This window comes from Chenopodium album, chromosome 12, assembly GCF_948465745.1.
Source record: "Chenopodium album chromosome 12, dcCheAlbu1.1, whole genome shotgun sequence".
In the NCBI taxonomy this organism is placed as follows: Eukaryota; Viridiplantae; Streptophyta; class Magnoliopsida; order Caryophyllales; family Amaranthaceae; genus Chenopodium; species Chenopodium album.
Window position 1 is genome coordinate 3902695 of NC_137845.1, and position 282430 is coordinate 4185124.

The window sequence follows — 282430 nt, forward strand, 5'->3', positions numbered from 1 at the left end:
TTCAATAGCTCCTCAATCGTAATAAAACCTTGTGAGCATAATCACCTCAGACCCAAATTACTTGCAAAAGATTTACAAAATTATGTAATTGTCCTCACAAAGACATCCAATATAAAGCCTTCCCAATATCACTTAACAATACTAAAACAAGCTATCCAGCAAACTAAGCTACCATCATAGCTCCCTTGTACAATAAGGAGATCACTAGTAGTAGCAAACAATTCCACAAACACATTTAACCTACGAATATTTCACAATATAAAGATCACTTGTTGTATCAAACAATTCCACAACACAACTAGTCTACGAATACTTCACTGTCCTAAAGGATCAATGTAGTATATTAAATCAATCATCATTTTCCCTTGCGAAAACGGACATTCAGCCAAATCACCCAAACAAAAACAGAATTGCAACCAAATTGAATAAACATCCCCTTACAAAAACTATCTCTATTAAAAAAAATTCACAGGTATCATGCATTGACAGTAAAATTGTGTTAAAAACACTTTACAAAAACACAACAGACTTCCCGAACAACAAAACCCTAATCCAATTCACGTGAAGATAAACAATCATTGATTTCAACTAATTTTAATTAGCATTATTCAAGCTATGATGAGATTTATATTGTATATGCCCATTATATAATCAAAATTCTAAATAAATTATTGAAATTATGAAAAAGCAATCATAGATCCAAGAACAATATGAAATTAAGCATATAAAAGAGGATAAAACTCGAAATTTATGTAAAATACTCCAGTAAAAATACCGAAAATATCATCATGTTTAACAAAACGTACCATACATAACCATAAACTGAGTACCTAAAACCAGTAAATAAGCTACAAAAATAGCTGAAAAATTGACGAAATAAGACGAAACAAACGACGGAAATCTAAAATCGAACTCAGCAGTTGATAGCAACGTTCTACTTAGATCTCTGTCTCATCTTTCGGCGCTTCCTCTTCAACCTCCTCATACGCTTCTTCTTCCACTGCAAAATCGACGAAAAAACAATCAAAATCAATGGAAAAAAGCGTCGAAATTAATGGATAATAATAATAATTTGGAGTTAATGAATTGAATGAGAAGATTGAAGAATTACCTTGGCTCTCATGGTGATCAGACGAAAAAAAGCGGCGACTTCAAAACCCTAATCGATGGAAAATACTGAGGAAAGAGAAAAGGGGAGGTTTTCAAGAGGAAAGATACTAAGGAGGTTTTGTGATTATTTATAGTGAAACCCTAGTTTGGAGTGTTTGGGTTAGGCCTTGTTGGGTCAAGTTGGGCTGTCTAGTTGAACAAAATAAATAAAGGCCCAAAATACCTTTATACACATACAACTTCTAGTCAAGTGTGCTTGAGTGCCTTGGGATTTAGAAAGTTGGGATAGGGAAGGACCGAGGGCTAGATGTGATTACGAGTTCGGTCGTGTTCTCGTGTTTGTCTTGAACAAATAAGCGTATAAGCGTAGGTGTTGGGTGAGAAAATATTGAACCCTAGTCTAACTCAAGATGGGTCAAGTCGAGTCAAGTATTTAGTCGGAAACTTAGAACGATAAAACCTGTATATATAGGGTTACTGTTTGTATCTCAAAATAATTGAACACTGACTCATGTGTGCATGTATAGACCCTTCAAGTCTGTAAGATACTTGCTTGAGTTTCAAACCATTTGGGATTTGGAGAGTCGAGTAAGCCTTGTGCTAATTTCCCTTGAAGGATAGAAGGCAATCTTATAATTTAGTATATATTCCCTTTTTCCTTTTATTAGAGTCTCATTTTTCATTTTTCACGAGAATTGAGGTTTTTGTGGATTTCTTAAACCATGTGATTGGAAGTATCAAAGTACATTTAGTGCATTAAATAACAAGTGAGAAAAAAAGAAAAAAGAGGTTAATAAATGTCAAAAAGAAGAAAAAATACCCAGAAAGAAGAAAAAGAATGAGGGGAGAGAACATATGTTTAACTGGAATTATTTTTATAAAAAAATGAAATCATTTTTGCTAAAATGAAATTATTTTTGATGAATTGAAATTAAACACAGATGCCCAGCCATTACAGGGTTACTTTGTCAGGTTATAGGGGTTACTTCGTCAGTTGTATAAGGGTTACTCGGTTAGGATGCGTTTTATTCACATGATTTTTACCTACCTTAACTTATAAGATCTTATTTGTACTTATTTGAACTTATTAGCCCTTACTATAACTTATTTAGTTATAAATTGAACTTGGGTAGCCCTGATTAACCCTTATTATAACTTATTTTTCCTGAACTTATCTTATCTGAACTTATTATCCTTTATTTGAACTTATAAGTGGAAATAAGGTGAACAAAACACGGTCTTAGTCTTGAAAGGGTTACTCAGGGCCTGTTCTCTTCACATTATTTCCAGTTCAGTTCAATTCAATTCACCTCAATTCAGTTCTTAATTTCCCTATCTCATAAAATATTAAGTTCAGTTCAGCCCATTTCAGTCAATCAGAATAGGCCCTCGGTCAATGTTATAGGGGTTACCTAGTTAATGTCACAGGGGTTACTTTGTTCTTTTACTAATTTTCTATTATTATTTGATTTTAAAGTTTCATTTTTTTTTAATAAGATTTAAAGTTTCTGGTTTTTACTAAACTTATTTTTACCGAATATCATAGTATTTTTTTAAGGTGAAGAAAACATGTTTAAATATGAATTTTTTATTTTATTTTATTTTATTTACTTTTACTTTTTATTTTATTTTTTAGGAAAACCACTAGCCAGTCTAGTCAACATTGATGTATATATCAAAGTACAAGCTAGAAATGACTTGTCTCTAAAAGTTTGGCCTACTTATTTTACTATTGCAGTTTGGTGGATTTGGAGATGAAAAAACAATATTATATTTGAAAGATCGCATGAAGAACCCGTGGATGTAAGCCAGTTTTTACTTGCTCAATTTGAAGAAGGTTGGCGGATTTTAGGAGAAGTGAACCATGTTAATCAGCCCATGCAGACCCCTAGAGGTAGAGGTGAAACATATATAAGATGGCTAGCTCCACCTATAGGACGGCTTGCACTCAACACTATTGGTGCTGTCAAGGGATCGCTTGGGCCAGAGGGGGGTCTTATTTGTAATTGAAATGGCCAGTAATAATATGCTTTTGCTCTCAAGTTTGGAGCGTGTAACACCTTTATGGCAGAGCTAAGAGCAATTGAATATGGCCTTGAATTGACAATGGGAATGAAGGCAGCAAAACTACAACTCTACAAGTACAACTAGACAGCCAAGCAGTGGTACTAGCCATTAAATATGCAAAACATCACAAGGGTCAGGGATATCATATTATTAACAGGTGTAAGCAACTATTAGAAGACAATACTTGGCAAATGGAAGTTTATCATGTGTATTGGGAGGCAAATTGGGGTGCGGATTTGCTAGGAAATCAAGATGTTGTCATGATATATCTTGCATGAGGATTTAGTTGGAGTGGTTTTGCCACGTTTAATTCGAGAATTGATGTTGACACACGTTCATGTGAGAAGAGCGTAAAAGATTGTGATCTCATATAAGGTGTGCAAAATCAACTTATGGTGTGCCAAAATCATTTGTCGTTTAATTTCTACGGCTTAGATTTGTTTTTCGAGGCCTAGCGCCCTAGCCCCTCGTTTACCAAAAATAAAAATAAATTGATGTATATATTTTTTAAAAAATAAAATAAAAATCTATTTTGCGTTCTTCGAGTTTCTTCCCCTGCTAATTTTTTCCCTCTTTGGAGCTTCTCCTTTACGCTGCACCCCTCTCTCTCATTTCTCCATTGATTCGTACGCTGAATTATTCATTGAGGCGGTTTTTGAATCTTCTATTTAATCAGCATTCAAGGTAAGATTTTTGATTTCCAATTTTACTCATCGAATATCCTTTCACATACTAGGGTTTAGTTTTACATTATCATCAATTTATTTGTTGTTTATAGTCAATTTAGGGTTCTTATAGGGTGGATTAAGGAACTATCGTTTATAATTACTGAAATTTTAACGGATTATAATGAGCGATTTTGTTGCTAGAATAATTTTATGTGCTATTCACATTAATATACGAATAATTTGATGCGAGTTTTCGACCCTAATTCGACAATTGGTTTTAATATGGATGGTAATTTGTTGTAAGATTTTGATTTTAGTATGGAACAATGAAATTTGCATGCTTGATTGGAAATTATTTGGGTCTAATTTCCTTATAATTGTACCCAATAAGATGAATTACAACTTACAAGTCATCTGTATAATGTAAACTAATCAACCAATATTCGAAACTTTTTCGTGTTTCTAATTGCCCTCCTGTTTGTTCTGTTAGGAGTTTCTCAGTTGTTGCATGAAAAAAGTGAAGAATTTGTATAATATTCTCCTTTTGTTGTAGGAAACAAGATTTTGTTATCAGATTTATGTGTTTGTTAGCTAATAGTTAGCATATGTGAATCAATGTATAACCATATGTATGTGAGTATTATCCGTTGTTGAAACATTGGAGGATCAAATTGTGGCCCTTCCTGTTCGAATGAATTTCTCAGTGTTCTTGTTTTTTGATCTTTTCATTGATGACTGTGTTGTTTGGTTTCCCTTTATGTCATTGTTGTGATAGATGTCACTCCAAGAAAATTTAGCAAGGTTTCGGAAACAGCAAGAGAAGTGTCAGTCAACTCTTTCGAGTATTGCTTCTGAAAAACAAGCTTCAACCAAGTCTTCCAATCCATCAAAACACAACTCTAATGTACAGAAATCAACTTTGCCAACTGCATCACCATCTATAAACGCAAGGCCTCCTGTCAAATTCTCAAATGATACTGAGAGGCTTCAGATCATTAATATCATAAGAAAGGCTCCTGCTGGAGCTCAAATAAAGCGCGTCATTGATCTGCTTCTAGAGGTACGCAAGTTGTGCAAGTTGTTGTGTTACATTTGTCTTTGTCAAGCTATGAACTTAGTTATGGCAAATTGCCAAGAGAAATTTGTTAACTAATAGATGATACTATTTTGTTAACCATGAATTTGCTTAAGCAAAGACAAGAACATAAGTGGTGGAATAATCTTGTATTACATGTTGGCTGGATATTCTGTGTAATGTCTTTGGGTTGGTTGCAGCGGAGGGAAGCCTTAACTCCTGAGCAAATCAATCAAGTATGCCATGTCGATGTTTATGCAAATAAGACTGTTTTTGAAAGTTTGAAGAACAACCCAAAAGTGAGCTATGATGGGCAGTGTTTCTCTTACAAGGTAGGCCTTAATGGTTTATTTTTATTTATCAGCTTATTGGTTTTGATAGTGAAACCATTTATTCTCCTACCAATTAAATTGCTTGATTTCCTTTATCTTTACAGTCAAAGCATGAAGTTAAGAACAAGGACCAATTGCTTGTCTTGATACGGAGATATCCAGAAGGCATGCCAATCATTGACCTAAAGGATTCTTATATAAATGTGATGGAGGACTTGCAGGTAACTAAGTTTTCTTCTCAATCTTTCCTTCCTAGCCTTTCTTGAGTATCATTGGAATAGTAGTTTCAATGTGCCAGTGGATTCTTATATATATATTCTCTATGTGATATAATATAGTTTATCTTTTTTAATGATTTAATGGTGAAGAGTGGATCTGATTATTTGGGCATGATGTTTACTAGAAAATTGGCAAATTTTTCTGATAGTTGTTTCATAGGAATTAAACCCCCTTATTCACATTTAGTTGAGGTCAATTACCCTATATAATATATGATGCATGTCATGGTTTCCACATGATTTATGGCAATGAATCCACCCAAAATTGGCACTTCTAATTTTTTAGTAGTTAGTCAGTTACTAGTCTTATTATGTATATATTTTTATTATTTCTCATTTATTGGTATTGGGCTTTATACATGTACTTTTACCACTGTAGTTTCTTTTCTTTTATAAGGAAAGAAGTTAGTAAAATTAAATAATGAAGAGTGCTGCCAAGGAACATGTAAAGGAATGAAATTGTAACTCCGTGCTGGTATTGATTGAGGTAATGAATTAAGACACATTCCCTGCTCAACCTTTCCATCTCCATAATCTCTCACCAATCCAAAAAGTTCCTCAATATTGTGAGAAGAGTTAGGAATATGAGATATCTAAGAATGATGTTCTTGATGCTGAGGAAGTGGACAGTGATTAGGAGAATGATGATGACTAATTGAGTATGATGATGATGGTGTGGAAAATGCCGGGGAGACTTGTTTTTGTGAGTAATTGGCCAGTTGATTGCTGATCATTGGATTTGTATGATGTTAACTCCACACAGCTAAGGACATGATTCAGGTGGTGGTGGTTATGGTTTTCTACCTTTTTAGTGCTTTTACCTGCATGTTTTTCCTCTCTTAATCTCTCCTTAGCCATTTTTTTATAAAACTTTCAGAAATTTCATATTTTATGTCCTCTTGTTGGGTTTTCTTTTAATATCTCCTTAGCCCTTTTTGTAAAACTTTGTTATGTTACCTTTTGAAGATTCATATAAGTTGACCCCAAATCATTCCGGGAACTTATAATTTTTTATTGAAACGGCGAGTGATACCAGTGTTTGAAAAAGCACGCGTTGAGTCGCAGGGCAATAGGGGGTAAGTGCTTTTTTTGGCCTGGCGAGGCGTTTTCAATGAGGCGCCCCAGAGGCGCACCTGAAGCAAATTTCTGCCAATTTTTTTAAGTGTTTATGTAGTGTGCCTTTCTTCAAAGAGGCGCACTTAGGCGCTGCATAACCCTTATCGCTTCAGCGCGCCTTGAGCTTTTTTATATATTGGTTTGGACCCTTTTGCCTCAGCCTCTAATCTGATAAGGTACTCGTCCAAAGTTCATCCCTTGACCCAACAAACAAAAATGAGCCTTTGCATAATTCGACTCCTCATTACCCTGCTCTTGGAAATAACTTCTCTAGAGGCAGTGGGTAATTTAGTGTAGCTCATCCCTCTATCTGTAAGCCCAAGCTGTAGGAAGTTAGGAGCCCTATCACCTTTGGTTATCACATGCCTTTTGAAATACTGATTGGTAGAAAGTCGTGTAAGGACTAATTTGCCTTAGTGAATTAGTTAAGGGGGCAATTGGGTACCTGCATACGTTAATGAGGTTATCTTGCACTTGAATTAACTTAAGGAGGCAATGTATCACTTTCCTGTTATCTTTACTGGTCATCTCTCATGTGTCATGTCAACCAAAGTTAGCATACTGGTAGTTTTGCTTTGAATCATTTTCCTTTATATTTGAAAGCATCATCCTGAGTTCCTGTTGTTAATCTGCTTTTCCCAACTCCATCCTCCATTAATGCAAAATATGATTCCGTTTGTTGAAGCTGAGTTCATGGTGGATTTTGGTCAATAGTGATTCTTAGCTTAAAGGATTGCCAAGGATGGATCATATATATTAGTTTAAAAAGCAGAATTTCAACGTTGTTTTACTGTTAGTCTGTCATTGATTTCAAAATTTTGAACCTTATTTTACTGCTGTAAAAACTTGCTGATAGTGTATTTTCTCCATAGGCCTTGAAGGCCGATCGAAAAGTTTGGTTGCTCTCAAACTTTGATTCCCAGGAAGATATAGTATATCCAAATGATCCCCAAGTTCCTATTAAGGTAGATGATGATCTGAAACAACTCTTCCGGAGCATTGAATTGCCACGCGATTTTCTTGATGTTGAGAAAGAACTTCAGAAAACTGGAATCAAGCCTCTTACGAACACTGCCCAGAGAAGGGCTGCGGCACAGATTCAAGGCGTTTCCTCCAAAGGTAAACCTAAGAAGAAAAAGCACGAAATTAGCTCTTGTGGAAGACGTGCATTATTACATTTTTTTTCCTCTTGTGGAAGACGTGCATTATTACATTTACATAGGCTGCTGCACTTTTTATGTGGATAAAATGTAATTATCGAATATTGTACTCCATATCTCGAGAATATTGAGTATTTATCCTATCTCTTTGTTGTGCAACTCACAGGATTATATATTCCAATGTCATTTGTTCATGCTTTGCTTGAGCATTTAATTCTATTGCTTGCTTTCTTTTTTACCAAAAGTAAAATTTCTCTCTAGAGCACGCTTACCTTGTGAATTACTCCGCAATTAAATAGAACTTGACAAGCTGTTGTTTGACCAATGGTTTATGGCAGATTTTTATGCCAGTAAAAAGGAAAAATTACTGCACTTTGTAAGATAAACATATGTGAAAACAGAGGTGTTTAATGCCAACAAATAACCACATGAAATTTAAGGCCAGAACTACCCAGTAAACAAGTCCATGCTTCAGCATTTAAAGCTCATGGAAGCAACATCTTTTAACAAACAAGTGACAAGACAATTGGGACTAAAATTCTTGTGCAGCAGTTGGGAATATCCTAGTGAGCTGACCTTTAATGAAATTCAGCTGATCATCTTTGAAAATGGCTGTAGCAATTACTCTGCCTCTTGTGCCGTCTACTTGCCGTCGTCGAAATCTGTCGTCGTCTTTTCAGTCTTGCAGCTCAATGCTGTCAATCCGCCTGTTTAACCATCCGCCTATTCATTCTACACAGTTTGTAGTGTTTTCAGTTCTTTCCTCTCCATCACAAGGTAACCCTATATCTATCACCTTCTAAATAGCCAAACTAGTTTAAATTTCATACTGAATTCTTAATTTGTTGTTTACAAGCATATAACTTGAGGTTTGCTGAAATATTAATGTCATGAGTACAGTGGACCAGTCTGCTAAGTTTGTTGAAAAGTCTAGAAGAGGAAACTTGGTTCCATTATCGCAGTGCATTTTCTCTGATCAGTTGACACCCGTGCTTGCATATCGATGTTTAGTAAACGAAAATGATCATGAAGCACCCAGCTTCTTGTTTGAGTCTGTGGAGCCAGGGTTACACGCTGTTGTAAGTATCAATGATCATCATTATTTGTTAGCATTATGCTTTCTTGAATTTATGCAAGAAAACTTACAATCTTGATGTCAATTACTTGTAGGGAAGGTATAGTATCGTTGGGGCTAATCCAGCAATGGAAGTCATAGCCAAGGAGAATTTTGTTACTGTGATTAATCATCGTGATGGGTGGAGGAGAGAGGAGTTTTTGGAAGATCCGTTATCAATTCCTCGTAGAATCACAGAGAAATGGACTCCTCAGTGCATTGATGAGCTTCCTCAAGTGTTTTGTGGTATGATAATATTGGCTCAGAGGGGGTGATCCTTTGCTTTACTGGTCAAGGGCCCCATTGAATACCAGTTTCATGCCTTATCTATTTTAGCATTCACGCGACTAATGTTCACGTGTTTTAGTACTTGTCTGGTTGACATTGAGTTGTAGCTTCAACCAAATATCTTTTCAATGTTTTTTAGAATTTGATTAGTGAATGGATGAGAAATGTAAGAAAAAGGCTGATGATGGTTTTTTGGTGCATCAGGTGGATGGGTTGGATATTTTTCTCATGATACGGTGCGTTATGCAGAGAAAAGCCTCGCATTTTCAAGTGCCCCAGCAGATGACAGTGATCTCCCTGATGTACATCTAGGTCTGTATGATGATGTGCTTGTGTTTGATCATATTGAAAAGGTATCCTTTTTTTTTTTTACCTTCTGTTGCTACCATAATTCCTGAATATTACATTAATCTTTCAGAGTAGTAATTTCTTTTTAGTGTTATCATGATGCATACTGCAATTCATTTCTCTATTTATCAAATAACTCCCACTTGTCATAATTTTTTGCCAATATTGTGAATTCAGAAAATTCATGCCATTCACTGGGTTCAATTGGATCGATTTTCATCAGTAGATGAGGCATTGGACAATGGAATGGAATGCTTGGATTCCTTGTTGTCTAAGGTTCATGATATAAACAAGTGAGCAGCCTCTCTTTCATTTTGTGTGTTACTCTTCTTGAAATAACCTTATCAGGTCTTTGTTGTGTTCTTTGATCAGTCCTAGGCTATCTTCTGGCTCAATAGAACTAAATGCTCAGAGGCAACATCACAAGTTAGAGGTTTCGCGTCTAACAACTGAAGCATATAAGACAGCAATAAAGAAGGCCAAGGAGCATATTTTAGATGGTGACATACACCAAGTTGTTCTAAGTCAGCGGTTTGTAAGGAAAACTTTCTTGGATCCATTTGAAGTTTATAGGGCATTAAGTATCGTGGATCCAAGTCCTTTTATGGCTTATATACAAGTAAGCTTACTCAGACACTATTCTGTTCAACTCCAATTATTATCAGTGGCAATCGATTTTGAATCTTTTGATCAGTAAAATACAATTCAGACCAGTAATAGCATAATAGATCTGTAGACACATTTTTTTTAAGTTTTTTTTTTTTTTTTTTCACTGCAATAACACTTCATGTAGTTCCCATCTTCATGATTCAACAGATTAGAGGGTGTATACTTGTTGCTTCAAGCCCTCACACTTTCACCTATGTTGATAAAAAGGTAAATCTGTCAGAGACTCACAGTAGTGTAATATTTAGCTTCTGGAATTACCCTTATTTTCTCATATCCCTGATGCCTGATATATTTTATTTCTGCAGGGAAATTTTACAAATTTAACTCTGTCTACGATTGAGAGAAAATATGAGAAATTTAAGGAGGATACTCTGTTAGGAAAGCAGCATATCAATGGCAGTAAACATCATGTAGAGGACATCAGGCAAGCTGACTTGGGAAATGACAATGTCAAAAAGGTTTATAATTTATCTTCTATGGCTTACTCTACTTCATAATAAGGAAATTCAACAAAATAAAGCCTATTTAATGCTGGTTCTACAGCCACAGGCAGCTACTACTTCTGCCGGCCTAAAACTTAGAAATTTCACTACTGATGACAGCTTGATTTTTGAGCATGTAGTCTTCAAATAATTGAACCATTAGGTCTTAGGGCATTAAAGGGAAGATGTCTCTTCAACTAAGATTTTTGAAGTTCTGTTGCATGACCTTTATATTGGGTTTTCTCTTCTGTAGGCTACTGATGTGTATTCGACTTGCTGGGATGCTCTCCGGGGTGCCTTGCCTTCAGATGCTTTCATTGGAGAACCAAAGGTTGATTTCTTTTTTGCAAATACTCAGCAAATCTTTGAATGGCCTTTAGGAATGTTCAATGCTTACCGTACCATTTCTGCATTCTTTTGACATGAACCAATTTGGTAAATACAGATTGAAGCAGTTAAACTGATAGATAAGCTCGAACAGAAAAGGCGAGGCCCATATGGTGGAAGTTTTGGCTGCATTTCATTCTCTAAGGACATGGACATCACCCTAGCTTCAAAAACCATAGTGTTTCCGACTGGTAAAGTATCTGAAAATTTGTATCATTCCAAAAATTTGCAGAAACGACGAGAATGGGTTGCTCATCTCCAAGCCGGAGCTGACATCATGGGAGACAGCGATCCTGCAGACAAGCAGAGACAATGTGAGCAAGAAGCTGCAGCAATCTCTCGAGCCATTGATCTTGCTGAGTCATCGTTTCTTCAGTAAGACTAGAAGTTGTCTACCTGTGTTATTATTGTATCACATAGATAGCTTCTTACCTTCTTTTACTAACTAGGTTATGATTCATATATTTGTGCTGCTGTAACATCAAGAAGAATTCATTGTATTATACTTGTATGATAAAGATAAACATTTGAAAGCAACATTTGATTATTTTGATAGTGATCTTTAACTAAAGTTTTCTTGTGAATGTTGTGAACCTGTTACTGTTTCTTTAATTGGTTTGGTGCAACAACACTTGATTTTTGTCTCCTTTTTAAAAAGAGCTAATACAATGTCCATCACTAGCATTAATCATTTGTTATAAGCTACTCAGTAATCACTAAACAAAGCCATATACTACGTAAAGTGAAAATCCCATAATGTTTTATACAAGGTTTTTTTGTTTTTGCCTTCGCTTATTTTTTTTTTCCCTAACCTTTGCAACTATTTACATAGACCACGCTTACATGTCCTTAAATATTATTAATATCTAATACTACGTATTTCATTTCCACACACTTAAAACATGACTCGAGAAACTCTAAATTTATGATTAGCGAATAACAACCTCAATAACTCGAGAAATAATTAGTCGGTTTTCAAGTTCCCAAACAACCCCAAAACTAAATACTCCCAATTCACACTCACGTTACGTATATAATTAGGCAATCCAAAATATTTGCAATACAGTGTGTTGTTCTTCTTCTACTTCTCCATTATTACAGAATTGCAGCAATGTCTACTACCAAAGTCTACGTTGTGTAAGTTTCTCTCTCCTCAAAAATCTTTCTACTGCATAATTCCTTCTTAATTTTCATGAAAATTTTGTCATCGATTTCAATTCCAATTTCTCAAATTCCTCAGGTTTTACTCTGTATTTGGGCATGTCGAAACTATGGCTAGAGAAGTACACAGAGGAGCTAGCTCAGTTGAAGATGTTGAAGCTTCATTATGGCTGGTATTTTTCTTTTCTAATTTCCCTTTTAATTTCTTCCCATTTCAATAATTATATCTTATCTGTAAATTTGACTTTTGATTTTGTGGGAATTTTAAATTTTTAGCATTTAATTTGGGAACCCTAGACCTAACCATATTTTCCCCCTTTTAGTGGGTTATTTTATCAACTATCAAGTATGAATTAATTCTGCAATTTTTATTTCCCTTGGTTGTATATTGTACATTTAGCTCAATTTCATTCATTGCACTTCATACTTGTGTAGTTAGCTCAATTCTGTCCGGATGATAGTTATGATCTTTGTAATACTTCCGCGTTTCGTAATTAATCAATTAGCCCCACTTGGGTTTTCGGTTGAAATGAATAGAACTCTCATCTATTGCATTATTAGTGTTTTCCCTGTGTTAGTTGATTAAGACATGTATGTCTGGTTGAGAAGAACTGAATTACAAACCCTACATATTCATTGTTTTCCCAGAATTGCCTACCTGTAATTTGTATCTACGAAGTTTCCGATTTTTGGGTGATTGGGATTGTACAACATCAATTACTCTCAACCAACATCAGCTAATTGTAATGTTGTTGATTAGTACAAGTATTTCCTTTCATTCCAAATTAAGTAATATTAATGGTTGAAAGACTTGAAACTTTAAACTGATAAGTAATAATGCATCAATATTTTAATTTGCTGATCATATGGATATGGAAGATAAATTGAACTTGTATTGTGGGTTGAAGGCTTAGGTAGAACTAATAACCCAGCAATTTTTGCAATTTAATGAACTAAAAATTGGCATATTGATGGCCTTCAGCAACATCTTGTATATTTGAATTGTGTTTTGTAGTTGATGCATAGGTTTGTCTTCATAGTGTTTTATTAATTTTAATTTTACTTTTACTGAACAATCAATTGATCATTATGTAACGTATGTATCAAATTATAGGTTAACTTGAACAATGACTATATAATTGGATAGATATAGCTATGAATGTTTGATTTTCTTGTCCTAGCTGGGGTGGGAGATTCTTGGGCAATGTTGATGTCATATCCATTACTAATTAGTTAGTAGCTGTTTGAATAGGTGCCTGAGACACTTCCCCAAAGGGTATTGGAAAAGATGAAGGCTCCTCCAAGACCAAGTGATGTTACAGAAATCAAACCAGAAAACCTAGTGGATGCAGATGGGTTTCTTTTTGGATTTCCCTCTCGATTCGGAATGATGCCTTCTCAATTTCTGGCCTTTTTTGATACCACACATGAGTTATGGAAATCTCAATCACTTGCCGGTAAACCTGCTGGCGTCTTTTGGAGTACTGGATTCTATGGCGGAGGCCAGGAAAACTCTGCGTAAGTTCCCTAAAAACACTATTGTAGCCTTGGAGCATGAGAAAACAATGCATACTTTTGTATGTTAATTTTAACTTTAACATGCTGTTGCCAAAAAAAAAAAAAAAAATTGAAAAAAAAAAAAACTTTAACATGAATGATAAAGTTGCTATTTTATGATAATGTAGTGGATTGACATTTTTGGCTTAAGATGCATAATCAATTTGTCGGTCTCTTTACTGTGTGAAATTAAAGAGCTATAAAGGCTGCTGACTTGCATTGTTTGAGTTGAGACTTTGGTGGATTATGGAACTTTTTGTATAATGTGCATTTTCCTCCAGAGTAATGCACATCATTACCTTATTGGTCTGGTTTGATTATCCTTCTTTGTTAATAACTGCAGCAGACTGGGTTGATTATCCTTCTTTGAGCTACGTTCTGTTTGGACTATTCCTCTTACAATCTGCTTATACTTTGTTTTGCACTATGATAAATAAGGCATGTATTTCCCATTATTTGGTTTGCAAAATTTTCTCCAAAAATGATGCAAATGTGCTCTACAGAGCTCAAAATAAAAGCTCCACTAACAAGATTGAGAATTTCTGTCCAATTCACTTTTATTTGATATAAGCTCACATCTTGTCCAGTATTAACATTAAAATCATCTATGAAATTACCATAATAAGAGCCACATTTCACGTCTTCTATGAGCTACTTGGTAATTTTTTTTTATCCTCATCTGCTGATGTGCTCATATGGTCTGTATGATCGCTAAATGTGCACTTAAATTCGGACCAAATAGGAGAAACACCCTGATATAACCAATCTAGGTCTCATATTTGCACCCAAACTTGTCCTGATTCTCTTCTACAAGTCTAAGCAATATCCTTGGTCTTTTGTCCAAGTATAACAATTGTGTACTCTACTCTTTTATAATGTGTCTAGAATGAAGTTGTCATTTTTTTTTTTTTTTTTTTTTTTTTTTTTCTAAAATAGAATTCAGTAATGGTTTCTAATTGACTTTGCAAAAACATCCTCATCAATGTTCTATGATGAGGGGGTTGTAAGAATGACCTTGCTATTCTTTGTTTGTCTTGTGCCTGCGCTATCAAGTCGCGTGCCTAGCTTCCAAAGAATGAATCTTTGAATACGGTAGAGGAGCGAAAGTAGTTGGCGACAGTGTAAAGCTATAAGGTGTGAGCTTTGCTCACACACACTGGCTTACAGAGAAATTATTAAAAAGGTCTTTTAATTAAATTCTGCCTTTGATAATCTGTTCTTGATGGGAGGAGTATTAGTGAATGCCATAATTATAGTCTAAGGCATGATAGCAAGTTCTTGTTTTGCTAATTATTGGTTACCTTCTTTGCTATAATCCTAGGAAAGAAATCAGGATAGTATGTATACTTCCATAACTTTCCTATTTCTGTGTATTTTGATTTGTGTCTAATGTAACAAATTGTGTAATGTGTTCTTGCTTGTAAAAGTTCGCTATTCTGTAAAAATCTAGCATTATACAAGAGCGTAAGTATTAATTTGCTTGATAGGAGGCATTGGCTTGTGGAATTTTGATGTAATTGTAGCTTAATGTGAAATTCCTGTTAGATTAACTAGAATTTTGTGAATTTGTTGCTTGTTCTAACAGATTCACAGCCGTGACTCAACTGTCTCATCATGGCATGTTATATGTTCCTCTGGGATACACCTTTGGGAAGGGCATGTTTGAAATGGAAGAGGTGAAGGGAGGCTCTTCATATGGTGCAGGAACATTTGCAGGAGACGGATCTCGTCAACCATCGGAGCTGGAACTTCAGCAAGCATTTTATCAAGGTAAGTATCTCGCCGAGGTTGCAAAGAAGCTCAAAAGTTAAACCCATGTTGGTGCAACATGCTCATCAATCATCCTAAACGTATATAACATCATAAACATACCAAGTGTAAAATTGGAAATTCTTTCCAAATCTGTACTCTGTTGAACTATATTTCTTGAAAATAAAGAATCAAATCTTCATTCTGATGCAGTATTAAAAAACACACATTCTTTATTATTCTATTCTAAGGGTAATGTTGTGTACATCATCTTTTGTCCAATGTGACGGGGAGAAACTCTTGTCCACTCTCTCCTATGATAAAATGAGACAATCTCAAGTATTTTTATTCCAAAACTACCTTTGAATTGTCTAGGGATAACATCTTTTGATATAATCCAAGTATTTATTTAAATTGGATATTGGAAGGCAATTGATCACTCTCCATAAGTATGTATAAGTGTATTTTTACGCTAATGATAGTATGAAATTACAAGTAGTGATCAGAAATTAGAAGCTTTTTTATTACGAGTAATTGCTTTGTTTGATTGCTTCCTAACTTGACCTATGAGATGTCCAAGAGAAGCAATGATTGATGAAAGGTCACCATGAATGTTTCTCTGGACTGATAGATGGATTATATGATTTGCTTGGATATAATCATTTAGTAAATTAGAAAAAGAATAATTGGTGATGAAAATATTTGTTAAGATTTCATAAAACTAGCTGTCAACAGCACATCAAGACTGAATAATGTGGATCACCTAGACAAGATAAGATGATTTTAATAGGTTATGTACTTGTGTTGCAGAATTAGGTTGTTGTCAACTAAAACTTGAATTTGTCACAAGTTCACAACTCTATCTTGGCTTCTGTAGAAATTGTAGACGAGGATAGTCTTCATTGACATCGCTGTTGTACTGGCTACTAGTGGCTAGGGTGTCATTTAATGTCAACTAGGTTAGTTTCCGTGTCATGTACGATAATTTTCAATAACTATCATTAAATTACCATAATATTTGGTTTTTTATATAAACATTCTACAAATATATTTGACAAATTTTGAGTAAAATAAAGGATTACAAAAGATATGTTAGATATAAAATGATGTAAAAAATGATCAAAATTATGGTAAGAATTTTTTATTTTTTTTATAGCTATATAAATATTTGTGTTAAACATATGCTAAATCTTTTATATTTTAAGTAATTATATAGTATAAGGTCAGGGAATTATTTTTGTATAAGATTTGTTTCTTTAATTGAATTTTATTCAGCGAAAAAAAAGCTAACTAAAGACACACCAGGAGATTACTGGTGTGTCTTTTAGTACGTAGTATATATTGTTATTGATGGGGACTTATTGGACAGGTGCACTGCACGTGTCGTCATCCAGTCCTAGCGGCTCATGCGCCTAGTGGACCAGGCTCGTGCTAGTTAATGTGCATTAGGCCATAAACCATAGAAATCCAAATAAAAAAAAATGTACTTCCAATACAAATACGATTAATTGTTCACAAATTCTTGATTAAGACGGATTTTCACTGAGTTATTGTAAGATGGGTTAAAATTACCCTAAAAGTATTTAAAGTTACCCTTATATACTATAACAGTTAACATTTTCCAAACACTTATAATGTACTATACTAATTTTATTGGCCTTCAACTTATAATCCCCCAAATTAAAATTAAACAATTAGCAATTCAGTGTTGTCTTCCTATAAAACAGGTACAAAGATAATTATGAACTTAGCATCTAAAGTCTGATATGTCAAACACACGAGCAGTGGCATCCTCTGAAACTGAAACAAGAAAGTTGTTATCAGCGGACACAGCAAGTTGTTGGATTTTATCTGAGTGGCCCTTAAAGCTCCTAACATGCTCTCCTGAGCGAGTATCGCATATTATTATCTTCCCATCACCACATCCTGAAGCCACCAACATGGACTCACCAAGCCAATTCAAGCAAGTTATCTCATCCTGGTACTTGAAAATTCTGCGACAAGCAAACTGCATAAAGTGGCCCGGAATGCCGTGCAAATAATTCAACAGCATCATCAGGTTCAGCATATGACATATCTTCAGAGAGAATTTCATCATCATCATCATCGACATCAGGGAGATCTTCACCATCGAGTACAATCTCGTCAATAATATCAGAATCATCTAGGAAAATTTCTCCTTCATTATCACTCATAATACCCGAAGATGCTTTTGCCATATGAATTCTGGAAAATTATTAATTAACTTCTAAGTGGGATCGATGTAGCCGACTTCACTTACTTATAGGATATAACCGGAATGGATGAAAGCAATGAGATTAGATTTGTTTTAGAAAAGACAGAAAAGAGCCACATTGATTCTCACCTTCAGTCCAACCCTAGTGGCCCACGCACCTAGTGGACCAGGCCCGTACGTGCTGGATCAATCATGTGCATTAAGCCATAAACCATAGAAATCCAAATAAAAAAAATATACATCCGATACATACGGTTATACATAGGTCACTCATAAAATCTACCCTAAAGTTACCTACTACTATTAGGAATAATTGTTTGTAGAAAGTCAAACTCTTTGTAAGAAAATAAAAACCCTATTTTTAATGTTCGTATCTAAATCAAACTCATAAATTGTTTTATCTTAAAAACTAATTATATACGAGTCTTATTTCAATCAAAATTCTACGGGATAAAATTATGATATGATATGATTATGTGATGCATTATATATATGGATCGCATTGATTCTCCCCTTCAACCCAAAGCATTACTTGGTTTCTATTATTCTCCCCTTTATTTCTTGACTCGGAAAAAACGAATCCCTAAACAAAAGCCAAAAAACGACGTCGTATGTAATCACGTGACTGACACAACACACCAAAACCTTCTCCTCCTTTCAATAAAACCTTCATCAATCTTCCCAACCAAAAAGCAAAAACCCCTGAAACAACTCTCTCTCTTGTTTCTCTCTCCTCGATCATCTGGAAGTAACCTCGATTAAATCAATCAATGGATAGCATATTGAGAGCTTTAGGGTCAGGCCCAAACCCGGAAGACTACATGGGACTTGAATTCTGGGCCGAGCCAGAAAGGGTCGGGTGGCTCAACAAACAAGGCGAGTACATCAAAACCTGGAGACGCCGTTGGTTCGTCCTCAAACAAGGGAAGCTCTTATGGTTCAAAGAATCAACCGTCACCCGCACCTCTGTTCCACGTGGCGTTATCCAAGTGGGCCGTTGCCTCACCGTCAAAGGTGCCGAGGATACGCTAATTAAACCCTTTTCCTTTGAGATCGCAACCTCCGACGGTTGTAAGATGTACTTCATTGCAGATTCTGATAAAGAGAAGGAAGAATGGATTAATTCTATTGGTCGATGTATTGTTCAGCACTCTAGATCTGTCACTGATTCCGAGGTCGTTGACTATGATTCTCGTCGTTAATTTTCTTTCATTAATTGTAAAGTTTTTTTTTTTTTTTTTTTTTTTTTCTCACTTTAATAATAATGATATTGTTATTATTCAGTATGTTTTTGAATTGATTGATTGATTGTGGTTTAATTTTGCTTTTTGTTTCTTCTTTATTGATTGGATTTTGGTGTTGAATTAGGGAATTGACAAGTTTGTTAGGGTTTTGTTTTTTGTGTTGGTAATTTGTGCTAGTTTTCAGTTGATCACAGTTTTTGTGAAGGTATATTGTGCTAGTTTTAGTTGATTACAGTTCAGTTCAACTTCAATCAGTTCATTAAAGTAAATGTGAATAGGCCTAAGACATGAGGTCAAATCGGCACAAGGACTATTATCTAGCTTGTGACACCGGACTATTATTCAACATGTTAATAATTGTCATGTTAATAGTATAATTTATAATCTAAATTAGTAAAATCACATGGTACTTTCTAAAAAAAAAAAACACACATAAGGAAAGGGAAAGTAAGGATTTTCTATATTATCTACTTAAAGGAGTATATGTATTCATGTGTTTAGTATTCTAAAAAATTGATTGATTACTAAATACTTTTATATATTTACATTTGTCATTAGCAATAATATTAGATAGAAAATCAACCATACTACATCAAAACTATGGTAGATTTTTGGAGAGTGTAAGCTAACTCATTTTGATCTTGTATTCACAATTTGCCCTTACAATTTCCATAAAATTTTGGGATGCAGTGACATTTCGACACCTTCACATATGACCCTTGTTTGTTTAAGTCTTGGGGAGAGACCGTATTGCTCAAAGTAGTTGACATCATTGTGATATAGTCTCATTCGAAGCTATGTCTTTGTTTGTAGTATTTGTATGATTTAGCAAAATAGACGAAAAGAGCCAAATCTACGGCACTTATACCAGCAAGCAACCAATAGTAGTAATCAAGGTGTGAGCGATTCAAGTTATCAGTGATCCAACCCTTTCTCCCACCTATTTTGGTTGCTTTGGTGACGAACGATACAATGAGGCTACACAAAAAGTACCCTAAGCCCTGTATACTTGAAGTGATAGCCAGTCCAACGCTATGCAATTCATTAGGGACTTGGTCATAGAAAAATTCTTGAAGGCCAACCAAGGCAAATAAAACTGTGAATCCGAACAACACATATTGCGGAAGCAACCACCAAACACTCATTGGTATGGTTGCTGTTGGCGAATCAAGCAGCCCATGTCGCGAAGCAAGCTCTAGCCTTTTTCTCTCTACTATCGCGCTAACTCCCATTGTAAGAATAGTTATGGACAACCCAGTTCCAATTCTTTGAAGCATTGTTATTCCATTAGGTTTTCCGGTTAGTCTTCTGACTACTGGCACGAACACATAGTCATAAATAGGTACTGAGATAAGCATAGTGATGTTCATGAGACCCTGTAAGGATGCTGATGGTACCTGTAACTTAGATCCAATCATTCGATCCATTGTATCGCCTTGTTTGATGAAAAAAGTCCCACTTTGAGCATACACAATGGCTAGCACGAAACTCATTGCCCATATGGGAAATAGCCTAAGGACTGCCTTCGCCTCTTCTACTTCCTCTTCGCTGCAACCTCCATCCACATCATCTTCACGTACAATTAAGGCTTTATCGAGGCATTTCAGCTGTCTACGAGTGGGTCGTTGCTCAGGAAAAGGATGATCAAGATTCCTGTTTCGTGCTGCTTTTGCATACACTCTTCCAATCCTTCTGAATGGATTTTTGGTTTCAACTTTTAGAGGAAACCGATAAGTCATAGTTCCCAGCAAGAACAAGCCCGTGCCAAATACCATGATAATGCAAGGGATTCCGAATCCTAGGCCCCAACTGAGATTGTCCTCGACATAGCTCAATATTACAAGACCTAGCAAAGCACCAATAGAAACACCAAAGTTCCACCAGTTAAAGAAAGAGCTTTTGGCTTCGCTCTCTTGAGGATCGTTTCCATCAAACTGATCAGCTCCGAAAGCCTGTATACAAGGATTCTGCCCTCCTCTGCCAAGAGCAAACAGATACAGGGCAGCAAAGAACATTATTTTCTGCAACAATTCATGATTGTCACCCTTCATAAGGGTAGGTAACGCCGTTGACAAAGTTATCAATCCAAGCCCCTGGTAAGCCATCCCAATTGAAATGAACATAAAAACATACAAGTACATAATTAGCAACTTTATGTGCATTTGTATCATAGTACAAACTTGACAATAATACATCAAACCACCCGCCCCTCGATTACATCTAGGACTATGTATAATGTATGAATTGAAGTGATACTTACTATGATATAAATGATGGAAGAAACAACAATGGTTAAGTATCTTCCCATACAAGTATCAGCAACAATAGCACCCGCGATAGGAAGGATAAAACCAACCCCTTTCCAAGCATTGATATTCGTAGCTGCCATTGCCGTAGACTCTCCTAACTTATCCGTCAAAAAAACCATCAAGTTTCCTGAGATTCCAGAAAAAGCAACACTCTCCGCTACCTCTGACCCTTTAAACAATAAAAATCGCGCTTATTAACTTACACATAACACATTCAAAAACAAGAAAAAGGCTGGTTAAAAATTAAACGTATAATAATCTACTTACAGATGAGAAACCAGGCCGATATCCAACTTCCATGCCTTGATCTTACAGCAGGACGATGCCTATAGTTGACGTAGCCCGGCACGGTGTTTACCGTGCTGTATCGTTGTTGTTCTTCCATTAGAACTGATAAGTGTACGTTTACGAGAATTGGAGATTTGGAATAACACTTTGTTATTGTGAATTAAACACAACTATAACAATAATGTTGTTAAGATGTGATCAGAATTGTAAATGTAGGTGATTATTTCTTGTACACAATTTTCATAAGAACAAACCGTTAGTAACGGAGGATGGAAAAACATACACGGGGAGATTTATGAAGTTGTCAACTTCACTGTATATAATAATTCACTTCCACTCATAAAACATTTTTCTCTTGCTATATTTAGTAAGTGCTTGCTACTTGTGATCAATACTAGGTTTATGAGCCTTACAATTTACAAGAATTCAGGGTTTAAAATCGGTGTTTTTTGTTCTTGTTTTTACATAAATAAATAAAACCTCCCATACTAGTAAGGTTTTATTATTCTCATAATTGTGCTAATAATGGCAAAGAATCTCTTTATTGACATTCGTCTCTTAAAATCACCTAAAGATCCTGTTAAAAAAAAAACAGCTAAAGAAATACATTCAATAATAATTTGTTAGGACAATAATCTCAAATCTTTGTACTTTGATCGATAGCAATTGATAAAAATGTACAATAGGAGAAAAAAGTACTTTAAAATTTACAAAATGAATGAGCCTGTTTTTAAGGCAATATTAATGTGAACGGAAATATTTTTGTTTGATTAACATTTTGGGTAACATTCTCAAATTTTTAACCAATTAAATTACTCTGTAGTTTGCAATACGGGTTTCAATAGTTTACTTTGTAATATTACCTAAAGTTATAAGTTAGTCATAGTTAGGTCTATTGAAATTTTGATAAGGATTACATAATTCACCCTAATTGTCATTTGTAGAGCATGGAGATAAGAAAGAACACATTAGTGTTAAACAAATAAAAATCAAGTTAAGCAAGAACAGCATCAAGTAAAGTAATGGCAGTTGCAATTTCCAACTTCCCTATGTTATCAGTACATTCCCGCCATTTTTCTAGGAATTCATCTTTAACTGTCAACAATGACCGTTATTTTGCAGAACACCCTCTTCTTTTAATGGTTGACAGATCACAGATGCACAAAATCATCCCAACTCAAACAAATTCATGCTCAATTACTTCGTATTGGTCTTTTCTTTGATCCATATTCATCAAGCAAACTCTTTTCTGCACTAGCAATTTCATCTTTGAGTGATCTTGATTATGCCCAGAAGGTGTTTGATGAAATTCCCCAACCAAATACACTCTTATCCGAGCTTATGCTTCAAGTGATGATGACCCAGTTCGGAGTTTGTTTATTTTTCTTCGTATGCTTCATGAATGCCCTGAATTACCCAACAAGTTTACCTTCCCTTTTGTTATTAAAGCCGCGTCTGAGGTTGTTGATGATGCTAAATTGGGAAGGGCGATTCATGGTATATGGCTGTGAAGCTTGAGCTTGCTGATGACTTGTTTATTCTTAACTCGCTTATACGTTTTTATTCTGCTTGTGGGTATATGGGTGCGGCGTACAGGGTGTTTATGAGCATTCATGTTAAGGATTTTGTATCGTGGAATTCGATGATCAATGCTTATGTACAAGGGGGTTGCCCTGAGATGGCTTTGGAGTTATACCAGGCTATGGAGGGGGTGGATGTTAGGCCAAATGAGGTGAAAATGGTTGGTGTTTTTTCTGCTTGTTCAAAGACCGGGAATTTGGAGTTAGGGAGGGTGATGCATTCGCATATAAGGAAGAATAGAATTAAATCGAACTTGACATTGAACAATGCAATACTAGATATGTATATGAAATGTGGGAGTGTGGAGGATGCAAAAAAGTTGTTTGATGAGATGGAGGAGAAAGATGTAGTTTCATGGACAACTAAGCTTGTTGGATATGCTAAGCTGGGGAGGGTTAGGGAAGTTTCCCATGTTTTTCGTGCCATGCCTTTTAGGGATATTGCTGCCTGGAATGCCCTTTTTTGGGCGTATGAGCAAAATGGAAAGTCAAAAGAAGCCCTGAATATCTTCCAGCAGTTATTGGCAGATAAGAGTCCAAAACCTAATGAAGTGACTCTAGTTTGTGTTTTATCAGCCTGTGCTCAGCTGGGTGCAGCTGACATGGGAAGTTGGATCCATGTTTACATTGAGAAGCAAGGTATTAAGTTGAATTCTTATCTCTGTACATCACTTATTGACATGTATTCAAAATGTGGAGATCTAGAAAGAGCATTAGACGTGTTCAACTCTGTGAAGAAGAAAGATGTTTTTAATTGGAGTGCCATGGTCGCTGGTCATGCGATGCATGGTCATGGTAGAGCTGCAATAGATATTTTCTCAAGAATGCAAGATGCTGGAGTTAAACCAAATGCTGTGACTCTTATTAATGTATTATCTGCTTGCAGCCACGCAGGATTAGTAGAGGAAGGCAGGTTTTTCTTCAACGAAATGCAGCCACTTTATGGAATTAAGCCTCAAGCTGAGCATTACTCTTGCATGGTTGACATCCTTGGTCGTGCAGGGTATTTTAGCGAGGCCATGGATCTAATAAAGAAGATGGAGGCCCCTCACACTGCTTCTGTTTGGCTTTCTTTGCTGGGGGCATGCTGTCTTCGTGGAAATGTTGGTCTTGCAGAATTAGCTGCTAGTCGTCTGCTCAGATTAGAGCCCAAAAATGATGGGGCTTATGTTTTGCTATCCAATGTTTATGCTAAATTGGGAATTGGGACAAGGTTGCTAAGTTGAGGAAGTTTATAAAAGATTCTGGTTTGAAGAATGAACCAGGTTGTAGTTCTATAGAGGTCAATGGTACTGTCCACGAGTTTCTAGTTGCTGATAATTCTCATCCTATGGCCATGGAAATATACGATAAGCTCAATGAAATCGTTTCAAAGCTGAAAACTGATGGGGTTGTACTTGATGAATCACATATTTTGCAAGTTGATGGCGAGGAAAGTATGAAAGAGCAGGCACTATGTGTTCACAGTGAGAAACTGGCTATTTCATTTGGGCTCCTCTGCCTTGCACCACCTCAGTCTATCAGAATTGTGAAAAATGCTCGTGTTTGTGGAGACTGCCACTCATTTGCAAATATCGTCTCCAGGGTTTATAACAGGAAGATATTGTTGAGAGATTGATTTCGTTTTCTTCATTTCACAGACGGATTATGTTCTTGTATGGAGTATCGGTGAAGCTAAAAGCATGACTACATGACTAGTGGTGATTGAGGTGAAGTTTAAAATAAAAACTCTGCTAAAATGTAAATGGCATCTGCTAAAATAATGATATCTGTAGTTAGATGATGATGTTAGTCAACCTTATTATGGAGTTCTCTGTACTTCCAAGTGTGCAAATATTGTAAGGTGCTCTGCTTGTTGCAAAGAATTTCGTCTTATTCCCTTGTTATGCTCATAGTCAACATTTCTCTTTTAATGATTTGTGACTTTTGTGTTATTCTAAACGATGGTGTGCTCCACTGCCTCGTAGACTGATTTTTTTTTTTTTTAAATAATAATAAGGAGTAAGATTTTTTAATTGCAATTCCCTTGATCCCAATTGTCGTATTACAATAGTTTGTATAAATATATTTGCTTACATTTAAAAAATAATTGGTTATCCCAAGTTTGGTAAAAGTTTATTTATTTGAAATAGCTCGAAAAAAAAAAAAAAAACTTGCATTAAATTATTTTGAGATTACATAAGAGAAAATTAATATGAGATGAAGGGAGTATAGATTTTTTTTTGGTGTTCAGAGTGCCACAAGGGCCGGGGTGAGAATCGATCTCAGGATTTCCCGGAACCGGGAGGGAGCTCTAACCACTTGAGCTATCCCTCACTCTCGGGAGTATAGATGGCAATATGGCATGGTTGTCATTTATGTTTGAAAGAGCATTCTAATTCTAAATAATTTTATTTTAGGTACATTATCCTAATCACTCATAATTTTGTAAGTCCGTTATCTCATAAAGTTTTCCAACAAAAGTACAAAACTATATATATTTCATATGACTAGATCCCCTAACACTTTGTATTTGTTTTAATAATTTATAGTTAAAAATAGACCATTCCAAAATATGTGCAAAATTTATTATTGAATAATGAATCTATCAAATATATAACCCTTTCTAAATACCCCTCCAAGTGTGAAGTAACAATGATATATTCCTCAATAAAAACCAATGAAATAAATCTTAACCATTTCATATGATTAAGTTCCCCATTTTGCTTGCTTTATTTAGTTAGGTAAATGTTTTTTTTTTTTTCTTTCTTTAACTTTGAAAATAGTTTCACACATGTTACACACTTACACACAATAATCTTTCTCTATACATTTCTACTCTTCTAAAATTGTAGAGCAAGTAAAAAGGAAGTCTCTTGGATATAAATTCTTATCAACTAAGTGATTCATATTTAAAGTTGAATAATTCATCAGAAAATACAGTAAAAAAATAACTAAAATTAGTGTTTGTTAAAAAAAAAAAAAAGGAAAAACAAAAACAAAACTAAAAGTTTGTGGAATTCAACAAAACAACAAAATTGTGGTATTCAAGTGGGGAGCAAAATAAACCAGTGCCTTACTTTAAGATTTGTGGTAGATAGTAGATTTAGCAAAATTCGTGAAACATGTTTCCCAAGACATTTATTTTGCAAGTAGTATTTAAGAAAGTACTAGATTCAACTTCATAATTGAAGATGTACCTTTGTTAGTTTTCATGTAACGATAAATTACTAACTCCCAGGAATCTTTGGCCAGGAAAAAAAACTGTTTTTATTGAGCTGAAAGCAACTACAGCACCAAGCAACCTCTCCTTCAACCCTCTATACTTTCTCTACAACAGTTTGAATTGCATAATGAAAGTGATGGGATCGCAAACTGCTTATTCTGCCAAGATGTTTGGAGCCGATTCTTGTCGCATCGTAAATGAGCAAAAAACATCCTTATTGTTGCCAAAGACTGTAAAACTTGCAAGGAAATTTGCAGCATATGACAGTATTAGCATGATGCAACATTGTGTCAATCTTCCTCAACAAAGCTTATCTCCAACTAGGAAAGTGTTTCACTGCCACTCATTGTTACAGTCAGAGGTTACTTCTTCTCTCTAATTCAATATTTACTGTTTTCCTTCTTATAGTACCTAATTCTAGTACACTACTGATTGAAAATGTTTGTAATTTTTCGTTTTTGTTTTCGTTCTTCACTTAGTTTTTACAGAGTATGTATTATTATTTATTAAGGTTATTTGGTTATGTAGCACATTACTAGTAGTGTGTTTTTCGGACACTTCCAGACTTGTTACGCTATAAGCTGATGGACTGATAACAACAGTAGGACATAGAAGAAAGCCTCAAGTTAGCTATACCATTAAACAACCATGTCTGTTGTAAACAAACAGAGCAATATTACACTGTTGCAAATTCTAACGGTATACAATCTGTTGTGTAAACAGAATTTCTAACATGATCAAATGTTGCTATTTGATGATAAATGGTGTTTTATGAGACAAGGGATTTTTGCATTTGGATAGATGTAGCAATTTTCTGTCCGATGCACTTTAGACTGATGTGTAAATTTTTTCGTTTTATGAAAGAAAAGCACAGTACTTTTGAGAGATGAACTTAATCTAAGTATCTTATAACCTCGGCTTTGTAGGTTGGAGCAGGAGCTGAAACAACAGAGCTCTACAAGTCGGTTTGTGTGAAATTTCAGGTGGAGAAAGAGTGCCAATTTGGTGATCAAATTCTTATAGTAGGCGATGACCCAATTCTGGGGTCATGGAACCCATCAGAGGCCATCCCATTCAACTGGTCAGAAGGCCACATCTGGAGTCTGTTTTTGGTAAGAGTCTATAGGAAATGGACATACATATGCAAATTAGCAACCAAAAAATTGTGATTGATTTTCCTTTTCTCCTCCCGTGTTTGTTAGGAATTGCCGGTTGGGAAGTCTATCCAGTACAAAGTCTTGCATAAGAACAGCATGGGTGAAATCATGTGGCAACCTGGTCCAGACAGGAGTTTCCAGGCATGGGAGACCAAGAATGTTATAACTGTGACTGAAGAATGGGATAATGCAGAAGCACACAATATAAGTGAAGAGCAACAAGCTACTGAAGAAAATGAAGAACTTATGCGTAACACATTGGAGGAACCATCTATTCCAGATTCAGACAAAATGGCCCCGACAAAAGAAGTGGCAGAGGGAAAAGGTTTTGAAAGACAGGCAAAGGCAGATAAAAATTCAGCTGAACTAGGAGACGAAGGGAATTTGGTTCCCCTCGATGAAGGTCCGGTCCTTGTGCCAGGCTTGACTCAGCTAGTATCATCTTCTAAAGAAAAAAATGCTTAGGAAAACTAAAAGTTAGTTCTCACTGAGAATACACTTGGTGCTGATGCACCTGGAAACAAGAATAAAGCAGATTGCAGATGTACCATTTTGATTAAGTAGTATGAATACTAGTAGCAATAAAATTTCCCTTTGTTATGAGGAAACAAGCCATTAATTGATAACCTTTACAATGTTCCAGTGTACAGATTGATCCTAGAATCCTAACTGCAAATATTCTCCAAATTTCAACAACTAACATTTCTCCAAATTAATTTTTAGCATTCCTCTCGTCAAATCATAAAGCACTAAAAACACTCCTCAAAAGCATAAAGCGCTTTAGACAACAGCGAGAAAATGTCAGAAAATCAATAATGTCAGTATTTGATCATAGCAGACACCATTAGCTTCAACAGATGCATTAACTATCCCAAAATTGAGGGAGAAACTATTAAAGCAAGTAACAGTACAATGTATACATCAATGTAACAGAGAAGCAATGCTTTATCCTCGTCACAAGAAAGAGGGAAAATCATGCTGGTCCTAGAAAGCTTACACAAGTTAAAATTCCTATTTTCTCTGAGATCTATGGTAATCTTCATCACGTCTGGCTTGGCGCTGATCACCATCATCCCTGTCTCTATGACGTTGAGGGGAAGAATCCCTAGTATAGGATGACCGTTTCCCCCTATCCCTATCTCTATCCCCGTCTTTCTCATTTCGCAAATCCCTCACAGAAGGTTGTGCATCACTCCTCCTTGACCATTTTTCTCCCCTTCTGTCATAATCATCTCTAGATTTTGATTCAGATTCATACCTCGATCTTTCAAGTGGTCGCTTGTCTCGATCATCTTTGTATTCTGATCGCTTGCCCCTGTCTCTTGTGTCAAAACCATCTTCAACTTTCTTGTCAGCAATTTCCTTTCCTCCAGAAATTCTTCCACCATAAACATCAGGTTTTTTCCGCTCTGGACCATGACTAGGTGGAGCATCCCGTGATCTTTTATTATCCTTTGAACGATTGTCATTCACCCACTTAGACTTCTTATCCTCCTCAGGACCCCATCCAGTGTCTGCAGCTCTCTATGGAAATTTGTGCAATTAAAATAAATAAATTCCAGTTGCCAGTAACGCTAAGAAGATAAGGTATGCAGCAAATTAATTGGCAGTTGAAACTGGATAAGGACACATGGGGAATGAAGGGAGACGACCACCTACAGCATAATCTAAAGTTGATGAAATCATTCTAGTTGATTAAATCCTCTACAGTATATGGTATGCATATTTTTCCTACATTCAATATGATGAACTATGCCCTGAACTTCCAGGTGATGAAAGTCCTCTACTTACTCTTCAATCTCCTATTCCACTCTTTTAGGCATACCCACTAATTAATAGTACACCACCACTAGAACCACTAGAAGGCGTCTAGAATTCTCTTTGATGAATCCACCCCCTACTTCAATTTCACCAAGAGATCCATTGGAATTTGCAACCTTTCCAATTTCCCTTCGATGGTGGAAAATAGGTTTGTCAAGCTCAAGGGATATGTTTAAATGGTAAGAAAGGGGTCCACTTTACCAAAATTTAACTAAATTCACAAGTAAAAATATTTAAAAAGGCAAAGACCCACGGATTAACAGAAAGCCCCAAATAAACAATAAGCTACGGAGTAAAAACAGAAGGATTCATCAGTGCAACTTCTGAGATGTTCCAGGAAGTTTTCTTTGAGTATCATCACTCGTGGTATAATTTTATACCACGGTGTAATAACTCATCAAAAATATGCAATTTTTTTACTACATTGGTGGTATAAAACTATACCATTTGATGATATATACCATCCCATGGTAAACAATTACTTTGGTCCCCGTGAAACATGAACCAACCAGGTCACGCCATGTGGCCTGGTTATCATGTATCCTTTTTTTTTTTTTTTTTTTTTTTTTTTTCCAATTGCATTTTAAGAAAAAATTATAAAGTAAAAAATTATGAAAAAATTACCATTTTTCATAATTTTTCAAGACCTACACATAGACACCAATATTGATATAGTTTTATATATTTTTTCGAATTCACTTTTTACTACATAAATTGCTTATTTTATTTAATTAACTTTACAAACATTAATTAGTTATTTCCAATAATAAAATGAAATATAATTATAATTAAATTAAGTATATCATTAATACAAATAGAAGAGAGAAAGTGTGGTGGTAAACTTTTTTTATACCATAGGTGGGATGATTTTTGGAGAAAGTATATTGTATTATGTTATAGATGATGTGGAGGAGTGAGAAAGTGGTAGAGAGAGAGGGATGGTATAAATTTTTATACCATGAGTGAAGATGGTCTTAAGAAACACAGGAAATCAAGAAACACATGAAGTCTAAAATTGTATGATATATTAAAAAGACTAAATAATGAGTTCATTAACGGAATTACAGAAGGATGTCTCCAACGGTGGATAAGGGTTCCTGTTTTATCTACAAAGCCAGCCAGTAAAATCATGCAATATTTCAAAGACAAATACAAACAGCCAGATTGAAGATAAAACTACAAACATACTTGCTCATCGTGAGAAAATTTGCATGAATCTCCATATGTACAATCACCCTTTTGGAAGGCACGACAAACACCCCGTTCTCTCCTAGGGTAGGATGATTTGTCATTTTCCCACTTTGACTTTTTATCTTCTTCGTGACCCCATCCAGTGTCTGCAGCTCTCTATAGAACAAGGTGCAATTAGAAAAAAAAATAATAACAATTGCCCATAAAGCAAGAGAGATTATGCAACAGATGAATCAATTGCTAATAATTAAAAAGGGACACATAGGATGTTAGGAACCAAAAGACCACCAACAACATAGTCTAAAATGATTGAGCTTACTCCTCCTCAATCAATTAAAGCATTAATGTTTCTGAAACCATCTATTTGATAGACAACCTATTCTCTAACTTCTAAACAATAACTTGGTGAATTGATATAAACTCTGCCTATACCCTAATCTTCAATTAACACAGCTTTCAATTGGTAAATTTCTTCTCTTTACACTTTAATCTCCTATCCTACCTCTTTAGGCTTTATTCATTAGTCACTCACTGTTAGTAGTAAGTTCACGACCACCAGAAGGCCTCTAGAATAATCTTTGACGGGTCCCCACCCTGAATTGATTCAATTTTACCAATAGATCCATATGCATTGGTGAACCTTCCAATTTCCTTTTAGTGGTTCTGGTGGCAATAAGATTGTTGAATTTCAAGGATACAGATAAAATATTGGAAAATGGTTTAATTAACCAAAATTTAAGCTAATCCTACTAGTGTAAAGCTAACAAGAAGCACAGGTTCCACCTGTTAAAAGAAAGCCCCAAATAAACAGAAAGCTATGCAGTAGGACTATCTCCCAAACACACACGTGCTAGTTATCCTGCGAATGCACAATATGACAATGAAATTAAAGCTTATTGCAGCAGCTCAGCAAGTCATCAATGAATTTCACAGGCACAAATAACCAGACAGATAAATGATCAATCTGTTTACAGCATAACCAACAGAAATGAACTTATAAAACTTGGTAAACAATCATACTTGCTCGTCATGAGAGAACTTGCACGCATCACCATATTTACACTCGCCTTTCTGGAAAGCACGACAAACACCTCGTTCTTCCCTCTTCTGCCTCTCCGTCTCCTCATCCTCCTCTTCTTTTTTCTTATACTTAGCAACATGATCAACCCTAATAGTTCTGCCACCAATTTGAGCACCATTCAAATTATCTGCAGACCAAAATAACAAAATTAAATACTTCATTTCATTCAAACCTTACATTCAGCTCACTCGTACTCGAAACACGATAATAACAATAGAGAAAATCTCACCTACAGCTAGAGTTGTACTTCTTTGATCCTCATATGCAACAAATGCAAAACCTTTCGATTTTCCAGTGGCTTTATCTCGTACAAGATTAACATCTACAATTTCTCCATATCTTCACAAAATCCAATTGAAAAACTTAATAAAAAAATCAGCAAAATCAACAAATTTACTTAGGAACAAAAAACGATTAAACAAACAGAAATGTAAAATTAATTAAAATTGAAAAAATTAAATAAAAAATCGTACTGAGCAAAGACGGCGAGAAGATCGCCTTCGGTGAGATCGTAAGGAATGCCGCCGACGAAAACGTAAGCAGAATCTTTGTACTTGGCGTGCCATGAAGCTTCATCTGAAATCCCTAAATCAGCTTCTTTAGCATTTATACTTTGAATTCTCTTCACTAATGTTAATGGATTCATCTTGCAATTGATTCTAGGGTTGAGTAATCGAGAGTTGAGATTCTAGGGTTTTCAATTTGGGGGAATTTTAAAACCCCAAATCCCGCGATGAATTGTTAATATTTCGTTTTTTATAAGACCATCTTCACTCATGATATAAAAATTTATATCATCCCTCTCTCACTATCACTTTCTCACTCCTCCACATTATATATATCATAATATAATATATTTTTTCCAAAAATCATCTCACCTATGGTATAAAAAAAGTTTACCACCACACTTTCTCTCTCCTATTTGTATTAATGATACACTTAATTTAATTATAATTATATTTCATTTTATTATTAGAAATAACTAATTAATGTTTGTAAAGTTAATTAAATAAAATAAGCAATTTATGTAGTAAAAAGTGAATTCGAAAAAATATATAAAACTATATCAATATGGGTGTCTATGTGTAGGTCTTGAAAAATTATGAACAATGGTAATTTTTTACTTTATAATTTTTTCTTAAAATGCAATTGAAAAAAAAAAATACATGATAACCAGGCCACATGGCGTGACCTGGTTGGTTCATGTTTCACGGGGACCAAAGCGATTGTTTATCATGGAATGGTATATATCATCAAATGGTATAGTTTTATACCACCAATGTAGTAAAAAATTGCATATTTTTGATGAGTTTTTACACCGTGGTATAAAACTATACCATGAGTGATGATGCTCTAAGTTTATATTCTGTACTCCATAACACAATATGACAATATGTGTATCTGTAATGCTAGGAGTATCAACCAAATTTAATGTCAAGTTGAGTCGAGTTGAATCTCACCCCAACAATGTATCATCATATACGCGATAATCCTTAATCAATTTTTTAGTCGAAATTTGGTTAAAATTTGTTTATGTCAATTCAATTTTAAAAATTTTAATAGAGATTAAGTTAAAAGTTTGGTTTGTCCAATTAAACTCATCTCTTAAGCCTTAGCTAGTACGGAGTAGCAAAGTATTACAAAATAGTATTGTGCTAAACCTCTAATAAGAGGTTGGCCTTTGAGGAATGAGGAGATTGAGAGATGGTTAGTCCCTCCATCTCCCCCCTAAGTGATGGGTGTTTGATTCTTTATAGCCCTCATTCCTGTGATAGGGTAAAGAACCCTCGTTGTAATTCTTTGTAGAGATATTTGGTTAAACTCATTTGGCTAGCTCGAGTAACTTAAGTGGACCAAGTCAATGATAGGTGTAAGTTCACTTCACAATTGAGCTCAATTCAAGCTTACAATTGTTCAATCAGTATCACCAATCCAAAGGACAACAATCTAATGGCATGTTACAAAGTGATATTATAAAATTTGACTAGAATTAATATTGTTTACTAAAATTTATTTAGAAATATAAGAAGGTATCATTTACAAAATGTACACACTTTTTTTTTTTTTTTTTTAAAAGGTACAAAATGTACACACTAATAACAAGCTATAGACACTAAACACAATTTCAACTTGCAAATATGCAAAATACATCTGCAGCAGGAAAAATAAGAATTAAGTGGCAATCATTGATGAAAGATAGAACTGATAAGCTTCTGATAAACAAGTTCAAGACTAGTTGCGCATCTGCATATAGTCATTATAACGCTGTGGACGTTCATCTTCATCTTGGTTATGGTAGGCATAGCCTCCATGGCTAGATATGTCAAGACCAGCTACTTCTTCATGGACAGATATCCTTAACAGTCTCAGTTTATGCAAGATGTAAAACAGCGGGCCCATAGTCACACTAACCCAGCCAGCAATCACTATAAGCTCGGTTACTTGAGCACCGAACAAGCCCCAACCCCCACCCAGCAGGAGGCCATAAGAACGAGAGATGCCACCAACGCCGGAGTCATAAACCTGGATTATGAACTCTTCCTTGGCAAACAATCCTGTAAATATCAAACCCCAGGCTCCACACCCGCCATGCAATTGAGCTGCTTCTAATGGGTCATCAAAATGCAGTTTCAGTGCCAACATGTTGAGTCCAATTAAGACCCAAGCTGCCACAAACCCACATACAACAGCAGCCCATGGTTCAACCACTGAGCAACCGGATGTTATGGCAACAAACCCACCAAGGACACCATTGCAAACATCTAGTGCATCCCAATGACCTATCAACAGACGTCTTCCAAACAGGGTAACTATTCCGGACATTGAACCTGCCAATGTGGTGGTAACAGCAGTCCGTCCTATGGCAGTCCAATTACCTTGGTCGGTGGTGGTTGGGTATGCTACTAGGATCTCACCAAAAGAGCCTGGGTTGAACCCAAACCAACCAAACCACAGCAAAAACGTACCTAGAACCACTAGAGTTGCATTGTGACCTCTTATGGAAACAGGCTTCCCAAATGCATCAAACCGACCAACCCGTGGTCCTTCAATAATGGAGCCCCAAAGTCCAGCAATACCACCAACCAAGTGAACCACACCACTTCCAGCGAAGTCTATAGCCCCTGAACGAAGAAACAGATTAGCAGAACTAGGGCTAAGCCAACCACTGGAAGACCAAACCCAATGAGCTGCAATAGGGTACACAAATCCAGAAAGAAAGAAAGAGAAAATGAGATAAGCACCAAACTGTGTTCTCTCAGCTATTGAGCCACTGGTGATCCCAGCAACTGCAATAGCAAATGACCATTGGTAGAGGAAGAAACTATAGTCATATTCACCATCAGGCACACCTTCGAGGGCAAAGAAATGTGTACCGATGAAAGGGTTGGATCCAGGGCCAGTTCCAAAGGCGAAAGCAAAACCAAAGAGGTAGTACGAGAGGCTGCCTACAACAGCATCAACAACATTGGTGAGCATTATGTTCAAGGCGTTCTTAGCACGGACTGAACCTGCACATAGCATAGCAAATCCGAGCTGCATTACAAAAACAAGGTAGGCTGAGAAGAGGAGATATATGGCATTTATTGAGCTTGTAACACTCTGTTCCCATGAAACTGCCATCACAGATTTGAGAGATTGAACAAAGATAGAAGTGATTGGTGATGGGAGAATTTCAAGTATGGAACTATAAAGGAATTTGGCACTAAAAGAGACAGAAATGATGAGGTTACAGATGGATTATATTCTTGGGGTTATGGTGATCAACAAGTTGAATGGTGGCTGTAGGACTTGTGTAAGATTGATAGGAGAGTGTGAGAATGACAGTTAAATATCAGCAACTTGACCACTAGCTTTGGGTGAGTTGTTAAAAGTTATTAAATCCAAAGCTAAAAATTGGGGCCACTTCCAAAATCATTGGAGCCCCAAACATGAATTTCTTATCCTTTGTAACCCTGGTACAATTACTACTATACGTCTATACCAATTTGGGTATGAAACTACACCCTCCAGGAAAATCAGATAAGATTAGCCCTAATAAAATACTTGAAAGTACCAAACTCTTTGCAGCCTAATTTATTTTATACAACTAATGTTTTGCATATTTCACATCTATGAGGGATGATAGACAAATATACACTAAATCGCAAATAAAAGTAATAACCTGCATATCTTTGGGTGAATTTAGTGTTTTACACCAAAAAAAAAGGCCTAATGGGGGCATATAACCAAGAAACAAAGGAAGAGAAACTCTTTAATCAACCCCCTTAGGTTAACTTCATCAGCTATAAGTGACCAAAAATTTTAATATCATTTTCATATTTACACAACTACAGTAAAACTGAACCACATGACACTAGGGGACCAAGTGGGCTCAATAAATTTGATAAGATCCCAGCAAAACAAATTTTCATGATCTTCAGTGCCTTAAAAATGCATATGGAGCCAACAGGAAATCAAACAAAAGAAGATGCTTTTGGAATATGATAATTACAGAACATCAAACATATTTTCATGATCTTCAGCAGGACATTACAGTTGCAGAACGTAATATGAAAATTACAGATGATGTGCACCAAAAAGAAAAAAAAAAAACTTACAGATGATGGAATAAGGTCTATAAGGGCATACCTTAGTAGCTTGAAATCTCAATCTTATATATATATAGACAAATCACAACAGATGCTCCATTGCCTCTGAACTCAGCAGCATGCCTCTCCCAGAGACAAGAAGACTCTTTCAATATGATATATTTACAAAATATTAATATTCTTCCATGCTCTTTTCCTACTAAGTTCTTAGCAAAGGTTGCATAAAAGTACATTTGATCTGTAGTATATAAATATATTCACAAAGTGTAACCTAGAAGAAACAACGGTTCTATTGATAGCTGCTGAGGCTACCACCAGAAGTCCGACTGGTAAGAGATGGTCTCATTGTGACGATAGTTGATTCATCAGCTCCAGCTTTAATAGCTGCTTTCCCAGCTTCTAAAAATCGATGCACTGCATCCTCTGCATATTGATTGGCTTCATTCACAGTCATGTTTTTGCCAATATCCGGATAAATGTTCAGAACATGGTCACCATTAAGTTGCGAAGCAAGTTGTATTAATTCCATCTGAAATTCTGAAAGTTTTGCATCTTCTCTGGCTCCAAATGGCCTTAGTGATCTCTTAACCTCCGGCAGTTTCTCTATTTTAGGGATGCACACATACTTGCAAGTTAGAAAGTAACCAATAGATACTCAAAAGTCAAAACAAAACATGAGACAGCACCAGCTATAAAATCTTAGGTTTCTGAAAGGCATGAGGTCATCAAATTTTGTTATGAATGAATGGCACAGCTTATCAAGCACCGTGTAACTAGAGTACAGAGGCTTGAACTTTATCGTTATATGAAAACTGCGGAAGCCCACAATATTGTTGTATAGATGATTGGGACACCTTGAACTCTATAGTTATATATTTTAGGTTAATTTTTAAACTACCACCCAAAAATGTATCCATTTTCAAAATAACCACCCGTTAAAATTATTATTTTATTTTACCACCCCTTAAATTCCAAAAACTACTCAGATTACCACCCATTTCAAAATTCTGATGGATTTCTCTTATGTGGGCCCCACCCAACGACTCTTAGTGGTGACAGGAAGAAGATGATCAGTAGTAGTGGCAATTCAGACAGCAAGCTCTTGTTTTTTTTAGTTGTTTTCTTTTGGTTTTAGGTTGTCTTGTACTCAATAAACTGGTTTAAGAGGGAGGTGGAGTGAAGACAGGGCTGATTGTAATGCTTAGACATAGCCGTTACTAGCCGTTGGGTGGGTCCACATAACAGAAATCCACCAAAATTTTGAAATGGATGGTAATCTGAGTAGTTTTTTAATTTAAGGGGTGGTAAAATAAAATAAAAAATTAAACGGGTGGTTATTTTAAAAATGGATACATTTTTGGGTGGTAATTTAAAAATTTTCCTATATTTTATAAACATTAATGCTTTGATCAGAGAGGAGAGAAAAGGATACTAAAACTAACCTGGACAATCTTCACGTGGAGTGTCACGCAGATAGAAGTACTTTTCAAAGCTTCCAGCCCAGGCATCTCGTTTAGTAAGGAAATTCGATTTTAAGTTGAAAAGTCTCTTCACAGTAGCAGGAATGGAGGAATGTTCGAATTCAGATGTTGGAGTAGGTCCATCAGGCTTTCGGATTACTACAGCAACCCAAAATGAACAAATTATTCCTCCATTTTTGGACATTATAGAGAATAATTTAAAATAAAATTCACTAGTTCAAGACAATTGCACACTTCACTATATAAAGCTGCAATAGTTCATGCCCATAATGTTCCATAACATATGCCAAACAACCAACCCTGTTTAAATTGCCAAATCTACACAGAACCTAATTAGGATTCAAACATAACTACAACAACCCAAGCTAAGATAGTAATGTTTTTTTTTTTGGAAACAAAGCTAAGATAGTAATGTAATCCTAGCAACCAAAAGTAACTATTATGTCATTATGTGAATAAGAAAGACATAATCTGTTGATGCTTCTCACAAAGAAAAATGCAATATCCAAAAATAAGCAAAGACAAGTAACTATTATTTCAAGAATCACTCTGCACAATTTAATTTTAATTTTCTGTTCCCGTCTAATCCAAATGCCATGAATTTATTAGAGTACACCTCTTGCAAAAAATACAATACACAATCATAATAATAATAATATATTAAAAAAAAAATTAAAAATAAATAAATCACCATTGTTTACCTGATACCAATTACCAAACAAGCTGCAAGTATTATCAACACCAAGATATTGTCATGAGTTTAACAAGAAGCCAAAACTCTTTGTCACAACTCTCACAAGATAACTTTCTAACTACATTGTGGGGGTCCAAGTCAAATGCTAAGTTGGCAACATAAAAGACAAGACATTCGACTATTTGAGTGAATAAAGAGTCCATTTTGAAATTAAACCCTTTTGGATAAAAAGGCAAGCAAGTATGCAAACAGACTAAGACTAAGAACTAGGTAGCATTTTGTACAGCACAGAAAAAACATGGCATACTGTCATGTACAATCAAGACTCTACTGCACTATAAAAGCCTTACATAGGAATTGCCTAAAACAACTACACTCACTACTATATAGCCTGAGCCATAGGTAAAGAATTGCTATCTAAACATACAACAGTCAGTACCTGACACCCAATCTACTCAAATGCTGCAAGATTTGGATTGGATCTTAATGAAATACATTAACTACAAATGCTGCCATCGTTAATCAACAATTCACAGATTATGTTGAACTTATTTCGGAAAGATATATTTACTCTAATAAAAACAAACAACCTCACCCCACAAAGTTTGTCCATGTTCGTTAGTTAGCAAGTGCAACTTCAACCCTATTATCTTCACCAACTCTAAAATAAACAATTATCTTCACTCCAGCAAGCTAATACACAATTGGTTAAACTGTCACAATTTTGCTCATAAATTCACTTGTTAAAATAAATTTTATAGAACATAATATTGAGTGATAAAATCAAAAGGTGAAGAGTGTCGGCAAAATCATGAACACCTACTCCGCAGTACAATTGCTAAAGAATTGAGATCATACATCTGTCATACGCTTACACTTAAGTTGTACTATAACATGATAAAAAAGCAAAAAATCTTTTCTCAACATGTACCTCTCAATTTATCAAACTTCACATTGAAATATAGCAAGAGAATCTAGTGGCCAGCACTTTTACTAAGATAATCACAGTAAAATTAAAAATAAACCTCAACAAGTCACATAACAACATAAAAATACAAAAACTAGTCAGATAACAAAACCCACCAAAAAAGCAAAACAGAACAAGAAAACTCACCAGTACCCTTATCAATCCAAGGGGAAATCAACAAGGTCGGAACCCGAACTCCCAACCGATCGAACCGAAAATAAAACGGTTCGGGTCCAACGATACCATCAGGGCTAGGAACCCCAGAAACAGGGGTAGGAACATGATCATAAAACCCACCATGTTCATCATATGTTATCAACAAAGCCATTTCTTTCCACTGAGGGCTAGCCCTCAGTGTCTCATACACCTCCTTCACAAACTTCTGTCCTTCTGCCACGTCATGCGACGGATGATCATCATTTGCAGGAAATATATTCTTATCAAAATACCTTTGCTCAATTACCACATAATTAGGCAACCTACCAAATTTAGCATGCAATTTAAACTTTAAACTATAACTATGAAACTTAGTTATATGCTTAATCTTCCTCAAACTCTTGAAAAACATAGTAGCAGGGATATTTTGGTAATAAATCCCAAAACTAAGCCCATTTTCATCAAGTGAATCAAAGATTGTTTTTTGAGGAAACCCATGAATTAAATCTTTCCTTACATTACTTGACGCACCATGTGAAGTAGCTGAGTGAACATAAAACCGATTCGGCTGAGTTGACGCAGGAACCGATGCGAACCACCGGTCCAACACGGCGAACTCGTTGGCTAACTCAGTGTAAACCGGAACCAACTCAGGTTTAAACCCACTCATAACATTTTTTGGCATGTGGGTTGACATGGAATTAGCTTGTTGAGCGAACCCATTCATGGGTGCCGGGTCAGTTACTCGGGTCGACCCGAATATCTGTTCGGTTATAGCTTGGATTGAGTGACCCGGGTCCGAGTCAACAAAAACCGCATCATTTGAGACGTGAATTTTGGGTGAATCGGGTTCCGAGGAATTCAACCGGTTGAACTCGTTTCCGGTTAACCCATCAATTTCGGGTCGGGTTGATTTGAGCCACCCGAGAATATGGTCAAATGAACGGTTTTCCATGACTAAAATGACGATGGTTTTGATGGGTGATTGAATATCTGGTTTTGGTTTAGGAAAAGGGAAGGAAGAAGATTGAGGAGTGAGAAGAAGAAGGAGGAGAGAGAAAATGGGGAGGAGAGAGAAAGTTGGAGGAGACATATTTCCCGGTGACCGGAGTTCGGTGAACGGCGGAATATGGTGATTTTTAGTGGAATAAGGTTGAGAATAGTGGAATGAACATTTTTTGGAAGCTTTTTTTGGGAGAAAGATAAAGTAACTGGATACCTTTGACTAGTGCTTGTATTATTTTGCAGATAATTTAACCAAAAAGTTTAATACAAACACGCCATTGTTTTTTGTTGGTATGACTTTTATTTATGTTAATGTTGAGTGATTTTGACATTTTAAAGGCTGAATTTGAATGAGTGATGGATGTGTAACAAACGTTTTGTTTTTCTCTATCATTCAAAAGGACGAGTGTTCTTGTCGTTATTTATAAGTTAATCGAGTTTCGAATATCTTATAAAAAACGAGTCGATTTTTTAGTTTTTAATGGTTTTAATAGTACTACTTATATAGTCACCAATATTTGGACGGCTAATAAGTTTTATAAACAATGTCATGAAATTGAGGACAATTTACCAAAATATGATTAATTTAAAACTTATTTATCATTTTGCTTTGGAACTAAACTTATTTACAAAATTGATGTCCACATAGGATCCGGAAACTTTGTTAATTTTATTTAATTTTTTTTCAGCTTAAAAAGTACATAAACCGCTTCTTGAGATAGCGGTTTTAGTACATAAATCGCTATCTTAAGTGGCAGTTTTAGTCTGAAGCTCATAATGGAAAAGTTGTTCAACCTGTAGGCATTGTCCCCTCATTTCTTCAACCTGTAACAAGCTCTACCATCCACACAACTTCTACGATTAAGGATGCCATGTTAATTGATTATATCTTTCAAGTATGGTAATCTTGCTTAGAACTGCTAAATTGACATGTAGTTAAAGCAAAATCCAAGAGAAACAAAAGCAACCAAAGCAAAACCCAACATTCTCAAATACGAAACCAAACAACTCCGAATTTCCAAAACAAATTGAGTTTATTATATTGATTTTGACTTTAAGTGGGAGCAACTTAATTAATTTATCGACTAATTGAATTAAGAAGGAAAAAAAATTTGGGCTATATACCTTATCAATTTGGGGGTAAATATCAGAAAACCAATTTGTTCATCAATTGGTGGGGGCGACGTGAATTGGGTTGGCCGCTGGTGTGCAGAAGGACGTCGATGACGATCGGCGATGTGATGTGCGTTGTGGTCTGGTGGAGATGGAGAGGATTGTCGTTTTTTTTTTTTTTTTTTTTTTTTTTAGTATAATGTATTCTACAGAGTACGGAGTAGTTTGTTGCTGTGTGGAGTACTTAGGAAAGCCGCTACTTTGAATAGCGGTTTTGATACTAAAACCGCTATCTCAAATAGCAGTTTATCATTTTAAAAATTAAATAGATCCCAACATATTCCTACGTGGACAAGAATTTTGTAAATAAGTTTAGTACCGATGCAAAATGGTAAATAAATTTCAAATTAACCATATTTTTGTAAATCGTCCTGAAATTGACACAGGTTAAACATTATGGAATATTCCATAGTAGTTTAGGTTTTATACTTGTATACTTTGGACAGTTCTAAAGTCCATTAAATTCTTTTGGTCTATATCTTGATTCTTGATAGTTGATACAATCAATAGGAGCCATTACTGAATTTGGTTTTTTAAACTTTTCTTGAAAAACAAAAAGTTAGAACATAAGAAATGATAATATTATAGGGATGACACGGAGGAACAGGCTATAACTTCTTTAATTGAAGTAATAGCCAATTAGGCACTTAATACAGAATAATTTACCCCTGAAATCAAGTGAAAACAATCCTAAATTAGAATTAATCACACCAGTCTTATAATAAATCATTCAGAGACCGTCTAATACATGACATTCTTGAAGACTAAAGAACTATCAGAATAACATCTCCTGACAACATTTGGAATGGAGAAAACAACTGAGTTAATTCCTTACATGAATGGATGACTTAAATTGCATTTCCAAGGCTTCAATAATCAGAATAGCAGCATACTTGCATCAGAAAAGATTGAGAGAGATCTTTAAATTATTCTGCTTCCATTTGGGTAGTGCGTAGAAGGCTTGCTTTGTCATGCCAAACTTTTCCTGGAACTCCATCTTGGACAAGTATGCCTAATAATCATGAAGACAGAATAGTGAAAACATAAACAGCAAATGAATATGAATTGTTGGTCTGTACATATATTAGCAAATTGTACTTTTTTCAAAATAGAGCCATTGCAAAACTAAAAAAAAATGTAAGGTTTGAATTCATGTCTTTATCTGATGTTTGTTCTAAAATGGACTTCTAGATTTGCTGTTTTCAGTCTAAAAAGCAATTTTTATGGACCTCCGAATGAAACTTGATCATATGTGCAATTTTCACTGACAATGCGAAGGTTACCTCACGCTTGGTCACATCTATATCAGAAACTGGTTCATCAGAAGGCAGCATTAAGCGCTCATAAGGATATATTAGCAGGTTAGAATCATCATCATCCTCATTTTCAGCAACCAGTGAAGAATCGACAGTCTCAGCAGAATTGCCCAAGTCCAGTTTATGGAAACCTGCAACATCCATACCCACAATGGCACAATGTGAGAAATTCATAATGAAGATAAACTAATCAAATTTGATAACACCAGATAGCCAATCAGACCACCCTTATATGAATTAAAACATAATTGATATTCTGTCACAGCTACAGAATACTGCATTTATAAGTTATGGGAAAAAAAATATATTAGGATCTCCTACTCACCAACAGTACTGCTGTGGTTGGCAGGTTGTTCTGAAAAAAGTTTCTTCGCAATAACGTCTGGGCTGGAAAATGCCCCACCATTTGAAGAAGTTAAGCATGATTTTGAAAAACTCGATGGAGATGCACTTCTTGGTACCCCATTAGAACTTACAGACTTGCTTCTTGAACCACTTCGGGAATATTCAGAGGAATATGCCCTACATGAGCTCCTCGGAGGTGTCTAGACAAAGAAGACATTTTAGAAGCACATAGACCAATTGTTTGGGATTGAGAGTAAAAATTAAGACGACATAACTGTTTTTGGGCTGCATAATTGACAATGCCGGAAGGTTTTAGGACACTTACCTCCAACTTCTTTTCTCCCCTTAGTAGCGCGAGTTCTCTCAAATGAATTTCCACCCATCTGAAAGGGGGGACATAGTAAAAGTGTCATATGCCACACAAATAAAAGTTCATTTTGTATATTCATTTTAGAAGACTACAAAAATTGCAGTAAAACGCTTAATAGTACATCAGTCTGGCACATTCCATATTAGCAAAATACAAATATTTCATTTTTGTATCACTTGTGCTTCACGTGCAAGTTCAGTGAGATGACAACAAACTAGTACATAAGGACAGATACAAAAGCATAGATTAATTCCTTACATGTGATTTTGAAACATCCCAATCAAAAAAGCAAGTAAAGAATTCTGGTTCATGTCTTTCTGTAACAATGTACAATGGTGTCTCCAACGATAATCCTTGAGCTAAAATGTCCCTCTCCAGGTAATTCTGCATTATTTAGTGAAATACTTGAGAATAATTTGTAAGACAAGCAGTATCAATGAATTATACTGGTACCATAGTACAGAAGTGCAAACAACAAAAAGTAAAATTTAAATAAAAATAACGTCCCCGTGAGCATCCAATGAACACGAGTGTAGATCCTACAAGGTAACAAACAACTAATACAGCTCAATGTTCACCTTTACAGGTTGAATCAGCAGAAAATAAGACCACATGAAATTATGATCCATAAATTTGCACAAGAGGTCACAAAGAAGGCCAGTTCCATGAAAAGATATAATGCAATAAACCAAGAATGCTCAATATGTATGTGTTTAAGCATAATATAAAGGTTGAGAAACTCTAGAAGTATTTGATTATACTTTAGTTACATTCAGGACGAATCTAGTTGCAAGATGCCTTCCCTGATGTTATACTTGCTTTAGTCGATAACTCAATATGCATCAACCTCAATATCTCGGTCCTTTACAGAAGCTACAGTGATAAACTTACATGAGTTTCTACAACTGACTATGAGATTAGCCTAGTCTAAATTAGACCCAAAGTGAGTGACTGCAGATCATCAGGACAAATATATGAGCTCGAATCATGAAGTTATCCTGAACTCGATAGAAAAATGTATTGAAAGACGATACAACATTGGCTAACATCACAAAGTGCAATTTTCTGATGCATCACGGAAAGAGTTCCACATAAGAACACAGAAAAGCTGGAATTTAAGAATATATATCAATGGTATTACCATGCCACATTGTATTGCTTGTAGCTTTGATTTGACATTTGACTGGGAGCCTATCCAAACATATATTTCAAGGTAACAGTCTAAAATGAAGACATCCTCGGTAGTTAAATCATCCTGCGTAAAGCTGAATATCTCTTTTACCTGGATTTATAGTGCAATAATCAGTGACTTGAAAAATAAGCAATTGACAGAAAAATTACTACATTTCATATTGTGGTCTGTAATCCTTTCAAGTAGACAGCTATATTTCAGGTATGGTTCATTCAAGGCAAGATTTATCAAGTCTAAGCACAAAATTGTCAGGCAAACTTTGAGTAGGCATAAAATTAATTTCCACCTTTTGTTTGATAAATGGAAGTCCCAGACTGGCAAACATGTTTTGTTTGGGGGAAACACTTTCTTCTAATCAGAATTAAACATATCATTTCATAAACAGAATGCTAAAACTTCTCCAATTAGATAGTAGTGTAACGATGCTAAGTACGAAATTGGTCCAAGGCACAGCACCTAAGTGTGGCATTGGATGATGCTAAACGAGGGTAACAATGCTAAGTAAGAAATTGGTCCAAGGCACAGCACCTAAGTGTGGCATTGGATGACGCTGCCTAGCCAAGACACGACCATGTTGTAGGCATGGGGCATGGCACAAGACATGTGCACAAGGACAAAGCATAAAAACACCTCATCCTTACAAAAACAGCTATTATGGCAATTGAGGTTAGCAACTTGGCTTGCCTAAGGCAAGGCAATGCAAGACCAATCCAAGGCATCACAACTCACAAGACCAAGCCAAAGCATCACAAGACATTGAAGGCATCACAAGGCTTGATAACGTACGGTGGGCCAAGGCATGAGTGAGATGTTTCCGAGCACCAACTAGGCATTTCAGAAGGGTCGAGACTCTCTTGAAACCTCAGGTTTAACTTCGATGCATAATCTTGCAATTGTTCTATGGAAGCCAAATTTGAAGGCTATAATACACAATCATGTTGAAAGTTCATTAGTTAGTCACATAAGGGCCCGTGGCAACCTCGAGGTAATGAAAGGAGACGTACGCATAAACTGTTAGTTTGAAGGCAAAGTGGACGGTTACAACCACCCAAATGGCCTCCTAGGGTGTCGTGGGGTCCATGGGAAGCACCCAGCTTGTTTCCTTTTCAGGTCCGGAACAGTCAATAATTGTCCAAAATTGAAGGCTTCTACGCTTTAGCATCAATTGTAAAGGTTTCGTGACCTAATATTGAAAAGTCTCAAGATGGTAGAGCATGCATCTGGGGTCATATAATTGTTGTTTGGAACCATATACAGCCACTAGTTGGTCACATAAAAGCCCGCGATGACCTTGAGTTAATTAAGGAAGGCGTGTACATAAACGACTTTGACATTTCAAAAGTAAAGTGCCACCCAAACAGCCTTTCGGAGTGTCATAAGATCCATGAGAAGAGCCCCGACTTGATTCCTTTCCATATCCAACAAAGTAAGAAATTATCTAAAACCGAAGGCTATAATTCACGCTTTTGGACCAATTTTTGAAGGTTTCGGGACCCAGTGTCGAAATATCTTGGGATAGTAAGGGATGCAATTTGGGGTCATATAATATTGTTTGAAACCATAAATGACCACTAGTTGGTCACATTAAGGCTCGTGGCTACCTTGAGTTGATAAAGGGAGGCGTAAATGGATAAATTGGCAATTTAAAGGCAAAGTGGATGTTCTAACCACCCAAATGGTCTTCGGGGGTGTCATGGGGTCCATGAAAAGAGCCCTAACCTCTTAGCTTTTTGGGTCTGGAAAAATACCGAAGTTGTCTATACCTAAACTTATTGCCAGCTCATCTGTATAGCAAAGGCCTAAAAATCTACATATAGCAATTGTATTTTTCAGTAACTTAAGCAGGAGAAATTTATACTTTGGGGAAAGGTTGGAGGAAGAGAGGGGGAGGGTCATTTGTCATAGTGGTCAAGAGCCCACGTAGTCATGCACAACCAAAATCCATGTGGGCATAAAACTCCCTGTGCATCCCAGTTTTCACAGCTAAGGAGAGTGGTTCACAAGTTTATTCTGCCACAAAACTGCTTAAACCATTTTGGCATATAAGGAGAAATGATTTTCTTTTGAGATTACTGGTTAACTCAATGGAGAGCCAGCAGCAGGAAATTATTCTAAAATGAATTGTTGCTTTACCCATAAATGGAAAGAAAGAAGATCTATGGTACTAAGGCCCTGTTCTTTTGAGCTTCTGGGCAGAGCAGAGCAGATTGAAGCAAAGCAGAGCCGAGCAAAGCAGATTTCCTTATTATTATTATTATTATTATTACTATTATTATAACTATTATTAATATTATCGCATTATTATTATTAAATATTAATTATAATTATAATAATTATCATTATTTAATTATTATTTTTATTAAAAATTAATAATTAGTATTATATTTAAATATTAGTTATTATATTTAAATATTAATTTATGTTTTAAAAAATCAATTATTATTATTAATATTATTAATAATAAGTATTATTATTACTATTATTGTCATTATTTTTTTTTTGAGAAAATATTATTATCATTATTATTTTTACTATTATTATTATTATTATTATTATTATTATCAATAAATATTAATTATTATTATTATTATTATAATTATTAATTATTAATTACTATTATTATTATAATTATTAATTATTATTTTAATTATTAAATATTAATTATTTATTATTGATTATTAAATATTAATTTTTAATAATATTATTATTATTAAATATTATTTATTTATTAATTATTATTTTTATTATTAAATATTAATTATTTATTGTTGTTATTATTAAATATTAATTTTTAATAATATTATTATTATTAAATACTAATTATTTATTATTATTATGAAATATTATTATAATAATGATTCAATATTAATTATTATTATTATTAAATATTAATTATTTATTATTATTATTAAATATTTATTATTATAATAATAATTCAATATTAATTATTATTATAATTAAATATTAATTATTTATTATTATTATTAAATATTTATTATTATAATAATAATTCAATATTAATTATTATTATAATTAAATATTAATTATTTATTATTATTATTAAATATTAATTATTCTTATAATAATTCAATATTAAGTATTATTTTTAAGTAGAGCAGAGCAGGGCAAGGCAGAGCAAAGCAGAGCAGCTCTAAAGAACGGAGCTAAGACTACTAACTAGATAATAAGAATATTTTAAACAAGCAATGATTAGAGTAAAAGTAAATATATTCAGTCCATTCTTACGGGAAAAATAATGCTAACAGTTAATTAAGGCAAGAGAAGACATCCTATGAAAATAGATGCAGCCATACATTGACAACCATCTTGATAATAGCAGACATACCTTGAAATCATCTGCATGAAAAACAAATCAAGTCAAGTGAGAATCATGAGACACCATGAAGCAAACTAAAATCAACTATAACTGATAAGCCTGCATCATAACCAAGCAACATGATCTTAAAAACATAAAAAGGAAATGGGCCAATGATTACCTTCAGAAAAATTGCAAACAAACAAATGTGGATCTTCTATATGCTTTCTCATTTCCTTCTCCCTAGGATACTCTGATTTTCCACCAAGAGCCATCCAGAATTCATCAGGTTCACCCCCTTCTCTCAAGGATTTAGGTTGCCAATCTGGCTGTGGATGCAGAAATAAAATCATGTTAGTGAATTTTTACATGTAAAGTAAACTACTAATCTGAATCTTAAGAATCTGTCATCAAATGATTGCAAAAGCCAAGGTTGTATTTCTACCATATATAACTCAACTCCTTTGCACCGAAGCATATTATATAGGTTGAATTTTTTAATATGATTAAGATGAATCACAAAGGAGAAGAATAAAGAGGCTCTGGCATAAAGTAAATGCCAGAACATGTTTTATATTCAACACATCTTCTATTCACAATTCCCATATTGAACTTGCATGCATATTTGAAGAAAAGAATAATAGTGTTCTAGTCAAAGAACTTACAGGGGGATGCTTAATTTTGGTACTTAATGAGAATTTACTTGGAACTTCTTATAATGGGAGAGACAAAGTACCTCACTGGTCAGGTCCCATCAGCGTATTCAATTTCTAGTACAATTTTAATAGTAAGTTGACCATACCAACTCAAGATACCTTCCCCTTACCCAGGCCAGCCTACCTGAGAGCTCTATATATACAGCAATCCCTCTTTTACATACACACCAATGCCATGTCATGTGTATAAATTAAAAGGGAGGAGAGAGGGGGGGTGGGGTGGGGGGGAAGGTGATCTACATCAAGGTCATGTCATAGTAAGCCTACATTTCTATACATTCCTAAAATAATTTAGAAAATTTCACTCTCCCTGAAAAGTAATGGTAGTCAATTAGTCATAATAAGAAGTCATAGCTGCAATGACCACAATATTGTAAAAGGAGAGAGTAAAAGTTGAAAAAATATATAATACTGAAAACACACACAGCAGAGAGAGAGAGAGAGAGAGAGAAGACAGGAGATGCAGAGAATAGAGCAGAAGTTGACAGCGTGCATACGTTAAGCAGTTCCAACATCCTGTCAAGTAGGTCATGGTCTCTGCTTGAAGTTAAACTTCCAATCCAGGAGAAAACAGCTTCTTCAGTTTGCATGATATAGCAATATGACGAATTTAAGGAACCTGCAACCTGGATATAGATGAACACCGATTAGAGATGGGCTAATCAGCTAAAGTACACAAGGTGCTCTTTACTTTAACTAGCAACCAAATTAAAAGATGTACACACAAAGCTTAAAAAACCCAAGACAAGTAAAAATATATATACCTTGATTTTCCAAGATACCCTTACTGTGTGTGATGGGAAAGTGCATTATAACATACTATTATAGAATGTCCAGAAAATTTCTCATCTTTCCTAAAATAAAGAAGGTATTTGATTTACCAAAATACACTTACTCTGTATGATATATTTTTTAAAAAAGGTATTTTAGTAATAATAATGAGGCGTTGAGACAATGTGATATGGACTGATATCTAATTCTGAGCATAGGGATCATTATAGTTGTTAGATGGAACTACCTGCAGTAGAAGTTAACTAATTAAGAAACTTGTACTCAAACTGCCGCTCTATTCTTCAAAATAACATTTCAAGAATTAAAAACGCATGCAAAATGCTGCTAGATTGCAAATAAGGTTGATGGAAATGCTGAATACAATAACAATGATCTCAAACTCTCAATAGAAGGCAAAAGGTTCTGTTACCAAATATGAAGTCTTCGCACATAATTTGATTGTGAATGCTTAGTAACCAAAAAAATGAAAAAAGCATTGTTTTGAAATAGTTCGTCACAAGTTGTAGTTAATGGGTACCCTCAAAGTAATGGGAGCAACTACAAATTACTACCACAGAAAGCGTAAAAATTTCATGCACTCAAATTATCTTTCTTACCATGTTAAGTTGAATGGCTTGCATATTCTCTGGACTAGATCCCTGAAGACGGAAAAGTGCCGTGCTTCCGGCATTATAAGTGTAGTCTTCAATGGCTTTCTCAGCAAATATATTTATGTACCTGGTGGACGTACCTCCCTGTTTAGAAACCGAAATAACAAAAGAATAAGGTCTTGTGATTTGGGTGGAAGGAAAATTCAGCCATTAGAGTGCAAACCTTAAATATTATCAGTCTTTGGGTAACCCAGAAATACTGATCTGGCTCCTTTCCCTCAAAAATTTGCACCTGGAACCAAAATGTACAAGTCAAAAATAGACAATGAAACCAAAACAATCTAAATATAAGGGTGCGTAAAGAGTTAACTTCTTATGTTGTAGTAACAAGTTTCCATCAGTTCACTAACCAGGTTTCAAGTAACTCTAGCATCAGGTATATTATATAGTAGCCAGAACTATCAGGAAGCAGGAGTAAATTTAATTATGTGACAACCTTAGGGCTTCGCAAGTGAAATGTTAAACAAAACAACACAAACAATAAAATAAAGAAATGAAGCATGGAAGAGTACACAAGAAATCTCACCAAAACAGGAGTTCCTTTAGTGGAATCAGCAATGTCAATCATATGGGAGATAGCATCGACTCTATCTTCCTGCAACAGAAAACAAAGATGAATAATTGTCTCAGGAAATGGATTACATATTAAGCAACTAGCACAGTAAATGTTTCTATCTTTGTGACCCAAGTATATTAAAGACAGATCCAACAGAGAATTAAAAGCTTCTGTAGAAAGACTAGATGCTTCATGTATATTGCCAGAAAGGGACTATGGGAGTTATAAAGGAGGACACTAGCAGTTGCATATTTAACAGCAATTCAGAAATTCCAGCCAACAAAATAATAGTATGGTGCAGTACAGAGGCATAGAGGGAGAATGAAATAATATAGGCTGCCCTCAAGACTTAAGTACTCAGCACTCTCTTATAGAGAAAGCATCATTAGATAAATTATAATAAGCAAACTGAAAGTTAAGAAACTTGGTCTTTACCTTGACGCTTGCAAAGCCAAGCCAAGCATACAATATGCTTTCATCCCTTTGACTACTTGGATATGTGTACTTTATAATATAACAGTCCCCAGTGAAAAGCTTTATATGTCCTTCAGAAGGCACTATAGAAAGATGTTCACCATTTACCACCCAAACCTGATTCATCAAGATGACTCAAAATAAGAATACTTAATCTAAGAACAGATCCATAATTATCAAAAACATAGAAAGACAATACTTCAAGCTTTCCCCTGCAATTTATTAATGGTTGGCAAAACTCTTCTGGAAGCTCCATCACATTATAACCTTGTTGCTTAAATATTGCTGAGAAAACAAAAAAATAGAAAGCACATTGATCATCAACACATATTGAAATGAGTTTATTTTATGAGTCAGTTCAATCACAATTACCTGCTACCTTCTCTTTGCCTTCTTCATAAAGTTTGAGGTTATCTGTTTGAGGCCAGCCAACAAAGTATGATTTAAATTTGGGTGTTTCTGCACCTTCTGTCAAGACAATTACAAGGCTCCTAGTTGACCTGCCTTGGGATCTGAGGAAATCCTGGAAATGATCAGAAAGACAATGACAGATATTCGGAAACAACAGGAATATTTGCAAACGCATTTAATGAACCGCTTTTATATCCTAATTCTCAAAAGACTCTAAACACTACAAAAATCTTCATAAGTCTTATATCAATTAAAAATTACCGAAAAAAGATTTAGAATTAGCGGAAATTTGGGTATGATCAAGAACAAAACTAATAGTTTGCCTGATTAATTGATTTAAGTAGTAATCACTATCAGAGCTCTGGATGTACATGCTAATGAAGGAGTGTAAAAGATACATGTAAAAGGCACTTTTTTGTTGGTCGTAAATTGAGGCAGAAAGGAAGATAATCTTACTTCCGCTGCAGTGATCGATGTCTTACGTTCTGTGATTGAAGTACAACTTCCCATCCAAACAAATACCTCTGCATCACAGTCCAACATGAAGCACTTTTCTCTATCTAGCACTTCCCTTGTAAGTAAACCACTAGAAGTTTCACATAGTTTACCCTGGATATTTATCCTGTTGGCAGAAAAACATTGAAACACTTAATTTTTCAAAATACGGAACCAACTAGAGGATAAGGGATAGGAAGGGATTTCAGATACGATATATAAGAGGAGACACACTGATCTTCAGGCAAACAACAAATACTTGGCAATTTCTTGTAGTATCAGATGATACTGTTCTCCAAGATCTATTAATAAATAAGAGTGCACCACACTGAGATATAACATGAAAATCACATGGAATATATTTTGCTTATATAAGTAGAACAGCTCACCAATATAACTTTACAAAAGGAGCATCATGTTGCTTCTTGAAAAATGAGGACGAATCACGGGAAATAGGAGCATAACCCCCAAAAAAACTCCAAAATTCTCCTGCATCTGAATCACCGACAAACTTTCCATCCTCTGAAATATGGGGAAATATATATAAATTGAGAAATAAACCAAATTAAAAAGAGTACAGCTATCAAGCAACAATGAAGGAAATCAAAGCTAACCATCTAGGTTCAGCAACATAAGTGATTTTTCATCAAAGTAGAAAAAACAAGTCCAAGCACGGAAAGCTTCAATAAATCTTTGGCTATGATGAAATGAATATTAACTAAAACTTAAATCATGAAGGGGAAACAATAGATAAAAAAAATCAAGACAGGGAAAGAGAGCCAAATTAATTACCTATTGTAGCCACCTGACATTTCCCACCATGTTTTTCTTCCTTGATATACTTGATGACCTCCAAAGCCTTGGCTCTTTCTTGTATGCTAGAATTGAAACCACTAAAGAGATATATTTTCGATTCTGTGTCTAGGATAAAAACATCCTCATGGTTCAAAGATGACCGTGAAAATGGCACCTGCGTGCCACAAATCACAATGTTCACAATCAGCATCAATACTAAAGACACCAAAGTACCAAACACTGAAAAATCAGCAAATTTTAAACCCTTCTTCCCTATTCCACCCAAACCAACATTAAAAAAAAAATTAAAAAAAAAAAAAAAAAAAAAAAAAAAGATTAATACCTTAACTTTAATACAATTCAATGCTATTGATGGAAAGGCTAAAGAATGCTAGCATTTCCTTCTTTAAAGAGGCAAGCCAGCATAAGTTCAGATGATATTAAACCAAATGATGTTTTGCCAAACATAGAAGTGTGGTTCTTACTTCGTAATATAAAGCATGTCTTTAGCAAATTGGATACCTTTGTGATTGGATACTTATAGGATGAACAATTGAATACAAGAGTCTGGCTCTTATTCTTAGTCATGATGGTAGGTTGATTAGGTCATTACTTAGTGACAGATGCACAGGCCGAATCACAAAGAATCTTACAAAAAGCAATATAAACGAATTTAGTGTTTTCAGTAATGAAGTTTCAGTTAGATCTTTGTGTAAGAGGTTTTTAGTTAGTATGCCCTGTATTAATGTAGGTTGGTTTAAAGACTATTGTTCACTCAGCATTTCCCGGCTGATAATGCCTGGCTGTGTCGTTCACATTAGTCATAAACTGGCTTTTGTAGAAAGGAGTTTTCTTTTTATTTTCTGAAATAATTTTGATATTCTGGATGTTAGCTCAAAAATTGAACACTTAAATTTTAAAGGTGATTATTTGAAGGAACTTTTTTCAGATTACGGTTCATTTTTTTCTATAGAACATATTGTAGAAGGCTTTTAAAAGTCATACAAAATATATATTGAAGCTTCAACAAGTCTTACCTCCTTGACAGAAATGGCATGTTCACCCTTGCATGCTAACAAGGTCATATGGTATGTGCCTCTACCTGACCTCTCTGGTCCTGACGTATATACTCCATCGCAAGGAATAATACAAGGTTTAAAGTATGACAAAAATTTTGCTGACTCTTGACCTTGTTTTTCCTGGTATTGCACAGTGCAAGATCCTAAGGCCAGATCTAATTCAAGCGCTTTATCTGAGACCATCAGTGAATCCACCTTCATGAGAATAACAGCTAGCTCAACATTGGTTGTGCAAACAAATTAAGGCAATCTAGAAAATGGAAGAAAGGGCCCAAACCTCATTTGCATCCTTTCCAAACCAGTAATGTACATCATGTTCAAGCATTCCATCTTTCAGCAATATTGTCTGCCTCAAAAGAAATCAAAAGTTATACAAATCAGTAATAACTAACCTCAATCAGAACTCAAATTGCAACTAATAGAACCCCAGGCAAAAAAAATTAATGCTTATAATGAACAAGCATGAGTGTAACCATAACTCTTCCTTATGGAATTAAATGAAAAAGTAAGCAAAATAACACCCAACCCAGAGCAACTATATTTAAGATGAAGTCCCCACAACCAATGAATACCAAGAACTTACATTTAAAATCAAATATGCACTCCCTGAAAAAAAATTGCCATGAGATGACTTCGGTACCGGAACCAGGTTGAGATTCTCAACACACCAAATCTCTAGACCGCTAAACACAGGTCAAGGAAATCAGAAACAAAATAGGAGTATTCAGAACAGCATAGGCTATACATGGCATTGAACTACCATAGAAAAAATTATTAGTATGATCTCCATACTCCATAGTTTCTGTGGAACCATCTAGCCAATGTAGCCATATCTAAGCAGCAATGTGGCTTAAATGTCCAACGCATTAAGCACAAGGAGCTTAGCCTTAACATAGTTAATGAAGACATATACTACCTCCATTTTTTTTTAGTTGACACGTTTTGACTTTAGCACTATTCACACACTCCTCTTTGACTGTGTTTTGTGCTTTATACATAATGAAAAATATAGTCATGTGGGATCTTGTTAGATTCGTCACGATATATGTTTTCAAAATATCAACTTTTCACAATTTTTGCTTATCGGTAATTAAAGATATGAGTGGTTGAAGTTGTGCATTGGCAAACGTGACTAAAGAAACGTGTCAACTAAAAAGAAACGGAGTAAGCAGATTGAAAGCACATGGAATTCGTTAACTCAAACAATTGAATACACTTTAAATGACACCAAGGAATTTAGCATCTTGGTCAGATTAACTGATTTCATATTAGAAATTTAGAACCAGTGTTTCACAATTTCACATAATTCTCCCAAATCCTAAATCAACTTCCAACACACTAGCCTATAAACAAAGAGGAGGGAATTTCTGTAAATTATAGAAGCACAATGTGAAATTAAAGAGCAGAACCACCAAATACCGAAATCTTCACCACTGTTTAAAAAAATGTACAGGTCATACTTGAAGTGCATTTTTATTTCCAAGCACATGAAAGGATACATTTTTGTTCCAGCACCCTGAAAAGCAACATCTACATCTTTAGCAAAACGAGACATTGTATTTAGAGACCAAACTCTCTAACCACCATTAGCCTAATACTTGAATGCTGCATCACAGAAATAATCATCATTAACAGTGTGTTAACAAGCTCAATCATATTCCCTCAAAAAATTTAACAGTAAGCCCAAATTTGGTGCTCACTACACAAGGTAACAAGTTTACATGATGAAGTTATGCTGAAACAAAAGGCACAGAAAATGCTATCCTTCAGTATCATAAGATTTAAAGCTCTCACGTATTATCATGCACTACAGCACGTGGCTTCCTTTCCATAAACCAACTATCATAGATATCATCAACAAAAAATAATTTGGTGAGGTGAAGGAAGAAGAGGGAACAGTGCCATCTCCTTCCCTATCGTTCCAGGTCTAAAATAAATTAGATTATTCAAAGGAATTATAGACAAACTCTTTTTATTCTCTTAATTCCCTTATCCTAGTTTAACCCAATTATTAGTTATTGCTATAAAAATAAACAAAAATGTACCCTCCCTCTCCCTCCCAACTCCTTCCCTCTTGATCTTGTCATCCAAACACATAGTAAATAATGGTTGATTATTACAAAATTCGTCAATAGCCCAAGTCTTTTCCTCTATACTAAACGCCATAATGAAAATCAACAAATGATGCATAAATGGTGTGGTTTGAAGCAATAAATCAACTAAAATGGTAAAGTGCATGTAATTCCACAATGCAACTCTCAGTCAAGCATTTGGAGGAACAAATAGCCATTAACAACCGTGTTTCTTCCCTCAATTTGACTACATCTCACACCCACATTTCCTCGTGACGATAAAACCCATTATAATTCACATAATAATCATCAACATGCATACCATATGATCCAGTAAGCAAATTACCACATTATAAAGCCCTAATCTACCTACAATTGCTAATTAATACCATAGCAAGCAACAATGAACCACATTACATTACATAACACTTTTGCTGAAATCAAGTAAACCAAAAGGTACTCACCAAACTAATTGAATTCAACACAAATAAGCATCAGAATTCTCAAATAAATAATCTGTTTCACTAATTAATCAAACAATTAAACCTAATTCCTGTAAAACTAAGATCATTCAACTCATACATTATAACTGCAGGAGCAAATATGCTCAAAATTAAATTAAACGTCAATGATTAACTAGCATAGTATGAAATGCAAAACACCCAGATAAAATATAAACATTACACATAAAATTTACTATGCATGCCCAATTAAAAACCCAGAACTTCAAAATAACCAACCAAAAAAAAAATTAATTAAGCTAGTTTGTACCAAGTACTAACACTAGAAATACCTAGAATTGTTTACAAATTCTTCAAAAATGAACTGATTTTTTGAGAAACTTGGCTTCTCAAAATGGAGGAGCAGAGAAAGTAGTAGATTTTATGAGAAAATTTTCCAGTTTTTTTTTTTTTTTTTTTGGGAGAATATAGTGGAGTGTAGTCAAAGAAAAAAAAAAAAAAATAGTGGTAACAGCAATGATTAAAAAAACCAACCGAAAGAAAGAGAGGGAAAAGGCAATGTAATGTCATGCTTGAATTTTTTTACCCAGTTTTGGTCTTTTGGATGGTGAATCGGTGGTGTCTTCCCACCTAATTTTGGGTCCCCTTTGCAAACAATTGTTAAATGATGTCTTGACTTAAAGGAGAAAGAGGGGTCAATGGCTTATTCTTATTTGACCGTGTGTCGTCCGAGGATTGAAAATAAAGGGTTGATTTCTGATGAAATATCAAACTTAGATTAAGTTAACTTATTGAACTTAATTTGGATATTTTTTTATTGAATAAGATGACTTATTTTTGCTACAGAGTAAATTAAATTTATTTAAGCTTAATTTATACTTGTTCCTTTTTTGATGTTTCTCATGACGATTTATGTTAATTATTTGTTTGTAAAAAAAAGAAAAGTATTGTGCAAAATGGATACACCGTGAGTTCATCCAAACATTCTCCTTCAATAATTAACCTTCAACCATAGTTGTCCTCAAAGAGACGACGATGCCAACATGCTAGCCTCCTCTTCCTTCACCGACAGTCACCACCACAATCAATCCCTCCCATGAACTAGCCTACCACAATCGCCATTAACATGCACTGCCACCAACTTTCACTAATTGGTTCTAGAATGAAAGACAAAGTTGCTTGGCTAAATTGGTGGCTCACATTTCATTGAAGGTAGATTAGGAGTTCGAAACCAACAGCGAACCGCAAATCTGTCACAATCTACATAAAATTCCTACATCCATTATTGGTGAGACTTGTGAGTTTTGTCTGATAAAAGCATATGTTACAGTGTCAAGATCAAATATAAAAAATGTTAAAATCTGCTGTAAAATATCATATGATCTATCTCTTTCGAACATGCACTTACAACTATAATCGGTGTACATCACTACAAAGTATCATACTATCACTAGTCTAAAAAGTGTTAAACAAATACAATTAAAATGCCTTTAACTAGAGAGTGAGGGATAGCTCAAGTGGTTAGAGCTTTCCTCCCGATTTCAGGAGATCCTGGGATCGATTTTCACCCCGTCTTTGTGGCTCTCTAAACACCAAAAATAAAAAATAAAAAAAATGCCTTTAATTAAATGTGTTTTTTTGTTTTTTTTATTATTCCGTAATTTTTTTTAAAAAAAAAATAAAAAAATAAAATAAAATAAATGCCTTTAACTAAATGTTTTTTTTGTTTTTTTATTAATCCGTAATTTTTTTTTATAAACTTTTTTTTTATAGGATAGGATCCTCATTTTGTCATGTTGAGTTATACTTTCTTTGCTCTTTTAATACTACACCATAGGGAGACAAGAAATTAGGAAGTGGATAGATCATATAGATGGTGAAATACCTATAAACTTGAAGTGAGTAAGAAATTGTAAGGCCAAAATGCCTTAGTAAAGGTTTTAAATATTTTGTTTGAAAGAAATTTAAAGAAATCGAGTTTTCTTACAAAGAAATTGTGCAATATTTGTAAAAACTTCCTTAGAATTTAATTGGTGTAACATTTAGAAAACTAAGGTTATACAGCCATATTATTTGGATAATATATATATATATAACGGAAACTTTTATTCCCGTAAAAAAAAGGGAAACTTTTATTACTTGTCTCGTGATTTCAATATTACTTAGACTTCTAGACAAATAAATAATGATATATAGATTACAAAATTATAATTAAGTTTATGTAATTAAATAGTATTTGTAAATTCTTTCTTAAAACACATAATTGATGCAATATTTAGGAAACGAAAGTTGTTCATGTATTTTGAGTCGAGCTAGATGTCATCAGCAAATTAATTATAGGATAGATTTATCAAATCAACACATCGGATTAAGTTTTTTCAACTCTAATCTATCCAAAATTCCTTAATTTGAGTTGGAATTTTCCTTAAGATTGCCAAAACACAAACTACCAAAACACAATGCGCCACGTCCTAATAACGTCTGCCGAAAGAAAAGGATAAAGAAAAAATACACGACTTTCCATATTTTCCCCCCCTTTTTTTTCCAGCAAATACCATAAAACGCTGCGTTTTCACCATTTTATTACTTTTTTTTTTTTTTTTTTTGAGGTAGAAAAGGAACTTAGTTAATAATTAAGGAGGTAGTTAAGTTTACAAAAGGCGATCTCTCACTGTGAGAGAACAAAAGTACAGTCTGATCAGAAGCACGATCATCTAGAGAGATACAGTCAGAATCTAGGTAGTTTATACAATAAGGAGGGGGACTTTGTAAAACAAAAAGCTGGTTCCGTTCAGTTGCCTCCTTCCGTGCCTCCTTTGCCATGATGTCAGCAACTCTGTTCTTCCCTCTTTCTCCATAGTATAGTTGGACCTCAGGCAGTTGAAGAAGCTGCGCCCTGCATTCAAGCAATGGTGGGGTTAGGACACTATTGCTTGTGTCATTTAGATCAAGCACTATGTTCCTGCAGTCTGTTTCAATTTGGCATCTATCCCATCCATTGTTCCTGATCCATTTTAATGCAAGGGAGATTGCCTGTAGTTCTGCATCTTGTGCTGAAGGTGAGAAACCTTTCCATTTGAAACCTTCTATCCATATACCCTTGTCATCTCTAGCAACACCTGCACAGCCCACTTGTTTGGAGTGGTTGATGTATGATGCATCCACATTTATTTTAATGAAGTTTTGGGGGGGGGGATCCCAGGCAATAGGCTTAGGCTCTGTTCTGGCTGAACTAACACTGGAAAAGTACCATTCAGCAGCAGCCCAAGTGCATTGGGATGTAGATTTTTGAACAGGGGAATTTGAGTGTGAGAATATCCAGGAGTTTCTCCTCTTCCAGATGAACCACAAAGCAAAGGTGAAGGTGATGTGCCAAGGGATATTGTGGTGGCTTAGAAGTTTGTCTTTCAGGTTCCTAGATAGCCAATTTGGGAAGGTATCTAGCTGTGAGTCAAATGTAGAGGGAGGTGGCTTAAGCTCAGTCCAGAATTCCATAGCTCTTGGGCAGTCAATGAACAAATGGGTAAGGGTTTCAATGTTTGCAGGGCAAAAAGCACAATATGGTGTGGGTTTGCAGTGTCTATTATACAAGTTCCTTGCAGTGGGAAGTCTATCCCATAACAGTTGCCATAGGAACAGTTTGATTTTAGGCAGGGTATGCACCTCCCATACACATCTCCAATGGTACTCAATGCAAGGGGTGGTAAGATCTGAGTTTATTATCCAAGCCTTTGCAGCAGCACTATCAAACTTCCCTCTTTTTGTCCAACTTGTGAAATTAAAATCTTCACAGTCAGATAATTGAACACTGTTAATTCGAGCCCTGATATCCTCTGGAAATACAAAGCCTAGCTCACCTTCTAACTGTTCTCTATCACTAAGTATTGCACTGAGGGATTTATATTGTGAAGAGAGTGTTAAAGGTCCCACAATCAAAGTTCTTGGAGTCTCATGATGTAGCCACTTATCTTCCCAAAAAGTGATTTTCTCTCCATTCCCAGGTTCCCACATCAAACTATGTTTGAAGAGCTCCCATCCTTTTCCTATGGCAGACCAAATGTGGGAGCCTTTGTTAAAAGGGGTTGGGTTGGGTTTGTTTTTTACATACTTCTCAAAAAGGAGTTTTCCAGCCCAATTTGATCTGGTATCCACCATCCAGCACAGTCTAGCAAGGCTAATGAGATTAAGGTCTGAAAATTTCAGGAATCCCAGCCCACCCCTCTCCTTAGGTTGACAGACAAAATTCCAAGCTATCCAAGTTATCCTCTTTCTAGTGATATCCCCCCCCCAGAGAAAGTTTGAGCATATGGAGTCAAGCTTATTTAGGATGCACTTTGGTAATTTTACACAGTTCATTTGGTACCTGGGGATAGAGAACAAAGTGGACTGGAGAAGAGTGAGTCTTCCCCCCCTTGACAGTGTCTTTGCTTTCCAGGAGGCTAACTTCTTCCCAATTTTTTCAATAAGGCCATTTAGTTGCCTCCTAGTTGGCTTTTTCTCAGACAGGGGGTAACCTAGGTAAATGCCTAAGTCTGCAGATCTAGTAACATTTAGGGTTTGTTCAAAATCATCAATCATGTGGATGGGGGTGTTAGTAGAAAAATAAATTTGGCTCTTCTGTTCATTTATCTTCTGACCAGAGATGGAACAAAAATGTTTGAGGGTGTCACTCAGGGATTTTAGTGTTTTGCTATCAGCAACCCCAAAGAGTAGGACATCATCAGCAAAAAGGAGGTGAGAGATTGAGGTCTGGCCCCCTCTAAATCTAAATGGTTTCCATTTATTCAGGTTGCATTGATCATGGATCTGTCTGGATAAGAACTCAAGACAAAGGATGAAAATGTAAGGGGATAGGGGGTCACCTTGTCTAATCCCTCTAGATGGGTGGAAGGGGGAAGAGAGCTTACCATTTATGAGAATTTGGGAAGAGACAGAAGAGATGCAGGACATGATAAGGTGTACAGTCTCAGGTGAGAAGTTGAAAAAGAGAAGGCAGTGCCTTATGAAACTCCACTCAAGCCTATCATAGGCTTTCTCCAAGTCTAGTTTCAAAGCAAAAAGACCTCTAGAACCTCTTTTTTTCCTCATAGAGTGTAAGACTTCAGAGGCAATTATGTAATTTACCTCTGTCCCCCTCCCTTTTAGGAAACTGTTCTGGTTTGGAGAAATTATTGAATACAGGTGAGGTCTAATTCTGTTAACCAGAATTTTTGACAAAAGTTTGTAAGAGGTATTGACAAGGCTAATGGGTCTAAAGCTAGTGATTTTACATGGAGAAAGCACCTTGGGAATGAGGCAAACAACTGTTTTGTTTATTTCTGGTGGGATTTGTTTGGAGGAGAAGATAGAGTTTATTAATGACAAGCAGTCCTGATGAATAAAGGGCCAAGAGGAGTGGAAAAATGAGGCATGGAAACCATCAATTCCAGGAGCCTTGAGAGCTCCAATAGAGAACATGGCCTCCTGGATTTCAGGCAGGGAGGAAGGCCCTGCACAGTGTATACTACCAGAAGAGTGTGGGGTGGAGGGGACAGAACAGGGCTCAGAAGAGAAGAGTTTTATGAAGTGAGCAAGAATATGCGAGTGAATATGACCAGGGTCAGTGATCCAATCCCCTACATCATTTTTCAAGGCATGAATTTTGTTCCTTCTGTCCCTAATAGTTGCTGAGCAATGGAAGAACCTAGTGTTTCTATCTCCTTGTGACAGCCAGTCAGTTCTAGCTCTAGTAGCCCAGTAAAGTTGTTCCTGGTCAAGTGTTTCACTCAGAAGTTTCTGTAGGCTACTCTCAAGGTCAAACAGGAAGGGGTTAGAGGGATTTGATTGGTAAGCTAGTTGGACTCCATTTAGTCTAGCATTTATTCTTTTAATTTGGCTTCTGAAATTCATAGGGTGATTTTTACTCCAGGTCTGTAAATCTGCAGTGAGCATGTGCAGCTTGCTGTGGAGATCTCCCAAGTAAGAGGGCCAATTATGTTGGACAAAGGAAATGAAATCTAAGTCAGTTAACCAGAGAGGTTCAAATCTGAATGGTTTCTCACCAGGGAAAATTTGTGTTGCTGTGAGAGTCAGTAACAAGGGGTTATGATCAGAGGAAAGTCTAGGGAGATTTCTAACAACATTCTGAGGGTGCATTTGAACCCAGTCAGCAGTAGCCAAAAATCTATCTAATCTCTTTAAGATTGGATTTCTTTTTTGTTTGTTGAACCAAGTAAATTTGTGCCCCACATACCCCAAGTCTACAAGATTGCAGTGTTCAATGGTATCATTAAAGGCACTCATTTGATGCAAGGGATGAAGATTGCCCCCCCATTTTTCATGTTGATAACATAATTCATTAAAGTCACCACATACAAGCCAAGGTAAGGACATAGATTCACTCATCTTTTTCAAAGACTCCCACATTTCCAATCTAGCATTAAAAGAAGTAGAAGCATAGATTGCAGAAAGAAAGAATTTGTGTTTTGAATTTACCTGTACCACAGCATGAATTGCACGTGGTTCTTTACTCACAACATGGAGAGAGTTGAAACCAGAGTTCCACAGAATGAGGATGCCTCCGGAGTAGCCAATTGGATCCACCACCTCGAAGGAGTTATAGGGTAGGATTGAGAGTATGTGTTCACAGCTGATTTTTGGCACTTTAGTTTCGGTTAGGATGATGATATCAGGGTTGTGATCCCTAATCAAGCAACGGATGTTGAGTTTAAAGCCATCACGGGCTATCCCCCTAGCATTCCATAGTAGGATCGACATTCCGGGTTTCATGTGGGGGAGCTTTGATAGTTCCTTCCTCGTGGGGTAGGCAATCTGAGTGTTGAGGTCGACATATTTGCTCAGAAACGGACTGAACATGGAGGTGGTGTTCTTTTTTATCTTGATTCCCGACATTTGGGTCTCTTTCCCTTTTTGTTTCCCCCACCCCACTGAGAGATGAAGTTGTTGGGCTTCCTGTGCAAGGTGCATGAGTTTGACGTTGTTTGTGCCTGACACTGATTGAAGCACCAGCAAGTCGTCGGTAATCGACAACGCTTTTCTTACGCTCGGAAGAACGGGGACCGGGTCTAGTATGAATTGTAATTCCCATGGTACCGCCATTAGTGAGCCTTCCTTGTTCAGTTTTTCCATCCACCATTTGAAATGTATCCCGAGTGGTTCGCTGATGATGGAGACATCCGACAGGGAGGGGACATGTGCTGGAACAAGGTAAAAAGGATTGTCCGGGGACGCCATTCGCAGGTTGGAGTAGAGGGGGGACTGATCTTCCGGGCTTAGGAGAAGCCCCCTGATGCTCGTCGGCGAGATCGCATGCCATTCCCCGAACAGGCCTTGAGCGTAGAAGGACATTAGGTTGAGCATTGTCTCCGGGAAGGTTATCACCGGCTTCGTCTTGGTGATAATGTTCCTGTCCTGCGATGGTTGAAGATGGACAATCGAAGGGGGCATGATCGGAGGTCTCAGGAAGCCTCCCTGATCCGCTAGCTCGTCCGGGTCTAAATTGATGAGCTTGTTCAAGTAGTCTGGGAGAGACATGCTTGCCATGGTCGCTGTTTTGGTTTTCTTGTGATGGATGGCAGTGGTGGTAAGGTGGGAGGAGTGGTAGATAGTGAAAGGGGATGGATAAAAGAAGGGTAAAGGGTTTCTCGGAAATAGTCATTTTAAAATTTTTTATGGGAAAGGAGGAAAAATTGGTGATGAGACAGGAGGGGGAAGGGCGGCGAGAGGTAGGGGTTAGCTGTTGTTGAGTGTTGCAGGGAAGTTGAAGTGACAAGTTGGGAGAAGGTAAGGAATTAGAAGGCAAACTGTCATTTTTGGTGGGATTTATAGTTTCCTCGGGCCCCACAAGTTGAGATAAAATCTCAAATTGATTTTCCGTATTTTTGGATGAGTGTGGGCCCCACGTGTTTACTTTTTGATTTTTGGAAGCCAAATTACCGGTGGATATTACCCCCCTATTCTGTATTTGGCGCCAAACTTTTTGATGTTCCTGCATCGGCGATTTCGTTGTTGCCGGAATGGTATTTCCGGCCATTGTATCCGTTAGTTTGATGTCCGTGGAGTGCTGACCCTGGTTTCTCCTTGAGATTTGATCCAAGTAAATCAATCTCTGTTTGAATCCTCCTATCCACAGTCCGTCCTTCCTCTGTTTTTCGTAATCCATCATTACCAGGATTCGGGCATATCTGAGGTTGCCCTGCTCTAATTTTCTGGTAGTGGCTCGAATGAAAACTCCCAGTGAGTTCCCTATTTTCCTAAGTATGCAGTCATTCATGAATTCAATAGGTAGCTCCGGGAGCTCGACCCAAATTGGAATGCGGTTGATCTTCTCCTCTGAGGGTTTAAACCCTGCTCTCCATTTCTGAACATGTAAGAAGGTACCATTAATGAACCAAGGTCCGCCTGACAGGACTTTTCCCATGTCTGCCGCGTCTTCAAATTTAGATATGAAGAATCCCTTCCCAATTGGAAAGGATAGTACCTTTGCCTTTGGTTTCCATATGCGAGGCAGAGTTTGCACAAGGTATTCAGTGGAGAAGGATTTTCCATGAGGTTTGGATATAATTGCATTAATCCATGGTTGGCAAAGGGAACTATATTCTTCCTGGGTAATTGGAAGAAAAACCTCTTTTGTTTCATCGAAATTTGAGGGGGGTGAGGAGGCTGGGAGGGTGGACAAGGCCTGCAAGGGGTTCGTACTACCACCCAATTGAAGTGCTTTTTTGAAGGAGAAGGGGTGCGTGGTGGTGGGTTGTTTTGGGGGAGTTGGTGTGGGGAAGGAAGGGTGGGAGTTCTTGACGGCAGATTTGGGGAGGGGGAGAGGGAGGAGAGGTGGGTGGTGGGGTGAAGTGGTGTTTGGTGGAGTTGGAGGAGGTGGTGGATCCGGTGGCTTTTTTCGAAGTGCTTGGTTTCACTCTCTCACTAGGACTCTCTCTCTCTCTCATCCTATCTCTTGGTGACAGAATACCTTTGTTTACATATTGTAGATTTAGTCTCCTATTGTTGTTGGTGTTTTTGAAACAAAAGTATTTATTTTACTCCGTTCACCATTTTATTACTGCCCAAGAAACTTTACTTTATTTTATTTTTTCCCATTTTATGAAAAATAAAATAAAAATATAAATAGGCTTAGAAGTTCCAACTACCTTGGCTCATCTCCTGTATGGAAGGCGACGAAATATCCCACACTCTCATACACACTCTTTCTCTCTCTTCAACGTCTCGTGAATTGTGATAAAGTAAGTTTCTTCGATTTTTTCAATTTCTAGGGTTTTGATTTTGTCTAGGGTTTATGATTTCGAGTCCTCTAATTTATACTCTTTCTGATTTCGATTATCAAGTAACACTGATTTTTTTTGAATTTTTTGTTTGAAGTTTTTTGTCAAGGTTTTTCGTAGTGATTTTGTTAGGTGAATTGGTAGTGATTGGTATGATTGGTGATGAAGATGAAGAAATCGTTTCGAGAATCTGTTAAAGCTCTTGAAGCTGATATTCAGCACGCTAATACTCTGTAATTTCTATACTCTCTGTTTTTTTTTTTTTTTTTTTTTTTTTTTTTAAATAAAAAAATAAAAAAAATTGGATATGATTATGTTAGTTTGAATTTGATTGTGTTAGTTTGAATTTGATTGTATTTTTTTTGTAAGCTTGAATCTAGTCATAGAAATAATTTGAACTTTTTGTGCTTTGAATTTTTTATTGCTTTATTTTTTGAGGGTATTTTTTTTATTGCTTTATTAATTCCTTTAATCTGTCAATTGCAGTTGCATGGATTGATTTTATAAATATATAAATTAGAAATTGCAGAATTTTGATGGCGAATCTTTGCTGATTGTATTATACAAGTATATACTGTATCAATTTGGTTTGTATAAAGCTGAGTTTTGATCTCTGATTGGTGAATGCATGTGTAATTCTGTAATTTCTTATGGCAAAAACGATGTTAAATTTTTTATTATGTTGAATTTTGGAAACTGATCGACAATTTGGGTTGTTTGTAAATATGGGGTTGAAGGGTAGTATACTAGTATGATGGACTGGCTTAAAATTGATTTTGTGCAAAAACAAAAAAAAGGGAAAAAAAAATGACATGTTGAACTAGCTTAGCAGCCACCGAGGTACATTTACCTCTACAGCTATTTATTGAAAATTATTATTGTCGTAGTTTGCGCAATTCACCGATCCTGTTTGGTGGTGTGGAATTGTCAATTTAGTGCATCAGGACTTCAGGAGCAGAGAGGGGTGTGTAGACAAGTGTAGTTTAAATGTGAGAAAATTTATCAAGTGACTATTTTCTGGAAAAATAAGCTTTAAATTGAATTTACACGTGGAAGCAAATGCCTAATATCTCTTACCTCATGTTGCAAAGAAGCATTTTGTGTATATGACACGAGATCTGAATCCATCTGATAGTGAAGTAAATTGAAGTAAATATAATTTATGTTCCGATTTTGTGTGTGTTTTTATATTTTATTATTATATTTTATTTACTTGTTGATTTCATGAACCAACTAACTGGTATTCTGAGGCTTTTGATTTTGCATGTTGTCAAGTACAAAGTATCTTCTAGGTCTTTGGTATGAGACCTCCTTCAATAGTGCAAAGAGGAAAGTGTGTGAAATTATGTTCATTTCTAATTTAAGCTAGACAAGCAAATGAAGCCAGAAATTTCTTCCAGAACCCAGTATGTCATAGATACGAGAAGCTGTGACCTGATGCCCATTTCTCCTTAGAATATGATACTGTAGAAATCTACTACATATACTCCATATGAAGTACCTTCTCTAGGTTTTCCATGTTTACTTGGATGGATGTGTTGAACTCTGGTTCTTGGATTTTATTCATATAAATTATGTCATTTAATTGGTCCCATGCAGTGCAACCAACTATGCTCTGTAAGATGTATGCTGAATTTTCAATTGAACTTGTCTCACGCCCTATTTCTTTCTTTCTCTTAGTGCTTCAGGGTACAGAAGACAGCCTGATGGCGCTTGCTTCCAGATGAGACTATCCTACGGCCCAGCAGCTCACTTATTTCTTTTCCTTGTTCAGTGGACTGACTGTTACCTTGCTGGTGCCCTAGGGCTACTCAGAATTCTAATTTTTATGGTATATATACATAGTATCTTCTTACGATCACCTCTTTTCTTACAGTTTGTATATTAGGCAGTTTAAGGTCAAAATTTCCGAGTATTAAAATAGCCTTTATGGCTTGGAGTTCGTCACTAATTCACAATTTGGCTGTTGTGCAGACTTATGAAGATGGGAAAACTACGATGTCTGTCCATGAAAAGAAAGCAAGCATTCGACAGTTTTATGGTGAGTCATAAATAAAGATGTTTACCATACATGCCCAAGTTGATACTCAACGTGCACATGTCTTCTTCTCTCAATTTCTCTGGTTTCCCTTTTACTGCCCCTTTTTTTTCCTTGGTTGTGGAGGGGTGTGAGTGGGAGGGGAAAAAATGGGATAGGCAGTCAGTAAGGTTTTGAAGTTAATGAGCTTCTAATTATTTTTCTTGGTGTGTAAGGTGTGATTTTCCCTTCCCTGCTGCAACTGGAAACAGGGATTACAGAATTGGACGATAGAAAACAAAAGGAAGTATGTGCCCAGAAGTATAGAAGAATAGATACGTGTGAGAAGCCTGAATCAATGGAGCTAGAAAACAAGCTAGAAGCGGAGTGTGGCATATGCATGGAAAATAATGACAAGGGTGTGCTCCCTAATTGCAACCACTCTCTGTGTTTCAAGTGTTACAAAGACTGGTAAGCTCTCTGTTTTCTTTCTCGGTTGTTGGATCTGTCTTATATTGCTAGCTCTATGCTGAAAGGGGAGAAACCAGTGCAGATATCAGAGTATTAGACCACTCAACCACTCTTTATAGCTCATGCCCTTGTTTGATCTGCAGTTGGTACCTTGGATTTCTTTTTTACTGTCTGTCTACCCATCTTTCCAGTCTTTTTTTTTTTACAGAATTATCCAAAAAAAAAAAAAAATTATAGTGAGAGAAGAGGAAAATATTAAGGGGGAAGACTGAAGTGAGGGATATTGAGAATTAGGAAACTATACTAATCGCATTTTTTAAGAACATTCTTTTCTTGTCCAGCCAAATACATCTTTTGAGTCATGAAAGCTATTGTGTTACATTATTAGACCTATTGGCTGTCATGTTGGATATTTTGATCAATTGGGAGTGCTCATTCTGTTATTTAAGATTTCAGATCACCATGACAAGATGTGGGAATCTGATGCTGGATTCTTCCTTTATTCACTGCAGGTCTATTCGGTCTCAGTCTTGCCCTTTCTGTCGAGATTGTCTAACAGGAGTCAAGTCAGGTGACCTTTGGATTTACATAGGCGACCGTGATGTTGTTGATTTATCAGTTATCATGAGGGAGAATTTAAACCGGCTGTTCATTTATTTAGATAAGTTACCTCTCGTGGATCCATATCCTGGGTCTACATCCTATGATTGGCACATTTAATTATCACGCTTATTGGAAGTTTCTAATGTACAGTTAATTCAATATATATTCTAATAGATAGCAATTTTGTGTTTCTTACATTTTCATTTTGTCTGTCTTTTGCTTGGTTTTACATGAAGTTCTTATTTTCTATGATTGCAGTGTAAAACTAATTGGTGGATGGAATTTTGATTAAGTTCTTGCAAGTGATTCAATGTAGAGGGGAAAATTTGACTTAATAAAAACATTAACCAAAGTACTCTCTTTTGTTTCGAGTTAAGACCATTATACCAGTTTTTATCATTATTTTTAGGCAATTTCTAGCATAAGAATCAGATTTCCCCTAAATATTTAGAGGACTTCAGTTATTTACATCTGTATTATGCCAACACCCCTAAATGTGAGATATTAAGCACTGGGATCTGGTCTATCTTTAAATTCTCTGCTTTCAGTATCAACTTCTTGTCATTGTAGTGTTATATGTTGTTATTGTATACAGTAAATGTTGCCTTCACCCTTGAAGAAAATCGGCAGCATCATCAGGACAAGCTCCTGTATAGATTAAACTGAGCAAGTTGTTCTCCAGATCATACCCAATGTGAACGTTCCTTTGCTGGTGAAATCCTAGTAGCGATACCTTACCCTCGCTTTCTTTGAGCCTGATCATAGCCAGGCAATATAGTCCTGAGTGTCTTATCCATAAATTTGCATCACATAACATGTAGTCAAGGCCATTAAAGTGGAAAACCACCTCTGGAGCATCGCTGATATCCCTGTAGCATAACTCGAAGTGCTCGGTGCTCTCAGGGGTTTGCCCAGACATGAAATCCATGATAACACTTACCAAGATATCAAAAGCTTCAGCTCGAAGCATTGTATATGAGGCCCCTGAGTCAATGATGAATCCGACTTCTGTTCCGTTCTTATCTATAGATTTCTCGAAGATCCCATCTGGAAGGTTCACTTCTGTTCCATCCACACTGATCCCTGTTAGGTTTAGGTAGTAGAGGCCATAATCATTGGGTAAAAGGGGTGTTGTCATCCCAACATCTGTGAATGCTCCAGGCCCAAAGTGTGCTACCCCCCGTATGTGCGTCCCATTGGCGAACACATAGTGAGAGAAATGAGAGACAGTTAATTGTCGAATGAGGGAGACACTATTGTTGCTTACACCTACAACTCCTGGACTATGGCTTTTATCGTGGTTGTCATGACCGCAACCAAAAACCATGTTGCTCAAGGTCCTTGAGGTATTCTCGGCTGACAGAATTAGTGTTTCCGTCGAGACTACTCCTCTTGATGATCTGTCCATGTAGGAAGCATGATAGACACAGAAGGGAAAGTCAGGGTCTTCAGTAGTAGAGCTTCCACATGAATGTCCAGGTGCCATGGAACAATGTTGTTGGTCTTTACATTGGATTTGTCGGTAGGAAGATGAGTTTTGTGGGTTAAAAATAGGATAATTTCCTTGCTTATAGCAATGAACGCAAGGGCGACATTGGACCCAGGTAAAACTACTTCCAGTATCAAAGATACCATAACTATTGAATGCTGGTGTTCCCATGGTGTATTTCATAAGCAAGTTCCAGCCAGAAACTGGGGCTGCGACATAGTCTTTTGTCAATGTATTGAGTTGGCTGAAGTAACGGCTTCGTGCTACAGAGGTGCGGACCCCATCCTGTATGTGCTTCTCTCGCCTGTAGTTGGGGTCATAGAAGGGGGATTCTGGTGAGCTACGATGGATGAGGGACGCTGAGAACATGATATCGCCATTCCCTGGCTGATTGAAAGGGGGTTCTGCAGGAAGATATAATGATGAGGTGAAACACTGATCAAGGGAGTTGATTAAGGTTATAATCAGAAAGATAATGGAGAAGAACATGATGAATTTTGATGGACAATATAAAGCACTGTGAAAAAATGCATTGAAGCATTTAAATTTATGATGCTATTTTAGTGTAAAAATCAGCTCTGTTTTTTTTAAGGGGCACACTCTTGTACATATACAACAGATGTACTTGCTATTCAGTAACTTTGTTCATCATTGAAAGTTTGCTGGTGTATTTAATATAACAATCTTTTTAAAATCCAATCTTTTAACCAGAATTTTTTTAATAAAAAAAATAAATTATAAAGGGGTTGAACTAATTAGTTCTGTAAAACATGAATTCACAAAAAGAACCATTTTTCTGATTCTTGGGTAACAGAGTTAAGTTGGATTCAGTAAGCTTTGACAGTCTTGAAAAGAGAAGTTTATATATGAACATCTTCATATAGATTGCATGCCTTGTCTACATTTATAATCTCTACTCTCTAACAAAATCTGAAGATAGAAAAGTTAGAAAGACGTATAATCATAAGTTATTACTACAATTTTAGAAAAGACGATAACCTTTTCGAAGATACTAAACTAGCACTTGTTTGTTTGGGTATTGCCTTACATAGCCAGTTATACCATATTTCTGTAATTCTTGCAACACTTGATAAGTTAAGTGATTTTTTCCTACAGTTTCTGATTTTTAATTAGCTTTCTCATTTATACAGCATGTTTTTGGCATGTATGATCCTGCTTTAAGAGCCCTCGTGCTACGCATGGACCAAGCCTTCTGCTAAAAAGACAAAAGTAACAACAAACTATAGAAATGAAGTTGCTTTAGAAGTATTTGCATCCACTAAAATCTTACCCCTAAAATTTTAAAATGAAGTCACTCCCTTATCATGGAAATTTGGAGCTTTTTTTTTTTTTTTTTTTTAAGATATGCCTTGTTTTCAATCATCTACCGTTTTGATCATTTTGTGTAAATTATCAAAAAGAACTTGTGTGATTGATACAGTTTGCATCCAGCCAGTGAAAATGAGATGTTTATTCAGGAATGTGCAAAAAGGATCCAATGGCCCAACTGATCATTTGCACATCTGAAGACTTCATTGTGAAAAGTCTGAATCGCTTCAGCTGCAGACTCTGTAAAACTTTCCATTAATTTCATGCTCCATGTTTCTGTTTCTCCTGCATAGGTAGTAATGTATTAGAAACGAGACAGATTATGAGTTCCAATTAGTGTGCAACAAAGCCACTTTGAACTGGGAAGTGTTGCGAGAAACTTGTTGATATGAAGCTTATTGTTTTGGTTTTAAGGTTTGTAATTTTGTATAACAGGACTCTCCCTTGATATAGCAATGGATGCAAGGAAGACACTAGAACCAAAAGCTGCATCCTGTGTTCCCATGTAGAGTGTGATGGATGAAACGTGCTGTGAACGAAGGTGGTGGAGGTATGCTTAGTTTTTGTTGATCAATATATCATTCATTGATGTTATAGTAGACTCAAAGATATTTAGAATATTTAAGGGAAACATGATATAGTAGGATGCAATGTAAATTGTTTGACTGAATGATCAATTAACAGATGGAATGAGGTTCCTTAAAATTAGTTAACTTTTTGATGTGTTTGAAACCTATACTATGCTTAATGAGTTTTTCCACCAGTTAAAGGAGCGAACTCTGTATTAGTTATGTCAGGACTGCACTTCTTGCTGTAAATGCTTAAGCTGATAAATTGAGCAGCAAGTATTCAGAGAAATAACTCAGAAAAAAGTTAAAGCTGAACGCGTATGATCAGGCCGGATATCCTCAGTTGGATTTCCTAGCCATGGCCTGGACCAGACCACCAGCTATGCAAAAAACTAAAAAGATATCTAATCTTAATTTGTTATAGCCATAATCAGGTATAGCAGAGATAAATTATAAAATCACACTTCTGTCATACTGCCATAGGTAGGAGCCTCAGGCTCTCAATACCAAATTCATGTTATTATTATGACTTATATAGTTATATACATAAGAATTTAATTCTAGGACAAGATGCAGTTATGTCTCGTTTATGTTTACATTAAGAGTAATTATGATTCCAAATATTTGGCTAGGGTATTTTTTTTTTCTTTTCCCATAGGAACGGTATACACCCAACTATCTGCATGTTTAACATCTTCTCTGCAGGGTGGGTTTTTCTTCAAATCTGAAGCCTGATTTTATAGAATAACCTCTTTTATCTGCAAGTTTTTCATTATTATCATCGGCTATTAGCACTTGATTCTTGTAAATCTCTCCCACCATAACGTCTACTTCTTTGCTGGTACGACATCAAGGCCTCTATAAACTCCTCTTCTCCAAAATCAGGCCAAAGAGCCCTCACAAAAAACAGCTCAGTGTAAGCCAGTTGCCAAAGCAAGAAGTTACTGACCCTCAGCTCACCACTAGTTCTTATCAGCAGGTCAGGGTAAGGATACTCAGTACAATTAGTCTCGAGTTCTTGTTCAATCAACCCTTCATCAATTTCTTCCACTTCCACAGCATCGTCTTTCACTTTCTGAGCAATGTTCTTACATGCCTGTATGATGTCGTATTTCCCACTATAGCTAACCGCAACAATTAGTTGGAAGTTTGTATAATCTTTTGTGGTCTCTTCTGCATCAGCAATCAATTTTTGTAACGATTTGGGCAGCTTGGAAGTGTCTCCAATTACTGATATCCTGATACCTTGCCTGTTCAACAAATATTATTAGCCAAACAAAGTCTTATCTGATGCGTATTATTTTCCTTTTTCGTGGTCTTAAAATTTCGATAAAATTCAGCACTAGTCTCTATCTATAATCGCGAAGGTGATGGCTTTGACAATGATGACAATGATTGGAAGTGGCTAGACCGTCGAGATTCAAGAGAAAAAAGAAAGTTCTAGTAGTGTATCATTTAGATGCTAAGACAAAAGGGTCTTCATCCAAAAGTCTTTGTACTAGGTGAGAGCAATATAGGGCAGGTAAGAAACAAAAAAAAAAAAAACGTCTACTAAAAACTCTACTAATATACTTATTTGGTGAACCACAATCTTTTTTGAGGATAATATGAGTTCTCTGCCCAAATAATCTTGCAAAAATTATCTTGTTCGATCACGTAGAAAGTATCCTAAACCGTCTATAAAATGAGACATGAATCGTATTGAATTGATTTTGCATATAATCAATTGTCGTTTTAGTTATGCAGGGTAGAATCCTATTAATAATCAACATATTCAAATTAAACCCAACCAAAATCATCCATAGTACATAATTTAATTTCTTAATCAAAATGTGGGGAAATGAACAACGTAGGACTTTTAGATCCTACAAATGTACAAATTTTAAACATTATTAAGGACCTACCTGATAAAGTTGTCTAATTCAGATTTAATTCCTCTCTCGAACAAGCTCATTAAAAAATCAACTTCCACCTGCATTTGGAAATACCCGGTTAGTTGCCACTATTAGGGCTTGTTCTTATTGACTGGACTGAGATGAACTAAACTGAACTGAATATTTTATCAGAGAAGGAAATTAAGAATTGAACGGAACTGAACAAAAAATAAGCTGAAGAGAACTGACCCTTAATCCAACAAAATCACACTTTGAATAATTTTAACATCTAAAATACAAAACAAATTAATACTCGTAGCAAACTAGTGTAAGAGACTCAGATGTGCACAACTTTAATGTAAATCACATTAAAGTTGTTTTCCGATTTCTCCAAACTATCAATCACATTATCATGTACAAGTATACAATTTCACAAGTTATGATACAAAAACACAACAAACATCTAAAGAAATTTACTTAAGGGCTTCATTCTATTCTAATTAATTGGCACGTTTTTTAATTTTTTTTCAATGAATCAACATTTGTCATCAATAAGTACTAAGTTATAATATATAATAATTAAACAAATCTGAATAAAAATGATCATATTCACTTTGGATTGATAGGGTATAATCAAAACGTGTCATCTAAAAAAATCAAGGCGAGTAGGTGAGCGAAGGGATAAGAGTACTGACTTGTGGGCGAACCCAATTATCATAGGAAAAAGCAAAGACAGTAAGAACTTTGACACCCCAGTTACCACACAACTCGACCATCCGCCTCAATGACCTCACCCCTGCTTCATGCCCTGCACCACTAGGCAACCCTCTTTGCCTAGCCCACCTCACATTCCCATCCATTATCACCGCCACGTGCCGCGGCATCGCTTCATGCCGCAGCCCAGGAGGCAGCTCCTCTTCCACAGCCACGGCGGGTCCCATAGTGGGAGCCGCTGAGGCAGTGGCGAAAGGAAGCTTATCTAATTTGGAGAAGGAAGAAGAAGAAGAACTTGAAGGGTGAAATTGTAAGAAGAATTGATCTGTGGGTTTTTGAGGGTTGGATTTTAGGAGAGAGAAAGTGGTTGTGGGTGACAGATGGAGAGATAACATTTTTTTTGGCTCTGTTTTCAGAAGACTGAGGACTGATTCTGTTGGTTTATTTGTTGAAACATTTGTGCAAAATTAGTTGATTTTGCCGCCACATTTAAACTAACAGTTTACTAAGGTCAATGTCAAAGGAAGGTGTTTTTGAAGTAGCGTAATTCGTTCAAATTCTTAAATTAAGTGGCTAATTTTTTTCTTTATTTTAAAAAATTTGATGAGGCAATAATGTTCTGAATTTTTAGTAACTTCAAAAATTATGCCCACATGTTTAAGAGAGGTGATAATATCCTAATATGTGGTGCACATTAATTTTATTACGTGTTATATTTACTGATCTATACTTATATGAAATACTTCATACGGAGCAAATTTTCCAAGTGTTATGTAATTTGAAATTATGTGAGTGGCAATACATAACTCATGTAGGTTCCCTTTTTTTTCATCGTGTGTTTTGCTAATGTGATTCAACCACTTCTCATATCCTACATCCAATTTCATCTTGGTCACATGAGATGTACCTTCTACCTTCTTTATACTCAATTTTGACGGTTTGGTCAATGACAACAAGAGGTGTCATCCTTTGTGACAGCAACGACAAAGTCATTATAACACATTGATAATTTATACAAGTATTAGATTATTTGGATATTGTTCATGTAGTAGCCCTAGTTTTTTCCATTATTGTTTTCGAATGCAATATATGTCATGTCTTGTCTTGTGAAGATGTTCTCGTGCAACTATTTCTTTTTGCTATTCTTAACAAAATCAGAATCAGTTCTCATTGTTTCTTTGATCATTTTGTACCCAGCACACGTATGATAAATTTTCTATTAAATTTTACTATTATATATGTAGAAGTTTTAGAAGTTTAAGAGGTGAAATTAGGGAAAAGAATAGGTAGAATTGCATGCTCTGTTGAATTGAATTCACAAGAAGACATATAAGAATCACAAGAATTGAATTGAATTGTACATTTGTACTACTAATATTAATTAAGAATATTAAAACACATGTTCTTTATTAATCTTAGATATAAATCCTTATTTTTTTGAAAGAATCTTAGATGTAAAGACTTGGATGGGGTGTTTGATTAATTGATTGTATATACGTAGTATCACACTATCACGTTGCAAAATTTCTTTATTTGACAAGTGAGGTTGTGGGGCCGAGCCCTCATTAATTTTGTGAGGTGCATTTATGACTCCCGTTATTTTTGGGCCAAGGATAGTTGGGCCATATGATGTTCCCTATTTTATGTCTTGTACTGCCCACGTCAATGATTAGACATTTTTTATATATATTTTATTTCAAATCATTATAAATAATATAAAGCGGAGATATAAATCATAAAACATTAATGATTAGAAGCATTATAAAGACAATATGAAATAATACAAAGTAGTTGAATTCCTAAAAAACAAACTTTTATTGTTGAATTGCAGTCATTATAATCATCTTGCCAAATACAAAATCAGACAAAAATATAATCACCTACCCTCCGTATATATATATTAAAGAATGAAATTGATGTATTAGTCCTTCTTAAATAGTAGGAACGAAACTAGCTTAGATCTTTCATATATCCTCACAATGGGATAATACTTCGTATTAAAAGTAGATGGTCCATAATTAAATCAATCACGTTCTTTGAAATTTGTGATTGGTGTTTGTTCGGTCGTACTTAAACTGAATATGCGGTACTGATAATGTACAAATTAAAGCTTAATTAGCTTATATAATTAGCTCTCATTGTACATTTGTACGTGACGATGGGAGGTCAGGTCATCATTGGAAATTGTTATGGAGAAGTTAATCATGTGGCTGATTGGTCATCTAATTATGGAGTTCGGTTGGAGTAAAAACTAGCTTAGTCATTTTTTAAGTTAATCTAATCCTAATTTATGTGATAAACAATATGACATTTTTGTAAATAAACCAATAATTTTTTCTTAAAAGCGAGCCCCATAATATGATGACGATATAAGGTTATTGATTTATTTACCAAAATGTCATCTGATAAAAAAAAAAAAAACAAAAATTAATCTAGATTTTCTCGTTTCGAGGGATCTTCAAGTCGTTTTTATTAGAGGAACTTAGTGGTGTTGCACAGTTTCGTATGGTGTCCAAAGTGTACTAATTGGTGCTAGCTAGGCTATTGGTTTACTTTAGTGGGTTAAATATGGGATCAAAATGTGCTAGGGCAGTGCTAGGCTAAAGATATGATAACAGATTAGATAATGATGAGAATGGAAAAGTTACCAACTTTGGAACGACCAATTATCAACGGAAAAGCCAAAGATTGTAAGAACTTTGATGCCCCATTTTGCACATAAAGTCACCATTTGTGTTAATGACCTTTGTCCTGCAGCATGGCCTGCACTTCCATGCAACCCCCTCTGCTTACCCCACCTTACATTCCCATCCATAATCACGGCCACGTGTCGTGGCATTGCTTCTCGTCGTAGCCCTGGTGGCAGGCTCCACCTCCTCATTCGCCAAGGCGGGTGGCCGTCCCATGTCCGAGGTGGTGGAAAAAAGCTTGTGGAATGATTCTTTCATAGGAGGTGATGGCGGGAGAGAAATGTGCAAGTGTGAGGGGAATGGGGTGATGGTAGTAAGAGGGTTGTGAATAGAAAACATTATTGCTACGTTCCTTTAGTAGTGTTTGTTGCCTTTAATTTTCAATTGATGAACTAGCTAGGTTTTTGTTTATACGTAGTAGTAGAATTAGACCAATTAGTGTAGTACAAGTTATTTTTTTTAGAATTATACACTAATTTAAGTTCTGTATTTATATATTATTTTTTAAACAACACAGTTGTGTATAAATGTTGCGATTATTATGATACGAGGCCGTATATAATTAAGTAACCATCTTGACTTTTGTTTGCATGATGATAAATGTTTGCAATGCAGTACAAGTTTTATATTGCTATTTGCTAGCCAATTAAATCCTCATAATGAATCACATCAATGTAGTAGAATTATATTATATGGAGTATTGCTTTTTTGGTACAATTTTGGATTGGTGAGTTCAATAAGAGTTAGATCGAAGGGCACGCATCAGATGCATGTAAGCATGTTAATCGTTAATTATCTTTCATAAAATGTATGTTACTCATGGATGTCATTATCATTTTAAAACTTTTGAGTACGTGATGATACTCGATTTGATAATCTTTTTGATCTTTCTAACTATGGAGTACTTTAATTGTTTCTTTCCAACTGTAAACTCGTAAGTAATGGTTATGAAGTATCAAGTATTATTAATTAGTTAATTATAATACGTTAATAATTACATTGAGCACATGCATGTTATAACAATCTTTTTGATCTATGTGATCGTGAAAATGTTGGTAAAATGGTAATAGACGTTCGATGCTTTTATAACAAAAAGTTTACAGGGAATGCTCCGATCCTAACTTGGATATAGATTCGACCATTCAGGTGTCTAACATAATAGAATATATACTTTGTACTTCGTATTCATTTAATTAATTTCATTCACTCTCGGATATTATTTTATCAACCTTTAAACTTTACGCTCACTCAACTCTTTTAGAAGTAAAAGTTTACAATAAATGAATACAATAAATGAATATAGCATAATATAAAAAGAGTCGAACTATTTGGAGCTTAAGTTAGCAATTCATGATATAAGATTTAACGTAAAAATATGTAAAATTGAGTCAAACTTCCAAATATTCTCCTTCCATTTTTAAATATTTTATTCATTATCTTATTTGGAAATCTTTTTACAATATTTAATTCATTTTTCTCACCTAGTGGACCTAACATAAATCATATTTTATTAATTTCATATTCTTTCTCCTCAAATTCTCTCAAATACTTTTGCTTTTTACAATTTTTTATTCTTCCCCCTACCCCATTACCTCCATATTTTATTACTTTATTTAATTTCTCCTAAAACTCCATGCATAGAGAAATGAAGCAAATATTTAAAAACGGAGGGAGTAGCTCAAATTGTAAATTGAGTGAAACTTTTGAAAATGAAATAATGGAATATCTCATTTCAAAAGACAGTTTTATATTTTTTTTCCTATCAATCTCTAACAACATTACTTTATAGACTTTAATTATCAGAAAAATAAAGAAGGATAAGGTCCTGTTATTTTGAGTTTCTGAGCAAAGCAGGTGTCAACAGAGCATAACTAACCACAATAGCTCAAAAGAAGAGGGCCAAACACGTGACACATACAGTTTTAAAAAAATGGCTACTAAAAGTAACTTCAAGGACCTGTTTTGATTTACTGAATTAAATTGATTGGAGTTGAGCTGAACTGAACTAAACTGTTTATGTGAAAAGGAAATTAGAAACTAAACTGAACTGAAATTAATATGTAGAGAACAGAACCTAAACAATTGCAATTTTGCAATTTTTTTTTTATAAAAAAAGGATGAACCGGCGTTACATGAAATGACTCAATGAGGCCGAGGGTCGTTGGTCTCAATCTGCACGGTTGCAACCAAGCCACGTCATCTCCCGCCAATTTCAACATACATTCTTCCCTTTTTACCCCTCTCCCTACCAACATTACGGTAACTACCAAGGGTAAAACAGTAAATTCCAACCTCAATTGATTTTCCCAAGTTAAGGCGGTTGCTTTTCCTCTTTCTCTCTCCCTACTTCCTCTTCCTCCCTCTTTCTCTCTTCTCTGAAACTCCATTTGAAAGCGAAATTAGCAGTAATAGGAATTGACGAAAATGCCCCCGAGAACAAGGAGAGCAGCGTCGCCGAAGATTGTGATTGAGAGAGATGAAAATTCTGAAGAAAGCTCCTCTGATGAAGAAGTAGAAGATGAACAAAACGGCGTCGTTGATGATAGTGAAGAAGATGAAGTTGATGAACCAATTGAAGAAATTAAGAGTAGAGAGAAAAAACCCATTACTATTTCTCTTAAAAAAGTCTGCAAAGTAAGGTTTTTTTTTTTTTTTAAATTATAAAATTTTCCCAATTTTTAATTCGGGAAAATACATTAGGGTTTATGATTTTGTTGAAAATTTAAACTTTTTTCTGGGTTTAATATTTTCTTATTTGTGTTTTTGGGTTGATTAGGTATGTAAGAAGGCAGGACATCAAGCTGGGTTTCAAGGGGCAACTTATATTGATTGTCCAATGAAGCCTTGTTTTCTTTGCAAATTGCCTGGTAAGTGTTTGTTTTTATTCCCTTGAACTTTTTTTCTTCAGATTTTGGTGGTTTTTAACTTTTTAGGTTGGAGTTTATTAAAGTTTGACTGTATGATGCTACCATATTAATGTGATGATTTTGTTGGCCGATTGAATGTTATTCAATAATTTACTTATTTCTTTTCCCGCCTCGAAGCAAAATTGAACTTTGTAATGTGCAACTCACACAAATGCTGAATGGTTTGTATATATATGTATCAATTTGTAATTTGTTAATACTTTTGTTTAGTAATTAGTAATTTGTTAACACTTTTTTTAGGTATTATAGAGTAAGCCATTTGTTAATCTTGTTCGAAACTCCGAAATGGTAATTCCTAGAAGTGCAACTTCCCATGATTGTGCCAAATAAACAACTCTGAATTCCTGCTCTTCCTAGGATTTTTCAAATGGTATTTTGTTCAATGACTTTGGCCCAAATGAATTTTCAAGGTTATCCTTGTGATGAAAAGGGTTACAGTTACATGACCTTTTCTTTTTTCCTTCAATGTTCCTTTGAATTTTGATTGCTTTGGCATTTTAGCCTTTGAGGGTCAAGATGTAAGGTAGAGTTGAGTAGTAGTTTGCTGATGGTTTTGACGCGTCTTTCTGTGTTTTTTGGATGAAGGGCATACGACAATGAATTGCCCTCACCGTGTTGCTTCTGAGCATGGTGTCATACCAGCTCCTCGTAAAAGTACTCGCCATTCAGTGAATTATATTTTCGAACGCCAGCTTAGGCCACATGTACCTGCTGTAAGTTGTTTGTACTTTGTAGTACATGCGCTCTTTTAGTAGCTTAAATTCTATGGTTTATTGGTTTTACTTGGTTGTGTCTTTGTGGAAATGGAAATTCTATGCATCGTATGCTATGATTGTTGGTTAAGCATTCAAATATTGGCAGCCCAAAACTGATTGATTATAAATTTTTCTTCCTTTTCCCTTTCTTTTTGGGTTTAATCTAGATCAAGCCAGGATTTCTTATACCAGATCAAGTGACACGAGCAGTTATAAGATACCATAGTAGACGAGTGACATGTTTGGAATTTCATCCGACTAATAATAATATACTTTTATCGGGTGATAAGGTTAGTTTCAAACTTTAAAATCTCTAATTGGTACTCCATAGAGTCGTAGATTATTGCTATTGCTGAATTTGTATTACTGATGTCTCTAATGTATTATCTTTCTATCCCTTCATTTTTCTTCAGAAAGGTCAACTTGGAGTCTGGGATTATGATAAAGTATACGAGAAAAGAGTTTATACAAATATTCACTCTTGCTTACTCAACACTATGAGGTTAATTTCATTGTCTTAGCTGATCTTTTGCATCATTGTTGACACTTCCTCTGTTTTAGTGGCCTTCTTTATTATGAGTAAGCTATACTTATCTAGAATCTTGTGGTTGTGACAATTATTTTCTGCTATGCAGATTTAGTTCAGTCAATGATGGAACTATATTTGGTGCATCCTCTGATGGAACCATTAGCTGCACTGACTTAGAAACTGGAATCTCAGAATCATTGATGGACCTAAATCCTAATGGCTGGCATGTATGTCATTTTTTAATTGATGGCTGTTTTATTTTGATTAGATGTGCTTGCATTTGGTTATGATGGCATTCAGAAGTCAATGAGAATTGACAACACGCCCAAGCAGTTTTTCTTTATCTTTTTTTCAAACTTGTTACTGTGCTTTTACTTAGCTAATATAGTAGGCATACATGATTAATGGGATGCATGAACACATGCAGGGTCCAAGCAGTTGGCGGATGTTGTATGGCTTAGATATCAACTCAGAGAAGGGGCTTGTTCTAGTTGCTGATAACTTCGGCTATATGTACATGTAAGTATATCTCTTACTCTTTCGTTTGAATGAGTTGTGGGAAGTACTGAATTGTTAGTAATTGTGACATGTAGACTCATGTTACCTGGGGACTCTATGTAGTACTAGTACTCTGTAGTTCGTACATATATAATATTTAAAAAAATAAAAAAATGTTAAGACAGCTTCTATTGTGATTTGTGACTAATCTTTGTGTTGCTACTTGCTACAAAGTTTTTTTTTTTTTTGATATATGAGTATGGTGAATGAGTGAATTTTTTATCTGTTCGTAAACGTTTTTGCCAATAATATTCATGCCATACTTATAGGTTGGATACACGTACAAAGGATAAAATAAGGGAGGCTGTCTTGATACATAAAAAGGGTAGCAAGGTTGTAGGGTTGCATTGTAACCCTATCCAGCCAGATCTTCTCTTGAGTTGTGGAAACGATCACTTTGTAAGTCTTTTCATAGACTTCAAATTGTCGACTTCTTTCTTCATCTGCTTCGTGGACACCAGCATTATTGTTTTTTTCTTTTTCCCTTAGTTTTTGTTTCAAGTGGATGGAACCTTCGTTATGTTTTTAACTGTAAGAAGTGATCTTTTATCTATGTTAATTCAGATATTCATCCCAATGTGTTTTCTACTTTGTTTGGCACCATTTCAGGCCCGCTTATGGGATCTCCGCCACTTAGAAGCTGGATCTTCTCTTGGCAACCTTGCACACCGGCGAGTAGTCAATTCTGCTTATTTTTCTCCGCATACAGGGAGTAAGATTCTCACTACGGCACAAGACAATCGTATTCGTGTTTGGGATTCAATATATGGCAATATGGAGTCACCAAGCCGTGAAATTGTACATAGCCACGATTTCAACCGCCACTTGACTGCTTTTCGTGCTGAATGGGATCCCAAGGTTGATTTTTTTTGCATTAACTTGTACACTTTTCTTTAGGCATTGCTGACTTAGTTATACCTCCTCCTTTTTTCCTTTGGGCAGGATTCATCAGAGTCTCTCGCTGTTATTGGACGTTACATCAGTGAGAACTACAATGGCGTTGCTCTGCATCCTATTGACTTTATAGATGTGAGCACAGGGCAATTAGTTGCTGAGGTGATTGACCCGAATATCACAACCATCAGTCCTGTGAATAAATTGCATCCCAGAGATGATGTTCTGGCGTCTGGTAGTTCAAGGTTTGTATTAGGTGGCCATCCCCACAGATTTTCCCGTCATCTTTCTGCTTTTTATTAATCATTCTTATAGTGTTGCATGTAGATCAAAGAAATAAAAATTATGCTTTAGAATGTTGGTTTCATCTTCATGAACATAAAGCATCATTGTGATAATTTCTAGTTCTAGTATGTATGGAAAGCATAATAGTTGGTGATCATATTGTCTTTCAGATCTTTATTTATCTGGAGGCCTAAGGATAAAGCTGAGGATGTGCAACAGAAGGATGAAAAGAAAACAATTGTTTTCTGTGGGAAGGCCGACAGTAAACTAAAAAGGAAATTTGGTGGTGAAAGTGATGAATCGGATGATGAATCGTTCAAATCTAAGGGTAAGCTGTCCAAAGCAAAGTCATCTGCCTCCAAAAAAGTCCAGAGGTGAAGTTTCTGAATTCTTGTTGAACTTTTCATTCCTAATTCCTGAGGGTAAGAGTTGCTGCTGCTAAGCTTAATATAAGACCGAAAGTATGGTCCTTGAACTTTTTTTATGGTTTTGCAACTGGGTGAACAAGTTCTTTTGTTATGAAGCTGCATTGGCTCTTCTGAGAAGAATCATTTTCAATTTGCTGTTACGTTGAACAAGCTCATCAAATATTATAGGAATGCAGAAAGCTGCAACTAGCTTAAACATTATGTGCCAAAAATGGTTAGGTTAGTGTAACTTCTCTATGTTGCCTGCTATATCAGCCTCGTCATTTTGCTTATAAGATGAGCTGCAAATGCAGAGGGTTATAATTGTTGTATATATGATTATAATTAGATAAGGTATATATTTTTCATCTTTCTTTAATTTAACTGTTGCATCAGGTTTGATTACTTCTGGCCATTTTAGCTGGTATCACTTTTAGAGCTGGTGTCATCTTCCTCTTAGTTTACTGATATGACTTTGCCTCTGTCCGAGGGTTGTGGTTCATTCATCATATGTACAGGGCGTAGGCACCGACCAATTGTTGTATGTTGCCAAGATTTGTTTTAAATAACAGAATCATACGTATCATCTACCTTATCGCTTGATAAAATTATGAAATCGAGGTGTATAGAACAAGACCCTAAGACTTTCTTTCTAGAGTTAGATTAATACATACGTTATCTCTAGATGGTATTTGAGGAATTAATCTCCGAGTAAACTCTATTTTTGAACGGACAACCACTTATGAAGTATGCTGTATCCAAAATGATATTCAATGGTCTTAGAATGCTATAAATCATAAGAGTTATCAATTTATCGCTTACATGAATGTTATAAAATCATAAGAGTTGTCAATTTGTCGATTACATGTTGCCGAAACTAGGCAGTATCACTATAAGTAAGGCAGATGATCATGAAATATGCTCATATAGCTAACATACAGGATACACCACAAAAACGATGGCATTTCAAGAAATGTATTTGCTTGAAGGTTTCAACCTTTTAGATAATGGAAAACTTTGTTGTTAGTGAGATGTTACCTTACGTCACTATAATTGAGTTCTAAATGACTCTTTTAGTCTATTTATGTATACAACATACATTCAACTTGGAAGAATTATAACTTCCAACTTTTAAGCACATGTTTTAAGTTTGAAGAGGTAACAGCTCTAGTGGAGCACTGGCGTATCATAGTAAATGTATATTTGGTATATATAAATGATTTGATATTGGTTCTCAATAAAAATTAGGATATTTCCTTATTCACTCCTTTGTTCCTTTTATCTTATTAGTACTCCTTTATATTATTCGCTAGATGAAGCCCGTGCGATGCACGGTTTGTTTGATTTTTTTTTTTTTTTTTTTTTTTTTTTTTTTTTTTTTTTTTTTTTTGTATTTATGAGTTAAAATTTGTTATATATTTAGATAAAATTCCTAATATTAAAAGATAATATTTAATTAATTAAAACTTAAAAATCTCATTTGCCAATTTTGCTTACGTGGCGTTTGAATTATTTAATTTTAAATCAAATTAATAATCTCTTATTTAATTGGCTACTACTAAGATTTATAATCCTGCATGACGCGCTGAGAAAATTAGATCCTACGTGGCTTTCTAAAAACTCGGGAAAAAACTCCCCTTTATATCCGTGCGATGCACGCCTTGTTTGAATTTTCTAAAATATATTTTTTTGTATTTATGTGCTAAAATTTATTACATGTTTAGATAAAATTCTTAATATCAAAAGATAATAGTTTATATTTAATTAATTTAAACTTAAAAATATCATTTGTCAATTTTGCTTACGTGGCATTTGAATTATTTAATTGTAAAATAAACTAATAATCTCTTATTTAATTGGCTACAACTAAACTTTATAATCCTACGTGGCGCGCTAAGAAAATTAAATCCTACGTGGCTCTCTAAATACTCGGGAAAAAACTCCCCTTTATATATATATATTAGATTTCGTCTCACATTCTTATCTGTTTCTCTATTTTAGCTTAACATCATTCATATCTTGTTTTGGCTTAGAGAGAGTTGTAAGATAAATAAACCAATAATACATGAGTCTTGAGTATCATTTCCAAGATTTTAAATAATTAAGCCATTTGACATCCACTTAAACACCATAATATATCACTGCTAATACACAAGATATAACCTTATTGAATACAACATTTAAGGATAACTCGTGAAAGTTTGGAATAAAAGATTTTGTGTCACTATTTTTTCACGAGATTTTTCATGAAAAGTTACATACTATTTATAATTATATAACTTATATACTATGTAAAAAGTTTGCTGATTTACTCTTTACATTCCACTGATGTTAAAAGGTACTCAAGACGTGTATTAGAGATCTCATAAAGTTTATCGTAATTAGACTAATCACGACGTATGCGAGTTGACTAAAATTAAATAAAATGGTGCACCAAAAGGTAAAAACGAAAGGAGTAAAACAAAATCAAATGAAATACTCCAATCTCTATATGCTGATTCTATATCATAATGGCTTTCACACTCGTTCCCCAATCTCTTTACGCTGGTATGCAACAAATTTTATCTCCGTCAAAGTGGTCAAACCGTAACAACCCGTAGCAAGGCTATTTTAGTAATTTCATAAACCCTCCTTCAAAAATTCGCGGGTTTCCCAAATTTTTTACCAAAAAAGGAAAAATAAATATTATTGACAACAAAGAGCCAGATTACTGAGATTGCATACACTATTACGTCACTGCATACTTCCTCACTCTCTAGTATCTTCCCTATATATAGGCAACCTTCATCAGCCTAATTTTACACAATTTCATTTCCAAAATAACAGGGGAAAAAAAAATCTAGAGAGAGAAAATAATACAGAGAGGAGAGAGAAAAAAAAGCTTAACAATGGCGGCCTCTAATGGCAGCGAGTTCTTCGAGATAGAACTGAGTAATAGCGAGTTAGAATCGTCGTTTGGTCGACCTTCTAACGCTGAAGCTGTTGCTAAAGATGAAGAAGACCTAATTTGGGCAGCGTTTGAGAGGCTTCCTTCTGTTAAACGGACGAACCTCGCTGTTATTTACGACGATGATAATGGCGTTGGAGGTGATAAATTGATTTCCACCATTGATGTTACTAAGCTTGATCGAAATCGTCGTGAAATGGTTGTTTTGAAGGCGCTTGATACTGCTGAACAGGATAATTATAAGCTTGTTTCTGGTGTTAAAAAACGTTTTAAAAGGTATTTTGATGATAGTTTAGCCCTAATTTGTTTGTATAATCAAATATCAGAACATGTTTTTTTATCGAGAATTTTTGTGGAATTTATTTTGTCATTTTTGCATTTCTTACAAAAATTGTTTCCGTAATCCTGCAGTTTATAAGATAATTTTTGCAATTCTGTATTTCTTTTTTTTTTTAAAAAAATCAGCAAATGTATTTTGGCGGTGAAATATGCTTCATAATCATATTTATTCATCCTTTTAGGTTTTCCTTTTTTCTTTTTTTTTTTTTTTTTTTTTTTTGTCCGAAAATCAAAATCAGAATAAATGTTTCGAACGTTAGATACTCCGTAATTTCTATAGAATTCTGGAACTTATTTTAAATGAATTCGAGGATTAATTAAATTCTGGAGTAATTTCTAGTAATCTGGAATTGAATTTCATAATTTTGCACTTTCCGAAGACATGCATTTATTTCATTGAATTTATGTTGAAATGCAGAGTTGGATTGGAATTGCCGAAGGTAGAAGTGAGGTTTAAGGACTTGAATATCACAGCGGCAGTAATGAGTGGCAAACGAGCTTTGCCTACTTTGATTAATTTTTATCGTGATAAAATTGAGGTTTTCTCTAATCTCCACTAATTAATTATGTAATTAACGAGAATATAGAAACTTCAGACACTAAAATTCCTGATTACTATTGTTTTTTTACTCCGTTTCTGTTTTAATTACAGGCCATATTGAAAATTTTGAGGCTATATCGTCCAGAAAGGCATTCATTAACTATCTTGAATAATGTTAGTGGATATCTCAAGCCTGGGAGGTAATCTACTTCTATTTAGCAATTTCTTGCTAAAGTTGTACGGTTGTAAAATTAAAATGTTTAGGCTATTTTAGCAATGTATAATTAGTTTACATATTCTAATTGTTTGATTTCATACGCGTTAGATGATGGTTGCGAAAGTTATGTGGTTTTATTGTTGTTTGGAGTAAGAGTAATTTAATTTTATTATTACTCTGTATCAACATTTGCTTTTATGATTTGCATCTTCGTCAATGAGCACAAGTGCAACATGAATAACTTACATACGTCAACTCAAACATCTTAATTAAAAACGTGTTTTAGTTACATCCTTAGGAGGTTGTCCAAGAGCGTCCCATGTAACATGAGAACTTGTAAGCTTTATTTTTAACTTTTACGATTATGTAGGTTCGTTCTGGAATAAATATAATAGATAAGAAATCACATGATGAAAATTAGTTGAAAAAGAGGAATTGAAGGTGATGGGGGATGGAGTCACTAAACTTGTTAATCTGAATTAATTGCTCGATCTCAATTGTGTTTATTCCAAAATCAATCTAATTATAAAGTCAAAACCTCATAACGTTTATGACATACCCATCTTATCAATTCAAGTCAAAACCTTATAACGTTCAAGATGTATTCAAGATGTCACAAAATTGGTGTCCAGGAGATTGGTTTATTGTTGCTTGTAAAATTTTCTGACTTATTTTTATTATTAAAGTGGTCTTGGTAGTAGTAGCTGTGTTCATTAATAGTTCGGTTATTTTTCAGGATGACATTGCTTCTTGGGCCTCCTGGAGCAGGCAAATCTACCCTGCTACTGGCTCTTGCAGGAAAGCTTGACAGTAGCTTAAAGGTGAACACCACCTGTTCGACTATTAGTCAATTTTCATGTTATATAAATACTTTGTTGGAAATGGGAAGAGTAGTACGTAGTGGGTTTGTAGTAGTATGGTAATTGATGAATGGAAATGAAGTATTGGAGTCAATGATGATGATGTAAATAATGTTTTTATTGCATGGCTTGGGGTGAAGCGAGTACATGCAAGTATGCTCCTATTTATACTAAGTAATGTCGGTTATAATTCCACCGACTTACCTCAACAATTTTACTTCTACATGTTTCTATTTTTATCTAGATAAATCTAGGTGCTAGTCTTTTATCTAGGTCCTTCTAACAACTAGATATTTATGCTAGATTTTTTCTTACAAGACAATTCAAGAATTTTCTAGATTATTATACTTGTTTTCAACACTCCCCCTTAATCAGAAAAATCTTGAACACCGAGTTGCCTTCGGAAATGGAGGAATTTATCTGTCGGTAATGCCATGGTGAATATATCTGCGAGCTGCTCTCCCGTCTTGCAGAATTGTAGCTCGATCTCCTGTTTCTCAACTAGTTCTCGAATGAAGTGATGTCGTATCTCGATGTGCTTTGTGCGACTGTGAAAGACTGGATTCCTTGTCATGGCAATAGCTGACATATTGTCACAGTGGATGGTTGTTGGATCTTCAGTGTCTTTCCGTAGATCTTGAAGAATTCTCCTTAGCCAGACTGCTTCACATGCTGCGCTTGTGGCCGATAGGTATTCTGCTTCTGATGATGATAGTGCCACCGTTGCCTGTTTCTTTGATGACCAGGAGATGGACTTTGATCCTATCTGGAACACGTATCCACTCGTACTTTTTCGATCATCGATGCTTCCAGCCCAGTCGCTGTCTGTGTAGCCTGTGAGCTTGTAGTCGTTCTCGGTCTCGTACATTATTCCATGGCTCTTCGTCCCTTTGATGTACCTGAGAATCCTCTTTACTGCTGCAAGATGTGTCTTTCTAGGTTCACTCATGAACCTAGAGACAATGCTGACTGCGTGTACTATGTCGGGCCTTGTGTTTGTGAGATAGATGAGAGATCCGACCATGCTACGATAGAGCGATGCATCTACTTTCTCCTTTCCGTCATACTTGGAGAGTTTCTCATTCGTAGCCATTGGTGTCGCCATTGGCTTGCAATCGCTCATGTTGAAATTTTTGAGCATGTCTTCAACATATTTCTCTTATGAGAAAAATTCTTCCTGGACTTTGCTTGACTTGCATGCCAAGGAAGTATTTCATAGCTCCAAGGTCGGTCATCTCATATTCCGACATCATAGCCTTCTTGAAATCTTCGATCATTTTTGAGTTAGTGCCCATGTAGATAAGATCATCTACATAAAGGCACAAGATGAGAAAATCATGTGACCCTTGGGTCTTGATGTAGAGTGATGGCTCACTTGGGCTTTTTGTAAACCCATTTTGAATAAGATAGCCATCAATATTGCTATTCCATGCACGAGGAGCTTGCTTGAGCCCATATAGGGCCTTTCGAAGGCGATACACCTTTTCTTCCTTGCCTTCGATTACATATCCTTGCGGTTGCTCAATATATACTTCTTCTTTTAGCTCGCCATTAAGAAAAGCAGACTTGACATCTAATTGAAAAACTTGTAATTTAAGTTGAGCTGCGAGTGCAAGGACTGACCTGATTGTCTCCATTTGAACAACTGGGGCATATGTCTCGTTGAAATCAACTCCGGGTTGTTGTGAATAGCCTTTTGCAACTAGGCGAGCCTTGTATTTTTGAATGGAGCCATCTTCATTGTACTTGATTTTGTAGACCCATTTCAGGCCTATGATTTCTTTGTCTTGTGGCTTGTCAACAAGCTCCCATGTGCGATTCTTCTCGATCATCTTGATTTCTTCATTCATGGCGTCAATCCATTTTTCTTCTTGCGCCGCCTCTTGGAAGCCTTGTGGTTCTCTGGCAATGAGGGCCATGATAGCATGATTACACTGACATTTATCCAAGTAGGCTGGACAACGCCTTGGTCATTGTGATCGTCGAACTTCTTGTGTTGGACTTGATTCTGGTGTTGAACATGAGCTTGATGGTGACCTTGGGCTACTCTGTGGTGATCTTGGGCTGCTTGGTGTTGATCTTGGGCTGCTTGGGCCTTCGCCTTGATCTGGACTTGAAAGTGGAATGACTGCTGCTAGAACTTCTAGATCGTGAACTTCTAAATTGCTCTCATTCCACTGCCATTGTCCTCCTTCGTTGAATATAACATCTCTGGAGATGATCAACTCCTTGGATTCGAGCTGATAGAGACGATATCCTTTTGACTCGTCACTGTATCCAATGAAGATACATTTTTCTCCTTTTCCATCTAACTTATCCCGATTCTCCTTCGGGACGTGGGCATATGCAATGCACCCGAAAACTTTGAGGTGCTCAACTCTTGGCTTTCGTTTGTGCCAAGCTTCGTACGGTGTCATGCTTCTTATTGCTTTCGTGGGAGACCTGTTCAGGATGTAAATAGCTGTGCGGACAGCTTCTGCCCAAAAATGTTTAGGCAGATTTTTTCCTTGCATCATACTCCGAGCCATTTCAGCAATTGTCCTGTTTCTCCTTTCTGCAACACCATTTTGTTGTGGTGTGCGTCTAACTGTAAGCTCCTTTTTGATGTCGTGCTCTTTACAGAATTTGTTGAATTCTTTGCTTGTGAATTCTCCTCCACGATCGGTTCTTAGAACCTTTATTAAATGCCCACTTTGTTTTTCTGTGAGGGCTTTAAATTGCATGAAGTGGGATAATGCTTCCGATTTTTTCTCCAAGAAATATACCCACATCATGCGTGAAAAATCATCAACAATCAACAGAAAGTACCTTTTTCCGCCAAGAGACGGATTCTTAGTAGGACCCCATATATCAGCATGGACAAGCTCTAATGGAGCTCTAGCCCTCCAAGATGAAGTTGGAAATGGTGATCTATGCATTTTGCCATAGATACAACCCTCACAAATTTTCTTTTCATTAGTGATTGGTGGTAGCCCAATCACCATTTCTCTTTTTTTAACAGTTTTAAACTGTCAAAATTTAAATACCCGAATCTCAAATGCCACAAGGTGGACTCATCCAATGTTGTGCTTAGGGCAATGTTTGACTCCAATTGCATCTTAAGTGGAAATATTTTATTTGGAGCCATTTTAGTGGTGGTGATTAATTGCCCCTTTTTCTTGTCATATATGTGGCATTGATTATTATCAAATTTCACCATATAGCCCTTTTGGACTAATTGGCCCACACTTAGTAAATTTTGTGCCAGCCAGGAACATAAAAGACGTCGGGGATGAATTTAGAGGAGCCATTTTTTGTTTTAACAACAATTGTTCCTTTTCCGAAAACTTCTTGATTACTCCCATCACCAAGAGTAATTTGTGATTTTATATTTTCATCAAGAGTTACAAAGAAATTTTTATTTCCGGTCATGTGGTTGGAACAACCACTATCTATATACCATATGTCGTTTTGCTCTTCTTGAGCATTTAGACAGGTATAAAATAGTTGATCATTATTTTCAGTGAAGTTGGCCTTTTCTTTTTGCCGGAAATAACAATCTTTTTCAAAATGAGAGTGTCGTGTACATCTTTTGCATTTGTACCGACAATCTCTTGTGTTATGGCCATTTTTCTTGCATAATATGCAAAAAGAGTTATTATCTCGACTCCCTTGATTTTTATAATTTCCTCTTCCCCGACCTCGATTATTAAAAATTTTCTTTTTTGGTTGAAAATTATTTTCATGGCCATTTTTATTTTCTCCATTAGAAAATTTTAATTTGGCCTGAAAGGCTTGTTCTACTGATTGCTCATCAAATCTACGCATTCTTTCTTCATGAGCCAGTAGAGAGCCCATTAGCTCAGTCATGCTGAGCAATTTAAATCTTTATTAGACTCTTCTATAGCAGCCACTATGTGATCAAATTTTTTGGTGAGAGTGCGTAGTATTTTCCGGATTATTTTAACATCTTCAATTGTGTCTCCGTTAGATCGAATTTGGTTAACAATATTTGAGACTCGATCAACATAAGATTGAATTGATTCATTATCGGCCATTTGTAGACTATCAAATTGACCCCACAAAGATTGAAGTTTAAAGAGTATTACCTTTTCCGAGCCTCTATATTTTGTCTCCAGGATACTCCACGCCTCCTTTGCCGTTGTAGCGGCCATGATCGTAGGTAGTATTGTTTCATCTATCCCACGATAAATTATGGAAAGGGCATAATGATCCCTTCTTATGTTTTGTTTGTATTGGCCTCTCTTGGAGGCATCCCAAGAAGCCTCTTCATTGGCATCTTTGGGTTTCTCATAGCCATCTTCAATAATTTCCCAAATATCTTGGGTGATGAAGATTGATTTCATTTGCATACTCCATTGATCAAATTTCTCTCCCTTAAATGTAGGTACCCAATTAACTTGGGGATTAAAATTGTTTGTGTTTGTGTTTAAGTTTGTGTTTGGATTTGGAATAGGGGAGGCCATTTGAATTTATGTGGAGTTGTTATATTTGAATTTGGATGATGAATGTAAAATGGAGGCTTTGGATTAAGTGGCTCTAGATACCAAATGTTGGAAATGGGAAGAGTAGTACGTAGTGGGTTTGTAGTAGTATGGTAATTGATGAATGGAAATGAAGTATTGGAGTCAATGATGATGATGTAAATAATGTTTTTATTGCATGGCTTGGGGTGAAGTGAGTACATGCAAGTATGCTCCTATTTATACTAAGTAATGTCGGTTATAATTCCACCGACTTACCTCAACAATTTTACTTCTACATGTTTCTATTTTTATCTAGATAAATCTAGGTGCTAGTCTTTTATCTAGGTCCTTCTAACAACTAGATATTTATGCTAGATTTTTTCTTACAAGACAATTCAAGAATTTTCTAGATTATTATACTTGTTTTCAACATACTTATTGCTAGTTTACTTCAATAACTATCCTAGTAATATGTGGAAACATTTAGGCTAGCTTTCATTATTTGTCAATAGGTAGCTCAAATTCTGTTGGTTTGATTTGTTGACTTGTTATGGTAGCATTTCATGCATACCGTACCCCTTCTTTGTCATGCATCTAAACAGTCTATGAGATAGCATAATATGATTCTAAACGTTTGCTTTACTTCTATGTGGAATTATTATGGTGAGATTAGCAAGTTTGAATGGGTATACTATTATCGAGTGGTCAACCATACCACAACATTTTCAACACTTTACATTTCTTGGTTATCTTGCCTTCGTGTAACTGTAGTGTCAAAACGACGATAGTGTCTTAGTTATAAAAATAAATGTTTCTTAGTTTATTGTGATTAATAGTATCCATACAAAGTGAATTAGACTATAAATACATATTCTTGATTGACTTTTACATCTACAGAAAAGTGGAACAATTACATACAATGGCCATGAAATGAGTGAATTTTGCGTGCAAAGAACTTCAGCCTACATAGGTCAAACAGATAATCACATTGCCGAGCTAACAGTGAGAGAAACTTTTGACTTTGCTGCTAGATGCCAAGGAGCAAGTGAATCCTTTTCAGGTATAATTTGGTGCGGGTATCGATAAAATGAACAATATACTTAGTTGTTATGTCAGAATGATTATTTAAATTCTAATCTGTAATGAAGGTCTATCTAATGTTTGAAATTACCTTATGTGCTTCATGTTGTGCAAGACATGGAAATTCTAAATTTATATTTCCTCACCTTGTAAATAAAAGTTGTCATATTTCATGTTTCTGTTATCTATCATTTTATGTCGGGAAGTGATTTGATCTTTGAGATTTAGATTATCTATGTTGCATGAAGTTTTGAATTTTTACTTCATTCTCGTTTTTCATTTGCTTTGCAGGATATATGGAGGAGCTTGTTCGACTGGAGAAACAAACAAATATACGTCCAAGCCCAGAAATTGACGCGTTTATGAAGGTTAGTTGTGCTTTCGAATTGACAATATCTGTGCCACCTGCATAGAGCTAGTTTACATAATATTTACTATATAGTAAATAAGAAGCGTTTATGAAGGTTTGTTGTGCTTTCGAATTGACAATGTCTGTGCCACCTGCATAGAACTAGTTTACAATATATGTACTATATAGTAAATAAGAATATATGATGAAATCTACAGGCACTGTCAGTTGGTGGAAATAAGCACAGCATTTCAACAGATTACCTCCTCAAAGTTCTTGGCCTTGATGTATGTGCTGATACAGTTGTTGGTAACGACATGAATCGAGGTGTCTCAGGTGGTCAAAGAAAGAGAGTTACTTCAGGTTGTCAAATCTTTCACTCACCTTTTCTTTTCCATGTATCTCTGCCCTTGGTATGGCTTTACTAATTTGCCTTTAGCTAGGTTGCAACTCAAACTTATATTTGTAGTTATGAACTTATGATGACGTTCACATTTTGCACCATGCAACTGTTATATTAGTAACTTTAAACTCATATAGTTAAATTTTCATATTTTGCAACTTGTTTTTATTTTTGCTAGTTAGGATGTCTTAGCAACATGTGTAGTTGTGTACTCTATGGGCAAACTATTGAAAAAGAATATTAGAGTGACTTTAATTTGGAATTTAAAATTTTCCAAACATTATGTGAAGAAAGTGGAATTGAGCCAAAGAAGAAACAAGGGAAGAACATGGAATAGTTTGGACTTTTAATATTTTGTGTTCTTTATGTGAAGATATCTTAGTTATAAATCAATAAGGTAGTTAAAGATAGGAACATAAAGAAATAATGATTGATGCTATTTGTATGCAGGAGAAATGATTGTTGGGCCTAAGAAAACTCTCTTCATGGATGAAATATCCACTGGACTAGATAGCTCAACTACATTCCAGATAGTGAAATGCATAGGGAACTTTGTTCATCAAATGGAAGGAACTGTACTCATGGCTCTTCTTCAGCCAGCGCCTGAAACATTTGAACTCTTTGATGATTTGATTTTGTTATCAGAAGGGAATATGGTCTATCATGGTCCTCGAACAGATGTGTTGGAATTTTTTGAATCAATAGGCTTTCGATTGCCCCCTCGTAAGGGCGTTGCAGATTTTTTACAAGAGGTATTTATCCAATCAATATCATTCATTTTTTTTTTTGGTTTTTCTTGCTCAATATAGTAGCCTTCTTGAATATGTCTGCTACTCTAGGTTACTTCTAAGAAGGACCAAGAGCAGTATTGGGCGGATCCTTCAAAGCCTTACCAGTTCATTCGTCCTGAACAAATTGCTGAAGCATTCAAAACTTCTAGATTTGGGAAGACTGTTGAAGATACTCTATCTGCTCTATATGAGAAATCGCAGAGTCATCCTTTAGCTCTGTCCAGAACAATGTTTGCTGTACCAAAATGGGAGCTTTTTAAGGCTTGTTTCTCAAGAGAAGTTCTATTGATCCGAAGGCATAGTTTCCTCTACATTTTCCGAACTTGTCAAGTATGTTTTATCTTGTCGTTTACTATGACAGAATATTTTACTTCAGTTATAACCTCAAGTATAATGTTTCCATGATATCCATTGTAGCTAAATGTGTAGGAAGTCATACAAAGTATAAAACATCGTCTGAAGTTGCATGCTTTACTTGTAGTCTGTTTCTCAACCAGTATGTTCTCTCTTTACCTGCTTGTTCCAAATGTATTAAAATGATAGTTTATTTAGTATGTTTCCTTGGTGCATAAATCTCCAACTTGCATAATCAATCACTTTTTTGGATGAAGAGACCTGATGTTCACTCAATAAAAACCTGATAAGTCTATTGAAGTCCCTTCTGGTGGAATATTTATATGGATCACTTTTCTGTCCCTTCATTATCTCTATGCTTGTTGGTAGGTCGCATTTGTGGGGTTAATCACAGGAACAACTTTTTTCAAAACAAGGCTACATGCTACAGATGTGACTTACGGAAATCTGTATATGTCCTGCCTTTTCTTTGGGGCCGTACATATATTGTTTAATGGCCTTTCTGAGCTGTCTCTCATGATATTTAGACTCCCAGTCTTTTACAAGCAAAGAGACAACTGTTTCTATCCTGCTTGGGCATGGTCACTTTCAAGCTGGGTTTTACGTGTTCCATATTCAATCATCGAATCTGTAGTATGGTCATGCGTTGTATATTTCTTGGTTGGATTTACTCCTGAAGCTGGAAGGTATATTGCTAATGAAACTTTCTCAGGACTTAATTGCTATAAAATACTTAATATAAGATATGTAATTCCTTTTCTTCCGACTTTTCCAGGTTTTTCCGTTTCATGCTGCTTCTATTTGTGATCCATCAAATGGCATTGGGTCTTTTTCGGATGTTAGCTACACTAGCAAGAGATATGGTCATTGCTAGTACTTGTTCTTCAGCTTCAATGCTTGCTGTACTCTGTTTGGGTGGTTTTATTCTTCCAAAAAGTAAGCCCCTTGACTCCCTATGAGATGGTATATATATATATAATATATATATATGGATAGCTTTCCGTACTGACATCATTACATTTAGATATGATAAAACCTGGGTGGATATGGGCATACTGGATATCGCCCCTTTCCTATGCTCAAAATGCAGTTTCTGTAAACGAATTTACAGCACCAAGATGGATGCAGGTACCCACTTATATCGTCTCTACATTTCCATCCGTCTGCACAGTATTTATGTGTGTGAGGGACTACTAACCTATATACGTTTCCAGCCCTCAGGAAACACTACAGTTGGAAAGAATGTCCTTGAGTTGCATGGAATGCCAACAGATGGTCGTTGGTACTGGATTGGAATTTTTGTGTTAATATGTTATGCACTTCTTTTCAACAGCATAGTTACTCTAGCCTTGGCCTACCTGAATCGTAAGTGCCAAATGTTCCATTTGCTTTACCTTGGGAAGGGTAGTAAAATTCTATGGCTCTGAACGCATAATTATGCTTTCTTTTAGCAAGCCAAGTAAATTGATTGCAATTGAGTTGCTTATTATATGTATTTCTTTGCAGCTTTAAAGAAAGCTCAGACTGTGATCCCAGTTGACATCTCAGTCGATGGTGCACCCAATAAAGGTCTAGTATATTCTCTTCCAAACATCCAACTGACCCTTCCATTTGATAGCAAGCATATAATACCTTTAAAAAAACAATACTGCAGTCCCCTAATTTGTTTACTTCCCATGCAGGCAAAGATGAGGTTCTCAATTCAAATGGAGCTTCTCCCAAACCCGACAAAAATAAGGGAATGATTCTTCCATTTGAACCACTGAGTATGACATTTCATAATGTCAATTACTTTGTTGACATGCCAAAAGTAATAAAAACCAAATTCCAATCTTTTTTTTTTTATTTAAAAAATTTCTTTATCATTTATTGCTGCATATATACTTATTGCTGCATATATTTTAGGCTATGAAGGAAAAAGGTGTACCAGAAACGAAGTTGCAGCTATTGGCAAATGTGAGTGGAGTTTTTTCACCAGGAGTCCTAACTGCATTAGTTGGATCAAGCGGAGCAGGAAAAACCACTTTGATGGATGTGCTAGCGGGAAGAAAAACAGGTGGATACATTAAAGGAGACATTAGGATCTCAGGCTATCCAAAAGTGCAGCATACTTTTGCCAGAATTTCAGGATATGTTGAACAGAATGATATTCATTCTCCTCAAGTGACAGTGGAGGAGTCTCTCTGGTTCTCTTCTTCACTTCGTCTTCCAAAAGAAATTAGTAAAGAAACCAAAAAGGTTAGTTCTATAATCGAATTTCTGCCTCGCAGAGTTATCCTAATTTAGTTAGCACCTAGCCTGTTATTAATAGCAAGCTACAATTTGATTGCAGGAGTTTGTTGACGAAGTGATGAGGCTTGTAGAGCTTGATAGTCTCAAACATGCTTTGGTGGGATTGCCTGGTACTACTGGCTTATCAACAGAACAAAGGAAACGACTAACAATTGGAGTAGAGCTCGTTGCAAATCCTTCTATAATTTTTATGGATGAACCAACATCAGGGCTTGATGCACGAGCAGCAGCTATAGTGATGCGAACAGTCCGTAATACTGTTGACACAGGACGAACTGTGGTCTGCACTATACATCAACCAAGCATAGACATATTTGAAGCATTTGATGAGGTTCAGCTATGCTCATTCACTATCTACACTCAAGGATTTTGCAATCTGAATCTATTTTCACCTAGCTTTACCATTTGTACAGTTGCTTCTTATGAAACGTGGTGGAAAAGTTATATATGGAGGAAAACTTGGACTTCACTCCTGCATTATGATAGACTATTTTCAGGTATGGATTTCAGCTCTGTTCACTTTTGATTATTGGTTCATTGTTCAAGTGATCAGAAAGGTGACTTATAAGTACAATTTCATGATTTTTTTTGTTTTTTTTTTGGGGTGAAAATAAGGATTCATTATTCATAGAACTAAACTGTATTAAGTCAGAAAAAAAGGCATAATGCTTTTTACAGACTGGGTTGAGTTTGCAATAACTAGAGGAATGGGGTAGAAATATAGTCACTAAATGCAATCAACAAAATTTCTAGCCTGAACTAATATATTGTTCATTAAGATTTAATTGAAATTTGGGTATTTTTCATTTCTTAGGGAATAGATGGAATCCCTCCCATTCCTGATGGCTATAATCCTGCAACTTGGATGCTTGAGGTTACTACCCCTGCCGTTGAAGAAAGGCTTGGTCAAGATTTTGCTAACATTTATCAAAACTCCAATCAGTTCAGGTATTTTTTGGGGATTTTTTGGGTGCTTGCTTCTTTTGCTTGCTCATTTGTGTTCTCATAATCACCTTTTGTTTTATCCCATGTCTTTTTCCATCATTTCTAGAGACGTAGAAGCTTTCATAGAGCAAGGGAGTATACCACCACCTGGATCAAAATCATTACATTTTAATACAATATTCTCTCAAGATATCATATCCCAGTTTCGGCTTTGTCTTCAGAAGCAATTTCTTGTATATTGGAGATCTCCAAAGTATAATGCAGTGAGATTCCTTCTTGCTACAATCTGTGGACTGGTTCTTGGCTCCATATTCTGGGATATTGGTTCAAAAAGGTAGGTTCTTCTCATCCAGTTCCATCTCCGCATACAAATGTTTGGCTGCCAACTATACTTGAAGGAGTTATATACTAGCATTATTGTCTCTCAAAAAATAATTTTATAAAAATTTACAGTACAGAAGTCGCTTAACTATTTTAATTAACTAATCTCTGATTTACAATTTACAGACATGCCTGTATTGAATATAAGGACACGTATACTTTATTATTAAAAAAAAAAAAAAAAAAAAAAAATCTGTAGAAGTCCATTCTCATAAGATAAGCTTAAAACACTAAGGTGTATCAGTGTTGTAATCTGATTGTGATTGTTTACCTAAATTCTAATGATTATCTAATTCCAAAGAGTTTCTTTCTCATAGAACCATGGAATATTCTTCCAGTATTCATGATTCCTTTTTTGTATGAAATGAGTTTTAACAGTACAATGGCTTTTTACAATATGCATTTTGACTTGTATACTTATAACATAAAGGGATTCGATCATCAACTTGTTTACACTCATGGGAGCCCTTCATTCTTCATGTTTGTTCTTGGGCGTCAGCAATGCTTCTTCAGTACAACCAGTTATATCCATTGAGAGAACAGTTTTCTACAGAGAAAAGGCTGCAGGAATGTACTCTCCTCTGGCTTATGCAGCTGCTCAGGTACATTTAATGACTAATTCCATTTTTGCATGGTTGATGCTTGGGACACTCTCTGAGAACTATAAGAGAAACAACATGATCGCCTATGTGATGTAGCTTTACAAACACTTGCATAGATATAAGCACCATACTTTGATTCAAGCAGCATATTTCAACTGCATCATGAGCAACAAAGGTTGTATGCCAGAATGAATCAACAACTTTTTGGGATGATACATCACAAATGTTTAAGTTATGAAACCTGAATTGAAAACCTATATGAAGTATTTCTTGTCACTGAATGAATTTCCTTAATGCTGATGAGATGAATGAGTATCAAATAGATACTGTTTATACTCCCGGAATGTATCAGATTGAATGCTTTGCTTCCATTTTTTTTGAATCAGGCTCTTGTGGAAATTCCATATATTGCTGCACAGACATTATCATATGGAATCATCACTTACTTCATGATCGGTTTTGAAAGGACAATAAGTAAGTTAATTTTATTTTATCACATATCCTCTTTTATTCTCATTCTCAAGAGGCCTTGCTTTGCAGAAAATTTTACTTGGGTTTGGGTGCACTAAACCTATGAAACTGTTTAATTGCTTGTTAGAGCCAACTTTTTGCTCTTGCAATCTTATTAAAAACACTTATTTGGAACTAAAAACAAAATGCAGACATCAGTTAGTGAACATTTATTTGAAATATTCTCAAGAGGTCCTATAGATTTATTGACATTCAATTGTGTGTTTTGCAGGGAAATTTCTGCTGTACCTTGTCTTTACATTCCTTACTTTCACTTACTTCACCTTTTATGGAATGATGGCTGTCAGCCTTACACCTACGCAGCATATGGCAGCCGTCATATCTTCTGCATCTTACTCACTTTGGAATCTATTTTCTGGCTTCCTTATTCCCAAGAGTGTAAGTGCTGTTTCCGTCTTTCTTACTGCTGCCAATTTTTTTCTGTCAAGCTAGGTGGCATCATGGCTTCTGATTTAATGTACTTCATACATCTTGTACTAAGTCTTTTTTTTTTTTAAACTCATGTGTTAGTATATCCCTGGCTGGTGGATTTGGTTCTATTACATCTGCCCTGTAGCATGGACACTACGTGGACTTATTTCATCACAGCTTGCTGATGTTGAGACCATCGTTGTTACAGAAGGGTTTAAGGGCTCGGTCAAAGATTATCTGGATCTCCATTATGGCTTTAACTCTGAAATGATTGGTATATCAGCTGTTGTTCTTATTGGCTTTTCTCTCCTTTTTTCTGGGGCCTTCATGGCTTCTATCAGATTCCTCAATTTCCAGAAAAGATGAGAACAAACACATTTGTTGGCCACTGTTGGTGAGGAAAAGATTAAAATTACAAGTCGCCAAAGAAGAGGAGGCCCAAGAGAAAAGTATAGGGGACAGACAAAAACATGAATCTTGTAAGGATTTATCGGATGGACTTTATACTTGGATCACCGAGGATCCAATTCCAACTTCGTGTTTCATCTCTCAGGCAGAGTTTTAGCATAGGCACGCCAGATGCTTCTGCTTGAAACTTACAGAAGCAATATGGCACATCTGACAATTTTAGGATCTCATGCCAATCACAGAAGTCAACTAGCTTAGCTAATAGATTTGTTTTAGGAAGAGAAAGGAGGCGGTATTTGAGACTTAGGACCCATCTCGTCTCCATTATTGCCCTTTGTAGTCCCAGTTAACCCAATACAAAACCCTTTCTAGTCAGTTTTATAAAATGAGGTTTATGCCTTAAAAAATCAGGATTTATATATGCACGTATATAGCCATCTGAACATCAATTAAAGGAGAATTCAGCTATGCTGAAATCAGGATTTATTCAGAATATATATGCAGGATATGGAATTTGCAGAAAACTTATTACACATTACTGCTGTAATTACATACAATTCTGTTTCTTTTCTATATGAAAAGTTTGGCTACATTTCCGTCTCTGCCTTAAGGTATCAGTTTTTCATCTCTCATGTTATCTATCCAATACGAAATTGATTCTGACGCTGTATACCTCGTTTTGAAACCCAGGCGATCAGCTTTTGCTCGCGTTCCTAATAACTTCCTGGGGGATCGAAACAGGATGTCCAAAAATGGCCAGTTAGCCAATTCTTCCATCTCTGTCTCCACCAAACCTTTCTTCTCCACAATCTCTCGCCAAACTCCAGCCTTGTCTGCCATAGCCTTGGAATACAGAAAATCGTTGGAAAACATGTTTTCAGGAACTTCTAGGCCGAACTTTTTCCCTATCACCGGCCATATCTCTTTCCATGTGAAACAAGCCCCGTTAATGGCATTGAAGGCTTGGCCATTGTTTGAGGATACTTGATCATCAGTGGAAGCCCAAATGTGTTGCTCAGCTACTAGCCGAGCATCCGAGACATCAATACATGCCTCTTCCCAACACTCCCTTGATCCTCCAAACACAAAAGGAAGATTCAATTGCTTACAAATACTTCCATAAACAGCAAGACAACCCATAAAATTATAAAATGTCCTGCTTGAATACCCTGTAATCAAACCAGGCCTTTGGACCGACCACGCTACCTTATTAACAGCAAGCCTCTCCTCAAGCAAATCTTCTAATACATAATAGAAGTTATTTCCTATAGAAGCTCTAGGACAATCCTCATCATATACCGCGATATCAACATCTCTTAAACTATTTGGACCTCTCAATGAAACATAATGCTTCATACCTGTCTGAAGAGAAACGTGTTTTAAGGACTTGGCTTTCGGTAACATTGCATCCAACGCATTCGACAACATCTCTTTGTTTTGCTCACAGCACTCTGGGCTATCAAGGGGGAACTGATTAGCCCAAGTAACCCAGAAAATGTGAGTCACATCTTCTAAACAAGACAGCTTCTTTTGTGTATCCAAAGGACACAGAAGATCACAGGAAATGAAGTTGTAATCATTACTGCCCTTTTTTAAAGAGCTTATTTGCTCTTCTCTTCGCGCTATGCCATATACTTTCCACGAGTACTTCGAGCTTAGCCTTCGAGCTAGCTCTCTCCCTACTAGCCCCGTGACACCAAAAATCGCGGCTACTCGCTTCTTAGAAGCTCCTCTGTGATCTTGCTTGGATTTTTTCAGGGCCATTTTGATTTGTTTCAGAAGATTAGAAAAGGTGGGTGAGTTGAAGAGGTTTATGTATGGGTTTTTGAAGTTGTGTAAGAATGAGTTGTTTTTCTGATTTGTAGGACTTGTTGTTTGAGTAGGATCTCTATTTGTAGGCAATAAACATTACACTTGATCATTATTTAATCATTATACTATTATAAAGTTGTTTATAAATATATAAAATATTTAAGTATCTAATCATCATCATATTATTAATGGTTCTCCTATTTTTGAGGAATGAGTTTTTCTGGAGATTTATGCAACCTTGTTATTTACGTTGAAGTGTTCATGTGAACCTGGACGGTGTTAATATAATACTCCTTTTAAGTAATTAAAAATGTTGATCATTTTTACAGCATAACTCAATTTTTAACCATATTTTTAGCTTACTGAAGTATTAAGCAAGCTGGAACACTTAATCAGACTTTGACTCTTTCAGTGAAGTTGATACATTTTGTGTTTGATTAGCAAACCAGTAAAGAACAAGAATTGGTTAATTTTCCACAAAATTGACTTAGTTGGACTCGAGATTGGCAACCTTAGTTATGTCCTTATTCTAAAAAATTCACCGCTATTATAATATAATAATTTAAACTAGTAGTGTAACATAATAAGTCTTGGTGTAAACTCTATAAGTCCAACTAAATGGTTGAAAATTAGAAGTAACATGTGCCATTCTATACTAATCAGTGACCCTAATTTTGTTTTCCGATAATCTAGATTCAACTTGGCAAAACAATAAATTCAGCAATTTTTTATTCTCCTTCTCTTTGTGGCTAATCACAAGCCATTCAAAATTATTAGCAAGTCTGAGTTGTGAAGTGCAAAAGCCCATATTACAGGATGTGAAGATGGGCAATTTGCCCCACAATTAGGGTGTATACAGACCATTTCTAGCAAGTTGAGCACCTCAAATCTTGCTATTATTTCAATTCCAATAATGAAGGTATTATGAACAATAACTTATTTTTACCAATTAAAATTTACTTGTACTCGTGTTACAGTATTATATATATCAATATATCATTAATAGTATCTCCTAATTAGAATGAGGAAGCCTCGTTTCATCATCATTATTAACAAAAATCGTTTACCTAGTGACATTAATGTAAATAAAATTCTTAATCAGCATAACATTTTCATAAATAAATATACATTTATGAGCTCACATTTAATTAAAAAGTTATTGATTAATTTGTAAAAATACCAATAAATACACTATTTTTGTTTATCATGATGATAACCTTGTATATTCTCAATTAAACCCGACTTTAAAAAAGTGTTAGCACAAAATCGGCCTCGGCCACAAGTAAAACAGTACAAGAGTAAGTTTGTCCGTAGTACACTACTCTTAATGAAACTTTAGGTGAGGTTTACAAAACTTTACACTTTACAGGACAGCTTAATCTGTACTTTAGGGAACTTGATGGTTTCACACTGTTGTACAGCTTCTACTAGCTCATTTGTCGTTGTTTCTAACATGAGCAGCATGCATGTTTAATTATATAAATCTAGTGGCACAATTTGGCAATTTGGACTAAGTTGACTTCTAAATACTAGTACGTTGTAATTAACTGGTGATTTTTAACATGAAACTCATATGAAGCTTCCAAACTAGACACAAAGTGGATCATGCGGTTTTATTAATATGTATATTATTATTGTTCATATATTAAATGATTAATCAATCAAAATAGTCATCATCAACACATGAACACAGTGAAGTAAGTCAATATATAGTAAAAATCAATACTTTGGTATTAATGTGATCATCAAATAACAATAATTATTGCAATTATATATACAGAATCAATAATAATGCATGTTCGAGAAGACTCTTCTATTTATACACCAAGAAATTGAATGATCAAAATCTTCGTGAAATCTTTGTGAATTATATCTATACAAATTATAGAGAATATAACAAGACTTGAACTCAAGACCAACAAGTCTTAAGTTACAAGTCCTACCATCTTAGTCATTTATTAATTGTGTTTTTTATCCAACAAAATTATAGTTTATTTAGATAAGTTAATCTATGGCTTATTATACTATTTGTTTCCATTATGTAATGATTGAGTTTGCCAACTAAAAAATGTTTATAGCAAGACTTTAACTCGAAACTAACAAGTCTTACTATCTAAACAACCGAACTAGATTAGCAAACTAAACAAGTACAAACTAGCAACGCAGGGCATCGTCCGGGCCACACACTAGTTAATTAATTAATAAAAGTAGTCTTAACAAATGAATGGTGAAGTAAGCCAATAGTGAAAATCAATCGTTCATACAGTACTTTACTATTAGCGTGATCAAATGACGATAATTATCGCATTATTATATTTACAAAATCAATAATAATACATGTTCAAGAAGACTCTTCTATTATACACCAAGAAATTGAATGATCAAAATCTTCATGAAATCTTTGTGAATTATATCTATACAAATTATACAGAATATAACAAGACTTGAACTCAAAACCAACAAGTATTAAGTTATAAGTCTTACAATCTTAGCCATTTATTAATTGTGTTTTTTATCCAACAAAATTATAATTTATTTAGATAAGTTAATCTATGACTTATTATACTATTTGTTTCCATTATGTAATGATTGAGTTTGACAACTAGAAAATGTTTATAGCAAAACTTAAACTCGAAACTAACAAGTCTTACTATCTAAACAACCGAACTAGATTAGCAAACTAAACAAGTACAAACTAGCAATGCGGGGCATCGCCTAGGCCACACACTAGTTAATAATTAATAAAAGTAGTCTCAACAAATGAACAGTGAAGTAAGCCAATAGTGAAAATCAATCGTTCATACAGTACTTTACTATTAGCGTGATCAAATGACGATAATTATTGCATTATTATATTTACAAAATCAATAATAATACATGTTCAAGAAGACTCTTCTATTATACACCAAGAAATTGAATGATCAACATCTTCATGAGATCTTTGTGAATTATGTCTATACAAATTATACACGCTAATATGCATATTGGATTCATATAGACACATGCATTAACAAATATAACCGGCGCAATTACTTTGTTATGGGATGAGATTTTATTAAGGCCATTTCAGGATAATAGATTTCTAATTACGAGTATAAAATATTGATCATATTAATTAATTAATTAATTAATTACTTAAAGTAGTCCCAACAAATGAACATAGTGAAGTAAGCCAATAGTGAAAATCAATAATTCACACAGTACTATACTATTAGGGTCTGTCCACATTTACTGAACTGAACTGAACTGAACTGATTGGAGCTGAACTGAACTGAAATGAATATTTTATGAGAGAAGGAAATTAGGAGGTAAACTGAACTAAGTGGAACTGAAATAAACTGATAAAGTGAACTGAACTGAAATTAAGCTGAAGTGAACAGACCCTGTGATCAAATGAGAATAATGCATGTTCAAGACGACTCCTTTATTATACAATTATACACCTAGAACTGAGGGATCAAAATCTTCTCTAAATCTTTGTGAATTGTGACTATTTAAATTGTACATGCATATATAATTCATACATTAATAAATACAGCTCACGCAATAATGTCTTATAAACCAAGTGCATTTATTACAAATAAGGCGACTTTTATTAATCTACAAAGGTAAATTTTGTTAGAGATGCTTAGTGAGCAATAACGTTCGGTAAAATATGGTCCTATGGAATGACTTTGATTTTATCCATTAACTTATGTGGTGCAACATGGAGAAACACAAACACTCGTTGTTGACCTAGCTAGGTCGACCTAAATCTAATATATAATTAACGAGTAGTTCAGTACCTTCTTACTCTTAAATGAACTTTTAATTTTGAACTGTCAATTGAAAGGCAGACAATAAGGAGGCAAGAATGTAACTTCCTTTAATTAATCTAACCCAAATTTGAAGTTTATACTTAATTTAATTGCTGTTATAGCTGGAAATATGCATGGTAGACACTAATTTTTGAGACACAAAAGTTGCAACAATGTATTGCATGAGCAATAACTGCTCCTACTTCACGAATAATAATACTATAAGATGGGATTTGGCTTATTCAATGTCCATCCACAAAATTATATGACCAAAAAATAATAATGTTTGCATTAAAAAAAAAAAAAATAGTTGATGTAGCTCAAGTTAAATCCTCCTGGCAATCAAGTCAAAAACGAGTAGATTTATTAGTTTATAATATATGATTAGTTGGTGTTATGGAGCTGCACTTACATGCACTCTTTCCCATGGACTGCTAACATATTTAATAATTAACATTCAATTATTTATGCACATTATTATAAAACTTTTGTAAATTTAATAAAAAAAATTATCCAGGGGTGTCCATAATTTGGATTAAAATCGAAATTCAATCCAATCCAAACCGAATTATCAATTCGGATCGGATTCGAACTTTAAATTGGATCGGATCGGATTGAGATTTTTTGAAAATTCGGATTTTCGGATTGGATCGGATTGACCATAATTGGATCCAATCTAAACCGAATTGTAAAATTAAGCTTGTATAAATATGAATTTTTTTGTTTTTTGAAGTTTAGCTCAAATACTTACTGCTACATAAAATTAATTAGGGAAACTTTGTATTAATTAATTAATGACTTGATGTTAAACTATTTATTTTAATCATGATTTTAAAGACTTTTATATTAAAGCTTTATTTTTATAATTGTATTAGGCGCTAAAATAATATATTATAATTCGGATTTTCGGATCGGATCCAAATAACAAAATTTTAATTCAGATAGAATCGGGAGAGAAATTCGGATCGGATTGGATTGGAAAATTGAAAACTGAATTATATTTTGAATTGGATCGGATTTGGATTAAATCCAAATCGAAAACCGAATGGACACCCCTACTTATATATAGACTCGGAGGGAGTACTATTAATTATTCGCTTGATTTGTTCCATTATTTACAAAGATGTTACGTAAGAATTTGTTATAAACTTATTGCAATTGAAAAAATAAACACTTTTTCGGGTGTGTTCGGTGCTAGCATTTGAGCAGCTTTCGTGGTTTGTCCACTACTTAACAAAAAAAAGTGAGTGTTTGGCAAAGTAGTGGTTAGGATAACTTTTAATGATAGAAGTAGCTTTTTATGAAAAGTTAGAAATATTAGCTTTTGAAGTTAGAGGCTGCTTTTGAGGTAGCTGTTAGAAATTTAATCTATAGTTTTAAATATAAAATATTGAATTTTATATGTAACAGCTAGTCAATTGGTACTTTAACGAACACTCATACCTAAATTATCTATCTTCAAAGCTACAGCTTGTTGACAGCTAACATCTATCTACCTTCACAGTTCACAGCTATATTTTGCCGAACACGCCCTTCATATTTAAATCGTCCCAAAGTTGGCTAACAACTAATTACCAAAAAAGTCCTTTGCATATTTCCGAATAATACTACTAGAGTTTTTTTTTTTTTTTTTGGGACAATAGCCACTAGAGTATAGTTTAATACCAACAGAATCATTACTTATTTGATACCCTCTAAATCTTCAAGCTATACCCACAGAATCACATTTATATCATCAGATAGATTACAACTTGCAACTCCAATGTAGTTGGCATACATTAAAATCTACAGAAGAAAATTTTCAGATTCGATATCTGTTTTCCAAGAATTAAAAAATTTACAATGGACAACCTTTTATTTGAGACACCAGAGTTGACATCTCAAATTATCAGGCACCAGCAAATCCAACTGACGATATAAGTCCTGATCCAATGAGATTCGCTTGATCTAGCACGCATTTTTTAGAGTGCATATCAGTACTAAATCTTATGGAGTACTACTTTACAATATACGAAGTACAAAGTATTAACCATTAATATACTTCTCGTCCAATCTAGAAATAATAGAGTCGCATACTATATCTTATTGAATGTTTGGAAAGATAATCACATTTCCTATAATAGTAATAGTTTATGATTAACTTTTCTAGAAACAGCAACTAAAATTAAATGAGAGGAATCAAGGATGATATAGATGACTGCCATTGTCAAGATTTTTTTTTGCGATTTTCTAATTTACATATGGTTTGCTTCTCACTTACCTTGCTAAAAAATTGTGGATGTTGTAGTGTACTTACCATCGTTATTGGTTTTATATGGAAGGACCAAGAGGCTTGTAGCAATAATCGTGTAAAAAAAGAGGAGAACACCCCCTTTCATGTAATGTGATGATCCATCCTGTTTAATAGTAGCAGCTAGCAGGTTTAAGCCAAATATTTGAAGTGAAAGAGAGATGCAATGTGACTAAAAAAATGAATGATCAAAGTAGATAATAAACCTGCAAAGTGAAGGCTATAACGAGTACTGAAACAGCAAAAGAACCGGTTTCCAGGATGCTAAGGGTGAGATCCATCTTGATATGCATTATCCATGCGACAATCACACACAAGGGGACCTATAGTAGCAGGCTCTAGTATTAGGACTTCATTTTAAAGATTGAGATATGATATATAAAGGAATTGAATGTGGTCATTATTAATGTAGAAGCTTTAAGTGTTACCACAAATATTGAAATTTGGGTGGCAGAGCCCAGGGCAACTGCCAGAGATATATCCTGTCAGATTAAACAGCACATAGTTAACACAAAATTATAATGCAAGTATTATATTTATCATGAATTTCAAGAGAAATATAAATCAGTCAGGATCATACCAGCTTGTTCTTGTAAGCAAATATGATTGCACCTGCATGTTCTGCTGCATTCCCAACTATAGGAAGCATTATTATGCTGAGGAAGCTAATGGGAATGCCCCAGGAGATGGAAGCAGCCTGTTTCAATGTATTTGGGGTTAAGTTTTTGATTAGGCATAAAGGCATAATGAACTAGAGTACAGAAGATGAGTGCAAGAGAAAGCTTCAGAGTAGTTTCGTACCTCAATTGTGCCAACAATATATTCAGAGAGCAAAGCTATCACTACTGTCATGCCTACCAACCAGCTAAATGCACTCCAAAAACCAATTATTGCCCTCCCATCCTCACAATTATCATCAGGTTCCTGCATATTGTTGCGATCATCAGTCAGCAGAGTATTCAGTTTTTTTAGACTCCTTTTATGTCTGTTGTACTCTTTTAGGGGCAGATAGTCCAGATACCACAAGCTACAAACCAGGAGTTCTGTACAAAAAGCTACATACCAAATACATATAATAAAGTCACCTCTTCAGAATCAAACAATTGTCGGTGGGTCTTCAGCTGAAAGAACAGATATGCAATATAAGCCACGAGCAGGACTATGCTGTTCACTCTTGACAGCAGGAGTATGGAGCTAGCAGAGAATGCCGTCCCTGCAGCATCCTCAGAATGTTGAGTAAACAAAGGCAATGCATGACAAAGAACTCCAAGAAAGAGGAGAAGTATATTTACATCGGCTTGATTCTGTCATCAGAAAGAGAAAAGGATAATCATAGGCTGTTTCGGGGTAAGAAGAAGTGAAAGCGCATGAATTTAAGTTATTATGATATGCCAGCCTCACGCATCATGCCAAATCATTTATAAAAAATAGCGAAAATGGTTTTCAATGTATTACTCTGTCAAATTTTTGCTCCTGGCTCATGTTGGCCAAGCCACCACAAAATAGAGAAGAACCAAGAACTAGAAGAAGGTTTGAAAGAATTGATCCCAGAAGAGAGTACTTCAGCACAGCTATCTTCCCTTGGTGGAGTGCGAATATAGCTATTATGAGTTCTGTTGCATTGCCGCAAGTTGCATTTAGCAGCCCCCCAACTGCCAATTTGCACTTATAAATTGATTTGTTCATGATAGCAAAATGAAGGATATAAATGCCAATTGCCATTCAGAGCAGCTAGTACCTGTTGAGCCAGTATAATATGCAATTTGCCTTGGATTTGACATGCAAAAGGAGACACGGAGAGAAAATGACAATCACATTAATTTTTTGAGTATCTATACTCTAAGCATATTGAAGCATAAATTCATTACAATTAAGTAGTAACATACTCGGTAAGAAAGCTAACTCGTTCCGCTAAAGGGGCAAGTCCGATTAAACTCAAAGCAAAGACCCAGGGCTGTTAAGATGCAAGATCGCAATGAACTAATTTTAAAATAAGTTTATGGAATGACAAAATCGATCAATAAATAAAATCAATCCATAATACCCTAAAATCGGATTGGCTTTTATAAGTCATCCAAACTTTTATCTAATCTCTACCAAAGAAAGTGCACTTACTCTTCCAAAATTGTGATATTCAGCCACTATAGCGAAGGGGATGGCCACAAAGAGAGCACAAATCTTGGTTCCAAGGATAACATCTTGAAGATTTTTCAGAATTCTCCTAACCAACAACGGCCTGATGTTCAACCCCAGGGCCACATCAGACTTTTTCCTAAGCAATGAAGATGACAAACTATGTGCCGTCCTGATAATTTTAGGCTCGTTGCTTGAGTCACTGACGATTCCATTTTCTGCATCCCATGCCTCATTAGAGTCCATATCCTTGACTATCCCTACACACTTACGCTATGTAAATAGTAGACTAGCAGTATGATTTTTTTTTTGACAATGAGGCAAGCAGTATAATTACTTGGGCTATTACAATTATTGCTACAAATTACTAGGCTTGAGCTAATGTGATTGAAGAGAAGACCAGTAGAGACAAACTTGCAGTTTCCTGGAAATTTCGTGAGGATGAATTTGGGTAAAAAATCTCAAGACGATTGCAATTGGCTTTTCACAGTCTATAAACTTGCCACCAGATTCTCCTTCTCCTTATATCATAGTTACTAAAATTTGCTATTGAAGTCATATGTTACACTAATCCACTGTTAAATGTTTTAAAGCTAATATGTACTTGTAAGTTTCATCAGATCATTTTTTTTATTTTTTGTTGTTGTTACATTATGTAGTCTACAATACAAACAAAATGTATTCTGTCCAGATAGAGCAATTAATAGGGAATAACTTTTATATAAAATGTACTATGAACCAAAAACATCTTCTCTTTTACATTTTGTAGCATTAATCTCTTTTTTCACTAGTTAACAGTACTAATATACTTATACACTACACCGCAATTGTAATGAACCTCTACTAATTTCTAGAACCACTAGCTTGTTTATCTTATGTATATTTATTGTAATTTTGGATTATCTGCCTATGTTTTGGAAATTACCATGTTTCATACAAAATATGCTTTTACAAAACCAATTTCCAAGTTTACTTTCTAATTCCCATTTCATAGCAGCAGATTTAACACATCTTCTAAGTACAAAGTCTTTGTCGTTTCTGGGTACACTAAGAGCTAGTTGTACCAAAAAGAGGTTTTTTTTTTTTCTCATTATATCAATTTTGCTGATTTAAAGTTCTAATGAACAAAACTAATAAAATGAGCAAAACAAACACCTTATAAAGATTCACGATAGAGGTTGTCTCCTAAGACTCCATTTCCATTCCCTCACAATTACTCACTTGATCTTAAAAGAACAATCCAGAGGCTATTTGAAAATTTTCAGAAAAAGTCAAATATTTCAATATGGCAATAATACCCCATTTATAAACAATTGAAATAAGGTGAGAGGAAACAACAATTGCAAAAGGATGAAAGGGCTTCTTAAGATTCTTATCAAAATTATATTAAACCCTTAATTTTGATGAGCTCACCCAATGTATAAGTTATTTACAAGCAGACAGACTGAAGTAAAAGTACTTAATCACAATATGAATAAGCTAGCTAGTTAATGAAAAATGTGCAATGAGTTTCACTAGTTATGTCAAAATAAGAGTATAACGTAACACATTAACACTCTCACATCATTTCGTAATCGGCCATACTCATAACAAAGCATTGGGCTCGAACAATTTGATGATTAACCCTTGGGAAAAATTAAGTTACTTCACATTACATTGCACTTAATTATCAACTTAATAGCATCTACATTTAGCCAAACAACTAGTAAATCATCCTAGACCATAACCATACAAAAATTAATGTGGTACAAGTGTCCAACCAAGCATATATCAACTTATAAAAGATCTTAAGAAAACAACTCTCTTGTTTTTTTACAACATCCATGCCTTCCATGGTACAACAGTTTTCACCATAACCCCGTTATACTTCCAAGGCTATTTTTATGCTCATTTGTCGTGTTTTTCACGATTGCCCAATTCCTCGATTCATGTTTAGGGGTTGTGAGTGAGTTCCGCCAACGATGTGGTGCATCCTTAAATTAGACAACTAGTATTACAAAGACACACAACTATCACTATTAACCTGTTTCAATCCAAAAATAGGAAAAAGGCTAGTCTCTATCTTATTAAAACCCTTTCTTGTTTCTAATATATAATCCTTAGTATTCTTCTCACATACATTACCACTAACAGTTACAGAATAAGAAATTTCCAAGAATTTTCTGGGAAAAAAAACAATAAATTAAAAAGTATAACATCCCTTTTCAATTTTTGTTAGTATTATGAAATTCTGTAAAATCCAGCAAAACATACAAGTAGTATAGTTTACGACTTCAAACTTGAAACTTCCATCACAATTGAAGAATCTTATACAGTACGGGCAACAATGCAATTATGAGCCATAATAACACTAATTAGCAACAAAATTTACAAAAATACAAAATAAATTATGGTGCAAAGTAATCGAATTAAAAGATAGCAACTTACAATTACAGTTGAAAATGAAAAAACTGATAAAGATGGGGTTATATAGCTGATGCTGAAACTCGTGTAAGCTTCCATTTTTCAGGTAGCAAGAAATTGAAGTTGATAATGACTCTGTGCAGAAAGCTTCATTTTCATTTTCTGGGAGTGAAGATAATTGTTGGAGTAAAAAATTGTTGGGATCTGTCAAGTCAAAAAATTTAATAGCCCGCTTATGAATTGGGCCTGGCTTACGGTGCCCCAACTTAATATGGTGTAGACAAGATTTGATCTCGGACGGTTATAATTTAGATGTAATATTGTACTTTGTGGGTCATGTAAGGAACTACTTGTAATATGTTGACCTAGTAAAACAGTAGACATATATATTGATGTTTTAAAAAATGTGTAAAGTGAGTTACAAAGAGAAGTGATGTAGACGAGATTTGATTTTATGTTTTGAGTAACACCCTTAGACCAACAAAGATACACATAGCTTCCGTATGATTGAAATTGAAATTGTGTCTATGCACATTGAACAATGGAATTATATTTATTACAGTGATGTCATGCAATAATATTGACAACATGTAATATTAGGAACCAATATGCATAATTTTATTCATAGAGGATGCCTTGGTACTAAGGGTCTGTTCTCTTCCGTTTAATTTCAGTTCAATTCAGTTCCGTTCCTAATTTCCTTCTCTCATAAATAGTTCAGTTTAGTTCAGCTCTAATCAGTTCCATTCAATTAAATTCAGTTCAGTTTAGCTCAGTATAGCTCAGTTCGGTAAATCAAAATAGGCCCTCAGTTACGTAATATTAAGAATGAAACTTCCAACCTTTTCAATTCTTATTAGAAGCATTTGATGATGATGACCTTTTAACATCTTCTTTTCGCAGTGTCTAGCCTACTAAGTTGAGTTGGATTAAATTATAAAAGATTTCAAAGTGGAGCAATTGTGAAAATTGCATAAATTGCAATTATATAGAGATAAGATTAACAAATTTCCACGACTTGCAATAAATCAAAACCTCTCAAGATTACTTTGACTCTAGTTAAAAGGAAGTTCAACTTTCAAAGATTCAGATCGCTCTAGGCTTTGTTTGGTTCATTGTTAGTAAAGGAAGAGAAGGGAAAAGAAAGGAAGAGAAGGGAAAAGAAGGAGATTTTATTTCCAATGTTTGGTTAATGAAAGGTAATGAAGGGAAGAGAAAGGAAATATGATTTTATTTTCTCTTTTAGTCGAATTCCTCCAATTTTGGAAGGAAAGGAAAGGAAAGCTGAAAATTTGTAAAGATACTTTCCTTTCACTTCTCTTCATTTCCTTTAGATTCTGATATCATTTATCAAACCAAATATAGGAACATATTAAAACTTTTTCCTTTCTTTTCTTCTCCAGCCAAATCCATTCAACCAAAAAGGACCTTAATAAAATACGAAATACAATTCTTACCGCTCGACAAAACTACTTTAACTCTAGTTAAAATAAGTTCAACTTTCAAACATTCAAATCGCTCTTAATGAAATACGAAATACAACTCTTACTACTCGACCAAACATCAAATCAATTTTATTTTTTTCTTTGGCAATTGGCATTTAGACAGTTGAAGACCTATCATAAAGGAAGAATACGAAAAATTCGAGAGAATGATTCTCACTTGGTTCCCCAACTTATCAATCGTCAATAATCAAGAATTTCATATTATTTCCCGGGAACGCCCAAGTTTCATCTCACCTCTTCGCCGGAACCCTAATTTCCGAAAAAATCATGGCTGAAAAATTGGCCCCCGATAAGCGCCACGCCTTCGTTCACAATGGTAATCCTTTCTCTCCCTTCAATTCTTGTTGATTTTATCGGTTGATTGATTAATTTTGACTGCTGAATTTTCAAATTTTCAATTATCACAAATTTTTTAGGTCAGAAGGTTTTTGAATGGGATCAAACCCTAGATGAGGTTAATATGTACATTGCACTACCTCCAAATGTGCCGACGAAGCTATTTTATAGCAAAATTCAGTCTAAGCATGTTGAAGTTGGGATCAAAGGCAATCCTCCTTATCTTAATGTAAGTATTTTTGCATTAATTTGATGAATTTTTAGTTGATTAATCATTTTTATTTTTCAAATGGAAAATTCTTGTTTGATTGTTGATGATGTGAATTTGTTGTGTATTTTTTTTTCAGCATGATTTGCAGCATCCTGTGAAGACTGATTCCTCTTTTTGGACTTTGGGTATGTATATAATATTTGTGAGCAGTAATTTTTATTGCTTTGATTTGGTTTTTGATTCTGATAATTTAGTGGCATATGATCTTTACTGAGAATTAGTTGAAGTGTGTTGTGATGAAGAGGTGCTGATATGATTTTAACTGAGAATTATTATGCTTAGTAAACTAAATCACATAATGAGAGAACTATTGAATTGGTAATCTATCTAGATTGTATTAGTTCCCTGAAAAGTCCAAACACTTGACATGTTAAGTGAAACATATGAAAAGGCTGTAATACTTGTGTATGAGTTTATGTGTGCCTAGTGATGTTTGGGCTTGGTCGGGCAATGCTCATTTGGTCAATGTATCGCTTTATGTTTATATGTTAGCAAATAATAGCCTAGCAGCTTGGTAAATAGCTTCTTTCTTATGACTTCAGCTGTATCAGTATCTTGTTACTAGGTGCGTAATTTGAAATATGTGCTACTGAATTACTTTTAGAGGATCCTTCTTGCTTAATTATGTAATATGTATTTAAGTCTCTGGAGACATGTGGTAATATGTATACAACTGTGTTTAGTTTTTTTTTAGGAATGTGTACAATATATTTGATTGAGGTAATGTAAGTATTTTCTTTAGTTGTCTGAGTGCTAGATTTGTACTTTCATAGTTGCTGAAATATCTTTATGAATGCCAGAGGATGATACACTACATATAACCTTGCAAAAGAGGGATAAGGGCCAGACATGGTCTTCACCTATTGTGGGTCAAGGTCAGCTGGATCCTTATGCTGCAGATCAAGAGCAGAAGCGCTTGATGCTTCAGCGATTTCAAGAAGAGGTCTTTTACTTAAAATCCTTTTTTAAGTTTTTCAAGTTCTAGACTTGTATATCTGCTAGCTACAGTTTTGTCTGTCAAATTGTGTGTCACCGTGGAGCTTATCAAGTAAAGTCATACTAAGTGGAAGTTCTTGCGATAATGTGAACTTGGAATTTATTTTTTATTTTTTGAAAATGAATATGATGCTAAAAAATGTAAGAACGATAGAGTGTAAATCTCACTTATTCAGCTTAAGCTTGTAGAGTTTGTTGTGCTTTGGTTTTTGTTGAAGTCTTCTAAAACTAACTTGCTCTGCTGTTATGTGGGTGACCATTTGCTTCATTGCTTGTTTAAATCTTAAATTTTTTGCTGTTATTCAGTGATCATGTTAAATAATTATTTTTTTATTTTATTTGGGGGAGGTGGGGGGGGGGGGGGGGGGGGGAACACAGATCATGTGAAATAATTGTTTTTTTATTTTTATTTAGGGGAGGTTGGGGGTGGGGTTAGGCCCTTTGGGTTGGGGGGAGGGATTACAAAGTAAACTACAATGGAATTACTTTAGTCACTAATAGATTTAATTGATATAGAGGTGACATCAAATACTTAAGCTATAATGCATTGGCCTAAGGCTGTTTTATGACAAAGAGCATTGACAATCAATATATTGTTGTGTCTGTAATCAGGGGTGTAAATTTTCTCATATTTGCATATAATATTTTTCAGTAGTTGGATTCAATAATTGGTACGTCTTTTTATCATGCTCCATTGCATGTCTTGATCTGTCGAACAGAGTGACCTTTTGAATGAAAGGGCATTATGGTAGATGATATATTGATCTTGGCTTATCTTTCTATATTAGTGGCTAGAGAATTCCTGATCAATTTTCTGGTTTGAGGACCTATCAAAGTAAATATGTCTTTGATGTGGGTGGGGGATAAATTTTGTTGTCTTGCTGTTCTTGTACCTGGTCATGATTCTCAATGCGAGGCATGGCTGGGTGAGGTTGGTGATACATGAATATTTATATTTTCTTATTAACAGTACAATCCCCATTGGATGTAAGGGCTATATAGAATCATTGGATGTAATTATGCCTTTTGGCTTCAATTCCCTACTTCTTTACCTTTTAAGTAGAAAGCCTTGCATTCTACCAGTCTACCCTTCTGTGAATTGTAAGGATATAATTGCGTTTATTGTGTCATGTCATGTATTTGGCTTTTTATTGCTTGCCTTATGCAGCATGTGCTCCTATATTCCCCTTGTTAGAATTAGATATTTTTTGCATTTGTGATCCCTATTTGAAAAGACTTGATTTTTTTCATCTGGTTAGATAGTGTGAATTTCAAGTTTCTTGAATGTTTTTTTTTATTTTTTATTTTATTTTATTGTTGTAGGACTTTCAATTGTTTTTTGCATGTATACTTTATCTGATGCAATTGTTCATTTTGTCCATATCTTTCAATTCAATAAAACAAAATTGTGAGGTGTGGTCCATGCCTCTATGATACATTTCACTACTCAGCTGTCTTAATTCCGTTTTTTTTTCCTCGCAGAACCCAGGTTTTGACTTCTCGCAAGCAGACTTTAGCGGGAATTGTCCGGATCCTAGAACATTCATGGGTGGAATCCACTAGGTGGTTATCTTGCATGGCGAGTGTTTCTTACCTGCATAATTTGTGAAGCCTTATAAATGTCAGTAATAAATGATTCTTATCCTTCATGTTAACTGTAATCATCAATTCTGCAGGCTTGATTCCAGATAGGCACTAATCTAAGTAATGCTAACTTATGTTATTCATCTTCAGTAGCAGTTTCTCAAGGTGCATTATTGTTGTTGGCTTGCTTTGTCTTTCTGTTCCTTTGACATTGCTCTACCTGATCATGTTAATGTGCAAAACTAACCTTTTCTTTGGTCTGACAGTTGTAGACCTGTATTGTTGGCCTATTATTTATGTCATCTAGAATAAAAAGGTTGTATAGGATATAAAGGATGTATCAGATGCAGGTGTTTTGGCAGCGAGAAAACTTGAGAGAGCCTCTTTGATGTTAAGAGCCTCTTTGGTGTTAAGTGGCTATTGTTGTTTTGTGAAGGGAATAAAATCCACAATATACATAAGTATGGTTCTTTCTATCATGTTGTGACTAAATATGTGATAGTATGCTGTGGTGTCCAGGATTATGATTTGCACGAGGCTGATTGGGGTTTGGGTAGGCGGGGGGATTGTTGTCCAGGAGACCAGGAGTATGATTTGCATAGGGCTAATTGGGGTGTTTTTTTTGGGGGGTGGGGGGATTTGTCTCGCACTAAGTCATGCCCCAGCATGTAGTGGACAAGCTTGTGCACCAAAACAGGGCACTGTTTTGGGTACTTTCAGGTGCATGATATGCAATCTAGAAAAATAGCTCGGAAGGAAGATACCACACTAAAGGGTATCGAATATCAAACAAATTGCGTGAAGGAATTCTCCATCAATAATGAATACAGAGTATCATACTTTGCCCTTTTTTTTTGTTTGCATCGCATATAGACTCTGTCTAACAAGTGGCAGTTAAGCCTTTATGTCTTTGAGTTGTGCCCTTGTATTTGTATCACGTAGTATACTCTTAAATTTCTCCACTGTTTTCCTCAGTTTCCTCTCTCGCTTGGTTTGACAAATTTTAGTCACGGAACTAATTGAAGCTTGGGTTTTTTAATGGTCGAAAAGATAGCTGGATCGTTGAATAAATGCTGCGAATCAGTCTAAGTCTAAAGTTGATAAGCTAAACTAATCTGGTAAAATTAGAGGTTTAACTTTGGTGATATAGTTAAATGACACAAAGATGGTTAATATTTGTAGTTTATTATAAATTTATAATTTATAATACTTAATGATAGGAATATAGGATATTAGGATGTACTAATTTTTCAACTATTTTCTTACATGATCAAGTAATTTCTTTAGGTTTCGTGAAATTTGAAAATAAAATGCATGTATAATAGAGGAGAGAGAATTTTTCATCTAATAAGCAGAATGTACAACATATACAACTATTATAGAAAATCACGCCTTTCAATTCGATTTGTTCTTCCTAGCTCTACTAATGACATCTTCAAAGGTTTCTTCCTATGTGGAATTATTTCAAATTATGCTTCCGATTCAACTATTCAAGACCTAAACTCTTTGCTCTCATTGCCTCGGTATAATTAAGCACTTTGCTAGCATGATTTATATGCTTTAAATCAGGAAGTGAAAAACTTTTCTTTTTTCTTAAAAAACTATTTCACTTGTCCTATATATTTCCACTATTATCTTTCAATATTCCAATTAGAGAGGAAAAAAGTAGTAAAAACAAAAATAATGTTGCCCCCATTAAATTGGCACAAATCAATGAACAAAGATTTTTATGTGGCTAGCCACATGGTGTAGTCGGGGTTATGCGGTCAAGGGTTACTCAATCAGTTTGGAAACACTCGGTTGGTTAGGGGTTATTCGGTTGGTTAGAGGTTATCTAATCGATCAAGGGTTACCTAGTCAGTATTTTAATGTGTATCAGTTTCTCATATAATGTAAATAGTCACACCAAAAAAGTGTTGATAGTTCTATAGTATAAAAACCATTTTTTATGAGAACACATCTTATAAGTTGTTACTAGGAGTAGCTAATCATCTTATGTGTCTTTCTTTGTGGATCTAACCTCATTTAGCAATTTAAGACAAAACTAAACATTATTAATTGGTGCTTTAAAAAGCAAGTTTTATTACGCTCCTAAATCGATTTTGATACTCTTTACCAGAATCCGTGTACGCGCAGAATTTCAGAACATATCGACAGACGGCAATAACGAAACTCAGACGCAAATATATAAATACTCCAATCCATTTTTTAAATCAATTTCTTTGGATCATCTTCTCTAATAATTCCCAGAAAAACCAAACCAAATCAAACCCATTTTAATGGGGTTCTCCCGCCGTAGTTTGGTAGTAGGCAACTACTGCCATGATGTCCTCCTCAAAGACGACGTCGTAATTGCAGAATCCTTAGGTGGTGCTGCTTCCTTCATCTCCAACATTTTCTCTCTCCTCTCAATTTCTTGTGATTGTATTTCAATTGTTGGTTCTGATTTTAGGTACAATCACTCTGTTTTCTGCTCTCCAATTATTTCTAATACTTCAAAAACCACCGTTTTTCATGCCCATTTCTACTCTAATTGCCCTGAAAATGATGGGCAACCCGTTTCAGATCGGACCCTTAAACGGGTCATTGCATGTGACCCGATTCGACCCACTGAGTTGCCCAACTCTGACTTGGGGAAAAGGTTTGATTTTGGGATGGCTGTTGGTGTGGGAGGGGAGATTTTACCTGAAACTTTGGAGGGTTTGGTTGAGATTTGTGATGTTGTGTTTGTTGATGTTCAAGGGTTGATTAGAGAATTTGATGAAATTGATGGTACTGTTAGATTGATTAATTTGAATGAGACTAAATTTTACCCTTTATTATCTAAAATTGGGGTTTTAAAGGCTTCTGCTGAAGAAGCTGAGTTTATGGATGTTGAGGAGGTCAGGAAGATGTGTTGTGTGGTTGTGACTTATGGTGAGAAGGGTTGTAAAGTGTTCTGGAAAGATGGGGAGGTTGAGATTTCGCCGTTTTCGACGATTCAGATTGATCCTACTGGTGCTGGGGATAGTTTGTTAGGTGGGTTTGTTGCTGGGCTTTCTCTTGGTTTAGCTGTTCCTGATGCTGCTTTGTTAGGCAACTTTTTTGGGTCTTTGACTGTTTCTCAAATTGGGTTGCCTAAGTTTGATTCCAAGTTGTTGCAGGTGTGTAATTTGATTCTGTAACATGTTTAGTAGTATGTCTTTGTGATTTTGATTCTGAATGATTTGTGTTGTTGCATTAATATTTGTACGCTTCTTCGTATTTGTGTTCTTACATTGTGTTTATTATAGTGTTTTGTTGTTATATGTTGAATGACTAATGGTAGCATGCCACAAGTAACCTTCACTCATTTCCTAGTTAGCTACTTTGGTTGGAGATTTTACATGTTCATTGAAATGGAGCTGTTTAATAGGATTTGTAACTTGTAAGACTTCAAATTGGCCAGTGATAAAGAAAGTAAAGAGAAGCTGGGGAATATGGACAGTTTGAAGGGCATTTCATTAGGTGTTAGCTTGTTCCAGAGACATTCTGCTTGGTGTTTTGGTGAACAGTTGAACACTGAAGTGTTTATGAGCTTTGCACTAACGAGATTTAGGATTAATTTGTGTCTGAGAAAAGAAGTTATGGTGAATTTCTCTTTCAGAGTCTGCTCATACAATGTCATTTTGGATTGGTTGGGGTTTTGAGATCAGATGTGATGGCATGTTTAATTGCTGGGTTTTGGATTTCAGAGATGATGGCATATGTTAAAGTAGCATCTATGTCCCTGATAAGTTATGTGAGATTGGTCTCTGTGCTATTTTGATGCCTGTTTATAAAATCAAATTGCTCACAACTCACATGGTCATCGAACATAAGCACGGAATTTTTTGGCAATAATTTTACCACCTCAAATTGCTCACAACTCACATGGTCAATCAAGCTGGTTGTTTTGAGCTCAGGTGCTATCATAGTTATATATTTTGGACCAAAAGCACAGAATTTTTTGGCAATAATTTTACCACCTCTTCTTGACTTGGTGGCAAATTGTGCTTCTTTGTGTTCCAATGATGTAGACAATTTAACAACATAGTCACACATTCACTTATTTTTCTTAACTGTATTGTGTACCCATGTCACAGTTTCAGTCACACCCATTGAAAGTGTTGCAGAAGTATATTGCCTCTTATCAACACAAGTATAGGATACATACTGCTTTTTGCTTTGTTTATAATTACTGTATCCTAATGCTACATTATCTTATCCGTTTGTATATAAAGCACCTTAGAAGTTGGACCATTAGGAGCATCTTTTGCTTTGCATTAGCACTTGTGGACACTTGCTGATACTCTATATTTAGCATCTGGTTCCATCATCTCTCCTTTGTCTGCCAGAAAGAGAAGGAAAGACTATGATTCTTTACAATAATTGTCCTTATTTTCATTCTCAGAGAGTCAAAGATGAGGTGCAAAGAAGATCATTGCAGTCTGCTCAACACCGAGTTGGTGATGTAAATGAGCTTTGGTTTTCAAAACCACTTGGTCACGAGCAGTTCCACGAGTCCCTTAATGCTATCAGACACGCATTTTCTTTGCCTGTACAAGAATGTAGAAGGGATCTACCAGATATGCAAAATGTTACTACTGCATCTGTAAATCACAGTATAAAGCATCAATGTAATGGGCAAAGTCTCTTGCATGATCCTGTATATGATGAAACAGTTAAACCCCTCAAAGGTACGCAATGATAGACACCAAAGCATATGCCCTCTCTCTGTCTTTTTTTGTAATTTGCTGGTCATCTTTTTGTAATGCAGCAATCCTGTTTAGAATAATTTGGGGCACTAGATCATACTCACTGAAAGTCTGAAATAGATCAGTTTAGTTCTTTAATTAGGAATTTTGTAATTGAAGCGGAATCCCGTTTCTTTGTTGTAATTTGTAAATGCCTAATCTAAATGAGGTGCTATGATGCCTTGCCACTGATGCATTTCCTGTTTCCTATGTTTACTGGATGCAAACTGAGTAATTAGCAGACAGATTATAGCAAATACTTTATATGATCGAGGATCAAAATATCTTGGAAATCTATGCTATGATTGCTGTTGCTATTTGCTAGGCACTATGTCAACTTTTGGCAAATCTGCCTTTTAGTTTAGATTAAGCTCCTAGTTGTTACAGGAATCAACAAAACGCCCCAATTTCATATCACATGTATGGTTTTGGTGATATTTCGAGGCTTAGCTTGCGGTGGTTAAGATCATCAAAACTATTGTTGATACACGGGCTTGACTTCATCGGTTAGTCCTCTAGAGTCTAGACTAGATGATTGTAGACTTGATCGGACCTATTCCTCCTGGTGTTGAGATTCATACTGGATGGTGGTTATTTCTGTTGTCGAACTCCATGGAGCAGTCTTACTAGAGCTGCATAGATAACATGTGCAATGTTAGACAAAGCATCTTTTTGGAGGAACAAGTGAAAGCTCTGCTTAGAGAATGCAACATGAATTTTGCTCTCTACACGAAATCTTTGATCAAGTAAAATTCTTCTTTGTTTCGGTCATTACAAGTTTACAGCCTTCGATACGTAATGCGGTGTATATTCTACGATACCGAACAAGGTTATGTACATGGGTTGTCTTATAAAGGAGATACTCTACATTTTACTTTCTCCAATTGTTAATGATAATGTAATAAAGTTCTACCGAAAGCAAGGTTCAATTTGATCAAAGCACTCTTGTAGCCACCAATTGTTTCTTTGATTGCACTCTTTCCTTTAAATACGGAAACTTACAAGGATACATCTACTAAAGATACATGTTCTTACAAAGATAAATGCCCGTCTAACGTATAAAGTGCGTAATCAATGCTCAAATTTCACCATTAGTCTAACTTAATATTTTATGACCTTCAAAGGCAAGATAAGTAAATATTGTATTGTGCAATAAGAATTACTTGTATTAGTGTTTGATGTTGCTATTAAAAGGGGATTTTGTCAACCTTCCCATAAATATGGCTAATTTTATGAGTGATTTCCCTAAATAATGCTAAAATACAAATTAATTCCCTATATAAGTCGGTTTAAAAACTATTTTTCACAATACCGTCCACATTGGATCGGTTCCTAGGTTTGGAATTTGGCAGTATAGAACCGCTAATACCATTAGAGGTTTTATACCGCCAATACCATTAGGGGTTCTATGCATAGAACCTCTACTTTAGCTTTTACTAGCGGCTCCTTTCAAGCTTGAAAAATATATTGTTAAACAATTGAGCTTACAATGAGAGTTGTTCATGACATGATGAATGCGTTGAAAGGAGCTCAAGTTCTGTGTAACCTTGTAATTTAATTTAACACATGAGTTTGGTCGATGTTCAAACAAAATTTCAGAAGTTTAATAGGTAAGTCTCATCTCGACTCTACTTGTTTGTTGCTAGGCAAATTGTGTAGAGTTGTCTTTTTTTTTTTTTTAAGGAAAAAAAATTATCAATTCAAATGTTAGGTAAACTATACAATTTCAATTTTTGATGGATATTTTTCGTAATGAAAACATGATTATGTATATTTTTATTAAATTCATCTTAATTTATTTATTTTGGGAAATTATCATTGGTACATTTTTGGTTTTGACTTTTATTAATGGTACAGTTGCTCTAATTATGATTATCAGCAGCACACCTATACTTTGGACTAATTAACTACGATAATTAATCCGTTAATTTAATAAGGAAATTTTGATTTTCACCACTTCCAATAAACGACTTATTTGCTTTTACCTCCTATATAAAAAAGAGTTTTATTTTACCACCAAAAAAAATTCCAAAAATTGGATTTTACCACCAACTAACGGATTCCGTCCATGAATCCATTAGTAGGGCCCACCATTTTGATGCTTCCTCTTCATCTTCCTCGATCTTCCATGTCAACCAACCAAGAATGGAATCAACATACCCCGGAAGGTCAGAATTCGTGTGGGGCTAAGGTGGGGTCGGAATTTGGTATGGGCTTGGGAGGTGGTCGGAATTAGGTGGTGGCTAGGGTTTTAGGAGTGCAAAATTTGGTGGTGGCTAGGGTTTTAAGAGTAGTCGGAATTAGGAGGGGGCTTTATGGGTGGTCGGAATTTGGTGGCTAGGGTTTTGAGGCCGGAAAATGGAGGAAAGGGGGTCAAAATTCGGTGGTGGTAGCTGGAGCATTGTGCGGTGCGATGGCTGCGTTGTAGCGAATTGGTGGTGGCTGGTGCGGTGGCTGCTGACGAATTGGTGGTGGGCTGGTAGTGGTCTGGTGGTGGGGGTGATAGTCGGTTCGACGATGGGGCTAGTAGTAGGTTCGGCGGTGGGCTGGTAGCTGGCCTGGCGGTGGCAGCCACCGTCGGTTGATGGCTGATTTTTTTTTTTTTTTTTTTAATTTTATTATTTTTTAAAAATTTACCCAATAATATGGTGACACGTGTACATGGTAGGCACCACTAACAGATTTATGGACGGAATCCGTTAGTTGGAGGTGATTGGTGGTAAAAATAACCTTTTATTTTTTTATGTGGTGGTAAAATAAATTTTTTTTTTATGCAGGTGGTAAAAGCAAATAAGTCATTTTTTAGAGGCGGTAAAAAGTCAAAATTTTCTAAATTTTAATAATAGGTTAATGACAACAGTAACATGAATAGACTAAATTGCACCCCACTCATTAACTCTCCATCCAAGGCTTCAATTGCCAATATAAAAGACAAAATTTTGATCATTCATCTTCTTTATCCCCTCTAAGCTAATTCTCTCCTATGTCTCTGTAAAACCTCTAATTGACGCACGATTGAAGCAAAATTCTTGGAAATTTAGCGCTACTTGGTTGATTGGAAAAGGTTAGTATTGTTTCGTACTTTGAATTTTGTGTTTTTCGATTTAAATTGTTAGCTTTTGTTGATGGATGCATTTGGGTTTAATTTGATTTGTTGGTAGATTTTTCCATTTAAATTTGCACGGATTTTACGTTTGATTATGCTGATTTGCGTCTGATTATGCTTGTTTGCTTAATCTGTGTTTGTTTTCATTTATAATTCGATTTTGGTGTTTGAGTTTCTATGGTTAAGTGTCATTGATAGTTGGTCCTAGATTTAATTATGTGTTCTTAAGTAATTGTGGTTTTGATTTGTTATTAAATTCCATATTTGATTATGCCGAATGGGTGATAATCCAATTTTACTATTTGGTAAGCGAAGTAGATGTGACAGTAGATATTGATGTCACTAACCTATTATTAATGTTTACACAACAGATTAATTACGGTAATTAATTTGTACAAAGTACAGGTGTGCCGCAACTAATTATAATTAGAGCAGGTGTATCATTGATAAAAGGCAAAATCAGGAGGTGTACCAATAAATAGGAAAAATATGTTTTATGATTGAAGATAATCAAGATATGCATCAATCAATTAAGGGCAAAAAAGATATTTTATCTAATTATTTATAGGAGTGAAAAAAATAAAGGTTTTTATTATGGTTAAAGAGTCCTTAATCCAACGTATTTGGTCATGTTTATTTTTAAGTTTAGATAACACCGTTTAAGCCACAATTTAGCATAAAAGTAGAATTTTGATCAAAAATCTACTTTTTAATTGACATTCTCTTCTTCTCCCCCAAAAAGCATATTAAGCCCCCTTCAATAATGGCAGCCAACCGTCACCAACAATTTTTGGAATCCATCAAATATTTTGCTGTTCTTTCTAATTTCCCACAAATCGATTTTTCAATTAGGGTTCCCTCATTTTCCATTCCACTTTCCTCTGCTGAATTGCTTCCTCGTTAGCCTTGCAATTTTTGTTTCAATTTTTCTGGGTTTTCGATTTTTCCCCCAATTGATAGTTTTTCATCGGGGGCAAAACCCTAATTTTTTAAAAAATTCTGTTGTTGAATTCGAGTTTGATTTTGTTTTTTTCAATTGTTTTGATTTTGTCGACGAATCCTAAAACCTAAGTTCAGCACAGTTAAATTAATCTTCGTTTTGAATAGAGATGAAGCAATCGAAGAGGAAGAAGAGAAGAGCGCAGCCTTCAAAGCAGCAAAGTAGCAGTATTACTGGAAATACGAAAAAAATGAATGCTGAAAGTGAGGAAGAAAAGATCATAGTTAGTTTGATGGAAGCATTTTCATTGACTTCTGTTGAAGAAGCTGAATCAGCTTATAAGGAAGCTAATGGTGATCCAAACAAAGCTGCTGAAATTCTATGTAGTTTACCAGAAAGTTCTGAGGTTTTTCAAGGTAGTTGTTCTAGTTCATCTCTAAGTTTTGGATTGGATTCGAATTCGAATTCGTCCGAGGGTCTACCGGAACCGAGCAGTTTTTCTGATAGCACTAGGACTAGGAGTTCTAGGGGGAGTAGAGGAAAAAATATGGTGGCTATTACAGGAACGGTTTCGGCGGTTCTCGGGAAGGATTATGTATCCTCGAGCTCGAGAAAGGATCTTGTCAAGGAAAAAGGATTGGGTGGTGCCAAGGCTAATATGGAGGAGGCAGAGCAATTTCTCTGCTCTATGCTCGGAGACGAATGTGAACTCAACATGGGTGTTGTTAGAGATGTGCTATGTGAGTCTTCTGTACTTTGTTCTGCTTAATTTATGCTATATGCTGATATTGTTTGCTCAACTGTTAAAACTTGTTTTTCGGAATTGTTGGTCTGATTGTCCGTTCTTTTATGCTTAATCTATGCTATTTGCTGATAGTGTTTGCTGGATTTGTTGGTCTGATTGTGAGTAAAATTACTGTTAGATTACGAATGTTAAACGTGGACATTAGCTCTTATAAGTGAATTGTCTATCATGAGCTACAGACTTATTGACCATGATCATCTAGTAGGGATTGAGGGGGGATTTTAGATGATTGCTTTTTGCAGTTTTCCCCCTTGCCTGGGATGTTGTGTTACATACATGTGTATTCCTGTTATGAACTATTAGTTGAACTTGTTGGGAATCTATAAATAACAGAAGAAAATCTGTATGTACATGTGAAATGAACTAGGCCACAAGGAGCAGATTAAAGGGGGTTTTCTTTGCCAAATATTCCTTAGGGCATCATTATGCTTGATGGTTTACAAAAATTGTGGGGATCACTCAACAATATTAACAACATATGCTTTGTTGATCATGTCACTCTTTTACCTTTCTTAAAGTTGGAATTTGAACTTTTGAAGGGACATAATATCCACTTATGTTGCAGATTTTCTTGTCCGTGTAGGTCATCAAGGCTCTCAAAATAAGAGTCTTTTTGGATCACGTTTCTTTGTTCTATATTGTTTATTTTGGTTCTTTGGGAAAGGATGTGAGTTAACTAATTGTTGGGCACGGGGTCAAAATTGGGTAGTTTTTTTTTTTTGTTAAATAAATTTTTTATTTTTGATTTATATATTTTGTTATATTGCATGCCTAAATAATGAAAGTATGAAAGGTAGCCTCCATCATTTTAAAATTAACCTTACTTTTTGATGACTATCTATTCTATTCCGTTTTGTTTTCACTTTATTCTCTCTTCATCAATTGTTATGAATATGGGGCATGGCTTTTGTGATGTCAAGCTTGATTGCTTATCCTCATGCCTTCACCTTTTGGGCATCTTAAATAAATATCCTTGTGGATAGTGGCCACCTTATACTGAAAGAGTTGTGTATTTTGTTATTGCAGGTAATTGTGGGTTTGATGTTGAGAAGGTATCCTTAGCATCTTAATTTAGAATACTTTCAGTTATCTTTGGCTTTTTTTTTTTCCAGCTGTTTTTTAATTGCATTTATTTGCATGCTGAGTGCCTTATAATTGCCTTTGTAGTTTGTGTTGGTTCAATCAATTAGAAAATCTGGATAAAATCAAGAACAAAATTTTTTTCTTCGCTATTTTGTTGATTAAACTTGAAGTTTAAACCTATCAATCTGGCATTTTTTATGACCCTATTTAAAATCCCATTTACATGTTGACCTACTCAAATCTAACTGTGTCCTGGGGTTTGTCCAGCACACTCCCTGCATTGCACTATTGCAGTAACAATGTTTCTAGTATTGACTGAATTTCCTGGTCTCTGTATGAGTTCCAGTGCCTGTTTGTAGTCTGAGAATGTGAAACAGCTGGTCCACTTCTGCTGAACTGTTTACTGTAAAGTTTCCGTTGTTGCAATCAGTTCATGTTCAAATGGTTCACCTGAAAATGTAGCATCAACATTGTTTTTAGGATAGGGTTTGGTGGGGAGTAAAGTACCAATCCTTATAGAAGAGATGCTTTTGGCAGTTAGTGTCTCGGGGTTTCATCTTTTTCAGAGTTCAGATATGCCAGATGGTTAACATGAAGATGGCATTCCAAGGGACATTGCCCATGACAGATCTGGTGTTGGTGAAGTTGATTCTGAACCAAGATTTAAAGTCTTGGGTGGATGTAGGGATTTATCTATAACTTTTAGATGTCAATAGGCCTAGGCAAGTCTGAATACACTTTCAGAAAGTGTATGAATCAGATTGGGTTATATTTGAGCCTTGGGTTCCTATTAACCAATAACTTTCAAAGGAAGAACCTAATGTTAGAGTGACTTGGGGATTCCTTATCTTATCCCAAATAGTGCCATTTTTATGATTTAGCTGGTCAAGTAAATGTTAAGGCTGTAGTTTGAGAATTAAAAATTGTTCCAAAATTTACTCTGATAGTAACCTATACTCTCCTTGAATTTATTTTACATATTCTTCCTGTTCCTGAGGTTTTCATGAATTTGGAACCCCAATTCCCCATAAGGTCTTGCACATTGTGGTGGTGGTTGAGGACTTTGAGGAGGGAAGCAACTGATCAGTTAAAGTCTTGAAATCTAACAGGTCCTATAAGGGTTTTGTAAGGTTTTCATTCCCTAGCATTTATTATGCCATATATTAATGGAAGTTATATTTTCCACCTTCTAGGATAAATAAACTCTTTATATAGAGGTATGTTCCAACTCAATACTTTTGAGGGTGTAATGCATTTGATGTTGCTGACAGTGAACACAGCCTTATATCCCGCTGACTTTTTGTACTACCTTCTGAACATATGTATCTAGATTTTGCTCATATTCAATTTGATTATCTAATTTACTGGAGAAATGTACGCATACTTGTTGTTGATCAACCACCCCCCCCCCCCCCCCCCCCCTCTCTCCCACCCTTTACTACTAATATGATGGAACATATTGGTACTACCTTGAGAACTAAGTTCTGAAATAAAAAAACTCAACATATCTCTCTTTTGTTAGAAAAGAACATGGATCTTATCAGGTTTTTTGTTAACTGTTTTTGTTCATAGTAGCAAAATACATATATACCAACACACATCAATCGATTGACCTAGTGTGGATATTTATTTTATACCTTTCTGATGTAATATTTATAAATCTAATATTCTTCTGACCTGTGATGAAATAGCATTATACAGAGTAGCAGTAGATAGAATTATGTGAACATGAATAAATTCTAAGTCCATTTTAACTGTTATCAAAATTTTGATAGCAACTGAGATTTGAATCCCTGGTTATGTGTTTTTCTCCAAGTTCAACAAATAATCTAAACTGAAATTTGTTTCTATACAAAGAGAGGGAGTATCATTTTAGCTTTATAACATGTTGGTTTGCAGCTTGTTCAATAAAATTTTGAATCTTTTGCAGGCACTGGAGGTGCTGCTTGATCTATCTGCACCTTTTTGTGAATCATCTGGCAGTGATAAATCTTCTAGCTCTAGTTCAAGCAGTGCCGAATATTCAAGAAATTTAGATTGTATTGATGGTGTGAGTGATTTTACCTTATATCTTCATTTTGTGGTTGAAGCATCATGCCTGCTTGTCTGATTATTTGCTTGCTTTCTTTCTTTTTCTTTTCTTTTTTTTTTCTTCTTCTTTGTACTGAATGATTATTGGGTACTGAAGCATCTCTACATTTAAAACGAATTCTGATATTAGTCTATTTGCTTGCATGTGGGATCTTTCTACAAAGAACAGTGTGCTGTCTCTTTTGCTGTTTACTCCCTTCTCTGTATCTCTTGCAAAATGATTTTATTTTATGCCTTTGGGAAACAATATCCTGCAAGTGTTGAGTGGTAAAGATTAATTTTATTGACCTTTGCAGAGCCCAATTAAGGTTTTAGGTATTCCATATACAAGGTGGTCTTATTTTTTCCTTTTTGTCAAAATTTACAAGAACTGCTCATTATATTTTCTGCTTGAGCAGGATCTGGGGAGTTCTAGACATAAATGCAGCTTTGCCTCCTTTTACCTGTCACAAACTAACAAACTAATAGAGACAGCAATATTGAAATGCCTCAATTGGTCTTTAGAGTTGAATATAGTTTGTGTGTGTGTGTGTGTGTGTTTTTTTTTAAGTAAAGCTGGAATAAATGAGTTATTATTCATACTTTTCCAAGTACTTTCCTACCTGTATTTTGGCATGAGCCAGTCTGGTTTAGTGTTCAACTAATATCCTATAGACCTATACATGTTGCCTTGTTTGCGAATTCTATGTTTGTAATTTTTTATGTTTGCAAACTCCATGTTTGTGAATTGTGATAAGCCCTATTCGGCTATTCATTTTTCCTTTAACTCAGTAAGTGCACTCTGATAAATACTAATATGTTTTGTTTGCTCGTCTGAAATAGTTTTGGCAACTGACTGATAGGGGATCTGATTCAAATTCTTATTCCTCTGAAGGTGACTTCCAGGATAATTTACGGCTCCTTGATTTTAATGGCAGGTATATATTTCTCTCCTTGTTGATTACCACCTAAAAGGCCATCAAATAATTATGGGGTAGTGGCTCCTTTGTGATGTATTGGCTCTGTTAGATACTTAGATGGCAGGGTTGGTGGTCCCTTTTCTCCTTATCTATGGAAATGTTCAGTATGACAAAGTTGTATATAAGTTTGTGATTTGATATGAATGCTATCTTGTTTAAATTTATGTACTTTTCATCATTCTATATTCCTAATTATTCTATATCTGCTGGTTTATTCTTTTCTATTTGTCTTCGTGTCTGAACTATTCTTTATTTGCAAGGTTATCTGATTAAAATGATCTTTTATGACCTCAGGAGTTATGCAGAAGCTCTTGCCTGTTCTGATCATTCAAGTAATCCAGCTGCAGAAAGTTTGAGATCTGATGGACCTGAGCTACCACGACAAGTTTTAGAATCATTGTTTCATATTCCTAAGAATTCAGAGCAAGATCCATCTACCATGAACTGGAGGAATGTTGCGAAACAAATGGAGTCTTTTGCACAGAAGCGAGTTCAACTTGGTCCTTCTAGCTTTATTGCACGAGAATTGAACACCCAAGGTATATAAATTGCTACCTATCTGGCATTTCATTTTATGAAGACTAGAATACTTAGCAAGTTAGCAGTTATCCTTTTGGTTGGGGGTGGGGGTGGGGGGGGGGGGGGGGGGGGGGGCGGATGTGGTGGACTGGGGGTAATGGACCTAATGGTCAAATCTTCTCGTTACTGATTTCGCTGTTCATTTTTTACAATTGTTTATGCTCTTGGGGGCTATATATTCTTCTGTTCTTCTGCCTGGCAGGAGTGAGTATGTTCATTCTAAGTATTGTTTAAGCAAAGGGTTTCTTGGTATTTCTTCACATCTTGTTTCCTTGTGATTCTTGAATCAGTCCCAAACTTCATGAGATAGATAGGTAGACATTTTGATGTAAATGGAGCTCGACCTACATGTGTTTGTCAACCATCTTGTTGTATGACTTCATAATTCTTGGTGACACCCTTATAGTTTATAATATGATTGTAATTTTGTAACTATAATTCTCTCTTAATGTTCTTTCATATAAACCTTGGTTTTTGTATACTTGTGAATGCAGCATTGTATTCTTAAAACAGTGGATTGATTCTATGCAATGGATATCATCTTAGTTTGTGTCCTTTGTGAAGTAATTTAGACCCTCTGTTGTCTTCATATTTCATTATCTATTTTCTAAGAAAAATATCTCTCTTGTATTAGCCTCTGTACGTAATTTTTTCTGTGATTGATCAATCCAATTATCTTCAATTTTATAATGATCTATGTATATTTGCCTATTTCCTGAAAGTCAATTATTTACCCCATTTGTGACATTTTCAGTTTTTTTAATAGTTTTTGCATACTTACATTTTCCTGTGGTTGGTGTGTGTTGCATGATCAATCCAATAGTTTTTGCATAATTGTTAGTTTACCTTTTCTAGAATGTCTGAAGTTTGATTTGTGCTGCTTGATTCATTTACAGTATATTGTCTATTCTTTTACCTTAATGTATTGATCACTGCTTTGAATTTTGTATTTACTGATTTTACTTTTGGGTTGTGTCTAATTTATCTGCTCAGCTAAAGGAGCTGAATATCTGGTGTTTAGGGAAACAGCACGACAGGAATGGGATAAAATGAAAACCTGTTACCAAAAGGTTTATATTCTTAATGAACTATTCTTCTTTTGCTTAATCTTTTATTGTATTGGGACTTTGGGAAGGATAAAATGATTTGTAGATTAATTTTTTTAGTTGATCATGTATTCGTATGTTAACAACGAGAATTCAATAGCTGTTTGAAAATTGTTGATAAAAATAAAGCACTTGAAAATCATTTTTTTTTAATTTTGTTTTTTGTTTTTTTGTTTTTTTTGTTTTATTTTTTTTCCCCTTACAAATAGAGACAAATCATTGCCTTATTGTGGGCTGCTAACCTGGTGCCTAAACCTTGTAGGACCAACCAAAGTAAAAATCCATGCATTTTTCTATATGCTTCACTTAAAAAAAAAAAAAAAAAAAAAAAAAAGGAAGTCTTGAAGGTACCTATTATATACAGCAACACTTTTGGAAAACAATTTTCTTTTTTTTTTTTGGGCAAATAATTACCTTATAAGATTTCTTCTCTTTTTTTTTTTCCTTCTCTAATTGGTAGTACTTTTAAGCCATAATTTAATGTAGTTTTATATTCGTTTCTTCATTATTTTGTCAACCAAGGACAATATAATGATGATTACTGGCCTTTGTGGGCAAATAAAACTCATAGGATGATCAGTGGTGGGCCAAGCTATGTCATTCTTTAAACATAATACTTTTAGGTTGTTTTTGACATATTCTCAAAAGTTGTTTGCAAATAGGGTACAGTAGTTGCGGTAGTTTTTCTGTAATCGTGTTATACTTGACAAATTTACCTTTTAATTTATAAGAAACCCTTTTTAAAGAAGTATATATTGTTAGATCCACCTTTTGTTGAGTTGTTTTCACCGAATCACTTACTAATGAGGCATTATATGCAGGCTGCTGCTGCATATTCCAATGGTGAAAAGAACTATGCTTCTTACATGTCAGAGCAGGTACCTTCTTACCGCTTAGCTCTCAGCGCCCCCACCCCTCTCTATTTCTCTCTCTACCCCTTGTGTCATATTGCCCAGATGGTCTGGGATCATGTACTGCCCATGGCCAATAGTTGGGAGAATAAAACTGGCCAATAGATGGGAATTTAGTTTTCCTTCAACTATATAATTAAAAAATAAAATACTTCTTCCGTTCACATTTAGTTGCAACAGTTTGATCAAAAGTGTTTGAGCTTTCTAGTTGAACTGTTGCAACTAATAATGAACAGAGGAAGTAATAAACTTGATACAATGTTACTTTACTTGGGGATACTTTTGGAGTTTTAAGTCTTTCAATTGCTTTTTTAAAAAAATTACTATTTGAATTTGTGTATAGTACTCTATGAGTGACTGACTGCCCTTTTATCTAAGAAATCTGAGCTTTGCTTGCCCTTAATGTGTACTTATCTCTCCTCATTTTGCGTTTTGAGGTCCCTTTGGTGTGGGTGCATCTTATTCTGATTATGTTTTCAAATAGATTTATTTATTATTTTTCTTTTTCATTTTCTTTGCAATCCCCTATTACATTCTAAGCTAGTAACTATGGTCTTGAATATCAAACTTCTGTACTTAATACCTTTGTGTAGGAGTGGAGCTTCTTATCTCTGTCTAAGCTAGTAAATTTCCGTTTTATGATATATATTTTTTTCCTTAGATCTTGACACTACTTTTTATTTTTGTTAGGGTAAATTGTGCAGTAAAATGGCTCGAGAAGCAGATGAAAAAGCAAGCATGCAAATTTTTAAGGCCAGGTTGCTTCATTAATGGCCATGCAATATAAGAGTTATGATATTTTTTGTTTGCTTCTTTTCACATCTCAAGAGTTGAGGCAATGTTATTTTTGCAGGAATAAGGGAATAGAAAATGTTTTGACAATTGATTTGCATGGGCAACATGTTAAGCCAGCTATGAGGCTTGTAAAGCTTCATCTTCTATTTGGAACATACATATCTTGTGAGCAGTTTTTTTCTACATTTACTTTTTATTGGGGTTACTACATTTGCCTTAATAGTTCTCTTACTTTTGTTTATACAATTTCTGCTTTAGCTGTGCAATATATCCGGATAATTACAGGATGTGGGTCAAGTGGTTTTGGAAAGTCAATGCTGAAACAATCGGTATGCACTCACAGCTTCTTAGCTATTGTTTATAAGTTCAATCCATTTATCAGCTCCTTGTAAACATATAACATAATGAAGGTTTTACGTCTTTAGGGGCAGATGTTAGAAAGATAGGTAAGGTATTAAAAGATATAATGCTCTATTATCCTCAAATAGATAAATAAAGAAATATATATTGCTCTATTAGTGACTAGAATTGGGAAGTACTTTTCCATTACATTCTTCATTCTTTCTGTTCTGGAGCTTTTTTTGAAGTGAAGGGTTGTAGATAGTGTGTGTTGTTGCTAATTGGTTGCTTATATGGCCCGAGCTATTGCTGACCACTCTTAGAAAAATTGATGAGCTTTCTTGATTTTGCTGTAGTTGTATGCTTGTATCCACTGGATTTTTTTGAAGTTACGGAATTAGTTATTAAGTTTAGGTACTTGGTTTCAAAAAAAAAAAAAAAAAAAAAAAAAAAAAGTTTAGGTACTTGACTTGCTGCTTGTAGAATGAGGGGTGACAATCTAGTGGCCTTTTGGTACCAGTGCTGGTCCTTATGAAACTGTTATACCCCCTTCTCAGACATCCATCATTTGCTTTTCGTTCTCTTGGTTTTGAAAGATCAAGCTATTGTATCTATTATGTGCTCTTGCCTGAAGTTTGGGCTAGTGAAAATTCATGTATGGGAGTATCTCAAGCTCATGTAAGATGTTTTGTTTTCTCTTACAGAAGCAATGTGAACTTTTTTAGGTGTTGAATTTTCAAGTGATACTATATCATTTTTTGTTTGCAAAATTTTTCCCTTTGCGATGCTTCAATTGGAAATTGATATGAATGCAGGTGGTTAACCTTCTCAAGAACGAAAGAATTGAGTGGAAGGAAGAGAACCATGGTACAGTGCTTATTAGACTTGATGGACCAAGAGAGTTCAGTTTTCTGGATTCTGGAAGTGACAGTGAGTCTGATTAGATTACTAGAGCAGATTTGTATAAATTAATTGTAGCTTGTTGCTAGAATCTATAGAGGATGGACTCACCTGGCAAATGCTAGATGTGAGATAGAACATGTATTTATCATATGGGATGGCAGGAAAATAGAGGAATTTCTTACAACACACTTCAGACATTAAGGGATTTATTTTCCAGCTATCCAGCTTTTGTAATTCTTGTACAAATTCATTTGGTTAATGATAATACATTATGGAATCTGTCGATTGCTGTCAATTTTCTATATTTTGTTATGTGTCTGGTGTATATAGATTTTGTTGAGTTCACCTGCCTATCATAAACCTGAACATATGTGCACCTAGGCAGAGAGGTGCGTGCACCGTGCTGTGTGCATTTTATGCTGGCATCAGAGTGTGAGACATGCTGCTGCTGGGGTACAACAGTATAAGGACACAGACCTCACTTTTGTGATTATTTAGCACACGCATTAATTCCCTCTATTAATTTTCAAAGGAAAACATTCCCTCAATGTCTAACTTCTTCCATTCCTTTTTGTTTTTTACATTTGAATTTTTTTTTTTTTTTTTTTTGAGTGAAAATTGGCCAAAACGTAAGAAACAAAACGGTTGGAGTATATTGTTAAGCCATTTTATTTTGTCAAAGTCAATGACAGCACAGTTTTGTTCATCCCAGGTTAGACGAAGATACGAATATGTATTCCGTACGTATTTTCTTTCAAAAATACCAGCAAAAGTTCGAAAACTGCCCAAAAAGACAAATTAAAAATTATTAAATACAATCCCGCCAATTTGAAGATGACAAAAATGATTTGTTTAAAAAAATATCCAGGTCCATTGTCCATTTTCGCCAAGTTTATCGAGAAAATTTCACATTTTCTGCAAAACTTATTAGTCAGAGGATTCAATCATGGAAACCTTAAAGAGGAACGATAATCATCCTTTCAATTTGAGATCTGATGACCATGATCTTCGCCAGAAAACTGAATTTTCCAGCGATGGAGGTGGTGATGACTTTGATATCGAGCTAAGGAAGATGCTCAACAGCGGATTAGAGCAAGTGCAATCGGTTTTGGATCAAAATATGGCGTTGATTCAGCAAGTGAATCAAAATCAACAGTCGAAGAATCCAGCTAATTTGGTGAAAAATGTTGCTTTGATTTGTGAAATCAATGGAAATATTTCTAAGGTTTTGTCAATTTACTCTGATCTTTCGGTTGAGTTCACTAAGTTGGTTCGTCAGCACAAATTCATATTGAAGAATCACGGTTATGGTGTGAAGGAGGTGGCGGATGCTGTTACAGAGAGTAATGAATAACAAAGTGCTGAAATTTCTGGAGTAATAATCATCTACTTTTATCAAAGTAATCTTTTTGTTAGTTAAGTTTAAGTTAGAAGCTTAAAAGAGTGGAGTAATTTGGTGCTGAAAACAGAGTAAATATGTTTGAGATGTATATTTATTTAGGATAAAAGTATTTGAATTTATTTGTTATTATCTGAGTTAAATTAAAACATTGTATGTTGTCATCCTTCCTGAAATGTCAGCTGCAAGGATTTTTGTTACTTTCTGATTGTCGAATGTTTCATGCTTCCACTATTCATCATAAGCTTTCACTTTGCTTTCAAATCTTCTTTTGTAAAGAAGCAAAATTATAAAGCAATGTTTACATGGAGATGAAAAAAAAAAAAGGCAATTTTAGCACTATGAAAGTGTCCAACATCTAAGATAGAAACTGAAGCGCAAAGTCAGCACATTCCACCAGTGTAAAGTGCCTATGGTTTTTCCTAATTCATCTCTGTTCAGGGATGGAATTTGGAAATGTTGAAAAGAGATTACAGAGGAATTTCCCCACTGTCGGCGATAACAACCTTGCTTTTAGGAGTACCATCCTGTCTTCCCTCAGCTTCCATCTTGTAAACGACATCCATTCCGGAAAGCACCTTGCCAAATACAACATGCCTGCCATCCAACCTGCAATTCATACAAATAATTTAATCAACAAACAAAAGAAATGGAAAATTTACTTCACTTGTGGACATGTTTGCAACTATAATATATAAGAAAGGTTGGAGCTTCATTAACTGTAAATAATAAATCGAAGCTGTACATCTCAACAAAAGAACAGAAATTTCATTAGCTTAGGCTTCCTAATCCAACAAAAACAAGGATGAAAATTCCATTAGCTCTTGCGCTGCACTTCAATGCATAAAGGTGACTATACAACAGCAGGGAGTAAGGGTTGGGTTGGTTCGAGTTGGAAGGGCATTCCTATAACAGAAATACTAGTTTTTCCATTTTCCTCTTGTTCTTGATTGGTTTATAATTTCTATCTTTCTTGCATGAAAGTGACTTGATACAGCAATAGGGGAGCAAGGGTCAGATTGGTTGAATAGCAGAATATTAACTTTCCATTTTCCTCTGGTTCATAAAGGGGTTACTAATTTCTTTGGCTACAAAATAGATTCTAAGGATTAAACAATTTCCTTATTTAGGGAAATTACCCAGCATTTCCTTCCCTATTTATCCCTTTCTTTTTGTCCCCTCATCTTTTCTACTTTTCTATTGCCTCAAACTTTTCTTGCAGATGAAATCTGGCAATAAAATTCAGTTCAAAATGTTATCTTTTCAATACGCAGCCAACTGACAAATAGAAAGTGACATGCATTGGCAATACCTTTACTTTCACTTGTTATGTAGGGGAATTGGGAAGACTACTTGGCAAGATCAAAGATGAGGGATAATTGAAGTATTGAGCCAGGGACGTTCTAGTATAGGGGAGTAAAGCACAAATCATTAATTCAAAACATAACTAGTATACCCATTTCTGAAGAACTTTTTTTAGTGAAATGTCTGTCCTAGTCCTGTGATCTCAGGTACCTCCAATAGTCCAATTCTCTAATACTTAGTACATAATTTATCCATCAATTTTAATCACAAAAGCCCTCTACACTGCCAAATCAGATATAAAGGCAACAAAGTACTTTTTCTTTTAAATGCAAGTTTTACTAACCAGCTAGTTGTTACGGTTGTGATGAAAAACTGGGAACCATTGGTGTTTTTACCAGCATTTGCCATAGATAGAAGACCTGCACATACATCAAGGATAAAATTAGTTTAAAAGTTTTGAACAGAATATACATCGGATCCATATCATCATGCAGAAAAATTTCATGAATAAACTTAAATTTGAGAAATCACAAGATTTCCAATAATTTACACCAATATACCTGGTCCAGTATGCTTTAGCTTAAAGTTTTCATCGGCAAACTTCTCTCCGTAGATTGATTCACCACCTCTTCCATCTCCAAGAGTGAAATCACCTCCCTGGATCATGAAACTGGGAATAATCCTGTGAAATGTGCTTCCTTTGTAGTGTAGGGGTTTTCCAGATTTCCCAATACCTTTCTCTCCTAAAATAGCACACATAGTCACAGAACCATTATCAAATATGCGCATCAGGAACAAAGCAGAATTACTCCTTGAACTATTATCAACCAACATTTCGTTACAGCAGCCAAATAGCATTTACTACCAATTCACATTAGTATTTTAGTACACTGACATCTTACATCACCTAATATTTTGTCATATACTTGCCACAATTCTCCCATTATTTCCTTCAATACTAAATTTATCATCCTTCGAAATTAAAGCTCAATAATCCATTATAAAACGACGTTAAGTGACACTATTACTAACAGAACATCGGATCTTTGTAAATAATTGAAGGTTAATAACTTACCAGTGCACAATGCTCTGAAGTTTTCTACACAAAAAAAAAAAAAAAAAAAAAAAAAACACACACACACACACACACACAAAAATCAGTAACACATAGAGATCATAAACCAGATAATAAACTGAATCCGGTTAAAAGGTGCAACAATTTACCTACTGTTTTGGGAACTGCCTTGCCAAAGAGACCCATAACAATTCGACCTGAAAACAAATTATAACATTAACAAAACTGCTTAATTAAAAATTTCAGATTTAAATGAAAAGAATAGATGCAAAAAGCGATCTTTTTTCTTTCAATTACTAATATGAAAAAAAAGACTGGAAAATCTACAATTAATTCAAAGAAAATCACATGATCAGAGACATAATTTCACAGTATTTTTTTTTTTTTCCAATTGAATTAATATTGCAATACTAATACATCTATACTATAATCATAAACCAATCTTTTTCTGAAAAAATTCGAACTTTTTAAAAATATAAATCAAATCAATTTAATTAAGAGCATCATATCAATGAGATGAGAAAGTACCAGCAGGTTTTCCATCAATCTCAACATCAAAGAACACTTTGTTTGTCACTTCCTTCAGATCTTCCGATGATTTCTTCTTAGCCTGAATTAATTCCCCCAAAAAATTACAAACTTTGTAATACCAAACAAACTAACCTATATTATTTTAAGATTAATCAAGATGATCCAGAAATTCATATGCCTTAAACCCTAAAAATCAAATTCAATCGATCAAAGGAAAAAACTGCAAAAATTACTAAAAAATAGATCAAATAAAAAAGTTGAAAAATTGTACCTGAATTTGAGTTAGGGTTCCGAAAAGAACAAAACTCCATAGAAGAGCAATGGTGATCGAATTCATTCTTGCCATCTTTCTTCTCTCGCTTTCCTGTGTAATGAACTGACTGTAATTTTCATTTATTTGTGATTTTATTATTTAAATTAAAAAGAAAATGACAAGATCAGCCAATTAAAATATGACACGTGTGCTATTTAGGTGTTTGGACCATTTCTATTGGATGGGAAATTTGACCCGATCCAAGTACTTTAACCCGACCCGAAAGTATTTGTTTTAAATGGAGAAATTATTTTCCCACTTTGAAAATAAAATCAGCAAAAAATTTCCTCTGTTCTCTGTTCATTGGCTGGAAATCGGTGGTACCCACCTTCAATCTTTTGTTGTTCTTAATTCTGTAATTTGAGTGACATTTTTCTGGGTAGATTGAGTATAATTATTTGTAGAAGAAGATTCAAATACAAGTTTTAATGGGGATTTTGGGAATGCAGATAAGGTGTTTGTTGATTTGCTTATGAGAGAAATGAGACTTTTTTTGAAGGTGTAAGATGAAAATTTCAATACCAAAATCACGTTGTTTCTCATCATCATCATTACCATGGATTTCTCCTCTTCACTATCCTAAAACAAACCCAGTAAAGTCAGACCCCCCACCCCCACCCGTGCAAGAGTCATACAAGAAATCGCGGTATATCTCTCATGAACGGGCAATAGACTTGATCAAACGTGAGAATGATCCTCAGCGTGCTTTGGAGATATTCAACAAAGTTTCGGAGCAAAGGGGGTTTAACCACAACAATGCTACTTATGCTACTATCCTTAATAAGCTTGCTAAGGCGAGGAAATTTAATGGCATTGATGCTCTTTTTCGACAAATGATGTATGAACCGGCGTGCAGGTTTCATGAGGGTATTTTTACTAACCTTATGAAGCATTACTCCAAGTGTGGTATGCATGAAAAGGTGGTTGAGATGTTTGATTTGATTCGGCCTTATGTTAGGGATCGGCCTTCACCTAATGCTGTGAGCACTTGTCTTAATCTCCTTGTGGAGTCGAACCAGATGGATTTGGCACGAAAGTTTTTGTTGAATGCCAAGAAAAATCATAGAATGAAGCCAAATACTTGTATTTATAACATCTTGGTCAAGTATCATTGCAGGCATGGGAACCTTGAGTCAGCCATTGAGGTTGTGAAGGAGATGAAGAAAGAAAAAGCATCTTATCCCAATGTGATCACGTATACTACACTGATGGATGGTCTATGTCGGAGTGGAAAACTTAAGGAAGCATTTGATCAATTTGAAGAGATGATCTCCAAGGATCAGATTGTCCCTGATGCCTTAACTTACAATATCCTGATCAATGGTTTCTGCCGAGATGGTAAGGTTGATCAAGCGAAGAAGGTAATAGAGTTCATGAGGAATAATGGATGCGCCCCAAATGTGTTTAATTACTCTGCTCTTGTGAACGGATTATGCAAGGAAGGAAGAATACAGGAAGCCCTGGAAATGTTCGAGGAGATGAAGGCTTTAGGTATAAAGCTTGATACGATTGGCTATACTACTTTGATTAACTTCTTCGGCAGGGAAGGGAGACTTGAGGAAACATTGCTATTGCTCAAGGAAATGAGAGAAGTAGGCTGCAAACCTGATGCTATAACTTACAAAATTGTCATTGAAGCTCTAAGTAGGCAACAGAGGTTCAAGGAAGCTCTTCAGATGCTTGAAATGCTACCTTATGAAGGCGTCTTCTTAGACAAAGCTAGTTACAGAATCACATTGAATGTTCTGTGCAGTGTTGATGAATTAGAAAAGGCTGCCTGGCTATTGAGTTTGATGCTTGGCAGGGGTTTCGTGCCTCATCATGCAACTTCAAATGAACTATTGGTTCGTATGTGTGAGGCTGGACGGGCAGATGATGCTGTTACAGCATTGTCGGAGCTGTTAGAGGCTGGTTTTAGGCCAGAGCCAAACTCATGGTTGCTTATGTTGGAGACAGTTTGTCGGGAGAGAAAGCTCTTGCCTACATTTATACTGCTTGATCAACTTGTTGAAGATGTGAATAACTGAGATGACAACATAATAACATAAACATGGTGCGACCCTCGCTGTAATTTGGATCTAGTCCAATAATTTAGCCTGTCTTTTACATGTTCTAATGTTCTTAAGATACTATCTGATCAGCTATTTTAAGTACCGTCTCATGGACCTTTTAACTCAGTTTCTTGGCAGACAGATGCCGAAATACAAGTATATCAGCCTGATTGGCAAATAATGTCAATCAGGGGGTAGTAATGTCATTTTGCTATTAAAGGTAAGGGTAAACACGTAAAAAGAGCGCGACGTTAATGTTTGCTGATAAATGTTGACTAACGTCTTCCATAGTCAAAGCGTTAACATCACTTTCCCAATTTTGAAGAACCCTTATTTTTCTTTCCTAGAGAAACATCTTCCCTGAGACCAAGAACACGCTTGTTGTAGTTCCCTCAAGCAACTGAGACCTTGTCCGAGCCAAAATAGACAACAATTCTGTAATTTCCGGCGTGTTTTAATTCATACAAGCCACCATATGTGCGAAGAACTCGTACCTTGCGAATCGCTGGCGAATTTTATTCAAACCATCTACTGGGCGTGCTGATTTGGCTTAGTGGTATCACCGTAAGTTAACAGTTCTTGCGCTTTATGTATTAAGATGGGCTATTTGTTATTACTATTAGAATTTGACGAATTCGTATTACTGGGTTGGCTGGATTGCATTTGGTTGGCATTTTTGAACCCCCAATTATGGTTTTACTTGTACTGTTAAAGCATTGGGTCATGGCAGAATTTTAATTTTCCATTTCAATATTGATTGGTCATTTTTGATTTAAATGTTGATCAACTAGGATCTGAAAGATAGCAACTTGGATGACAATGGCAATTAGAGGGTCGAACTTTAAAAATTAATTCTTCCCTGTATGAGTTTGATGGTAACGACGTTACCCGCTCCGTTAAAGGACCCCACTAACGGCTTAAATCCGTCCTTAATGACAAAAATCACAGAAGAATATAAAAATATTATGAAGTACTAATGGGGCCCACGAAAAGCGCTGATTTACAAAATTTTGTAAATCAGGCTGATTGCCTGGGTGCTCCTCCCTTTTCTTGTCCTTGTCAAATCGAAAATTTTGTATTCTGCCTGATGCTTGTGCTTTGGCCCTGTACTTGTGTACTCTTTTACGCGAAACTTGTGATGCAGATGCTGCTGCTGCTGCTGCATTCTTCTTCTTATAATGACCTTCTTGGATAAAGGATACGAGCCCTACGACTCCTGTGATTAGGTAATTCGATTCTTTTCGTGCATCTTGAGATTAGGCCCTCCTATGACTTGGCCAATTCGGCTAACTGCTGTTTAGAAAATATTAGAGATTACATTGGATTTTATTTCTGTTCAATCTTCCACGCTCAATTTCAGTAGTTTCATGTAAGAGCTAAGCTCATTTTAAAGAACCTAAGTTTACAATCAAAAGCACACTGATTCATTCTCAGTATGCTAAACTCTGAAATCCGGTCATCTCCGTGCATTTATCTATGGATTTTAACTATGTTATTAGGCAATTTACTCATCTCTAACACACACGCGAACGCACACACTAACACGGTAACACTACACTTAGTACTATACTCCGTATATCTTTAATGAAAACCAACACAAGTATGTTATTTTCTGAACCACTTTTAAGTTTTAACCCTCTTTCTCCCTTTCATATCAAACCATTTTTATTTCTTACTCCGTATTTTTGTTACTATAATATATGATGGTGTTCCAAGAATCACAACAAAAACTGCACCTTTGAGGATCAAGTCATAGCAAGTATGACATTTGAAATAGGAATATTATATTATTATAGAAATGTAAAATCACATAACTTTACACAAGAAAACTAACACACACAAAAAGGGAAAAAATCAAGATACAGAGTAACAAATAGCTTGAAAGAGTACACTGTATCGTACAATTACAAAAACCAAGTACACTGGTAGCAGGAGTAGTTTCTTAATACATAACTTAAGCAACTAGAACATAAAGAGCATATATAATTCCCGGTATGTAGCCCAATATTGTCAATAACAAACATATCCAGAATTCAACCTGCAAATGACAAACATAGAATTATTATCAGATTCTATAATTGTGATAAAATGATATAGGTTCAATTTCAGATTTTGGTACTTGTTTTTATCATCTTACAACTTAAGTTTAATTCTTGCTTGTTAATGCATTATTTGAATCATTAATATCATCAATCATCAAAAAGTAAAAGATTTAAAAATTTGATATTGGCATGTAAATGCATAATTTGAACCATTAATATCTCATATAATAATTGTTAGTATGAGAGTATAAATCAAGCCATCAAGGCATAATTAACAAAATCCCACTTAATTAACTAATTGTTTCGTATTTATTTAAATTATTAATACGGAGTACAACTTACCAAAGGAAGTGTAATAGTCAAAGTAATGCAAATAAAAAAAAAAAAAAGATGGTGAGTAAAAGCGAGACTAACCGCGATGCCATAACGGAGAAAGACACCAAGAGGAGGCAGCAGGATTGCAAGAATCACTTCTACGAACGTCTCTGATCCCATCTTTTTCTTATTACTTGTATTCTTCAATTGTGGTTCTGTTCTGTTGTGCTCTCTCTCACCTACAATAATGACTACTAGTACAACAAAATATCCAAGCCTAAAACGTGTCGTTTGGAGAGTTTAAAACGCCGCGTTGAAAAAATAATTCACATGCACAAGACACGTGTCCACGTTAGAATCATCATATAGTACCGTCTTATCCTTCACACGTAGGCATGTAGCTCTTCCTTTGGATCTCAGAATATTACAAATCCACCTGAAGCAAATGGATAGGATATGTAAGTACTTTGTTCTCCTGACACCAAATTTAAAGGTTATATAATACACGAAATAACATTAAGACCCTATTCTTCTAAGCTATTCTGCTCTGTCTGCCCTACTTTGCAATTTTAGAGCTTTCGGGATCATAGAGGATGCAATGTAGAGTCGTATTATGTTGTTTTTGTTTTGAGTTATATACGACTATTATTTAGTCACCTAAAGACATATGGTGGCTTTTTAGTTAATAACAAGAGGTGCATTAAAAATAATAAAGTCACATGAATACTTTTAAAGGCAAAATGGAAAGTTCTAACCACTTAAATGGCTTCTTGAGGTGTTGTGGGGTCTATAGGATCCACCTTGGCCTCTTTTCTCTATGGGTCCGAAAAAGTTAAAAATAGTCCAAAACTAAAGGCTATAATCCACACATTTGAGCTAATTTCCAAGATTTCAAAACTTGGTGTCCAAAATTCTTGATATTATAAGGGATACCTTCCAGGTCATTCAATGTTTTTTGGAACCAAATATAATCACTAGTCTTTCATATAAAAGCTTGTGGTGGCCCCAAATTAAGGGAGATGTGTACGTATATAAGTAAATTGACAATTTAAAGGCAAAATAGAGGATTCCATTGACCCAAATGGCTTCTTGAGGTGTTGTATGGTTCATGTAAAACACCCGACTTCTTTCCTTCTCGGATCCAAAAAAGTAAAAAATTATCCAAAACCGAAGGCTATAATCCACGCTTTTGGACCAATTTCGAAGGTTTCAGGCCTTGCTGTCAAAAAATCTTGGGATTATAAAGGATGTGTCCAAGGGTCATAAATGTTGTTTGGAACCATGTATGATTATCAATCGGTCATATAAAGGCAGCTCGTGGTGGCCTGAGTTAATTAAGGGAGGCTTGTATCGGTGTATGTAAATGACTAAAATAATTATTTAAAGGCAAAGTGGATGGTTCCAACCACCCGAATAGCCTCCTGGGGTGATGTGGTATCCATGAGAAGAACCCCGACCACTTTTCATTTTGGGTTGGAAAAGTCCAAAATTGAAGGCTATACACGAAATCAGACCAATTTCGGAAGTTTCAGGACTAGTCATCTAAAAATCACGGGATTTTTGGAGATGCATCTCGGGGTCATATAATATTGTTTAAAATCATATATAATCACTAGTATGTTATATAAAGTCACGTGGCGTCATGGCGATGGTGGCCTTGAGTTAATAAGGGAGGCACTGAGGCATAAGTTGTAAATGGGTAAATTGACAATGTAAAGGAAAAGTGGCGGTGCCAATCACCTAAATGTACTAAAGGCTACAATTCACGGTTACAGTGAGATTTTTCCAAAATTGAAGTGCAGGTGTGGGGTATCCTGTGAGGTCATATAAGTTGGTTAGAAACCACATCAAGCCTATCAATAGGTTTATAAAGTCTTGAGATTGAGTTTGGTTATCAATGTGGCTATTTTGATATTATGTTCCATTAGTATTAAAGAGTTGCAAGAGATGGTTATTTACATAGCCAACTTGGTGGTATCCCAGAGTCCTATTAAGGTCTATGAAGTCCTTCATTTTCATAGGTGTTGATCATTTCCAATTCCATTACTTACTATAACATATACATGTATGATGTATGTATGTAAATTGTAATTGTGTATATGTATGACTGTTTGAATCATCAAATGGAGTATATTTCGTTTAAACCACCATGATCTAGTAATTCGAATGTAGGAATGGTTTATTATATAGAGTAAATATTATTCTCTTCATTCCTTAGAAATTATTTGACATGTCACAAAAATGGAATAATTTGAACTAGTATAAAGAGTACAATTTTGTATGTGATTGAATGAACTATTCATTTTTTTCTAATCCAAATATATTTGACATAAGAATAAAAGGAAGAAATTTTGCATGTTACTATGAATTACATAAAAGTGATGTGACTTGTGAAAATTTCAACTAACAGTCACCAACTACTATTCTTAGGAATAAGAAGGGTAAGTATCAAATGAAGACTGACAATCTTCTCTACTTTGTACCTTCACCTTAGTAAATGAACCCTATGAATCCAAAACAATTATCTGATTTTTTCATAAAATGGAAGAACAAGAGCATATTACAACATATTCAACATTATCACCAATTAATCATGGTAATGCTCCTTCTTCTTCTGCATCCCCTGCTTTACAGCTAGAAGAATCAGAGCAAACAGAGGTGCACAATGAACAAGATCAGCAGCAGCAGCCTCTCGACAGGTCGCTGCTTTGGCATTGGCAGCCAAGTCTTGTTTTCCAGTGGTTTCACATAACTTTCATCAGTTCGGGTTCAGATGATGCTAGAAATGATGCTTGGTCTTGTTTAATTGTGCTACTCACTTTCTGGTTCCTTGGTTAGTCACTTAATTACTGTCACTAAATTTTTTTATTTTTTAAAATATTATTTATGGTTTGTTCTAACAATTGAAAGCTAATAATTTTCACTTGGGGTTTGCTTAAATCTTTGAATTTTCCAACCAGCAGCATCTATGATTCTGATTCTTGGGTTTTATGGATCATTCAACTTACAACTGGGGCCAAATTGCTCATTCTTGATCAAAACCAATCCATTCTTTGTGCATTCCATTAAGGTTATTTTCCCTTTATATGGGTTTCTTCTCCATATGTTATTCTATATTTCCGTGTTTCTCAAAGTCTTTTCATTGCGCCTTAAGTATGGGTGTCAATACTCTTACACTTTGACATAGGTATGGACACATGACACTTCATTTTCTACGAAAAATTGTAGTTTTAATGAGCTTGAAACTTGGATGCGTATATACTCTTGTCTGACACAAGCTAAGTATTGGATTTTGAGTACCATAGGTGGTATTGTACAAATCAGTTACTGATTTTTGTCTTAACATGTAGGCACAACAAATAGATGATCAAATGGCTGGGCCAATGCTTTACGGCTTCCATGAGTTACCTTCACTTGATGTTGAAACCACTTGGTCACAAAATTACACTGTGTTTATAGAGCCTGATTATCACAAGGTAGGTTCTCCACACAATCATTAGTTGTTTTCTAACTTTTCTTTGTCTATCTTTAGCTTAAAGGCATAGAGGTTCATAATGTCATGCAGGAGTGGGCTTATTACCTGAATGCTGGATCTAGAGTTGATGTATCCTATGATGTCAAAGTCCCCGGCTCTGCCTCCTTGTTTTTTGTAATTGCTCGAGGTACATGATATCTCAATATTGCAACATAATTTTTGTAGTAGCTGTATACTGTGATCTCAAGCTGGACGCATCCTACTATGAGCACATAACAAAATGTTGAAGGGTTAACTCTTAACACAAGAGTTTTCGAGTGGTAACACCCACTTGATTAGATGTTTCAGCTGATCTGGTTTACTTCTTTATAACCTGCAGGTAGAGGAAGTCTACTAGAGTGGATAAGTTCTCCTTCCTATCCTAATACAACCTTGTCTTGGCACATAATCTATGGTATGGTGAAAATCATTGAATAAAATTGTCAAGTATTTTCCTATCTTAGATAACTTCCAATTCATTCTCATTTATGTGCATATATAATTAATTTATCTTGTGCAGGAAGTGGTAATATTGCGATAGACATCAAAGAGTCAGATACCTACTTTGTAGCAGTGGGTAACTTGAACCTGGAGAAAGCAGAGGTGATCATGCTTATTACTAAAAGATTATTATCTCACTCATCTAATCGTCTGAAGAAAGGGCGTTTAGTACATAATTTTTTTTACATCTATGAAGTGGATAAAATATACTTCAGACAGCAATATCTGCTAGCTACTTGGCTTGTTATCTGAGTATAATTGACACTGACTAGTTACATTCTAACAGGTTTACTTGAACTTTACCATAATATCTCTTCTGTACAATACTACTGATGCCCATTTTAAGTGCTTGTTAAGAGATCGCGATTGCAGCTTCAAGCTTATCCTTCTGAAGCCTAATGCGGCTGTCCTAACATCTCCAGTTCCAGGACAGGTAAACTTTATCAATTAGCCCAAACTCGAGTCCCCCTTAAATCAATAATCACTTCAGCCATCCTCAAAATTTTAAATTCTTCATATACAACCAGATTTTGCATCCATTTAATGCATTGACGAGTAGGTGTACAGGTCCTTTTCACCGTGCAACTAAAGTGAACCCCTCTTTTTTTAGACGGCCTAAAACTGAAGTGTGATGTTACTGCCATAATTTTGCCCCTATATTAATACACAAGTGCTTGAAAACACTATTGTTACTCATCTTTCCTAATTGATTCCAGGTTAAGAATGATAATGATTGGTATGTCCAAGTTTCTTTTGGACCACAATGGGTCACATATTGTGGTGGATCATGTAAGATTTTGGCATCTCAATACCCTTTTAAGGAATACACCACAGTACAATTGATTATATTTGTGCATGCTAGTGTATAAATTTACTACATATGAATGATGGATCATTAATAATGAAATGCAGGTATAGTTGCAGCACTCATTTTAGTATTATTCAGATACCTTTACCATTTTCAATCTAACACCGAAGATGAAACTGGAAACCAAGTGAGCGAAAGTGTAGCTGACAGAAGACAGCCATTGCTTTCCCATAAGAACAATGATCACTCAAATTGGGGCTCATCTTATGACTCAATCCCTAGCGATGAGGATCAGGGTCTTGAAGAAAAGATGAATTCAGAGGACTCCCTTGAAGGGGAAGTCTCAATAGGAAGAGAAGTCCATCATAGCCATAATACTCGTCGTTTATGTGCTATATGCTTTGATGCTCCTAGGGACTCTTTCTTCCTGCCTTGTGGACATTGTGCTGCTTGTTTCAGCTGTGGATCAAGGCAAGTTTAATTTTAGTTATCGACTTATGCTTCATAATCCAAGGCCTCATTCTCTTCAACTTATGATATAACTAAGCTACTACAGAATATGTACATATTCTAGCAAGGAAAAATCAGTTATAATAAGTTAAATTTAGTAATTGCATACATTCAAGTATACAATCAGTGAATCAGTTTTAACAATTAAATTTAGGTAAAAAAGAACAAGGTCGACCTAAAAACACACAGATTTGTTTCCATTATTATTTGACATGGCCTTTTGATCAGCTTTGTTGTTTGTGTAATAAACTCTGGAGATCGACTTTGCAGGATAGCAGAAAAGGCAGGTACATGCCCCATATGCCGTAGGAAGATGAAGAAAGTGAAGAAAATATTTTCGGTATGAGAACAGTTTAGGTATAATTGCTCATCAGCCTCCATTGAAGAGTATTACTGTAATAGAATTAAACTATTTGGCTAGTAAAGGAATGTAACTGGGAATGTTAGAAGGTAGTAAGCAATTTTCAGGGTACCTAAAGTTTTGGTACACAGGCGCCCCATGCTACTGTGACAACATAATTAAACCGCTATTATATATTTATATATGCAGCTATTAGTAGTTTAACTCAAGTTTGAGCTATACACTTTCCCTTCTTTTTTTTTTTTTTTTTTTTTTATTTAGCTCAAGTGAATTCGGCCTTACAAACAATTAAACAAACTCCCCGTCATCCCTAAATAAACCCCGAGAATATTTGTAATATGGCTTATCTAAAATTATTTGAATTTGTCATTTTTAAATTTATCGAGTTAAAGTTCATAATTTTGTCACATTGTATATCTATCTTATTGTAAACAAAGAATTCAAAATAATTGACGTGATTTCTTAAATAAATGTGTGGAGTAAACAATTCAAGTATTCAACTATCTTGTCGTATTTACTTAAATTTTGTTAATGATGACATTTTTTGTATAGTGGATAACAATAATGTTTGGTACCATGCCAATATGTCCTTGAAAATCACGGACCACGATATGGAGTACTAACATGACTTTATAGGAATGGAATGTGTATTAGTGAATTACCCATTTTTCAGGCTGTCTACAGTCTATACTCTAATCTCAATTTGTCAGGATTTGCAATTTGCATAGTACTCTAGTTTGTGATAATTAGATAAATTAACCTGGAAACTAGGACCGTGGTAGTTGGTTGGTTGATTATTGTTTAAATTAATGTTAATTTCTGGTCAACATCATTAATTAACACGGAATTGATTGCATAATTTAATTTCTAAACCGAAATTAAATTGGAAGGACAAGTTCTTAATTAGATACGGAGTAGTTTACTGTAATTAGGGCTTAACCGCTCAAGAGACCAAAGATGACGCCAAACCCATGACTCTAATATTCTTAAAATGGTCAAAGTTATGCCTTAGAAAACCTTTAAAAGCAAAATTAACCTAATCTCAAACAATATCAATAGGGAATTTATTTCCCCAGTAAATATTGAACTTGTTTCCTTTCATGATCGAAAATGTCATCATTGTTGGTCTATGGAATCCCAACGTTTTGGTAATCCATATATGATTGGATTTACTTTTGGTCTTTTAAACCAGATCATAACAAACATATATTGAAGAAAATAAATCAAAGTGAACTAAATATGATGTTGAATATCTTTTAAGGTAAGATAAATACTTGTAAAAAAAAAAATACAAATAATTATGTCTTGTTCCCTTCACCTTAAACAAATACTCTCTCCGTTTCAATATGATAGTCTCATATGGAATCAATCACATAAAATAAGAAAAGGAGAATATTTGAAATCTAACAATAATATAAAAAAAACAATTCATAAATAGTTTTGCCTTATTTAAATTTTTTGATTTTTTTTTTTAGGAAAACATTAGCCATAATTACATAAATCAAGGGAGTAATTTCCTTACTTAGAGTCATGTTATCGATTAACAATTAATTAATTTAACCAATCAGAATTTAATATGTATAAAATAAGAAATAAAAACTAAGTTAAAAGTGGAATACGTTCAATATGGGTAGATCTTTTTGAAATGCCCAAAATAGTATATGGGACTAATAAATTGAAACGAAGAGAGTAATATTCAATAAAGTACTTTTAATTATATAAAAAATAAAAAAAATTACAAAAAGCACTTTAGTAAAAATAAATTAAGTTCAAAAAAAAAAAAAGTTAAGAGAGCATCAATAAGTAAGTTTTATTCTGTATAAATAATTATATTTTATTAAAATATAATTTAAATTTTGAAAAGTTAATTCATTTGTAAAAATATAGAACAATAATGCCTTAGTGAGTGATAAAAAGCATGTTTTAATGTAGAATTTTCTATACGCATACCCTCCATTTCTTTAAAAAAAAAAGGGTAGATTAGACTCAATTAGGTATCGATAATTTTCCAATTTAATGATCATTACTCCAAATTAAGCCCAACCCAACCCAACCCAACCCAAGCTAGCCACCTTAGCTCACTCAACCCGGACCCACTTGAAGTGATCACAAGTTGTTGGCGGGAAACCCAACACCTTGACACGTGGGACCAACGAACAATAACTACCTACCAAATCTAACCAATAAGGCAAAAGTAGTAGGACCCAAACACACACACACAAAAAAAAAAAAAAACAGCAAAAAGGTTAAGAGCTTAATGATAGTACAACAGAAGCAGTGGTTTATTGTAAATTTGTAATTGGCCAAAGATCCATTTTTGGAAAGATAGAGAAAGTCAAAACAATTGGAGAAATTAGCGAGAGATATGATGAGTTTTAGCGGCAACAATTTTAATAGAAATAATGCCTTCTTCTGTTACCACTTTCTTAGCTCATTCTTGTTCCTTTGTTTGATTTCGATTTCCTTATTTTTACAGATTCATTTTAATGGCAATGGGGTTGCGTTCCAAGCTTAATCATGGCAATTCTTCGCTCCCTCGTTCTCCTCCTTATCTCTTTTCCTCTGTTTGTCTCTTGGCTTTTCTCTCTCTTGCCGCTCTTCTTGTTCTCAAGGTCTTTGTTTCTTACATCCCATTTCTTTGTTTTTCGTGTTTTTTCATTCAGGCATTTTGTCGAACACTTGGTGATCTTATGATTGTTTGTAAGTTGGGGTTCATGATTTAATGTTTTAATCAGATGGGGTTTTGATTGAGATTATTACAATGTTGGATTCTGAATTTGGGATTATTACCAACAATGAATTGAGATCTGATGGTGTAACGCCTTTTTGCTTGGATTGTTTTGACGTAGATTTTTTTTGTTCTGTATTAAAAGATGAAATTTTGTCTTCATCTTATTTATATTGATTGTGCATATTTCTAGAATTGACTGTTATGTGGATGAATCTATAAAATATTGTAATGTTTTCTTTCTTTTTATGGAAAAAAGTGTAGTTCTGAACTAAGTATAGTAACATTAGTATATTTATTTATGTTGGGGTTGTTGAGGCATGTGCGACTGGACTTTCGGATTTGTTTCTTGTGTACTAATTTCATGATGTCTGTTTGCTGTAGTAGATTGTTACATGGAAATTGTTACCACCTTATCGATTATCGAAACAGAATTTTGTATGAATGATCCATGTAATTGGCAAAATTGACTGTCAAGCTTAAGCCATGGCTTACGGCGTTAATTAAGATTGATTAACTGAATCATTTTGCATTGTCGAGTTTTTAATGAGAAGAAGCATTTTGTTCGACAGGTTGATGATGTTGCATATCAGACGAAGACAGTTGCAGGACACAACTTAAAGCCTACACCATGGCATTTGTTTGAGCCAAAAGTCTTTGATGAAGGAACAAGCTATTCTCGGGCTACTAAGATTGTACAATGCCAATATTTCCAGTGTCGCTCTAATGCCATCCCTAATTATCCACAGCTTGACCCGTCTAAACTGGCATCATGTCCAGCATTCTTCAGATACATACACAGAGACTTAGAGCCATGGTCCAAAAGCAGAATAAGTTTACAACGGGTGATGGAAGCAAAGGAATATGCAGCTTTTCGAGTTGTAATTGTTGGAGGCCGATTATTTGTGGACTTCTATTATGCTTGTGTACAAAGTCGTATGATGTTTACTGTATGGGGTTTGTTACAGCTTCTTAAAAGATATCCTGGCCTGGTCCCTGATGTTGATTTAATGTTTGATTGCATGGACAAGCCTGCAATTAATAGAACAGAACATCGTTCAAGGCCTTTGCCACTTTTCCGGTACTGCACCACTAATGAACATTTCGACATCCCATTTCCTGATTGGTCTTTCTGGGGTTGGTAAGTTGCCTATAGTTCTTGTTTAATAATTCCGATATGGTATTGGTACAATAGGACTGATCAGTTCAATTTCCGTCTGCCATTAGTTTGATATAGTGATGTTGGAATTTATTGGAGAATGTCTATTTTGATATTTGTTGGGATCTTAAAATAGTTACATGCCACCACTATGGAAAACACTCAGCTCCTCTCCTTTCCTGGAGATGCCTGACAGCCTGAGAAATGTATGGTTTTACCAACTGTCTGTTTGTGTCTGGCCTTCTCTTAAAAAAAAGTTTGTTATTTTTCATTTTTTGTAAGGCCTCGAAAAGGACACTATGCAAACAGATATTTTGTAAGTGCTTGGAAGAGATTATTTGGAATTGAAATTTGGATGTTTAATCTTCTCAAGTCACTCTAATAAGAGATTGAGTAACTAATAGTCTTTCCGCTTGGAGTTGTAGCCCTATAGGTCAGTTCTATGATTATCAACTTTTTTTGTGTATGCCTTCTTTGATTAGCTTTCTTTTAGTTAGTTAAGATGAAGATATACTGGACCCAACTCTTCATAGGTCAACTCAGCCCAGATTAGCAAGACATTCCTTCAGAAGTTTTTTTTTTGAGATTAGCAAGACATTCCTTCAGAAGTTGGGTAGGGGTGATGGAGGAAGGTAAGGGAAGCTCCATCCCCGAGGACCTTATTTGGCTGAATTCAAACCCCCAAGCTCCGTCCTAAATGCATGTTCCATGAGCTTATTTTATGATACATTATCCTTTCAGTACTCTTATAATTTGTTGGTCATGTTTAAAAGTAGCTGATATTTTTTTTGCAAATTGCAAACATGACCATTGAATTCTAGTGAAAATGCTTAATCTAAACGACCTTCGATACACTTGTTGACAAGATTCTGTGGAGCTCTTGTTTGTTTAATTATTGATACCATATCTGAGTATCTTGCTTGTAGGATGGTAGGAATTTTAAAATGATCTCTTTTTGTGGAATAGACGACAGAAACCTACTATCTTCTTGTGTGTGTCAAACTGAATTTTGTAACTGGATATTATTTCAGGCCTGAGGTGAACGTAGGACCCTGGGATGCCGAGTTTAGAGATATAAAAAGAGGTTCTCGTTCTAGAAGCTGGCCGAAGAAATGGCCTTACGCCTACTGGAAAGGGAACCCAGATGTTGGCTCCCCAATCCGTTCAGCCTTATTGGAGTGTAATAATACTAAACAATGGAGGACACAGATCCTTCGTCAGGTGAGAAGATCAGCCTACATAGTACATTTGCCCTTACCTCCCTATCCACAAATAACTTAATAATAATGTATTTGTAAGGCAATTAATCTTAGTGATCTTTCAGAAGCTAGGCTTAATCTATCTTGTTAATCCTTCTTGTACTATACAGGATTGGGGAGAAGAAGCAAGGGCCGGTTACAAGAAGTCGAAACTATCTAGCCAGTGTGATCATAGGCAAGCCACTCTCTTTAAATTTCATCTTCAAAATAATTTCATACAGATAGGAAATGCTGATTTATTTGTGCAAGTACATAATATTAATATAATGTCAAGACTTTACTGGCACTAAGGAAAGGAGTTTGTCTTAACAGGTCTCGAGTCTAAACTCATGACCTAAGCAGCTTGTAACATAATGATTGACATTATTCAAGCGTATCATATTATCTGCTCTCTATTTACTGTTGACAAAATTTAAGTGAACACTTTGCTGTTAGAATTTACTGGGCAACACATTGCTCCAAATAACTTGTGGGGATGCTCGGATACACCTTTATCTGATTGCCCTTTGAACTGTTCGCTTTCCATGTTTTAAATTCTGCATACATTGGCATTGTTCTTATCACTTTACATAAGTTTTAGGAAAGATGTTTAGCTAGATAAGAGACAACTAGCTTGTACTGGACATATAAGCTCAAATTAGGGGCAATATGTTAATGTAACAAAATAAAGGTTACCGGAGTTCAATTTCTTTTTTTTTTTTTTTTTTGGTTAAAGAGTTCAATTTCTTCAATGAAGGGTTATTAGGTGAATAGAACAAACTTGTTAGTGTTTGAGGTATGGCACATCAGTAAACTTCTAGCTTAACATACACTAAATGTTTCACCCTGTTTCAGGTATAAAATTTATGCTGAAGGTTATGCCTGGTCTGTAAGTCTCAAATATATACTATCATGTGGCTCCCTTACACTGTTAATAGCTCCTCAGTATGAAGATTTCTTTACCCGTGGCCTTCTGCCAAAGAAAAACTACTGGCCTGTACCCCGTACTGATCTATGCCCAAACATAAAGCAAGCTGTCGACTGGGGCAATTCACACCCTGCTGAGGTAGCTTGACCTTTCCTCTTATATTTCTCTTATTGTTCGGAAAAATCACTCTGCTGCTAGACATGGAAATAATTAGTAATGTCAGAAGTTTTGCTGAAAGCAGGCCGCAGCTACGGGAAAAGCTGGTCAAGATTACATGGATACCTTAAACATGGACCGTGTATACGATTACATGTTCCATCTCCTTATGGAGTATTCAAAGTTACAGGACTTTAAGCCAATTCCACCTTCATCTGCCCAGGAAGTCTGTATCGAATCTTTGCTTTGCTTTGCTGAGCCAAAGCAGAAGCAGTTCCTAGAGCAGTCAGCTACGTCTCTTGCATCTATGCCCCCATGTGTCCTGCCTAATGCTGATGGCAGGATACTAAAGAGGTGGAAAATGCTTAAGGAGAGAATAATGAAGGACGTTGCCCAACAAACATGATAGAGCTACATCGTTCAGTCACCATCTAAGTTACAAGGTAGCTATTGTTAATGTGGTATCAATTATCAAATGATATGCAGGATATAACTTACTGGAATCTTATCAAATGAAGCCAGTTGATGCCCGCTTTAACAGTGCATAAAGAAAAGGCTACACAACACAAAATTGATGTGTTTTTTCACTCATCCTTCTCGTTCTCTTTGATGAAGGATGTTTATGTTGTACAAGTATATAATTCTTTGTTAGTGGTTTGGAAAGCAATGATAAAAACAGCCTTAGGATTTCGACTTTTTAGTCCAATCCTGAGGCTTTTATTTATTTATTTATATGGGTAGATTATTCAATTTAGGGTATTGTGGTCTACTTCTTACTATAATAAGAGGTTAGTTTTATAATTATAAGAAAACACATGAGATTGAACTGTTTAACGTCCATCCCAGGGATCAACTAGGAGTTTCTCTGATTACGGAAGCTGCTCATAGAAGAGGCGGTATGGTCAGTTGATTTGTACTAGAAATGCTACTGATACACTTATACTTGATAGTTGCAGTGCATATTTCCAGTTTCCTTTGGTGCAATTTAAGCTCTCTAATAAATTTTTTTATTTTTTTATTTTTTCTTGTTTCTTGTTTAGCTCTTGAACAAATTTACATTTCTCTCTGTCTTGAATTCAGTCATTAAATATGTGCAGCTTTCAGAATTCAGACAAACTTATTGATCTCCTCGTACGTTTTCACAATAATATGGATCTACTCAATAGTCAATACTCATCTTGAATATGATTAACTCGAGCGAGCCAGGACTTTTTTTTTCATTTCTCCCAACCAAAGATGGCTTGGATAAAGAGGCCGAGCTAAGTCATCTACTCATCTTTCCCAAAACAATTGGTTTGCTAGTTGCAAATTTGATGTGATATAAATTTTTTTAAAATAATAATAATAATAAAAATTGTCACCAATCAATGGTCATATGGCTCCAAACATTTTATGACCTCAGTGTGCGAACCCTTCAATCTTGTCAGTTTTTGACACTGAGTCCTAAATCTCCAAAATTGTTATGGAGTACAATTTTGTATATTATAGCCTTTATTTTTGAACAATTTTCGACTTTGTCAACCTAGAAAGAATAGAGGTTGGGTAATTCTCATAGACCCCACAAGTCCATGGGAGACCATTAGGTTGAAACCGTCCATTAACTCAAGGTTATTATGAGCCTTTATGCAAACGATTAACCTTCATTTTCATAAATATGAAAAATTCCCTTAATTCAATGGTTTTGGGTCGTGCCTTAAGCCTAGCCAATGTGCTTTTTATCGAACTAGGGCCTAGCCCATAGACATGGCTAAAGCTTCACCACATACCATGTCACTTAATTGCCCAATCATAGTCAAGCCATATGCCACAGTACCTTTATTTATTTGTGTTGGACGGCCCAACACAATCTAACGTGATCTTAATTATATACTGAAAATTTTGTAGTCTAAAAATTGTTGCAATTGTAAGTTTTTATATGTTTTAAAGTGGTTAGTAGGCAGCCAAGTAGCACCTTTGCTCTTTAAAAAAAACTAAAACAACTTGGTAGAGCATAGTGACAAACATGGCTATATATCAACTTTTGTTTATGTGGTGTTAATAAAGATTATATGACCACCTTTTAAAAGAGGGAGACGAGTCAAAATATGATTCTCATATCCATATTTTCTGTCAATTTTGGCCACTTCCACTCCTCACTAAAGTTAATTAGTGGTCTGCATTATTAATTAGTTGAAACTATATATTTAAAAAAAAATGACATAAAGGTAGATTTTATGATACACACACTTTAGTTTTGTTTGTGGAGGCTGGAAGAGATGGGAAACTAGCGGCTTTCCCCTTTCCACTCCCATTTTTATATATGTTGCATATACTAAAGTAAAGTATCAATCATAATAATAAAGAAAACTGGAGAATTTAGTCCACAAGCGTATCTACAATGATTAAAAATGACATGACTACTTTGCCTGGGATTTTTGAGGAAAGCAGTGACGTATAGTCGTTGAGGGCTAGGCTAAGATATTTGTTATTCCGGGGTGCCCCCGGACCACTAGAGCATGCCTTCACCCCGGCATGTATAGACTACATTGGCAAAATCAAAATTGAGTTGAGGCTGTCATAGCATGGCGCATCTATTGTAATATACTATTGTAGTAGTTTAAATTTTTTAATACATGATATTTTTGTAAATAATTTTGAAAGTAGAAAATAATATACAATCAAGTAATAAATTAGTTGAACGTATCAAAGGGTAACACAGCTTGTAGAGCTAAGATGCTTAAATAATGCACTAAAGGAGTAAATGAAACTAACGTAATGTGAACCCACCCTAATTTTCTCTCTTTTCCTCCTTTGCATGTCTGTCAAGTAGTAGATTCGACCTATTCTCCATCTCTATTTTCCTTTTTATTCTCACCCACATGACCAATTATTTTGGTGAAATATAAATATCATCATGATTTTAATGTTTTACCCGTTTGCATTTAATTCAACCTTAGGATACACATAGGGAGGCCATGGGGTTGAGGGCCAAACCTTGATATTAGAACTTTGGAAATAGTTTGCAAAGACAAAGAGAGTATTTGTACATGTGAAAATGAAGCAATTATTTGTTGACAAAGGAAATAATAATAACCAAATATGGCTCATCAAGTAGATTTGTACATTCCCGTAAAATAAAAAAATAAAATAAAAAATCCTCCGTTATAGATTTATAGTATACATTTTTTCTATAAAAAAAATGGAAGTGGAATAATTAATGTTAAAGTAGAAATGAATTTTATTTTTCATGAACTTAAATTTAACCTTTTTATCTATCTCAAACTAACCCCATATGATATTTTTTCCTTAAGCAAAACTTATCATTTTTTTAACTTAATTAGCTTAATAAATACAAATTTCAACTTCAAATGGACAAATCAACCCAAACATATAACCTTGTTTCTAAATTAGTAGGATCGTGATTCATGATCACATAAAAAATCGAACATGATAGAAGAAAATCATACAAATAAAAATCCATAATGATCGTTTTCCTATTTCACAAAATTTTGTATGCGGCTAGTCAAACCATTTGACCAACTATCATGGGTTGCTTCATTAGTTTTTTAGTGGTTACTCACTAAGTGTTACAGGGAAAATATTACAAAGGTTATTCCATCATTATTATAGGAGTTAATTCGTTCTTAGCGATCACTTAATGTGATCAGCCGCACATTAAAAATACTATTTCAATTTTGCCGTTTTTCCTCAAATATTATCATGAAAATAAAAAAATAAATATATGTTTTAGGTTTTACAAATTCTTATATACTAGCTACGTCATTTGGCATGCCATTATAAGGGTTATCGTTAATGTTATAGGGATTACTTGATCAGTGTTATAGGGGTTTGTTAAAAAATTTAGTTAGAGAATATTAAAAAGTTACTCAGTCGGGGATCATCACTGTTTCTGGAAAACAGAGTTGCTCCTGGGAGTCTTAGAGTATTCCTCGGGGTTACGGTAATAATGTCAAGATGTCTTAAGGCAAAGTCCTAGTAATGTCCGAATTTCCCTCCGCTATGCCTTGCTGTCCGAGAGCTAGGCCTGCAAAAGAGAGAGAAGGTTAACTGCCCCGGGGGTATGACCCGGGAAAGCCCCTCCGATGCTTAAGTCAGCAATCGTACTTTAGAGAGAGAAAGTAGAGAGAGAAAGAAGAGAGAGAATTAGAGAATTAGGAAAAAGTTACCATTGCTAATGATTGGAGAGCTATTTATAGATGTACTTTCTGGTGGCAGAAGTTGTACTTAGTTGGATTGATTGGGGGTAAATCCGTACTTGGTGCTGACTAATGATGGGCTGGATAATGGAGGGGTATTTTCGTAATTCCAGGTCAATGGGCTTAGGGACAATGGACCTAGCCCAAACATTTAGCCCCACGCGTGATGTGGGAACGAGATCTCATGAAGTTCGGATATCATGCGGAATAAAAATAAGAGGGACTGTCTGATATACCGGAGAGAATCCCGAGGTATACCCGAGAACTAAAATGAGCCCCAAGCGACTTGCAAGGGTGAAAACCAGCCCCAAGCAATGCATTAAGAGTACTTTTAACTCAGATGACTGAGCAGTTTGGGGGGGGGGGGGGCTAAGCCTGATGAGGGCTTAGGCACAACTGATAATTTTTCTTTTTAGAGTTTTTCCTCAGCTCCATGTGTTCTGCTGAAGGCATGTCTTATCTCCATCTCCCCTACCCTTAGTGCTTTTTTGAGATAAGCTGATGATGTTTTGATGCTAATTAAGCTTGTATTTAAGCTTTAATCCTTCCATGGTGATATTCTGGGCTCAAGTATTCTTCAAGGCCCAACTGAACCAGGGTTTTGAGGAGTTGCCATCTCTTTTTCTTGGGACATATGAGCTCCCACTTGTACCTTCATTTGTTTTTCACTCCCCACTTGCCTTAGAGAAAATTCAAAAAATCCTCCCCAATTTTTCCCAAGAGTTCTTGAGAGCTTGAGAGTTCAAGTCACATCAACCGGTGTTCATCCAAGTTCATCAAGATCTTCAAGAGGTATGTGAATTTTTCCACCTTTTTAATCCGAATTTGTAGATCCGAAATGCATGATGGGTGTTTGTTCCTGAAAAATTTGAATTTCGAATTTTATTCTCTGGGCATGCATGTCTGAAACTTCGACTTCCTTGAATTGACTTAACCCGGGGTAGAGTCGGCTATGCCCAGCCGAAATTTTGGGTATACAAAGCCGAAATTCAGGGGTTTTTGCCTGGGAATTCTCCGAATTTTTGACTTAGAAACTTGAATTTTGGCTTGCATATGTACAAACTTTGCGTTGAATTAGCTTGGTCTTGGGGTAAAACGGCTATACCCAGCCGAGATTGATGTTTTTCATGGGAGGTTTTTCGAATTTCTGGGGGTATGTCTAGCCGAATTTTCTGGGGTGTTTTTCGGGTTTGTGTTTGATTTTTGTCACTTGAATTGCTTGAGTTTTGGGGTAGATCGACTACACCCAGCTGAAATTAAAGGTTTATAATGTGAAATTTTTGGATGTTTTGAGGGTATGCCCAGCTGAAATTCGAATGTATGCTTGTGTGTTTGAATTTCGAATTTGCTTCGGATTTGTCCTAGGAGTAGACATATTCGAACTTTAAATTAGAGGACTCAATCCCGGGGTGGAGTAGCTATGTCCAGCCGAAATTAATGGTCTTAATAGGCTTTTTTTTTTTTTTTTTTTTTTTTTTTTTTTTTTTTGAAGTGAGTAAAGCTAAAACCCGGGGAAAGAAGGAGTGTCTTGTGAGGTTGGTCGTGGGGTGCTGGCCGAGGGAGTCTGGGAAGCCGAGGGAGGTGAGAGCCGAGGGAGGTGCTGCATTTTGCCGAGAGGGTGGCTGGGCGGGGAGGTCTAGGTGAGCGAGGCCGAGGGGTGAGCTGTGCGCGAGAGGGATGCGAGGGAGAGGGAATAGGAGAGAGCAGCGAGGCCGAGGGAGGTGAGGGGAGAGATAGCTCCCTCGGCCAGCAGCAGTCGTGTGCTTTCGGGGGTTTATGCCGAGGGAGTTGGAGAGTAGCGATGCCGAGGGAGTTTGGGCCGAGGGAGGTGAGAGGAGAGATGGCCTGCTGCTGGCCGCGGGGTGTAGCAGGCCTACCCGAGGGATTTCCCACGAGAGAATTGAAAGACAAAGGCGAGAGATAGAGAGTGATGTGCCGAGGGAGTTGGTGCTTGCCGAGGGAGTTTGGCGCGGCTGAGAGGGTGTGTGAGGGAGATGCCGAGTTTTTGGGTTTTTTGGATTCTTTGTGTAAAAGGGTTTATTATCCCTAGGCAAGTGTGAGATGTGTATAGCTGAGCTTTAAGTTTAGAGGGATAAGGCTTTTACTTAGAGAAAATCTCGAGATTCTGGCTCTTTAGCTAGGCTTGTCTATGAATATTTTTCTGACTTCTTGAAACTTTTTGTGGATATTTGCAGGAGTACTTCTCTCCGGGGTGCACTTAATTTTGCTTGAGGGTAGCTTCTCCGGCCTCTCTAACCACTTGGTAAGCACTGTACACTTAGTTTTTTATGCTCTAAGTATCATATCTCCATGCTTAGTAATTGTTTGCTATTTTTCCTTGTATGCTTTTGCTTGTTCCTCGGCTGCGCTTGTGATGATATTAGGCTTAGAGGTACGCTTGTTGTATTTTTGCATGTACATTAAAAATTCTTGGGGGTAATCTTGAGTTGAGCTATGCATGTATTATGAACGACCAAGCGACTCAAGATTACCTAGACTCTCTCCCCGGCCCTTCATCTTATGACTTGTCTAAGGAAATTTGGTCGGGGGGAGTACTTATAACAAATGTAATTGTTAGTAGCATTGATTCATCTATTCCTTTGGGTGTGCCTTTTCCTTGTGTGTCATCCCCGTCCCCTGAGCATGATTTAGGCTTTGATTATTTTTTACCTCCTTCCCCTTGGGAAGTTTCTCTTGCACGTGAACCGACTTCTAGAGGTTCTTTGAACAGATTGCTTGTTGACGGTGTGGTGACTATGTCAAGTGAGGATGATACTTCCACTTCTCTTGGGGCGCCGGTGACTTTTAAACCCCCTAGTAGGAGGAGGATTAGCCCCTCTATGTGCCACCCTTCTGCTACTTGGCTTAGATCTTTGTCGGAGGGGACTAGGCATTTGCAGACTGAATACCATATTAGGGAACCTTTTCTCATTTCTTCTCCTAGGGGTGATAGCACTGTAGATAACCCTCCCCCTGGGTGTGTAGCTGTATATAAGCAAGATTTGGATAATGGGTTGAGATTTCCGCTTCATCCTTTCATTGAGGAGTTGTTGATCGAGTATAACCTTAGTATAACCCAACTTGTTCCTAACTCTTGGTTGACAATAAATGCGTACATAGACACTTGTAGTTTACTTGGAGCTCCTTGCACTGTCACCGCCTTTAGGAACACTCATAGGCTTCAGGAGGTCCCGGGTAATGTAGATAGCCACGGGTGGTATGCTTTTCACGATAGGGAGTTTTATCTTACCATCAACACAAAACCCACGAGTCAAAAGGGTTTTCGCCACACCTTTCTTTTCATCTACCATGCTGGGGGTTGGAGGATTCCCCGAGATCATAGTGGTGTACCTAGGATTGGCTTGAACTATAATGTTCCTGCCATGGGAGTGGATGAAGCCGTGCCGGCTGTTTGGTTGCAATCTTATAAGGAAAAAGGATCCAAGGATAAGCTTCCCACCATGTGGATTGTGAAGGATAAGCACTTCAAGAAAGAGCGGTTCTTGAGTGTCGTGGGCCTGAGCCACACCTATGATAGTGGTAGGACTTGTATATTTATTTCATGTATGCTTTATACTTTTTGTGATTTCTCCTGGGCTTTATCATTGACTAACAACCTTGTATGAATGATGTTTTCAGGTGTTGCTTTCAACCAGTTATCGGAGAAACTTCAAAACAAGATGTCTCAGATCAACTTTCGAGCTGGAAAACTCAAGCTCTCCTTGAAGAGGGGAAACATGAGCCTCCCTCCTCCTCCCCCGGTAAAATTACTACTCTAAAGCTGATTCCTTCAAATGTTTTGTTTTTTGCTAACTTTACTTGTGATTTGCTTTTTCAGAACCCAAAGAACTCCAAGCTCAGGAGGAAGGTCATCGAGAAAGGGGAAGGATCATCCCAGGCTACGACAATGGAAGTGGATGACCAGGGATCCCAGCATGCTTCACCAGCGGTCTCTCAGCACATTGATACTCTGGAGGCTGAGGGCTTTGCGGACCGGGGGAAGCAAACCCGGTTTGATGATTCGAGTGAGGATGATGATGAGGAGGAGGATGGTGACACTGAGGCTCCTCCCTACTTTCCTCAGTCTATTCTGGGCCTGACCAAGCGGGGTCGGAGGAAGATGATGAAGAAGACCATGTCCCGCTTCCCCACGGCTAAGGACTTTGAGGTGATGAGGGCAAAACCCTCCAGGGCCATTACCTCCGCTTTTGATGGTGTCATGAAGGTATACTTATCTTATAATATCATTATGTTCTTATATCCTTGAGGTTGTATTAACCCTGTCCTTGTCTTTTGTGTTGGTGTAGGCTGGCATGACCCTGAGTGTTCTTGCAGAGGACTACCGGAAGGGGGCCATGAAGGATGTCAAAGGCCTCAAGATGGAGCTTTCGCAGGCAAGAACCGAGATCCATGATCTCAAGGAGGGGCTTCACTTGGCCCAGGAGGAGGTGAAGAAGGCCAAGAAGGAGCTCTCTGATGCTCAGGAAGCCGGAAAGTCTAGCCTCTCCGCCGTAGAGACCAAGCTGAAGGAGGCCTTGGATGAGAAAGCAAGAATCGCCGCCGAGCTCAAGGAGAAGAAGGCCGAGGTGAAGAGGATGAAGAGTGAGTTGGCCGAGGCCCGGGAGAAGTTGGAGCGGACCCAGGAAGAGGTGATTGCTGAATGGAAGCAGAGTCCTGATTGTGCTGATTATCAGGCCATGATAGGGAGTGAGGCCTTTGAGGCGGGGATCACCGACGCCATTACTCACATGGAGACTGCTTTCACCTCCCTTGGTCTCCAGGATTCATATCCCGGGGTGCGGGATAAGGTTAGGGACCTTGTTCGCGCGGCCGAGGAGGAGGAGCACAGGAGGTTGTTGGCTGAGCAGGGTGAGGCTCAGGAGTAGTTTTCTCTAGCTTTCATTTCAGACTTGTCTTATCCTTTTATGATGTACTGATTCTCTGGGATGTATAATACTTATGGTTCTTTGCTTAAGTTTCGAACATTAACCTTGTCGTTTTGGATGACTTGTAGATGTACATTTGGTTTTGCCTTTGTTTTTATGATGCCATGGAACTTGTAGGCTTTTCTCCTCACTACTCCGTGCTGTTTATTTGTTTCTTGTTTGATCATTTACCCCTAGGGGCCAAAATAAGTCCCTAGTGTTTGAAGAGTCCTTAGCATATCTATTATTGCTTGTTGAAGGCTAAAACGAGCCTTATGTTATTCTTACAAGAGTTGCATGATCACCCAGGGTTAAACGAGCCCTTAGTTATAAAATTTGTAAAGATAATGTAACTGAGCTAGGGGCTAAAAACGAGCCCCAAGTTTAAGAATTGTATGAGAGCTGGGCTATTCCAACTCTTTGAAGTAAGTTGAGGGCTAAACGAGCCTCGAGTTATAGGTGTTTTTCCGGCCAGGACCCTATCTCAAATATTTGAGTATAGGCTAGCATATTGCCCCAAACATTGGAACAAATTTTAGCGAAACCAGAATGCCTTATGCTAGGCATATGGTGCTATGCTAACAAGCGATGTGAAAATTGAAAAAATAGGCTAAGTAAGAGTAAAAGCAAAAACAAATAAGGGCAAATGTCCCAGCTGAGGGGTTTTTCATTATATAAACATTGATGCAAAAAAGACATTACAATGATGCACTATACAGAAAGGTTGATTTCCTCGTATCGGCTCTTATTGCCCCTAGGGCATCATTGTAAGGGAAAGTTCAGACATAAAACCTTCTTAGGTTATCAGCATTCCATGGCCTGGGGAGGTCCTTGCCATTAGGAGTTTGTAAGCGAAAGGTCCCCGGGCGGATCACCTCCTTAATCTTGTAAGGCCCCTCCCAATTTGGGCTTAGCTTTCCCAATGCCGGGGGTTTGCCAGCAGCCTCACACTTTCGGAGTACCCAATCACCCTCAGCTAGGGGTCTTGTCTTGACTTTGTTGTTGTAGTAACGGGTTATTCTTTGCTTGTATGCTATAGAGCGAAGCAAAGCATCTCCTCTTATCTCTGGGAGTAGGTCTAAGGCCATAGGCTTCAGTTGATCATTTTGGGCGTAGTCATAGAAGGTTACCCTGGGAGATGGGATTCCAACCTCCACTGGGAGTACAGCATCACTTCCATATACTAAGGCAAAAGGAGTTTGCCCCGTAGCTTCTTTGGTGGTGGTACGAATGGACCACAGAATCCCAGGCAAGTCATCCACCCAAGAGCCTTTCGTACCCTCCAACATTGTCTTTAACCCCTTCAAGATTGTTTTGTTTGCCGCCTCAGCTTGGCCATTGGTCTGGGGTCGGCACACAGCCGAAAACCTTGTTTTGATTCCAAAACGCCCGCAATACTCTATGGTTGGCCCACTATTGAATTGCCGGCCATTATCTGAGATTAAAATGCGAGGTACCCCGAAGCGGGTGATGATATTTCTCCAGATGAATTTTTGGACTTGCTTGTCGGTGATTGTTGCCACGGGCTCGGCCTAAACCCACTTAGTGAAATAATCAACAGCCACTATCAAAAACTTCCTTTGCCCTGAGGCTACAGGAAAAGGTCCTAGGATATCCATGCCCCACCGGTCGAAAGGTAAGACTGATTGAATGCTTGTGAGTGCGTTGGCTGGGATATGAGGCACATCAGCAAACAATTGACATCTCTCACACTTCTTAACAATTTTCATGGCGTCATGCCTTAGGGTTGGCCAATAGAATCCGGCCCTTAGCGCCTTTCCTGCTATAGTCCTCCCACCTTGATGACTACCACATGCCCCTTCATGAATTTCTCTTAGGACATAGTTTCCCTCCTCCGGGGTAATGCATTTGAGCAATGGGTGAGTGAAAGACTTCTTATAAAGTGTTCCATCATGAAGCACGAACCATTCAGCCCGTTTTTTGATCATCTTGAAGTCGGGGGTATCCTCAGGCAATTCCCCTTTTAAGCACAGGATGATCTGATCCATCCAAGTCTCCCCCCTATCAATTTCCATGATGATGGGCCTTTGGGTACTTGGCCTTTCCAACACTTCCCACATGATGTTCCTGGGAGCTATCCCTTCAGCTGAGCTTGCTAAGCGTGCAAGAGCATCTGCTTGTTGATTTTCTGAACGGGGGATGTGCCTGATCTCAAAGTTTTCAAACGCTTTTGCCAAGCTCTCAGCCTTCTCAAAGTAGGCCTTCATGTTTTCCTCCTTTACTTCAAATTCTTTTGTTAATTGCCCCACGATGAGTTGTGAATCTGAGCATACTTGAACTGATTTGATTTTCATAAATTGGCATAAGTTTAGTCCCAAGATGAGAGCTTCATACTCAGCTTCGTTATTTGATGCATGGAAGGCAAACTTTACTGAATATTCAAATTTCTCTCCTTCCGGGGAGATGATAACTAGCCCAGCCCCACTTCCAGCCTTACTAGACGACCCATCCACATAAAGAGCCCAAGGGGCGGAGGTGTCTGTTGGAGTTGGCCTATGGGCGCATTCGGCTATGAAGTCAGCCAAAGCCTGGGCTTTGATGGCCTTGCGGGGCTCAAACTCAATTCCAAAATCAGCCAACTGATCCGACCAATCTGTCATTCGGGATGAGTGATTTTTGCTCTCTAGCACCTTCTTGATGGGTTGACTGGTGAGAACTTTGATGGGGTGTGCTTGAAAATAAGGCTTTAGCTTTCTGCTTGCCATTACTAGTGCATACACCACCTTTTCAATAAGGGTGTATCTTGTCTCAGCCCCCCTTAGAGCATGGCTGACAAAATAGACGGGCACTTGGCCTTCTTCTCTCTCAGCAACAAGAACCGCACTCAAGGCATGGTCTGATATGGCCAAGTACACAAACAATGTTTCCCCGGGTAGGGGACTAACAAGCTTCGGGATGTTGGTAAGATGTTCCTTCAATTGCTGGAAGGCTTTCTCAGCCTCCTCATCCCATAAGAACTTGGGCCTCTTAAGGGCCTTGAAAAATGATAAACTCTTATCAGCTGATCGGGATAGGAATCGCCCTAGAGCCGCTAGGCAGCCTGTAAGGCGTTGCACTTCTTTGACATTCCGGGGGGATTCCATATCAAGAATTGCTTGAATCTTCTCCGGGTTGGCATCAATACCCCGCTGATCTACCATAAATCCCAGGCACTTTCCTCCTTGTACCCCGAAGACACACTTGCTAGGATTGAGTTTCATCTTGTATTTTCTAAGGGTAGTGAATGTTTCCCTTAGGTCGGCTATATGGTCTGAGCTTTCTTTGCTTTTAACGATCATGTCATCAACATAGGCCTCCACATTCCGGCCTAGCTGTCCTTCAAAGATTTTATTCATCAGGCGCTGATACGTAGCCCCAGCATTCTTCAAACCGAATGGCATCACATTATAACAATAGACCCCCTGACTAGTGATGAAGGCCGTGTGAGCTTGATCTTTTTCAGACATGGGTATCTGATGATACCCCGCATTGGCATCCATGAAGCTTAGGAGGGCGTGACCAGCGGTCGAATCCACCAACCTATCAATCTTAGGTAAAGGATGATCATCCTTGGGACAGGCCTTGTTCAAATCCGTAAAATCCACACACATACGCCAAGAGCCATTTGGCTTCCTAACCAGCACAACATTAGATAACCACTCAGTGTATTGGCATTCTCGAATGAAACCCGCTTCGAGAAGCTTCTTGACCTCAGCAGCTGCAGCTTTGTTTCTCTCCGGCCCAGCATGCCGGAGTTTTTTCTTGATAGGCTTGTAGCCCTCCTTTATGTTCAACTCATGCGTCATCACCTCGGGGTCTATGCCCGGCATTTCATCTGCTGTAAAAGCGAAGATGTCTTTGTGCTCTCTAAGTACTTGAATGATACTTTCCCTGAGCTGGGGGTCTAAGTTCTTTCCCACTCTCACAACCCGAGCGGGGTCATCTCCCAAGGGTATGCTTTCATCCTCTTCGATAGGTTTAGGCCTGCCATAGAGCTTGGGATTTTCAGCCATGTATATGTTCATTATGGGGAGCTGAGGGTCATCTACATCCATTGCCTTTCGCTTAGCCCCCTTGTCTTCCTGATTATCTGAGCCTTCAAGCTGCCTCAGGCTGTCTACATAGCATTTTCGTCCCTCAAATTGATCTCCATATAGTTTCCCTACCGAGCCATCATCGGTCTCAAATTGAAGGAGTAGATGATAAGTTGAGATTGCAGCCTTAACCTCGTTGAGCAGGGGTCGGCCTATGATCATGTTGTATGGCAGAGGGGTATCTACAACTAAGAATGTGAATACGAAGCTTCTCCCTTTCTTCTTCTCCCCTAGGCGGATTGGGAGCCTGATTGTACCCAAAGGGTAGACATGGTTTCCCCCGAAACCTACTAAGGGCTTGTCAAGGGGTGAGAGATCTCCTTTGCCAAACCGCATTTGCACGAGGCAATTCCAAGTGATTATGTCAGCTGAACTTCCACTATCTACCAACACTTTCCTGACCTTGGCATTTGCCACCTTCATGCTGATCACCAGAGGGTCATCATGGGGCCTTTGAATCTTCTTTGCCGAATCCCCCCCGAAGACCATGAGAGGGTCCTTCGGGGTAGATGAAGGGGTGTTAATATCATAGATAGCTTCCCCTAGCGATCGCAAATGACCTTTGCGTGCTCTATTAGATAAGCCCCCAGAGGCATATCCCCCGGCTATGACATGGATAGATATGTTGGTATCGGCTGAGCTGTGGGCCTCATTCACGACCCTTGAAGCCTTACTCCTTTGCTTGTCTTTCGGAGGGTCTTTCAGGTAACGGTTAAGCTTTCCTTCTTCTGCTAGCTTATCTAGGGCTTTCTTGAGTTCTCTGCAATTCCGGGTGACGTGACCACACTCCCTATGGTACTCACACCAAAGCCTCTTGTTCCTTTGTTCCATCGGTGTATTCATTGGATTAGGCTTGGGGAGGATAGCCTTGTTCTTTATGTCCAAGTAGATCTCACGCCTATCAGCATTGTACTTGAGCCCTTCATCATCACTCTCAGCCCTTCTTGGCCTTCTATTCCTGTTCTCATGATAGTTGTCTTCTTGCTTTCTTTTCCCCTTATTGTTAGCCAAGGGTGCCTTGCACACCTCACTAGCTTCAATGATCCTTTCAGCTCTTTCCATAGCTTCAGAGAAGGTACTGACTTTATCATGCACAAGTTCAAACTTCAGCTTGTTGGACTTGAGCCCGAAGAGAAGGGCTGTGAAGGCAACATTATCTTGGAGGTCGGGGATAAGCTGGGACTCGGTGTTAAACCTCTTGATATAATCCTTCAGACTTTCATTCTCCCCCTGCTTGACAGTCATCAAGTGTACGCTGGTCTTCGTTTGTCTACTCCCAGCAATAAAGTGTTTTGTGAATTGAGTAGCCAGCATGTCAAATGTTTTAATGCTCCTAGGGGTAAGGTTATTAAACCAGGCCTGGGCTATACCCTTGAGTGTGGTGGGGAAGAATCTACACCACGAGGCCTCACATCCCGTTTGGACTCCCATCTGTGCTTTGTAAGCGTTCAGATGGTCCTTCGGGTCTGTCTTTCCATCATATGGGTCCAACGTGGGGATTTTGACCTTAGGCGGAATGGGTGTGCTCATGATCTCCTCACTGAAGGGGGTGATATTCTTGACAATCCCAAGTCTTCCTGTCCTGGGAGGTGGAGAGCGCTCCGGGCTTCTTCTTGGTGAAGATGTAGGCCTAGGAGAAGTCCTTCTTTGCCTTGAAGTAGCTGAGTTAGATGTGTTATCTCGATACCTGGTGGAACCACGGTGAGAGTGAACTCTTGTTCGACCTCTCGGGGGTACATCCTCTTCTTCCTTAGAATTATCCCTCCTTGAGTTGATTATCTGACGGGCATCCAAAGTTCCTTCCCTCAGCCTTCGGTCATTGATTATTTCTCTAGCATCTCTCGGCTGGGTGGGTTGCTTTGACCCCCGCCGAGAGTTGGGAGATTGTCTTGGTTGAGAGCGGTGAGACTCCTGATGCCGGGGACGGGAGGAGGCTTGATGGAGCTGGGAGACATGAGGTTGGAGGTTAAGCTGTTGAGCGTTCCCTAACCCGCCTTGCCCCCCGCCCGGGTTGACGAGTGCCCTGAGGCTTTCTTCCAAGTTTTTGTTGATTTGGAGAGCCAGCTGATCCAAGTCTCGGCGGGTGACCACCTGGGGGCTAGTCACTTCCCCGACGGGGTCACTGCGAGCCTGGGGTATTATCTCCTCAACTACATGAGCATGCCTAGCCGAGAGAATAGGAGCTCGCCTAGTAGCATCTTGGTATGTACTGCGGGGACGCCTAGTGTTCACCATGACTTTTTGTTACTTATCCCCACAGACGGCGCCACCTATTTCTGGAAAACAGAGTTGCTCCTGGGAGTCTTAGAGTATTCCTCGGGGTTACGGTAATAATGTCAAGATGTCTTAAGGCAAAGTCCTAGTAATGTCCGAATTTCCCTCCGCTATGCCTTGCTGTCCGAGAGCTAGGCCTGCAAAAGAGAGAGAAGGTTAACTGCCCCGGGGGTATGACCCGGGAAAGCCCCTCCGATGCTTAAGTCAGCAATCGTACTTTAGAGAGAGAAAGTAGAGAGAGAAAGAAGAGAGAGAATTAGAGAATTAGGAAAAAGTTACCATTGCTAATGATTGGAGAGCTATTTATAGATGTACTTTCTGGTGGCAGAAGTTGTACTTAGTTGGATTAATTGGGGGTAAATCCGTACTTGGTGCTGACTAATGATGGGTTGGATAATGGAGGGGTATTTTCGTAATTCCAGGTCAATGGGCTTAGGGACAATGGACCTAGCCCAAACAATCACATTAGGTGTGGTCAGTCTCACGCAAAAACAAGTTGTTCGGTTTAATCAATTTCTTTTATTTATTTATATTTTCATTAAAAAAAAAATTAAAAAAAAAAAAAAAAAAAAACAGACCACGGGAAAGAAATCGACAAAGATAGCCACCCTCTCTCCTCTCATTTCCTTTCCTTTGGTTTATCAAATACAAATACAAATACCCTGTTTTGTTTTGTGTTATCATTCTCAGAAAATCTCCCCTCCCCAAAAATCCCATCCATCCATAAATTCCCCCTTCTCCACTCTCTCTCCTCCTTCATCTCCTTCCTCATCTTTCTCTCTCCTCCAAGCTTTCTCTCTCCTCCAAACATGTCAGGAAGCGGCGTCGTCACCGTCTATGGAAACGGCGCAATCACCGAAACCTCCTCCAACAAAAAATCCCCCTTCTCCGTCAAAGTCGGCCTCGCTCAAATGCTACGCGGCGGCGTCATCATGGACGTCGTTAACGCCGAACAAGCCCGCATCGCCGAAGAGGCCGGCGCTTGCGCCGTCATGGCCCTCGAACGCGTCCCCGCCGACATCCGCGCTCAAGGCGGCGTCGCCCGCATGTCCGACCCCCAACTCATCAAGGACATCAAACGGGCCGTCACCATACCCGTCATGGCAAAAGCCCGAATTGGCCACTTCGTCGAAGCCCAGATTCTGGAATCCATTGGTGTCGATTATGTCGATGAATCCGAGGTTCTAACCCTAGCTGATGATGAGAATCACATCAACAAGCATAATTTCCAGATCCCTTTTGTTTGTGGTTGCCGGAATCTGGGTGAAGCTCTTCGCCGGATTCGAGAAGGTGCGGCGATGATTCGGACCAAGGGTGAGGCGGGTACTGGGAACATTATCGAAGCGGTGAGACATGTTAGGTCTGTAATGGGTGATATTCGGGTGCTCCGAAACATGGATGATGACGAGGTATTCACTTTTGCTAAGAAGATTTGTGCACCGTATGATCTAGTGATGCAGACGAAGCAGCTTGGGAGGCTTCCGGTTGTGCATTTTGCTGCGGGGGGTGTTGCGACACCGGCGGATGCGGCGTTGATGATGCAGCTTGGGTGTGATGGTGTGTTTGTCGGGTCTGGAGTCTTTAAGAGTGGTGACCCTGCGAGGCGGGCGAGGGCGATTGTGCAGGCTGTGACGCATTACAGTGATCCGGAGATGTTGGCCGAGATCAGTTGTGGGTTGGGTGAAGCAATGGTTGGGATTAACTTGAATGATGAGAAAGTTGAGAGGTATGCTGCTCGTTCTGAGTGAATCAATCAATGTTACAGTTATAAAGAAACAATAATTTAAAGGCAGAGTTTATGTTTTGTTTTTTATTAAGTTTTTAGTGATTAGTTTTATGTTGTTTTTGGATTTGGAATTCATATAGTAGTTTAAAATTGGAAAGGAATGATAAAAAAACCATATGATGTTGTTATTCAGCATTTTCTAATGAAATGAATTGGTTTTATTTTTTCCTGATTCAATTCTTTATTTTATATTGTTTCTTTCTTAATTATATTATATTTACCATGTAACTGTAGAAAAGTTTGTTAATTTCTGGTGTTTTTGTTGATATACTCTGCTTGAATGTCCTGTGATGTTTGGGATGTTTTCAGTTGTTCATGTTTATTTATTACTAGAAGAATAGAAATTAAAACTTTGGATTATAGTGTTTAAAGTTTTATTCACTGTTAAGTGGTTACAAGTATGTTGTCCTTTGACTAACTCTATCTGAAAAATTAGTTCATTAAGTGATGAATAGGTTGGATGTTGTTATTTCAATAAATTGGTTAACATATCTAGCTATGTGGTTACAAGTGTGATGCTTTGCAATCCACAATTTTGGATATATTTTGCATTTTAGGAGATTCATATCTTCTTTATTTGTGATGGGTCGTTGTTCGTGTTTGTCTTTTCATCCAAGTTGTTTACATGAATGCTTCTCAAATGAAGATGAATGGTCAATATGGTTTGTTTTCTGCCCTTCAGTCATTACAATGTATCATCTTCCAAAGAAGCATTTGGTCAAAAAAAATAAAAAATCTTCCAAAGAAGCATCACTCCCCTCCCCGCCTCCAATCCAAGGTCTTGGTTGGTTGAGGATTGATGGTATTGAGTAGTAATCTACGATCTAGTTTGTAATCCTTCCTGGTGCCTGGTGTTTGCTGTTGTCCAGTGCTATATAGTCGTTAATGCTAAGCACCCTATTCAGATTAAAAGCTCTGATGCAAGATATCAAGTAGCTCTCGAGTCTTGACTAGATAACTATTGTATTGGCTCTTCGGTCACTTCTTTCTCTGATTCTTACTGATGATTGCGATAGGGATATCATGTTCTACTGGTTATGTGCCCATTGAAGTGAATAAATTGCGTGGTTTTAGTATTTCTTTCTGGTTCAAATTACATTATCAACGTTGATCACCTCTTGTTTGCATTAATGGCTTCTGCTTCTTATTCGACCTATAATAGCCCCTGTTATCCCCTCAGACGCTTCAGTCTTCAGTCTTCACATATAAGTCATGTGATACCCAAGAGTTCACGGTTTCAGTCTTGTTAGTAAGGGTGCACTTTTGCAAGTTGGCTTAGACAATTATAATACAGAGTATAGTAAGAAAATTGTGGAGCAAATAGAATTGGTATTTAATGGGCTTAAGGTATGAAATTGGACTAAAGCCTGAGAATTGGGCCTGTTTTCGAGAAGTTTGTAGGGCCTTTTTATCCATGGGCTAGCTCATTTGAATAACTATTCTATATTGATGTTGGACATCTCTGAACCAGGTTCTTTTTTTATTTTTAAGGTCAATTTTAAATAAGTTAATGCAGAAGCTGTACAGATCAATGAGGTCAGATTAATATTGTCAATTGGTGGATTAGGTAAAACCTTGTCTATATTTTATGGTAAGGAGAAGATTCTTGACCTCAACCCTCACGGTTTTTTTAGTCCAGTATTTAAAGGTCACGGTTTTTTTGGTCTAGTATTTAAAGGTCAAACACTTTGAGAGTGAGAGGGAAGGGTAGGTAAACCCTTGTCTATATTAATGGTAAATTGGTAATATTGATATTCCTTCAAAACAAGATCACGTCCCCTTAGTTGTTGGGGTTTTTCTGTTTAAATTTAACCCCATTTTATTAGGCTATGGCACGATTTTAGAGATCTTACTTTGACTATTGTTAAAACTATTTACTCTCATCTTATATATTAGTCATCGTTAAAGTTAAACTTCTACACAATTATTAAACCTTAAAATCAGTTATTTTTCATATATAAACTGTAAATATGTTGTAATCATAATAAAGTATATAGACATATACAAGTCATACTCAAAGAGAGACAATTATTTAGAAAAATGAATTTCTCCCGTGTTGAATATTTGAATGGCAAAACCATACAACTCATGTTCCCATTGGCTTGCCTTGCCTTGCCTTAGCTCCATCCCCAACCAAACTAACTTATTTTACAACTTACAATAATGATTTTTTTCAATCTTTATGGATGAGAATTAGGTAGTACGATGTATATTTTCAACCTATATATGTGAGTACTCTCTATGTAATAATTATTGACATGTAGAGTAATTTAATAGATCTCTAAATCAACAAAAGGTAAAAAAATTACTGAATAATAAACGTAAGAATATTTACTTAACATTTCATAATCAATATGAGTACAACTTTTCCATTGACTAAAAATAATCACATGTGCTCCAACCGTCTCATTTATTACACTTTTTTCTTTTAATTTATGCTCGTATATTTTAAAATTAATGAATGTACACACATTTGATCATAATACATGTACTCCGTATTAGTTAATTACTTAATTAATTAGTTATTATGTGAGCTAATCAATGGCCATTTTTTTGTTTGTTTGTTTTGCTATTAATCAATGACCATCATTTACCATCATGGTGGTTTCGTCATGTTTCACAAATTCACAAGATTAAAAATATTAAAAGTTCCGCGCATATGTTATTCCAAGCAACATCTATATAGATCTAACTTCCTTTGACTATTATAAGCACATATATAAACACCCTCTTTCTCCTCCCCCCTTTTAACTCACATTTCATTCAAATCTATAATACTAAAGAGATCAATATTTTTATTAATGGGGAGCTATAGAGTGTGCTTATGCTTCACAAGGCGGTTCGGGTTAATAGACCTCGAACCGCCTTCTGAAGTAAGAGACCTTTTCAAGAAGTATACAAGTGGTGGAGCTTACATGGCACCGGACCAACTCCGGCGCTTCCTAGTGGAGGTGCAAGGTGGTCATGAGACTACGATCGCCGATGCCGAAAAAATAGTGGAGGAAGTATTGAATCAACGGCATCACATTGCTAAGTTTACTAGGAAGTCTCTTACATTTGATGATTTCTTCTACTATCTCTTCTCTGTTGACCTCAATCCTCCTTTCAAGTCTCAGGTAAGATTAGTTGTACTCTTTTTGTTTTTATTTACTTGTATTTATTTAAGTTTTTGGAATAGCAAGTTGTGAGAATGACTTCATTAAAGTACTAGTCCTTTTGTTTATTATTCTTTGCAGTACACTTGTCTTTACTAATTTAATCACTAATTAAAGAAATTATGTAGTCCAACTTTGTTGCAAATGTATGTGTTACATCTGCTTAAAATTATTATTCTCAAGTACTATTTCATTACATTTCATTAGCACCTAAATATAAATGCTTCATATAATTCAATTAGAAGATAATTAAGTATTAAGGAGGTAATTAAGAATGAGAGTGGGTCTTCTTTGTGTAAAAATGATGTCTTTTCTACCTTTTGTCGTACATAGTAATGATAATGTACTTGAATGATCAATTGGGCTTTTATCAAACCTTGGTAGTATTGAGAAATTTGTCACATTTTAAAAATGGGCCAATATCCATATCCAACCATATGTCATGAATAGATAAAAATGGTTGGTATAAACAAAATAAAAAACAAACATGAATTTGATGTCAAGATTGGATAAATTGTTTTGTGACAATTTGATATGAGGTGGATGCCAACTAGTTTTGTCGGTTAAAGTATTTGGGTTGGTACCCAAAATTTATGTCGGAATTTTAATACGAAAAGTTTGGTACTCCATGTTTTGCCAAAGTACTGTCATTATGCCTAGTGTATAATCTGTTGTCAAATACTTGTATAGTTGTATATAATTTCTAACAATGTAATTTACTTAATTACACTAAATACTAGTTGTGTTGTTTATGTAGATTCATCAAGATATGACTGCACCCTTGTCACATTACTTCATATACACTGGTCATAATTCATATCTCACCGGGAATCAATTAACCAGTGATTGTAGTGATAAACTCATAATAAAAGCATTAAGGCAAGGTGTTCGAGTCATTGAGCTTGATTTGTGGTCTAACTCGAACAAAGATGGCATCAATGTTCTTCATGGCAGGTTCTTTTCTTATCTCATTCTTTTATCCCTAAATATATAATGTACGTGTGTAAAACTTGTTACCTTAACCCAAATATCGGGTGATAAAACATAAATTAGAAATAAAGAACTAGAATTAGCCAGACTATTTATAAAGGGTCGTTTAGTAAAATCATATCATGGATCTAACATTTCGCTTTTTGTATGTTGGAATCAAAGAACCCTTACAACTCCAGTGGACCTCTTAACATGTCTCAAAGCAATTAAAGATCATGCATTTGAATCATCAGAATATCCTGTTATTATAACACTTGAAGATCACTTGAAACCAAGACTTCAAGCTAAAGCTGCTCAGGTATCACTATTAATTAAGTTAACTTATATTGTTGTACTGTCTTGTAATATTTTGTTACTAATAAGTTTATTTGTTGCCAACTTTTGATTTTCCTATTCATTAGATGATCACACAAACATTTGGAGAATTCTTGTACTACCCTCCCTCGGTTTACCCTGAAGAATTTCCTTCCCCTGAAGATTTAAAGCATAAGATACTTATTTCGACGAAACCACCAAAAGAGTGTCGTCAGGCAGAAACTGATATGGTTAATGTCAGTAGTAATTCTTCAGAGAGGGATCTTGAACATCCATCACAGCGTAAGGTGCTCTATTAGCTCTGATTTTCGAAAACAGATTATGGTTTAGTTGTTTACGATTGTAGCATTTGATTCATCTTTTATTCATTAGACTAATACTTTGTTATGTGAATATATATTATAATGCATCTTGTAGATCAATGATATGTCTGAAAGTGAGCATGATGAAATAAATGGAAATGGTTACATTAGCCAAGATAAATCACAGCGGTTTGAACCAACCGCGTATAAGTCTGTGATTGCTATTCCTCAGAGAAAGTGTAAGTTGGAAGAAGCAATTAAGAATGATCTTGGTAAAGCTGTACGAATTAGTTTGAGTGAACAAAAACTCGAAAAAGCAGTTGTTTCACAAGGACAGGATCTTGTAAGGTAAAACGAGATATGCCTAGCTATTTACTTAGTTTAGAAGTATATCTGATGATTATTATTGATTGGAACTCATTTTAGAAAGTTGAACATAAGGCCTTATAATAATATCCTTAATAATATTCATCCTTTCCAGGTTTACGCAAAAGAATATCCTAAGGATTTACCCAAAGGGCACTCGCTTTAACTCTTCAAACTATGATCCCTTTGTTGGTTGGATGCACGGAGCTCAAATGGTTGCGTTTAACATGCAGGTGATTTTTTACCTTCTTTTTTTTTCTAATTAAGTAGCACAATACTTCATACTAGACTCGATTAGCATTAATCAGTCTTGATAATTAGTAAGCCTTCATTCTAAATGTTAGTTATGTTGTTAATGCAGGGGTATGGAAAAATGCTCTGGCAAATGCACGGGATGTTTAGAGGCAACGGAGGATGTGGCTATGTCAAAAAACCCGATTTCTTGGTTGATGGTAATCAAGTATTTGATCCTAAAGTAAAGCTACCCTTGAAGACAAAGTTAAAGGTTAAAATTTTATGAACTCTGAAGTCATGAAAAGCTCCTTCATTTAAGTGTTTTCATTCATTCATTGATCAAAAATCGACCTAAACCATAAGCTCGGGTAATGAAAACAGGTGAAAATTTACATGGGAGATGGTTGGAGAATGGACTTCAAGAAAACTCATTTTGACAAGTATTCCCCACCAGATTTCTATACCAAAGTAAGTCAGATCAATTAGTTGCTAGTACTTCACTACTACTCTCGTGTTATACTCTCTTCGTCCCATAATACTTAACACAGTTTTAATTTTCGTTTGTCCCATAATACTTGACACGTTACTAAATATGGAATGGGACTACTAATAAAAAAATATTTTCCCCCTTTCTCTCTCCTTACCTACCCCACTCCTACCCTACATTTTGTAATCTTGCAATATAAAAATACAAAAGAGAATCTTTTATACAATAAAGAAATGCTTTAAATGGACCTATTTGTATTTTTCTTAAATTACTTGTCCACCCTAACGTCCCAGGTTTTATGAGACGGAGGGAGTAAGTAACGAGTTTCCATAAATTTGGTACCGGTTGTAATAAAATTCACTTCTACTGTGAAATTTATGGCAGGTTGGTATAGCAGGAGTTCCAGCAGATGAAACAATGCAAATGACAGCGATTAAGGATGATCAATGGATCCCCATTTGGAATGAAGAGTTCACATTTCCACTAACCGTCCCAGAATTAGCATTGTTAAGAGTTGAAGTTCATGAGCATGATAACGACAAGAAAGATGATTTTGGTGGACAAACTTGTTTACCTGTTTCTGAATTAAGATCTGGAGTCCATGCAATTCCATTGTATAGTCGTAAGGGAGAAAAATTCAATTCGGTCAAACTTCTAATGAGACTTGAATTTGTATGATATTTTTTTTTTAATCTAGACTTAGATAGATATAAACGATTTATATTTTATATATATGTTGTGCACTTTTGTTGTGTATAGTTTGTAGATCATCTCATGAAAACGATCTTCTTGTATGTAATTTATACTGTTATATGATTTAAGTGGCATGAGTAGGAAGTAGGAAGTCTCCTACATTTGATGATTTCTTCTACTATCTCTTCTCTGTTGACCTCTATCCTCCTTTCAAGTCTCAGGTCAGATTAGTTGTATTGTACCCTTTTTGCTTCTATTTAGGGTCTGTTTAGATTTACTGAAAACAATTGAACTGATTGAGACTGAACTGAATTGTTTATAAGAGAAGGAAATTAGAAACTGAACTGAACTGGATTGGACTGGGCTGAATTGATTAGAGCTGAACTGAACTAAAATCTAGCTGAACAGATCAGACCCTTGTATTTATTTATGATTTTGGAATAGCAAGTTCTGAGAATTAATTCATTAAAGTACTAATCCTTTTGTTTATTAAATTATTCTTTGTAGTACAAATTGTCTTTACTGATTTCATCACGAATTAAAGAACTTGTGTAGTGCAAATTTGTTGCAAATGTATGTATTACATCTATTTAAGACTAGTAGTCTCATGTACTATTTCATTTTAGCACCACTAAAATAGATATAAATGCTTCATGTAATTCAATTAGAAGATAATTAAGTATTTAAGGGGTTGATTTCGAAAAAAAAAAAGTATTTAAGGGGTAATTAGTATGAGAGTGAATCTTGTTTGTGTATAACTGATGTCTTTTCTACCTTTTGTTGTACATAGCACCGATAATGCCCTTCCCAAAAAAAAAAAAAAAAAAAGTACTGATAATGGACTTGAATAATCTATTTGGGCTTTTATCCTTTGACCTTGTTAGTATAGGGTGATTTGGCCGCCCATATTGTAAATGGGCCAATATCCATATCCAAACAAATGTCATGAACTCATGATAGAATTGTTCTTTTTAGTCATATCCAAAACAATAGTAAGATAGAAGTCATCCAACATATGCCCAATTGCCCAGCTCATAAAATAAAAGTACGATTTTTTTGTTAGCTCTTTGTTTTTTACTTGGTTTATAAAGACTTCCATTGATTACTACTAATAACTGTTGTTGATTGAAATTGATTTTTATTAATCAAAACTCGTTTTAGAGAGTTGATAAAACAAGGCCTAATAATATCTTTAATAGTATTCATCAGGTTTACGCAAAAAAATATACTAAGAATTTATCCAAAAGATAATCAGTCAGTATACTATACAACATAAATTGATTTACGTAGTACAAATAGAAGAAATAAATGGGAAATCAAAATTACTCTTCCTCATTACTACTAAGTAGTGATCCATAAACTCGAGAGGCTTTACCTAGAATATCTATTTCTCTTTTATTCGATTCTTCAATTAACTCCTCGTCCTTTTTATGTTTTAAAAAATCTTTCAATGTTTTATCAACTGCATGACTATTATTGAAAAATATTTTACTAAATTTTCCACATGCTCTCACAGGAACTCTACAAATCCCTCCAAGTTCAAACTGTATATTTCCACTCGTATCATTTAGAGCATCACCAAATTCTTCACCTAAACTTACAATACGAGCCCATTCGAAAGTGATAAAATCATTATTTGAGCTGTCATTTTTATCTCATTCACATTATGATTCGATGGATCGATAAATGCATGAAAATCACTCCTTATTTGATTATGGCTAACTACTATCATCTTGTTGTAGATTTCTAAATCTACATAATTTTCTTCCACCCCAATGTCTCTAATTTCCGCAAACAACTTTTCACCGGTTAAACTGAACTCCCACCACCTCTATTTAGCGTCTCTTACGGCCAACAAATACACATTCAGGCTTTTAAATAGTAATAATATGTGTTGGCCGTCCATTTACATATAAGCCAGAAAGTAGGCCCCTCGATTTTTTCGAACTATTTCTCTTCTTCTCATTTATTTACTTGTAGTTTTCCCCTTCCTCCTTTTTTTCCTCTTTCTCCTCTACTTCTTTCCCCTTTAGTTTCATACACAGGTTCTGATTCAAATTCTGAATCACTTTCATAAACAAAAAGTGGCAATCTCAATTTTGTAATATCTTTTTCTGAAGGCAATTCAAGAATACCCAACATCATTTTGTAAGATGCTTAGCCATGTCACAGACATTTTGAAAAAAAAAACATTGTAAGAGTATGTCAAGTTATAATAAGAAAAAAAAATCATCATCCAGTATTAACCCTCTCACTTTCCCATAATCAAACAAAATGGGATGTAGATATTATTAATCACGTAACATAAAAAAATTATATTACAATAAATAAAGTAACGTAATTTGTTAATGTATTGTAAGTTTTACGTAATTTGTTAATTTATTTATTTTAATATAGTTTGTTTTTATATGTATATATATATGAATTATTGATTTTGGTATTAATATAGAGCTCAAGCATCGTATTGATTTATGTGAGATGAGTGATTAAAATGATGTTAGACTAAACAAATGACAATTATTATGGGAGAACGATTATTATTTAAGCCGCCTTATTTCATTCATCAATTGAGTACACTTCGGGTTAAAACAAGGGGAAAACAAACTCAAATTGATGAAAACCTACCGCTGCAAGAGTATTAGTGTTCATCCCAGTGTAAAACTAATACTCTATAAAAACAAGTGCAAGAGTCCTAGGAAATAACATTACATCAACTTTGCTAAATTCCCACCATATTTTGTTAATATCTCTAACGCAAGCAAATACACATCTATGCATTTATACAAAAATATTATGTGTCTCCGTTGCGTGACGTTGATACGAGAAAAAAAAAGTTATAATTTAATATTCAATTAATATAAATAAATAAACATACAACTGATGCAGTTTCTAGTTTTTATTTTTTGACATATTAGGAGACAGTTGATAGGATATGCTGATATTATTAGCTATTTCGTATAAATTACAATAATTTCTATTTTATTTTCTAAAAAAAAGGTACAAAAAGGAAAGTTGACCAAATTAAAACTCATAATCCGTACTATTCATAAATTAAAAATGCCATATTATATTAAAATGCATGCATGAGTAGTACAAAACTACAAACACATATCGGATATTTAAAAAATTTCTCTACTCATTCATGAGTTTAGCTGTTGTCACAATAAAAATAAAAATAAAAATTTTAGCTTTCTAAGAAAGTAAGAATCTGACAATTATTACTGTATATTTATTTTTTAATCACCATTGATAACTTCCCTAAACAAAACAAAAACTTATTTTATCTTAAGTAGTACAAAATTATGAAAACTAGATTAGTGCCCGTGCAATGCACGTTAGTAATAATTTATTTTTTCATAATTAATTGTGATATATAAAAATGAGGCAACTCATATGGAATAAACAAATGAAATTATATCAATATATGAATTAACTTTGTTTTTATTAATTTTTCATTAATATTCAATAATACTCCATTTAAAAGATAATTAAAAAAAAGAGTTGGAATTATATTTTAGGTAAATGTAAATGGAAAAATTTAGAGCACAAAATAAAAAGGTGTACATTTTATATAGAGATAATAATATATATTAAATTTGTAATAAATATAATATTATTATAGTTGTATTATATAAATATTCCAAAAATAAAAGATTTTTTGCTAAAATAGGGGGGAGTTTTAATTTGGATGAAAAAACAACACCAGGATGTGACACATGTCACTCATGGTGTCTGTTTTAGTATTAAGTTGATTAAAAGAGACAACATTGCATGACATCACTCAAGATCCAAAGGGTAACAACATTTTATACAAAAAAAAAAAAAAAAAAAAAAAGAATTAAATAACTAGGTTACAAGGTCTTCTTATCTTCACATGGTTGTCTACTTAATTAATTTTAGTTTTAGTATTAGGGTTTGTTTTGTTCAGCTTAATTTCAGTTCAGTTTAGTTCAATTTAGCTCCAATCAATTCAGTTCGGTTTAGTTCAGTTCCTAATTTCCTTCTCTCTTAAACAATTCATTTAAGCTCTATTCAATTCAGTTCAGTTCAGTTTAGTTCAGTTTAGTTGTTTTTTGTAAATCGGGACAGGCCCTTAGTTTACTAATATTAATATTTTAATACAGAGTAGTCTTCAAGAACTTAAAATTGATTTTTGTTACTTATTGTAGTGCTTACTTCTAAGGATTACTCTTTTTTTTTTTTTTTTGATAAAATTACTAATTCAAAATGATGGAGAAACAATAATGATGGTGGGTGCGGTTTGATGAAGCAACAGTCCGCAACTTAACAAAAATCACATCGGACCATTGTCCTATTTTGATTTATACGAATGGTTTTGCTTCTCTGCCAATAGCTTTAAATCGTTTTTTTCAAGCCGCGTAGATGAAACATGAGACTTTTGATGACTTTGTGAAGGCTAAGTGGAATAACAAGGAGCCTTTAATTCCATTCTTGAAGACTTTTGCAAATCAGTTGAGTACTTGGAATAAAAACACTTTCACAATATTTTTAGGAAAAAAGAAGAGCTATGGGCAAGAAAAAAATGATGGATGTGTTAAAGCAAGAAGAGATTTTATAGTTCCAAAAATCTCGAGCTGCGGATACTGTTGATGGTGATAGGAACACTTGATATTTTCACTTATCCACCATTGTTAGAATAAGAAGAAACCGCATTGAGACTCTTCAAAACACTGATGATGTGTGGGTTATGGAATCTGATGAGGTTAATTAAGTCGTTTGTGGTTGATTATTTGTGTGGCTTTATCACTGAGGATAATCAAGGAGCTACTCATTTGGACTTGTTGTATAACTACTTCCCTCGCATAACTGATGATGATTGGGAAACTCTTAATAGACCGTTTGCAGTTTGCGAAATCCAGAAAGCCTTGATGACCATGGACCCGTACAAGGCCCCGGGCCCTCACTGCTTCCAACCTCTCTTCTACCAAAGGTTTGCACCCAAGATTGATCCGTACTGTCACAGATATCTTTGAAGGTCGAGCTTTTCCTCAAGGCTTAACAGAAGCTTTCTTGGTCTTAGTTCCAAAGGTAGAGGTTCCTCAATCGGCTAAAGACTTCCATCCCATTGGTTTGTGCAATATCACTTATAAGATTGTGACGAAAGTGATGGTTAATAGGCTAAAACCCCTTGTCCCTACCTTAATTTGTCCTAGTCAGTGTAGTTTTATGTCAAAGAGACAAATTACGAACAACGTTATAATTGTCCAAAAAATGCTTCACACAATGAGGCAAAAGCAAGGAAAGGTGGGATATATGGCAGTCAAGATAGATTTCGAGAAAGTCTATGATAGATTGCGTTAGTCATTTATTCGAGATTCTTTAACGGAGTTGCGATTGCCGCAAAACATTATTGACATTGTAATGTTGTGCATTTGCTCAATAAATCTTCGAATTTTGTGGAATGGAGAACCAACCAAGTCCTTCGTTCCCTCAAGGGGGATACGACAAAGAGACCATTTATCTCCCTAATTGTATGTTATTTGCATGGAATTCCTAGCTCATCTGATTGACAAGGAGTGGGCTTGGAAGCCGGTAAGAGCTAGTAGGAATGGCCCTCTAATCTCGGACCTCGCATTAGCCGACAACTTAATCTTATTTTGTGAAGCAACCAAGGAGCAAGTCGAATTGATGAATTGTTGTCTTGAGAAATTCTGTCAATCATCGGGGAGTAAAATGAGTATTAACAAAAGTCGTATTTATTTCTCAAAAAATACGACTTTTGAGACTAGAGGTGAAATCTGTAATGTGCTAGGCATAGAAGAAACTGAAGACTTTGGAAAGTACTTAGGGGTTCCAACGATTAATGTCCGGGTTACCAATGAAAACTGCCAGTTTTTGGTAGAGAGAATCAATTCAAAACTTGAAGGTTGGAAATCTAAGACTCTTTCTTTGGCAGGGGGGGCTACACTTGTGCAATCCTCTTTGTCTTCTATCCCCTATTATGCAATGTAGTCCACTCGAATTCCAAGAGGCCAGGTGTGTGCGACAAAATTATTGATATCAAAACTAGAAGCTTTCTTTGGGGAAACTCTGATGAGAAGAAAAGGATACACTTGGTGAATTTGGAAACGGTGACTAGCCCAAAAAACCAAGGTGGATTTGGCTTCAAATCCATGCGACAAGTAAACTCTGGTTTTTTATGTAAATTGGGGTGGCGTCTACTCACAGAGTCGCAATCTCTTTGGTCAAGAGTTTTGCGTAGCAAGTATTGCCGAGGCCGATGTGATGTCGATATGTTTTCTCATAAGAAAGATGCATCAAACGCTTGGTGAGGGATTGTTGAAAATATCGATACTCTCAAGAAGGGGATTAAATCGGCAATTGGTAATGGTATGGCTACTAATTTTTGGTGGCATAGATGGGCAACTAATGATCCTATAATCGAGTATACAGTGGCTAGAACTCCCGATGATATTCTTGATTACAAGGTTAACCACATGTGGGATGAAAATCGGGGGTGGAAACTAGAGCTCTTTGCGGATTTTCTTCCAAGTGATATATTGAAAGTGATCCTATCCCATGAGTTAATGATAAATGATGATGCGATTGATTGTATCTCTTGGAAGGGAACCCCTTCTGGGGGATTTTCTATTAAATCGGCCGTTCAAATCATGCGCAATAATCAAGTGAATGAAGCTGAAGACTGTTCAAGGTGGAAGCGCATTTGGCAACTGAAAGCACCGCAAAGAATAAGATTTTTCCTATGTTTGGCTAGCCATGGAAAACTGATGACTAATGCCACCCGATTTCTTCGTCATTTAACAGGTGACCCAAGGTGTTTTATGTGTGGCTTTGTTGAGGAGAATGTCAGTCACATCTTGCGTGATTGTCCAACTGCTAGAATAGTCTGGGCAAAGTTTGGTATCCAATTTGATGCAAAGTGGCAGAGTGCCTTGACTAGGCAATGGATAGAGGATAATTTGAGCTCTAAGGGTGCATGTGACAGTGATGAATGGTCCTTGGTTTTTGCCACTGCTTGCTTGCTGGTGGATGTGGCGATGGCGCAACGAGCTCACTTTCAATAGGGAAGTATCTATCCCAATTGATCAAAACAACTTTATTATAGCTAAAGTGGGAGAAATCAAAAGAGCTTTTGATAGCAATAATATCATGGGAAATGTGCTGGGAAAAAGAAAATATAGCGAGGTACTTGTGCGATGGGAATTCCCAAGGGAAGGATGGGTGCGTCTCTATACGGATGGGGCTTCAAAAGGGAATCTAGGACTAGTAAGGGCAGGTGGAGTTATCCATGGCCATCGAGGAGAACTTCACGAGATGTTTGCTATTAATTGTGGAATCTGCTCATGCGCTAAAGCTGAACTTTGGGGAGTTATGAGAGGTCTAGCAATTGCTTGGAATGGCGGGCATAGAAGGGTGCAAGTTATAGTCGATTCGGAGACTTATAATCCGAATGTTGGTGGATCCTACTCCCTCCAACTTTCCTTTTATTCATTTGATTCGTAAGTGCAAATCTCTTATCACTCGTAGTGGTTGGAGATTACCGTTGGATATTGTTACAGGGAAGCCAATCAAGTGGCAGATAAATTGGCTTATTGGAGTGATGTCTAATGAGAAATTAATTCTCTTATAGGCGGTTCCGGAGGATTTTCGTGCCATTTTATTGGAGGATTTAGGAGGGGTTACGAGGCCTAGGATGGTGCCATCTAATGGCATCTAGTGATCTTGGCTTCGGGATGTTTTTAGTTGTAGTTGTTTTCTTTACTTTTGTTTTTCTTTTTTAGTTGTTTTGTTTCATTTTTTCTTTCTAGTTTGTAATAGCTTTCTCTCGTTTTTGGGGATTGCCCCTTGTGTGCACCAAAAAAAAAAACTCTATAAATATGTTTTTCTTTTTATTCTTTTCAATTCATGGTAATGAAAATCCTGAGTGCAGGTCCATTTTGGTATGTTTAATACGAAGTATTACTTATGGCTCCAAACAAATTTTTGTTTAAGAATATAAAAAATTAAAACAGATCAACGTCACAATTCTGTGTATCCAATAATAAGTATGAACTTCACCTTCGTTTTTACTTTAATTTGATGGAAGATGTCATGGTGGATGTATGGTCTTTCACATATACCTCTACTTTTGTCAAATTGCCTTCAGACGAAGTGCTGGTTTTGTGATCTATTCGTGCCCATTCAAATTTAGTTACTTATTGATTGACTTATTGCTGCATTCTATATATGATCAATTTAGTTACTTACAGAATTTGGAATTCAAGCACCATTTCAATCTAAGTTGCAAGAGGTTTGATGGTTCATATAATTAAGTCAATAGGTACATTAGTACATATGTTTGATTCTTCTGATTGTCATTGTCTAAAACATGGAAAATCTAGAGTTTATTTTTAAAATTGGAAAAGCATTACCACAAAAGGGTCTTTAATTGGGGTATATATAATTCTATTGGGATTTACATATTAGGGGTTTAGATTGGTTTAGGATAGATTTATGCAACATAATTAAACCTTACTTATGGATTTGATTACATTTCGCACAAGACTCGAGGGACTCAAGCTTATTCAAGCCAAGCAAACGCAACTTTAGTTTTTGCCTCGAGTAGGAGACGTTAACAATGTAAGATCAATTATTTTACACACAATAAGTTAGTAGTACATTAAGAAAGGAAGAGATTATATTAATTAGTTGAACATAATGATGAGAAATAACCTACTACATCTAAAGTCAAAATCTAATGAAGATGCTAATTACATTTTAATAATTAATTAGGAGATTACTTGAGCATGTCCAGCAGTAGATAAATAATGATTGGCTGGTGGTCGGGCATAATGGTTAATTAGTGGATGAAATGAGAAGTAGTCCACCTTTTGGGTCATTACTTTTGTGATATATTCATAACCAATTAAATTAATTATCATCATTATTATTAGCACTAGATTACAATAATCATGATGCATAACAGCATAAGAATAGTGACTAATGAGAGTTAACTTCTTATGTAAATGTATGAAATAGTTCTAAATAATAATAATAATAATAATAATAATAATAATAATAATAATAATAATAATAATAATAATAATAGGGGTTTTTATATTTTAACACCACAAAAAAATGAATAAATGGTTTCTAACACTACCAAAAAAAAAAAAAAAAAAAAAAAAAAAAAAAAAAAAAAAAACTTTTAGTTGAACACCACAAATTTTTTATAAAATTTGATTTTACCACCACTTAACGGTTGCTGTCCAAAAATCCGTTAAGTGGGGCCCATTGTGCCACGTGTCATCATATTATTCGTTCAGAAAAAAAAAGAAAAAAGAAAACAAAACCAAAACCCTAAACTAACCCGGCCAACCCCATCCCCACCGCCGGCAAGGCGGCGCTAGTCGTTACCCCACCCAAACACTCCAGTTCCCAGCCCCAACCGCCGCAAATTCCATCCCCTCCTTTTCCCTTTCCCCAAAACCAACAAAACCTCCCAACGACCGCTTAAAATGGGCGGCCGTTTTTCAAACAACCCAAAATCGACCACCATTAACGGCCACTAAAGGTCGAAAACGACCAGTTTAGGGCCTGAGTGGTCGATCTCGACCATAAACCGGTCATTTTCGACCCTTAGAAGCTAGTTTTGGGTGGTTCGAAAAACGGCCACCTATTTTTGGCGGTCGTTGGGATTAGGTTGCCGGTTTTAGTGAGGGGGAAAGGGAGGGAGGAGATTCCGGTGGTTGTGGCGGGAAACAAGGGTGTTTGGGTGGGGCCGTGTCCAGCGCCGCCCAGCCGGCGGTGGAGATGGGGTGGCTGGGTTAGTTTAGGGTTTTTGTTTCTGTTTTTTTTAATTTTTTTTTATTATTTTCTTCCAATAATGTGCTGACACGTAAGCAATGTGGACCCTACTAATAGATTTCATCCATAAACAAGTTAAGTGGCGGTAAAAACCATTTTTTTAGAAATTTTGTGGTGTTAAAATAAAAGTTTTTTTTTTTTTTTTTGTAGTGTTAAAATCCATTTTATGTCTTTTTTGTGGTGTTAAAATCTAAAAAATCCTAATAAAAGAGTTTTTTTTTTTTTTTTGGAAGTAAAAAAAAATTATTAATTGGGATAAGATGGTAAATAAGTTTTATTAATAACTATTTACTAAAAGACACACCAACAATGACACGTGTCATCTCTTGGTGTGTCCTTAGTAATCTTTTTTTTTTTTTTTTTTTTTTTTTTGAAAAATTTCAATTATAGTATCAATCAATTATCAATAACTATATACTAAAAGACACATCAACAATGACACATGTCATCTACTGGTGTGTCCTTAGTTTTTTTTTTTTTTTTTGAAAAATTTCAATTATAGTATAAAATTTGTTATAAAATAAAGAGTATAAAATCTTATACAAAAATATTTTTTTTTAAATATGTTCATAACAAATATAATACTTTAAATAAAAAAGATTTTATATACCTTTCCACACAAACATTTATAACTATTATACAAAACATATTTTCGATATATGTTAATTTACTTTAAGAAAGTATTCAAACTTTTTCCCTAATAAAAATAGTTGTTTAATCACTGATTAGAATTCACATCAAAGTCGTGAGTATATTGATTATTTTTTTTAATTTGTATAAAATAATTAATTATATTGGACGCTGATATTAATTTTTAAAAATTACCGTGCATGGCACGGCATCTAAACTAGTTGTTCTAAAGTTGCACATAATATGTAACGAATGTAGTATTAAAAAACTATATCAGTAAATTTGTTATATATTCTCCACTTATTTACAAATATATTCTCCACTTATTTTCATAACTAGCCAAATATGGAAATTGCTTTAAATTCTCAATCACATTCCTATCATGAGTATATTTTACCTTGCACCAACTACTGCAAAATGGCACATGTATGTATAAATTCGTTTATAAAAGGCCACAAAGTCCAAGAACACTTCTTTTTTTTTTTTTTTTTTTTTTGAAGCAAAGAACACTTTTTAAGACGTCGCATAATTTTAATTTTAAATACACAAAAAAATAAAATATATTCTAACAAAATGTGTCCTATCATAATTGGCTATTTGACTGTATTTGTTTAATAATGTGAAATTGTGATCGAATTTGTGAGGAAATTAGATTAAATTAAAGAACGAAGGTTGCGCAAATTTAGCTTGACAACCAAAGCGTTGAAATTTGTCTGATAGTTAACCACTCTAATTCGGACAAGTGGACGCTAAATCTGTAGAAAAAAGAGAACAGTGAATCACGCTAACACCACAAATCCACAACGCTTATCATATGGTGTACTGTTTTCTGTATTATTACTCCCTGCATTTTGCCAGCACTTAATGTAGAAATTAATGCATAAGATCTTGGTTATGTTAGAAGAAGAAATGGCTCTTATTCTTTGCGATTTATAGACTAATGTAGCCGATACATGGGGCGTTTAAGTTTGCCTTAGCTTAAACCATATAAGCTTGTGATTTGAATCTTATCAAGCCGAAGTACTTGATATTGGGATCCTCTTCAGTGGCGGATTGAGGGGCATTTAATGGGGTCCCTTGATCCCACTTGAATATTAAAAAAAAAAAATCCTTTTAATTTTTTTTTTATATAAAAATTACCTATATTTTTAACCGAAGGACCCCATAAATATTTATCAAATGCATTTTGACCCCGTTAAATATTAATTCTGGATCCGCCACTGATCCTCTTATGTACCCGAGTTATCTCTTTTCCTTCTTATTTCAAGTGTCTGAACCACAAATTTGAACTAAAAGCATAGACTATAAAGGTTTTTTTAAGAGTCATGCACATGCATAACATTTTTTTGATTTATAGTTGTCAATCCTTTTTTTTTTTTTTCAACCGATACATGTAAGTTGGACGAGTTGTCCTATATATCTTAGGGTTAGGATCCTTATCGGTTCTTAGACTTCTTACCACAATGCTTTCCCCATGATTTGATACATGGTCTCCCCAAGATAAAGTGGGGAAGCGATGTAACATACTTGACCACAAGCGCTTTGGAAAAAATAAATTTTGCTTATAACTAAAGAGTAACAAGAGCCAAATAGATGAATAGTAATAGTGTATTACACTCTTTTACAACACAATTTATATTTGGCAAAATTGGCCGCAACAGCATGAACTTTTAAAAAGTTGCACTCAGCAGCATGAACTTTGACTAGCAGCTCAAACAACATGAACTTTGACATAAGGTGCACGAAACATCATAAGTGAGTGTTGCCACCTGAGATTGTACCGGAAACAACCCATATATAATATTTTATTATTTATCTTCTTTTATTTATTTTTAAATGTAATTATATTAGACTTTCTTGTAAAAAGAAAATAAAATTACCATGTAATTAGTATCTCACGTGCTTCCTACTTTCTCAATTACTTCACTATTCTTCCCACACCTACCCACTGACATTCATCCCAATTAAGAAAAAAAAAACTCAAATGGATGAAGAACACCATTGATAGGTGAAGAAGAAGATCCAATCGAAGTGAAATCACGCAAGCGTCGTCCTTGTGCTGGCAAGTTCACGAACCCAGAAAGCTCGAGCTCAACCTATTGTTCATCGTTTAGAAAGAAGGAAAACAATAACAATAATGAAACATTGGAAGCACAATTGAAGCAAATGAAGAACAAATTGATTGTTGGGGAGGAAATTCAAGGTTTCATGGATGGGAGAAAACTTGTGGAGTTGCAAATGGAGCTAAAGTCTGTAAAAGTTTAAAATAGGACTTTGAAGCAAAACCAAAAATTTATGGGTTACAGGGAAAAGATGTATATGGAAGAATAGTGAAGTAATTGAGAAACTAAAAAGCATGTGAGATACTAATTACATGGTAATTTTATTTCCTTTTTACAAAAAAAGCCTAATATAATTGCATTTAAAAATTAATAAAAAGAAGAAAAATAATAAAATGTTACATATGGGTTGTTTCCGATAGAATCTCAGGTGGTAACACTCATTTATGATGTTTCGTGCACCTTACGTCAAAATTCGTGTTATTTGAGCTACTAGTCAAAGTTCGTACTGCTGAGTGCAACTGCTTAAAAATTTATGCTGTTACGGTCAATTTTCCTCATTTTCCACGCTTAACATTTCAATCTCCTCAACAACCACATTAATAGTTCAATTTTCTAGCTTCTTCCAATTAAAGATAATATGGATTATTTTGTATTTTTGTGGCTCTAGTCTGCACTGCTAATGTTAATGAGAGGGTACTACTAACTATGTAGCACATTTCTGTCCAAAAAAAAAAAAACATGTCTGGATTTTTTTTTTTTTTTTTTTTTTTGTAGGAAATATAGTTATCTGATCTTGTTCCTTTACAAAAAGATAATTTTATTTTTTAAAAAAAGTAATATAAATAAAATAAAATAAAGATGCATTGTAATCTATCCATGCATAAATTATTAAATTAGATCCGAAAGGAAAGCTAACAGCCGGTGAAAGTGCTTTGTTCTCGTATGAGAAAGAAAGTTTCTCAGTCGATTCACTGGTGAAAGAACTCAAGTGAATAGATCTGGTTACCTTTTTTAAATACGTGTACATTTTTAGAAGATGGTAGCTTATATTAAAAGTAAATTTGGGCTTGAAAAGGCATGAGTTTTTGCTGATAAAAAGGATGTTGATTACAAAATCATACTCTTACAAAGTTAAAATGGATAATCTTGTTATATCTATATCAAATTTTAAAAAATAAATTAAATAAATAAAGAACAAGAAGCAAGCTCAGTTACAATATTACAAATTAATTGTACTGCGGAGATATAAATGGAAAAGAAAAAGTTATTAAAAAAAAAGGGTGGAGATTATAAATCTCATAATAGGTCTACTTTACAAGTATTTAAAGGGATGTTGACCTTGAGTATGAGGGTTGATAATTTTATTTTTGATCGAAAGCTAGTTAACATGTTAATCACAGAGTAACTACGGAGTAGCTAGAATAAAGAGACACCATGTCAATACGTGTTATTATCAAGGTCTCACGTATAGTGTCCACATAACAAAGTTTTGTAAATAACAACACTTTATAAAAAAAATACTTTGTAAAATTAAAATACATATCAATATATCATTGTAAAGTTTTTGGGTGAGATGTATAAACGGCTTCTATTAGTTCTATATGTATTCTAGCAAAACTGGTCGTATTTGATTATCTAATCTAAACTCCGAAGTTTACTTAGATACTTATTGTATCTTACATACTACGTAGTATATAAATTTATAACAAAAAGTTAATTAACAATAAATCTTATTTAGTACAAACCTAATCCAAATGACCTCCTGCACATGCTAGAAACAATAGAAAAAGAAGAAATAAAAAGAACATGACCCCTCAATCCATCATGTCTCAGCTTTGATCACAAGAGGGTGACATTTCTGGCTTTAAGGCTTAATTGCCAATCAGCCAATGTCATGTGAAAGTTGATTATACAATTTTTTAAAAAATTAAGTGGATTATATTTACAACTAACCAATTAACTACAAGTTAAAAAAGAAATTATAACTAAGCAATTATTTATCAAAAGCTACGAGCTACCCTTAATTTTAAACTATTCTCTAGTCAACCAATATTCTATATTATCCTATAATAAAACTCCATTTATCATTACAATATTTTTAGAACTTACAAGTCCTTTTTGTAATACGTGTATTATTATTATTATTATTATTATTATTATTATTATTATTATTTGGTCATGTTTACTCACTGTTTTTTCCGATTTACCAATGTAATAACTAACGAGCACGTAGTCAATAGGTACAAGTACATATTTTTCAAAGATGGAACATAAATATAAAGACTAGAGAGTAACTTTTGTGAAAGTGTGCTTTTGTATGTCTAGTCAACAGCTAGCAAATACAAAGAATTTACTTGTGTTGTGAAAGCACCATATATGGTCTGTTGTTTCCCCTGTTATTAAAACAGAGGATCTCACTTTCTTTGTTTTTTGTTGTTGCTAAAGAAAGAATGGAGAGTTTCAAGATATTTGGGTGTTTTACCAGAAAGTTTGTGAAGGCGGAGTTACAGCCGCCTTCTGATATCAAACAACTCTTTGACAAATACGCCGAATGTGGGCCCCACATGACGGCGGAACACCTCCAGAAGTTCATGATCGAGGTGCAAGGTGAATCCAAGGCGACGACATTAACCGATGCAGAAAAGATCATTGAAGAGATCAAGTCAAGAAGAAAACACCCTCACATGCCTATTTTCAGTAACACTGCTAGAAAAACTCTTAGTCTTGATGAGTTTTTCTCTTATCTTTTTTCAACTGATCTTAATCCGCCTAATAATCCTCAGGTTAGTTCATATTAATCATTTATGTTATTAATATAACAAGTTACTATCTATAATTTTACTTACTATTGTGAAAGTTTATGTATATATTCAAGATTTTGACTTTTTTTTTTTTCTTTTTTTTTTTGGGAATATTGAAGGTTCATCAACATATGAACGCTCCAATATCCCATTATTTCATATACACAGGTCATAATTCATACTTAACAGGCAATCAAATCAGTAGCGATTGTAGCGATGTTCCGATCATTCAAGCATTACAGAGAGGTGTAAGAGTTATAGAGCTTGATCTTTGGCCTACTCCTAACAAACAAGATGTTCATGTTTTGCATGGAAAGTATGCAATCATAATAACTTTCCTTTTTTTTGTTTATTTCTCTTTGTAACTTTTTTTTGGTTTGATTAACCTTTTTTTTTTAAATTTTTTTGATTAAAGGACTCTTACAACTCCAGTGGATCTGCTCAAATGTCTTAAATCCATAAAAGAATATGCATTTTGTGCATCTCCTTATCCTGTGATTTTGACTCTCGAAGATCATCTTAATCCAACTCTACAAGCTAAAGTAGCACAAGTATGTACATTTACATATATATGTGTGTAGTTTTTATGGATTTAAATGAGTTTAGTTTATAGATGATTAATTAATTATTTTATGGTTTGAATTTGAAGATGATTATTCAAGTTTTCGAGGATATGTTGTTCTACCCCGAAACTGAGATTTTGAAGGATTTCCCTTCCCCTGAAGAATTGAAGAATAAGGTTCTTGTATCAACTAAACCACCCAAGGAGTATCTTACGGCCGAAAATGCCAAAAATAGCAATGGTAGCGGATCTCAAAAGAAGCAGCCTTCTATTGAAGAACAAGAGTATAAGGTTTTATTTAAGTAAATGATTCTAATTTTTATGTTTGTATGTTTCAATGATAATTTTATTTAGTAGTTGCTGACGATTTTTTGTTTCTAACAGGCCAATAATGATGAAAAAAGTGCAAATGGAAATGTTGAACAAGAAGTGTGTGAATATGACGACCCTTCGTTGCAAGAAAGACCGGCCGAGTATAAGAGAATGATAACGATTCCGGGTATAAAGAGGGGTGAATTGAAGGAGTCTCTTAAGGTGGATCCTATTAAGGTGAGCCGTCTGAGTTGGAGTGAGCAACTTCTAGCAAAGGCAACCACTTCTCATGGAACTCATATTATAAGGTACCTCACTATTTCAATAGATGTCGCATCACTTTTTATTGTTTAGTAATTTTACTACTATCTCCGTCACATATTAGTTACGATTTTGGAATATTTTATGTCTCATAAATAATACCCAAAGTTGCAACTAATATGTAACAAATACAGTATTAAAAAAAACTACTTGTGTTTCAATAGATGTAGCCGGTGTGAATCCAATTTTTCTTCAAAAAGAAAATTTATTTGAGTGGGCCTTAAGTGGGCCAGTTCATGTCTGGCCCAAAATGTATAAACTTTGCACATGCCTCAAGTAAGCCATGTGATATGGTAGGCAATTAAAAGGGTTGGGCTGAGGTCAAACTGAGTCATGTAATATGTGGCCTAATAATCATGGTTCATTGGTTTGTCTTAGAACTGTAGTATTTTTTCAACCATTATGGTCTGTAAAACTTGTATCAATGTATGAATGAGAATGGTGTTCATCAATTTGCAGGTACACCCAGAAAAATATTCTGAGGATTTTCCCCAAGGTTACGCGGTTCAACTCTTCCAATTACGAGCCTATTCTTGGTTGGATGTATGGGGCTCAAATGGTTGCGTTTAACATGCAGGTTAACTGTCCTAACACTACAACTTATTTGCTATATAGTAATGTTTTGGTATATAAACAGCAAATCAATTATTTAGCTAATTAGCATCTTTGTTGGTTTGTTGACTAGTTAATAATGCACTTAACAAGTTAATCAATCGCGTATGTTGACAGGGTCATGGGAAACAACTTTGGTTAATGCATGGGATGTTTAGAGCCAATGGAAGCTGTGGTTATGTAAAAAAACCTGATTTTCTGTTGAATTTAGGTCCTGATGACCAAGTTTTTGATCCAAAAGCAGATTTATCAATCAAGACAACATTAAAGGTGACTTAATCACTAAATAAACTCGATTTATTATCTTTAATCTCTAAAATGTACTTCATCTGAAGAAAGAAATATGTGGATTGTTTAGGTGAAAGTATACATTGGAGATGGGTGGCGCGAAGATTTCAGACAAACTCATTTTGACACATTTTCACCACCAGATTTCTATGTTAAGGTAAACCAAACCATAATCTTAACCACTTTATATCATATATTGTACTGTATAACTTTAGCTTGCTATGAAACTTTGAGTAATACTCTAGGATTAATTTACAGGTGGGTATAGCAGGAGCGCCAGCAGATAAACTGATGAAGAAAACAAAGGTGATAGAGGATCATTGGAGACCGGCTTGGAACGAAGAATTCAGTTTCCCTTTAACAGTCCCTGAACTAGCCTTACTGAGAATCGAAGTTCATGAATATGATACGACTGATAAGGATGATTTTGGTGGGCAGAGTTGCTTGCCTGTCCGAGAACTGAAACCAGGGATTCATGCAGTCCCCCTCTATGATTACAAAGGAGAGAAATATGCTTCGGTTAAGCTTTTGATGCAGTTTACATTCGTGTAAATATACTTATACTGTGAGTATTTTTGTCATGAGATGGTGCCCTTAATCCTTATGTATCATATGTGAACATGTACCTTTTTGATCTCCTAAAAGTTTTGTTATATGTGAAAAATTTTGGCTTCATTCTGGGGTTTAGTTGACATTGATTGGACTAAATATTGACAAATGATCAATAAATAGGATCCCAATAAATAAAGGTTTTGTTTTGTCAAACAACAATTAGTTGTTGGCCGGTTCACTTGACTTGTTTGATCGACCAATATAGTTAGTTGTCTGGGTCAATTGTTTTTATTGATCGTTCCAATCAAAGATATTGTCAATGAGCTGTTTTATATGCAGAATCTACAACTCTTGAGCAACCAAATCAAAAGCTAGTGCAATATAAATTAACATACTGTATTACTTTCTTTGTCTATTTGACCGCCTTGAAAAGCCAAAGCTAAAAATCGATATAATAAAATGAATCACGAAACAAAGCCAAAGTGTACTGTACTTTTCCAACCATTCATCTCTTGCAGCCTACAAATTCTAAGATAAAAGCTTCATGAATTGATGCAGTACATGTATACATATGTTGTTAGCAGTCTTAGCACTATGTTAGCTGAGTAAAAGGATAAATTATATTAGAGGATGCCTTGAGTATATCTGTATATGTTCTAACTTTGGCAAGAGGCAACTACAAAGCACAATATTTTAATTAACCAACAAGTATTCTTTTCACTTCCTATATATTTTACCATATGTCAGAAAGATAAACCAGATGAACAGACTGTTACAAAAATGAATACCATGAAAAAATTGTTTACACCAACAGCTGACCAATTAAATAAACCTAAGCAGTCATACAAGTTCTGTTTCTGCTTCCGGCGTATGTTTAAGCTGAGAATGGCAGAACCTCCAACAGATATCAAGAACTTGTTCGACGAGTACTCTGACAAAGGGGTGATGACAGTTGAAAAACTGCACCAGTTTTTGAATGATTATCAAGGAGAACATCACACTATTGAAAAAGCTCAAGACATATTCAATAGTATCAAGCATCATCATGTTTTCCTGAGGAGAAGCCTTAACCTTGACGCCTTCTTCCAATATCTTTCCGGGGACCTAAATCCTCCTCTTGCACACCCTAGGGTAATAATCTTTCAAAGTTCTTACACTCTTTTTTATGATCTACCTAGCTACATGATATAGTCGTACATAAACTGTAATATTATCAGTGATGCAGTATATTTCTGTCTTACTTTTATTGGACAAAGCATAATCGTGCTTCCTTATAATTGGCTACTACAGGTTGTGCACCAGAACATGAATGAACCTCTGGCTCATTACTTCCTATACACAGGCCATAATTCCTACTTGACAGGAAATCAACTCAGCAGCAAGAGCAGCATTAAGCCGATTATCAAGGCCTTAATAAGTGGTGTCAGGGTCATCGAGCTAGATTTATGGCCTAGCAAGAATAACAAAAATGATATCGAAGTTTTTCATGGAGGGTAGTATTATGCTTCTAAGATTCACACCTTAACATTTGTGAAAGGAACAAAGGGTTACATAGTTTGCTTAATTTGAAATTTTCATACTTGCAGGACAATGACTTCTCCTGTCAAACTCCACAAATGTTTGCAAGCAATCAAGGAAAATGCTTTCGTTGTCTCGAAATACCCTGTCATCATTACTTTTGAAGATCACTTGACTTCTTTTCTTCAAGCTAAAGTGGCCAAGGAGAGTTGCTAAAACATAATACATTTTCCTATATATGTTTTAATCTATTGGAATTATGCCCGATATTAACTCTTCTAGCTATATATTTTCTTCAATTCAGATGGTCAGTGATATTTTTGGAGCAATGCTGTATCCTGGATTGGAATCCGGAGTGGAATTTGTTGCATTCCCTTCACCTGAACAGTTGAAGGGAAAGATACTGATATCAACCAAGCCGCCGAAAAACTCACTTGATAGCATCATCCAACAAGAACATAATGATGAACTTGAAGATATAACAATTAAGGTTTATCTTGATAGCATTAAGTCTATGAATTCCCTCATATTCAGCTTTACTTTTTGTTTCCCTAAACAATCTTGACATCTGTAATAAATACTAACAGGACAATGAAGAAGAATGTGAAGAGGAGGCCGCTGTTCCTGAGTATATGCATTTGATTGCTATTCATGCTATCAAGCTGAAACATGGAGATGATGATGGACTGAAAAAGCTTTTGAATGAGCATACTCAGAGAGTTGCTCGGTTGAGTATGAGCGAGGAGAAGTTGATAAATGCAGTGAAAACATATGCAAGTGACATTGTCAAGTAAGTAATTTAAACAGGTTTAAGTTGTTTGTCATAGTTGCTAAATTTGAGGTTCTTCGAAAACTGAAATTGTTTTTAGAAACCAGAAAAGACAGTTTCCTGTTTTTTTGTTGTCAGTTTTCAAAATTATCATGATTGGTATAAGTATGGCTATGATATAAAGCAGAAAGTCATGTAAGACTATACTAGTTAGCTCAATGACTTATCCATGCTCAGCCACTCGGTATGAGTCTATGAGATGTGGAAGACTTAAAGTGTTAGATAATAGATACATGTTTTGGTGTTTCCTCACCAAAGCCAACCCGCCTCAGGTTTACTCAGAGGAACCTACTGAGGGTATATCCAAAGGGAACGCGCTTTTTTTCTTCAAATTATGATCCTCTAATTGGATGGACACACGGAGCTCAAATGGTAGCATTCAACATGCAGGTAACTTGGAATTTATACTTTTTGACAGTATATATTAGAATGAATGATTCAGCCTGATGCTGATTAATTACTTTCCTCTAATCTCAACAGGGTTATGGAAAATACCTTTGGATCATGCAAGGGATGTTTAGAGCTAATGGCGGCTGTGGTTACGTGAGAAAGCCAGATTTCTTGTTAAGTGATGAACCCTTTGATCCCAGCATTATTGAAAGACCACTCAAGATGATTTTAAAGGTCTTTCATCAGTTGCCATTGTCTAGCAGAACTAGGATTACATACAAAACTTTGATTTTGTTCATGAAGTAAATAACTAATGACTAATAGTACAATGTAAACAAGTTCCTTTATGAATGAAGCCTAATAATCTTCATCATACAGATAAAACTATATATGGGGTATGGATGGCATTTGGAATTTCGCCGAACACATTTTGATCCATTTTCTCCACCAGATTTCTTTACTAAGGTCAGATAATAACCAATTGTTTTCTCCTGGTCACTGATCATACATACATACATACTACCTCTGTTTCATATTATTTGCAATGATTTGATATGAAGTAGAGGGGAAAAATGTCTAATTATTGCAAATAATATGAAACGGAGGTAGGACATACATACCTTAACTTGTCATTTGCACTGACAGTTTTGTGCTGTTTTCTGTGTAGGTTGCAATTTGTGGAGTCCCAGCAGACATAAAGAAGGATAAAACAAGGTCTATCGAGGATCAATGGGTGCCAATGTGGAACAAGGAATTTGAGTTCCCCTTGACAGCACCAGAACTTGCCCTCCTAAGAATTGAAGTTCTTGAACACGACTTAGACGGAAGGCATGCCTTTGCAGGCCAGACTTGCTTGCCAGTCTTGGAGTTACAGAGTGGCATCAGAGCTGTTCCGTTGTTTGGAAAAAAAGGACAGAAATACGATCACATTAAGCTTCTCATGCGATTTCAACTGTTACCAATATAGTTAACTGACTGTAATTAATATAATCTTTTCATAATTACTACAGCTTCCTGCTATGTATGTTCTTTGAACCACATTCACTTTATTTGTATTTATAAAATGCCAATAATTCAGCATATTGATGACAATATACAAATTTAATATAAAATGGAATATACTTGGCTTGATTGTTTTGGCTAAATTAAGGAGGGACTGATTAAAAATACCAATAGAGTGAGAAAAAGGCATAAATTAACATTTTTGTTGCAGATAACTGAGACTTTCCTTTGTAATTTTATTGTACTTTATTTTAAAGGAAAACGTGAAGACTGACAGTAATATACAATACCAAAAGAAGTGGAAACAACAAGAGAATTTATTCCCACTTTGGTAAAAGGAAATTCCATAAGAAAAAATTATTAGCTAAAGCGTTTTTAGATTCTTGCAGAATATCAGGAACAAATCTCTATCTTCATCTTTTTAATGGAAAGCAGCTAATCTCTATCACTCCTTTAATACATGAAAGGCAACTTCTTAGAACAAAGGATCAAGAGCTAACAAGATTTCTCTTGCGAAACAAAATCTATCAGACAAAAATGTCTAAACAGGCGTATGAGTTCTGTTTCTGTTACCGGCGTATGTTCAAGCTGAGAATGGCAGAGCCTCCAGAGGATGTTGTGAACTTGTTCAACGAGTACTCTGACAATGGAGTGATGACTGTCGAAAGCCTGCATAAATTTTTGGTAGATTTTCAAGGGGAAGAGAAGGCTACTCTTGAACATGCTCAAGCTATTTTCAACAGTCTGAAACATCACCATGTCTTCCATAGGCGAGGCCTTAACCTTGATGCCTTCTTTCGATATCTTTTTGGGGATCTTAATCCTCCTCTTGCACCTCTTGGGGTAAGTAAATACAGGAGTTTACAAGATTTACTACCCTTTAATTGATGGATTCAGTGAAATTTACTTTGTGAAAAAGTTGCTCTTAACAAATTCTGTCTGTAATAATTTTGTTACCAAAAGTTTTTTGTCAAAATACTTTTCATCTTCTGTTCAAGAATTCTCTGACATAGTGCTGTGGCTTGTTCTGAATTTCTGAACATCATGTAAAATTTTGGCTACTTTCAGGTGCACCATGACATGAATGCTCCATTGGCTCACTATTTCCTCTACACAGGCCACAATTCTTACTTGACAGGAAATCAGCTCAGCAGCGCAAGCAGCATTGAGCCGATCATTAAAGCCTTAAGAAGCGGTGTCAGGGTCATTGAGCTGGATTTGTGGCCCAACTCGAAAAGGAACGATGTGGAAGTTTACCATGGAGGGTATGTACACTTGACAGAAAGGTTTATCCAACTTGTTTTATATACTTAGACTGAGTAGTTCAGATTTTCGCAATTTTAGTATTAGACAGAAAATGATGTCTCAATACTCAACACAAGTACCTCCACAAACACCAAATTATGAATATAAGGCACCATTGTATTACCATGCACCCGTCGTCACATTCTATGATTAAAAGGACTACTTGAAATAATCTGAGGGTCAAAAAAAAACTTGAATTCGTGTATATATAAGCTTCTGCTACTTCCTGGTGAACTTAAACTTTGTTGAAACCAACAGGACAATGACTTCTCCTGTGGAACTTATCAAGTGTTTGGAGGCAATCAAGGAAAATGCCTTCTATGCTTCAGATTACCCTGTCATTATTACATTTGAAGACCACTTAGACTCTATTCTTCAGGCCAAAGTTGCTCAGGAAAGTTTATTCACATAAGCTAAATGTTTTTTTTTTTTTTAATGTTGTAGCGTAATATCAGTTGTATTGATCATAAATAGGACCTCTTTTTCTTAATTCAGATGGTCAATAAAACATTTGGAAACATACTCTTCCCAGGCATGGATTTTTCAGAATTCCCGTCACCAGAATCTTTGAAGAGAAAGATTCTGATATCAACCAAACCACCAAAAGAGTCCGGTGACAATCTCAAGGAAGAAGAACCTAATGAGGATAAGATTAAGGATTTTAATGACATTTCAGTACTTACATTAGGAGATACAGGTGAATCCAGACATAGGATCAAAGAAGATGCACAGATTCAGGTTAGCATTGTAACTAGAATTCAGAGGTTCTTTATAGTTCTGAAACATATTTATCTTAATATTTAAGTAACCTCTATGGCAGCAATATAAGATGGAAGAAGAGGAGGAAGAGGAGGAGGAAATAGTCATTCCTGAATATAAGAGGTTGATTTCCATTCATGCTGTAAAGCGGAAAGGTGGCCTGGAAAACTTACTTAAAGGTGATTCTAAGAGAGTAGCCCGTTTGAGTCTAAAAGAACAGAAGCTGGAATATGCTGTAAGGACTCGTGCCACTGATATCATCCGGTTAGTTATACTGTTATAATAGACTTGATACATTTTCTTTTCATGTACTTGTCTTTTCTGTTATAACTATAGAAGGTAAAAAGGATATAAAGATGCTTTGGAGAGATCTTTTCTCTTAAGAAGAAATTATTAGTCTCTGAACATAGAAACTAGAAAGTGTGGCTGCAATACTGATCACAGACCAAATTTAAGCATTTTGAATATACTTGGTGATTATTCTATTTTCTGAAATGTCTGTTATGTACTTAACAGAATGATCCTAAACAAGTTACAACAATTCTGAATATACTTGGTCTTTTCTCTATTTTCTGAAATGTCAGTTATGTACTAAACAGAATGATCCTAAACAGTTTACGCTAATTCTTCAGAATTCTGTACATAGCTCCTGTCAGCAAAATGAGTATGTAACTATTTCTGTCCTTTGTTCAGATTTACTCAGAAGAACTTGTTAAGAGTATACCCAAAGGGTACTCGAATTCTATCTTCAAATTACGATCCTTTCATTGGCTGGGCACATGGAGCTCAAATGGTTGCATTCAATATGCAGGTTTACATCTCTAAATTTTGTCACCTTCACTTTCTAGTTTCTGCCAATTCAAACAGTTGCATTCAGTACGAAAGATGAATAAAAGGACCGATTAATACTGCCTTACATTCATTTCTACTTGTGTACTTAAAAGGGATATGGAAAGTACCTATGGATGATGCAAGGAATGTTTAGAGCAAATGGTGGTTGTGGCTATGTGAAAAAACCAGGCTTCCTTTTGAATTGTGGTCCAAATAACGAGGTTTTCGATCCCAGTATAAGAAGGAAAGTCAAGAAAACTTTAAAGGTTTGTGGTTTCATCTAGCAGGCAGTCATTCAAATATTAATTAATAGGATAAACAGAAACACCGCGCCCTCTCTGTTTACAGAAGAATATATGATCTAGTATCTTAATCTATATAGCCCTCTAATGAACAGGTAAAGTTATACATGGGGGATGGATGGCATTTGGATTTCCATCATAAACATTTTAACCAATATTCGCCGCCAGATTTCTTTACTAAGGTCAGCTAATACAAAATCTTCATTCAGAATCATTAGCAGTCAAGGCAAGAAGCAATGCACTGCCTAATATTTTATTTGCCAAAAATGAACTGTTATGAGAATATTTGTGTTTTATTTGTGGTTACAGCTTCACGTGTTAGGAGTCCCGGGTGATAAGAAGAAGGTGAAGACAGTGCCTATAGTAGATCAGTGGGTCCCTCTATGGAATGAGGAGTTCGAGTTTCCATTAACAGTTCCTGAACTAGCCCTCTTGAGAATTGAAGTTCGCGACTATAACATGAGTCGAAGGCATGACTTTGGCGGGCAAACTTGTCTGCCTGTCTCAGAGCTTCAGACTGGCATCCGAGCAATTCCTTTGTATAACAAGAAGGGGGAGAAATACAAGTATGTCAAACTTCTTATGAGTTTTCAGTTTCTAGGAAGCTAACTTACTATAACTTGTACCTAAGATAGTAATCAAAATATATGTATTAAATATTTTACCTGAGATCTCTTACATGCATTCAGAAATCTGTATGACTGCTGCAATCTTATTCAGCAACAATAATTCCATTGATGAGAAGTGAGAACTTCCTCTCATCTCATAAGAAAACGGCTAAAAGTGTCAGTTGCAAGCAGAAAGAGACCTTTCAAACCAGTTTGAAGGTAAAACAGGCTCTGAAATTAGGAAGAAAAACACAGTAGTTAGTTACCAAAAATTGAGCTGGATTTTAGAGTGATTCTACTCAGAAAGCTGAAAAAGTATTGACTATGTTTCATTTCTTTTGCTTATATCAAAAGGCAAGCTAGCTAATCAAGCATGGACAGGCCTGAGTCGAGCAGATTTTGGGCTGCTATTCAGGCCATATTTCGGAGTGTGTTCAGGCACGATTAGCATCTTCTTATCATGTTGATCTTAGACCAACTCGGCCCAAATTCTCCAGTTTTGGCAAAATTGGGCTGCATATTTTTGACTCTACAAGAAAACAACATAAAGGAAGCAAATTTTTTTGCATAAAGTTGAAAATCACCCTGAAAAATTCTTTAATTCATACCCACTTCTAATGTGGGACAACTAATAAGAAGACAACAGTTATACCCCCATCAAAACTGTCAACTTTTTTTCACTTTCCTTCACCCTCTACTCATGTCTAATAAATTCTGGCTAAATGTTCTTTTATTTCGAGAAACTCCATTTCTCAAATCTAACAAATACATGACAAGTTCGAGAGAAGTAACCAAAGCTTATTGATCACTTTGACAATAGTTTTAAGACAAAGTAAAGAGCAGGTATATATTCTTACTTTAACTTACTAAGGTGAAATTCTAAACAGCATGCATGAAACACATTTACATACACCCTCTCTTCAACCATACTTTAACTTCAACCTTATAAAAGAAATTGTTCTTCGGTTATCTTATTCTGCTAAGTGCTAACATTAAAGTTTCCTAAGCCGTAATATAATCAATCCTCTTCCTATTCGTTCTCCATTGTCTTCTTTAAAATAAGACATCATGTCGGAGATATATGGAAAATTGAATTATTGCTACAGACGTTGGTTTAAGAGTCATTGGCCCTCATCACCTCCGGATGATGTGACAAATTTGTTCAACGAATACAAAGAACATGAAAGTGATAAAATACGAATACCTAAGCTGGCCGAATATCTCGAGAAACATCAAGGTGTGGCAGAGAAGGATGCTGTAAAGCGTGCACAAAAAATCGTAGCCTCAAGAAAACTCAACGGATTTGCAAACTGTCGTAGAACCAGTCTCAGTAGGAAAGGCTTCTTTGCATATCTTCTCAGCAGCAAAAATCGTCCCTTAGTTAAAAAGGTATGATTACTTACTGTATGTATCTAGTTAGCAAGTTAAATTAGTTCATTTGTGTACTTAGAGAGCCTGCTAATTTCTGAGACTGAAAATGCAGGAGTTTGATGAGAAAGCTAAGTTTGCGCATTATTTTGTATACACAAGCCATTGTTCCTACTTGAAACGGAACAAAAGCAAGAATCCTATCAAATCTGCAGCAGAAGATTTAAAGACGATCACTATGCTTTCTTTTCTCCGGAAATGCCAAAGGGGAAAATCAAAGTCCAATTCGGTTGGTGATGATGAGCCTAGTAACAATAAAGATAAAAAAGAGCAGGAGAAATTCCGTAACAGTATCACAGCAATCGAAAAGGCTTTGTTGATGGGTATCAGAGTTATTGAATTGGATGTGTGGCTCAACTCAGATAAGAAAGGCATTAATGTTTCTCATCCGGGGTATATACCGTGACTCGTATTATGTTAAGATTTTTTCATTAGTTGGTCCTATTTGCCATCATAAATGACAAATGCAGAAATGGAGCTTACTTGTTGTTCTGCAGCTGTTGTTTTGTTTCTGCATCAGTTTACTTCTTTATTTTGGCTATTATTTTGTATTCAACTGGAATATTAAGCTCAAACAACATATGACAGGATTCGGAGCCAATCACATTCTTCTTCAATCACACTTGAAAATTGTTTGGAGACTATCAGTGAAAATGCATTTGTTACTTCTGAATTCCCCCTCATAATAATTCTAGTGGAGCAATTTGAATCAGATCCACCAGATGATCTCCAGAAAGCGATAAATAAGGTTAGTTATCATGTCAGGTAGAATTTGCTCGGATCTTTTAAAACGTTGAATCTTTTTTTTTTAAATTAAATTACAACTTTCCATCCTCACTTCTTTTCTAAACGAAATAATTACAAAGCCACCTTATTCCTGCAGCGGATCACTAAATTTGGCAAAAAACATAGCTTGTGTCATCTAGATGAAGCTTTGAATGCGTCTCTAGATTCTCTGAAACAAAAGTTTATAATTTTAACTAGAAGGCAGGTGAAACATGAACCGTCACCAACAAACACGAAGGTAAGCCTGGACTTAAAATTGTTCAAGTTATAACAGCATAAATTTGAAAATTTCCTCGAGCTCTTAATAAGCTTAAAGCCTAATACAGTTGATTTTGCAGGACAAAAAATACTATATTTATAATTACAATAAGAATCCAAAAAACAATGGGATTTTGAGATTGACAGAAAACGAGATAGAATCTGCTATTAATACTGAGTATACCAGGTTAGCAAAATGCACAACTGTTGATTTCTGGATTTTTTGTCTGTTGCTGCTGCTTTTTTATCAAAATAACTTGACATCAGTAATGTAACAGAGGTTTTTTGTTTTTTCAATAACAGAATTTATGTTATATATTTTCTGAATTTTGAGTAGAGGTGGAAACAGGGTATTTAAATGGGAATCTGTTTATTTTCATTCGATTCAAATCATAAGTTGGTGTTCAGTCTTTCGGATCAAATAAAAACTAGTTTAATTCAACTTGACCCTGTAATATAGGGTTTTGTTTGTTCAGTTGGGTCAATTTCATTTCAACTAGTGAAAATATCTGTATTAACATCTGATAAAGAAATACTTTCCTTCAGTTTAACCCAAAAGGAACTACTAGCAGTTTATCCCAACTCCGATGATCCAGCAGTTTTCACTAAAAATTTTGACCCTCTTATTGGCTGGACACGCGGGGCTCAGATGGTCGCAATCAATCCACAGGTAAATTTCTGTATAAACACCTACATTCATGGGAGACCCTTTGTGTGAAATATTCAACTATCCCCAACCAGAACTTCATCTTTGCCTACTTGTCAATCTGATTCTTTTTTGACAATATTTTGTAACAGGATTTTGACAAGCATCTATGGGTAATGTAAGGGTTGTTTAGGGCACAACTCGGCCAAGACAGTAAAAAACCTACTGGCTATGTTAAAAAGCCAGAGATCTTGCTGAATAATAAGATTTTCGATCCTACAGAATGGCGCCCTGTTAAAAAGATTTTAAAGGTGAGTTCATATTCATTATATAACCACAGATAAAAATTTGCATCCTAACAAGATTTCTAACTATGTAGATTTCGATATTTATTTGCTTTCCTCGTTTTGTTAATGAACAGGTAAAGGTATATTTGGGTACTGGCTGGCATTTGGACTTCAACAGTGAAGAGAAAGAGTTTGAAAGTGATAACTCCCCACCAGATTTCTTCACAGCAGTTAGTCCTTATTCTAACCAAATGTTCTACTGAGTATTTGCACTTTTGCATCCCATTACAGTTTACGAGGTTTTTGTAGTTCTTTGATCACTCTTTCTTTCCCAGGTTGAAATTGTGGGAGTCCCAGTAGACGAGGCAAGAGAAAAAACAGTACCAGTCATGGATCAGTGGGTTCCAGTATGGGATCAAGAGTTCAAGTTCCCCTTAACTGTTCCTGAATTAGCAATGCTACTGATAGAGGTCAAAGAATTCGACACCGACAGGACTCATGACTTTGGAGGGCAAACTTGTTTGCCAGTACGGCTACTCAGAAGTGGTATCAGGTCTGTTCCATTGTATGACAAGGGGAAACTTCACAAAAATGCAAGACTTCTTATGCGCTTTGAGTTTAACTAACAGCACATAGCATTACTGATGATCCGATCTAACAGAAGCATCTTCAATGAGTTTTCAGCAGAGAATAAGCATAGTTTGTTTAGATTATCTACGTATTAATTATGACATTGTCGTCATATTCTTCCACAATTTAAATCCTCTCGAATCCGGCTAGTCCGCCCTTGAAAGTTTAACCCTCAGATTCAGTATCATCTAAATTATGTTGTATAAATAAAAATATTAAAAAACAGAACAGAAGTTGACAACTTTGCCTCAACAAAGATGTTTTCCAGTGTATAGACTATGAGTCTATGAGCAGCTTGTCACTTTGAGCCTAAGCTCTATGATTGACTTCCCTATAACGAAGCAGTGTAGACATGCTTCCCTGTAAGATTGACTATGTGGAAGGGTAAGAACGCGATCATTCCCATGAATGGCGGAATATCCATCCATAAACAATATACCCACTCAGTCCGGAACTAATAATCACATTATTCGTATGCATTTTTAAGATGTCTCAATAGAGCTATAGAAAGGATTTACAACAGGCTTTGCTAGCATGCCCTTAGAAAGTAACAAAGGCAATAGATTGTATTTCGTAAATTCATGTCATATCCTAAATTATAAGAGGTAGGTTAGGACAATAGGACAACTAATTTTAGACGGATTATATTTTTGGAAAATAAATGAAGTTCTGATTCATAAAGTTCAAAAGTACTGGAATCCAGTCTTAAATATGCATCAAGCTTAGATATACAATCACACTCCACTCAAGCAAGGTTCCCTTCAATAATTAAACTCCACTAAAATTCTTCATTTACACTAATTCAGTAGCTAAGAAGGGACAGCACTAAATCAAATAGCAAATATAATGAAAACAAAGCAAAAGGTACTAGAAATTAGACAGGAAAGAAAAAAAAATGCAGGCAATATTAGCTGCTTAGCCTATTATTTCACTGAAAGAATAAAAGTTGGGAGAGAAGGTACCAGAGCTGCCTTTACAAAGTGTTAAGGCCCTCTCCAAGTTGGAAACTACATCAGACATTGTTGGCCTCTCTTTCCCCTCTAGATTTACGCACATCATCGCAGTGTATGCCAGAAGCTCAACGGCCTCAGACTCGTTCATTACTGGCATTTCCACCCGTTTATCCAACACCTTCCAGACTTCCCCAGCCACAATGAAGGGACCTGCATACTCCACCACACCAGTGGGCCCACTTTTTTCACCCTCCTTGAATACGGCCTTCTTTCCCGTCAACAGTTCCAACAAAACCACCCCAAATCCATAAACATCACTCTTAGTTGTCAAAACCTTTAAAACATAGTACTCAGGATCGATATACCCAACAGTCCCAACTGGCTTAATTGACATACTCCCTTCCTCATTCTCAGGACCCTTCAATGACAAGCCAAAGTCGGATACTCTGCCAACCCAATTTGCATCAAGAAGGATGTTTGAACTCTTAATATCCCGATGAATAATGGGTGGGACTGCATAGTTATGAAGGTACTCAATCCCTCTTGCAGCATCTAAAGCAATCTTGATTCTCATCCTCCAGGAATTCAAGGGGCTGCTACTTTTCTGAGCGCTGTAGCTATGCAAATGATCATGCAGTGCTCCATTACTCATATATTTGTAAACCAGTAACCTCTCATTTTGCTCTTCACAAAACCCGACTAGACCCACCAAATGCTTGTGGTGAACCCTAGTTAAGAGCATCAGTTCTGATTCAAAAGCATATCCTCTCTTGCTTCTCGCGCAGATTTCTTCCCTCTTAATGGCCACTTCACAACCAGCACTAGAGAGTTTTCCTTTATACACAGTCCCAAAACTCCCTCTCCCAATCTTATTCTCCAAGGAGAAATTTTTTGTAGCAGCAGCAAGCTCACTTAGGGTGAACACCTCTGCCTTCTCCACGTGCTTTGACGAACTATCCCAGCTCCTGGTACGCCCCAAGGCCATAGAACTGAGCTGTGTGATCGATGATGATCTTGACTGAGGTGCACTGGAAGCATTACTTGCTACAAAAGCTGAATCAGCAGCATTGCTACTCCCAATAGAATTAAGCTCTTTATCCTTCACAGCATCCCGATCCTTCCTATCTTTAGAGCAACCTAATCTTTTAAGGTAAATGAAGTAAGCAAAGGCAAATATTCCAGAAATGATACCAACAAACCCGAATATCTCGTATGCCCAGAGAGGCCGATGTTTTTCCTTTTTCGATGGTGACGACGAAACTGGATATGATGGTGAAATTGCAACTGGTGATGGTACAGGCTGAGAAACATTTCCTACCTCTACATTTATTCTCGAACTTAATGGAAGTGGAAGCTCAATTACGCATGATCTGCAAATAACTGTATCACCACTACAGAGTGCCTCTGAACCCGGATACACACCACAAAGTTGACAAGATTCTCTGACACATTTACCAGGAATCATACTTGGCAGAGTAAGCAAAGTATCAAGCTTACCAGACCAGCCAGGACCCCAGCAGTTCACAGTAAAATTGTCAGATCTCAGACCACAGGTGTAATCTAAACCAGAAATGATTGACTCAAACGAGAGCTTCTGAATCTTCTGGTCGGTGATTACTGATGTATTTCCTCCATTGCCCCAGCAGATGACCGAGCCATTGTTCCTTTGCAAGGCACAGGAGTAAGTCCCACTAAGAGCAAGCTCCGAAAAGTGGAAAGGTTTTTCTGAAGGGGCATCAAGTTGGCCTGAATCATTAAGTCCTTTACAAATTAATAAACCAGAATAAGCAATCCCACAAACATGAGATTTCCCAGCAACTAAACTCAACATTGATAGACTACCAAACTCTCTCTCAATAAAGTCCCCTATCCCATTTTCACCCCAACACAAGACATTCCTCTCATCTCTCACTATTCCACATGAAAACCCATCACCTGACGTTATGGAAAGGAAATCAGTTTCTCCCACGGGAGGCAAAGCTGGGGAGAGGAGACGGAGTCTTCCTTCTCTTTCCCAACATTGGATGATGCCTGTTCTTGCCTGCACTGCACAAACTTGATCATCCCCAACTGCTAGATCAGTCAGCGGGGAAAGGGTATTATGGTAAACAATCTTGCCAATGATACTGGAATTGGAAAATCCCGTGTCCCAGCAAAAGAGATTAGAACCACCAGAACTGAGGGCACAGAAGAAATCACGCCCACCAGATATGGCTTCGTAGGAGATGTTTGGCAGGGCAGAAAACACTCTACCCTGCTGAAAACATTGGATCCCCTGCGATTTCCCCCACAAGTATGCCACAAACGGTGCTAAAACCATGTATGGCAGCAATGGTGGAGGAGGAGCCAAGGCCCCTGACTATGGTGCAAGTGAGAAGGAAAAAGAGAGTTACGAGAACAGGAAGCAATAGACATCTTCTGACAAGAGAAAAATAGATGGCTTTCTTCTTCATGGAAAGAGTTTCAAGGAAAAATAGATTGTAGGCATGGAAGCAAGTAGAAGAAGAATGATCGGACAAGTAATACAGAAAACGAAAGGGATGAATGCAGACCCATTTCAAAAATTAACAAGAAAGGTGAAGAATAAAATCTCAAATCTGATAGAAGAATACAAGACAGCTAAAGGTTAATTTTCATTTCATTTTGTTTTATTTTTTTTCTTGTATCCTAACATTGATGGGAGTTTGCAGAATCAAGTTGGACTAAAGATTTTAGATGTAAATTTCGATTTAACAATAGAATTGACCAAAAATTAACAGGTAGCTGGACATAATATGATAATTAACTGGATGTTTGAGGGAGGAGAGTCTTAAGTGGCCTGCACGAATTCTTTTAAAATTATTATCATCTTGAATTTTTTATACTGAAATAGTATCTTAATATAACTGCCATTGTTAGAATACCATGTCGTGCGCAGATCAGGGCTTAATTTAATAGTTATCTTATGTAAAGAAAAAACAAGCTAATTTGGAAACATCACATACTCAGAGGCAGCTATTAAATTTTCCCTCTAACCAGGTCAAAGCAATAGAACCTGACTAGTAAACTCCGATATTCGGAAGCAACAACCCACGCCCAGACAGATTTGCCAAACCTCATCTATATATTCCCTCCATCACAAATTAATTGCAACTAAATGCTTTTTGAATGCTTACTCAATTCCACCTACGCCTGGTCCCCTGAAATACAGGGGACAATTGTGAGGGAGAGCATGTAGTCACTAAATATTAATAACGACCACATGGCAGAAATCGATTTGCTTAACACAAAGAAATTGTCTTCTTCGATTATCTTTGCTCTTACAAAAAAGCAATAAACACATAACTTCTTATGAATCTAGGAAACTAACAGCAACATGAAAGCATTGTTCTATAGATAACTGAAACATGAAAGCATTGTTCTATAGATATAGAGAATAACACCAAGAAAAGCAAAATAAAGATCGTGGCAAATGGGGGCAAAGGAGGAAGAAGATAATAATGGTATATTGTTCATTGAATTTGTATAGCAAGGGAATGTAATGACAGTTTGCATTCATCTTCATTATCAAACAGGGAGAATAATATTCTACAAAAAGAGCTAGAAGAACAAGTAACCATCCATGGAATTCATAATGGAGAAATTTAAGTGAAAATAAGTAATGATGCATCATTACGATCATAGAATTTCACTAGCTTGCCTGAATGCACAAAATTACACGCCACTGCTGAACTGGGATCATGTGCTGACTTATACTCAGGATACGATGAAATTTAACTGTTATCACTGGCGAATCATGCAGCAGTATCCTGAACGATATCTTCAGGTGGAATACTATACTCGTCCAACTGAAAATCTGCATCGAGATCCTCCATTGTTCTCCCAAATACATATTGTTTTGTCCCCATCGTTGTGAAAGGCAACAATCCAAATGCTCGGGCTGTCTTGATCTCCCTTGCAACTTTCCTTTGGGCTTTAGCACTAATTCCAGTCTTCATGATAGATAAAGTACTAGAGTTCAAAATTCACATTCCAGGGGAAAAAAACTTGTCAAAATTGAGATGAAACATTACCTTGCTCCTCTTGTTAAGTATTCCAGCTTCAGTCAAAAAGTTGGCAAGGAATCGTACATTCTGCACAATTTAATCACATATGTTGCTGAGACATTGACATCTACCACCAGTTCAATTCAAGGTTTGAAGAGAAAAGTTCAACCAGCAAAAAAAAATACTGATTCCTTTAAATGAAACAAACTTAAGTATACTGAAGGCCGTCACATGCTTACCCGAAAATCTGCTTTCTTGAGAACCTCCTCTGTAGTTACTTGGAACTCAGCTCGTTTACTAGGCTTCCAAACTCCTGGTTTCCTAAGATCGAGATCCTACATTGAAGAATATAACAGATAAATATTCGAGGATTTGAATTCAGCATATGCGAATCAAATAGCACAAAACCAACACTACATCGATCCGAGGATTTGAATTCAGCATGTGCAAATCAAATAGCACAAAAAAAATACATCGATCAGGCAGTCAAACTCGAAATAGGAAGAAATTTGGGTATCAGTCAAGTGTCAAACCGTCCTTTTCAGCAAAGTTTTATGTGCTTTATCCAAAATAGGTTCAAAGTTTCAACACTGATGCAAGAACAAAATCTAGGAAAGATATGAGCTAAGTTGCATGAAACTCTAACTGCGAAGGAAGCACCAATAATTGCAATATATGCATGTCAAATGTCTCATGTTTTCATCTACATACCTCAGGGTTATATGTCATACCAGACTTGAAATTCATGTCTGTTCTAAATGTATAATCTTCTTGGCTAATCTCATCCGGATTGAATTCAAAATATTTAGCTGCCTCCTTCAGTCTCCCTTCCATCCCATCCATCAATGATGTGAAACTATCATCGGCTCCAAACTGGTCTAGTCCACCAAAACCAGAATTCGTCCCCAGTCCAAACCGAGCCTTCTCAACTCTGTCAAGCTTCCGGAAGAAAGCATTGGAAGTACCCTCAGAGATCCCACCAAATATGCGGCTCTCAAAGTCATCAGTGGACTCGGATGTATTGGCATCCTTGTTCTCACCATTGCCTTGACCTATCGGAAATCAGGATAATCCAAACACATTACACCATGGGATACAAGGCCTCTCAAACATTAATTTGCAACTCACAACTTCATAAGAAAACAAACACAACTAATATTAACATGCTACAACGATTCCACAAACAACCAAGGGTAATTATAATTCGCGTGATTTCAAGCTGCAACTTCCACATTCTATAAAACCCAGCAGAATGACCTTATAACTAAAATGTACTATCTACTATACTAATTATCCAGCATAAATCCAATGCCATGTCCTCAACGACATCGAATTCCAACATTTACAGATCCTATCTCACTGATTAGCTTCTCCTTCAATCCATGTCAAACTATTATGATTTAAAGTCATAAAAAACTATGATTTCATATCAATCCTCCACAATACCACCTAAATTCCAACTTTCCAACAACAATTTATAGGCTTACAAGTTACAGCAATAAATTTTTCAGCAAAAATGAATTGGGAATTAAAGTATAAATGAAATACCCAAATAAATAAACAAGAAAATTTAATTTAATAAATAAAAATTACCAGAATTAAAATCGGTGGAAAGGGTCCTGACAGTCATAGACCGATTAAAGTGATGATGATAGAATCCATCACTTACAGATCGCATTGCTACCCGAAAAAGCCTCATTTCTGGCTCCTGAAAATATTAAATTAAAATGAGAAATGAGCAAAACCCATAAATTCTAAAGCTATAATCTTTGCTTTTTAGGGTTTAATCAATCAAAATAACATTTCCCACATTTCCTCAAGAAACCCCCAAAAAAAATCAATTTGATAAAAATCTAATGATAGAAATGGAGATTTAGAAGTAACTTACCTAGTAATTGAATTCTCTCTCCTCTTTTTTTTCTTCGATCTATGTGTAACTGAAGAACACCATGTGAAAGAAGTAAGTAAAAACGTCGACGTTTTATTGAGCTAATAAAAATGGCGGATAATGTAACGAAGGTTTTTTGTGTAGGGTTTAAGAGTGCAATTTTTGCAAAATGGTTTACTCGTATTTTGGGTTTGTTGTAGGCTGGCCCAATCGTGTTTCTTGAAGAGATAAGTTCAGCCCAAAACTTTTGTTTTTTCTAATCTACAAAAGTACAAATTTTTTGACAAAACAAAAGTACAAATTACTTGTATATGTCACTATCTTTGCTAATTTATTACGGAGTACAAGTATAAGACTGTAATTATTATTATTTTTTGTGTGTTAAGAGAGCTACAAGGGCGAGTGATAAGAATTGATTTCATTATCACCTGAAATCGAGAGTGGAATTCTAACCACTTGAGTTATCCCCCACTCTTAATAAGACTATATTATTATGGATGTTAATTAATTTAGTTGATTGGATTTGAGGTGATATATACGAAGGACATAAGATTGAATATCGTATAACTTTTTCCTATGAAGAAAAGAAGAAAAAAATACTCCTTAAAAAAAAAATATAATGTTGTATAAGTTTGAAAGATGTGCAACAATGAAAATGTTTTCTTACATTGGATTACATAATCTATATTTGATCCCTAATCCCAATTGTAGTAAGGACTTTGTGCTACTCATAAATATAGACTTACTTTTCTTAATTTAACCTTCGATTTTTCATGAATTCAATTTATCATAGTTATTTTAAAATTAGAAAAATAAGTGAAAATAATATGAGGCTAGCATATCTTAAACTCAATTTCATACTTTCCTTGACAGCTAGAAAGCAAGCCATGATTGGGCCGTAGTGCCGTACCGATTGAGTCTTTGATAAGAACTATTGATCAAAAAATAATAAGGCAATTTGTTAAAGTACTCCTAAAAAAGAAGCCATATATATGCAATATGCTAATGCCTATGATATGTCAATGCCATTGCAAGAAAAGCAACCATTTTTGGTACAAAGTTGTGTGTATAAGTGGAGATACTAAGGATAACTTTGCTGACTTAGTGGAGTGGGAAAAGGACCATAAATAAGTATATAATGAGAGGAATTCATATATAGTTGTTCATTCAAATTGAAATTATAGTGCTTAATTAAATCTTTAAGCTTATTGTAAGTTGTGTGAACTAAAGCTTTCAAGTTGAAAATGAGAAATTTTTTTTTTTTTTCCTGTTACCTTATCTTAGAGATATGCTTAAGAAAATCCACCTTAAGATTTGTTTTTGCTTCATGTGTCATGTGTGATTGTAGAGCCTTAAAAGTAAACCAAGATATGATAAGGATGTATAAGCATCTAACAAACCTTACATCAAGGAATTCAAGAGGTTTCTAGATACCTAGCTAACGAATACACGAAAAAAAAAAAAAAAAAAAAAAAAAAAAAAAAAAAAAAAAAAAAAAAACTAAAACTATTTACAAAAACAACAAACAGACAAGAATAAAATCTTTTGGATACTGTATAGTAGTTTTATTGGGCACCTAGCTTTAGAGTAACCTTTATCCAGTTTCAGGATCGGATACTCTTTTAATGTGTTTAGGAGTAATTTTTTATGGATATTAAGAGGTGATTTTAAAAGATAGAAGTAAGTTTTATAAAGAATACAGTAAAGCCATACTCCTATTTTTCTAGCAGCAATGTAAATTTATTATAATTAGAGCAACATTAAAGATTTTTTTTTTTAAAAAAAAAAAGGTGATTTTTATTTTTTAGACAAGTTTAGATAATTTTACACTCAATACAAATTAGTTTATGTCAATTTATCATAAACCCGGGCATAAAATTATGACCTAGATTAGACTGTAAACTTTTCTTTTACTTTATCCGTTTTTATTTAGTTGACATCTTTCTCTTTTCACGCTTGCCAACGCACTATTTTAATGATTAATATCTCTAATTTTAAAAAGTGGATATTAATAAAATATATCTTGAGACAATTTAAACAAGATCTCACTTAACTATATTTTGTAGGAGCTATAAATCACAAATGCTAGTCAAAATATACTTTGTTAGTGTAAAATTCAAACGATATCAACTAAAAAAACGGAGGTAGTATTAATCTTTAATCTTTATGCACAGGGAAATAAATACTTCGTAGTTAGTGTTTTGTTTTGAAAATGATGGGACTTGGCATTTAATATAAATAAATAGGGTAATAAAACGATTTTCATGAAGTTAGTGGAAGGTTGAATATATGTTTGCACAAGGAATATGAATCAAAGATTGGCAAATGGCAAGATGTCACGCTATCATTCTAAAGGTGCTTGGACCTCCTCAAAGGTCACATTTAATTTGATACCCCATTATTTTCCATCGACATCTTATCTTCTCACCTTCAAAGTAGTCATCCATTTAAATTATGTGGTTAATCCCTATTGATTTCACCTTGAGAAAAAAAAAAAAATGTATGTCGCAATAATTGAACATATTCAAAAGTAGAATAATATCATCAAAGAAAGATGTATAGATGGTTGAAAGTGGAGTTGGACGGTCACGTATAAACAAAAAACATTAGCTGCAATTTGGCCTCATGTGTTGAGTCAGATTATGTTATGGGTAAATAGATATAATGTATCCAAGCCCGAGTCAGGTTAAATCGAGATCAATATGGTCTTAAGTTTTTGTAAAGGCATAATTGGGCTAAAAATATACATATATATATATATATATATATTTGCAAATCAACGTTATTTTATTCACTTAATCTCGATAAATAATTGTTATTCTCACACGTCCACACATAGATAGATGTCGTGTTAAGTACTACTGTAAGATTTTGATATGTATTCACCAACATGCATTAAAAAATTTCATTACAATTAATTAATACTAACATTCGTTAAATAAAAAATACTCGACAACTAACAACTTACTTGATTTAACCAAAATATTGATTTTTTTTTTTTTTTTACCAAAATTTTGAATTAAATTGACGCAACTCCTAATATAAACAAAATTTGTGGCATAAAAATATGCACTAGCTAATTCAATTAAATTGTGGCACATCACTTAACTTTCATGCCTTTTATTTAGCAATAAACGCACTTTTTTTTTTTTTCTATATAAATATAGCTCAAGGACGCACTTAAAGAAAGGCATAAACCCTAAAGTATGGCTACTAGACTACTAGTATTGTTCCAATTAAATCCCACTAAAAAAAATCAGGAGCTGGCTATAATTAGAGTCTACAGTTCATTCTTAAATCCTCAAAATAGAAAGGCTAGACAAGTAAATAATAGTTTAGTACCCTCTTATAGTAACCCCAAAAAAGCAAAGGCAAAGATTGGTCTATTCTTCCCTTGGTCTGCCAACAAAAGAGCAAATTATATGGGGGGGAAACTGTTTTTTCTTTTGATGACCCAAGAAAAAGTGGACTAAAAAGGAATATAAAATAAGAAAATTTAAAATAAAAAAAACCTAAACTTTCTCCATTTTTATTTGGTTTGCAATTACACAATTATGAACCAAATATTAATAACTTTGACCATAAACTATCACTAATTTATAAAATAAAAAATTCGGAGTAATAGATAGACATGTAAGATCTTGTTATTAGATTGTTTATTATACAGTTTCCAAATGTCGTATTTTTTATAATATTTCTATGAACTAAATTGAAAATATACACTCACTTTGTTTTTTTTTTACTTTTTATTTGTTACCTTTTGACATTTATGGTCAAATTTTATAAGCTTTGACTATTAAGGGCTTGTTCACTTTAGTTTAATTTCAGTTCAATTCAATTCAGCTCCCAATTTTCTTCTCTCATAAAATATTCATTTTAGCTCAGTTCAATTCAGCTCCAATTAGTTCAGTAAATGTGAACATGCCCTAAAATACAAATTTTCAAGATTAAAATAATATTTTGTGAGATTAATTATTCATACCTCCTTTTTTTTTAACATAATTAATTGATTGAACCTATTTGCATTCAAAGATGTGTATTGAAGACCATAACAGACAAAGTATAATCAAAAATTAAAAAAATAAAAACCTATCATAATATAATCCAAACGTCTATAAATATAACTAAAATAACAACCGCTGACATCATCCCCTATTTAAATTGTACATATGTCAAAGTGTGGTAAAAAAATTTCCCTCCTAAATCAATTGCTGACATCATATTCTTATTTTTATTTTTACTTATTTTTTGAAACCTTCTTAAATTTTACCTTAAATTATTAAATTATAGATACGGAGTTTTTTTTTTTTTTTTTTGAAGACAATTATTATATTATGTTATTTTCTATTTTTTTTTACATTATTATGGATTTTATAAAAAAAAAAACTATCTGGCTTCCAAATATAATTACTCCCGGTTTAAGAGTACTCCGTATTGTATAATTTGGTTAAATTTTTATATCTTCAAAATTATTTAGATCTAAATACCATTGCAATTAATGATTATGTTTCTATATTTTTTTCTCATATGAGGTACATATATAAAATATATTTATTTCAAAGAAATTTTTTATGTTATGCATTAACGGGGCTAATTTAGTTTATAACTATAGATCACCATGCATGGCACGGGATCTTACCTAGTTTAAAACTTATTTTGAAACCCATAAAAAGTCAAATGGAGCAAACAAACAAAGGCCTGTTCTCATTGACTGAAATGAGTTGAACTGAATTTATTAGAGCAGAACTGAACTGAACTTATTAATTAGTGATTTTTAACTACGGATAAATGATCTTTAATTATTTATTATTATATATATATATATATGTGTGTGTGTATACAAATATACATATTAAAATATTTATGAACTCTGTATTAAAAACATGGAACCCCAAAACATTTTAAAAATATATACTATATAATTAAAAAATAAAATATTAAAATAACAAAAGAACACAAAACACTTTTTAAAAAATTCTCAAAATGAAAAAAATAAAATAATAAAAATAAAAATAAATAAAAAACAAAGAGTTGGCCCGGTCTTATTTAAAAACTAACTTGATCCTATTTTTTACTCCTACCTCGTCAAATAATGAAATATGCTATAATAGTCATTAAGCGAAATATGGTATAACCGTATAATAGTCATTATTATTATTATTATTATTATTATTATTATTATTATTATTATTATTATTATTATTATCTTTGTTGTAATATAAGCTTAAAAGTATGAAATTTGACTTTAAATCATTAGCAATATCATTAGACATAAATTAAAGTAAAATAAACTAAACTTATTAGATCTAAATTAAAATGAACGAACTGAAATTAATCTTATGAAAACAGGCCCTAAGAACTCCTAAACGTGCGGATTTTTATTATAAATATAAAAAGGGAGCCACTTTTTATAGAAAGTGAGGTTCACTCAAAAGGCACTATCAAAAGACAGGTACACCCCTCACCACTTAAAGCCTTAGATAGTGGGTTCGACAAAAACTATCTCAATCTCAATCCCTTTTAACTGTTGATGACGCAGATTGATGGCGCGTGAAATTTGTCTTCCTCTTGGACTATTATTGTAGATTAGAGTGGACCTTTGTTACTGCTCTAAAGATCTTGTAATCTTTCTATACTACTGCTTACGGCTTTATGCTTGATTATGATTTAAGACACTACCCCTTGATGTGATTGTGTACCCCACGCGCTCACTTTCTCTGTCTAGTATCGGGGATGTATTTTATGCATTATTAATTACTCGTATTATTAACATAACATACACTATTATATGTATACATAGTGTTTCTTTTGTTTTACTAGAATTACAAAACTTATTATTTAAATAAAAAGAACAAAAAAATCTGAATTATATAAGTTAATATTGATAAATAATTGTTATTCTCACACGTATTATTTGATCCCTGACATCTGATAAAAATATTTGACCCCCTGACCCTCACATCACTAGGGCAAAGAAAATTACATTTATATTCTCATATACTAAATAGTTTTACAACTCCCTACATTTTTAAATATTTGCTCCACTTTTTATTTTCAGACGTTTTTAAATATTTGCTTTATTTTCTTATTTGGAAAGTTTTACAATATAAATCATATTTTATTAATTTCATATTTTCACTCCTCCAATTCTCTCCACCACTTTTACTTTTTTTTATAATTTTTTATTTTTCCACTATTTTACTACAGAGTACTTTCTTCAATTTCTCCTAAAACTGTGCGTATAGAAAAATGGAGCAATTATTTTAAAAGGAAGGGAGTAGTTATTATGCTATTTTCTCGACACTAATATTTATGTTTAGATAACATGGGTAAATGTGATAATGGATAATTTTACATATTAGTATGCACAAACGTTACTTGACGGCACCAACATAGCGAGATCAAGATTTGTATTATACCTGGTTATCCCACTAATACACAAGACATATCACTAGGGATGTCAGTTGGGCGGGTCAAGTAGGAAACCCGTCTCAATGGGGCAGGGATGGGTCTTGGTTTGGCGAGTGGTGGAGCGGGGATGGGAATAAAAACCATACCCGCCATGAGTGATGGGACAGGGGTGGATTTTAAGTTGTACCTGCCCCATCCCCGTCTCGCCACAGCCACCCTACTTCGTACCCGCCCCATCCCCACCTTATACCTACATCTATATTTTTTTAGAAACAAAATTATATGCGTTTATACTATTTTATAAAATAATTACATGAATTAAAACATTAATTATAATACTTTGTACTACACTTATTTTATAAACAAAAACGTGTGTAATATTAAGAATGTTTATTATTATTATTATTATTATTATTATTATTATTATTATTATTATTATTATTATTATTATTATTATTATTATTGTAATCCGTATTAATTATGTTGGATTGTGTATTTGAGAGGCGGAGATTAGGTGGGTCTTGGGTGGGGATTAGGTGGGTCTTTGGTGGGGATTAGGTGGGGGTGGATGGGTGGGGCAGAGATGATTTTGGAGTTGTACTTGTCGGGATGAAAATGGGGATGAATTTTGGACCTACTGGGGGGATAGGGATGGGGATGAAAATGTTAGGTGGGGATGGGATGGGAAGATCAACATCCGCCCCGCCTTATTAACATCCCTACATATCACATATGGAAAGGCTCTAGTTATTCAATAGTATTAAAAATAGGCAAATGCTAACTAACGCCCCGGGGGCGTTAGATAAACTAGTTAAAAGTAGAAAGATTAAATTAAAATTAACATTAATTAGACTGATCGACGCGTGATTTTGTCATGCTTTCCCAAATTAATACCACTTTAAATAAGATTTAAATGCTTATCCAACGTAACGAGGACGTTCGTTAGCAAGATCTTTAAAAATATTAATATTTTTCTTATTAATTATTGTCATATTGTATTTCTGATTACATTAAATTACTATCTCTTATCATCTGTAAAATATGTCTAATTTTCTTATTGTATTCACATATTTTCTCTTACGAGTACATATTAGTCGAATAAAACTCAACATAACTCAACACAACTTTTATAATACAGGTAAAATAGAGCGAATAATAGAACAATCTTTTTAAAAATAGAACAAACGTATCATCTCTGGGATGTATGTAAAAAAAAAAAAATGTCTTTGGGATTAGAAGAACCAAAAATTTACACACCAAAAAAAAAAAAACCCAATGGGACTGTAATAGTGTAAGACAAGAATATACAGGTCCGCCAATATTTTCCCTCACAATTACAAATTATAAGTACTTTCTCCATTTTTCTATAGTTGTAACAATTTGACTTTTACATAATTATGTGTTTCACTTTGACTAACTTTGACGATTTATACATAATAAGTAAAAATATAGTCATGTGGGATCTTGTTAGATTCGTCTTAATTTGTATAATTTTAATATCTAAAATTTACAATTTTTACTATTAATACGTAAAAATTTACAAATATCTGTAATTTTAATAGCAAAGGAAGAGTTACAGGCTTTAAGGAACAGGCCGAGTAACTTAACAGCAAATGAAGGGGGTACCAGACCCCCGGGGTTCGACTATGCTTCTTTAGGTAAAGAATTATTTCAACTACAGGCAAATGGGGTTTGCTCGCAGGGGATTATAGTTTTGATAGATGGTTCATGGCAGAAGAGTACTGGTAATGCTGGAATGGGCTGGGTAGTGTTGAATGACTCTGGGAATTTCCGGGAAGGGGGAGGCTACCACTGTAGAGTGGCCAATGCTTTCCAGGTAGAAGCCATGGCTTGCCTGCTGGCAATCAGATGGGCCTCAGCTAAAAACTGGCAAAGAATAGTGATTTTCACAGATTCCATGATTCTAGTCAATTTTCTGGGGAAGAGGCAGAAACCAGACATTGAATCCCTGTGGACAATCCGGGATATACAGGAAGAGGCTAACAAATTCGACTCATGCGTAGTCTGGAAGGTAAGCAGGGAACAGGTTCAACAGGCCCATTTGGTGGCTAATGACTGCAGGGCATCAGGTTCCTCTTTCATTACTTAGTTTTTGTTTTGCTTTTGCTGTTGTCAAAAAAAAAAAAAAAAAAAAAAAAAAAAAAAAAAAAAAACCGTACAAATTTTAAAAAATCTCTTTTAAGGTTCTTGTCCTATTGTTTTCCTAATTGCCACACAAACTAAATGCTCAATTTGTACTAACATAGTACTAATACACAAAGAGGGTATGAAAAGAGTAAAGATGATTCGAGTACACAGCTAATCGGAACAGTTTGATTCGAACTTAGACTAACGTAACTTGGTCTTTGCTTACGAAGTATATACTATTAAATCTAGCACGATATGAGATGCACGTTGATAAACTGTATGAGTGTACGCGATGCATAGAAATAATTTTGACTTTTAGTGTGAACACAAGCACACAACGGATCAGCCCGCTTAATATCGTAGTAAATCAGAATAAAAAATCTAAAATTTTCCCATGTAGACCGTTTGCATTAAACTTGTAGAAAGATCAGATATGCATGTAAAGACACTTCATTGACTCATTGTAGATCAACATGAACCAGATAAAATATTTCCTAAGCTTGGTTCCCTATCTCCAAGGGTATACTTAAATGATAAAAATCATGTCAAATCAAGCGCCTTTTAATTACTAGTTATAGTCCAAAATATGAGAATGTTATTTAACGTCATATGCTTTTTAAATTAGTTAATAATAGTCCAAAGTAAGAGAATGTTTACCACAAGTTCATCAAAATTATTAATGTCAAATAGTTTGTTTAAACTTTTTTCAAATGATTCGTGATTTATTTTAGATCCGAGATAAAAGATAAATAAGAACACACCAACTTGTACAATACGTGTGCTAATTAATCAACTTTGGACATTGGAAAGCAATCAAATACATACGTAATACGTTAATCTGTCATTGTCAGTCTTTTAATCCCCACGAAACCATGATTATTAGAAAAATTATTAATCCAAAGACCAACTCAATATTTTGCAGTAATGAAAGACCGAAAGATCATATAACTGGGCCCATAACTTGGGATAAATAGTAGAAAATCGAAACCACATTTTGTTGTCAAGAATTATTTTGGTTAGACGATATGTATTCTAAATTCTAAGTCTTCAAACAGTTCATTTTCACAAACTTTTGTTGAAACAGTTCATTTTCTTTTATAATTTATTTATCTTGATAACCAACTCCATTTTTATGGCTTAGCTAAGCAATTGTACACCGGAAACCTGATGAAGTGACGATTACTTATCTTTTTGAAGCTTTTCATACTTCCATGGCTAGATGTGTACTTGAACAAGGGCAGTTAAGAAAAACTTGCAAATTACAGCCATTTAAAACTTGTATTTTGCAAATTATAACCATTTTTTTTAAAAAATTGCAAATTACAGCCCCAAAGTTGTTGTAAATTGTAAATTGCATCCTAATTCAATTTTTTCATCGATTTGCATGTCGAAAAATGTTTGGTTAAGATTTTAGCAGCCATTTTAGTTCTTAAGAGTCCAAATTGAGCTCGAAATTGGCAAAAAAATTAATGTAATTGCCTCGTTTTTACAAAAAAAAAAAATATTGCCTATAAATCAATACATTTTTATTATGCAAAACGAGACACTTGCGTTGTTTTTTTTGTCAATTCCGAGCTCAATTCGATCCCTTAAACGAACATTTTTAGACACGCAAATGAATTAGGCTGCAATTTACAATTTATAACATTTTTTGGTTGCAATTTGCAATTTTTTTTTAAAATGACTGCAATTTGCAAAATACAAGTTTTATATGACAAAATACAATTTTGTCATTTGTGTACTCTATACTTGTATAGTTAGTTTTCCTTTTTTTTTTTGTAGGTAAGGAAAATTCCCTTGCAAGTAGTGGGAAAATTAGGGATTCTACTTTCTTGGGATGAGAATCAAACCCCTCTCACAGGGGTGGAAGGAGAGCCTCCAACCAAGTAGGCTAACCTTGATTCTCAAAGAAAAAATATAGTTAGTTAATTACAAATTTATTCATATGAATATACTTATATACTACGTGTATGTAACAATACATATAATTTATATACTCCATACACCCTTCAATTATTTTTTTTTTCCCCGTAAGTAACACCCCGGCCTTAATAATATACGTTGGTAAGTCTAAAACATGGCTTTTATTCTAACTTTTTGGTTAGCTTCCCCGTCTCCAAATCCAAAAAAAATAAAATAAAATAAAATAAAAAAATTAACTTTTTGGTTAGCTTCTAGATGTAGCTGGAAAGCTGAATTTTCATCCAAAAAATACAAGGAGAAATCAAACAACTTTTTGGTCAAACAACTGATAAAATAATTGACTTTATTAAATATCACTGAATTAAAATAATCGTTCACTCAATTGTTGGAGTATACATAAATACTCCATCCGTTTTTTAAATACTTGCTTCACTTTTTTTTTTGGCCGTTTTTAAATACTTGCTCCATTTTTTTATTTAGAAAGATTTTATAATATTTAATTAATTTTCCTCACCTAATGGATCCACCATAAATCATATTTAATTAATTTCATAACCTTTATCCTCCAATTTTCCCCACTACTTTTGCTTGTTACAATTTTTTTTATTTTACTATCTACCCCACTACCTCTATATTTTATTCTGTTTTCCGATTTCTCCTAAAACTTCGCGCATGGGAAAACGGAACAAGTATTTAAAAACGGAGGGAGTATATATCATACACACGAGTACATATATATATCTTACTCAACGATGAATTATAATTTATATGTATGGAGCACCCGAATGTATAATACTTACATTATTTCTTTTTACTTACCCCAATCGAGGGAGCCCCAGTTAATCTTCGAGATTAACATTCCAAGTTAATCTCCTCTCACAACTTTATGCATTTATTTTCGTGCCACTTTACTATTTCACTTATATTATTTAAAAAAATAAAAGTAAAACAATATATTGTAATAGGAGATTCATTTTTCATGTTAATCTCATAGATTAGCTTGAATTCTCCCCAATCTTTTTAGGCACCAGCGAAGGTAAATGAACGATTAATATCAAAATAATTTTATCATGAGGATTAGATCAGAGTAGAGTTAGGTATGATGTATGTGTAAAAATTATATTGAATAATTTGTTAATTTACATTAAATAATCTCAATCTCAAAACGCGTGTTACAAGGCTACGTCATTGTGTTGCAAGTAAATAAAATCGGAGAAAGCATACGAAATGGTAGTTTACGAAAACGGGGGAAAGCGAAAGATGAAAATTACCCGAAAAACATTGAGTGGGAAAGATGGGTGGTGGAAAGCGGACCCAAGGGTTGCCACCCTTATCAGCATGCAATGAAACTTTTAGTCTTTACAAATTCATGATTTGATTTGATGGCTTTTTTCTTTGAAAGGAGGTGTTTGTGTTTGTGTTTCATTTTCACGCCCAAAAGGTAGACAACGACTCAAGTGCCTTCTTTGCCCCACCCGACTATATATTTTAGTGGACACGACATCTTGCATCTACTATTCTACAACTACATCTTTTTTTTTTTTTTTTTTTTTTTCTTTTTTCTTCACAATATTTTTTTTACAAATTATTGTGGATTACATCTACTCCTATTATGTGCCGCCGTATATTATATTTCATGCTGTATAGTTTAATCTTCAATGGATTATTACTCCCTCCGTATTTTTTATTTGTATTATTTTCCTTTTTGGGAATTTTTTTATAAATGCATCACTTCTATATTTGATAACTTTATACTATATTTTACTCCTTCCGTTCCCTATTGATAGTCCCTTACGAGCATTTTTCACGGGAATTAATAAACACAAATAAGAATAATAAAAGTATATTGTAAAAGTAAATGACATTGTGTATGCAAAAAAATAGAAAGAGAAAGTAACAAAAGTACATGGGAAAGTTAAATTTGCACAAATATTGTTGCAAATTGGAGGGAATTTTGGTAAAAAATTAACATTAATGGTTGTTGGAAAAAGTAAATGTGATGAACATTTTGGGACTAAAATTTGCCCATAAAGGGACTATCATTTGGGTACGGAGGGAGTATCATTTCTCTCTCTTACTTTAAACCTCACTCAACTTATTTTATCACTTCTCTCTCTTCAATGGTCCCCACTAAAATAAATAAAAATATCTATCCTCTCTCACATACTCTCTCTTTCATAGTTCCCATCTTACTTTTATTATAATAATTTATTCACTCACTCAAAATATTATATTTACTCTCCTAAAACTTTGTGCAATCCGAAATGATGCAAATAAAAAAACGGAGGGAGTACTATTTTAAAAATACTACCTCTGTTTTATATTATCTGAACGATTAGACATTTTTCCTCTCTACTTTATGTCAAATCGTTGCAGATAATATGAAACGGAGGTAGTATGTCACATTTTTATTGTAGCATCATCCTAGACTTTTTATAATATGAAGTATATAGGTGACTTTTTTTTTTTTTAGAAGTAGGTGACTTAATTAAGAACATACTCAATATTTTGATTTTTGTCATTTTTTTCTTTATCCTATTTAGAATTTTAATACTCCCTCCGTTTCAATATGATAGTCCCATATGAAATCAATCACATAAAATAAGAAAAGGAGAATATTTGGAATATAACATAAAGTAGAAAACAATTCATAAATAGTTTTGCCTTATTTATTTTGATTTTTTTAGGAAAGCATTAGCCATAATTGCATAAATCAATGGAGTAATTTCTTTACTTAGAGTCATGTCATTAATTCACAGTCAATTAATCTAACAATCAGAATTTAATATATATAAAATAGGAAATAAAAACTAAATTAAAAGTGGAATACATTCAATATGGATAGATATTTTTGAAATGCCCAAAATAGTATATGGGACTAACAAATTGAAACGGAGGGAGTAGATTATAATGATAATTAAATGAAATCTAATTTTTTTTACACTTGAACACATTACCATGTGGGCACGCAAAATTAGTAAAAGACAACTAATAATAATAATAGTATTTTAACTTTTTAAAAGGTTTGATTCCAAATTATAGATAGCATAAGAATTTCATGGGAGAAAAAGCATAGAATCAATTATAAAAAGAATATTGACTTTAAAATTTTGATTTGTATATATTAAAACATTGCACTTTGTGTATTTGGAACTTCATGATGTATTAAATACTCGTACTACCTACGAGTATATTTTATCAATAAGAAAAATGATAAAACAAAAGTTCTTGTAGGGATATAAACACGAATCTTAACAATTTTCTTTTATTCACACACAGATAATACAAGTTGCATTAAAATTTCAAATGAATCCTACTTTAATGTTCTTTTAACATTTCTAATTTTATCATTATTATGAGTACCATGGATCAATTAGAAAATTATCCCATTTATAAGCCCATCAAAATCACAGTGAAAGACAATGTAATCACTTATGAGATAGTGCCTATTGTCTATTGTATCGTTTGTATGGTAGAATTGAGACTTGCAAATATCTCCACTTTAATTATGTTACAAACAAGTGTCATTTTCAAATTCTTTATACAATTTATTTTTGTAAAAGGAAACAACTTATAGAATATGTAGGTGATCTAAATAAAAAAATGTTTACAATTTGCTTTGCATTGAATTTATACAATTGAAAATTATCCACTCTATCAATCCATCCTACTTTCAAAGAGTAGATTTCTATATTGAACATCCCAAATTAATGTAATACTTTTCATATCTAATACAATACAAATTAAGTTAAATTAAACAATGAATATTTCTTCCAAATTAGCCTTACTTTAAATATGATTTGATACATACACATTAATAAACATTTATTTGTAATTACAATAAGTTGAGCAATTTCTCCTACAAGGATGACTTTTAAGCAATTGTAAAACATTATAGTGGGACGGAAGAGTCTTAATTATAATAAAGAGCCTTTATTAAAATCTCAACCAAAAGGGTAGGAAATAAAGTGCTTTGTACACCCTTTGCTTTTAATCATTTTCTAGGAATTTCCAAAACATAATCGTAAAATTACTTAGAAATATGTTGATTTAATTTATGCTACAACGTATTAATATAATCAATAATTATATTTGCATTAAGTATATTCATATAAAAAAAAATCATTAAGTATAGTATAATTTCAAGTTTTCAATCCAAAAATAGGTTTTTTTTTTTTTTTTTTTTTTTTTTTTTTTTTTTTTTTTTTTTTTACTTATATTAAAAAAAGGAAAATTTCACATTTGCTACCAGCCAAAGCAGTGTATTTCATATTTGCTACCCCTTAAAAATTTTATTTTATGTTACTACCACTGAAACTGACTAACTTCGAAAATAACTACCACCTGTCTTAGGCCGTTACTGTTTCTGTCAAGTGGGGTCCACTCGAACGGATACTTGTTAATTGCCCCCAATTTAAATACGATTGCTCAAGCTTTGGCTTCATCAATTCTTTGTGATATCAATTGGAGGAAATTAAATCAGCAATTGAAACAATTGAAACCAAAAATCAACCAAACACGGAAGGGCGAATTCATTGGCTTTGCACAATTGGTGTATCTGGGTGGCATTTTCTGGGAATTGCGCATCACGAAAAGGTTAGTTGTTGGTTTAATCGAGCAATTTAGGTGACTTTTGTTCAATGATTTGATTAATTAGTAGATTTAGTAGTAAATAGTAATGTTTAATTTGGTGTAATTGATTTGAGGAGGCTGTAATTTGAAGTAATTTATGTGGAAAAAAAATTAGGGTTCTTGAGTGTAATAATTTGGGGGTTTTTTCCGTTTGGTTTGAAAACCATGAAATTGAAATTGTTGCTGGGCAATTAAAGTGTGTAATGTGGTAATGATTCATTAATTATGTGTTATTGCAGCGAATCATGTCTTTGGTTAGGTGTTCACCCTCAAAATACAAGAAATGTGATTGTGGTGTACCCATGGCAAAGCTAACCTCATGGACTAGAGAGAATCCAGGCAGGAAGTTTCTGAGTTGCAAATTCTATGATCCCAATACTGAAACAAGGGGCTGCAAGAGTTTTTGTTGGTTGGATGAAGAGGATGGGACTGATTGGCAAAGGGATGTGATCAACCAATTGATACTTGACAAAAAACTAATGAAGGGTGAGATTAGCTCACTAAAAGCAGAAGTGGATGATCTTACTGGACAGAGGAGGTGCCTCCTAAGTGAGATTGACAACCTGAAGGTGAAGTGCAGAGCTTTGAAGGGTGACAGGAAGAGGTACTCTGAAGAAGGGCTGCAGAATAGGAACTGCTCTGGATTTGTAGCTGTAGGTGTTGTATTTTGCATTGTTTTCTTCATGCTAGGGCTGTTAGTTGTGGTGAAGAAAGCTTAGGTTAGTGTAGGGTCTATGTTAGTATGGGAAAAGTGTGTCCTTGTTTTTTTATCAAGTAACCAAGTGTAATTGAAGTAGTATTGTCTGCTGTAAAATAGTGGACATTTTGAATGTGTAAACTCTCCACTTCTAAAATAGTGGACATTATCAATGGAAAAGAAAAAAGTAGTTTATGAATAAACAAGTTTTTAACCATTGCAAAGTTAACTGCTGAAATAACTGTTCCAAAAGGATTACAAGCTTAAATTTGTAGCATAACCAACCATAAGTCACAAACATTGTCATTCATAATTCAACATCTTAAAAAAAAAAAAAAAAATTCCAAGAGTTTACAGAAGACACATAAACTGTAAATTCAAAGGGCTATGTTCTTTCCCTTAGCCTTTGACCTTGTTGTGGTAGCTGAAGCTTGAGTGTTTTGGCTGCAACTGAATGGCTGTGAGGTTTGAGCTTGCTGTGACTGCAGAACCTCCTTCTGCTGCTTGTTCTGCTGCTTCTGCTTCTGCTGCATCTGCTGTTGTTTCTGTTGCTCTTGTGGAAATGTTTTGTTTCCAATACTGTTTGGCCCAACAGTAGGTCCACTCTGAAAAAAGTAACAGAACACCACAATCTGAGTTAGTTGAAACAATTTAACTCCAACATTGGTATTTATTACAGGAAAAAAAAATCAGAAACAATAAAAGGTGACACTGTTATTACATTAGCAGCTGCTCTGTCAGCTTTCTTTCTCCTTTGTTCATTCAGCCAAGGTGTGTTTAGGACAGGCTTAGAGGACACAGCAGACTGAGATGACAGGACAGGGTCAGTGACTGTTGGGGCCTCAGTGTTAGGTGCAGATTTACAACTCTTGGCATAATGACCAAGTGTTCCACAGTTTCTGCACCTTTTTTGGAATTTAGGGCCCTTCTGTTGTGGCTTGTTGCTGGCTGATGTCCCTTCTCCCTTCTCAAGCTTTCTCTTCTTGGATTTAGGCCTCCCAAGCATCACTCTCACAGCTGGTGGAAGTGGTTGTCTCATGTTAATCTTCTCCCAGTGCTTTGGGCCTGGCATAGGCTGGATGGCATCTTGATATGCAAGCATGTAGGTTGCCCTACTGTAGTAAGCATCCACATAGTCATCTGGGTCCACCCTTTTGTCAAGTATGCAAGCATAAGCATGCACACAAGGTATGCCAGTCAACTGCCAGTGATAACAGGAGCATGTCTTCATCTTTAAGTCCACAACCACCTTATCACCATTCAATTCAACTTCATAGCTGTCCCCTCTGGATAACTGCACATTGCAATACCTAGCAGCCCTTTCTATTCTCCCAAACACCTTGCTCACATATGGCATGTTTTTCCCTTCCAATTTTTGAACTGCCTCCCACTTTTCACAGTTTCTCTTCATCATATAACATCTCAACCACTCCATTTGAGTGAGGATGGGCTTGTCTCTTGCATCCTTGATGACAGCATTGAAAGTTTCACATAAATTGTTGAGCAGCATGTTAGACTTGCACCAATCAGAAAAGGCATGTCTTGACCAGTGTGATGGAGAGATGCTTGCTAAATACTCATATGCTTCTTCAGATAAGAACTTGATTGACTCCATTGCAACCTCAAAGTCAAACTAAATCCAAAAAAAAAAGGGAAATATGAGTAGACACCTATGCATACACTTGGATTTTGAAGAGAAAGGAATTTCAACACATTGACTTACCAAATACAACTATATCATAGTCAAACAATACAATACACCACATGCACTATTTTTTTGGACACTCACAGAACATACACATTAAAAAGAAGCAAAAACATATTGACTTACCAAAGTGGTTGCCCTTGCTGCATTCCAAAATAACTCCTTGAAAGTGGAGCCAGTGAATTGGAGCTTGAAATTAGCCCAAATATGCCTGACACAGAATCTTTTTTCAGCATTTGGGACTAATTGTTCAAAGGCTTCCAGAAGACCCTAAAAAAAAAATAAAATTTGTTAGTAATACTAGTTAACTACTACACAACTATGCAAAGTTAAAAAAAAAAAGTGCAGTTATAGGAGGGTATACCTTTTGTCTGTCACTCATAAAGGTGAACCCCAGTCCTTCATTGCAATCACCTATGTCAGTTTGCAGGCACTGAATGAACCAGCACAAGGTGTCCTTGTTCTCCACCTCAACTGTAGCCCATGCAAATGGGAAAATCTGGTTGTTCCCATCTTTCCCAACAGCCACTAGTATTTGACCAGGGTAGGCACCTTTCAAGTGACACCCATCTAACCCAATGAGAGGCCTACATCCCTTGTTGAAACCTTTTTTCAATGCAGCCAAACAGACATACATCCTCATGAAAAGAGGAGGTTCTGGTCTGTCTACTCTCTCAACCACAACATATACAGCACTCTCAGGATTATACTTGAGCACAGCTTTCCCATAATCCCAAACCCTTGCATATTGCTCTGCTGCAGAGCCATATATCATGAACTTTGCTCTGGCTCTTGCTAGCCAAGCCAGTGAATACCCAATATGTATTCCTAAATCACTAAGAACCCTAGCTCTGAATGTCTTGATTTTCCAACTTGGATTGCTCCTCCACTCCTCAACATACTTCTCTGCCAAGTATTCAGCAGAAATACATGCATTCATCCTTGATCTCATGCACCTATGGTTTAACCTCAGCTCCTTGATTTTCCAAGCACTACTCTTGTAAATTCTCCTTGCAGACACCTTAAAATCACACTTTTTCACTCCCTCACCACATGTACATTGAGGCAAGTTGCTCCTCTTAGAGTTCCACACACAGTTACATCTCTTTCTGCAGAAAATAGTGATTCTCTGACCACCATTGTGCAAGTAATAGAATTCATACCTATTCTCTATAGCATGAGTTCTCAGTGCTCTCCTTAACACCCCACTATTGCTAAACTTCTGCCTATCTAACAGCACAACTGGCTTCTTGAAGTCAGTGTCTTCTCTGAACCATGGACTTGTGTCCTCTTCTTCATCTGACCCATGAAGACTCCTAAGTTCATCTGAGTCACTTCCCTCAGCCTGTACCTGAAGATCAGAACACCCAATGTCCTTTCCCAGTTGATGTACCTGCTTTTCTGTGTACTCAGCAAGCTTTCTGTGAGTATGGCTGCCTGTGACAAGCTGTAGACTATTCTCCACCTCACCTAATAAACCCCTTTTTGTTTGAACATGCCACTGCTCCTCCTCTTCATCAGTCACTTCCAAATCTTCCTCACCAGCCTTCCAGTCAACATCCAAATCACTCAGATCTGTTGAAGATGATCCAGATTCTGATCCAGAATCATCATCTTTGAACAACCTCTTGGTACACTTTCTCACAGACTTCCTCTTCCCTTTCACTTCACCCTGTTCATTCACCTCACAAAGTACTCCCTTGCCCTTATCTTGCACACCACTAACTTTCTCTTCCAATACCCTGGTAGCACTCTCACCCTCCCCCTTTCCAGAATCTTTGTGAAACCTGGGGCTTCTCCTACAGACAGATTCAATGGCTTTCCTAGGCTGTAACTTTGTTCTAGGTTGTGAAGCAGGAAGTTGCTTTATGTAATCTGTACTTGGACTAATGACAGCTGTGGGGGGCTCACTCTCAATAGGTTTTGCTTTCCTTGGGCTTCTCCTAGTAACAAGGGTTTTTTTTTTTGTATTTGGGGCCTTAGTTACAGCAAGGTTAGATTCAACATTAGACAGCTGGTATGTTTGGGATGGTATGGACTGAGAAGGGTTTGAATTGGGTTGCTGTGATCCAGATCCATTACCATTTACACTTGGGTCAGTTGGATTAGAATGGGATGGGTGTGAATTGGGTCCAGATGGGTTGGATGTGGATGGGTTGTCAAGAATTACAGCAGGTGGGTGATACCTGTCCCACTCTTCCACCCCCACGCATTGAAACAGCTCCACATGCCCCTCATTATGTTTGGACTCTAAGAAGCCCCTAATATCATCATCATTCTCAATCCTCCTCTTCCCATTTACCCAAGTCTTCCCTGCCTCCTTATACCACAAACTGTAGATCTGAGGAACCTCCCAACCTATGTCTCTAAAGCCCTCACTACACAGGTACCTCAAGTAGCTCACACTCCTTACAAAACTAACTGGCACACTATTCTTCTAGTAAACAAACCCACCTTCATATACCAAATATGGCCTCCCCCTTCTGTGCTTTTCAACAAACCCTCCAAATAACCTAAGCTTAATGTCAACTGTCTCCTCACCATCCATATTTATCTACAGACACAACAAGTAAACAATGCATATATATTCAATTAATAAATCAACCATGACAGAGCACAAACTGAGCAATTATAAACAATGACAGCATAAAACACACATGCAAAGCAAAATATGTTTAATTAATTGCACAATTAGTGAATAATTTAAGTGAAGCGCAAGTATTTAGGGTTTACTAATCCAGCAATGTTGTCAAAATTGCCCACATTAACAGTAAGTAATTGCAAATTAACCACCATTGCAGCTGAGTTGGACCACTACATACAAGTATGAAAAGAAGCTCTTACCTGTCAATTGTTGTCAAAAGATTATTTGACCTTCCACTTCAGCAAAGAAGATGGCGCTTTTCCAGGTTGGAACTCCTCCTTCAATCAGATTCTTCCACGCACACAAGCCCTAGATCTGAGGAGAACTTAGAGAGAGAATGAAATTGACCAAGTGAAAGAGAGAGAAAGAAAGAATCGAAAAAAAAAAATCAACCAAAAAAATTTAATTTTGGTCAATTATGGAGGTTGGGAAAAAATTAATGGAGGAAGAGAGAGAGAGAGAAAGAACAGAGTGACGGGGAGAGGGAGGGAGTAAGAGGGAGGTAGTTAGAGGGGTGGGACCCACTAACGGTTCTTTCACAGAATCCGTTAAGTGGTAGTTATTTTCGAAGTTAGTCAGTTTCAGTGGTAGTAACATAAAATAAAATTTTTAAGGGGTAGCAAATATGAAATACAATTTTTTGACTGGTAGCAAATGTGAAATTTACCTTAAAAAAAGGAAGTGGAACAATAGTAAGCAAAGTCAACTTGTAAAACCCTTTTTCTTCCCGTGTCTCTAAAAAAAAAAAAACTTGAAAAACCCAACTCACGAATTGAACCAGAAACAGAATTTTTTCAATTTCAATCAAACCCGATAAAATGTTCCATCAACCAAAAAGTATGGTGGGGAACAAAACAAAAGCAAAAACCCAAATTAAATAAAATTTTATTTATAAAAAATAAAAATAAAGATCTTTTACACAGTAAGGAAGGATCTAATACTCACCAAGCGTTTTTTGCTCACTGGACAATTCCATTTCTTCATATATCTCTCTTTTTCCTTCCCTTTTTTTTTATTTTTATTTTTATTTATTCATTTATTTTCTGCCACTCCAAAAATATTTCTATCTTTACCCAACAATTATTATAATTATATAATAATAATCTTGTAAATTTTAAACTCCCAACTTAAAATTACAGTCAAAATTTCCGGTGATCTCGCCGGAGAGTCGCCGTAAAAGGTGATGCCGACGGCGGTAACAACGGCGAGACAATGTTTAACAGAGGAAGCAGCAAAGGCATTAGACGACGCCGTATCAGTAGCAAAACGAAGAAACCACGCACAAACGACGTCGCTTCATGCAGTATCAGCTCTACTCTCTCCATCATTCTCTCTCCTCCGAGAATCTCTCACTCGTTGCCGGAGCTCCGCGTATTCTCCCCGTCTTCAATTCCGAGCACTCGAGCTTTGTGTTGGTGTCTCACTGGATCGTCTCCCTTCTTCCAAGAATACCCCTGACTGTAATGACGATTTTGCCCCTCCTATCTCCAACTCTCTAATGGCCGCCATTAAACGCTCCCAGGCTAATCAACGCCGTCAGCCGGAGATGTATAATTTCAATCAGGTCAATTGCAACTCGAATAACAGTACAAATAGTAATAATAATAATAATAGCGGGAACATTACAATTTCGTCTATAAAAGTTGAGTTGAAGCATTTTGTGTTGTCGATACTGGATGATCCGATAGTGAGTCGGGTATTTGGGGAAGCGGGTTTTCGGAGCTCCGAGATAAAGATATCAATATTGCATCCGCCGAGGTGGGGGCCGGGTCTGGGTTCGGGTTTAGGCCCGAGTTCGAGGTGTCCTCCATTGTTCTTGTGTAATTTGGTTGATTTTCCGGGGTATTTTGGGGAGAGTGATGAGAATTGTAAGAGGATAGGGGAGGTGATGGTGAAGAAGAAGGAGAGGAATCCTCTGCTTGTGGGTGTATGTGGTAAGGATGCACTTTCAAGGTTTAAAGATTGTGTTTGGAAGCAGAAATTTGATGGGTTTCCTGTTGGAATTCATGGGTTGAAGATGATTTGTTTGGAGAACGAGATTAAGGAGTTTATTGCTAGTGTTTCGAGTTTCGAGGCGAAGATTGAAGAGTTGGATTTGAAGATGAAGGAAGTTGGATCAATGGTGGAGAATTGTGGGTTAACTAGGCCTGGAGTTGTGGTTAATTTGGGAGAGTTGAAGGTTTTAGTTGATGATAATGATGATGATGAAAATGATGATGATAATATGAAACAAGTAGTGGTTAAGAAATTGAGTAATTTGGTTGAAATTTATGGGAAAAAGATTTGGTTGATTGGTTTTGCTGCTAATTATGAAACTTACTCTAATTTTGTGGCTAAGTTTCCAACTGTTGAGAAAGATTGGGATCTTCATCCTCTGCCTATTACTTCTTCTAGATCTTCATTTGATGGGTTTAATTCTAACAAATCCAGGTGAGATTATTATTATATTATTATTATTTCTATTATTTTTTAATTCAGTATATGACAGACTACATGTGCTAGTTTTTAGTTTGTTTGGTGTGTAGACGTGGTCGGGTTGATCTCAAGTCTTGAGTACTAGCCCCGAGTCTTAATCAACATGTGTTGTGTTCTTTTAATGTTGTTAACTATATGTGACATCTTTAATGTTTTATTATACTTGTATTATTGTATATGGTTACTTATTTAGTAATTTTTAGGGGCTTTATGCTGTCACATGTTGGTGGGAAATGAATTGAATATATGAACTCCTGTGGTAAAAATACATCCCTTATTTATTTACGATCTTGGGGTAGTAGTAGAAGAAGATTAAACAATTTGCATTTTCTGGCTATACTTACTGAATATAATATCAGTGTGACACTGTGACATGAGGAAGATTTTATAAATGAAGAGAAGAATGGGAAAGTGCTGTATTTGGTTGTGTTACTTATTTGAGTTCATGACAATTTTGCTGGACTTTCATTCGAGGAAAGATGAATAAGTTAATTCCTGGGATTGGATGAAATGATCCAGTTTTGGAGTGTGGTAATTTTATTAGTTAAAGATCAGATTGAAGAACAATTTGAAACGGCGATTTAACCTTTTGAAAGAGGCTAATTTTATCCATTGTTGGGAAATATTCTTGCCAAACCATTAGTTATGTGTTAACATCTACCTAACAAACTTTTGGACTGTGATACTGTGAATCTGTGACTAAGTTTCTTGCCTTCCTAATTCATGATTTGGGACGTGAAATCACTATGATCACCTTATTGTGAGTAATGTGTGCGTAGATTATTGGTTTACTTGAAATGTTTGAGGAGTGGAACCACAAATTTATGATTCATAAGTACATGTTTGTGTGCCGAAACCTTTAATAAATGTATGCAGATTTGAGCTTCTGACTCCTTTGCTACTGAATCTGACAGTCGCGTGTACATGATATACTTACAGCTTGATGGGGTCCTTTGTTCCCTTTGGTGGTTTCTTTCCAACACCTTCTGACTACAGACCTCCATTAACTACTGCTCAGCACTCATTTACTCGTTGTAGTGCTTGCAACGAAAAGTATGAACATGACCTTGGTGCTATCTCGAGAGAAGGGTCATTTGTTTCATTTGCTGATCAGCACTCTGCAGCTTTGCCTTCCTGGTTGCAGAAATCAGATTCAGACTTGAGCAAGGTGTGTAACTCCTTTTCGAGATTTTTTTCCCCATTTTTTCATATAATATCTGCTTATTTGTACGTAATAACGTAAACATGCACCAAATCTATATCTTGGCGTAAGGATTTTAGGCATTTAAGATTATTATAACATGTGATTCCTTATGAGATTAATATATTCAATATTGGTTATAAAAATGTTGGTAGAAGTTTTATATGAACTACTCATCCATTCAGTGCAGGTCAAGGATGTGAAAACAGCATCAAATGATAATATTAAGCTCCTGCAGAAAAAATGGGATGATCATTGTCGGCTTGTTCATCAAAGCTCCATGTTTCCTACTCAAGGAGTCTCTTTAGCCAGGTTGCAAGTTCCCCAGCCGCCATCGGGCTTCCCATTCATGACAGGAAATATGCAGGGTGGCAGCTGCAATAGCGGAGATTCTTCTTTGAATGAGAGAGCATGCTCAGGTTCTAGTTCCGGCATGCAGATTGTGGTACAAAATGTATCTCCTAAAGAGCAAGCCACCACAAAACCTGACTTCCCTAAACCAGCCATAGTAGAAATACCACATTGCCAATCAACTGAGAGAGAGCGCATAGCTCCCCTGGTGTATCCTATTGATAAACTAAACCTCCCTCCAAATCAAACCACAACTGTTTCTGTCACTACTGATTTAGGTTTAGGGACAATCTATGCATCTAAATGCGACTTAAAGAAGCCTTTCTTGCAAGATCATCAAACTCACTTACAGCACTTTCCAGGCCCCGTCTCAACTAATCAGGGGATGATTAACAAGAGAGATTATGCACAAACTGCTCAATCTTCCTTCCATGGACTGGACCCTAGTGACTACAAGCCACTTCTGAAAAAATTGAGTGAGGCGGTTGCATGGCAAGGTGAAGTCATCAGCAAAATTTCTGAAATAGTTTCATGTTGTAGGAGTGGAAATGGACGTCAACGGTCTGCAAGCATCAGAGGGAATATATGGCTCAGTTTTCTTGGACCTGATAGAATCGGAAAAAAGAGGATTGCTGAAGCATTAGCTGATGCAATGTTTGGAAGCAGAGACCGCCTAATTTCCGTGGATTTGAGTTCGCAAGATAAGATTAACAAGGTTAATTCCCTTTTTCTTTGTCAAGGCTCACAGGTCTTTGACATAAACAAGAGCAGAATTACAGTTGTGGATCATATAGCCCAGGAATTGTGCAAAAGGCCACACTCTGTCGTCTTCCTTGAAAATGTAGACGAGGCAGATTTAGTGGTACAAAATAGCTTGTCCCGTGCCATTCAGACAGGTAAATTTCAGGACTCACGTGGCCGAGAAATCGGTATAAATAATGTGGTTTTCATTACAACTTCTACTGTGACCAAGGATGAGAGAAGTCTCTCTCCAAGGAAGGAGTTCATCAAATTTCAGGAGGAAGAGATCTTGGAAGCTAAAAACTGGCAGATGCAGCTAGCAACCAGAAGTGTTTTAGCTGATGCTAGCAGAAGTAATGAGACAACTGTCTCACTTTTGCCCTCAAAATGTTCCTCAAACCAAGAATCCCCAGCCAAGAGGAAGCTTTCCCACATTATCAATGATACCTCGGAGAACTTTGAGGTATCAAAACGTGCCCACAAAATCCCAAAAAGTTCCCTTGATTTGAATTTGCCATTGGAAGATGAAGAAGAGGCTGCTGAGATGGACATCTGTGGAAGAGCGTGGCTCGAAGGTTTCTTTGGCCAAGTGGATGGAAATGTAATATTTAAGCCCTTTGATTTTGATGCTCTTGCTGATAAACTGTTGAGGAAGGTCCGGTCAAAGTTTGAGGACACATATAGAGGGGAGAAAATATCACTAGAGATTGAACATGAAGTGATGGTACAAATTCTTGCAGCAGCCTGGTGTTCAAACAAGGAGGCTGTTGATCATTGGATTGAACAGGTTCTGTATACAAGCTTCGCTGAAACCCGGGAAAAGTACCATTTACCTGCTGAATCTGTTGTCAGACTAAGCTCGTGTGAAGGTGTTCCTGTCAAAGAATTGGTTTCTAGTATCTGTCTTCCCAAGAGAATTAATATTGGTATCTGATTTTCTTGTGCTCTCCTAGCTTTTTGGTTTAGTGTAATCTACAAGTATATTATAGCCTTGAGCCCCAGATTACAGCCTTGTTTAGGCTAAGTGATCTGATATTTATATTTTTTTTCTTGGGTCCTTTTTGCATGTATGTATTTTATGTGCTGCACTTTTGACCACAGTTAGAAAAAAAAAGATGTATAAAGCTATGCTAGTCTTTAGATATATGTATATGTTTACTCTAAAGTCTCCTCCTCCTCCCCCCTTAGTTTTTTATGAGCACAGCTTATAAGACCATTGATTATACAAATTTTCGAATATCTGAAATAATCTATTTTTCTGTAATGAACTAACTTAGGGGAGGGTATTATGGGTAGTTTAAGTATGTTAGTAGTCATCAAATGTAGTATGGGTATTTTAGTAATGTTAGTTTGCTAGGTTAATTGCCTTTAGTATAAATAGGTAGAGAGGAGTAGAAGAAAGGTAGGCAGAAATTTGGTATGAACCCTTTAGAGAGTTATGGCCTAAAGCCATTTTGGAGAGTTGTGAGCTAAACTCACTTTCGAAGATTGATAGCCTTAAGCTATTAAATTATCGTTTGTAACCCTTTTACTATTATTAATCAATTTAAAGCTTTCACCTTTATTAATTTGCTGTTTAAAATCTGAAATCACTGGGTGACCGAACTCAGTCCATTACATTTTCGTACAAATAAATTTTCTTAAGATAAATGTTCAGATATCCAAAGAAAATCTAATATCTGGTCCAAAAAAAAAATAAAAGTATTCCATTTGATTTTTTATTACTCGTATTTGGATATTTCGGATCGGATATGTAGCCCTGGTTGGCCAAGGATTATGTTGAGCCTCAACTTCCCAGTTCCCACGCAATATACTTGTCCTCAGACTAGATTGACAATAATTGACACGGGCATGACAACACAACACGAACCGAACACGAAAAAATGGGTTAGTATCAAGGGTTTTCAACACTTTTAATTAAACGGGTCAACACGACACATTTAGTTAAACAGGTTGGGTTAGTGTTGAAATTCTCAACACGGAATTGACACGACCCAACCCGTCTAATATAAAAACCCAATAGTGTATGACATTATTGATACATATATTGAATAAGACTAACATTTTTCAATTCAACACGACACAAACCAAATACGAAAAAAGCGGGTTAGTGTTAAAGGTTTTTGACACGTTATTAATTGGGTCAACACGACACGATTATTAAATGGGTCGAAACGTTAGTGTTGATCTTCCACAACTCGTTTAATTTCCAACACGAAAATGAACACGACACGATTGCTAGGTCTACCTCAGACTCCTCACCCTATAAAATAGTAAAAATACACACTACGTCTTTTTTCGCTCCAAAAAACGCAAATTAGCCGAAGCCGAAGCCGTTCTCAATTTCTCATCGCAATATCATTGATTGGTAAGTTTTTCTTTAACTTTCTCTTGCAATTTTATCAATTGCTGGTGTTTTCTTCCCCAATTTCTATGAATTCTGAAGTTTTTTTTTTCAATATGTTGAGAAATGTTAGGGTTTTTACGTAAGTTTGGAATTATTGTATGTACGATTGTATGAACAATTGTGCATAATATTTGAATCCGCTAATTTAGGATTTTAGGGTTTATATAATTGCTGTTTGTGTGACTCTGCTGCCAATTTTTTGTTTATACTTAGTAAATTGTAAGCAATATTTACATGTAATGTTGAATTTTCATGCTTAATCATATCAATTTTGGCGTTGCTGCTGTAAATTGCAGAATGATCCAATGTCGCGCACTTTAGATGATATCATCAATGAAGTGTTTCCTGATGATGATTTTATTAACTATAAACCCGACAACAATTGTATAAGTCGTCCCCCTCCCAGAGTAGACCCTGAGGAGGTCGAATTGCGAAAAATATGTGCCGAAAAGTGCAGGAAGGTTGGAATTATCAGGAAATCTTATACTGCAGATGACTCTCATTTTCTAGGAACTCCTTTGATCGAATTGTCCTCAGTTTGCATACATCTTGATGACGGGAATCCGTCTTTTGATGTTTATGGTTCTATTTGCCTTGTTGATGATGATGATAAGGGTAGAGTGGAACACCTTTTCTTTAACCGTGAATTCACTGATCCGGTCAATGTTAGTAGGAAAAACAACCAACCAGCTACCCTTCATAGAACCATACTCCAAGGCCCTTTTCTGCTACCTGACCGTTTTAAGTTGAAGTTGAAACTTGTAGATAAGATTCGAGATGTTGTAATCATTGATGCTGCAACCGTGTTTGATTTAGATGACATTGTCTACGACAAAGAACATGAGTTAACGTTTTATGGGAATGGTCACTCTAAATTATACTATGCTTAAATGTGGACTCTTAGCTCGTGTGGCATTAACCGTTCTAAATAACCGTGGAAGGAGCATATGTGATAAAAGTGTTATTAATGACATTGTTAGTGGTATCGATGTTGGGGGTACCATCTCTGCAACAACTGTGATGGAGAGTGGGGAAGAAATTTCACGCGTCATATTTGATCCAGAGAAGGACACTGGCATGTTCCTTACTCCGCATACATTGCTGCTTCCTTTGGCAGTACCTGCATATTCCTTCCTTCAACTTAAAGCAGATTTAGTGGTTGATGGTCAGCCATTTGTTAGTGACTTTGCTTTGGAATTCATACCCACAAGAATGCTTGGAAGGAAAGAAATTGCAGGGCAGAAATGGCGCATCCTAGTGGTGGTGGATTGGGAATATCCAAATAACTCTAATGATATGGACCGATGCTTTAGAAGTTTTCAGATGATACCAAGAAGTTTAGTTGACTTTGATCCAGTTCCACCAGGTCTTCTCCAAAAGGACAGATTTTTGGACCCTGATAAGTGTAGTACTGATTACCCTCCCGAACAAAGTGTACAACACTTTAGCTGTGGAAAAAAGACTACTGATCACTCCGAGCAAGGTTGCTTTCTTGAGTTAGACACTAAAAAGGATAGTTCTGAAGGATCAACCTCAAGTATTAAACGTTGACTGTTTATTTTCTACTTGAAACGAACTCCGCTTCACCGCAATTCCTGTTTTTATGTAACCTTTCAGTGTATGCAAGTCACCTAACCATAGCTTTTTATTCTTTTATTTTTGGTTTCAGCTACTTCATGATGATCTATTGTCAGATGTGAGCAATCAGAGGTAAGTGGCTCTTGGATCCCATTCCAATTTTCTCCAAAAAATTTTGTATCCCTTCAATTAGTCTCTTTATATCAAGTAAGCACTATAATTATGCTGTTTGAAAATAATGCTCACATTGGTAGTGTATTTTAAACTAGTGGTGTGACAACTATAGTAGTTTTCTAGTTCTAATGGACATTGGAAGTGGCTCATGCATTTACTGGTAGTTATGTGCTAAAAAGTGTTAGTCTTGCTTATTCTTTGGATTTAAAGGTTTAATATTTGAAAAGATGGAAGAAATAATGTTAGGAGTTAAACAGAGAAGGAATGAGGGCCAAGGAGGTAAGGAGTATATGTAAATATCTTTTGGGATTGTCATAATGTGATCTCAAAACCATTGTTAACGTAAAGTTCAACATCATAACTCTGAAAAGATCATATTAGGATGCTTTGTAAAAATATTTGATTAGATTGTTTGATGAGGAGTGAAGTGTGACTAATTGTTTGTTCTTCCTTAAATTTTCAGTATTAAGCCCGTATTTAAGATGTTGAAATATAATCGAAAGCTTGGGGAGGTTTTCTCGATTTATATTGGCTCTTTTGGTCGTTCTGGTGATGCTTTGCAACTCTACGGGAAAATCTCAAGTTATGATTATTTTAACGTATATGAGATCTTTAAGAGAGACAAGATGAATCCTGTCAAGTTGCATCCCCATACAAATGTAGTCCCAGTAGAGCAGCCTCATTGTTATGAAGCCTTCAGTGTACATTTTGGAATGTTTTTTGACCTCAAGGATGTTGAAGGGCATGAAATTAGCAGAGGTTATGTGGAATGGAATGCTTATTCGATTTATGGAATGAAAGACAAGCAGATCTGTTCGATTGTACGAGGCAAACATGGGTTTGCAGCTGTTCATTATACGATCTTTGAGCATGGTGTATCAGCCAATCTGAAGGTTACTTTGTTGTCTGAAAAAAGTAGTGATGTTTGTCGAGTTCATGGGAAGATATGGGGTAGTTATAGCACCTACGAATACAATAAAGTCTATGAAAAGGAATACTATCGAAGCATGATTTTTGAAAAGGGCAGGGCTGAGTATGTGGAGGTACAGCCTATGAAAAAACAGTTTGTGGAGGCAGGTGGTGGTGGTGGTGGTGGAGTACCGTTGTCGAAACGTAAAGTTGCTGTGCCGGTGGATGCTTCCTTCATTGTTGAAGTTGACTTAAATGTTGAAGGTGAGTATGGCGAGGCACTAAGAGGTATAGCAAGTTTTAACTATGTAAAGCCTAAACGTAATAAAATACAGTCTGAGGTGGTTAAAATTGAAGGCTGGAACTATAGCTTATTAGTGTGTGTGGGTTGGCATTGACAATACAATGTTAGTTATGGATATGATGTCAAGTGTTGTATTGAGTCTAGAAACAGTTGAGACTAAGTTGTGTATGATTTATTAATATGGATGTCAGGTAGATGGTTTCTTGTGATACTTTATTTTGATTGGAACTATTAATGGAAGACACTTAGCATCTAAAGTTAAAATTCACGACAATTATTGGAAAATCTACACATTTTGTGTGGAATCCAGGGTACTAAAGCAACTTTGTTCTGCTCAAAGTTTTAAGCTTCGAATTAGTTATTGCAAATATTAATGATTAAACAGATTTGATTTGCATCTGTTTGAATTTTTTTAGTCAACAACGTCTTTGCCAAATTATATTTCTCAAAAAAAAAAAACTATATTTCTAATTTCATGACTGGTAAAATGTTGAACTGAATAGTGCAGTATAACACATGAATGTAGCAAGAAGATTGCAAAAATAGAGTATTTTATTGAATTCGATCATAGTTGTGTATGCTTTGTAATTAATTCGATCATTGTTGTCCTTAAGCAGCTATCAAATTTGATGGATCATGTAAAGGTTTAACGGTTTAACCTATGTAGTAGGTGTTGGTAAATTAATCCATGAAGCACCAAGTATAATTTTTCTCGACATCTTACCTGTGTAGTATAAGGATAGGTTCTTGTCTTGGATCAATTCAAATACAAGCTTTCTTGTTAACATTCATAAACTAAAATATGGTTGACCTAAGGTGCTTAATTGGCTTGGTGAATGGTGAACAACTGAACATCCATCAATGGCTGTTTTGGCAACCAAACCAATCCCTATAGTTGGATTCGATTGGCTTTGCTACTCTCTATGACATGTAAATGTAATTTCCATCGATACGGAGTATAAATCAACAAATTTCTAAAAGCAAACAAACCATTCATATTCCTTGATATTCTAATGATTTTGATCCAAATGGTAGAGTTTACACCCAACTCTTACTAAGAAACTAATCACTAATCATACTAATCCAACAAATTTGGGCTTGTTTGTCATTATTTTTGGTTTTCAGTTTCCTATTTTTTTGAAAACCAAAAACAAAAAACAGGAAACAAGAAAAAGATGTTTCCACTTTTATGTTGTCAGATTTCAAAATAATCATGATTTTACTAAGTTTAAATAATTTTTGATTCATTATGGGACATATATCATATATTTTTAAAAAACAAAAAACCAAAAAACAGAAAACCATAGCAATGCTAAACGAACCCTTACTAATCGTTATTTTAAATAAAAATATACATGAACTAAGGAGCAAAAGCTATTTCAAGAGCTGCTCCTCGTTGGCCGCCTCATTACAAATTGCTCCACATAGAAAAACACGAACATCAAAAACACGAACATCAGAATTTTGTTGCGATCATAATCCACTTTCCGTAACCGTCAACGAAAGATCGCAAAACGCTCATTGCAGCTTCATTGATACGGTAATCATTACCTTGTCATAAAAATAATTTAACATCAATGATTTTTTAAAACAAAGTACAATGTGTTTGGGTCCAATTTAGTCCAATTGGGCCTAGTCATTAAATGATCTAATTAAAAGCCCAAGGTTAAGGTTCAACTCTCCAATTATGCTAAAGTCAAGATCAGTCCACAAGGCAAGTCAATTGGGCCAAGGCCCACTTCTCCTATATATGCCAAGGTATAAAAGCCATCAATATTACATTTGTACGGGGATTCACATTCAGACAAAGCCTCAAGCAATTAATTCTCTTGCATAGCTTTCTCTCTACACATTGTATTGACTTTAGCATCGGAGGGGCCTTCCTCGGCAACACCCCCGAGGCTAGTTTACGTGTGTTTGCTGTGCAGGAAATCCTCGGCCCAACATCATTTGGACCGAGCCCAGTCTTCACCAATTCACTGGACCTTCGGCAAGGTCCCATTGTTTTCACCCGAAACAATTTGGCGCCGTCTGTGGGGAAGACTTTCAAAAAATCTTTAAGCCAATTTCAATCGTTCTACCTCAATCTTAGTTACAATGGCTAAGAATCGCAAGAACAAAAACGACGATGCTTCTCCTCTGAGAAAGCGCCGAAAGTCGCTAGGAAGGGGTCCCTCGGAACGCCCCACTTCTAGCCTGTCTCCTCCTCGAGATAGGAGCCCCTCCGCGGGACCCGACTCTCATGAGGAGCCTAGGGAGAGATCCGAATCTCCTATCATCCAGTCCAATCATCCGCCGAGCCCGCCTCGGTCAAATGAGGACAACTGGTCCAGTCAAAGGACCCAATCTCATGCCCGGAGCCAATCCCGGAGCATTCGCACCTACTCTCGCTCTCAGCCGAGGACACCCTTGACAGGGCCCAACTCGGAGGAGGTAGCGAGAGCCTTAGCGGTCCTCATGGAATCCATGAAGGCCCAGAACATGCCACCTCCACGCGACCGAACCCCTCCGCAAACCAGAACCAGCGGAGGTGCCTCGGCCAGGAGGGGGGGAAACTCTCCTTTTTCAAGGAGCTTGGCGAATGGGAGGATGATACCTGGAGAACCGAGAGGGAGAGAAACAAACTCTCACTTCTTCAGGGAGTCTTCCATTCAGCTCACTACGAGCAGAACCCATAAAAGCAGCAGTTCTGCCTCTCGGCCAGAAACTGCTCGCGGAAGCGTTCACGACCGTCTCGGCGATAGGGAACGGAGCGTGCACAACCGCCTTTCCTATCCTGTAGCCGAGGCCCAGACCTCCCAGCCAGGGACGAAAACCACTTCTACCTCTCTGAGAGGGCGGAGCGCGGTCCCTTCGGCTGGGAATAAAGGCAAGGCCGTAATGCTGCCCTCCAGTTCTCCATTCGAGCAATGGATACTGGAATCTCATGTGCCGACGGTTAAAATCCTGTCGCACATCACTTATGATGGAACTTCGGATCCGAAGGACCATATCGCCTCACATGAGGCTCACATGCATCTCTGCCCCAGGTCCGAGGCGGCTTGGTGCAAGTATTTTCCAACCACTCTCAAGGGGGTCGCGCAAGCATGAATCTCCAAGGGAGTTAAAGAAGGCTCAATTACTGGGTGGGACGACCTGTCCTCCAAGTTCAAGAGCAAGTTTTCCACGGCAAATCGCCGAGGGAAGACTACTGCAGAGCTCATGGGACTGCAGCAAGGTGAGGTCGAGAGCCTCCGAGACTATCTGACTCGCTTCAGCAACGAGTCATCCAGCGTTTCTCAGTTGGACCAAGGGCTGGCAGTTTTCGCCCTTCAGCACGGTCTCAGAACTGGGCCGTTCTCTGACTTCATGGTCATGAATTCACCCAGGACCTTGGAGGAAGCATTGAATGCTTCGGATAAATTCATCCGAGCTGAAGAGTGGAACAAAGCAAAAACCCAATCCCAATCTGGGGGATGGAAACAAAAACAAGCACCCTCGTCTGAAGGCCAAGGCCAGAAGGTAAAGGGAAAGGCGAAAGCCTCGGAACAATCTTCGGCCACCGAGTCGAAGAAAGAAAAATCTGCTCCTTTCGCGGGCAGATATGAAACGTACACTCCGCTCTCTCTTCCGCGCACTAAGATCTACAGTGTGACAAAGGAGGAGCAGAGTTACAGAAAGCCGAGACCGCTCCCCGAGTGGTATCAGCGAAAAAATAAGAATCAATGGTGTGAGTTCCATGAATCACCGGGACACAACACTGAGGAGTGTATCCAGCTGAAGGACCAAATCGAGGACATGGTCCGGAAGGGATACTTGAAAAAATATATCGCGGATCACCGCGAGAAAAAAGAGGCTGAGAAGTCCGAAAAAGACTCTCGGCAAGAAATCGACTTCCCCCGAAAGAACAGTAAAACTGCGGAAGGAAAATTCCTTCCAATCCATGTTATCTCGGGAGGAACATGCTCTCGGAGGGAGCACAAGCGTCACCTCAGGGCTCTGACTCACCAGGTGAATCATGCTGATATTCAGCCACCCCAGTCACCGGTGCCGAACATGACGTTCACAGCCGCTGACTGCCGGGGGGTGACGTACCTTCACGAGGACCCGTTGGTGATCATCGCCACGGTGGCCAACCACGACGTCAGCAATGTTCTAGTTGACGGTGGTAGCGGAGCAAACATTTTGTTCCGAAAGGCCTATGATCAAATCAAGCTGAAGCCCAAGCACCTTACGCCGGTATCCTACCCAGTATCCGGATTCAATGGGGCTTCAACTTATCCTGATGGGAAGGTTCTACTTTTTGTCACCATCGGCTGCGACGAAGCAGCTAGGAATGTCATGACCGAATTTTTGGTCATCGACGCTCCTTCAGTGTACAACGTGATTTTGGGGAGACCCATAATTCACGAGATCCAAGGGGTCGTCTCGACTTATCATCAGCTGATGATTTACGTTTCAGACGCCGGCTTCCCCGAAAGGATCCAGGGCAGACAAAAGGAAGCCCGAAGGTGCAACTACCTCAAGCCATCCACTAGTCGCCCAGACGACGACGACGAGGATGAAGAGGAGAAAGAAAAAGAAAGAGAGCCGAGCACAAAAAAGCCGAAAGGTCTAAGTGCTTCGGCCCAAGGTTCTGTGCCCAAAGAAAAAGGGTTAGAAAAAGAAAAGGCTAGTTCTTCATCTGAGCCGAAAGACTCAGGGAGCCAGCTGAAGAAGAGAATGTCTGAGACGCCTGCTGATATAGACAACAGGCCAGATTGTGAAGAGTCCAGTCCATCAACAATGGACCTGGACCAGCAGACTGAAACGGTCGAGTTGACCGAAGGAGATGCTGAGAAATGTGTAACAATCGGGATGGACCTCGATCCGAGCACCCGTTGTGAACTTATTCAACTCCTTCGGGACAACAGAGATGTGTTTGCTTTCTCGGCAGCCGATATGCCTGGGATAAGTCCAGACCTCATCTCCCATAAGATTAACGTCGACCCAACGTGTCGGCCAGTCAAGCAAAAGAAGCGGAATTACTCCGCAAATAAGAACCGAGACATCGCAGCCGAGGTCAAAAAATTATTGGGCGCAGGTTTCATCGAGCCTTGTCGATATCCAGAATGGCTGGCAAATGTGGTGATGGTTCAGAAGGCCAATGGTACCTGGAGAATGTGCGTTGACTTCACGGACCTAAATAAGGCTTGTCCGAAGGATTTCTATCCCTTGACGAGAATCGATCAGCTAGTCGACTCGACGAGTGGCCACGCCTTGCTTAGTTTCATGGACGCATTCTCGGGGTATCATCAGATCTTCATGCACCCCGACAACCGAGCAAAGACGACATTCGTCACGAACGCCGGGGTGTACAATTACAAAATGATGCCTTTCGGATTGAAAAATGCGGGGGCGACTTATCAAAGGCTGGTAGATCAGGTTTTCGCCGATCAAAAAGGTCGAAACATGGAAGTTTATGTTGACGATTCAATCGTCAAAAGCAAAAAATCTGAAGACCATGTTAAGGACCTGGCTGAAACCTTCGCCACTCTAAGAAAGCATCAAATGAAGCTGAATCCGAAGAAGTGTGTCTTCGGCGTGAAGTCAGGGAAATTCCTTGGATTCATGGTCAGCAAGAGGGGGATTGACGCCAATCCCTCCAAAGTCAAAGCAACTCTTGATCTTCCTGAGCCGAAAACAAAGAGGGACGTTCAGCGGCTCACCGGAAGAATGGCAGCCCTTTCGAGGTTCATTTCTAGAGCTTCGGACAAGGGACTACCTTTCTTCAAAGCCTTGAAATTCCCAAAAGCAAAAGAGCTCGTTTGGGAAGAAGAGCAAAAAAAGGCCTTCAAGCAGCTTCGGGAGCATCTAGCTCAGCTCCCAACTCTGGCTAGTCCAGTGGAGGGGGAAACTTTGTATCTGTACGTAGCTGTTAGCCCGGCTACCATCAGTGCAGTGCTGCTGAGGGAAGAAAATAAAATCCAGCAACCGATCTACTTCGTCAGTCACACTCTGACGGACGCCGAGACTCGTTACCCTCTACTCGAAAAAGTTGCCTTTGCAGTAGTGGTAGCTGCTCGGAAGTTGAGGCCCTACTTCGATTGCCATCAGATAGTGGTCTTAACTGATCAGCCGCTGGAAAAAGTTCTCGGCAAAGTTGAAAAATCTGGTAGGCTGGCCAAGTGGGCTTTCGAGCTCACTGAATTCAGCATCAGCTACCAGCCGAGAACAGCCATCAAGGCTCAAGCTCTAGCGGACTTCTTGGCCGAATGCTCGTACCAAGAGACGTTAGACGATGAAAAGAAAATCTGGACCGTTTTTACGGCTGGATCCTCCACCGTAAATGGTTCGGGGGCAGGGGTAGTGATAACCTCTCCCGAAGGAAAATCCTTCGAGTATGCACTCAAATTTTCTTTCAAGACTTCGAATAACGAAGCTGAATATGAGGCAGCAATCGTGGGCCTAGAACTGTGCATTTCTCTGGAAGCCGGGCATGTTTGTCTGAAAACAGACTCTCAGCTAGTTGCATATCAGATCGGTGGCAGCTACGAGGCCAAAGAGCCCTCCATGATAAATTATCTTGCCAAGATCAAATCAGTTAGTGCAAAGCTGAGAACCTTTGAAGTGCAGCTGATCCCAAGGGGTCAGAATGCTCAAGCCGACGCGCTCTCCAAACTTGCCAGTTCAACCCTCACCGAGCTGAACAGATCTGTATACGTGGAAGTGCGCCGAGAAAGAGGTGTCGACGAAGCACCTGAAGTGTGCTGCGCCGACCCAGAGCCCAGCTGGATGGACCCCATCCTAGCTTTCAAGCTTCGGGGAGAAATTCCCGAAGATAGAATTTTGGCCTCCAAGATGAAGAGAACTAGCTCAAGGTTCATCGTCTTCAGAGGAGAGCTTCTGAAAAAGTCTTTCTCAGCCCCATTGCTGAAATGCGTGGGACCAACAGATGCAGATTACATCCTTCGGGAAATTCACCTCGGCATCTGTGGAAACCACATTGGGGGAAGGACCCTAGCCCACAAGGCATTGAGGGCCGGATACTACTGACCCACCATGATCTCAGACGCTAAGGAGCTGGTCCGAAAATGCGAAAAATGCCAAAAATTCGCACCAGTCATCCATCAGCCGGCCAGAGACCTTCAGCCGATCATAAATCCGCTCCAATTTGCCCAATGGGGGTTGGATATTTTGGGGCCCTTTCCAGATGCACCTTACCAAAAAAGATGGTTAATAGTCGGCATAGACTATTTCAGCAAATGGATAGAGGCTGAAGCAGCTTCGAACATCACAGAGCAAACTGTCAGGAAGTTTATCTGGCAGAACATTATCACTCGCTTCGGTATTCCGAAGGTCTTTGTCTTCGATCATGGGAGGCAATTTGATAATTTACCGCTGAGGCGGTACACAGACCAATTCGGTATCAAATTGGCATATTCAGCAGTTTGTCATCCACAAAGTAATGGCCAAGCCGAAGCTGCAAATAAACAGATCCTCAATGCTTTGAAGAAAAGGGTTGAGGATCAAAAGTCTAAGTGGGTAGAGGAGCTTCCAGGAACCCTCTGGTCACTTCGGACAACTGAAAAAGAGGCAACGGGCTATTCACCCTTTGAGTTGGTGTATGGTGCCGAAGCCGTTCTTCCAGTGGAAATCGGTTCTGAAAGTTTAAGAGTGCACCACTTCTCGGCTGAGAATGAGCAACTTATGAAGGAATCCCTTGATTTCCTTGACGAAGTGAGAGAGTCAGCCCGAGATAGAATGGCTGCTTACAAGCAGAGAATCAGCAAATTTTACAACCGAAGGGTCCATGCAAGGCCTCTCAAAATTGGAGACCTTGTCCTTCGGAATGCTGCCGCAGTTTAGAAAGGCCGAATCCATGGGAAACTCTCAGCTGCATGGGAGGGACCTTATGAAATTTATGATGAGCTTCAGCCAGGGACATACAGACTTCGTCAGTTAGATGGAACTGAGCTGAAAAATCACTGGAATGCTGATGTACTTAAGAAATATCATGTGTAAACCCTTCGGGGCATAACAATCTTTGTAAGTACATTCTGAGTTATTAATGAAAGGCTTCAGAGCCACCATTCCTATTATTTTTGCAACTTTTTATTATTTCAAGTTTTCTTCATTCTATCTACTCTTTAAGGGTTTTCATTCAGCCTCGTCTGAAACCTTCGCCTTCGGGTAACTGGGTTTCAGATTGCTGACAAACTCGTCTTTTTAAAGAACTCTGGTCTTTCAGCTGAAGTTAAACTTCAGTAAGACTTGTTCTTCGAAGACATGAGTCCATGGACAAGTCTGGGATATTGCCTTAGCTGAGCCTCGTATCCCAGAGAGCCATTATCTGAAACATTGCCTTCAGTTGGCCTTGTGTTTCAGATATCCATTTTTAAAGATAGACAGAAAACCAAGGATAACGACAACCATTAGAAATTTTTCAGCCTCGTCTGAAACCTTCGCCTTCGGATAACTGGGTTCCAGATTGCTGACGAGCTTGTCTTTTTAAAGAACTCTGGTCTTTCAGCTGAAGTTAAACTTCAGTAAGACTTGCTCTCCAAAGATATGAATCCATGGACAAGTCTGGGATATTGCCTTAGCTGAGCCTCGTATCCCAGAGAGCCATTATCTGAAACATTGCCTTCAGTTGGCCTTGTGTTTCGGATATCCATTTTTTTTAAAAAAAAAAAGAGACAGAAACCCAACTCAGTAATCCAAAGACCTGAGTCTTCAGATTACTGAGGGGGGCAAGAAGCACTATCAGTGCAAGTTTATCTTCAGCAGAATTCTTCGAGCTGAAAGCTTTGTACTTAGCAAATTTTTGGAGAAAAAGTAAAGCATTCAAAATAAGGCAAAGTAATTGAAGAGAAATGCATCAGATAAAGCTCAAATGCTTAGAAAACGAGCTACAAAGTTCAGACTGTTGAAAGGACATAATGAAATATCGGCAACCGCCCACAAGCGGAAAAATACAGCTGCCGAAGTACATGCAAAAACAGAAGAAGCAGTTTGTACATCAAGGCAAGCTGAAGCAAAAAACAAGGCAAAAAATTTTAGAAGCGGCAAGTCTAAAGTTGAGCGCATGATGAACCGCAAGATTCTGAAGACGACTGCCCGAGTTCCTATGCTTCAGCCCGAGGATCAGACTGATCAGCAGTGCTGGGTCCCATGGTGGCTTCAGCTCCAGCAGCAGATGAAGCAGGCTGTGCACCCTGTTGAGCCTCCCTTTCCCGCCGTCCAGCTTCAAGTTCCCTCCTCTCTTCTTCTTCTTCGGCTTCTTCAGCCGCAAGGATTTCAGCTTCAACAGGAGTGGGGAACTTCATATGGGGATCTTCTGGATCCTGGACCCATTCAGCACACTGGGACCAGTCCAGCTTCGGCTCAGCAAGAACACAGAGCCTTCGGCACACTCTGAACCCATTCTTGAAACCCATATCATACTCCTCTTGAGTATAGATACGGACCTTGAGCAGGGCTTCAGCGTCTGCTACCTTCTTCTGTACCTCCTCCAAGTCATTCTTGGATTGGTTCAGCTCTTCAGCGAGCTTGGAGGAGGCATCCTTCTGCTCGTTCAGCTCTTGCTGAACATTTGAAGCTTCAGCCTTCACTTGGGTCAGCTCATCATCTTTGACCCTTAACTGATCCTCAGCCTCTTGAAGCTTGGCTTTCTCAGCTTCAGCAGCAGTAGCAGCCTCTGAGAGTTGGACATTTTGAGCTTGGAGCTTTTCTTTAGCAGCCATTCTACTGGCTTCCGAAGCTTCTAATTTTTGTTGCACCTCAGCCTGTGCAGCAGCTCCTTCTCGAATTCGGCTCTCAATGGCAGCCTTGAACTTGGAGATGTCCACTCCCAGATGATCCCGAAGGAAGTTTTCCCCTTCTATCAATGGGGGAAAAACCTCCTTCTCCATTGCAGCGCAGAAGGTTTGGAGGGCTTCAGCAGCCTTTTTCTCATACTCTTCCCCCTCCTTCTGCTTCTCCTCAGCTGTTTCTTGCCTCAGCTGAGCAAGCTTCAGCTCCTCGACTGCCACCTTTCTTGCATGTTCGGCGGCGTCGACCCTGTCTTGCAGGGAGTCTATCAGCTCTACAGTGAGAGTCTGATTGTGCACAAACTGGGAACAGAGGCACAACTCAGTAAAAAAAAAAAAAAAAAAAAAAAAAAACTGAACTGAAGAGCTGAATTGAAAAATAAAAGCAAGGATAAGGATTTACCTGCATCATCAGCAGTTGATTCGACCTTGCAGGGTCTGGAACTGATCTGCCCATCCCAGCAGTGGCCTTCAGCGACCAGATCCTCGCCCTATCTACTTCGGTTAAGCCAGAGAAATTGCCGAAGTAGGCTGCAGCACCTTCTCGGTTCTGGCCCCAAATGAGGTCCCAGATATGATCTAGAATTGGAATTCGGGGGGCCGAGAAACCCATCTCTCCAGAGTGCAGCGTCTGGAATGAAGGGAAGGAAGACTTAGGAGCTTCTGGAGCCTTAGAGGGCTCAGCATCTTCTTCTTCAGGAGCCTTCTCTTCCTTCTCAGCAGAGTCAATGATTATGACCTCTACTTCTTCTTCAGGGCTGAGGACGAAAGCCTCAACCTCCCGGGCAATATCGGCTGAGAAACCCTCAGCAACGGGCTTCTCAGCACTCTCAGCATTGTGCCCTCCGGCACTTTCTTGAACCTCTTCTGATGGAACCCCTCCCTTGGGATCAGGAGTTTTCTGATCCACCTCCATCTCAGGAGGTGGTGGAGGGGTCTTCGGCGGAGACTGGGGTGGTGGCTAAGGAGCCCTCGGCGATCCACCGCCTTCCTCAGGCTCCCTTATGCTTATGCCGACAGACATCAGCCTCGTCTGGAAGTCGTGAGGGCCGATGATGGCCATCCGTCTTCTCCTCTTTCGAAGGGGCTGTTCGTCCATTTCTGAGTCTTCGGATTCCTCCTGGACTTGATCTTCGGGACGAACAGGAGCTTTCCCTTCTCTTCGTCTTTTGGTCTCTTCAGACTGCAAAAGACAGGGGGGCAGGAAGAAAGTGAGTAAAAAAAAAAAAAAAAAAAAAAAAAAAAAAAACTTTTGAAGCTGAAAAGCTAAGTATAACTCACCGAGGTCTTCAGCAAAGCCTCGTCTTCTTCTTCAGCTGCCCTTGCTGCTGCTTCTTCTTCAGCAGCCCTGGAGGACCCTTCTCCTCCTTCACAAGCTTCAATAGCCCGTGCAACCTCCTCGACTGTACGGGCAGCTTCAAGTTCCTCAGCTAGCAGTTGAAGCCAAGGATCTCTCTTCTTCCACCAAGGCTTTTGCCTCTGATACAGGGCAGCAGCCTCGATTTGGAGATGGGAGTAATCTAGATGGACCTCCCTGTGCTTCGAATCGGTGATAGAGGGGGCTCGATCGATGATAACTCTCTCTTGGGTGACGCCGAGATGGTTGTAGTCGATGCCAACGTTAGTCTCGTCTCGCTCTGAGTATAAGAAAAGAGGAGCAAAGATCAGTTCAGCAAAATAAAAAATGCTGGATCGGCTCAGCAGGAAAGTGCAAAACGAAAATTCTTGCTAAGAATAAATAATAAAGGCCTCGACCCCAGCCGAAGAAGCTTACCATCCTTGAACTTTCGGCTGAGGCCGACAGCTGCTAGCATGTGCTCTTGGAAAATATAGTGGTTATCCGGGAGCCAAGTCTCCGGGATAAACTTCATTCGGCCCCCAGCGCCCCCAGGGTTCGGCTTTCGGCCGAAGATATTTTGCTGGTTAAGGTGCAGATCTGGGCCTCTATCTTCGGGAGGGCCCAGGCTTCCCATTTCAGGGTCAGGCTCAGATAGATACCTGGGAGCGTTGAAGAAGTAAGGGTGGTTAGAATCTGTGGGCGCCCTAACCCAGATCCATTGACCCCTCCAGTCCTTGTCTGAGGAGTCATTCGGCCACATTGTTAAATATTGGGGCCGAGACTCAATTCGATACCACCCAGGACCGTGATCTCCGTGCCCACTTTGAATGTTCGGCACTAGCCGATGAAGCTTTTTGAAGCAATGGAGGTTCGGCATGTATCTGAAAAATTTGCAGACCCACAAATATGTCATCACCCTTCGGATGCTGACAGGAGTTAGCTGGCACAGGGAGACCCTGTAGTGGATCAGCAAGTCTCGGACAAATATGTCCAGAGGAAACCTCAGCCCATACTGAAGTTGTCTTGTGTACACCCCCACATACCCCGGGGGTGGACGATGGATTCTATCAGATGCAACGGGCATTCTACACCAATATCCATCGGCTTCCATTATGCCGTAGTGCAGCTCTATTTGTTCAGCAAACCGATACACATCGGCATGCTTTACCCACCAAGAGTAGGGCAGTTCTTTATCATGGTTGAGGCTACTTCAGCATCCTCCCACTCATGAAACCCAGGAAGAACATCCCAAAGATAGGCGGGAACTTCTTCGTCCCGCCCAGAAGCGCTCGGCTCCTCCGTTGCTTCTGGAGGCGCCGATGAAATTGGGGTCGCCCTAATCCCTTCAGCAGGGTCAGACCCCACTCTTTGTCCATTCCAGGTCCCAGTCCTGTTCCTGGGATCGAGGAATTGCCTTGCCCTTCTTGGAGCACGGGCCCTACCTCTAACTCCTCTCACCATTGTTGAAGTTTCGAAGAAAAAGTCGAAAAAAGGGGAAAGAGTTCGAATTCGAAGAAAATTAAACAAAAATCAAAGGAAATTACCTTATTGTGAAGCGGAGTTTGCCGATCTATGAGTTCGGAATGACGAATTTCGGTTTCTAAGCTTAATTCTCGGGGATTCAAGGAAGTTTTGATGCGGATTCAAGGGTTTTGCGCAAGTCGGAGTTCGAGTTTGTGAAGAAGTGAGGAGAGAGAGAGCGATTCTCTTGCTTATATCTCCGGAAATTGGAATTCTAGGAGTCCGCGTCTTTAATTTCTCTTAAACACCTCACTAAGTAACCGTTAAACACATTTCCTCTTGATTAACCGCCCATTATCCGTCCAACTTCCACAAATTATCCATCCAGCCGCCGTTATTTCATTAACTACGGTTTAAATTCAAATTTTTGGATTAATTAAATCATTTACTTCCCTCCTTTTTCTGGTTAATTAAACCCGACCCGTCATCCTTCCAAATCGGGTCTGGGGGGCAAGTTGTTTGGGTCCAATTTAGTCCAATTGGGCCTAGTCATTAAATGATCTAATTAAAAGCCCAAGGTCAAGGTTCAACTCTCCAATTATGCTAAAGTCAAGATCAGTCCACAAGGCAAGTCAATTGGGCCAAGGCCCACTTCTCCTATATATGCCAAGGTATAAAAGCCATCAATATTACATTTGTACGGGGATTCACATTCAGACAAAGCGTCAAGCAATTAATTCTCTTGCATAGCTTTCTCTCTACACATTGTACTGACTTTAGCATCGGAGGGGCCTTCCTCGGCAACACCCCCGAGGCTAGTTTACGTGTGTTTGCTGTGCAGGAAATCCTCGGCCCAACATCATTTGGACCGAGCCCAGTCTTCACCAATTCACTGGACCTTCGGCAAGGTCCCATTGTTTTCACCCGAAACACAATGTAATTTATATTGTTTATAAATTAGAAACTTACCGTAAAAATCAAAACAGTAAGACAGATCTTGTGAAGCTACGTAAACATCAGAATTTTCAATAATCAATCCACAAATGTAATCTTCGGGCTCCTTCAAAGCTCTAAATATGTTGTTCCAAACATCTTACAAAATAAATAAATAAATAAATAAATTATAGGTAAAATGAGAAATATTTTTAAAATCACATAATACATATGTACGGAATAGTATAAACCAATCACCTGGTAGACCGTCCGAAAGAATCAACATTTCTTGTGTTTGATACTGTTGATTGTATAAAACGTTTCTAAGTCTCGTCAAATTCTCTTGGGATTGTTTTCCCCTTGATGAACCACTTCCCACTTCTCCTTTTGATTCCCATCCTCATCTCACCTACATAATATTTATAAAAACAAAATTAAAATAAGCAAATAAAACAGTCAAAATAAATACGAAGTATAGAGTTATAGACTATAAGACTAATACACTACATAAAATAGAGACAAACACGAGTAAATAATAACTTACTTTTCCCGAAGAAGTTTTCAGCGAATTCACTCCTCATCTTCTCCTTCCACCGCAATTTTGCATTTGGATCTTCCCTTAACAACATTGTTATTTTTGATCTGAAATTATTCTTATTTATTTTTAAACGTTGTAGATCATAATAATCTGACCTAATAAACTTCATTTTCCTTGAGAAATGTACCACATTTCTCGATAAAGTTTCCCATGTAGTAGGATCTAAAGCACCTGGTTGAAAAAATTTGGAATCGAAAAACATCCCTTCTGAAACAGCTTGATAGAAGTCCGTGAACCTAAGCAGCTCCGCAAACGAATTGCATATAATCATAAAAGTATAATTTTTTCCATTCTTAAACTTTAATATGTAGAAGGCTCTTTAACATAGCTTGAGCACCCATATTCTTCCTGAGTTCACTTATAACATCAGTGGTATATTCCACATTAAACCCAGCCCTATTTTCCTCATCTTTCTCCGGAAATGACAACACTACTCTACTACCGGCACAAATAAACCAATCAATATCTTCGCTTCTTATATCCATATCTATATCATGATGTGCATAACTAGAAAAATAAGAATCGAGTTTATAAACTATAAAGGAGGTGGTAACATCAATATTATTATAACTTTCCACTATTGTCAAAGTAAAAATTGGATAGGATCATCGTAAGTAGAAGGTATACCCAACACCATCGTACCACCCCTACAACAAGCATTTCTAGCTTGATTTATAGTCGAATGGTAATTTGATAACTAAGGACCTTCGCCTTGAAGATCCAAAACAACGTGGTCTTCTGCTTTAAGCTGTCTTATATCATTTTTCTAAATAAATTAAAAAAAAAATTAAGTTAAAAACTTTAAAATACGAGTAAGAAAGAATACATCAAATTGAAAACATATTATACAAATCAACAAATTAGAGGAAAAAAAACGGACAAAAAAAGAACTTACATTCTTTCAACCCTTGCTGCCATCTAGTTGAGCAATTTTTGAATTGATTTGGAATGAATAGAAAGAGGAGTGAGAAACAAAATGATGGGAGAAAATGAAAAAATATCTTCGAGGTTGTATTGTTGCTCAGAAGAATAAAGATGTATAATGTATTCTAATCATAAATCGCTATTTATGAAGGAGAAGGTCTGGCACTCAATTAATTGTGAATGTTGTGTCTTTGTGGGTGCTCCAACAACAATTGTGAATGAGTAGTAATTCTCACTAATTTGTCTTCATTGACTTACTTTGCCAGCGGTACAAAACATATGTATTTGAATAGTTGATAGACGGGTATTAGTACTGATAAATAAATGAGTCGCGTGATTAACGAAGTATTGTCAGAGTCAAAGATAAGGGTTTGTTCTGATTGACTGAACTGAGTTGAACTGAACTAAACTTATTAGAGTTGAAATGAACTGAATATTTTATGAGAGAAGGAAATTAAAAACTGAACTGAAATAAACCGAACTGAACTAAAGTGAACTAAAAATAAGCTGAAAAGAACAAGCTCTAACTTTCTTGTACTCAAACCTACGAGCTAGCCTCACAGCCATTATCAGTGCCTTCCCTTCAGCAATAACAAGGTCCCAAAAGCCTCACAGCCATTGATAGTAGCAAGAGATGTATTAATGGTTTTTTTAAAAGATTATTTAACCATTGGTTAAAGACTTGGCTTTCAAATTTTTTTTTTTTTTCTTATTTTTGTACTCTATACCAAATTCATATATTACCTCCGTTAAATATTATGTGCAACTTTGGAATATTTTATATCTCACAAATAATACCCCAAAGTTGCACATAACATTTAACGGAGGTAGTATATAAGTGGTCAATTCATACTCCGTGAATACAAGTGGTCAATTTTTATTATTATTAAATAGGTATAGTAATAACCACTCATGTTTGACTAAAGGGTCCTAAGTTAAATGACATTTGAAATAAATCCTCGTTGAGCCAAGACTTACATACTATGAGTTATATTACGCATATGTATATACCATTATATATGGTTAATTGTAGATTTGTAGCGTCTAGCTTAATGATGTATATTAGATTATCTTTCAACAAGTACTAAATGAATCATAAAAGAACGATTATGTATTCGAGTTAGTAATTGTGTTAACCTAGCTAATTATCTCTATGTTGACTTGCTAGCTTGTAATAAAAGAATTATTCATGAGAAGTTGTATACGAACAACTTAGCTAGAAATCATAAACATATGTACAAATAAAAGTAAAGTCTTCCTTAAATTATTTATTTGGTTTTAATCAGCTTTTATTTAGTACTTAGCATTACTAAATACTGGATGTATAGAATGTACGTACCTGATGTACATCATAATAAAAGTTCACTCACAAAAACCACCTTAGTCATAGTGTGATACACTTAATTTGTGTTTTACACCCGTTTTATCAATAGCATGAAATCATTAAGGCAAAAGCTAGAACGCCCCCAGAGGGTTCGTTAAGATAACTAAAAGTAGAAGTATTAAATTATAATAAACACTAATAACACCGTTCTACGTCATGACATGCATTCTCAAATTAATATCACTTTAGGAAGTATTTTAAATTAAATGCTTATTTAACGCCCCAAAGGTGTTCATTAGCAACGTTCAATTATTACTTAGAAGGGAAAATATGAAATTAACATATGATATCTTTTGTATCTCGTACATAATAACCTCTCACAATCATGCTATTTTAGCTTATATAATACGAGTACTCGTAATAAAAAAATTAACCTCAGAAACTCCTTGTGTTCTTTTCTTTTTTGAAAGGAGAATAATATAGTTCTTTTTAAAAACTACAAAGTATATCATTATATGCTTAATCATATCAATTTGGTAATGAGTACCATAAAATTGATATATAAAAAAAATAAAAAAAATAAAAAGGATTATAATCTTAATAAGAAGTTTTGAAGCTAATAATGTAAATTTTAGGGTTCAACTTTTCCCCACTACTTAAGATTTTGATTATAATACATTAATAAGAATCTGGTGTTAAAATTGCAGTTTAATTAGTACTCCAAAGAAAATTATAACACTTTGTTATTACTTATTTATGCTAGTTAAACAAATCTAATTTGATTATTTTGAACAGTTCGGTCAACCAAAGCAAAATGTATTGTGTTTGATGAAATTTTCTCTTTTGTTTCCTAAATAAACTTGTTTTAAAAAATGTTTATTCATTTGAGTGTATTTTTTCTCAATAAAAAGTTTATTATAAAGTATACGATGAATTGAAGTATATCGTATTGATGGTGATTGGTGACATAATATATGATTCGACAAGGAAACATAAGTAATATAATTTATTTATTTTTTTTGGTGAAACACATAAGTAATATAATAAATCAATAAGACAATAACATAATACTAAAAATGAATCTGATAGGACAATTATCATGCTCTGATTTAAAAAATTTCCACCACTCAACACATGTTACATCTTAGGATGGTAATTTACAAAAAATCCTTTTTTTTTACAAATTTTCTTTAATATTAATTTATATAACCTATAATATTTAACTTTCAATTTGGGACTATAAGTATATTCTATATGCATTCAATGAAATTTTTTTAATATATCTTTCATATATTTCATCATAAGTATATTTTTCTATAATAAACAAACATATACTATGTATAAGGTAATATATTAGAAAAATGTACTAATCCAGTACTTTATATAATTCTACGTTGTATTTTTTTCTGTAAAAGTTTTTGTGCTCCAACTAGGATTGACACTTTAGCTTTTAAAATATATATGTTGATTTATTTATAATAATAACACTACAATTCAATAACTATATTATAGAAAAACATACTAAAAAAAAAACTTGATGATTAACCGTCACAAAAAATGCGTCAATTAAATTTTGTGTAAAACATTGTGCTGGTCAAAGTATGTTATATAAAACATTGTGCTCGTCAAAACATGCCAACAAAATAGGGCATATGGGGTATATAAGTACATTGCACGGATTATAATTAACATAAAATTTCATTCTTATATAAAACCCTATAATCATTTAATTTGCCTTTTTTTTTTAAAAAAATGTTTAATGATCTATAACTTTTGATATCCGTTTAATATAAGATTCAATTTTTTTTAAAAAAAATAAATTTAGTTATTTGTTTCAATTATAAAAATTATTGTTAAATTAAAATTGATATCCATAATTAGATTAAGCAAAAATTGTGCGTTGCACGAGACTTAGGGCTTGTTCACTTCAGCTTAATTTCAGTTCAGTTCAGTTTAGCTCCAATCAATTTAGTATCGTTCACTTCAGCACCTAATTTCCTTCTCTCATAAAGTATTCATTTCAGCTCTATTCAGTTCATTTCAGTTTAGCCCCAATCAGTTTAGTTCAGCTCCAATCAGTTCAGTTTAGCTCAGTAAATGTAAATAGGCCCTAAAATTAGTCAGGATATTATAATAGTAGACGAACAAGTCAATTTACATTTAGTTGAAAGACTAGTCAGTAGTCACTATAATAATTTTCTGTAATACATTTCGTAATCTTAAAGCAAGACAAAGAAATGAATTAAAGATCAGATGCTTCATACGTACATTCATATAAAATTTTAACTAGTTTTTAGGCATGGACGATGCCTCAATTTATTGCATTTTCCTTGATAAATTTCTTATTAGTATTTAATTATTATTGAATGATATGCAATGTGACAATAGTTTAATGGCTAACACGTTAGACCTTTAAATTTAAGATTATGGGTTTAAATCTTACAAGAATTGACTAAAAACCCTAATTAAAAAAGGAGAGCGTTATGTGGTACCTAAATTATTTAGAAATGCTTAAATTTCCATAGACAATAACTCGGATCGAGTCATTGCATGTAATATAAAATTAGGGTATTTTTTTTTATTTTGGAAAAATTGTCAAAAATAATACAAACTTTGAGCACTCCGCTAAAAACAAGTCAAACTTTTAATTATTTCTAAATAATACAAACTTTAAAGAGAGTCCGCTTTAGACAAGTAATTTTACCTGCAACCTGATTGACCGGTTATTTTTTTCTTTTTAATAAATTTGTTTAATAATGTAATTAACTCTTAATAAAAGCTTTACTTAACAATTAAAAAATTTCTTCAAAAAAATATTTTTTTTTAGAAAACATCTCTTCCACCAGCCGCCACCACCGCCACCCTCTCTCCCTGCCCTAGGGCGCCGGCTTGACCCCCCTTCCCTACGCGTCAGCCGCTTCCCCCTTCCCTCTTCCCGGCGCTGCCTGAACCATTGAATCCCCTCCCCAAAGTCCCTCTTCCCCACCAACAACTGACCTCCCCCAAACCTGACGGTGTCAACCCAGCCACCTCGTCGGCCCGCCACCCATTCCTACCCCACCTTCGCCTTCGCCTTCCCCCTTCCTCCGAACCACCATCATCGAAACCCTTTTCCCCTCCTTAAATGTAATTCTCTCACTCCCCACAAAAAAAACCACGAAACATCCCTCTCTTGCCCCCGAAACCCACAATCGGACCTTCCCCTTCATCGAAAATCTTAGCCACTGGAGTTTCGGGAGTGGTGGAAGCGGCAGTTTGGGGTTTTCAGTGGTGGGGATAATGGTTTTGTGGGTTTTGTCGTGGATCGGGGAGGGGGTAGGGATGCACGGATCGAGGTCGTCGGCGCGAGGCAGTGGCTGCAGCGCCGGAAAGGTTAGCCGATGGTCCTGTCGCCGGGGAAGGGGTGGCTGGTGGGGGAGGGGGTTGGTTTTTTTTTTAATTATATTAAAATAATTAATATTATTTTATATCTTTTAAAAATTAAAAACATTAGTCATTAGATAAATTAAAAAAAATAAATTAAATTGCTAAACCAATAAAACAATGACATGTGTCTTAAATACCAATTAATCAAGTCACCAACCGATCATAACTTGTTTAAAACAAATACCCTTTAAAGTTTGTATTATTTAGAAATAATCATAAATTTGACTTATTTTTGACGGACCGCTCAAACTTTGTATTATTTTTGACAATTTTTCCTTTTCTTTATCCTTAGGTGGAGATAATAAAAATATTTGGACAAGAGGCGACAAAATATGGCGGGGTATAGTAGCATATGGTATAGATTAACAACATACAGTGTACTATGTACTATTTGGTTTCAGAATAAAAATGTACTATGTACTGTGTACTATTTAAGTGGGAAAGTTTGACTAGCTTAGGAAGCACCGAAGCATTGAGGCCTGAAACTTCAGATAAATAAATTGAGGTAAGAGATGTATTAATGGGTTTTAAAGTGATTCTTTAACCATTGGTTAAAGACTTGGCTAGTTGGCTTTCTTATATTTGTACTCCCCTCCCCTCCCCCCCCCCCCCCCCCCCCCCCCCCCCCCGAGTGGTATTTAATGTAAAACTTATTGATTATTACAAATGAGGCTAGGTGAAAAGCTTTTAAAATTTGAAAAAAAAAAAAAACCAATAATAACGATAACAAAATGGCTAAAAGGAAGATTAACATTCCTTGTAATGACTTAAAAGTTATATACTCTTAATTTTGAACATATTATAAAAATTAAAAAGTAATTTCAAACAGATGGAATATAGGGGTGTTTGGAAACCAGCTTTTTAGCTAGCTTTTGGCTTCTTCAAGTTGGTCAAATAGCCAAAAAACATGTTTAGTTATTTGTTTTTTTAACTAGCTGAAAAGCTGGCTTTTAAGCCAAAAGCAAAAAGCTAGTTGGAGCAGCTTTTGGTTTGTTGACATAATTAACTTTTGATGAATAATAATTAGTCATAATAAAAGATAATTAGTAATTAGTAATTAATTATTAATAATTAATTAATAATTAGTAATTAGTCATAATTAATAATTAATAATTAATAATATTAATAATTAGTAATTAGTCATAATTAATAATTAATAATTAATAATATTAATAATTAATAATTAATAATTAATAATTAATAATTAATAATTAATAATTAATAATTAATAATTAATAATTAATAATTAATAATTAATAATTAATAATTAATAATTAATAATTAATAATTAATAATTAATAATTAATAATTAATAATTAATAATTAATAATTAATAATTAATAATTAATAATTAATAATTAATAATTAATAATTAATAATTAATAATTAATAATTAATAATTAATAATTAATAATTAATAATTAATAATTAATAATTAATAATTAATAATTAATAATTAATAATTAATAATTAATAATTAATAATTAATAATTAATAATTAATAATTAATAATTAATAATTAATAATTAATAATTAATAATTAATAATTAATAATTAATAATTAATAATTAATAATTAATAATTAATAATTAATAATTAATAATTAATAATTAATAATTAATAATTAATAATTAATAATTAATAATTAATAATTAATAATTAATAATTAATAATTAATAATTAATAATTAATAATTAATAATTAATAATTAATAATTAATAATTAATAATTAATAATTAATAATTAATAATTAATAATTAATAATTAATAATTACTAATAACTAATAACTAATAACTAATAACTAATAACTAATAACTAATAACTAATAACTAATAACTAATAACTAATAATTAATAAGTAATAATTAATAATTAATAATTAATAATTAATAATTAATAATTAATAATTAATAATTAATAATTAATAATTAATAATTAAATATTTGATAATTAATAATTAAATAATTAATAAATTGATAATTAAATATTGGATAATTAATAATTAATAATTAATAATTAATAATTAATAATTAATAATTAATAATTAATAATTAATAATTAATAATTAATAATTAATAATTAATAATTAATAATTAATAATTAATAATTAATAATTAATAATTAATAATTAATAATTAATAATTAATAATTAATAATTAATAATTAATAATTAATAATTAATAATTAATAATTAATAATTAATAATTAATAATTAATAATTAATAATTAATAATTAATAATTAATAATTAATAATTAATAATTAAATATTTGATAATTAATAATTAAATAATTAATAATTGATAATTAAATATTGGATAATTAATAATTAAAATTTTCTTTGAAACATAAATTATTAGTGTTTAATAATTAGTTTTTGATAATTAGTATTTAAAATATTAGTAATTTATAGTACATTATTATTGATAATTATCAATTTATAACTAATACAATTATTGTTAATTAATAACCAATAATTAATTAATTTAAATTATAATTAGTTATAAAAAAAATTGTTATCTAAAATCAATAATTAATGTTAATAATTACTAATTAGTGTTGTGTAGTTTAACAAAAGCTAGCACCCAACAAGCCAATTTATCAAACACTAAAACTTTAGTCAAACAGACAACTCAAAAGCCAATCTAAACAACCAGTCAAACCAGCCAACTAAAACAGCAGACAGCCAACAGCCAATTGCCAAACAGGGCTAAAGGCAAACAACAGAGAAACACAATAACTTAAAACTATTAGACCTCAGTCTTATTATGCCATCATCAAAACAAATAATTTTGTACACCAACTTTACTCCATGAATACATCACCCAAAATAAACAAAAATAAATAAATAAATAAATTTAACATCAACAAGAACAAGAAAATGAAAACCAAAAAGCCCTATAAATCTATACAGTGGCCAGATGGCTATATGTGAAAACCAAAATATCAATATAATTAATGGAACATATATAATTCAGTCGAAGGGGTACATCATTTGGAATGCATCAGATGTGACAGAAACCTGAATGGAGGAAGATCAAGGATAGGCAAGGCTCTTGAAAACTACTGCCATATACTTGCCTTGGTGCTCTGCGAGTGCTAGCTCAGTATCAGTTCCCGAGTGCCATCTTTTGCAAAAACTCCAGCACCATAAGGAGAACCTCCACGTATTGTGTCCAATCTGTCCATCTTAAACATACCAGCACCAAAGGTGTACCCAACAGGAACAAAGAGCATCACATAGTAATTTCTGTCCAACTGCAAAATTGAATGGTAGAAAGAGGTTAAATGATAAGTAAACACTAAATAACAAGCTAATAGGTAGTATACTAATATGTACTACGTATTTAATCTCTCAACCAGTCCCAAGAAAGTCCACACAATACAGCATATTTTCTCACAGGGACCATTCAAATGTTTCCTCAGCAAAACATCACAGTAGAGACGCACATCAGGACCAAACATAAAGTTCTGGTAATAACTACACTGAGAAAAGCAGGATCAAACTACAGGACAACATCTTCAAAGCTATTAGAGACATTTTATATGTCGCCTTTGTTTATTTTTATATTAAAGTGTTCTACCTCATTTTCAAAATTCACATGGTGGCAAAGATGCCCTTAAGATCTCAATATCAATCTGTCTTCTGATCTCTAATAAATCAATTTGCAGCCTTTCTTATTCTCCAATTCTTCTATTATTCAACCCCTCGTCACAATTCAGTATTCAATGCAATAACTATGAGAGCCCACAAGTCTCACAGATAGATTCAACCCAGAGTAATAAAATATATCTTAGTCATTGACAAATAACCAAAGAAGTCATTGACTTGGAGAGGAGCCTGAGTTACAAGAAAGGGCTCTCAAACAGTTATTGGACTTGTTTATGGAGCTTATAAAGTATCAATCAGCATAAAGGGTGCACTTCAGAGAATTTCAGACAATAAAACATAGTGGACACGTTGTGGAGAGGGTCAAACCACCCATTCTTCCTCTTCGGCGGATCAAATGCAACCCCGTTACCCCTCTTAAGAAAACTTTATTAGCTTGTTTAACATTTTTTTTGATTTAAAGTCTGGATTTTAATCAAGACAAAAGAGGATAAACTCAAAAACTATACATGATATGTAGAAGGTTAAGTTCTCTACCCATCTATTAGAAATCATATTGCTCCTTATGAAGTTATGAAACTGAAAAAAATTGAATTCATTGATAACATTTGGAGCTAGAATTGACTACATCTTCTTGAATACATGTATAGTCCCGGTTGTACGAACAATAAACTTGTCTCTAGCAGCTATGTTAGTGATAAGTTTTGACTCTTCAAACTTCTTTTCACCTAAAGTAGTTGTGTCACATGATATGAGTACAACAGTCGATCATTTTGAAATAAATTCATGCAATAATTCAGATGTTCATGTCTCATCCTTAAGAGTACAAGTCCAAGTAAACGTATCTAGCATCAAGAAATTTTTAATATACTTCAACAAAAAGCTAGTGCTGCATCCAAACTTTTAGCTAATGGTTGAACTATGTCAGCTAGGTTATTCATGTGTAGGTAGCACTTCTACTTTTGTATTGAGTGATAGTTAGCTACCTAGCTTGCTCTTAATAATATGAGAGCATGACTGCATGAGACGAATTTATCATGTCCAACTTCAAGGCAACAAGGAATACATCTCACTTGGATTCTGACCCCTACTTGCATCACTTTGTGGTGTGCTAGCATCAGACTTTAGTTATATATCTATCTTCAATTACCAAGTATCAAATGCTCATAATCACCAATAAATTACATATATATATATATATGAATCAAATAACTACTGAGTATATGCAATTTAGCAGAACAAAAGAAAATTCAGTAGAAAAGAAAACCTTTTTTGTGTAATCACAAAATAACCAAGTACAATGTCGGACAGAAGATACGAGTCACCAAAAGATATAAGTAATGTAAAAGAGTCATTCAATGTGAAATCAGAAATGTAAAGCAATAGCCCACAACACAAGGTTAATTAAAGGCAACAAGGAATACATCTAATCTCACAATTCTCACACTAAAAAGGGAGGAAAAAAAAAAACTGAGGCATGCTGAAAGGGATAGATGACCGATTAGTAATTTGGTATACAAATAGGAGATTTTATAGGAGTATGATAATATTAGGAGTTTCCTTGATAGTGTGGCAAGTAGATAGGCTTTAGCACCAAAGAAAAGGTATTTGGGAATCCCCTACAGCCCAGCACTGCTTTGTTTCCTAGGAACAGGACATCATCTCCATACTGGAAAGGCATGGAGTAGTATTTTGGGACAGCATCTCCATAAAGGATATGTTATTGTAGCAGTAAAGCCAAGCTCATTGATTCATAAAGCCTCACATATTAAGGAATCATAGAGAGGCAGAGAAGAAAATGACATATAATACAAACAAAAGATCAAAGTTTTATTCAGGTAACCTTACCAGCCAAATTCATCAAAAGCAGCTTCAGCACAACGTTGTTGGGCTTCCCTTCTGGTTATACTAGTTCCTTCAACAAAACAGGGCAAAGTAGATTTCAAAACAAAACAGGGCAAATAGATTTCAACACAAAGCAGGACGGGCAAAACAAAATAGGCAAAATTGAACATAATTAAAGCATTAAAAATAGGAAAATAAAAACTAATTCGTAGAAAAGTAGAGCCAAAAACTAACGACTACAGCCAACTTAAGTTCTGATTATCGCTGAGCTGGCATTGTTCACGGTGTATAAACAAACAATCAAAGACCTTTATGATCTCTGAAGTGCTAATTACTACAAGAGAAATTATAACCCTCCTCTCCAATTTGAGCTCAGGAATGATTGATATTTGATTAAGGATGGAAGAATATTCAATTTATCTTTCAAATTTTTATTTTCATAATAAATAAAAGGAAATTTTGACTTTTACCACCTTCAAATAACCACTTAATTGAATTTACCACCTCCAAAAAAAAAAAGATTTACTTTACCACCACCAAAATTTCCAAAAATTTAATTTTACCACCAACTACCGGATTCCGTCCATAAATCCGTTAGTAGGGCCCACATTTTTGACGTTTCTTCTTCATCTTCCCCGATCTTCCATGTCAACCAACCAGCAACGAAATCAACTACCTCGGTTGATTGGAATTTCGTGTGGGTTTCGCGTCTGGGTGGTGGTGGTTTCGGGTCGCGATGGTTTCGCGTCTGGGTGGCTTGGTTCCTGGTCTGAGGTTAGGCTGGTTTTGGGGTTAGGTTGGCTGGGGTGGATTCGGTGGTTTCGCGTCTGGGTGGTGGTGGTTTCGCGTCTGGCTGGCGGTGGTTTCTGGTCTGGGTTTGGATGGTGGTGGGGTTGGTCGTAGTTGTTAGGTGGTGGCTAGGGTTTTGAGGTCGGAAATTGGTGAAAAGGGGTAGAAATCGGTGCGGTTGTGGTGTGCGGTGCGGTGGTAGCGGTTAGGTGGTGGGGTTGGTCGTAGCTGTTAGGTGGTGGCTAGGGTTTTGAGGTCAGAAATTGGTGGAAAGGGGGTCGAAATCGGTGCGGCTGTGGTGTGCGGTGCGGTGGTAGCGGTTAGGTGGTGGAGTTGGTCGTAGTTGTTAGGTGGTGGCTAGGGTTTTGAGGTCGAAATCGGTGCGGTGGCTGTGGGTCCCGACGGTGGCTGGTAGCGGTTAGGTGGTGGGGGTTGGTCGTAACGGTTAGGTGGTGGGGCTGGTCGTAGCCGGTCCGGCGGTGGGGGTCCCGACGGTGGCAGCAACCACCGGTTGCTTGATGGGTATTGTTTAAATTTTTTTTTGTTTTTTTTTTTATTTTTTTTAAAACTTACCCAATAATATGGCGACACGTGTACAAGGTAGGCCCTAGTAACGGATTTTTGGACGGAATCCGTTAGTTGGAGGTGATTGGTGGTAAAACTGATGTTAAATTTTTTTATGAGGTGGTAAAGTAAATGTTTTTTTTTTTTGAGGTGGTAAATTCGACAAAGTCGTTATTTGAAGGTGGTAAAAATCAAAATTTCCTAAATAAAAAAACAAATCTATTCGATTAGAACAGCCAGACTCAATAATTCTAGAGGATTTCATCAATTTTTTTTTTTACAAGACAAGACTAAATGGTATTAGTGAAACCAGTCCAACTGTCAAAGGAAAAACTAAACATACTTATTTTACACAATTCAGATGTGCAGAGGTTTAAGGATATAATCACACAACCAAAAAAAGAGGGGGGGGGGGGGGGGCAATACACTGCAAACTTGCATCATGATGAACTCGGGCGGGGCTCTAATCTGCTTTACCTCCAACACTTTCTGCATATGCTGTGGTGGAGACGTAAAGTTTTCCTCATCGCTTCTTGCTGCTTTCTTGAACCATGCGTTTGCATAACATAAGATGGTAAGAACTAGTAGCCACCCTTGTCATACCTGGACAATAATAATATAGAAGATGCCAATAATAGTATGCAAATATAATCAAATGGTATTAATGGGAAATAGTACAGCATATTCTAATAAGTTTCATACTTTTAGCTTGTTCAGGATTAATTGACAGCATATCTTGTTAGAGTATATAAAGTATACAATATTAAAATACCTTCTGATCATATTTTAAGTCTCATAGGGTTTTTTTTTTTTTTACAAGTCTATAGTCCATCCAACTTCCAAATTTGCACCATCTTTTCCAAAATAATAATACCATTTTTCACAACTTACTAAACTTAGAGTAATTTAGAGTAGGATGATGAAAGTTTTAAAAATGCTACAGAATGGTAGAAAAGGGGCATAGTTTTGTGATGGACTGGATTAGTAGCCCAAGTCAAAGCATAAAAATGAATTATTAATTCTTTATAATCCCTTCAGAGTTCATCAATTGATTGCAAACCCGGAAAACATAACTATATGTTCTAACATATGCAGTACCTTAGAAAATTCGTACCTTCACAATTTAGCATACTCTCTATAGCTTTGCACATTCTGACTCCCAGGAATTAATAACAAATCTATAAGCATCCCTGCAATAAATATAATATCATCTCCAAATCAATTTATTCTTATAACAATTAATCATAATGAAATAACAAGCCAGGTCCATACGAGATTAATTAATCTTTGATGTGGCATATTTAAAGCAAGAATGTTTGACACTAATATGCAAGCAGCAATATATGGGCATGAATGCATGAACATAAATGTCACCCTATAACCTAAGTTTAAATGTATAATCACCCGAGTCTCACATTATACCTAGCTGCTTCAAAGCTTCATCCATAAAACTGGCGGTGTCTAATTGCTTCTGCAAGGATTTTTACTAATGATGCCTAACCCTTCTGCACAATCAAAGCAAAGAATCAGTTACGATAAGTTCTTAGTATGCTTAATTGCTTAAATAAAGCAAAACTTTTGTTTTATTTACGGCAGACTTTACTCATAATTACTTTTTTTTTTTTTTTTTGTTAAACCTAGGGCGTTCCTTTCATTGGATGGATTTGAATCATGCAAAAAATATATAATACATGTCACAGTGAAGGATTCAGACAATATGATAATTAACATCAAACTCCCTCATGTTCAAGCTTAGAGATTCTTTTATCTAAAGCATTGCAATTACCCAAAAATATATAATTAAAATGGACCTTTTACGATGATCAGACAAAATTGGACCCACTCGGCATCCAGATCATAAATCAATTAATCCTAATACTATTAGGGTCAATGACATTTTTTTAGGATATCAGAAAGTATATGTCTGTAATTCTAATATATTACTGTACAAAGGGAAGTATATTCAGTTAAGTGAGCAGCAAAATCACTAATTGAGTAGTAAACTTGAAAATGAGCATATTCCTAAATTACCCGTTCACGCTCCTTTCCAGTGATATTAGCCAATTAAATCATTGTTAAAATTCTATCAAAAAAAACAGAAGAAATAAATCTCAAAAAATCAAATTAAACTCATGAAAAAAAAGTAAAATCAGAGACCAACTCGAAGAAAGAGCTCAAATTCACCTTCATCATTCATATTCTGATAATTACTCTTCAGAAACGAATCTCTCTCCTTTCTTCAAATTACTGGAAAATGTATCGAAATTATAAAAATAAAAAATACATACCCACACCATGACCCTCTTCTTTGAAGGAATGAAGTGGTGTTGTGCTCACAAACCATGATTGAATTAGTTTCATAATCAGAATCTAACACAAAAAAAAAAAAACAAAAAAAAAAAAAAAAAAAAGACACTGGAAATTCAAACAGAGTACTGTAAATTAATTGTGAAAAAATTACCTAACAATTAAATCTCCTACCTTTCGAGAAAAAAAAAAATCCAATTAAATCGAAGCAAAATTGAAAAGTAATGAAGGGGAAAGAGTAAGAAACGAACCGATGAATTAACGAGAACCCAGACCTCGAATTCATTGAATGGCTAATTACAAAGCCAACATTACCACCGCCATCATTGGGTTCGCGAATTGGGGAAAGAGAAGAAGGAGAGAGAAAGTGGGAGGACAGGAAAATGAGCAAAAGAAGTGGACGAAGACAGCTAAATTAAAAAAAAAAAAATGGGAATTGAAGGAAGCCAGGAAGGCGAGAACGTGACAGAGGAGAGAGGGAGAGGAGGAAAGTGGCAGACCAAAAAAATAGCCAACATCTAGTTCACTCAGCAAATTAAATTGGACCAAGGGCAAATAAGTATTTTCACGCACTAAGGGCATAACGGGGAATACAATATTGCTAAGCTACAGTAGAAGTTCTCATATTTTATTAAGGGTTATTATTATAGATTATAGATAGATAGATATAAGTAGTGATAGACTACTACCAGGTATGGGCTCGTTAGGCCCATATCAGGGGCAAAAATGTAATTTCACGTATTACTTACCCATGTTGTAAAAATGTAGTCTCTCTCCTCTTAATAACATTATTCAACACTATAATAACAGTATAAAAATTAAGAATAACAGTATACAAATCAATAATAACAGTATAGAAATTAATAATAACTAAGCACCGACAAGCAATTACCGTCGTCAATTTCGACCGAATTCAAACGATTTCCAACACAGAACTCATCGTTTTTAATGGCTAGAGCCATAAGTTTGTGTCTCTCGTTTTTTTATTATGTTTTTTGGGTGATTTCCGGTGATTTTTAACGGAGGTAGTTGTGTGATTTTGGATTTCGACCAAGGTAGTAGCTGATGGGGTGGGTTTCTTGCCATTGGAGGTGAAGGTGTGGTGGGCGGAGGTTTGGCCGGCAATGGGAGGCTGGGAGCTATCCACGGAGGTGGAGAAAGGATTTAAGAGAGGAAGAAGATGAAGAGGAAAGGAAAAAAATAATAATAATTTTATATTGTAGTATTGAGGAAAAGGACCCATACCTAATAGTGAGTAATACTTACTCGTCTTTGAGGTGCCTTCTTTTCTTAATTCTTTACCTTGTTTTTTTTTTTCAAATGATCCCGAGATCATTTCAAACACGGCTAGCTGAAAAACAAAACCCAACATGATACATGGGTCAAGATCACGGTCCATGGCCTAGTCCGTATTGGGCTTCAGTCCCATTTTGAAGCCTCAAAATTATAGATTTTACAAAACTAAAAATTGGTCCCACTCCCACATTTTCAACAAGTAGAAAACGAGGGAACAAAAAATTAAAAAAAAAAAACTACCAGTAACATTAAAATTCATTGAATTCATTCTTTCAAAAAAAAAAATTCATTGAATTCATCCTCCAATGACTATTGAGTTTTATCTCCTTAATGTCATTATCCATTAGCGGGTTCCAATATTTTAGCAAGTTCCAATATTTTAGCAATTTCTCTCAACATCTTCATACTATTACTAACAAGTTATAAGATCAACATTCAATATTGTGGGGGATGATCTCAAGTCATTTTCTTAATTTTCCTCTCCATTTAATATTTAAAACTAATCTGTGGCCCGAGCGGTGCTTCGGGTTATTTTTTTTTAACACTTGTAATTGAATAGATAGATTCATTCTTTATTATTTATTTATTTATTCATTATTTGTTTATAATTTATAACAGTTTCTCATTAAACCTTTGAATAAATTATTTATGGAACAATTATTGACTAATTATATAAACATGTTCTTGTAAAAAAATTAAGTAGACATATCCTTTGTATATAATTTATAATATTATGAAAATAAAGACATAATTGTTATCAAAATAATTAATTAACTAAAATTTATAACAATAGTTAATTTTTCTTGCTTGTATGTATTATCTCGATGATCCTAATTAGCAAATAATAGGATCCATTTATTTACTTTTTAAGAATTGCAGTTATTAAATGTTTAGATTCTCCATCCAATTCATATACTTATATATTTATGAGTCGAGTATAAAAACATGATTAATATATGGATGAGATTGTAAGACATCAAATACATATTTTTGTGGTTGTGAGTTCGAATCAAACCTTTACAGTAAGAGTATAGTATTAATGAAATAAGTCTTTATCTAGTAGAGTGTAATTAGGATCGTCTAATATTATTATTATTATTATTATTGAGTTTTGACTAATTTACTCTGAATTCATATATATGAGTGGTCAATTTTAATCATTATTAAATATGTATAGTAATAGCCACTCATGTTTGACAATAAGGGGTCGGGGTCCTAAGTTAAGTGACACTTGAAAAAATTCCTCGATAAATTAAGACTTATGAGTTAGGGCCTAGTTCAGTCCATTTCAGCTTCAATCAGTTCAGTTTAGCTCAATTCATTAAATGTGAACAGACCCTAATATTACACGTATATATACCATTATGTGGTTGATTGTAGATTTGTAGTGTTTAGCTAAAATGCTTAATGATGTACATTAGATTATCTTTCAACAGTTATTAAATGAATCATAAAAGAGCGATTATGTATTCGAGTACGTAATTGTGTTAACCTAATTATCTCAAACTTGACTTACTAGCTTGAAATAAAAGAATAATTTATGGGAAGTATACGAACAACTTAGCTAGAAAATCATAACGGTTGAACATATGCACTAATAAAAATAAAGTCTTCCTTGAATTTATTTTTTTGGTTTAAATTAGCTTTTATTTAGTACTCAACAGTACTTACGGTACGGGTCGCAAGTTGCAACTCGTTTTACCCGGTGTGGCCATGACACTCTCTCTTTACCAACCCTTTCGTCTCTATCGGTTTTGCTCTTCAACAACAATGTTTACTCCGTCCTTATCTCAACAGTGGTGCCTATTAAAAAGTATGATCCAAGACAAGCAGATTTGGTAACAAGCAATCGAGACTTGTTGATCAAATTTTTTTTAAGTTTTTGCTTTTGTTTATGTTGGTTTGTAAGAGCTATTTTAGCTCGTTTAAGTGTTTCATAGTTTGTAATAGTTGAATTTGCTTTTGTCCAAAAACAAAAAAAAAAAAAAAAAAAAAAAAAAAAAAAAAAAAAAAAAAAAAAACCAGTACTGTATAATTATATATTGAATATATAGAATGTACGTACGTGTTATACTTCATAATATAATAAAGATGATAAAAAATCAATATGCTTCAATTCTCACCTTAGTGTCGCATGAATTTCTAGAAACCATCCTTTTTTTCATACAGTTCACTCTCAAAAGACCACCTTAGGTTAGACCTTAGTCATACATTAATTTGTGTTTTACACCCGCCGTTTTACTTAAAGCATGAAATTGTTTATTATAGTGAAAAATATTATTTGATTGATATCTTTTGTGTATATTTACGTAATAAGCATTCAAAATCATGTTATTTTAGCCAATATAAAACGAGTACTCATAAAAACCTCAAATGCTTCAATGAGATACGGAGGACGTATATAAATACTACCTCAAAGGAGGTTGCACACTTCCCAATAAAAAAATGAAAAACCTAATTAACAAAAGTATATCTTTTCTTCATAAAACTCTATGTTTAGCAAGAAAAATACACTTCTTTTTAAAACTACAAATTGAAGTACTCCATATATCAGTATATGTTTATCATATCATTCTGGTAATGAGTATGATCATTAAAAATTAATAAAACTGTACTAAAAAAAAAAAAAAATTACTCCGTATTAATTAAAATCCTAAATTCTTAATAATGAAGTTTTGAAGCTAATAATGTAAATTTTAGGTTCAACTAATTCCCACTACATAAGATTATGATTAATTAGTACTCCAAAAGAAAAATATAATACTTTGTTATTATAACTTATTATTTATGCTAGCTTAGTTAAACAAATCCTAATATGACTTGCTAATTTGAACAGGTCGGTCAACCAAAGCAAAATGTATTGTGTTTGATGTAATTTTCTCTTTTGTTTCCTAAACTTGTTTGATAGTACGAGTATAAATTAATCATTTGAGTATATTTTATTTTTCTCAAAAAAATGGTTATTTATACGAAGTATATCATATTGATGGTGACATAATATATGATTCGACAAAAAAACATTAAGTAATTAGGGTATTATAATATTAGACGATCGAACAAGTCAATTTACATTTTGCTCAAAGACTAGTCAGTAGTCACTATAATAATTTTCTGCAATACATTTCGTGATCTCAAAGCAAGACAAAGAATGGATGTTTCATACATTCATATAAATTTTTAATTTCGTTCCATAGAATATGAC

The 282430-nt window shown here is 35.7% G+C and overlaps 33 protein-coding genes, 3 long non-coding RNA genes and 5 pseudogenes across 54 annotated transcripts; 24 read left to right on the top strand and 17 right to left on the bottom strand.

Annotated features, from left to right (window-relative positions):
- Window positions 1-728: 728 nt before the first annotated feature.
- On the bottom strand, window positions 729-1242 carry LOC145571665 (uncharacterized). Its single transcript, XR_014096608.1, has 2 exons — window positions 1112-1242; window positions 729-1000 (listed from the first exon to the last, which is right to left on the bottom strand). It is a non-coding gene; the product is annotated as an uncharacterized LOC145571665 (long non-coding RNA).
- A 2471-nt stretch (window positions 1243-3713) lies between these two features.
- LOC145571666 (uncharacterized) lies at window positions 3714-8000 on the top strand. The gene is made up of 5 exons (XM_081630693.1): window positions 3714-3861; window positions 4621-4905; window positions 5121-5252; window positions 5357-5473; window positions 7519-8000. Exons 2-5 carry the CDS (start codon window positions 4621-4623, stop codon window positions 7891-7893), a joined length of 909 nt encoding a protein of 302 aa, XP_081486819.1. The 5' UTR covers window positions 3714-3861; the 3' UTR covers window positions 7894-8000.
- A 286-nt stretch (window positions 8001-8286) lies between these two features.
- Window positions 8287-11631, top strand: LOC145571667 (anthranilate synthase alpha subunit 2, chloroplastic-like). Its single transcript, XM_081630694.1, has 10 exons — window positions 8287-8583; window positions 8707-8885; window positions 8977-9166; window positions 9413-9561; window positions 9734-9849; window positions 9929-10175; window positions 10373-10432; window positions 10531-10683; window positions 10961-11038; window positions 11153-11631. Exons 1-10 carry the CDS (start codon window positions 8415-8417, stop codon window positions 11471-11473), a joined length of 1662 nt encoding a protein of 553 aa, XP_081486820.1. The 5' UTR covers window positions 8287-8414; the 3' UTR covers window positions 11474-11631.
- Window positions 11632-12076: 445 nt separating this feature from the next.
- LOC145571668 (putative NAD(P)H dehydrogenase (quinone) FQR1-like 3) lies at window positions 12077-15769 on the top strand. The gene is made up of 4 exons (XM_081630695.1): window positions 12077-12231; window positions 12335-12428; window positions 13508-13773; window positions 15398-15769. Exons 1-4 carry the CDS (start codon window positions 12206-12208, stop codon window positions 15621-15623), a joined length of 612 nt encoding a protein of 203 aa, XP_081486821.1. The 5' UTR covers window positions 12077-12205; the 3' UTR covers window positions 15624-15769.
- Window positions 15770-18567: 2798 nt separating this feature from the next.
- LOC145570686 (pleckstrin homology domain-containing protein 1 pseudogene) lies at window positions 18568-18999 on the top strand (annotated as a pseudogene).
- An 827-nt stretch (window positions 19000-19826) lies between these two features.
- Window positions 19827-21735, bottom strand: LOC145570687 (protein NRT1/ PTR FAMILY 5.10 pseudogene; annotated as a pseudogene).
- An 84-nt stretch (window positions 21736-21819) lies between these two features.
- Window positions 21820-24890, top strand: LOC145570688 (pentatricopeptide repeat-containing protein At2g29760, chloroplastic-like; annotated as a pseudogene).
- A 1506-nt stretch (window positions 24891-26396) lies between these two features.
- Window positions 26397-28215, top strand: LOC145570082 (uncharacterized). Its single transcript, XM_081629077.1, has 3 exons — window positions 26397-26784; window positions 27350-27535; window positions 27626-28215. The coding sequence occupies exons 1-3, from the start codon at window positions 26551-26553 to the stop codon at window positions 28043-28045; spliced, it is 840 nt and encodes a 279-aa protein (XP_081485203.1). The 5' UTR covers window positions 26397-26550; the 3' UTR covers window positions 28046-28215.
- A 147-nt stretch (window positions 28216-28362) lies between these two features.
- Window positions 28363-32411, bottom strand: LOC145570081 (uncharacterized). Its single transcript, XM_081629076.1, has 5 exons — window positions 32147-32411; window positions 31903-32012; window positions 31613-31800; window positions 30590-30748; window positions 28363-29104 (listed from the first exon to the last, which is right to left on the bottom strand). Exons 1-5 carry the CDS (start codon window positions 32317-32319, stop codon window positions 28592-28594), a joined length of 1143 nt encoding a protein of 380 aa, XP_081485202.1. The 5' UTR covers window positions 32320-32411; the 3' UTR covers window positions 28363-28591.
- Window positions 32412-33645: 1234 nt separating this feature from the next.
- On the bottom strand, window positions 33646-35589 carry LOC145570084 (ammonium transporter 1 member 3-like). Its single transcript, XM_081629079.1, has one exon. It carries the CDS (start codon window positions 35292-35294, stop codon window positions 33906-33908), a length of 1389 nt encoding a protein of 462 aa, XP_081485205.1. The 5' UTR covers window positions 35295-35589; the 3' UTR covers window positions 33646-33905.
- Window positions 35590-36303: 714 nt separating this feature from the next.
- Window positions 36304-40852, bottom strand: LOC145570083 (non-specific phospholipase C1-like). Its single transcript, XM_081629078.1, has 3 exons — window positions 39552-40852; window positions 37705-37881; window positions 36304-36865 (listed from the first exon to the last, which is right to left on the bottom strand). Exons 1-3 carry the CDS (start codon window positions 40651-40653, stop codon window positions 36552-36554), a joined length of 1593 nt encoding a protein of 530 aa, XP_081485204.1. The 5' UTR covers window positions 40654-40852; the 3' UTR covers window positions 36304-36551.
- A 1496-nt stretch (window positions 40853-42348) lies between these two features.
- On the bottom strand, window positions 42349-57237 carry LOC145571669 (villin-1-like; annotated as a pseudogene). Its single transcript, XR_014096609.1, has 23 exons — window positions 57111-57237; window positions 55745-55850; window positions 54829-54928; window positions 54523-54591; window positions 54204-54440; window positions 53164-53341; window positions 52761-52893; window positions 52333-52498; window positions 51838-51988; window positions 51665-51750; window positions 51427-51582; window positions 50962-51030; window positions 50599-50667; window positions 50382-50519; window positions 49491-49619; window positions 48459-48606; window positions 48308-48318; window positions 44911-45051; window positions 44028-44153; window positions 43725-43782; window positions 43380-43599; window positions 43022-43185; window positions 42349-42750 (listed from the first exon to the last, which is right to left on the bottom strand). The product of XR_014096609.1 is annotated as a villin-1-like (transcript).
- Window positions 57238-65905: 8668 nt separating this feature from the next.
- Window positions 65906-69341, top strand: LOC145571670 (E3 ubiquitin-protein ligase AIRP2-like). Its single transcript, XM_081630696.1, has 6 exons — window positions 65906-66014; window positions 66151-66286; window positions 67734-67884; window positions 68028-68094; window positions 68307-68541; window positions 69054-69341. Exons 2-6 carry the CDS (start codon window positions 66216-66218, stop codon window positions 69259-69261), a joined length of 732 nt encoding a protein of 243 aa, XP_081486822.1. The 5' UTR covers window positions 65906-66014; window positions 66151-66215; the 3' UTR covers window positions 69262-69341.
- A 410-nt stretch (window positions 69342-69751) lies between these two features.
- LOC145571672 (aspartic proteinase CDR1-like) lies at window positions 69752-71122 on the bottom strand. Its single transcript, XM_081630697.1, has one exon. It carries the CDS (start codon window positions 71120-71122, stop codon window positions 69752-69754), a length of 1371 nt encoding a protein of 456 aa, XP_081486823.1.
- Window positions 71123-73003: 1881 nt separating this feature from the next.
- On the bottom strand, window positions 73004-75593 carry LOC145570086 (cis-prenyltransferase 4, chloroplastic-like). Its single transcript, XM_081629080.1, has 3 exons — window positions 75101-75593; window positions 74436-74503; window positions 73004-73781 (listed from the first exon to the last, which is right to left on the bottom strand). The coding sequence occupies exons 1-3, from the start codon at window positions 75512-75514 to the stop codon at window positions 73310-73312; spliced, it is 954 nt and encodes a 317-aa protein (XP_081485206.1). The 5' UTR covers window positions 75515-75593; the 3' UTR covers window positions 73004-73309.
- A 4584-nt stretch (window positions 75594-80177) lies between these two features.
- LOC145571673 (protein DAMAGED DNA-BINDING 2-like) lies at window positions 80178-84502 on the top strand. The gene is made up of 11 exons (XM_081630698.1): window positions 80178-80443; window positions 80586-80676; window positions 81322-81449; window positions 81659-81781; window positions 81905-81993; window positions 82127-82247; window positions 82448-82539; window positions 82848-82977; window positions 83188-83436; window positions 83521-83717; window positions 83928-84502. The coding sequence occupies exons 1-11, from the start codon at window positions 80234-80236 to the stop codon at window positions 84133-84135; spliced, it is 1638 nt and encodes a 545-aa protein (XP_081486824.1). The 5' UTR covers window positions 80178-80233; the 3' UTR covers window positions 84136-84502.
- Window positions 84503-87045: 2543 nt separating this feature from the next.
- Window positions 87046-102039, top strand: LOC145571674 (ABC transporter G family member 31-like). The gene is made up of 24 exons (XM_081630699.1): window positions 87046-87387; window positions 87869-87989; window positions 88103-88191; window positions 88945-89029; window positions 94432-94594; window positions 94906-94982; window positions 95182-95326; window positions 95817-96118; window positions 96206-96487; window positions 96881-97197; window positions 97287-97447; window positions 97536-97639; window positions 97726-97876; window positions 98018-98080; window positions 98194-98321; window positions 98417-98749; window positions 98844-99134; window positions 99217-99300; window positions 99618-99751; window positions 99855-100082; window positions 100560-100731; window positions 101118-101205; window positions 101474-101640; window positions 101773-102039. Exons 1-24 carry the CDS (start codon window positions 87053-87055, stop codon window positions 102037-102039), a joined length of 4287 nt encoding a protein of 1428 aa, XP_081486825.1. The 5' UTR covers window positions 87046-87052.
- A 515-nt stretch (window positions 102040-102554) lies between these two features.
- LOC145571675 ((S)-8-oxocitronellyl enol synthase CYC2-like) lies at window positions 102555-103852 on the bottom strand. Its single transcript, XM_081630701.1, has one exon. The coding sequence runs from the start codon at window positions 103843-103845 to the stop codon at window positions 102688-102690; it is 1158 nt and encodes a 385-aa protein (XP_081486827.1). The 5' UTR covers window positions 103846-103852; the 3' UTR covers window positions 102555-102687.
- A 5533-nt stretch (window positions 103853-109385) lies between these two features.
- Window positions 109386-114706, bottom strand: LOC145571676 (vacuolar cation/proton exchanger 3-like). Of its 2 annotated transcripts, none has more exons than XM_081630702.1 (12): window positions 114541-114706; window positions 112096-112386; window positions 111867-111934; window positions 111719-111747; window positions 111436-111632; window positions 111066-111284; window positions 110782-110904; window positions 110561-110677; window positions 110409-110462; window positions 110187-110303; window positions 109987-110086; window positions 109386-109637 (listed from the first exon to the last, which is right to left on the bottom strand). In XM_081630702.1, exons 1-12 carry the CDS (start codon window positions 114613-114615, stop codon window positions 109579-109581), a joined length of 1449 nt encoding a protein of 482 aa, XP_081486828.1. In that variant the 5' UTR covers window positions 114616-114706; the 3' UTR covers window positions 109386-109578. The 2 variants fall into 2 exon arrangements, with proteins under 2 accessions (XP_081486828.1, XP_081486829.1); XM_081630703.1 differs by having other exon boundaries at window positions 112096-112373; window positions 114541-114669.
- Window positions 114707-116111: 1405 nt separating this feature from the next.
- On the top strand, window positions 116112-119357 carry LOC145570088 (uncharacterized). The gene is made up of 5 exons (XM_081629082.1): window positions 116112-116337; window positions 116438-116586; window positions 116705-116753; window positions 117429-117571; window positions 119107-119357. Exons 1-5 carry the CDS (start codon window positions 116289-116291, stop codon window positions 119185-119187), a joined length of 471 nt encoding a protein of 156 aa, XP_081485208.1. The 5' UTR covers window positions 116112-116288; the 3' UTR covers window positions 119188-119357.
- A 1927-nt stretch (window positions 119358-121284) lies between these two features.
- LOC145570087 (inositol 3-kinase-like) lies at window positions 121285-124887 on the top strand. The gene is made up of 3 exons (XM_081629081.1): window positions 121285-122351; window positions 123620-123905; window positions 124350-124887. The coding sequence occupies exons 1-3, from the start codon at window positions 121488-121490 to the stop codon at window positions 124424-124426; spliced, it is 1227 nt and encodes a 408-aa protein (XP_081485207.1). The 5' UTR covers window positions 121285-121487; the 3' UTR covers window positions 124427-124887.
- A 2032-nt stretch (window positions 124888-126919) lies between these two features.
- LOC145570090 (SMR domain-containing protein At5g58720-like) lies at window positions 126920-137858 on the top strand. The gene is made up of 12 exons (XM_081629083.1): window positions 126920-127026; window positions 128176-128748; window positions 129840-129865; window positions 131827-131946; window positions 132810-132904; window positions 133241-133485; window positions 134519-134595; window positions 135453-135509; window positions 136233-136300; window positions 136396-136502; window positions 136596-136666; window positions 137492-137858. Exons 2-12 carry the CDS (start codon window positions 128178-128180, stop codon window positions 137618-137620), a joined length of 1566 nt encoding a protein of 521 aa, XP_081485209.1. The 5' UTR covers window positions 126920-127026; window positions 128176-128177; the 3' UTR covers window positions 137621-137858.
- Window positions 137859-138525: 667 nt separating this feature from the next.
- On the top strand, window positions 138526-138933 carry LOC145570690 (protein ELF4-LIKE 1-like). Its single transcript, XM_081629848.1, has one exon. It carries the CDS (start codon window positions 138526-138528, stop codon window positions 138931-138933), a length of 408 nt encoding a protein of 135 aa, XP_081485974.1.
- Window positions 138934-139179: 246 nt separating this feature from the next.
- LOC145571677 (peptidyl-prolyl cis-trans isomerase CYP20-1-like) lies at window positions 139180-142282 on the bottom strand. Of its 2 annotated transcripts, XM_081630704.1 has the most exons (7): window positions 142161-142282; window positions 141887-141968; window positions 141508-141555; window positions 141359-141382; window positions 140844-141026; window positions 140627-140702; window positions 139180-139587 (listed from the first exon to the last, which is right to left on the bottom strand). In XM_081630704.1, the coding sequence occupies exons 1-7, from the start codon at window positions 142233-142235 to the stop codon at window positions 139449-139451; spliced, it is 627 nt and encodes a 208-aa protein (XP_081486830.1). In that variant the 5' UTR covers window positions 142236-142282; the 3' UTR covers window positions 139180-139448. The 2 variants fall into 2 exon arrangements, with proteins under 2 accessions (XP_081486830.1, XP_081486831.1); XM_081630705.1 differs by lacking the exon at window positions 141359-141382.
- A 234-nt stretch (window positions 142283-142516) lies between these two features.
- Window positions 142517-144369, top strand: LOC145571678 (uncharacterized). The gene has a single exon (XM_081630706.1). It carries the CDS (start codon window positions 142709-142711, stop codon window positions 144227-144229), a length of 1521 nt encoding a protein of 506 aa, XP_081486832.1. The 5' UTR covers window positions 142517-142708; the 3' UTR covers window positions 144230-144369.
- Window positions 144370-144479: 110 nt separating this feature from the next.
- On the top strand, window positions 144480-152466 carry LOC145571679 (E3 ubiquitin-protein ligase APD2-like). The gene is made up of 12 exons (XM_081630707.1): window positions 144480-144817; window positions 145398-145479; window positions 149245-149443; window positions 149574-149680; window positions 149961-150086; window positions 150176-150272; window positions 150465-150539; window positions 150645-150727; window positions 150912-151058; window positions 151342-151414; window positions 151538-151904; window positions 152214-152466. The coding sequence occupies exons 4-12, from the start codon at window positions 149579-149581 to the stop codon at window positions 152287-152289; spliced, it is 1146 nt and encodes a 381-aa protein (XP_081486833.1). The 5' UTR covers window positions 144480-144817; window positions 145398-145479; window positions 149245-149443; window positions 149574-149578; the 3' UTR covers window positions 152290-152466.
- Window positions 152467-154696: 2230 nt separating this feature from the next.
- LOC145571680 (uncharacterized) lies at window positions 154697-159529 on the top strand. Of its 2 annotated transcripts, none has more exons than XM_081630708.1 (6): window positions 154697-154916; window positions 155605-156173; window positions 157223-157412; window positions 157561-157625; window positions 158285-158495; window positions 158596-159529. In XM_081630708.1, exons 1-6 carry the CDS (start codon window positions 154791-154793, stop codon window positions 158917-158919), a joined length of 1485 nt encoding a protein of 494 aa, XP_081486834.1. In that variant the 5' UTR covers window positions 154697-154790; the 3' UTR covers window positions 158920-159529. The 2 variants fall into 2 exon arrangements, with proteins under 2 accessions (XP_081486834.1, XP_081486835.1); XM_081630709.1 differs by having other exon boundaries at window positions 158599-159529.
- An 8884-nt stretch (window positions 159530-168413) lies between these two features.
- LOC145570691 (uncharacterized) lies at window positions 168414-168923 on the bottom strand. Its single transcript, XM_081629849.1, has one exon. The coding sequence runs from the start codon at window positions 168921-168923 to the stop codon at window positions 168414-168416; it is 510 nt and encodes a 169-aa protein (XP_081485975.1).
- A 243-nt stretch (window positions 168924-169166) lies between these two features.
- Window positions 169167-173963, bottom strand: LOC145570692 (uncharacterized). Its single transcript, XM_081629850.1, has one exon. It carries the CDS (start codon window positions 173961-173963, stop codon window positions 169167-169169), a length of 4797 nt encoding a protein of 1598 aa, XP_081485976.1.
- A 711-nt stretch (window positions 173964-174674) lies between these two features.
- Window positions 174675-175965, top strand: LOC145570091 (putative pyridoxal 5'-phosphate synthase subunit PDX1). Its single transcript, XM_081629084.1, has one exon. The coding sequence runs from the start codon at window positions 174812-174814 to the stop codon at window positions 175748-175750; it is 939 nt and encodes a 312-aa protein (XP_081485210.1). The 5' UTR covers window positions 174675-174811; the 3' UTR covers window positions 175751-175965.
- Window positions 175966-178550: 2585 nt separating this feature from the next.
- Window positions 178551-182346, top strand: LOC145571681 (phosphoinositide phospholipase C 4-like). The gene is made up of 9 exons (XM_081630710.1): window positions 178551-178904; window positions 179701-179897; window positions 180096-180231; window positions 180335-180535; window positions 180666-180898; window positions 181032-181149; window positions 181278-181421; window positions 181532-181618; window positions 182022-182346. The coding sequence occupies exons 1-9, from the start codon at window positions 178590-178592 to the stop codon at window positions 182313-182315; spliced, it is 1725 nt and encodes a 574-aa protein (XP_081486836.1). The 5' UTR covers window positions 178551-178589; the 3' UTR covers window positions 182316-182346.
- Window positions 182347-197301: 14955 nt separating this feature from the next.
- LOC145571682 (phosphoinositide phospholipase C 6-like) lies at window positions 197302-200454 on the top strand. Its single transcript, XM_081630711.1, has 9 exons — window positions 197302-197634; window positions 197772-197968; window positions 198068-198203; window positions 198302-198505; window positions 198599-198834; window positions 199307-199424; window positions 199577-199729; window positions 199818-199904; window positions 200006-200454. Exons 1-9 carry the CDS (start codon window positions 197302-197304, stop codon window positions 200297-200299), a joined length of 1758 nt encoding a protein of 585 aa, XP_081486837.1. The 3' UTR covers window positions 200300-200454.
- A 625-nt stretch (window positions 200455-201079) lies between these two features.
- LOC145571683 (phosphoinositide phospholipase C 1-like) lies at window positions 201080-204045 on the top strand. Its single transcript, XM_081630712.1, has 9 exons — window positions 201080-201430; window positions 201590-201792; window positions 201886-202017; window positions 202118-202307; window positions 202405-202607; window positions 202919-203036; window positions 203127-203270; window positions 203415-203501; window positions 203704-204045. Exons 1-9 carry the CDS (start codon window positions 201080-201082, stop codon window positions 204001-204003), a joined length of 1728 nt encoding a protein of 575 aa, XP_081486838.1. The 3' UTR covers window positions 204004-204045.
- A 464-nt stretch (window positions 204046-204509) lies between these two features.
- On the top strand, window positions 204510-208087 carry LOC145571684 (phosphoinositide phospholipase C 2-like). Its single transcript, XM_081630713.1, has 9 exons — window positions 204510-204881; window positions 205107-205303; window positions 205602-205733; window positions 205835-206081; window positions 206164-206366; window positions 206796-206913; window positions 207047-207199; window positions 207331-207417; window positions 207545-208087. The coding sequence occupies exons 1-9, from the start codon at window positions 204576-204578 to the stop codon at window positions 207842-207844; spliced, it is 1743 nt and encodes a 580-aa protein (XP_081486839.1). The 5' UTR covers window positions 204510-204575; the 3' UTR covers window positions 207845-208087.
- A 1942-nt stretch (window positions 208088-210029) lies between these two features.
- Window positions 210030-212055, top strand: LOC145570693 (phosphoinositide phospholipase C 6-like). The gene is made up of 7 exons (XM_081629852.1): window positions 210030-210036; window positions 210198-210295; window positions 210396-210502; window positions 210862-210985; window positions 211114-211272; window positions 211383-211478; window positions 211584-212055. The coding sequence occupies exons 1-5, from the start codon at window positions 210030-210032 to the stop codon at window positions 211141-211143; spliced, it is 366 nt and encodes a 121-aa protein (XP_081485978.1). The 3' UTR covers window positions 211144-211272; window positions 211383-211478; window positions 211584-212055.
- A 679-nt stretch (window positions 212056-212734) lies between these two features.
- Window positions 212735-215284, bottom strand: LOC145570694 (putative serine/threonine-protein kinase-like protein CCR3 pseudogene; annotated as a pseudogene).
- Window positions 215285-216300: 1016 nt separating this feature from the next.
- On the bottom strand, window positions 216301-218883 carry LOC145570092 (uncharacterized). The gene is made up of 6 exons (XM_081629085.1): window positions 218745-218883; window positions 218450-218564; window positions 217568-217908; window positions 217096-217191; window positions 216884-216943; window positions 216301-216802 (listed from the first exon to the last, which is right to left on the bottom strand). Exons 2-6 carry the CDS (start codon window positions 218553-218555, stop codon window positions 216605-216607), a joined length of 801 nt encoding a protein of 266 aa, XP_081485211.1. The 5' UTR covers window positions 218556-218564; window positions 218745-218883; the 3' UTR covers window positions 216301-216604.
- Window positions 218884-239832: 20949 nt separating this feature from the next.
- LOC145570093 (protein SMAX1-LIKE 7-like) lies at window positions 239833-244909 on the top strand. Its single transcript, XM_081629087.1, has 3 exons — window positions 239833-241334; window positions 242319-242547; window positions 242771-244909. The coding sequence occupies exons 1-3, from the start codon at window positions 240088-240090 to the stop codon at window positions 244604-244606; spliced, it is 3312 nt and encodes a 1103-aa protein (XP_081485213.1). The 5' UTR covers window positions 239833-240087; the 3' UTR covers window positions 244607-244909.
- A 1055-nt stretch (window positions 244910-245964) lies between these two features.
- Window positions 245965-249307, top strand: LOC145571685 (uncharacterized). Of its 2 annotated transcripts, none has more exons than XM_081630714.1 (3): window positions 245965-246040; window positions 246376-247789; window positions 248295-249307. In XM_081630714.1, the coding sequence occupies exon 3, from the start codon at window positions 248314-248316 to the stop codon at window positions 249136-249138; it is 825 nt and encodes a 274-aa protein (XP_081486840.1). In that variant the 5' UTR covers window positions 245965-246040; window positions 246376-247789; window positions 248295-248313; the 3' UTR covers window positions 249139-249307. The 2 variants fall into 2 exon arrangements, with proteins under 2 accessions (XP_081486840.1, XP_081486841.1); XM_081630715.1 differs by having other exon boundaries at window positions 245984-246040; window positions 247749-247789.
- Window positions 249308-250301: 994 nt separating this feature from the next.
- Window positions 250302-264165, bottom strand: LOC145571686 (uncharacterized). The gene is made up of 5 exons (XR_014096610.1): window positions 264041-264165; window positions 263092-263911; window positions 262806-262956; window positions 262584-262706; window positions 250302-250595 (listed from the first exon to the last, which is right to left on the bottom strand). It is a non-coding gene; the product is annotated as an uncharacterized LOC145571686 (long non-coding RNA).
- Window positions 264166-271554: 7389 nt separating this feature from the next.
- Window positions 271555-279048, bottom strand: LOC145570094 (uncharacterized). 14 transcript variants are annotated; one of them, XR_014096383.1, is made up of 8 exons: window positions 278184-278744; window positions 277810-277995; window positions 277657-277708; window positions 277041-277130; window positions 276740-276815; window positions 276103-276228; window positions 274276-274342; window positions 271555-272075 (listed from the first exon to the last, which is right to left on the bottom strand). It is a non-coding gene; the product is annotated as an uncharacterized LOC145570094 (long non-coding RNA). The 14 variants fall into 14 exon arrangements; XR_014096381.1 differs by having other exon boundaries at window positions 277048-277130; window positions 278184-278741; XR_014096389.1 differs by having other exon boundaries at window positions 277048-277130; window positions 277914-277995; window positions 278184-278739.
- Between the last annotated feature and the right edge of the window lie 3382 nt (window positions 279049-282430).

Coding starts and splice junctions, on each gene's coding strand:
- LOC145570693 (XM_081629852.1), top strand. Junction 210,503..210,861: donor ATTAATACTGAGTATACCAG/GTTAGCAAAATG, acceptor ACTTTCCTTCAG/TTTAACCCAAAAGGAACTAC. Junction 210,986..211,113: donor TGGTCGCAATCAATCCACAG/GTAAATTTCTGT, acceptor ATTTTGTAACAG/GATTTTGACAAGCATCTATG.
- LOC145570083 (XM_081629078.1), bottom strand. CDS start 40,653: ATGTCTCCTCCAACTTTCTCTCTCCTCCCCATTTTCTCTCTCCTCCTT. Junction 37,882..39,551: donor TTGGATTGATAAGGGTACTG/GTGAGTTTTCTT, acceptor GGGTTGCTGTAG/TAATCCGAAAGCCTGATGGA. Junction 36,866..37,704: donor TCCACGTGAAGATTGTCCAG/GTTAGTTTTAGT, acceptor TCCCTAAAATAG/AGAAACTGCCGGAGGTTAAG.
- LOC145570092 (XM_081629085.1), bottom strand. CDS start 218,555: ATGAGGCTTTTTCGGGTAGCAATGCGATCTGTAAGTGATGGATTCTAT. Junction 217,192..217,567: donor GTATGACATATAACCCTGAG/GTATGTAGATGA, acceptor TCTTCAATGTAG/GATCTCGATCTTAGGAAACC. Junction 216,803..216,883: donor TACTTAACAAGAGGAGCAAG/GTAATGTTTCAT, acceptor TCTATCATGAAG/ACTGGAATTAGTGCTAAAGC.
- LOC145570692 (XM_081629850.1), bottom strand. CDS start 173,963: ATGGTGAACACTAGGCGTCCCCGCAGTACATACCAAGATGCTACTAGG.
- LOC145571683 (XM_081630712.1), top strand. CDS start 201,080: ATGAATACCATGAAAAAATTGTTTACACCAACAGCTGACCAATTAAAT. Junction 202,018..202,117: donor TTTCTTCAAGCTAAAGTGGC/CAAGGAGAGTTG, acceptor ATTTTCTTCAAT/TCAGATGGTCAGTGATATTT. Junction 202,308..202,404: donor TTGAAGATATAACAATTAAG/GTTTATCTTGAT, acceptor AAATACTAACAG/GACAATGAAGAAGAATGTGA.
- LOC145571668 (XM_081630695.1), top strand. CDS start 12,206: ATGTCTACTACCAAAGTCTACGTTGT. Junction 12,232..12,334: donor ACTACCAAAGTCTACGTTGT/GTAAGTTTCTCT, acceptor CAAATTCCTCAG/GTTTTACTCTGTATTTGGGC. Junction 12,429..13,507: donor TTGAAGCTTCATTATGGCTG/GTATTTTTCTTT, acceptor CTGTTTGAATAG/GTGCCTGAGACACTTCCCCA.
- LOC145570691 (XM_081629849.1), bottom strand. CDS start 168,923: ATGTTGGAGGGTACGAAAGGCTCTTGGGTGGATGACTTGCCTGGGATT.
- LOC145571680 (XM_081630708.1), top strand. CDS start 154,791: ATGGCAATGGGGTTGCGTTCCAAGCTTAATCATGGCAATTCTTCGCTC. Junction 154,917..155,604: donor CCGCTCTTCTTGTTCTCAAG/GTCTTTGTTTCT, acceptor TTTGTTCGACAG/GTTGATGATGTTGCATATCA. Junction 156,174..157,222: donor GATTGGTCTTTCTGGGGTTG/GTAAGTTGCCTA, acceptor ATATTATTTCAG/GCCTGAGGTGAACGTAGGAC.
- LOC145570081 (XM_081629076.1), bottom strand. CDS start 32,319: ATGAATCCATTAACATTAGTGAAGAGAATTCAAAGTATAAATGCTAAA. Junction 32,013..32,146: donor CTTCTCGCCGTCTTTGCTCA/GTACGATTTTTT, acceptor GATTTTGTGAAG/ATATGGAGAAATTGTAGATG. Junction 30,749..31,612: donor AGTTCTCTCATGACGAGCAA/GTATGATTGTTT, acceptor CTTGTTCTATAG/AGAGCTGCAGACACTGGATG.
- LOC145570086 (XM_081629080.1), bottom strand. CDS start 75,514: ATGTTATCTCTCCATCTGTCACCCACAACCACTTTCTCTCTCCTAAAA. Junction 74,504..75,100: donor ATAATTGGGTTCGCCCACAA/GTCAGTACTCTT, acceptor TTCCAAATGCAG/GTGGAAGTTGATTTTTTAAT. Junction 73,782..74,435: donor GAATTAGACAACTTTATCAG/GTAGGTCCTTAA, acceptor TTTGTTGAACAG/GCAAGGTATCAGGATATCAG.
- LOC145571681 (XM_081630710.1), top strand. CDS start 178,590: ATGGGGAGCTATAGAGTGTGCTTATGCTTCACAAGGCGGTTCGGGTTA. Junction 180,536..180,665: donor AACATCCATCACAGCGTAAG/GTGCTCTATTAG, acceptor TGCATCTTGTAG/ATCAATGATATGTCTGAAAG. Junction 180,899..181,031: donor CAAGGACAGGATCTTGTAAG/GTAAAACGAGAT, acceptor CATCCTTTCCAG/GTTTACGCAAAAGAATATCC.
- LOC145571678 (XM_081630706.1), top strand. CDS start 142,709: ATGAAAATTTCAATACCAAAATCACGTTGTTTCTCATCATCATCATTA.
- LOC145570087 (XM_081629081.1), top strand. CDS start 121,488: ATGGGGTTCTCCCGCCGTAGTTTGGTAGTAGGCAACTACTGCCATGAT. Junction 122,352..123,619: donor TTGATTCCAAGTTGTTGCAG/GTGTGTAATTTG, acceptor TTTCATTCTCAG/AGAGTCAAAGATGAGGTGCA. Junction 123,906..124,349: donor AACAGTTAAACCCCTCAAAG/GTACGCAATGAT, acceptor TAGTTGTTACAG/GAATCAACAAAACGCCCCAA.
- LOC145571676 (XM_081630702.1), bottom strand. CDS start 114,615: ATGGAAGCTTACACGAGTTTCAGCATCAGCTATATAACCCCATCTTTA. Junction 111,935..112,095: donor AATATCACAATTTTGGAAGA/GTAAGTGCACTT, acceptor GCATCTTAACAG/CCCTGGGTCTTTGCTTTGAG. Junction 110,463..110,560: donor TTGCTTACAAGAACAAGCTG/GTATGATCCTGA, acceptor TTAATCTGACAG/GATATATCTCTGGCAGTTGC.
- LOC145571673 (XM_081630698.1), top strand. CDS start 80,234: ATGCCCCCGAGAACAAGGAGAGCAGCGTCGCCGAAGATTGTGATTGAG. Junction 80,677..81,321: donor TTTTCTTTGCAAATTGCCTG/GTAAGTGTTTGT, acceptor TTTTGGATGAAG/GGCATACGACAATGAATTGC. Junction 83,718..83,927: donor CTGGCGTCTGGTAGTTCAAG/GTTTGTATTAGG, acceptor ATTGTCTTTCAG/ATCTTTATTTATCTGGAGGC.
- LOC145571672 (XM_081630697.1), bottom strand. CDS start 71,122: ATGTTCTTCTCCATTATCTTTCTGATTATAACCTTAATCAACTCCCTT.
- LOC145570091 (XM_081629084.1), top strand. CDS start 174,812: ATGTCAGGAAGCGGCGTCGTCACCGTCTATGGAAACGGCGCAATCACC.
- LOC145571677 (XM_081630704.1), bottom strand. CDS start 142,235: ATGGCAAGAATGAATTCGATCACCATTGCTCTTCTATGGAGTTTTGTT. Junction 141,027..141,358: donor CTTCAGAGCATTGTGCACTG/GTAAGTTATTAA, acceptor GTGCTATTTTAG/GAGAGAAAGGTATTGGGAAA. Junction 140,703..140,843: donor GCTAAAGCATACTGGACCAG/GTATATTGGTGT, acceptor ATGTATGTGCAG/GTCTTCTATCTATGGCAAAT.
- LOC145570090 (XM_081629083.1), top strand. CDS start 128,178: ATGAAGCAATCGAAGAGGAAGAAGAGAAGAGCGCAGCCTTCAAAGCAG. Junction 135,510..136,232: donor CTTCTTACATGTCAGAGCAG/GTACCTTCTTAC, acceptor TATTTTTGTTAG/GGTAAATTGTGCAGTAAAAT. Junction 136,503..136,595: donor ATTTGGAACATACATATCTT/GTGAGCAGTTTT, acceptor TTTCTGCTTTAG/CTGTGCAATATATCCGGATA.
- LOC145570082 (XM_081629077.1), top strand. CDS start 26,551: ATGAAAGTGATGGGATCGCAAACTGCTTATTCTGCCAAGATGTTTGGA. Junction 26,785..27,349: donor ACTCATTGTTACAGTCAGAG/GTTACTTCTTCT, acceptor TCGGCTTTGTAG/GTTGGAGCAGGAGCTGAAAC. Junction 27,536..27,625: donor ACATCTGGAGTCTGTTTTTG/GTAAGAGTCTAT, acceptor CGTGTTTGTTAG/GAATTGCCGGTTGGGAAGTC.
- LOC145571670 (XM_081630696.1), top strand. CDS start 66,216: ATGAAGATGAAGAAATCGTTTCGAGAATCTGTTAAAGCTCTTGAAGCT. Junction 68,095..68,306: donor AAGCATTCGACAGTTTTATG/GTGAGTCATAAA, acceptor TTGGTGTGTAAG/GTGTGATTTTCCCTTCCCTG. Junction 68,542..69,053: donor TTCAAGTGTTACAAAGACTG/GTAAGCTCTCTG, acceptor TATTCACTGCAG/GTCTATTCGGTCTCAGTCTT.
- LOC145571667 (XM_081630694.1), top strand. CDS start 8,415: ATGGCTGTAGCAATTACTCTGCCTCTTGTGCCGTCTACTTGCCGTCGT. Junction 9,167..9,412: donor GCTTCCTCAAGTGTTTTGTG/GTATGATAATAT, acceptor TTGGTGCATCAG/GTGGATGGGTTGGATATTTT. Junction 10,684..10,960: donor GAAATGACAATGTCAAAAAG/GTTTATAATTTA, acceptor TCTCTTCTGTAG/GCTACTGATGTGTATTCGAC.
- LOC145571679 (XM_081630707.1), top strand. CDS start 149,579: ATGATTCTGATTCTTGGGTTTTATGGATCATTCAACTTACAACTGGGG. Junction 150,540..150,644: donor GTCTTGGCACATAATCTATG/GTATGGTGAAAA, acceptor TATCTTGTGCAG/GAAGTGGTAATATTGCGATA. Junction 150,728..150,911: donor TGAACCTGGAGAAAGCAGAG/GTGATCATGCTT, acceptor ACATTCTAACAG/GTTTACTTGAACTTTACCAT.
- LOC145570093 (XM_081629087.1), top strand. CDS start 240,088: ATGCCGACGGCGGTAACAACGGCGAGACAATGTTTAACAGAGGAAGCA. Junction 241,335..242,318: donor TTTAATTCTAACAAATCCAG/GTGAGATTATTA, acceptor ATATACTTACAG/CTTGATGGGGTCCTTTGTTC. Junction 242,548..242,770: donor CAGATTCAGACTTGAGCAAG/GTGTGTAACTCC, acceptor CATTCAGTGCAG/GTCAAGGATGTGAAAACAGC.
- LOC145571685 (XM_081630714.1), top strand. CDS start 248,314: ATGTTGAAATATAATCGAAAGCTTGGGGAGGTTTTCTCGATTTATATT.
- LOC145570690 (XM_081629848.1), top strand. CDS start 138,526: ATGGAAACCTTAAAGAGGAACGATAATCATCCTTTCAATTTGAGATCT.
- LOC145570084 (XM_081629079.1), bottom strand. CDS start 35,294: ATGGCAGTTTCATGGGAACAGAGTGTTACAAGCTCAATAAATGCCATA.
- LOC145571684 (XM_081630713.1), top strand. CDS start 204,576: ATGTCTAAACAGGCGTATGAGTTCTGTTTCTGTTACCGGCGTATGTTC. Junction 206,367..206,795: donor CGTGCCACTGATATCATCCG/GTTAGTTATACT, acceptor TCCTTTGTTCAG/ATTTACTCAGAAGAACTTGT. Junction 206,914..207,046: donor TGGTTGCATTCAATATGCAG/GTTTACATCTCT, acceptor TGTACTTAAAAG/GGATATGGAAAGTACCTATG.
- LOC145571682 (XM_081630711.1), top strand. CDS start 197,302: ATGGAGAGTTTCAAGATATTTGGGTGTTTTACCAGAAAGTTTGTGAAG. Junction 197,969..198,067: donor GTTCATGTTTTGCATGGAAA/GTATGCAATCAT, acceptor TTTTGATTAAAG/GACTCTTACAACTCCAGTGG. Junction 198,506..198,598: donor TTGAAGAACAAGAGTATAAG/GTTTTATTTAAG, acceptor TGTTTCTAACAG/GCCAATAATGATGAAAAAAG.
- LOC145570088 (XM_081629082.1), top strand. CDS start 116,289: ATGGCTGAAAAATTGGCCCCCGATAAGCGCCACGCCTTCGTTCACAAT. Junction 116,587..116,704: donor GCAATCCTCCTTATCTTAAT/GTAAGTATTTTT, acceptor TTTTTTTTTCAG/CATGATTTGCAGCATCCTGT. Junction 116,754..117,428: donor TTCCTCTTTTTGGACTTTGG/GTATGTATATAA, acceptor TATGAATGCCAG/AGGATGATACACTACATATA.
- LOC145571675 (XM_081630701.1), bottom strand. CDS start 103,845: ATGGCCCTGAAAAAATCCAAGCAAGATCACAGAGGAGCTTCTAAGAAG.
- LOC145571674 (XM_081630699.1), top strand. CDS start 87,053: ATGGCGGCCTCTAATGGCAGCGAGTTCTTCGAGATAGAACTGAGTAAT. Junction 97,640..97,725: donor CAGCACCAAGATGGATGCAG/GTACCCACTTAT, acceptor ATACGTTTCCAG/CCCTCAGGAAACACTACAGT. Junction 98,750..98,843: donor TTAGTAAAGAAACCAAAAAG/GTTAGTTCTATA, acceptor ATTTGATTGCAG/GAGTTTGTTGACGAAGTGAT.
- LOC145571666 (XM_081630693.1), top strand. CDS start 4,621: ATGTCACTCCAAGAAAATTTAGCAAGGTTTCGGAAACAGCAAGAGAAG. Junction 4,906..5,120: donor TCATTGATCTGCTTCTAGAG/GTACGCAAGTTG, acceptor GGTTGGTTGCAG/CGGAGGGAAGCCTTAACTCC. Junction 5,474..7,518: donor ATGTGATGGAGGACTTGCAG/GTAACTAAGTTT, acceptor TTTTCTCCATAG/GCCTTGAAGGCCGATCGAAA.